Here is a 239,354-nt window from a genome sequence, read left to right on the forward strand (position 1 = left end):
ATTCGCAGAATTGTTTTCATTCCTTATCGCGGTTATTCTTTTTCGTATGCATTAGAGAGGTCATTTATCGCGATTCCATTTGACGGAGTATAGGTTTATTTTATTACATATATTTTTTCGTTGTTTACATGTTCAACTGATATAATTTTTTGCCTACGAAGGCTATGGTCTGCTGCAAAAAGAATTGACGAGGTAAAGCACGAAATATTAAACATACATGAATGGAAATTCTTTGAACAAATTAATAACGCTGTACTGAGTCAGAGTGTACTCGTAGTCGAGGTTAGCAACTTAGCACTTTAGTTATCTACCCTGAAGGCTGTTTCTACAGGCTGAATTTTAAGATACGCGATAATATTTTCTGGCCACAAAACAGTGTTTCTGATTTATAGTGAACTTTGTAACTCATGTTGACCGGCGATATTCTTTATGGTCCTGCAATCTCGCCAGTCCTGAAAAAGTAATTTGGCAGCCCCGGGTAAGGCCGCGTTAAACCCCGCGTTAAATTCACGCTGCCAGCCTGCCCGGAAATGATCAAAACAAGTGTTTGCTATTTTAAAACTACAGCACATATCATGATAATTTTAAGATAAGTTTGAAGGAAGACGTGCGAAGAAAGGATGTCAGGTGGTAGAAATCTTGGCAAGAAACATGAGAGGCTTCTATAAACCTCGCGTAAAGATGAACATAGTCACAAAGCACCTTTCATTGCATGACAAAACACACTTTACTGTCCTTCCCCGATTAAATTGATATTCATGCCTTCATGGCAACAGAGTCAAACAGAGCGGCTTTTAATATCTTGAACACAAAATTTCTTGCCTGACGTCACGAAAAACGACCTACAGTGACCTGTGCTATTTTTAGCAAAAGGGCTATAAAAAGATTGGTCTTTTTATAGCCTTCTCTGACTAAATTTAGAAACCGGAAAATTGCTAGGACCAGAAAATCGCAAAATCCTGCAAATTCAGCAAACATGTTATGTTTTGGTTTATAAGACAAAGCAAGACTTATTTGGATACAATATACTTCTGCGTTTCCTGTTAAAATGGTCAAAGGGTTATCATTCCTGCTTTTGGGGCTCATTTTCGATGCGTTTAGAAGGTATCGCGTATATTATTCCGTAGTTTCAGTTTATGAAGTATGAAGTTTAGTGAATAAATCGGGACTCTTAAGTCATGTTTAGTGTTTATTTTATTAAAATCATGCATGGCAGACAATAGTATTCACTCTATAGACTTGTATTTCCGTGACCAGAAAAGTTCACATATTGTAGATTTCTAGCCCAGTCGCACTGTAGGGGAAAATCTGCTTTGAAGTTGAAATTTACAGCGAAAAAAAAATGAAAATCGATTTTGTATTAATCAATCATTATTGATCTTTTCATCTTTTCTGATAAACTATTTTAAACGTTTGTAATGGTCTTAATTATAGCTATTCTTGGCAATGGAAGATTCAACAGATAAACTGTTACAACTGTTGCCTCGAAAAAGTGATTTAACTCAACTAATAATCTTTCATTTCATTTCAGCGTTAATGCCTCCCCGTGTATCATGAACGCGTGCCAGCAATGTGGGAGATTGGATACTATGGTCGTGTTTCTGCTGACATGCGCACTGATTATGCTCATAGAGGGATTTTGTTTCTGGATTCTCAAACAGATCTCTCTCTCCTTTATAATCCCATTAGCGCTGGCTACATTTGTAGCGATTCAAATAGGTACTAAGTTAGTTAATGTATTCATCTCCTTTTAAATGATTGTTTTTTACGTTAAGTACATCCTCGTCCCCAGAGCCATGCAACCGCGCGATATGATATCGAGTAAGAAAAAAAGTCATGGATACGAGCCCTACTCGATCAGCTTGCATGGTGACAATTTGACTAAGTAACTAATCGAGGGCCTTTTTACAGTGAGAAGAAACATGTTCCATGAAAGAAATTTCACAGAGCAGAGACGAGGCAGTATTCCAGTTGAAAACACAGATCAGCCCTACGACATGAGTTCTAGGGTTTAATGTAATAATCAATAGCATATTTTAGGCAGTCGTCAGTTCAATAATACTTTAGCGACTTACAATTTAGCACGTTTTACACAAATATTTACAAAGATTCGACAATAAAGCCGTAAATCTGACGGACCATTTCTCACACCTGCAAGCCTATTACTTTGCGAAAGTAGAAGTTCGGTACACCTATGGATATAGATATACAACTATCCTATAAAATACTTGAGCTATCCTGTAAAGTACCTAAGCTAATCAAGCTAAAAATTGAACTACTTTAACACACAAAAGAGCACCGTCTACAGCACCTAGAATCCCTCTTACCGAGTCACAAAACACTGAATTTTACAAATTAAATCGAGTTTGAATATATGTCTATAAATCGATTTCCTAGCAATAATAAAACGGGGTAAATTATGTTAGATAAAAAGGTATGTAATATGACCTAACTAGTAGTCTGATAGACTGTTGAAATTTTATTACCAAACACTGCACTTTGACTTCGGGTTCATTCGGGACCCAATTGGGCATTTGAATGCCTTCGAGAACTCTGGGTAATTTGATAACATACCAATCACTCTGTAAGGAAAACATTACGTTGAAATTCTGGGATCCCATACTGGTCGGGAGGGGGGTGTGGGGGATTGATGCAGAACTTTCATAGTTTCAAAATTACCTGATCATCCCAGGGGGGTGTTTTTCCCATGGTTTTGATTGAGGTTGATATTTCGAGCACATTATCTAATTGCAACAAACTTGTGTCAAGGTAAGACGAAACAAAATTTCAAGAACGGTATTTTAACACTATAAATAAATACCTGTGCCGATCCAATGAAAAAGAGTTGATTGTTTGTTAGGTTTAACGCTGGAAGTTCAGTCTCATTGTGCTTTTTATTCCACTTCTGGTACGCCTGCGGATAGAAAATACACTCATTGCAAGTTACCGATTTTGGTGGCACATGAACTTTCATCTAATTTTCAATTTTTATACCTGGAACGCTTGTTTAATTCCACCATTATCTGAAATGACTTCGTCCATGGCACTTTTAATATTCAACTTTTAAAAAGGGGAAATAGGCCAAGCATAAGTGACGAGTTATCTTGTGCTTCAAATGTTAGAATCCGGGGTAATATTTCACCATCAATTTTATTGATGAGTCTGAGGTTCACTGTCGACCATTAAACAGATTGGTTGGTGACGAATTTCAGCTCAATACCTATTCTCTACTAATCCCAGGGCAGACATATGGCCTTTGAACTAAGCCTTGGACTTACGAATAAATATTTTATGGTAGATGGGACCTAACATTGACGAAACCTCGTGTACCTTAGTACCCTGGTATGAATATTGTGAATATTGTTTCGCAAGACACGCTGTTCTCTTTTGGAATTCCATCGACGAAGAATTTGTCCACCAATCGTAAAGATTTCCATTCTCGTCAAAAGTCCGACCTACACATTGAAACTATTCTCTTAGACTCTTGATCAAATGTTATTATTGCAAAACCAAAAGAGACTGTGCTTTTTACCATCAACGTCAACGCTGTGAGTAATTTCGTGGCCAATGATCATGCCTACTCCTCCATAGTTCAAAGACCTGGTACGGGAAAATTTTCAAATTTTGTACTTAGAGGCTGATTTGTAAGTAAAATGAGCTCAATGTGTGACCACTGACTGTTTAATAGTCTTAATTGAAAAGATTTCCATTCTCTCAAACATATATATAGTTACATAGTTCTTACAGATTATTTTCGAATATTTCGAGAAGAATCTAAGTTGTCAGAAAATTTAAAAACAGAACTGAAATGAAGACTTACATTGGACGGGATGCATCAAAGAAAGGTGGCTGTAACAATCCAGTTGTAACACCTAGCAATCAAAGACTGTTAAGGAAAGGCCAGCTCTCATTGCACAGCATAACTTTAATCTATAAGACTTTGAATAACTTGAATCTATAAGACCTTGCTTTGAAAGCAATTCCGCTCACCCATTTTGTTCGCTGGATTTGAGTAGTACCCTAGAGCAGCGAAATCGTCAACACAAAGCCCTAGACAAGAAAAGGCAACGAAATTAAGCTGCCAGATTGCATGCAAAGCAGTGATTTTTAGTTGTACTAATTCTCAGTGCATGTTACACAAAGTATTGTTTATTCTGCCTTGGGTTTGTATGTCAAATATGTGCTAACACAGTGATATATGTCTATAAGTCCAGCTAGGTGACAAAATAAAATTCTTGCATCCATTTATCGATTAAACTTACCTGTCTTTATCAACTGGTTGCAAAAGTTTTTCTAAGATTCTCTTCATTTTATACTTTTGTTTGCTTATCCAGTTTCCTAAGTGATCATCACTGTTTATTTTAAGCTAAATTTTCGTTTTTAAAAGACAGAAAGGAAAAGAAAGGATTGACTCGTATTTTGGTGAACTGCAAAGTGTCTATAATGATAATCGTCTCGGCGAGGATTAACAAACCTACCCCAGCGTACTTGGCGTTCAGCTTATCATGGTCGAAAAGTATTTTCGCAAACGCAATTTGTTGCTTCATTGCTTTAGCCTAGTTACAAAAATGTAGTTATGAAATAAAAATTGAAATTGAATCTATATTTCTGTTCAACACGCGTCACATGCAGCTTGAATAGAGTTAAGGCTTAATTTTCTTAAAACTAGTTCATTTCAACAACTTGCATGAACAGAATGATCAAACACAATACCTTCTTGACTGCTGTTCTTCTTGTGTCAGAATCAATCCACGATGTTTTCATGTCGTTTATGTGAACATTCTTTATTCTTTCTGCCATATCTTTCACCTTAAAAGAAAATACGTCACATTTCCCAGTATCAACTTTGAGAGAATGAGAGGGGAGGTCTGCAGTTTTTGATTTACCTGTTGAAATTTATCGCTGCCAAAATCATCCATAATCAAAATGCTCAACGGCAATCCGAAAAGGTCTCTGACATGATGGAAACAAATCTTATTTCTCGCTTGGTTGGCCAGTCTAACAGCCCAATAGTATTTAATAGCGGCTAAATACTTGGAAAATTCTTCAGACACAACTCGAGGAAAATACTGGTAAGTCTTCAATATTACTTCCCACATCATATAGTTCGCTATCACTCTAAATTTAAAGATTTCAATCAGGAGTCTTGCCACAATATCAAATTAGCGAGGTTCAGATTTGATTTTCACTGACACTCTCTTTGTTAGCTCTCGTATTGATAGACTGAATTGGACTGGATTAGTTGATCTGATTGACGTATCACATTTGATTGCCTGACTTTCATTTAAAGATTGCAGAGATGGTAGTGGAAGTCATAATGTAAAATCTTGTCGGAGAGTATGATTCTCACACAAACTGAAAGTATACATACGTTTTATCAGTTGTCTCCAGGAGTCTCGTGAGGTTCCTCATTACATAGACAGGTGAGCGCATGTTTACTTGTGTTTCTGAGGTTATAACCACGCCAGTGCCTTGGAACAGTGTTTGGAAATACTCCAGCCAATTGAACTAAATCGACCAATAAGATACATTGATTATTGCACGATTGATTCCAGGAAGTCGAGGCAAATTCATAGGTTTGATGGGTGAAATGCGTGGGCTAGGTTCGGGCTATCAGTTCGTGCAAGAACAGTTCATTTAACCTCCTTAACAAACTGGCAATTATCATCTCACCGTACTTCCCGTTGCATTCTGTAATTCTCCTAATGTGACTGGATGGTAACGTTTTGATATTGGGAGCGCTTTTTCTCGTGGCAAAGTTGTCTGAAATGAAGAATGAGAAAGTCGTTGCAGCAAAGCAGCATTCTCACGCCTGGTATTACAAGACGTCGATGGCTTGACGCTTATAGGTTTCTGGTGGTATAGTCTTTTTTAGGTTTCTGTGTTCTAGAACTTATCTGTTCTTACAATCCTCAAGATTTTCCTCCAAATCAACAGCCTGGTTACAAAATTGGCATTTTTTATTTAGCTTTTTTTGTCATTGCTGTTCATGTTGGATTTGCCGTCTTCAATCATGAAGTCCCTGATAACATCAGGGCGCCTATATACCTCACTGCATGATCTGATATACCTTTACAATGTAAGGGGGGGGGCAACCCTCGGTTCCCAATATTATTATATATATATATATATATATATATATATATATATATATATAATATGTATATACTCCTTTACCTCTACCAAAGATTTCTCAAACTGGAAGACCTCGTTCATTTGTTTGCGAATAACGGAGTTATTTTTTGTTGTGTTCGCTAATATTGCCATCACTGTCAACATGAGGTTCTTGTAAGCCTGTTTCCGAATAAGACAGCAATAGTGATCAGAAAGATTATTAGTGCATACTACGTCAGCACGACTCCTAAATACAATGAGAACATGTATAGAATACAATGAAGTTTCCTTTGGGAGGGGGGGGAACACCCGATGTATATCCCTTGCGGGAGCGCAAAACACCTCACATACTCCTCCTCCCTCCCCATTCCCTCCATGTTTACGTAAGTACTGTTATACATCAACTACACACCTTTGATTCAGCAGTGGTGTTTGATAGATACATTCTTCTGGGACGTTCATAGGAAGCCCATTGTACTATCTAGAAAGACATACTCAGTTAACCTAGAAAAGATCATGGAGACTGATAGTGAAAGTTTCAATAAATTGCATGCATGAGAAAATGACACACATAAAGCATATGTCTTGATGAGTTCTTGATATTTTCACCAACTTTAGCAACGAATAATGGACGAATGTCAAGGTTTCGTCGAATTTTCACGAGGTTTGGAATGAATTCCCAGGAGTCGTTCGACCATCCAGAGGTGCTAATATTCCATCCACCGTATTCCCGTATGAGCTTGCGTGTTTGTTCGGCCTTCTTCTCTTCCGTAATGTTTACATATTTCATACAGGCTGAGAAGTCTTTGAGCGCTTTTGATACCGCAGGCATCTGAGAAAGAAACATGTAAAATGATTGCCCTTGATCAACGATCTAAAAATCGGCGCAAAAATTGCTAGAGTAAATGGGCCTTCAGACAATGATACTTATTTAATACGGTGGATAAATCTTACGTTTTTATATTTCCTGATAGTGTCCTTGTCTTGTAGTTTTCTTAGAAGAAGATCATGAATAATGTTCCCAGCTTCCTTAAACCTACTAATTTTCGGCTTGCCTCGTGGGAGATCGTTTTCGGATAACCATTTGTTGCATGAGAATTTGTAGAAATCATTGCAAGGGTCTACACTCCAGTCAAGGCTGGTCATAATAGCTGTATAAAGATACAAAAATTGGGGATCATCAGCTCGATCGTGAAAAGGAAGATAAAAAAGAAAAATACCGACCCTAAAGCAAACCGAATGTGAAGCTTACATTGTGCCTGCGCGCCACTGGGGTCAGCGGTAGACTTTTCGGTGGCGCATTCTTCGGTTTCATCACCATTCCCGGTAGAACCTGAAAAAAATATTGGGAGGTTTTCAGGCATGAGGTAATGTAAAAGCCATGGAAAATTTGAACTTCTGATTAATTCTTTTCAAAAAATATCACAATTATACACGAAGGAATTTTCGGCACTTTTTCGACACACGAGGAAGTACAATCCTTAAATATAATCCTAACTTTTAATCCTAAAGCTGATCCTAATCCTTACCCAACTACTTATACCAAAGGATTAGAATCAAGGATTATATTCGGACATGAAATTATTACCAGAATATTAACAGTGGACATACGGTTAAAACCAGCGTTGTTATTAGGAACAGATTCGGAATAAAATGATTTGATTATATTTGTTATATACCTGACGTCTTATTTGCAGCGTACAGCACAACAAACACGATGGTAAGAACAATGAACACGGAGACAGCGACCATGAGCACGCGTTCCAACACGGTAAATCTACCATAGCTCACGCCGAGTGGCTTCACGGTAGCGCGTTCCGCATCATCGATATTTTCAGTTGACTTATGATATCGGACCTGACTAGGCATTGCTTGGTGTCAGTCGGAATTTGCTGTAAAATTCGATAGAAAATGAGGATATTGGTGACAAATGACTATGGATGGCATATGACGGAATTGATTGTATAGATGCTATGGATCATAGATGAGTTCATTACAGACAATATTCATTATTATCGAATTATTGATGATCGATGAATGACTATAGATGATATATAGATGAATAGATCGTATAGATGAACAGACTATGGTCTATAGATGATCGTGAATTATAGATGAAAATGATGATTAAATATTGACTATTATATACAGGAATAGAATATGGTTGATATCATGATAAATAAGTAGAATATATAGACTATAAATGATAGATGGATAAATAAACTATTATCGATAAAATTGATTGATGTCTGGGCATGATAGGATAAATGATCTGTAAACCGAGGCTGATATATGAATAATATATGAATATTAAACTACACCCACATAATACCACGAAACACTATATAAAAATGAAATACATCATTCATATCAAGCAAACACAGACAACATAAGTATATCCCAGCCATTTTCCTTGTCCACGCGAACACCCACGTTCAATCAATTCAAATATTTCCAGTCAATTGAAAGCAGCTAGCCACTCATTGTGGGGTTTAATATGCCGTGACTATTGTCAGTCTGGCCACAGTTGCAGAGAATGCAAGCCGTGTGCATTTGCTACACGCTTAAATGCCTCTTACATTTTATTCAAAAACCCTTTGAAATCGCGACGCACTTGTGTCTAACCTTGAAGAACGATTTTTAAATGACTTTTCCACCAAATCGCCAGTGCGGAGAGATTAAAATCTATGCCAAAACTAATTTAAAACGTTTTATATTAGCGAGAACGAGAATTTAATAATACTTTCCAACACATATTACAATAAAAGTAATCATGCAAAGAATAAAATGGGGGGTAAATCAAATTTATACATTGATGTTGTCACTTTGAATCATTCTCGCAATAATTTTTCACTTTCTCTGTAAATAAATCTTAAGTCGTAAAATGTACCGTAAAAATGTACTGTAAAAATGTACATATATGGGATGTGAACTTACTGCAACAAGTCTTAACGTTCCAGTTAAAATTAAAAAGCTGAAAATGTAATTTATAATCCGTTGCGAGATTAAGGGTTTTATTTTATTGGATACAAAAATTCTCATCAATCTCATGAATGGAGATGTTAAATGCAAATATATATATATTTTTAACAAAATGTCATTTTAATTTTTTAAGGATTATCCCTTGGCGTGATATAAAAACATTTCCCATGCATGCAATATTCTTGGCATGTATTTGTGACTTTTCTGCACATGCAAAGCTCGTAATTCAAAAGCACGTATGCAAAAGAAAATCAGAAAAAACATCGTCAGACAGCACTTCTAACAATTCCGATTTTAACAATATAAACAAACTATCGCATACAAGCTTTAATTAGACTTTTAGACAAATGTATAGACATTATTATATATCAATATTTAGCATGGGGTGGGAAATTCTAATAACGTTTTTGTCCGCGCCAGGAAATCTCGAATCAGCGGTAGCTTACGTGAGGTTGGAGTAAAGTTTCGAATCCTGACTCCTTGGAGGGAGGCCTTCCCTCGAACCAATTGGGTTAATTGTTAGGACTGCTGCAATAAATTATTCTCACCCTTCAAAAATAACGTTGCGCGTTGACATATTAATACAATATTAACATAGCGCTATAGTTTTGACATGAAGTTCATTTGCTTCATATTTGACATAGCAAATTTTACACGTAATCAAAGAACGCGGAGTATGCTTTCGAAAATGCCGCTAAATCATGCGCACGTTTACGCACTTCAAAATCCCATTAACACAACAGGCGCACAAGGGACTTTCCAGCGCGTATTTTATTCGCAAGAGTTTTTAGACAGACGCGCGGGCGTTGCTATAGCTACTTCAACGGTACTTTAATTCAACAACGTGTTTAAAGAAGCAACTCGCTTCAAGCGAATAACGTTGTAATCTAAATTTAGGTAGTAAAATTACGCGCGGTAGCCTTGGAAAAAAAACACAAAACCGAGAAACTCGCTGTTCCAAAGTTTAATCAATCACACGCCTGTATGACGCATAACATTACAATAATACAATTATACAAAGGGGATAAATGGCGAAATGTCAGGAGGTTTTCCTTACAACGCATATGATAACTCAATCGTGGCAAATATCATTTATATAAATAGCCAGTCAAATTTCTGAAATATTCGAACGAGAAATCTCGGTTGGGGTCTTATCGACCGCATATCGCTGCTAAGAGTTTTAGACAAGAGTGATATATATCAAGCGTAAATTGTTTACATATCAGATGCTGGTGGGAAGGAAGTACTGATATCATACAAGCATTCATAATTTAGATACACGTCTTGCTATAAATCATCTTAATCCCCTTCAACTGTAAACCTTACATGCGTTTGATAGCAAAATTATGTCTACATAGTTATCTGCTCCGCAAGATGTTTTCATTTAACTGGAACCTCGGGGATTTAGTATAGGTTTTGATGGCAGTGCGCGCGGTCAGCCCGTAATATTCGCATCGCTGATTGACTACCTACTCGATCACTCTACCTGTTACAAGCAGTTAAGAAAATATCTCGTATATTGATGCATAAATGAAACCTCTTCAAAAACTTGATTAACATTACTTTACAATCCCCCGTCTGGTGACCATTATCGTATCCCCCGTGTACTGTGCAATCAAGGGTCTTCTTGCTTTATGTTAGCATAATTCGCGTATAAGCTATGTGCGTTATCATCCACTTACTAAAGCGTAGTTTGAACGTGTCTGAAACCAAATTATTGATTCAGATCACTTTCCATATGTAAACATACCACGAGTCTTTTATTTACTTTCATGAAAGTAGATCAGTTTTCAATTCAATAACACAACAGCATGGTAAAATTATAAAAAGGAACGTTAATTTAATAGTCTTGACAGTAAAAAAAAAATACAATGACTGATCACAATACTAAAGGATTGTTATGAATTAGAAGTTGCTATAACCACGGTCAATTACCCATTTCTATTGACCGTAGAATAATAGGTGGGGCTATATTGCCTATATGAAGACTCAAACCCTATACAAAAACGCCCGAGAAATCTTTACAGGCCTAAAGCTCAGTATCATGATAGAAGTTGAACTTAAAGGATGGAATGACAGCAATTCCATGTACTAATAAAGACAAAACAATTCAAGGAAATGAAGCAATCTCTTCAAGACGTTTGATTGCTCAAATAGCAGACATTGCTTGCTATAAAATCGACCATAAAACGCTGACAAAACCCTTTGTTGTCTGAATAGGCACATACGAAAGGCCAATAAAACCCAAATTGAAATGATTCCTGAAATTTAATATCTTGAATATTGGGCATAATATATAAACTGCGATCACGACAACACCCTATATTAATACACTCGACAAGCATAGCTCACGGCTATGGGTAACTTCCAACAAAATGTTGATGAAGATATGGAATACTGCATCATGCACCAACTCACAAGAGTGGGCTTGATAGAGAAGCTTTTAAGAACCAAGGCCAAAGATGCTTAACCCTGATCCTACGACAAACTGGCCGTGTTTCAGGCCAGGCTACGGAACCTTTAATTCCCATGTATCTAATCTGAAGACATCCTATCTTTCACATGCACCTACCTGTCAATAATGAGATGAAACGGATGTCAAGCCAACGCAGAGTTTCAACGACACTCGCAATACCTTCAGATCCAGTAAACACACACTGCTCTTGCTCCCTAATGCAAGTAACAGATACGCTATAAACAGCATGCGTCGGGCTAGTTAAGGCATCATAACCGCCGTTTCTCTGTTGTCGGTTAATGCAAACTCAGCGTGCTGGCCCTTTCAAACGTATCTTCCGATATATTAGTCCAAGAGCGCGAGAAATTCCATTTTCGGGGCCGCATCCCATTTTTAACTCCACAGTTGTTCTATAGCCATTCCCTTCGAAGCCATAAGTGGCCTGCTGGAATATCGCTATCTTCAGTTACTTCAGTTTTGGAATATTCTCAGACGATCTTCGTCGGCCTGGGTGGCTGTTCTGCCCATAGCAACGACCGTCCGGGGATGTTACGATTCAGGCCATTCAACTGTCATTTCACCTCAGCGAAGCAAAGAGCGCGAATGCAACTAAACTTAGCGGGCTATAAATGCTGGCATATTTGCCAATTCCTTTTTTTCGTTCTGACTGTACTAATTATGAAATTTTTTCTGTCACCGGCTGCTTAACGATTCCACATTTCGATCAGTTCGTTTTGATCCAATGACCTCGGTAAACTGGTAATCAGACTAAATTGGTTTACCATCCTTAAGACAACACAACTAAACGTGGCTTTGATTTGGATAATGGGAAAATAATTTCTTCCACTAAAACTTTCTCGCGAAATCACCCTGTCTTAGACTGACTGGACGCGATTGTGGAAAGTTAATCGATGATAAATATGAAGAACATTTTACCAACACTCCAACTTCCGTTGTAATGCAAACGATGAACTGAACGGCAACACGACTGGCCTACAACAGGAAACTCTTTAAACTCTATAGGTTTTTTAACAAGTTTTCTTATTCCACGGCTGGATGAAATTGGAATGTGGGACTGACTACTGAACTCGGCTGTACTGTCTTTGCAGGTTCATCTCATTTTTGGGTTTGGCGAATGTTCATGCTTTTTGAATAAGCGAAAACAATTTTTGCGTGATCTAGCGAAAGCCATGGCGTCACCTGTACAAGTTCTGAATTCTCATTGGCAGGTCAATTGAAAAACCAAGTTTGTAAAGTTCTGTTCAGGGTGAAGCCAAATCTCATTATCAAATCAAATCAAGCTAACTATTTTATTCATTTGATAATTATTACTATATGGAAAGGAATGAAGGAAGAGGTTTGCTGCATGTATGTTGTAAATATTAGCCAATTTTATCTTTAAAGACCCATTTTTGCAGCTGAAGAAACAACAAGAGTTCGCGTCAGTTGATCTACTAATCTTGTCAAAATTTCAGCCAAAGTCATTAATTGACCATTGAACGTTAAAAAAAAACCCGATATCAAACAATGAAAATGTATTATTCACGCGACAGCGGTTCCTAACATTTGTTAGTTCTGCATTTACGAAAACCCCTTGTAAAAATATCACAATGTTTTTATGTTGCGGGATCGTGCTGTGAACTCAGCACGGGTGAAGGACGGGATGCTTTGTTTTTAATTTCTAGTTCTACACGAATGTAGTCTTTCTGCCAAAAAGATTGGTGCTCTTTTGGTACGCAGTATAATTACTTCAATATACATCGCAAAGCACGAAAACACAGGAAATGTGCCGGGTCTTAATGCCGTCAAGATAACGAAGAAACATGGACAAAATCCAATTGAATTCAAGTACCTAAATCGATCACTTGAATGCTACGAGTAATAATGAATGATAGAACAGACGAAGCTATTTTTGGCACTCTGGAGAGTGACGCAAAACAGCATTTGTCATATGCATCAACATGAGAGACAGGGTCATCAGTTTCCTTTCTGAGTTCTACCAATAGCATGCCTAAGTCGAAAATGTCTACGAGAGCTGTTTGTCGAGGTTGATTAGTCAAACAAACGACTGGAAGACTTTCACAAACACGCTGTCCATGTTTTCCCAGCAGTTTCAGTTTCCCGAAGACGTCAGTCGTCAGATAATTGGAAAAAGTCGTTTGCATTTTATTCGATCCTTCGCCGCTGGCCGAGTACGAGCCTGCGGCAGCGCGAGAGAAGACAATATGAATGTGAAAAAAAGACCAACACAGCCCAACACCGCCGAGAATGAGAAAATTCACTGCTGTTTACTTAAAACTCAGTAATTCACAACTTAAACAATCGTAATCTCAGACGATGTTTTGAGTGTCAGGAATGTCACTGTAAATTCCGGTTTCAATAGGAGTAAGTTTATTTTTTTTCTAAGATATTTCATTTACATATTGATGCTGTATTTGGCAAAAAAATGGCGACAGATTTCCTTACCTTAAAATCTCGTTCAATGCTCATGATACACTTCACAATCAAAACTGAAAATCCACTTTTGTGCAATGGGCAATCCCTCTAGAAAAAATACAGCCTACACGTTAGCAAAAGGCAAAAAAGGCGAGGTCTTTACTGGACAAAATAACGTTACATTTTGCGCAATGCTGAAGTTGATAGTTAATTGATATCGAAGAATTAATAGAAATTAAATAATTGAATTTAGCTTACTTCATTAAAATCAATTACACCTTTTTCGCAATTTGCTAAGGAATTGGTCGCACGACTATATAAGAAACAAAATTTAAACAAAAACTGCCTAAATTAGAATGGAAGTTGTTCCATAACTGCTTTCTTGGTTGTGATGTGGACAGCACAGCAGCCATATAAGTCTTTTTACAAACAGAACTGGCCATTAATAAATCATGTTCATGGGAGCGGAATGACACAGGCTTGCCAAGTTCGCTACCCACATGTCACGTAAACGAAATTTGATCAGACGCTTTGAAACTTGTTTTTATGCAAAATAAAAAACAAGTTAGCATCAATATTCAATAACACACATGATGACTATAGGTACACAACATTTTTCTACTTGTAGCTACGTTATAATTGTTTAGTTCCTCCCCTCCCCACGAAAGGACTCTGTTTGTCCAAGTGCCTCCAGGGTAAAAAGGAAGATCATACACAGCCATAACTAATAATGTATCTCTTTTAGAATACGGCGAACTCAACACACACAGCTGAATTCCTCTTAAAGAGTTTGCCCATTCCTCCAACCCTCATATGCCACTCGTCTGCCACACGGAGGTCCAGCACTTTAGGCAAACCAGAGCCACAATCATCAAAATAATCCATCACTAATTACAAGCAAAGAGACCTCTTAATTATGCGTACGTACATCATAGCATCCGAAACATGCCACAATATTAATTCTCATTCCTATTATGATGAAAGTGGTAGGTAAACAAATCTGATAACAGACTTGCATTCCACAGGCACTTGAAAACGAGAAACAACATACGTTGAAAGCGAGGAATTTCGACATTTTCGACATAGCATTTCAATACTGAAGTGGAGCTGTTAGTTGATACAAAACGAAATACTCGGGGTCAGTTCCAACAAGAAAGCCGGTGATCTGCTACAGCGACCTTCCGATGGCTTCATCTCAAAGCGAAAATGCATCCAAGAATGCAAAGTACACAAGTAGTCAAGCCGAGCTGGTGGACACAAAAATCACCGGAGGAAGATACTGGAGTTCTCTGGAAAAAATCCTGCTCGTATTGGTGATGATATTCTTCGTTGGATTTATTATATTTGTAGCGTTGTATGCAAGCAAACTATCCGATGATGACGATAGCACCACAAGTGTTAAAAAAGGTAAAAATTAGCTCATCTATGGTATTTTTCACATAATCGTGTTAACCATCACCAATTGGCCTCATTGTGTCAGGCACGTTTGGCTCCTTGTCATAAAAGTGATAAAACAACACAGCATATTCTGAAAAGAATCCCTCAGTTCGATATACGATCAGCACCAGCAGTCCTGCGTTATGAAAAACGAAGCATTGTATAGGTTAGGACCGTTAGGTTGCCGTGGTTAGATAATCCATCCAGTTAGTCGTGATTAACAGCAATAATATAAAACTTTGCATAATGTCAAAATAAACCCCTAAAGCATAAAAACGACCAGAGACACATGGACGTCGAGGTGTTGATAAGTGTTGCTATATGATTCTTTAGTATACTAGTATAGAAAGCTTAGATAATAATCAATTTTAATTTCAGTTTTTTTAACCGTAGATGGTATAGCTTTTGCATGTCGAAGAACTTGACTTTCCGTTCAGTTGTGTTTTCTTTATTTAAATAATATTTTCTTTATCTATAAGACTTTATTTGTGTCTGGCCCAACGGATGCAGCTTGCGCTGTTGTTTTAGAGAGGGGGAGAATGTTTAACCACAGTTAATAGAAAATACATGGTTTGGAGACCACATAAAACTACAATACAACTCAATAACTATGTCGAAGTAGATTTATGCAAGAAACTGTTCCTTTCTCATCACATGTCTATTGTATTTTGCACAGACAAAACCAATACCAATTTTATAATTGACATATTTTTCAAGTCAAGGTTGATGAGCTTAGCAAGATGAATGCCATTGGCAAATTTGGCTAAAATACAATAGACACGTGACCAGAAAGGAACCATTTTTTACATAAACCTGAACAACAACAACATAGTTAATGAGTTGTATTGTACTTTTATTTAGTCTCCAAACCATGGATATTCTATTAACTGTGGTTTAACTGAACTCGTTCACACTGGAGACAAAGCGAAGAGGCTTTTAGAACAGGACAATGAGGCTGTTAAAAAACTTCAGACACTGTTAATAGACCTTTTCGGCTTGTATGAAAATTAACCCATTTCAAGTCACATGGTCTGAAATGGTTAAGTTTTATTGGCTATTCCATGGTCACAACAACAACTGAAATGCATGCAAAAGCTGAAAAGGTCTATTAATTTGCACGCAAGCTGAAAAGGTCTATTAACAAAGAAAAAACTTGAGTGGTTGACTGAGTTCGTGTCTCGACTTTCGATGATTCGGTAACACTTTCAGTAAGTGCCCGCTCTTCTCGCTGCTTTTGATCGTCTGGGCGTCCCTTCAACACAGCCTTCAACAAAAAACTGTTTTGAACTTTCAACTCCTAGCCTTTCCGGCCTGTCGTGATTATTATGTTTGAAGAGATTAGTCCATAGATTAGTGTGTTAATTAAATCAATTGATATCTTATCCCAGAGTTTTTATCTGGACGACGCAATAATATAGATATAGGTTTCATAAGGATTTCGCAAGAGTGTAAATATAGCATGTACATATGACGTTGGTTTCGCCGCTTAGGTTTTAATTAATCTCCCTTGAATGTGAGACGAAGCACGTCATTCATACATAAACACTGGAGTGAGAATTACCTGAACGCTATGGTGATTATGCAGGTTTGGCATACGATATCGTATCATTCCTATATGCGAAATACGTTCAAGTATCAAGTTATATATCTTTAACTGCACTTCGCATAGTTAAATCCTAGTTAACTCAGAAATACACAATTCTGTCCTTGACTACAGTTAAAAGTTAACTACTCTTTCACACAACTGGTCTCTGGTTATTGCCTCATACGTTTCTTCAACCATCATATTTATTGACACCTAATTCTTTCGTAGTTTATTTGTAAGGTCAATATTTGCCCTCATTTCACAAAAACATCCAAGAAGACAAAAGAGCAATATATATCGACTTAGAAAAGATCATTTTCACTTTTAGTAACCAATGGAAACAAAAGTCAAGTGGACGAACTATGTTTTACATCCAATTGCATTGGGGTCTCAGCAAGTACGTATCTATAAACACTAACATTTCCCCCCCAAAGTTTGGAAGCTGAGCTTTTCCAGCTCTCTGCTCAGAAAAGACTAATTCAGATTAAAAATATTAAAAAATACTCGGATAAAGCCCATGTTTACGGGCGGTTTTCCAATAGGCGGAGATTTTTCGCTCGATTTTCTTTGTGCGGAGAATTCGACCGTAGCCGATTCCCTTCACCGCTTACAATTGAGAAGAAAATCGAGCGAAAAATTCCGCCTGGTGGAAAACTGCACTATAGTCGGAGAGTCACGGTTATATTTCCATGAAAAATCCCAGCACTACGAGATAAAATTTTGCCTCTGATATTTACATAACATCCGAAGATTCGATGAACCATTGATAACCTCGAGGGAAAGGCCTTATTATAACCTTTAATGGTAAGCGTAGAAACACAAATGTAGTATTTTTTTTGCGTATCCTTTTAAAGACATGCAGCGCCATTTCTGTCGTGATTTATATTTAATGACTTCACAAACCACGCACATTCGAGTTGCTAGTTTTGCAAAAGATAAAAATTATCGCCGTATATTTATCATCACAAACGCTGGAATTAAGCGTGTCGGGAAAATATAAAACCGTTTCACAGCCAACGCTTATACGCAAAGCACGTATTCGGTGTTGTTCCCAGTTCAAGGGTGACACAAGCACGTCAATGGAGTATTTTGAAGTATGATAGGTTATCTAACGCACGTTTTTTGTTCGGAATATCAATCTTGATACCGATAAAGTGGCTGTTATGTGCCGACTATACTGAGTCCGAAGATTAAATTGAACAGGGTTCAGACACATTTCGATAAAGAAGACGGCGTGTTTCACCGTGAGTTTGCATCCAATTTTGCACCCATTGCATGGCTAATGAATCCTGAGCGAAGATAAGCCGAGTTTCAGCCGACATTACGAGCCAAAGGTCAAAGAAGAGGTCTTATACAAAAGCATATTGCATGTCAACCTAATGATTCCCTGTTCTGTCGCAACAAATGCTCTTCGCTGAGCCTAAATATTGCTGAAGATTAGAGCATTAGCATTCCTCAAAGCCATCATCACCGATTCGTCGACTTCGTGCCCAAGAAGAGGCTAAAGAGATATTGACAAAAGATAACCAAACGCCAACGCTGGAATAATAGGAACCGAAAGCCTGAGGTGAAAGAAAACGTGGATCCTTGACGAATCGTAAGGACTAAATAATCGTTCATTTTGCGAGTAGAAAGAATAGGTACGTATACTTTGATTCATGGGAAGATTCTAATATCGAAATATACTATTCAAAATAACAATCCAACTAAACAACGAAGATCAGTAGGTGTCAGACGTTCAAAATACAACTAGGCACTAGGCAGCAGCATATTCGAATAGATTCTTGTCAAATGCGGTTCGCCAACTATCTGAAATTTGCGAGGAAACTTGTACACACTCAGTCATTCCTGAAGGCCTTTAGGTCCTTGTAAATTTAGGTCGTTGCTCAACCACATTCGCCAATCATTTACTGTATACACATTGACAATATAACGACTGCTTTGATATATGATATTCATGCATATAATTTGTGAATTACTTCAGCCTCTAGTGACTATATGGCTTCAACCATTTCTCAACCAACAAAACATATATTCAAATTGTAGACTATACATGTGAACACTGCATGTGTTCCGTAGTAAAAGGAGTCTACAAGTGCACAAAGGAAATGTCTGAATATCTATTAAAGATACAGTGAAATTAATCTGCCGACTTAGTCTATGCCGACTTAGTCAAAATAAGGTTTCGGTGCATTAATACAGGAATGAATTAGAAACGTAAATATATCCAAGACTTCTCTGACGTGTCAGAACTACTCAAATCTTGAAGGCAAAACTATCCATTTTAGACTTTCCATCGCCATAATGTAGAGTATATAATCAAATGATAATTCAGCTGTGCTGTCATTTTATCTTGATCTAATATTTTGTTCTGTCAGACTACATTAAATTATTCATGATGTTCATTTTCACAGCTCGACGAGAAAATAAATAGTTGTACATGCAATCGACAAAGCTTGATTATTGTCATATTTATAACTATAAATTCGAAAGTTTTATATGTATGAAATCATATGTAACTTCAGAAACTTGCAGGTGACGGCCCTGCAGCTGTTCACCGTCTACATTCATCAGGATATGAGGGATCGGGGTTTATCCCATAGGCTCATTTCAATACGTCAAAAGTCAGGTCTTATCAATTATCATTATTCTTGTCTGAACATGTACAAATCTCCCCGGACCTGATTTCTCGTATCTATTACCATTACGAATACAGGTCGGAGTTAAAATAGAAAAATACAGAGTTATTTACGCAGGGCCTCTTAGAGAGACGAAAGGAAAGAGGGGGAAGACTCAAGATAGTAATTTACAGTACGATTAATCAAAAGGGGTAATAAACTGCCCATATGAGGAATTTTTCGCCTCTCAGGCCCGCAAATTTTATTTCAAAGACCCTTCATAAACACATCCTATGTCTAAATACTGAGGGCAACATCGATTTTGCATTGGATCTGAGATATCAAAGCATGTGCAGAAAAACATAATTTTTATTTAACTTTGTTAACAGGTGCCAATGAGTCGACGGGGAGAATCAGAAGAAATATAATTTATTGTTAAGTTCAAAACTAGAACAACTGTGTAACTGACTTTGAAATGCAATAACAGTTTTTCAATCCAGTGAAACAAGAAGTTCCACAAATGCAGTGGAAGTTAAACCGTCAATGATATTTATTTATTACATTCAAACCATCATCGCAATATATCAATCACCTCGACCGTCATCACGCTTATAACGCAAGAGCTTAGTTTATTGTACTTGTTTAAAGAAGTTGTTAGACTTTTAACCGGTGGCATCCAAGACGAATCTAACTCCAGGTTCATTGAAGAATCATCACAAAATATTGCAACATACCAATCTCTGTTTGCTACCGTTCCTGATCAGGCAACAATTTCACAGTTTAAAGACCCTAAAAGCCTCCGAAATTAAACTAAATTAAGTTCAAAGAAAGATTATTCCCAGACAGAGCGGACGTCAAGTGTCAGTCAAAGCTGACTACAGGGGTTTAAAAAGATTTTTGGTGCCTAGGCTACGTCGTATAGCTTCAATATAGTGATACTAGAAACATTCTTGGAAACATTTTGATTCTTGGAGACATCAGGTGTCGCTATTATTCCAGCTTTGAGATTAAAAAGAAGAGTACTCAGGTCCCGAGAGAACTGCCTTTCCGAGAATCATGTCTGCGTCAACGCCGTTCGTTAGTTTGGAAGGCCAGAATGACATGTGGGAAGATAATAATTCCGATGAGTTTTTAAACCCCGACGTACAACCCGAACGAATTCGATACAGAAAGCCACCATTTTTTACCGGGACACATATTGTCGTTGGTGTAGTATTTGGAGTGTTGTTGACGGTGATTATTGCTTTAAGCGTCCTCTTAGCTCAAAAAACTCAAAAAGAAAGCATGGGAACTAGGGAGAAGCTGTGCCTCACCACTGATTGCGTCATAGCAAACTATGGTAGGTGACCTATTCAATATTATAAGTGTTTTTACCGCGCTCATCTAATTCGCCATTCGCCTTATGTCGCGTCCATTAAGCCGATGTGAGTTTCACCGTGAAAATGATCAGTTCTTTTACTGCAGAAAGTGACGACTATTTTATATGCAACAGGTAGAATGTAATGTCTAATACCATTCAGTCACGATAGAGCGATCTGAACGTTTCATTCGATATTCTAATGGAACACTTGAGCATGCGATGATTTCTAACAAGTTTAACAAGTCTGTATGGCAGCGGCGTCAATTTTTATACACTTCATGTTATTTTAGAAATAGTGGGTTTTTGATATTTCTCACCCCCAATCCCCGCGCGAAAAGCTGTAAAAGACCGGTTGATATGGCGGCAATAAAGCTGTGGACAGTTTCGGTGAAAAGCCAGACCCAAACATTTGCGTGCTCAAATTCGTTCAGCTTCAGGGGTCCGTGCAAACGCAGACCGAAATCGTGCTTAAACATGTTCGTGGCTCGTGTTTCTAGCTAACAAGGCTTTGCACGGCTGCTTTTTATCCTTTCTCACTAAATGCTTTCGACAAGCCCGGTTTAATTGTTACCGCTTCTTCTGCGTGTAATTTTGATATCGACAGCTGTGAAACAAAAGCGCGTGAAAAAGCACATGACGGAGCTAATATAATTTCTACTTCAAACCCCCTTGCAGTAAAAATTTTAAAACCTTTCAGTTTTATCAATCCGACCCTGCAGAAAACAACAAAACCTAGATTTATTGTCTCGTGTGCCGGGAATCAACTCCCCTGATTCGGAGAATAATCTATCTGTCTTTCTCCGGCAGTCTTATATTAAATATATAAATACAATATTCCAAATATTGAATCATATTTGCCAATTGCCAGTAATATAAATAATTCGCAATTCAGTTTCATCACTTTAATGCATACGGTAAAATATTTGCATGCGTCTTCGAAATGAAATGAAATGAGTGATCTCACATTCGTTGCATTCTAACAGCTGTTAAACGCAACCAAAATTAATCAAGTCACTGCCACTACACAAGGCTCTGCGAGAAATATACTTCGTAGTTCGTACTAATATTACAATACTTTGGTTTATTAGATTTTACACTAATCTTAATACGTGCATTCAGGTCGAGTGTGTTTCCTGATGCGGTTTTTAAAAAAAAAACAGTCCGTAAACAGTTACCTCTTCTTTATATTCGCATTGACGCATTCGTGTCTGATGGCTTCTTAAGCTTTCTTGTACCTCCACTTATAATGACATACATCCTAAAAAAACCAACAAACAATTTAAATTACCTTACCTTCGTGGTATGCATTCAGAATATATAATGTAATCATGCAGCATTTAATTATTATATGGGCGTGTGAACAGTGAAAGCTCCTATTTTTGAGAAGCAAGTTGACTGTATATTATTACTCCAAGTCTAAACACACACAAAATACACAAGTTTTATAAACAGAAACAGACAATCAATCGCGATGATCCTTTAGCAGATTTTTTTTTCAACAAACTCGTGAAAAGTCTGACTGCTTCGGTGTATTTTGTAAACATGACAGTTCTCAACAAGATTCGGAATGAAAGATTAAACATGACTCAAGGTTTCGTTCAAGGTTATCAGTTTTGTTGTACAACGTATTCGCATGTTTTGAGTAATATTACTGCAGTTGTGAAAAGAAGTTGTCAACAGGGAGAACACGAGATACTGTAAAGGGCACGTAGTCATCATGCTCGACTGTATTTCATCATCTTGTTCTTCACTTGCGATTCTCGTTCAAGCTGTGAGACAACTTCCACCATCGAACAGTTATGTGCAAACAGATCCGAAATTCGAGGGTCTGTCTTGTCAAAAATCCAAACCTGATTAATGCTATATCTTCACAACAATATGTGGTGAATATTTTAACGGACACGTTTGGCATACTTTGCATCTTATTAATGAAACCAAGGTGGAGACATCATGATTCGATGAAAAACGGGGATACACTACGAGGCATGAAAGAATATAGATATCTGAATATCGTTATATCGACTGACTCAGTCCGCTAGTTGTCTTGAAATGTGTAGACGAAAGCATGTATTCTTTTGCGGCATTGTTAGGGTGAAACATATTAATTAAGCTACTATAGAATTTCAATCATTCATAATTAGCAATGCTGCTCGCTTGTCTATCAGCGAGCACATCAGCTCAATTGGCAAAATGATGTCTTCATTTACACGAGCCTCTGACAAAATGAATTGGTCGTAAACATAGGATATCTCTTTTAAACGTTTAAATTTCCCTACAAGCCCAAACGCTCAACAAAATATTGTGTAAATGCGGATGAAGATCGCAGTTATGTTTCCTATTAGTACGCTTGTCTTTCGTAATTTCCCCCCAAGTCTTCCGTCAACATCACGGATTGCAATTGCAATTAGTCATATACTCTCCTGCAAGATTTGTCGAAGAGTTCCCGCGTTGATAGACATTAAAATAAATGGAAACTTATCTCATTGATAAATATAAGCTTATACCCTGATGCACGAGCACTTTTTTCAAGTGGCTTACATTGCGAAGTAGGAATAGTCGAGTGTTACTCTGAGATAGGAATTAATTATAAATCCTGAGAATTATGGCCAGTAAAGGTAATCCACCGTTTCAAAAGAATCAGACGTATAATTTCGTGCTTTCATTTAAATGTTTCGCAAGATAAACATGGGTTGGGAGTCTATTTAATCTATTTTGATTCTATTGCATCTGCTTCGGTTGCTTTGGGCCTATTTTTTGCATTCTATCAACGCTGTTTTCTTATTAAAATATCAGGTTTCTTTCTCTTAATGAAACTGCACTTGCAGAAGCTCCACAGCTCCCAATAAAGCACTCGGATATCCTTATTAAACTTTCATCACCCAAAATTTTCATATGAAAACGCTTGCACACTTAAATCTAAGACCGAAAACATCTGTTACATACAATTTTGTGCAATTTACGTTCAGCCCACACAGTGACGCATTTAATAAGCGCTTATTATGGTCCATTAGCTTGGCTATATGGCCACTTCCTTTTAACTTCATTTTATGGACGAAATGTTCTAGTTTTTCTTGCCTAATCAAGTGAAAATTGTTTACATGGATCGAGTTGACGCGAGTGTTGAATTCGAGGTTCGTGTGTGGTGTTGATCACTGTCGACGGAAAAATCCTTCTTGAAAGACAAAGACTTGATTAGAGATTCAAACTTACTTAAAAATACGTTCTGACAATCGTGAATAAATCTCAGCCTGTTCCCAATTCTATTTCTCTCGCTAGAAAAATACAACTCGATCGGTTACGTTGTAGTTGATATATTACAATTTATTTCACTTTTGCCGCCACTCATGGCCTCGTTTAGGAGTATTTGTTTTCGTATTGTGCGTTTAAAATCAGCTTATAGACGATGAACAAGAAAGTGTGCAAGAGATTTCCGGGGCGAGGTAAACTGGCCACAATTTAAAGCAGCTTTTTAAAATGGCAATCACAAAGTTCACATTAATGATGACATGTCTTCTTATTGCAATCTCTCGACTTCAACTTCAAGGCCACGATACTTGGAGGATAGTCTCTCGATCCACGCAGGATAGCACGAAATAAAGCCTCGACCCTCGATCGTTATTCAAACTCCAAACTCGGCTAATTGCTTAAATCAACGCCTTCAGTATTCGCCAAACGTAAAAACGTCCATCTGCCTGTGTTTAATCGAGACGCGCTCAGAGAAAAATATGGCTTCCCACACAGGGAACACACCGCTCACTGAAGAACCAGCCAATAACAATGGCGATATATTTTTCAACCAGCCCAAATCCATAAAGAAAGTGCTCGACCGTTATATCCGTCAGCGAAATATCTTGCTTGCTACGACTGTCGTGTTGTTGATTGCATTCATTGTATTGCTTGTGTGCTTCATCGTGTTGAAAAGAGATACAATACAGTCAATACAAGCTACAAGAACTTCAAGAAACCTAACAAGAAACCTAACAAGAAATATCACGAAGTCTGACGGGGCCTGCAAAACGCCTAAGTGCATTTCCAATGCGGCAGGTAGGTTCCGCGGCGAACGCAGTTTTACGTGTCAGTTGATTTATAAAGTGTTGTATGACCCACTCAGTGGGTGTTGTGAGAATGCCTATTGATTTTCAATTCTAATGATTTACGACGAACAACACCTACGGCGTGATATTTTGCAATTCTCTTATTATGGCAGCACGCAAATATATGACGACTTGTACAATTGACGGCTTTGTTGACTGGCCTAGTAAGCGCGACCCCCTTACGTCTACAGAACAGACAAGTAGCTCTATAGTTTCAATTGTAAATAAAGCTAGACCATTTTTGTTTGTACATGCACGATAGGGGACGCCTCAAACCTAGTATAATAAAAGTATAATAAAAAGCACTTATGGGTCATGCGTGCGTGAATTTATGGCGAAAGTGCGGTTTGAATTTAAAGACGATATAGTAATTTGTCAATACTTCGAAGTTACATCGATTTCAATTTCTCATGTAATTTTGGAATGCTATGATCCAAGGGTGGTGGGGGATGCGAGCACACTTAACGCGACCCATGAAGATGGGGAAAATGCGCATAGATACGGATGTAAAATTCCTTGGATGGAAGTGAGCGATTTTTTCTATTTTAAAACAAGTTTGCATCTGTTCTACACATAATCGTATAACAAACCATCTGCCCTAATAATAATGTAGGACCCCTCATAAGGCAGGCAATGTATGATATGCCCCATAGGATGTTGACTCAATATATAATTTTAGGGTTTTTTGAACTCGCTCAATTTTTCTTCTTAATTGTTGTTTTAATCGTATCTTCACAAAAATTGTTAACTAAAAGAGAGTTTTAAGAGTTTTATCCCAATATATGTGACAAGGCCGAACGGGAGACACTAATTGCAACAACACGATATGATGGCCATTCAGATAAAGGTGTTTGTCACATCGATTTATCCTTCAAATCAGTTAACGGTTGCCAATTCCTTTGCTGCCTATGCATTCACATTTTCAAATAGCACACATACCTCTGACCCAATTCAGGAAGACGATTTCAGAGATAAATCAACATTTATGAATGACCTCTATGGCTTTACCTTATTTTCACCGCAAAACAAGAAATTCTTCACCTACGATGATCATGCACTTCGTAAAATTTAAAAATGTTATACACAAATTGGGCCATAGTTCTTCTGCCTCGTGTTCAGGAGAACAGGTGCATATAGTATTAGAGACGGCAATATTACCGTTTTTAACTCTTTTTTCGCGCCCGGAATTTCTGCTGGGAATGTAATAATACCATACCAGCATCAAGACGATGATAGAATGGATACATGCAAAACAATCGAGGGGTCATATTAAGCAAACGCACAATTACTTTTCACATAGCCATTTCAGCTGTGACAAACAAAACTATACGATTCGTTCAAAAAGGGCTAAGGCTTAAAAGCTACCGTGCGACAGCAAATGAACTATGAACACATCGAAAACGGTTATGATTCACTCATTGAGAACATTATAAAGGGTACATCAGTTCATAAACATGCAAGCGCTATATAGTCGTTGTCCTATCTATATGCATTATATTCCCATGAAAAACTGTTTCATATTTTATTGTGCGGTTTATTTTGAGGTAATTTGTTTGGGCATGCTGGGCTTTTGTGTCGCGATCACCTGTCGCGAGCTCCATTAAAAGCCTATACTGCACGCTAATAGCTTTTCTGAGCGGTAAAAACACTTTGGCAAAAATGTTGTCACAACATGTCGCAAACATGATATCTACATCAAAAGATTTGCTTATTTCCAAAGACCAATATAACTTATTTTCCAAGAAATGAATGTGTGTCAAATATGACCGCAGGCTAAGCTTACGACGTAGAAAGCAAGTGACAACGAGGGTTATCGACAATTGATGTTATTTCCGTTTTGGTAAAAAAAAACCCCGTCATGCTTTCGCATTTTTGTAATACTATAACCCAAATTAAATTCAGCACTTTCCCGTTATTCGCTGCGCTGTCTGCAGTTTCGGGGGAAGAAATGCTGCTACCCTGCATCAAAGTTGTAATCACATGCACCAATCGTGAACGCCGAGAGATTGTCGTTCCCAGGACATGATGCGCGTGGGTCGTGGATATGACGTGGATCGTGGATGCCAAAAAATGACAAAGACAGATAACAAGAATCATCTGGCAAACGCATTAGGGTCCATTTCCATGATCAGCAACATCGTGACGGAATAAAATAACAAAATGCAATGCATTATAACAGCCCTATGTCGTCGCGATGAGCTAAGGAAAGTAATTGCAAAATATCTGTACAATCATTATCTTCATCTCTTGGGTCAGTGACTATTGCGCTTCAATTCTGCTCGGACAATGAGAGACTCAGTGATTTTAAAATTGCCCGAAATTCGCAATAACTCTATCATTTAGAAATATTGCAAACCAAAATGGTGTTACATATTTTCACTGGACCGCAAGATGCTTTAAAAAATATCGCAGTTTAAAATATCAACAAAGCGTTTGTTTACAATATGGGCTGTGCACCACCTTTAAAATTCCCCCCTCCCGAGTTACATATTGTCGCATTTATCTCTTGCCAAAATGAACACCGCCAGTTCGAGGACCAATTAAGTTTTGGTAATTGAATTGACGTTTAAAGTAAATGTAAGTTGGATGAAATCCATGATAATTGAAAGCTATCCTAAATATGGTTAGTTTAGTTTATTTCTCTCTAATCCTATTACTGTACGGCATTCGAAATATGTCAACCGTTTCCTGACCAATAGGTGCATGGAATTTCCCATAATTTCCCTCTACTTTTACCACCAGAGCCTGGTGTCCTCGATGAATTTCACATAATTTTCTTCTACTTTCTTCACCAGAGCCTGATGTCCTCCATGAATTTCTCATAATTTTCCTCTACTTTCTTCACTAGAGCCTGGTGTCCTCCATGAATTTCTCATAATTTTCCTCTACTTTCTTCACTAGAGCTGATGTCCTCCATGAATTTCTCATAATTTTCCTCTACTTTCTTCACTAGAGCTGATGTCCTCCATGAATTTCTCCGCGAACCCTTGTGAGGACTTCTACAACTACGCGTGCGGGGGTTGGGAACGAGACAACGAAATACCAGACACAGAATCCATGTGGGGCCAGTTCGACATTCTGAATTTGGCGAACGATAACGTTTTAAAGAAACTTGTCAATAATCCGAAAACCAAGGCGGCATATAAAAATGTAAGTACACGTTTCTCGGTCTCGTGCGAACTTCGCTGTAGCCTGTGCGAAACATTGTTCTCCTGGATTTTATAGTAGGTCTTGATTCGTAGAAATTCCAGTGAAATGTGCAAAATTCGCTCGGTAAAATAAAAAGACACTCAAGTTTTGTCTGTCGTCAGACCAACTTGCACCAATTTGAACCGATTTGTTTCTCTTCTCCTTCATGGAGTAAATCCAAGTACAATTTGTTGTTTCTGTGCTGTAGAACGCTGCGGTAAAAAAGGCGCTTCGTTACTACGAGACATGTATGAACAGGGAAAAAATCAACAGCCAAGGCGCCCAACCTCTTCACGACCTGATCAAGGCTTACTACTCGTGGAACGTGACGGGAAATGGAACATGGAATGCAGCATCGTGGGATTTCACCAAAACGATGGTCGATATGCAGAGGAACATCTCCATAAGCCCGTTTTTCATTATGTTTACAGGCGCTGATTACTATAATTCGACTGTTAATGTGATTAAGGTAAAGACTTATCCAGTATAATAACCCATATAACTGTTTGTAACACAAAGAGTGAACACAAATCTACAATCAAAATTTTCCAAAAGCTGTTTTGGACAGTATAATATATATTTTTGAAAAACAGCCGTCCTAACTCTAAAATTTGGTCGTACAGAAATAGCACAAAAGTCACAGCAGAAGTTCAAATTTGGTTTAAGTATATGTTTCTCGCTGTTTATATTTCTTCATAATTTTCGGCAGGTTGATCAAGATGGATTGGGCATGACTAGAGATATCTATCTAAGCAACCAAACAGATCAAGAGAAGGTAAAGATATGTTCTCTTCGTCCCAAAACCATCCAGTGTACTAAATTCGTTCTTGCACAACGTACGTAGATACAAAAGGCATACCAGACGTTGATGATCAAAACAGTTGCACTCTTGGGCGCTGAAGGGGAAGACGCAAAAAGACAGATGATGGACGTTTACGACTTGGAAAAGCAAATTGCAGAGGTGAGTTTTTTGAGTAAAGATTTTAGTTAACGAATCACACCCGACGGAGACGGATGGAAGGGAATTGTATAATTCCACAAAATAAAACGATTTAGCCTATTATGGCATTATTCAGAACGTAGAAAATTAAGGACAGTTAAACAGGTCAACGAGAGCAATTCGGGTTTGACATTTAGTTGCCATGACTGCACCACAGAAATAATAATTTTCAATGCTCAAAGGAGAGTTTCCCTAACAGAGTATTAGCGTTTGCATTTAAATAACACTTCAGTGTTAACAAATGTAAAATGTAATCATGTTTACTTTTTCAGACAACCATTCCAATCGTAGAAAAACGCAACATTGATCAACACTACAAAAAGATGACCATTCGGGAACTGATCAATTACACAGGGGACCAAGTAAGCAATAAACTTCTAGCTCACCGGCAAATAATTATAAGAATTCGTTAGGAAAAAGTGCCTTATCCTTCAAGGATATTACCAAAATGTTCTTTCTTGTTTAGATTGGTTGGTTGAGTTTTTTTAAGAACATATTTGACGGACTAGGATATAAAATGACAAATGACAGCATAGTTGTCGTTTATGCCTTGGACTATCTCAAAAATATTTCGCTCCTGATTAAGAACACAGATAAGACGTAAGTTCTCATTGATTTGAAAACGGCAATGATACCTCCATATACAATAGAAAATCAATGTCTCCAGTGTTCCTTAACCACCAGTAGTAAACAAACAAACTAAAGTTGGCAAAATGATTTTAGTATTGTAGCCAACTATATGATGTGGCGGGTTGTCTCAGGTTACATGTCCGAGCTATCGGAAGACTTCAAGAAAATCATCTTGGAATACAAGAAAGCCAAGAGCGGTACAGTAGAAGAAGAGCCACAATGGAGACAATGTCTGTCTTCCACAGCAGGAGCGTTTGGGATGCCTCTCGGACTGTTGTATATCAATGAGAAGTTTAGTGGAGGAAGTAAAGAAAAGGTAGTTTCTCTTAGTTAATCTTACAGTCACCTTCGTATAAAACAACCTCGTTTCACGACTTCACCCTCCCCACGCTGTAGCTCTCTAGCATGCAACGAAAAAGCTAACCAGAAAACAGTTTATCGCTTCATTATCAATTTCAATGAAGAATGAACATGAGAAAAAATTTGCTCACATTGAGATTGAATCGCTGTCAAAGGAGTTACTACAATAGATCTATTCTTGAATCTTTTGAATGGACCAACGAAAATGTACGCGATTCCCATGAATAAGATAGGCCATTTGCACACCACAGACTATTTTATCCTTCTTATTTGGTTTCCTGACAACAGATAATGCAGTTAATTAGAGAAATCCGTGAAATTTTCATCTCAAACTTGGACAGCGTTGAATGGATGGATGACAAGACAAGGAAAAGTGCAACAGAAAAGGTATTTATTGACACAATGATGTTTCTGACCCGGGGCACAATTAAGAGATGATACACTAAGGAACCAACATTGAGATTGGGGGGGGGGGATTTGCATACACACACCAGATTTCCAAGATTTAGTCAAAATATTGTGCTGTCAACATCGTTTAAAATTCTGCACAGGGTAGCACATTCCCTGAACCACAGCTGAATTTAGTGTAACGATACAAGATAAAAAAATATTACAAGGGAGTAATTCTCCCACTAGCTTGCTACTAATTTGAATATTTATCATTGAAGGCTAATGCAATCTTGGAAAATATCGGCTATCCTGATTATCTCAAAAACAACACTGCTTTGGATAAGAAATACGATGGGGTACGCTGGTTACCGGTTTTACAGCAATGCATAATTGTTTATTTCCACTTTATTTTTATATATACTTTAATATAACAAGTCTGTCTTCACCCCACAGCTCCAACCTACAGACGATCATTTCAAGAACGTTTTAAAGAAAAGTGCGTTCTTCATGAAGCAGTACTACGAAAATATCAAGAAACCAGTGAATAAGAAAGAGTAAGCTGAATATTGCGTTCATCATTGATAAATTTAATACGAATTGACAGTGTTCGAGCGACGGTCTCTTTCAGGCCAATCCCTCACTTCAGCCTCAGGGCTACTTAAGTTTAAAAAGAGGTTTTTGTGATTCTCAAGTTTATGTACTAGTCTAATGGTCTTTCTACAATATTTTCTTTTACTTCATTTAAGATGGAGTATGGATCCCCAAGTAGTAAACGCATATTACTCGTCCACAAAAAATAAAATAGGTAAGATTTATATCTTAATGTACATCTTATATATAGTTGTGATAAAGACTACAGGTTACTTTATTGTTAATCAAAGCAGCGTTTTAAAAATGGTTTGGGATGAGCTCGCACATGGTTGCCGCCAACATTGGTAATGATGTTGATGTACCGCGCGCTTGAGCCTGGGATGAAACCGTGAATAAATAAATAATATACTGCTGTATACGGCTAGGACACAGGGTCTCTTAAAAGTGCAGCTATAGACAATTAGACATGTTTCGAAAGACAGTATGTTACATACCTACTAAGGGCATAAGCTATCAAAAAATGCAGACCTCTCATTATCAGGTCTAGAACAAAATTGGTCAACAAACAAGTTACCATGAGATACCCCAGCCCTAGCGAACTGAGCGTAGCAATAGTAAATCTTATACATATATACCTACATTTTTCTCCTCAGTATTTCCAGCTGGTATTTTACAATCTCCGTTTTATAATAAGGATCGCCCAAGGTAAAATATATATTATATTTGTGTTTCTTATTCCATGATACAATAATTGAAGAGAGGATCTATATGATTTCTAATTACACGTATGTATTCAATTTCATCCGTAAAGAGCGTTGAATTATGGCGGTATTGGAGCTGTTGTTGGTCACGAGATTACACATGGTTTTGATGACAACGGTAGGCGATGCACGGAGGATACCTTATGAAATAACCAAGCTCTCGACAGCAACATTTGATATAGATATACGCAAGATATCCATTTGACCATTGTGAGCATTATTTAATCAATTTTTCTGTTACCAGGACGACGATTCAACAAGAACGGTAACCTTGTAAAATGGTGGAGCAATCACTCTATCGAAGCTTTCAAGAATAAAACAAAATGCCTTATAGATCAGTATTCGTCGTATAAATTCTTCGGGGAGAACGTAAGTGGCTTTGTGGGATTGCGCCGTACATAATCTTTGTATACATAATGTGAGACAAATATTTCTTGTTACAAACTCTTGCAGGTCCAAGGAGCCCAAACTGTTGGTGAGAATATTGCGGATAACGGTGGAGTCAAACAGGCCTATCAGGTTTGTATTTACAAAATGACTGATTAACAGCATTGCCCTGCTCTGAGATAATTCCTTTGACGAAAATCTGGTATGACTCGCTTTTGCACAGGGTTCCTTCACTTCCTTGTCAAGGAAAATTTGTCATTTTAACTGTTTCCCTTACTCAGGCGTATCAGACGTTTAAGAAAAACTACGGAGATGAAGGAATACTTCCAGGACTTAACGCTACGAATGATCAACTATTTTTCCTTGGATTTGCACAGGTAAAGCACATTTTATCTGCTGTCAGTCGTATATGGATCAGATCACAGTTACCCAGACCACCTAAAATTGAAGGGTAGTGTCGCAGCTCCTCGCAAGAATGATTTTCATTGGCTGCACTTTACAATACATTTCTGGTTTCAACCAATAGCATAGCTTCGTTCTTTAGAAAGCATAGAAAAGCATTATCCAAGCATTATGTCCCAAATTGCACCGGTGAAATTACTTTTGTATTTTATAGGTTTGGTGTGGTAAGTTCCGGAAACAAGCAGCTTTGAACCAGATTAAGAATGGGGTCCACACTCCTGGGAAGTACAGGTAAATTAAGTAGCCAAGTGATGTGTGTTGAATGGCCAAGTTTCCCTGCCCGAAGGGCATTAAAACAATTTTTATTTTCAAAACTTTTTTCTTCAGGGTTATCGGTACGCTATCAAACTCTGAATATTTTGCGAAAGCTTTCAACTGCCCGAGAGGAACCAGAATGAATCCAGAGAATAAATGTGGCGTTTGGTAAACTAACATAAAAATTGATGAACACTTGTTTAACTGTTGTATAGTAGGCATAATTAGGTGTTTATACGTAAAATCTTTTATAAGATATCTTCAAAGCACGTCCGACTATGATCTTTTAACAGTCTTCGCATAAAAAAGCAATGCGAATGTTTTTTTTTTGCTAACTTTGGGTCAAACTTCTGGCTCCGAGGGATTACTAGTTTCAAACACTGTCATCCAAGATTGGCAGTTTGTGCTAACCACTTCAGTCTTCACATCCATGACCTTCACATTACATTGTGCCATTATCTTTGTTTATTAAAGAAAAATTGGGTTTAAAAAGCACTCCTGTCAATATTGACCAACGCTTGACACATCAATCTTATGTCCAATGTCCATAACGCGACTACACAAATTTGATGTTTGATCTAGGCTAGGACTATATGCACCTTATCAAAAACAATGTTGGTTTTCCCATTCGAAAACTTAGTTAAGAAAACTTTGACAATGCATGTAAATGTCAATAACACTTTTAATTCATTAAAGTCAACCATTTATTGGAGGCAACTTGAGGCAACATAAGGCATGTAAATCAGAATGAGTTGATGTCTTTTGGGGAGTGCGTTCATACACAAACTTGCATGCACGTTAGTTAAATTACTGTTTAAATGATTTTCCTCTTTTAGAAGATTTTATAACTGATGTTAAATATGATTTTTGAACGAAATATACCTGTTCAATTATAAGTATAAATTTGAAATATAAGTAGAAATAGCTAAAGTGTGTTGTACAGTAATTTTAAATAAGTCAATTTATTGTAATTATGCACGAATTAAAGTATAATTATTTGTGAATTTGTTGTGTGTGTTGTTAAAGAATTTTTAAAACTCTTATACAAAATATAAATCCTATTCCTGACTTGTAAGGGCTAAGGCCAGACCACTGGAATAAGTTAATTTTGAAATTAAGAGGCCCAAATCGCTTTTTCTTAGACGCTTTTAAGGAAAATTTGGGTGGTACAAGTGGCAAAAGGTGGTACAAACGTACAAGTACAGAGATATTTTATTCATTACTTCGCCAGTGAAACTACTTTACAATGCTCAATAACCATCTTTCACATTTCAGTATATTTTACATTCTACGGTCCAGTAATGACTTATGCTCGCGGTGAGAAAACGTAACTTGATTTATCGGATCAATTTTTCAGCAGCCATCCCAAGATTCTGTGTTTTTCTTGACCTGTTCTTCTTCATTCAAAAAACATCGTTACGGAATTCCAAAACCCAGAATTCTCACATTTCACCACATTGAGAAATAACCACAGGCAGTTTAGGACGGTTGTTTGGACCAACAGGAACATTCTGCATCGTGAAAATAAATGATGGGCATTTAAAGTGAAAGAACCCATTCAAAATGGTGTAGTAAATACAAATAAACCATGAAGCAATATATTGCAGTTCTAAGGCATTAGAATTATTAAAAATATATCATTTTTATAAAATTTTGAATCAATTTACAAGAACTGCTTGAAGCAGGCTGAAGTAAAACGTTTACCTCAATTTTTCTCATAACTAGTAATCCATCTACAACTTTACCTATGGCAATAAAGTTTGACTTTTGAGCATGGTGTGAGTATTGTAGTCCTAATCATTGGGCTATTTGTATCATAAGAACTGATGGAATTTTGAAGAACAAGAACAATGTAATCACATATTTAAGAGAATACTGACACCAGTAATTTTACCTACCAAAAACAACATGCTTTCCATCAAGGAAATCACACTTTGCACAAGTTATAAAAAACTGCAAGGAAAAGGGTCGAAGACCTAAATATGAAGTCTTTTATATCTTAGAACTTGCACATATCACTTCTAACAAAATCAATTCATATGATGAACATTCATTTACCTGGCAGCCATTAGTATGGGCACCACTGTTTGCCTAATAGGAATTTTTACAGTCATGAATATATTACAAATTATTTATACCTGACCCCAATAGTTAAAATACCTAAAATACTTGCCATAGATAATAAGCCAGCCTTGTCATGTTTTAGTTTGAAATTCTCATCTGAAAAGGCAACTCCACCATATATGCTACAAACCCCTGTTCCATCACCCTTGAAGTTATTTTAAAGTGAATGTTGGTTGTACGTTATAAGGTAACTTACAGCTAATTTTTTATTTAAATATTTTTTATTGCTAAGATTTTCATATAATTTAAAAAGAAGTAAACACAGGCTTTTGTGTTATAAAGTATTTTTACCTTCATAAAATCACCTCCCTGCACCATAAAGTCTTTAATGACTCTTAAGACAAAAAATACAACAGAATCCTTTTGAGCAGCCAAAAATCACATTTCTTTTCACATAGCACAACCTTTTTAGCCAAAAAACATATTGGTGGAGGATATGTACCTATGGAATGTAGCACTTTTGAATCCAATTGGAACACCATCCTTTCTGGTAGAAAAAGGTAAACAAAAACCTAAGATTTTAAAGCCACATAATATTGGCCACACAATTGTAAAAAATAATTTCAATCATACTCACTTATATTCCCCAGTACAAAACTGCCTGCAAAATGAAAAGGCAAATCATTCCAAATAAAAACACTCTCACTCAAGCCTTGTGTTGACTTGTTATGCTTACTACTCATATGGGGAGGGGAGGGGTCATGCACCCACATCCTTTAATAGGAAGGCTTGGAGAGTCATTCTCTTAACCTTTTCAAGATAACTGTTGCACAAAGACTAGATCCAAATAGAGACGAAATGGGCAATGAAAAATAATTCTATATAATTTATAACTGCTAGTAATAATTTTCTAATTAGGTGACATGCCCCCCCCCTAACTTTACCCACACACTAAAAGAATTTGGCCCTTATTTTAACTCACCTAAAGTTCTCTGCTGTTTTTGGAACAACATCAGCAAATAACTCCATTTTCATTCTGCCAACATCCTAAATATATTATACCAAAATTTTTACGGATTACCAAACACGTGTTCAATAACAGGCAAACACGAGCAATTTAAAGTCTTGGAGAAAAATAATACCACATCCATAATGAGCAAATGATAAATAAATTAGCTTTAAACAATTCATGAAAAGATATACTTTTACGTATCCTTACCTGACCTCCAATAGAAATATCAAAAAATACCACTGGATTGGCCGCCATCTTGAAAAAACTTTACTCGATACTTTATGTAGTCACACAATATAGTGTATCGATTATCTCTGCCGCTACAGTCGACTTCCATCTCATTTCAATAAAAAAACTTTGCAATTCATCTATGTCAGAAAAAAAATACAGAAGTATATTCAAAAGCGTGCGAATATATGTTCGACAACCTCCCAGTCCAACGAAATTTAATTCAATTTCCTGTTACACTGTAACCGAGAACGAGTACCAATCCAGTAATCTGCTACATGTACAGAGGTCAGTGCTAACAAGAACGAGGATAAATGGGGATACCCCCGGTTGGGATCCCCGGGTAAGTCAAGAGAACGTTTTTTATGCATGGGGTGTTTGAGCTATTTGCATGTTTGATGATATAATCCTTGCTTGTTAAGAACGGCTATAAACTACTTGACGAAGATACCAGGGTATAAAGCCCAGACGAATGCACAACATCGATAAAAAATAACGCATTTGTAGCATACACTGGAACCGGGGGCATCTTACTGCTCGATTCCGACACTGCAAAACCCGGGGAAACTACATTTTTAATTACAAGACCAAACAAAAGCAATTATATAACTCGTAATTATAACTCTACCGCCCAGTACCGACTCACTATCCCTACCATAGACGTCGAAGAACAACAGCACTCGGCTCTAAATTTCAAAGATGTCTCGTGTAATAACCGTTTTTGGTGCAACAGGCTTGCAAGGTGGAGGAGTTGTCAAAGCACTTCTTGCTGGAGGAAAATTCAAAGTGCGAGGAGTAACTCGGTCTGTTGAGGGCAAAAAAGCGAAGGAGCTTGCCGCCAAAGGTGTTGAAATGGTTGAAGCCACTCTGGACAAACCAGAGTCCTTGCATAAGGCAATAGCAGGCTCACACGGGGTGTTCTTGCTCACCAATTTCTGGGATAGCATGGACGGAGCTCGTGAGACAACACAAGGGAAAGCCGCCGTTGATGTTTGCTTGCAAGAGGGTGTCAAACATTTGATCTATAGCGGCTTGGAAAGTGCACAGAAGATGTATGGTTTTGTTGTAGGTAGGCAGTTCAATCTGCATGATTAAAGGTCATTTCGACACTTCTCACAAAACCGCTTTCTCCCATTTGGATACATTTGTAAAACATCGGCCTTTCGAGGGGATTATTATGTTGAAAAAAACGGGAGTTCAACTGCATAACTTGGCGTTGTTTACATAAGGAAGATTATGAGGTCGAGAGATTATGTTGCAATCTTGAGACATGACATTTTCTCATATGCTCTAGACTATAAAGACTGCGCAAGAAGAACTCCATTAGAGGCTCAGTCGTAGGTTTTGTTTTGAGTATTGAAGTGCAGCATCTAATTTCGTATTATATTGCACTATAATTCGTTCCTGCCGTGTCGTCAATATCATAAGTCATAACACCGTGTATTAAATTATAACGCCGATAAACGGTCACATTCACTGGTTGTTTTAACAGACAAGGCCTCGTGTCTTCGACTTAGTTCATTGAATTTCGGATATGTATTTGTACGATGCTAGAATAGCGGCTAATCGGTTACAAAATAGTTACACGATTGATGATTCGAAACACTTGTGATTAGGAATTTATCAACAATTTAAATACATACAAAATTACTGCATACCGACGCTGGGTTTGTTGGGGGGCTTGGGGCCAAGCCAGTTGCCATATATAGCTTCTCCTGCCAGTTACTGAGGGCCTGGGCTTTAAAGTGTTGTAAATAACAGATTTGCTAAACGGCCGTTTTCTATTCGATAAAACTTGGTGCCTACTCTGGCCGAGGACGGCTGATGTTAATAAGTTGACCTTCTGGCCCAAGCTGTCGAAGTTGGTAGAGCATTGCCTCATCTGCCTGCATTGAAACCTGTTCTGTGTTTTTTTCCTCTTCGTGAAAACATACAGTGCAACTAGTTGAATCTGACACTAACCAACAATATCGTTGCATTTAGAGCACTTCGACTCGAAAACCAAAGTTGAAGACTATATGAAGGAGAAAGCAGGGTCGATGATATGGAACAGTGTAAGAATGCCAGCGTATATGAATAATTTTCTGGTGCCTGGTTCAAGACCACAAAAGCAGGAGGATGGTACATACACCCTGAATTACCCAATGGAAGGAAAACCAATGTATTTGATGGACGTCACTGATCTTGGAGAATGTGTTGCAAGTAAGATAATATAATACATCGCGGTCGTCTTTCAGAGTTGCAAAAAGAGTTCAACCTTCCTCCGGTTGGATTTCAAGTTTTGAAAACCTTCCTCAAAATGACGTTACGTCACTGAGTCATGTAGCAACCAGCATAATGAAAATTTTGGTACAAGAATGTGATCAAAGTAGTGTTCAACTTTAATCCTTCCTCACAAACCTCATTCAAAGCAAACCTTCCTCACGGGTGGCACCCGCGTACCCGCAGCTTTTTTGCAACTCTGTCGTCTTTGTTACTGCGGTCTTGATTTGTTGATGCTAACGATCATGATTGTTATGTGACCACGATTGTGATTGTGGTAATAACGGATCGTAATGGTAGATTTTCCTCTTTCACAGGTATATTCAATGACCCAGAGAGCTACGCTGGTCAAATGATCGAAGTGTCTACCGAGTTTTTGACAATAGAGCAGTTATGCGAGGTTTTGAGCAAAGTTCTAGCCCCAAGAGTTTTCAAGGTGAGACAAACCAGGTTGGAGGCTGACATGGACTTACAACTATGCAATCGAAGCATAAATCCTAAATTTGAGAAATGCTTCAGTCAAAATCGGACTTAGGAACTTACTGCTATTTCTAATTTCACAGGATTCCAAACTAACGACAGACCAGTTTGCCAAATTTGGGTTTCCCGGGGCGGAAGAAATGGCAGCCATGTTCAAGCTATACCAAAAAGGAATTGAGCGTGATATTGCGCTCACAAAGAAATTGAATCCTAAAGCAAAATCTTGGGAAGAGTTTGTTGTTTGCCACAAAGCAGACTTTGAAAGTTTCTTGTAAGATTTTTTCTTGAGCCTGCATGGCCAAAACGAGGATCTTCTGTCGTTTAGAAATATCGCACTGCTGTAATAAATACATTGGTCTTTTTTTATGTCTGTGTTACAGCTTTTTGTCAGCAAGCGCATTCCACGTTAAAACTGTGAAAACTTTCATTTTGCTCTCCTTCCGACTTATGTATACACTTTCCATCTGTCATTTCGTTATCTGGCAGTTCCTGACAACTACAGTCGTATTTATTTATAGCCAACCAGTCTCGTGTGTTTCCTGCTTCAACAAAAGAGTTTTTTATGACAGATGAGGAAACTTATTATCGTACTTTCCGACTTGAGAGCTCTTATCTAATAACTATGATTGATCATCATTCTTCAATGAGTCTGTTTGACCAGAACTGTCTCACAGTTCAAGGGATTTTCGTATTGATTCCCACACGACGACGGTCGTTCAGTGATATTCTTTGTCGATAGCCTAAGCGACCCCCAAGTCTTGCGGGGGTTTTCCCACAAAAAATGCACGAAGACAATGCGAATTAAAGCTCGCACAACTCTTAGTGAATATTCCATGCACTTCACAAACTATAATATCCTACTTAAATTCAGTGTAAAGACAGGCGCGGTTGTCTAGCTTTCAGTGATTGATTGACGAAGAGATTTCGGTGCTATACTGAGAAATACAAGCCGAACAATACAAGCGAAAACAATTGGTCTCACAGGCCAGCTGAAAGTTAGTAAAAACAAGACGCCTGTTCTGGCGTCAAATCCGGCGTGCCGCGCACGTGCCAGTCTTTAATATTAAGCTTCTGAACATAAACAGTACAGTTCATATTCATTTAGATGCCTTGCGAACCTAAATGTTGTTCGATCGCGAAATTCAGAAGCACATCGTGCTTTAAAAAGTATAGAAGTTCAATTGTTCAAAAATGTAAATAACCGCATGATACATTCACTTTCTCTTACACGAATCCCTGCTTTTCAACTTTCAAAAATATCTGATCAGAAAAGAGTCTGCACTGCTTTTGATACACCCTGTTAATAAAGTAATTATATAACTTACTTTTACCATCAGTTGATTCGGATTTCCACAGGATGTTGCGATAACACACGTTCGTTCGTTGATGCTTCATCGCCGATGACAAGATTAGGTCAGAAGTGAGCATTTTCTTGCACAACTGAGCCATGTGCAAAATCCTACACGTTATGCTTGATCACGTAGGATTTTTGTTGGATTACACCAGCGCTGACTCTTGGATTTTGTTGAAAGGATTGTTGCACTTTGTTGATATTTTTACGATGCTTGCTCTCATACAGAAAGTCCTGCATTCCGATTTAAGCTAATAGCTGGTGTAAAAAATTTAGCAAAAATGTTTTAAAACGGTTCTGGTAGACGACGGTCGGAAATCTGTTTCGTCAACGTTCGGCGATCCGCCGTGGGCTCAATTCTTATCGTCTAGGATTCCAGCACCACGAGGCTACGTTTTTCAGCTGTGAACTGCCCAGCAACCATGATGAAGCATATATGAAGCATAAATTCAAATCCACATTTCAGTAATATCGAATTAATGTTTGCCACGGAGAACTTACTTTACAGTCATTTCGTTTTAATACACTTGATCAAGATTTGACCATTAATTTCCAATTGTTAAAAGTTTATTACACCGTCATTGATACTACGTGGATAGCAGCTAAATTGGAACGAAATTCTATAGCCAGCATTGTTAACTTCTTATTTCATCTGTAATATCCGCTGTATTTCCATAAAAAGTTGTTTAATTCTCACTTTCCTCACGCGGTGACATTATTTGGGACGCTCTGTATATACGTCCAATGCTGCACGATATTAATTATGTACCAGATGAAATATCAGCATTTTATGAAGATGCTCCTCCCTTATCTCACGTGGCCTTTCAGCAATCTTGATTTAGAGCGAATGTTAGTGCAGTCTTCTGGTCAAATGCACTTTCAGTTCAATGTTTCTTTCGACTTCTCTCGACGATTTGCCAATCTGTACAGCTCTTCTTTGTGATGCCCTTATCCACGATCGCTCATCATAAGATTTCTTACTGTTTTCGTTATAATCTGTAAAAACACAACAGTAACTAGCGAAAACGTACAACGGCACTTAAACAAGAAATTATTGGTCTAATTGAAAAATGGACGCTACCAAAAAAATGAACACTACCGAAAAAAAGAACGCTATCGAAAAAACGAACGCTACCAAAAAAATGGACGCTGTCGCAATTTAGCGAAACGAAAAGCCATATCAACAAACAAGAAAGTACTTTTGGCATATTTCAGCATACCTTCCGCCGTTAACAGGGGACCTTAAGTTTAGAGAAATGAACGCTGCCGAAAAAATGAACGCAACCGAAAAAATGAACGCAACCGAAAAAATGAACGCTACCGAAAAAATGGACGCTGCCGAAAAAAAAGAACGCTGCCAAAAAAAATTGACACTGCCGAAAAAATGGACGCTGTCGCAATTTAGCGAAACGAAAAGCCATATCAACAAACAAGAAAGTACTAGTGGCATATTTCAGCATACCTTCCGCCGTTAACAGGGGACTTATACGTTTGGAAAAATGAACGCTGCCGCAATTTAGCGAAACGAAAAGCCATATCAACAAACAAGAAAGTACTAGTGGCATATTTCAGCATACCTTCCGCCGTTAACAGGGGACTTATACGTTTGGAGAAATGAACGCTGCCGCAATTTAGCGAAACGAAAAGCCATATCAACAAACAAGAAAGTACTAGTGGCATATTTCAGCATACCTTCCGCCGTTAACAGGGGACTTATACGTTTGGAAAAATGAACGCTGCCGCAATTAGCGAAACGAAAAGCCATATCAACAAACTAGAAAGTACTAGTGGCATATTTCAGCATACCTTCCGCCGTTAACAGGGGACTTATACGTTTGGAAAATGAACGCGCCGCAATTTAGCGAAACGAAAAGCCATATCAACAAACAAGAAAGTACTAGTGGCATATTTCAGCATACCTTCCGCCGTTAACAGGGGACTTATACGTTTGGAGAAATGAACGCTGCCGCAATTTAGCGAAACGAAAAGCCATATCAACAAACAAGAAAGTACTAGTGGCATATTTCAGCATACCTTCCGCCGTTAACAGGGGACTTATACGTTTGGAGAAATGAACGCTGCCGCAATTTAGCGAAACGAAAAGCCATATCAACAAACAAGAAAGTACTAGTGGCATATTTCAGCATACCTTCCGCCGTTAACAGGGGACTTATACGTTTGGAGAAATGAACGCTGCCGCAATTTAGCGAAACGAAAAGCCATATCAACAAACAAGAAAGTACTAGTGGCATATTTCAGCATACCTTCTGCCGTTAACAGGGGACTTATACGTTTGGAGAAATGAACGCTGCCGCAATTTAGCGAAACGAAAAGCCATATCAACAAACAAGAAAGTACTAGTGGCATATTTCAGCATACCTTCCGCCGTTAACAGGGGACTTAACGTTTGGAGAAATGAACGCTGCCGCAATTTAGCGAAACGAAAAGCCATATCAACAAACAAGAAAGTACTAGTGGCATATTTCAGCATACCTTCCGCCGTTAACAGGGGACTTAACGTTTGGAGAAATGAACGCTGCCGCAATTTAGCGAAACGAAAAGCCATATCAACAAACAAGAAAGTACTAGTGGCATATTTCAGCATACCTTCCGCCGTTAACAGGGGACTTATACGTTTGGAAAATGAACGCTGCCGCAATTTAGCGAAACGAAAAGCCATATCAACAAACAAGAAAGTACTAGTGGCATATTTCAGCATACCTTCCGCCGTTAACAGGGGACTTATACGTTTGGGAGAAATGAACGCTGCCGCAATTTAGCGAAACGAAAAGCCATATCAACAAACAAGAAAGTACTAGTGGCATATTTCAGCATACCTTCTGCCGTTAACAGGGGACTTATACGTTTGGAGAAATGAACGCTGCCGCAATTTAGCGAAACGAAAAGCCATATCAACAAACAAGAAAGTACTAGTGGCATATTTCAGCATACCTTCTGCCGTTAACAGGGGACTTATACGTTTGGAGAAATGAACGCTGCCGCAATTTAGCGAAACGAAAAGCCATATCAACAAACAAGAAAGTACTAGTGGCATATTTCAGCATACCTTCTGCCGTTAACAGGGGACTTATACGTTTGGAGAAATGAACGCTGCCGCAATTTAGCGAAACGAAAAGCCATATCAACAAACAAGAAAGTACTAGTGGCATATTTCAGCATACCTTCCGCCGTTAACAGGGGACTTATACGTTTGGAGAAATGAACGCTGCCGCAATTTAGCGAAACGAAAAGCCATATCAACAAACAAGAAAGTACTAGTGGCATATTTCAGCATACCTTCCGCCGTTAACAGGGGACTTATACGTTTGGAGAAATGAACGCTGCCGCAATTTAGCGAAACGAAAAGCCATATCAACAAACAAGAAAGTACTAGTGGCATATTTCAGCATACCTTCTGCCGTTAACAGGGGACTTATACGTTTGGAGAAATGAACGCTGCCGCAATTTAGCGAAACGAAAAGCCATATCAACAAACAAGAAAGTACTAGTGGCATATTTCAGCATACCTTCCGCCGTTAACAGGGGACTTATACGTTTGGAGAAATGAACGCTGCCGCAATTTAGCGAAACGAAAAGCCATATCAACAAACAAGAAAGTACTAGTGGCATATTTCAGCATACCTTCCGCCGTTAACAGGGGACTTATACGTTTGGAGAAATGAACGCTGCCGCAATTTAGCGAAACGAAAAGCCATATCAACAAACAAGAAAGTACTAGTGGCATATTTCAGCATACCTTCCGCCGTTAACAGGGGACTTATACGTTTGGAGAAATGAACGCTGCCGCAATTTAGCGAAACGAAAAGCCATATCAACAAACAAGAAAGTACTAGTGGCATATTTCAGCATACCTTCCGCCGTTAACAGGGGACTTATACGTTTGGAGAAATGAACGCTCCCGCAATTTAGCGAAACGAAAAGCCATATCAACAAACAAGAAAGTACTAGTGGCATATTTCAGCATACCTTCCGCCGTTAACAGGGGACCTTAAGTTTAGAGAAATGAACGTTACCGAAAAAATGAACGCTGCCGAAAAAATGAACGCTGCCGAAAAAATGAACGCTACCGAAAAAATGAACGCTGCCGAAAAAATGGACGCTACCGCGGTTAGCAAATCGAAAAGTCACATCAACAAGCAGAAACAGAGGACCTTAAGTTGATCATAAGAAAACCATATCATGAAATATGCTTAAATGCACTTATCTTTCCGTTTGCCAAGGGTGATTTGTGTTGATTGATCCACAGTTGCTCATCATGAGGATCTGCTTTAGTTTTTGGCCTCGTCACATTTGAACAGTAATCTGTTAGAAGAGAATTATCAAAAACTTTGTCACTACACTACTTTCTATCAATTAGTTAATATGGAAAATATGGTAGCAAAAAATTGTTGCTTAGTTAATGTAATAATAAAATACTTTGAGATAAAATACAAGTCGAATATAAAGATAAAAAAATAAAATAAAATAATATTTTTTAATAGTTGATAATGTTGAATATTCTGTAAGATCAGGTCTTTACTTTATGGATGCATGAAGATGACAATGATAATAAACTAAATTGTGGAAAAAATAAGACAAGTATATGCTTTGTGGCTTGAAAAATGTATGAAGTATTTACTATTTATGATATTAAAATATATATAGACTACACCAGATAGTATTTGGTTTCTATAAGGCCTAAAACTGTCAGATAAAAAGGATTAGAGTTTGAGGGTCCAAAAGCAGTTGATCTTAAATAACATAATTTTTTCATCGTCTAAATCTATCGCTAAATTTATCCTAAATTTGTAATAACTTCAGAAGCCAGGCTTTTCTACCTGAATTTGCACAGGCTAATTAATGCACAGCGACGACGAAAAAAAAACAACACAAAACCGAGGCGAATTTTCAACTCCGTCGCTGAAGCCGGAGTAATAATCTGGCATTAAACAGAGAGATTAATGAAACGGTGCGCACGACCCAATATCTGTTCAGGTGTGTCAGGAAATTTATGGAATATCGTGATTAATATACGTTCGATAATATAAGCTGTAGTATGTGTGATTGGATTCTTGAAACTCAAGATGGAATTTCCATATTTCCTTTCGGCAGCAAGAGATCTAGAAGACAGGCTCGAACATGTTGGTCCAAGAACGATGCTGTGCGTTGACCTTGGCGACTACGACTGTAAGGCCAAATACTAGGGTGGGGACTGGAATACACAACATTTTGTTTGCTCAGGCTAATAAATACATCACAGGGGAGCATCCTGACTTGAAACTCAGGAACAAGAACCACATGTGAATCTAAAGACATATTAGGCAATATCGGGCAGTTGAATATATGCAAGCACTTTACAAAACAAGGACTGTTTTGGAACTCTTTTCAGATCGCTCTGCTCAAAGACTTCCGCTTAAAACTTGACACGAATAAAAAGGAGTGTTGGAGAAACTGTTGTTAAGCTATATCATAGTGATACGAGTTTTAAGACCAGCGGTAACCAGAGTCACCTCAGAAGCACAAGAACACGTGTCCCAGTCCAACTTGAATCACGAGTTCAGCGGCTCTACATCTCCCTACTGCATCGCCCACGCTCTGAGTGAATAACACATGTGCGATGATACCAACATTCGCGTCCTTTGTCTTTGTCCTCGCTAGGAACGCTGAAATGTTAAATACGCGTCTCTTTGTCCTGGGCTCTCGGGAAAGAAAGACACCCTCTACAGCTGGCACGATAGAACGTGCTTCGTTTAAACATTTGGCATCCAATTACCGCGTCACTCGGCACTATGCTTTATCCACTTGCTAAAAATGGCCACGGTCGACAATCGGCCCAGCTGGAGACAGATTAGTGTGATTGCATGGGCTCAGCGGTTTGAAGGGTTCTCGCAGCGTCGGCCATCAGAGTGAAATTTATTGATTGCCCGAGAGCGGTCTGAGTAGATCAATGCTGACAGATTCTCACTTCCTATCCTATGATGGCCGAGTTTTTTCTTCTATTTTAACTTTATCTTGACAATCCAGTTTCCTCTCTCTCTTTATTCGGCAATTTCAGATAGGATTTACTAGAGCTCAGTGAAAGGACCGACCTCGTTAAGTTCGTTTGGACTCATTTTACAAACGGATAAACTAAGCGTTTAATGACGTAAATCAGATTAAGTCGACCCCTATAAAGACCTATATAGCATTTTGGCTCCCAATCTATCCACTAATGTAATTTGTGGCCTTAAATTTAATAGTCTTGTGGCCTTTAATGGTATCTAAGATGATGGTCAAGATAGTGCAGAGATTTGCCTAAACTTTTTTGTTATAGGCAGTGAGTGAAGGTTACGTATATGTATCTCACAAATGTTGACATAAGCGCAATCCACAGCTAAAAATCGCTTTGTTTGAAGGCTGAAAATAACCGACCGCTCACATGGTACCAGTTTGTAATCACTGAGCTGAATAATCACAACAATTACACGCGACTCGGAGCGTATCCAAACACGTGCTGTACTAGCTACGCAGGTCATGTTGTATTTTTAGCAATGGCATTCTCTGCCAACAGCGCATCTTCATTTTCGTCGCCGGGTATCCGTCGTCTATTTGGGTGAAGAGCCCGCGGTATCTTGACCCGAGCTCACCACCACAAAATCTCTACAAATATATATTCATTTCGACTTCGATTTTTCAACATAGATAATAACTCATATCTTGAATTAAACCTGATTTTACGATGCTATGGTGTGAGAACATCCTGCTGTTTTTGTATTGCCTATTTTGGATATTATTTATTTCGCAATGTTCTGAATTCGCAATGCATGTTGGTCAGTATAATTCTTATTTTAGGCAGCAAAAAAATATCGAGGATATCCTGTGAAAGGTTTTTAAGAAAGGTCGCTGCTTAAACTGAGTACGCCGGCCGGGAGGCGAAATAACAGTGAAATGAAGAGCGGTTTTGAATGCAGAAATATTATTCCACCTTGAACGCACTTCGTAAACGTGATGAATATTGGACCGTCGGTCGGTTGAGCAGATCTATACCTCTTTAAATAATCGGACAATTTGCCAAATTTAGTAGTTCCTAGCAATTATTCACTGATCTCGGCGTGAACTTCTTTCCAAAATACCGACGACCTTGGCTCATGGTTAAAAACAGTTAGTCTACAATATATACAAGACAGGGAGTTTATGTTTTATTTTGTGACTTATTGAAGTTATAGAAAAGTTTGTATCCCCCGCTTGTTGAAAATATGGGAAACCGTCTGAGGTTCTAACAACATGGAATGAAGGAGTGGTCGAAATTCCCCGCTTTATTACAACCAGACAATTCATGGCATCTTTCGCTCCCAGAGGCGTGAGCCATATGCTGTAATCAGACTCCAATCCGGTGCAATCGACACATCGTTTAAACAGTGGTACAAAATATGCACGCAACCACATTAAGGCCGTAACAAAGGCTATCGCAAAGGCTAACTCCTCACGGGAGGAAACCGCAAAGCATACTGAGAACAGTACTCGGTTGTCCACAATAGACAAGGTCAATTCCAGTGTTGTATTTCGCGGACTCGTTACACAATATACATACTTCATTGTCATGTTTGAATAGAGTAAACATGTTTGCGTGATACTTCTTTCTCTGCCAAAAATATTGCAGTTTTCAACACATCTTCTTCAAAGACAGGCGTGATCTGGCTGATTATAATCGATATTCCGTTTTGATTAAATTCAGCAAGTGAACAACTTTTATACCTAATGGGATCATCTGTAAACGCTGAAGTATTAGGAAGTGCTTACATGCCGCAAGAGAGCTTGACTCACCCAATACGGGTGTCATCTAGCCCAAAGGGCCACTTCTGTTGTTAATGGTATGACTCGGATTAAGAAACAAAAATATTATATCACTTTGATACGCCAAATACGAGCTAGTCAAGGCGAAGTAGCCGGAAAGAATCTTAGAAGACAGTTGATAGAAATAGCCACCTTGGACGCAAAACTGAGTAAATTAAGACAATGTGACAACGGTATGATTTTCGTGATAAAAATAAACCATTTAGCCGGGGCATTAACAGCAATAGCGTGAATATTGCGTTCCGACCGGCGTTCCACTGGGCTGGGTTTGCCCGCCGAAATCATGCAACGTTTGGATCCTGTTAATCCCTTCGCTTTTCATCTGAAGTGTGGGTGTGTGGTAAGTATCTCCATTAACAGCCTAATGATATTCTGTTCAATTACGAACACACGCTAGGATAGTTTTGGGCACGATAGGAAACAACCGAAGGAACCCGAAACATGCATGAGGAAGATAAACAACCGCAGCCAGCAAATTGGCAAAGTCACGAAAATAGCCGAAAACAATGGTTGTTTAGACAGAATTGAACATTTATAGACTTGTTTATAATAAGGATTATAAATTATTATAAAACTCTATGAAAAGCAAGAAAAGGGTCGCTGATGGCGATTCTATCCGGGTTGTCGTGTATCTTGTGGGAAAAATTTGCCGGACTAAAATACTTTGGCCTCCGGCACGAAATGTTTCCGTTTTAGCATAATATACTAAACATACACGTCATAAATAAAATATTTAGTGATGTAATGTCGGTTAAAAAAACGTAAATATGAAGTTTATAAGTTATTATTATATGCAATATTTTTTTAGATATTCATTATTATATGCAATATTTTTTTAGATATTCATTTTATAAACTTACTCTATTTTTTGGAAGTTGAATCATAGTGTTATAGTATATTTATAGCTACAGATATAAAGCATGACGTTAAAGTTATTATTATTAAATTTCACGCAATAATTTCTTAAAATATCAACGCGTATTACCCCACTGCATCAATCGTAGGCTGACACGAATCAGCCGATATAAAAAAGGCCCACTCGTCGTAACAACCCACTCAACGCTTAAATCCCTTAGAAACGAGGCACTCATTGCACGTCTCGTGAAAAACGGCCGAGCATCTGCCGATTTTCGTTATCCGCTTAAATCAAGTATACATGTATACGCGTTTGTTCGAGTAAAATTTGGAAATGGAGCCCACGGCGTGGGCATTGCAACGTGTTTTGACTAGAATCGTCAGATCACCATGGAAACGACAAGAAGCATAATACGTGTTCCTACGAATGAACGTGAATATTATTGGTAGAACTATTGTGTTCACAGAAGCCCCCAGGGTGGGAATATAAAATATATTTACGGCTGTTTCACTCCTAGGACTGAAAGTTGTATCTAACACTTGCTTGTTCTTTTCGTTCCATGCATATTTTCCGGAACTGTGGTTACCAGGTATGCTGGTTATCTGGTAATTCAGCTGGGGTTATGGCAACACACGGATCATCAATAATAGTTATTGGTTTAACAGACTTCGTACGTCAGAACACCTTTAAAGACGTATACGTTAATATGTGCTGTCTCCCATGTCCCTGTAAGAGCCCTAACCATGCGTCGGCCAAAAGGATATTCAACACGGGTTGTTAAAATTTGAAAAAGATATATAACAATTCGTACGTTCATATAGCGAGGACTTTCACAAATGATTCACGTATTGCAATGTCAAGTTCAGCACATTTCAATTGGCATCAATAAACACTATGACATTATATGTAAACACTCAAATACTTTGCTAATTAATTATATACAGACGTCATAACTGTAGTACACGAATTGTTTAAGTAATGGCATCTTACGCTCAGCATAATATCAGTAACGCGATGAGAATGATGAGATTGCGGTTCAGTTTCTTTTAATAGAGTCAAATACGCGTTTATCTTCGTTTGTGATCGTATCAAGCCGAAGATACGATGAAAAGTCATTGAATAGAAAGTAAGCTGTTACTGACTAAAATCACCGCAAGGGCTAGAAACCAATTTGAATTTACGTCTTGTTTTAGCGATTACGTTTTCTCGTAATATCATTGCAAACGGCTGTTTTTATCATAGAATCAGGCATGACAACCGGATTGAATGAACACGATTTGTGAACTAATAAACCAAACTCCTAAATGCCAGTAGATGCAGCCCATGCAGGGATGTTCTGACTGAGGTTTATCATTAAAGAAGGAGTTTCCCTTCTGTAATAGCAAGCGTGGCAGCCCTGTGCGCGCCTGCAAAGCTATCGTGCGCATTTTAATGGTCGATTCACCTTTATCAGCCATGGCCATACGAGCCAATATATACTTATCGTTATTCGTGAAACAATCAATTTCACTTTTTTCCCTCCCTCCTACACAATTTTGGCAGGTGTGCGCTTCGATGAAAACAATCATGACGAATTATGGTTCTCCCATGAATAGTCGACATCCGTAATCCTAACCAACCCTCGCACCTGGTTTGGGCAGATTATGTCATTAAAGTACTTTTATAGTTTAAATTTATTTCTAAAAACGGTCATGTGACATATCACGTGAATGCCGCGCGTCGGGGATTCGTAAAAGAATGGTTGACGCACTCGAAGAGAATGGTCCGACGTTCGTTCGCGCCTGTGAAAAGACGGAAGCACCTCCGTACCCACAAAACAGACCTGTGAGAAACTCGTGACAAACAAACAGATAAACACAACAAGTAAGTACACGAACGTAAAACAAATTGACTAAACAACAATGTAAATTGTGTTTGCAATTTTGGGTTGAACCTTTAACTTTCAAAGGGCGCAAACTGGTAACGTTTTGCCCTTTCAGTTAATGCATCACCTGTTCAAACGAACTCATTACGGCCATTGTGGGAAAGAACACTGGTCGCCATACGAAACTCCAGGTGAAACCGCCTACTAAGCGCAATCGAATCGATTTAATGTGTTTGATCAGTACACCACGTTTTCTGTTTATAGCCGAAAACTGATGGGCAAAAAATACGCTGTTCTATTACACCGTTCATAGAAATTCCCGGGGTAAGGTAGGAGGATGTTGTTGAAGTGAATGATCAAGCCCTTCATCATCATACTGATGAAACCATCCACACGGATTTACTTCGAATTGAAAACCTGGAAGGCGAGATCGCTCGTGTCCACACTCATGTGATATTCCTGAGATATTAGGTAAATGCTCTCTTTTAAGGGAGATCTGGCCTGGGAAACCCCGTTGAAAACGAAGAAAGCGTTCTCAAATTTCAGCGAAAAAGATTTACAAAATAGTCAAGTTTTTTAAGATAAGAGAGACATACTTTGCAAGTATGATAAAAAACATATTAGCGTAAGTACGCAGTCAGCAAATTGACAGCTGCGTAAGCATTATTTTATAGAAAACTATAATAAACTGATTTCGAACTACAAGTTCTCAGAATACCGCATTTTTCGTGCTAATTTCTAATCCATAATAAGCCTTTGGGTAGTCTCAAAATATCTCCTCAAATATAATAACCGGCAAAATAGGCACGGAAGATTTCAATAAGCCATTAGAGGCAAATCTGTTTTCATTACACAAAAGATGCGTGTAAAAACACAGCCTTGTGGGTCTTTCATCACCGTTCACGCACGAATGACTCCAATGTCGTAGCGACAAAGCAAAGCAATATAACCACGTGCCGGAAGTAGATCACACGACTCTTTGTTCAAGCGATGAATGCGGGGTTTGCCCATGGCGTATAAATAACGAAGCAAGAGCGGAAAATTTAGTCATTTCAAACTCGTTACCGCGACGTGTCGAATTCTGGCAAATTCACAAAAGATTTTCGACGGAAAGGGAATCGTTTAGATCGACAGAAGATTCAGGGGTAAATGTGTGTTTAGTTCAACGCTGAAATTGTAACAAAATCATCAAGATATCACATCGCGTGTTGTGTCGTCGACAACATTCTCGTGGGCTCATCGTATATTGTCCTAAACGCTCGTCACGAATGAAAGTGTAAACGCAAACACTCTTCGTTTCGTTTTGAAAATAACACAACGGTCTTCAAGCGACGTTTAGTTTCGCTTTTCGTGAACAAGTTGGCTTGCCTAAACGAAAGACGAACGGCACGTTATTTGCCATATAGAATGGGCGCCAGAATTTCATCAACAAAGCGATCAAACATGGACGCGACTGATAGCCGAATACAAAGATACAAGAACATAAGCGTTGTCACCGTGCCTTCAAAGCCCAGCCCGACAGCGCACGCTAGACCAGAGAAATTGGACATTATTTTAGACCGACCAAAACTGACAGACGAGATAACTAGGACACACGCATGGAACCCAGAGGACAAGTCCGCAAATGTCTTCATAAAGGAGGACAATCCTTACGTTCTTCATCGTCATCCAGTTGCGCAAAGCACGGACTGTGTGAGAGGTAAAGTTGGCTATAAGAGAGGTTTTCACGTATGGGAGGTTCGCTGGCCAACGAGGCAACGCGGTACGCACGCTGTTATAGGGATTGCGACGTCTAAAGCCCCGTTACAATGTACCGGGTACCAGACATTAGTTGGAAACAACCCAGAGAGCTGGGGTTGGGATATCGGACGAAATAAACTTTACCACGACGAGAAGAACATCTCAAAAATAAGCTACCCCGATACGAACGATAATTTCACGACACCTGAGTGTGTTCGAGTCATTTTAGACATGGAAGAAGGGACTTTGTCATTCGAGGCGAACGAACAGTACTACGGCATCGCATTTCGTGGCCTGAAAGGGAAGACAGTGTATCCTATTGTTTCGGCCGTCTGGGGCCATTGTGAAGTCGATATGAAATACATGGGAGGCTTAGATCGTAAGTTTTGAAACAATTTTTCTTCGATTTCGTGTTGTTGTTGTTTCGCATTGTTCTTTCATGAGTCTGTTCTAGGTTGGGTGCATGACGTAATTTCCGTTTTCCGGTTCTGATGTAAATTCGCTCGAAGGCAAAGTGTTGTATGAACTTCAAGTGCTCTTAAATCGCTTCTTATAAGTGCAATTTCCTTCCTTCTTTCGATGTAAGCGTCATAGGATATTATAAGACCATATATTCGTATATTCGCTTGAATTTTTTTAACAAGATACTAAGCTTTTCACAAATTTACGCATGGTTCTAGCCCAGAGGCTTAATGTATCCGGTTTAAAGCGCTCTAAAAACAACACATTATGTGGATTGTATTACGATATGCTAGCTTGAAAACAGAATAATTTTACTTAAAAGCAACCAATGTTGTGTTCAATGTTTAGGTTTTAACAAATTAGACCATTCATTACCGCGAGTCTATATAGTACCAGCTATACCCTATCTACTTGGCATTGAAAATAGCCCCTTTTGTCTGTCACAGTCTAGCCACTAAAAATTTGTGAATTATATCGTTACGTTTATCGCCCAAAACCAGCTTATTTTTACGAATCTCGCATCACTATTCTATCATTCATTGGAAATTCTAAACAGTTACGTCATGGAGTTAATAAAAGCGAGAACAAAAAATCGGCTGACGAATATTCAATGGGGTATCTTTGAAAAACCGCAAAAAAACGGAAACCCTTGGTAAACGCCTGTATCGAATAGCACAAACGTAAATTGGCGGCCACAACTGTTGTCGAAAGGGACAAAAGGTCAAATTTTGTTATCAAAACATATATTTAGGGCCACTGCTATCGGCTTATGGTTATTCTATAACCTTACATGGGAACAAACCAAATTTCTTGCCAAATATTTTAATGTGTATGGGCGTTTGAGTCTTCGTTTCCGGCTATTCTTCGTTCTAAATTGTATACTTAATAACTATATTCGATTCTCCTTTTGAACCGAAGTAAATAGCAGTTAGAAAAACTCATATTTAAATTGGTAACTCCAAATCGCAGTGAAAAAGACTCACGTTTTTTTAATACGTATCTTATACAAATGTAAACATGTTTACGTGTTGAGAGAAGTGGTAATTAATACACCAAAGATTTGGATGAAGAAATATCGATCCTCTCCATATAAAGATTTCTGTCTATGTGAATATATATTACATAGATGAAAACAATTTGAGGACAAAACGAGTTTTTCTAAAAATCAAGGCTAAGTTATATGTCCCAAATCCGAATAAATTCTTAATACAAAACTCTTCATAATCCTGATTGAACACGTGTTACATAGTTTAAAAGAAATTGTATGGAAATTACTTTCACAAACGGAACGAAAATAAAAGTTGAAAAAAATCATCTTTTAGTTTCGTAGAATAGCGTTGTAGTTTAAATTTGAACAAAAAGTGCATGTAAACTTAAGACTTAGTTATATTTTCCTAAAGAGAAAAAATAATTCTACATGCATCGCATACCAGGCGGCAGAAGTGATCTATTTTGAGTTTTTGTACAAGTTGATATGCGTTGAACTTTCATAGCTATAATCCGGCTTTCTTATTTCACAATGCAAACGATTAAAAAACGTGTTGAAAATGATAAATAATCATTTGTAAAAGCATTGTGCGTTGTTTTGACAGCACAGCTAAAACCTTATAGCAACCACGCTATTTTAGCAACTTTGTTGTAAGTTAATAGGGTCTGGAGACAATGGCGCATTGAATTGTTATGCATGAATACAAGTTACTCGTGGCCTGGTAGCGGTCAGAAACGACAGCTTTGCTTGTGGGAACGTTCTTTGTTTCCTTTCAAAAGCACGTATATTGAAACGCCCTATTAATTATGAATCGATCATTCGCGTAGCAACAACAATTTTGAAAGAACAAGGCTGTTTCTTTGTTGTTGCAGGCTTCTTTACTTTCAAATCAAAGCGCTATTGTGTGGATTTATGCATGAATACGTAGTAGCGTCCTAGAATTTGAAGATAAACCTTAAAAGCTCTTCGTCCAACGGGCAAAATGCTCCGATGTAAAAAATGGCAGAGGCTTGTAGTTGTTTGAAATAGATATAGGCATTCTAAGCTAGATGTTACAACTATTCGTATTCGTATTCGTGTATCGCAAACACTTAGCTGCGGTTTGGCTACGATATGATATGAGAATATACTTGCCAATTTGTATACAAATGTAATATTGTTCTACTACATAAAATATTGTGTTGATAATACCCTATACTTGATATTCGAACTTTGTGAAACTACTGTAGTTTAAACCGCAACGAAAGTCGAAAGTGAATCTTTACAATATATTAAACTATATTGTATTTAAGTTCTCATGGCTGATAAGATCACTAAAGCTGGCATTCTTTGTCCATCTCGAAAGTACAATACTCAAAAGTTCATATAGCCGGCTTTTAGAAAGTTTACATGAACCCTTGACTTTTGAAATACCCCAACCTTTTACCTACCAAAACATACAAGATACATTTCAAATGGTATTTAAACCAAAATAAATATATTTTGACCATGTTTATTTGATGGGAATTCCACCGAAATCAATATCCATCGGCATCGTTAACGCATTCTTTAAGTTTTGAAATTGCGCAAAGCACTTGTGTATAAGTTTCTCGACACGACCAAAGACATATCATTTGCAAAACGTCAATACAGGGCATATAATATTACGGCATTTATTTCATATCTGCCCTAGAAGTACGTAAATTAGGAGGGTATAAACAGTCAATATCAAAGGTCATTCTTGAAACAGGAATTCCTATCGCATCGTGGAGCTTTTGTCTCACGTTTTGGTGACGTAATGTCTAAGTGAGATAGAGGGACAGCCTGCATGATGGAAATTTGATATAGGAAGTTTTATGATTAAGTCAAGTTTTGATTGACAGTAACGTAAGTGAAACAATATCAGGTGTTAGATATTTTATGTTTGTTTCACTGTTTTAACTTCTGAACTGATGTCTTTAGGCTGCTTGAATGAAAGTCAATATGGCTTTTCAAGTTTTTCTTTTGAAAAGAACAATATCGCTCTTTTGCACTTGCCTTTTGTGCTTGTGAAAACAAAAACACTAACAGAGTAGTTTGAAATAAAAAATTGGACACACTTTCGTGAGACTGCATTTGAACAAAACCAAAAACAATCCCAACTCACTTGCTTAAGAATACTGCAGTGGTGTTGTCAAAAAACTAGTTTTATCAGTGGTAATATGGCTTTAGATTGATTGTATGGTTTTATCAGTGTGGTTATGGGTTTTTAAACAAAGAGATACTTGTTCCTAGTTGCTACACAATACTGTTGTTTCATTTTCTTATCAAAGAATATTCCATTCATTAAATGGATCCCCAACACTCCATTAAAACAGCTGTGTTTGTTATGTTGATTATTTTCTCACCTTTTAAAGAAATTTGAGCTGGGCATGCTCCAAATAAAAAACTCCTTGATCCCAGCTGTGTTTGCTTTCTTTTAATTGACCAATGTGGCTTCATCTGCATGCGACATGTGGTTGGTTAACATATTCCACTGTGAGCTCATTCTAGTTCTTATGTTCATTTTAGCTGAACCTCAGCCATTGATGGAATTGTGTCGAAGAAGCATACGAAAGTCCATGGGAAAGCAGAGGCTTCTCAAAGGCCAAGACAATGTTGAAAAATTGCCGATACCTGGTTGTTTAAAGAGGTATATCCAGTATCAATGGTAATACAACCATGGAAACATTTACCCTCTTTGCTCCTCATGCCACTGGAAGAGACTTTGATACCCTGAAAACACAAATGAAGTATTTATTTCCCATGAAAAATGAACACATAGGACACAGTTCAATGGTGAAAATGAGACATATTCCCAAATACTGTAAGACATTTTATAAATCAGCAAGCAATCATATGCCTGACTAGAGCCAAGTTCTGTCGCAAACATGTGATGATATTGACTACGAAATGTTGAGATTTTTTTTGAGAAAGCCACAAATCTTTGAATATAAACCAGTTACCTCTTGTGCCTTGAAGATGTAGCTAGGTTTTGCATCAAACTTTTCATTCAAAGTTGTGCATTTCAAAATACAATATATCTAAACAATATATTTTTAGTATGCCCCAACATCATATGTTCTATAAGCCATGGTAACCATCATATAAAATCAAATTACTATTGATGCCCATAGCATCCTGATGCCTATAGCCGACTGATTACTCTCTAATAAATGCTTATTCTTTGACGTTACTGGTATTATATTCTATATTACTTTCTTGCACTGGGTAAGATCACTCTTAACACCACACCACATTAAAGTGGTTAAATTTTTATGGTACTTATGAGACATACTTATTCTTAGGATAGATTATAAACTAACATTATTGTAGTTCTTTTATTTATTACAAAGATATTTTGGTCTTTCTGACCATGCAAGACAAAGAGCTATATGTTTAATATAACATAGTATAAGATTTAAATTAGTAAGTTATTGCATAGATTTTGTATGGAAAGACAGCAGACAATTTTGCTGGGACTAATTGCAACCATTAATATTTTGTTCTCGTACATTTTTGGAGAGTAAAATGTATATTTAAAATGCAGTGTACATTATTTAATTATTAAGTATTGAATCAATATTATATTAAATTTTTCAATATATACGTTCCTGAAATTTGTTTATTATATACGTTCTATATAGTACACCACATTTACAATAATATGAATTACATTTGGGGATAAAAATATACCGCAAAGGCAAGGTGAAAATCTAATATCTGTTAATTCAGTTAAATAAACCTGGAAGTACAATCGAAGTTCAAGTTGAAATGGCGTGCAAAATGCGTCAAAACTAAGTTCAAACCAACTTGAAATAGGACGACCTCGTCGACCTTTAACACGTGCTTTCATGTGATATGTTATATTTTCAAATTGTACTATGTTATTGCATCTATTATAACAACAGACACTCAAAACAGCTTCTTCTACAAAAAATATTATTTACTTACCAAAGAAATATTGCAATTTGGGCTGGAAAAGTCCCTCAAAACACCTCTGAATAACGGAAAATTGTAAAACGTGTTCTCAACTTTGCAGCCAACTTAACTTTCAGTTTTGAGCCGCGAGTTCGGTCAGCTGCCAACATGCGTCACGACGCGTCACTGCCTTGGCGCAGAATATGCAAATTAGAGAAAAACCATACCGTTGTTTTAAATAGCAAATGAAATAAATTGTGATTACCAGTATGCAAAGTTTAACAAATACTTATTTATTTTAACTGAACATCGTTTAGAATCTCTCAAATGGGAACATTTAGACATCCTGAGAAATTCCTTTTTAATTCACTATTATTAGCAATTCAGCTTAATGATTTTTGTAGTAATTGTCTTATTCTGAGCTGCATTTTTATGCGAAATGTGAACTGTGTTTCTCCGCTTTTCAGCGTTTTCCATAGTCAACATTCAATATAGTCTCAATCAGGCCGCTCATCTCACCCAAACATTGCCTCACGTCCTCAAGGTATTTCAAGTAGCATGATTCATCTTGGACCATCTTTGCTACGTTCCCACGCAATCGCTCCACACGCGTGACGACACGCGAGATCCCACACACTTGCACTCGACATAGCTCGGCCAAAACCCTATTGAACGTACCATAATCGTTTCCAAGCTGAATTTTCAAATGACGAGATAATTCACGTACAGAGCGAATGCATGGCACCTCTTGACCATAGCATTCTACGTTTTCGAATATCAAATCGAGCTTTGTGATAGCTTTCAGAAGAAACTGGAGATTATGGCGGATTTTTGTCTCATTGGAAGCAGGCCTAATTCGCCCATTTTCGATTTCGAATTCAGGCTGATCGTTGTTTCCGTTTGAAACTAATTCCAATTCTCGATTTCTGGCCTTTGAGCTGATATTCATCTCGTTACCCCGACGCCATGCAGTCAAATATGATGCTGAACACCCAAGTTGTTTTGACGTTTTGTGACAGTTTATAGGGCGTATTCAACGTGAATTAATTAGAAGATAGCTCACAGGTGTTCTCCTCTATGGGCGTTTTCGACCCAAATATATTGATGAAATATTAGCAGTGTCTAGGCATGAACTCCGAATTAGACAGCTCCGGTTGATTTCAAACTGTTTTGTACACGGATGCTCAAGTAATGATACTCGAGCTCCAGTGTTAACAATATTTAGTGTTAGAAAGGGATACCTCGAACTTTTAGGGAGATACTTCACTTGTGGTATCCAGTGCAACATATAAGGTTTTAACGTACAAACACAGCTAACAAGCAGAATAAAATATAGGAAGTCGACTTATTGAAATTGACGTACATACAGACTTATATTTGAACGCGAGTATTCGGTATTTTCAGCCATCTAGCTATACAGGTTAACGAATTTCCTCGAAGTAAAATTTCATTTCAGATTGAAAAATTGTTGTCGAGTATCTCGTTGTTTTTTAATTCTTAACTAACAATTATCCCTTCCGGTTCCTGGGAAATTAAGGAAACAAAAATAACTTCTACGCCATGCCCAAGAACAGGTGCCCAAAATATAATATTTATTTTTACATTATTACTTCCTGCAAAGGATTCCATCAAGCATAGCGAAACGCATAATTGTTTCAGAAGTCATAGCTATTAGGCCAAAAATATTCCTTGTTGCGATTTCAACGCTTCATTGCCCAGCTGCGCAGGATTTCCAGCGGAACCACAACCTGCCTCACGGCTTACCGCTTCACTTCCTTTATGAACGCAAAGTGAAACCGGTAAAAATTTTATTCTATTTCGCTTGCTACAAGATGCTCTGTGCTGGACCATAATGTATAAGGGAAATACGGAATTTAGAACTGAAACATCTAGCTATTTACTGAAGGTTTGACCTGTTGATTTTGAAGGGGAAAAAATGAAGCAGATATCGATTATTCATATTACTCTACTTATAATAGACTTGTAGTTTTCATCAGGTTTCGGTTCCTAGTTTGTTTGAACACCTAAACCTATATAGTAATTCCAAATAGAAATTTATTATTAAGTCTTTTCATAAATCATATGTGGTTCGATTCAGCGTTCTCACTTCTAAGGAAATTTCCTTAGAAAAGTTTGACTATGTCGACGGGAGGGAGAAATATCTATTATATTCTTTTCAAATGTTCTTTGTCTCGGGTTATTCCAAACAACCTCCCCCACAGTAAAAAGTATGCATATTTGTGAGAGCACAGGTTCGATTTGCCATCAACATCGATATTTCAATAGACATTGGACAAGCATGCCCTTTTAACAGTTCAATAGCAGATTCCTCATGCAATATCCTTCTCGAAAATTACCTCGAAAAGCGAATGAACCTCTGGCAAGCAAGTGATATCCGCTCTCTACTTTATACGCGCTTGTTATGCAAATTCTTTTAGGGTGTTGGCGCACTCTCTATTGTTGCCACCAGATACCAGCAATGACATCAGTCATAGCTCAAACCACGCCCGTGCGCAAGAAGCGATGCGGGCCAGATGCATCACTCGGCTAACTAGCTCTCTGGATACTTCGACAATGGGTTAAAAATCCAACTATTTGTTGAAGATTTAATGCATGAGCTTCGACAATAGAATGTGAAAAAATTTAGCCCAAGGACGATTTTTGTCGAGCGAAGAAGAAACAGAAGGATCTTAAAAGCAGAGGTGAGCATGTCCCAAAGTACCTGGAGTGTCAATTCTAAAGGGGATCGTCGCAGTAGAAATAGGCGAGAGTAGGTTTTCCGTTTAAGAATTACATCACGAGCTCTTTCGACAAGAATGGAGCATATATCTATATAAGTTTACGCAAAACAAGTGGTGTTAACAAAAATCGACCCCAATGAAAGCATTTAAATTTAGAGTTTAATGATTATGCGACTAGATTGTTTTTTTGGGGGCGGACATTTTGAAGATCAAATGCGTGATACTTTTCACAAGAGAATATGATATTTTTCACAGGAGAGTTTGAAGTGGATCTGAAGTGAGCAAGCATGCTACGAAGGCTGTTGCTGGGACAACCTCGACGCGAAGAGAAGGAAGCGAAGAGGGAAGAGTTGTGCGAGAAAGATGAGCGGTATAAATTTCATATCGAATGTTCTAATGATCTATTGCGCAACTGCAGATTGGGTGCATTCTCTTTACCTGAATGAAATTTTTATACCAAGACGTATTTCTATATGTGTTTCCTATTTGTTTCCACATGATAGCACTCCCATTGTATTGGAAGAGAAATCAAAGGAAATAGATAATATATCAGACAGGTAGGAGGAATTGTCTTCTTCTGAATGAATGTGAGTACCACATTACCACAGGTTGACAACGTAATAGTTCTTCGGTTAGCTCAATTGAAGTTCTCTCCCAGACTAGATATGTATACCTATTCTTATTTCTCGTTTTTGAAAGTCAGTTTAATGCTCGGTTACAGGACAATAACACAATACAAACCCGAACAACGACAATGGCAAAAACCTTTCACAAACAATCACCAACCACGACAACTTTGGCGGACTAACTTGACTGTAACGAAGTACAAGTGACGTAAGAAATAACATAATACTAAGGCATATGACAAAAAATTGAATTGCCCATCACGAAAAAGATTTTCTTCGTTCTTTCCTGAACTATCTCCTAAAATTGTGAACCAGTTACACTGGCATTATCTAAAACGTATTTACTTTCCGAGTTTGCGTGAACATAACCACATATATTTGTAAAAAGATTTGATGAAGATTGCTCGAAATATTTCAGTGATTTGGAGACAGATGAGAGCGAAACAGAAGACAGTGATACGGAGACTCTCGACAATTCGAGCAGATCTGGCAGTTTTGAGAATTGCTCAGGAGACCTTTTGCAGTGGAAAGGGTTTGAAATGGTGTGGGATGCAAGCCTACGCGAAAGTACAGAAGGTGGCACCCGGGTTCACAAAGCCGGGAAAGCGAGGAATACCAAAGATAAAATCGACCCAAGAAAAGGCGAGGCAGGCTACGCCAGCGCAGGTAATATTGTCTCAAATGATTTCTAAATATTAAGATAATACAATTGATGTTTGTTTGTGTGTTTCCTTTACAAGGCGAATGTAGCAATGTGAAAAGGATCGACGAAAATCCATTTGCTATTGAAATCCTAGAGAGTGACCTATCAAATATCCAAGAGACAGTCAGCCATCAAAGCAACACCCAACAAGACATCAATGACACTTTAAACAACGCTAACAGTAGCATTAGCACAGCCAACAACAATGATAACAACGGCCTTGACAATACCATCAGCAACAATGGCAACATCACTAACAAAGAAGACAGCAATAATAACAACAATGAAACTCGAAATACGCCAGTAAACCCAGTAAACAACAGTACAAAAAAGACAAATTTAACTTCAACAACAAATGCAGTTAGGAAAACAACAAACAATACTATGAATGCCAACAATAACATTTCTAAACAAAAACAAACAATTAAAAAACAAACTGCTCTGGATTACAACAAATCAAAACCGCCATTACGATCCTCAAAACCATCAACAAAGAATCACATCAACTCTGGTACAAAATCCAACGCCATTTCCCGCCATTATTCAAGCAATCCCAACCAAAAATCGCCAAACATCAGGGGGAAAACCGCAGTTAAGGTTACAACAAGTGAAAAGTCCCGTGCTTCAACGAATATTCCTGGAGGTCCCAAAACTCGACAACTTCAAAATTCAACGAGATGTAAAGGAACTTTGGTTGATAAACAACGCATGAGCACTGGAAAAAACACAACGGGATCAATTGGAGCTAAAAGTGGTGGAAACTCAAGACAATCTAAGCCTAATCTTTCCAACGTTTCCGTGAAAGATTTGGAACAAATTCTCGGAGTGAATGTGACAGAATTGCGAGAGGTTATCAAGAAATTTAAGTCCGAGGAGAATGAAGACTCATGTGGACAGTGTGAAACAGCTCAGGGAAATTTGGGATCGCCAGGGATGGCTGAAGATTGTATGATTGGGTCAGAAAAGAGGCAAGATCCATGCAAAGATGATCAGATGAAGACTGGTAAATGTGAAACAATGGATCATAAAGGTTAGCGAGAATCCACAATTTATTATCAACAGATGTACCTCTTCTTTAGTAATACACAAAATATATTTTAGATGAGATCTCCAGTGACAGTGGAGTCAGCGAGCCAGACGCCAACAGTACAGACGGTCAGCCACGATACATCACACTAAAGACTATTGTTAAGCGCAAGGAGTACCTCGAGGCTCATCTTAAGAAGCTGGAGGATCGCGTGGTGGTAATGGAGGATCACAAAAAGGACATTCAGTTTGTTCACGATCTGTTTGACCTTCATAGTGATGGACTGGAAAAAGTCGAGAGAAGCACTGGAGGAGTTGCATGTGTAACCAACTTAAGAAAAATTCTGGGTGGGTATTGGCGAGGTTTAGCCTTTTAATACTTTACCCTGAAAAAATTGACACAATGTTATTGAATTCTGTCTTAGTATGCCAACTGCGTGAGATTGACGAGGAAGAGGTGAAAGCAAAATTGAAACATCTCGAAGATCTCGGAATTCCAAGCTTCTCTGAAATCAACGCAAGGATTGAGAAATTCCGCAATCGAATTAATCGCACCCTCGAAGATGAGCGCAAATGTCGAAGTAAGGGAGTGCAGAAGTTGAGATTTGAAATTGGTAAAATTCAAGGAATGTGTGAGGCGGTTTTGGATTTGGTGTTTACAAAATAAATGAACATGTCAAAAGGGTTTCAACAAGTTGAATATATAGATAGTAGTTATAGTCATATATTTTATTCATTTTTTCCTATAGTTTCTTATATTTTTTCTCAATAGTTTTTTAGCTAGTATATTTACCTTTAAATAAAGTTTTTATTGAGCGAGGACTAAATCGTTATATTTGAATCGATGAAAAGTGTAGTGCGACTGAGAAGTAATTTGATTAGCTACGACCTTTTTCACATATTTAATAACATAACCATCAACTGGCGTGTGCATGTGTTCTGTTCCCTAAAATGTACCCTAAAAATAAGTGCGTTCAGTTGAAATAGCAGTCATTTGGTGCACGATGAGAAAATTAAAATGGGGTACCTGTCACCTAGCATGATATGAAAATTAAAAATATTGCTTGGAATAAATTGGTTGGAATATGAGAAAATTAGACTCATGCATTTATATAGTTCGTGCGTGAATGTGCGCATGTACAGAAAGGTTGAAGCAAAACGGAGCGATCCTACAAATTAAGTTCAATTATACTTTGGACCGGAGCAAACACTTATGGTCCGTTTCAAAGGTTGAACATGTAACGGACGCCTTAAGGCAAAAGCCGGACAAAGGTTGCTTTATTTCTACTCATACGTGTTTTTCATACCCATGCACGTAACGGAAAATGCTTCTAAATTTTCATTACTCAGTAAGACATATATTGAGGACATGGTAAGCAGGCATAGCTGCCTTCGTCCAAACCTATCTGACAATATTCCAAATACCAGTCCTCCCGAGGTAGTATTTTCATTACGGACGAGCAATTGAGACAGTTATGCGAGAGCTGTTACAGGAAGTTTAAAGATTAGTGAATTATATAAATGAGGAACAGTGGTCGTTGATTCGTAACGTCTTTAGAAATTTTTGCCTGAAGGTCAAATCATTGAACAGTTAAAGAAATTTGTAGTTATATATTTATACTCTTTATTTATTCTAACTAAATTATTTTATCTTTTCTCGATAGTTTTGTAGCTAGTATTCTTACACGTTAAATAAAGTTACTATATAGACAAGACAAAATCATTCTATTTGAATCAATGCAATTTAAAATTGATTTGGATCTTCAAGAGTGGGGAACTTGCAGCTAAACTTAGATGACGTCATATTTTTTCAGTAAACTTCATGAGCGAAAGACGCAGCATTTTCAACAAATATCAAATATACACTTCAACGTGCACCAGTCTATACTAACCTGCCTTACCGAGTACTTTGAGCCAAATAGCAATTCAATAAACATTTTTTATGACTGTACAATTGTAACTTATAGCACTGGCTTATTAAAATAGACCGGGAAATGTGCCCTCTCGATTTTGTCAACATCTGTAGAAGAAAATAAATAAAAATAGGGTATGATAATCAATGCAGAGCATAAACTTTGCTTGGGGAGGGGGGCAGGGGGCAGGTTAATGATTTCAACAATGACTCACGAGCACAAATTGCCTTGTTAGTTGGGGGAGGGGAGAGGGATTCCTCCCTGCCTTGTATATGATACAGAGATTTGATTCAATGTCGACGGAATATCTCAGTGGAGGATTATTAGCTTTACTTGAAGCCCAGTGTTGGATATTTGTATTGCCAAGTTTTGATATTGAATTACTTCCAGGTTTAATGTAATAGTAAATTGTCTTTACGTACTGTGAGTGCATTTTGCACCAAAGTGTTTTCCATCGCATCTGCAAGTCCCTGACGAGAAATGGCATCCTCCATTCGGCAGGCAATCGCATTTGCTAGAGCATTTGATACCGTAGTAACCACGCTCGCATCCTAAATTCAGAAACATTGAGAAACGTTTAGCTATCGAAATTTAAATATCTTAGATAGATATAATGCATTTGCGTTCATATTCCAAGGACGTACAGCTTGTTCCTATTTGTCTTAAACATAGTAATTTCATAAGGTGGAGTCTATCAACTAATCTATCAGCACCATAACATTAATATTTGCACCGGACCGGACATTGCTCGAATCACGTTTGGAAGCCGTCCATGCTCTTATGAAGGTGTTTGACGACGAAACCGCTGAATCACGGAAGAAAACACTGACGTAACCTAGAGCAAGGCTCCTTCTATATTCGCTTACAACTGCATTAGCAAGAAACACAATCCAACCTACTTTTTTCACACGCATCACCAATTGAACCAGAATTACAAATACATTCCCCAGTCACGTGATCACAATGCGTTCTCGCACATTCACAATGATAGAGACAGCCGTAGCCATAGCGACCAGTGGGACAACCTAGAGTAAGTGAATGATACTAGCTGGACTTGTATCTTCCAATGAAAAATTGCGCCTAACTGAGGCTGGCTTCAAAGAGAAGGTGGGAAAATAACAACATTCAATAGACTTATAGAGAATATGAAATGATTTCAGGTTAGACCAAAGGTGGACTTGTAGGACGATTGTAAGATAAAAAGCCAAAATTGTACGTTTGGTTAACAATACGTATGTAAAGGTTGTACGTTTTTGTTAACAATACGTACGTATTCTACAGTCTCTTCCAATCCAACCAGGAAGACAAATGCAAGCTCCCGTCTCAGGATCACAAGTAGCACCATGTCCACAGTTACATATCTTCTCACAAACTGGACCATATCTGCCCGCAGGACAAGCTTTGAAAGGAGGAGAACAAGATTTTAAAACCTGCTTTTCAATAAGAGTTTCGGCCATGGTATTTTTTAATGATTTAGTAATCCACTACATTGTCAGAATACATCCAAAGAGATTAACTTACCAGTTTCTTATAAATCTAATCATAGAATAAGAGTCACGAGTCTAATTACATACCATGTTGACAGGCATGACCGTAATACCCCGCTGGACAGTTACAGCCACCTGTTATTTGATCACAAGTCCCTCCATGTTGACACGAACATTCCAGTTCACAGTTTGGACCAAAGCGCCCAGTAGGACATTCTAAATATATGATAACTTTCGCTGACAAATGTATGATATATCTCGCTTTTGAAACCACAAAATCCTCGTTCCAAGTGCTATGTTTATCTACGTCATGCACTCTAGCAAATAGCGCAGGAGTACGTGGAAAGCATGAATGGTAAAAGGTAGAATTGTCTGCGCTAAGGTATAATACGTAGAGGACAGTAATATATAGGAGAAGACGGAATCCATTAATCAACAAATCCTTTAATGGACGTTTCCCAGACCCAGGAACAGCTGAACATCTATATTACCTTCTTCACACAACTCTCCTGTCCATCCGAGTCCGCAGTTACAACGACCTGTGGCCTTGTCACAAAAACCGCCATTTTTACATTTGCACTTCTCTTTGCAACCCAAACCATACGTACCAAGTTCACATGCTGAAAGAGATTATTATTTATTAGCAGTTACGTGCATATGTTTAACAGCTTACTTTGAATGTTTTGCGTAACGTAGAAATTGCCAAACTTATCTTGGTTGACCTGGGCGAAACATTCTCGTCTGCTCCAGGGTGATCTGTTTGGGAGTGATAGGCTCTCATCTGATCCTGGTAGATCTGACCTGAAGTGAACTAACACGATGGGATTGGAATATTATTAATTTCTTTTCTCACCTTCATCGCAGTGTTCACCAAGGTAACCAGGTCCGCACGTACAGGTACCTCGCAACCTATCACAAGTGCCATTGTTCTTGCATTTACATGGTGAAGAGCATAGCTGACCAAACCAACCTTTCGGACAAGCTACCAGAATAAAAATAAAAATGAATAGACTGCAAACGATGATAGATGATCCAGAAAGATACTAATAAGTAAACAAGCAGTGATCTGACAGTGCGGGGTTGCTTTTGAGCAGAATTTATGAAGAATTGCTGAGACTATTTACTACAGTAATAGACCAAAAGCTGATAGATTAAATTGGACTAGAGATTGATTAATATTAGTATACAGTAATATACATAGAGCAAAGATGATACAGTGATGCAGAAGATGGAGGAGTCAGATGTGTAACGTACGTTTCTCACAATTTGAGCCAATCCACCCCACCGCACAGCGGCATCTGCCCGTCACATGATTGCATCTAGCGTCATTCTGACATGTGCAGTTGAACCGACATTCATGCCCAAATTTTCCTTCAGGACAATCTGAAATACAAGGGCGGAAACATTCGGTTGTTGTGAGATGATAATGAGTTCTTGTTAACTAACTGGATGGACGGAGTTCCAACAGTGGCTGACAACCACGTGGAACAACAAGTGGTCTGCGTGTCGTGTTGACGTACCTTCACTACACCGCTCTCCAGTATAACCCAAGGCGCACCAACACGTTCCATTATACGGATCGCATTTTGAATGAGACTCGCACGGACAGGTGATGTTACAGTCTGGTCCATAGAAACCATGCTTGCAAACTGTAAACAGAATGCAAACGCTGCCGAATAGAAACTTGTAAAAAGTTAAAAAAAAATTTCGTACAAAATTAGCTTAACAGCCTGGAAAGAACTCCTGGAAACTCTTAAATGGATTACCTCTTACACATTTTCCCGTAATATGATGGCATTGTTCATGCTTTCCTGTACAAATTTCACACTTGTACCCGCAGTCCAAACCGTAGGAGCCTTCGTCACATTCTGGAACAAAGGAATTGACTCATAGATCGCTTTACATCGACTAAGCACGATCGTATGAGAAGTTATAAAAACATAAATAATGAAGAAACAAAAACATCAATCATAGATAAGCTTGAGTCTCGTCTCGCGAGAGTATCATAAATCGGAATCTGGAAGGTTCCCCCCCTCACTTTTCTCACTGCTACTTACTTTCTCTGCAGTCAGGTGACTTCCATCCAGGAGGGCAGACACACCTTCCCGTGGCAGCATCGCAATGAACCCCAGGGATGCAATCACATTTGTTCACGCAATAATCACCGTAGGTTCCTTCAGGACAATCTGGCGTGAAAATATATGATTGGATTTTAAAATTCGTCTACTCTGTGGACAGTACAACAATCACTTCCCATCTTCGCTGTGAATACAGAATAGCTAGTTAGGTTTCTATGTATGATAAATAAAAGGCCGAACGTTATCCTTAATTTTAAGAATTTTTTAAAAAACGTTGCCCACCTATACTGCAGTTCTTCCCAGTCTTCCCAGCCGGGCACGTACACTTTCCAGTGATTGGATCACACTTGGCTTCACAATCACAAACCTCGAGACAATTTAAACCGAAGCGATCCGGCGGGCACTCTATAAACCACAGTATAAAAGTAAATGATACACTTGACTAATTCACTAGCAGTGCACTGCCACTGCTGAATAAAGTTGTTCGAATCGTCCAAACTCCAAAGTAAAATACTAAATAGAGAACGTTGCTAGCTCCTGGATTAACAGTTGGACCCTCCAGAAACCTTTGGAGGAGAGGAACTATCTTTTGCATGGCTGGTGACTTAATGAACAAATCGTGATGTTTACAGTAAACAGAGTATAAAATGTTAATTTTTCTTTGAAAGACTTTTTCAAAATCTCACCTTCTTCACAATGAGCTCCTAGTCGTCCCGGAGGACACAGGCAGTCACCTGTGATTGGATCACAACGCTTCTCTACTGCACAATTACACATCCCCCTACACTCCTTGCCATACATACCACTCTCACATGCTAGGAAAATATAAATACTGTAATACAACGCTGTAATATTTTAATGTACACCTTGGTGCATGTAGTAGATAAAATGTTGCCAAATAACAGACACAGATGCGTCAAGGAAATACGTCACCTTACCCTCTTCACAATGAAAACCTTTTCTTCCCTCTCCACAGTCACACTTGCCAGTCACAGGGTCACAGGTTTCCTCACCTACACATTCACACAACTCTTGACAACCCCGACCAAATGTTCCAACTGGACAATCTGTGAGACGAAAACATGATGAAGTGTAAAACAAGATTAAGACTCGATCACTCGTGTATACATTACGTATAGTCTAACATGTACCTGTATCTCCCTATCTACCCATATCTATACCTATGTGTTTAAAGAAAAATGACTAGAATATTACGTTTTCTTCTTTGCAATCGTTGCCAACTGGATATGTTACATCTAATACGTAAAACTTACCATTTTCGCATCTCTGACCAATCTTTCCATCGGGACAAAGACATCTCCCATTTAATGGATCACATGGGATATCACCAGCACAATCACACTCTCCTTCACAGTTATCGCCGTACATTCGATATGGACACTCTTATTGAAGCAGAATAGAACCTAATAGGTTACTGTGATAAGCAACATGTTAAAAAATATTATAGTTTACCTCTGTCGCATTTTGGTCCAGTCCTTCCACGCGGACACAAGCATATTCCGTCAGTTGGCCGACATCTTATTCCTGCTGCACACTCACAACGGCTTGTACATCCATAGCCATAAGTACCGGGGGGACAGTCTAAATTAGAAAAAAAGGTAGTTAATTGGAAGTGTAGTCAGTAAGAAGGGTACACAAACATGCGTTTCTATCAAGTGGGTTGTGAATATATCACAAAATGAGGCAATAATGTGACTGGCAACTTCATCAAGTCCTGCAGGTAATACTTACAGCTTGTGCAATTATCGCCAATCAAGCCTGCTGGACATACGTACAAGCACGTGCCAATAACATGATCGCATTCAACGTCTACTGGGCATGCACACCTCTCAAGACAATTCTCACCAAAGTAGCCTGTCTCGCATCCTGGTAGAAGAGAATATATTGAAGGTAACGTAATGTGTGGTCCTTCCTTTCGTAATTGTGTAGGCACTATGCAAACTGATAGAGATCGTGTGTATATATCCATTCATCCCGTAGTCTTACTTTCATCGCAAAGCTCAGATATGTATCCAGGTTTACAAATGCATTCTCCAGTAACACGGTCACACTTTATCGTTGTTTCTTCCGCGCATTTGCATGGCTTACATCCGATCCCAAACGTACCGTTACGACACTCTAAATAACCACACGATGACAAATGCTAGAGAACTAGCACTGAATTGAAAACTAAACTTATACACTATAATCCAAGTATTCAAACTAGGTGGCAATGATAGTCTCATAGCATACCATTTTCGCATCTTGCTCCGGTATACCCGGGTGCGCATGTGCATTCCCCAGTCACGTGATGACAATGGGCCCCGTTCTCACACGGACATTCCTCTTTACAATCTTGACCATAGAATCCAACTGAGCAACCTGCAATAAAATATTTACAAGTCGTTGACCTTGCATAGCATTCATTTCAGCGTTTGTTCAATTCACTTTGACTCAAATCATTTTCCCAAAAACGAATAACTGAAATGAATGCTTGAAGTACAGCAGTTTGCATGCATGGAAATGTCTAATTTCCTGATCAGCATGTTAGTGTCTATAATTAATATCTATAGATATTCGTGTTGATTCTGTATCCTAATTTATTGCTATCAAAATTCCAAATATAAAAAAATCAGAGACTTACGTTCGGCACAAAATTCACCAAAAAATCCAGGTGCACATACACACGTGCCATTCTCGAGATCACAATACGCTTCATTGAGACAATCCTCACATGTCAACGAACACTTAGGACCGAAGGAGCCTTGAGGACAACCTGTTTGAAGAATAGAAGATTTTAAGGTAGAATTCTGGACTGTACACAAGAATAAAACCCAGTGGAAATAATTTGCACAATCTATGGAGCTCTTCCATCGGATTTTATCGCAAGGGCAAGCTTACGTGGAACAGTATCATCTTCAATATTTCTTCTATTACCACCATCTCCTGAGGTAAAGGTTAATGGTCGTGTGGTCGGCATGGCTAAGGAGACAAAGATATATTGATTGCAGTAGCTCATTGCTGGTTAAAGGACGGAAAGTGTTAAGCCGTAAGTAAAAAGAAAATAAACCTCGACAAGTCACTTGATCTTGTTGCAGTTCAAATCCTTTTTCACATTCGCACGTGTAAGAGCCTTCATTGTTCACACATCTCTGGGTACATTTTGAGGCTTCCTGAAATTGAAAAATGTGTGACACAAGGTGTTTTTGGCGCATGGTTCAAAGTCTTGCAATTTCTCCAGTTTAATTCTCACCGTTTTGCATTCGTCAACATCTTCACACGAGAGGGTATCATTGACTTTGCTTGTAAAACCTTCCTTGCACAAACACCTGAAAAGTAAAGAATATCATGAAATAATTCTTACACATGAAATAACGTGAGATGTATCCTCATAATGTGAAAAAGCTTAGCAATCACATACAGGCAAATCTTTCACTAGGCAATATGACTTACCTGTAAGAACCAGCTGTATTTCTACAATAATGTTGACAGCCACCGTTTTTATCGCTGCACTCATTTTTATCTAGGGAAATGTATGATATTGCATTGATCAATTAATCAAGCATGATGTAAAACAAACTGGGAACAAGACATTACTTCGACGTTCTATAGTTTACCTGCGCAGGATTTTCCATTGGACATGAGTTTAAAGCCAGACCTGCATTCACATTCCTCTTTGTAACTATCCACGATCAGGCAAGTGTGATCACAGCCACCGTTTCTTTCACTGCACGGTAAATGTTCTGCAAAAAGAAAAAGGATTAGCGGAACTGGAACATGCTTCCTTCCTTTGATAACATCTGCCAACCAGGACCTTGTATTGGTGTAGTCATATAGAAGTCCTGTTTATAGGGTAATTTCCGTATATGTTTTAACCAAACTATTTGTTTTAAATGTGCTGAAGTGCATGCACGATGTATGAACTGGATGTCACTCACCGTCGCAACTTCTCTTATTACTAGACAGTGTATATCCAGACTGGCAACCGCATTTAAATGATCCCTCTGTGTTCACACATGTATGTTGACATCCACCATTGTTCTCCTTACACTCATCTGAATCTGAAAAATTCCCGAAGTAGTACAATTAGACTAAATCTGTTGTCGTTGCTTCGCTATTGATTACACCTGGACCAGATGATTATTCATGGATTATATGAAGCACATCCATTGATTGTCAAAACTAAACAACTAAATCAGTCTATCAAATTTGTTAAAACAACACACAAACCTTTGCAAGAAACGAAGTCCCGCGACAAAACATACCCAACCTTACAATCGCACACCACACCATAATACGTCTCCTTACAAATATCCTCACAACCGCCATTTCTGTAATTGCAACTATTGGATAGCCGAGAGCGCCGTTGATCGTATGGATGGGGACGTTCTCGTGTTGAATCACTTCCAGCAGTGTATCTCCTACTAGTTCCTCCTGAAATGAACAGAGTGGATAGTGGATTAGCATAGTTTGTTATATTCAACAAGAAATAGTAAAAGTGTCATTGCCATTATTAAGAAGAGTTGTTCCAACAATTTTTTCAACTCACCTGAACACGTTTTCTTATCAGCAGCTAGAGTAGACCCACTTGGACAACGGCATTGGTATGAACCTGGTAAGTTGACACAAGTATGACTGCATCCACCATTTGATGTGCTACATTCATTCACATCTATACACAATGAAAGAAGATCAAGGTTATAATTATCAAAAGATTGGTTTTCCACTCCGATAGATTATTCTCGGGACCATAACAAGCCGATAGTCTTCCTAGAAGTAAAAGCTTAATTACGAAAGGAAATTGTCTTACCTAAACAACTTTTCTTATCGCTCTGCAAGGTATAACCAGCGTTACAAGTGCAGTAATACCCGCCAACGGTATTACAACAGTTTTGTTCGCATCCCCCATTCTGAGTCTTGCATTCATCTGTGTCTGAAGATTAGAAAATCACTGGAGTATCGTCGTACGATTAAGAAGAATTAAGGTAGATCAAGTCTGAACAATGCTCAATGTCATCGCGTATTTGAGATCTCGTATTGTTAAACATAATTAAACAAGCGTACCATATTCACAACGTGGTCCTTGAAATCCCCTGGGACAAATACACCCAGTAACCCCTCCGGTACATCTTCCTCCATGATAACACGGACGAATGGTGCACACACCTAAAAATCGTTGAAAATACAATGAAACGAAACAATATGTAATACTATAAGACGAAGGATTTTGAAAATCCAAAAAGGCTTCTTCTTTCACCCCCTATCATAGTTATAGTTTGCAAATGATAGGAGAATTTCACTTCCGTTTCATGGCCCTGACTTAAACAATGTTGATAGGATAATTGCCAGTAATCCCTGACGTCAAAATTAACATGTGACTTCGGACCATAGAAATGGTCACGGGGGTAGAAATTATTTTAAAAGTCACTCACTCAAAGAACAGCCAGGTCGATGGGGATACTGGGACCAACCCTGACAACATTGGTATTCCGTTCGGTATTCAATCTTCGGTTGATTGCGGTATGTTGTATAGTAGAAAGTCCTGGAAATATTATAAGATTCGATGAAATGGTATGAAGTAATGGTGTACACATAAACTCTTGTGAAACGAATCCACTAGACACCCACAAAACAAGTTTAAGGAGAAATGGACGTATAGAATTGTTTTGTGGAAGCATTTGCACTCCTCAATCAAATCTCAACTTCCTTTTCTTATATCATTGTTGTGGGGGCCATCTAGAGCTCTGAATCTACATGGACACCGGGTAAGAATAAGCCTGAATTCACCCCAGATCTTAATGTTAGTAGTGGTCCGTGTTTTCATCCTACACATGAGTGACTCACCGCAACTGCGAGGTATAACACAACTCTCGTGGCCTGATACAGCCTGGTTGCATTATTCGAACATTCTTTGTGATGGTTTTTCTCTCTGGTTGTCGTTGATAAGACACAACTCGTCGTTGAAAGGAACAGACGTTCGGCCTACAAAGGGAAAATAGATAAAAAAATCGCGTAACTGCCTGTACGAGCTCAAACAATCTGTGACTGGAAAACACTGAGAGCGAAAAATCCCTCACAATCGTGTGAAAGAAGACGTTGTACATTTTACATTTGGAAAGAATAAAAATTCCGTTAGGATAATCAAGTGTCGCTACTAGTCCCTATACTTCATTCATTCAAACGCTTTACCATCGTCAAAATCGACTACTATATTACAATTGTAGTTAGCATCTTCCATTGTTCTCAGCAAGACCTCTTCTTTCGCAACATTCACCCCCCGTCGCGGGCCTTTAACACTTCGTTTGCGTTGAGAAATATCTGCCTTCAACTCGTTCAATGAACTCGCTTATTAGGTGTTAAATATGTTTACTGTTTATGTCAATTAAAATTTATACTAAAAATCATTTGGGTCGACTTTCGTCAACACATTGTACTACTTAACAAGAGCATAAATCAAAAGGCATCTAACATCGATAGCCAGTGTCTGTTGGCACGGTGGTGTGTTCCAAGGTCAAAATGTTATCATATTTGTCGATCAAATGAAATAATGTCGGGAAGGGATATTGCGGAATTAGCCTCTAACTCTTTGATGGGGATTTTTTGCCAAGTAGGTTTACCAGTTGTAACTGTTTGTGACTTAAATGCAAGCCAAGACACTGCATGATCATGGTTAAGTTAAGGTGAGATGGTGTAAAGATGTTCCAGACGTCAGGCCCTAATTGAATGCTGGCAACATCTGGGGGGAAACGTCCCTCGAATCCCTTATTATTCCTAAACGCATTCCTAGACTAAGACCCTATGGATATTTCTATATTTTGCAGAGAAATTGGTACATGACGTATCACTTCACAGGTATCACTTCAGGTATCATTGCCTCAAACTTCATCTATTAATAAGCAGGCAGCCTTTGAACGAGACGATATATGGACCTGTTATTATTGTAATGCAAGTATTATTAATTCGAACTGGTAAATACATTTCACCCTGTGTAAATGTGTATTTAAAGCTAAGTAAACAGCTTCCAAACCCTGGAGCTGTTTTTTAACGCGTATTCGACGCGGCAAGGACACTGGTTAATGAATATCGCATTATTTTTACGACAGTGCCTTACAACATCACTTAATTAAAGTAATACGGACCATATATCCCTTGTTGAAAGGAATTCACAGTGAAATTGGTCTAAATGGTTTCATGCTAATTGCTAATCATACTAGCGAGGTCCAGATTTGAGTCTTTTGACCTCCACTACCACGTTTTCCACAACAGGTTCTGACGGGAACACGAACCAATCAAATGCCATAGCTCTATCAGATTAACCAATCACAAGCGCAATAGGAAAACCAAAAGTAGCGGCAGTGAAGTTAAATCTAAACCTCGCTAAAATCAATGATACGACGCGTTTTGCCTCCAAATTTGTAAAATTACCGCTTTCAATCTTTTCGTTAATCATTACGTCTATCAAAGCAAGCGCAAATTTCGTGTCGGCGTGTCTTTTAATTAACCAAAATCGATAAACGTTTAGTGCGAATCGCAAAAATATCACGCACGCTTTTCTGAAAATAAACGAACGCGCGATTCATGTTACCATGAACGCCATTTTGAGAATTATGCGCAAATATTTGACCTGTTAACCTTGAACGTGCGCGCTCGTATTTCTCATAAATTTCAGTTTTTAAACGAGATTTTAAAACAGACGGAAAATTGTTACTAGACGGAGTAAATGCGCTCTCGATGAACAAGTGTCTGCTGATGAAAGCTGGCAAACAAACTGACGATAGACGGACAGGTTAATAGGTAGATGCATGTAAAAAAATAACAGTGGCCGGTTGTAGGAACTAGGAAAGCTGGAAGCGCTATCCACCGGATAGTGATTAGTGATAGTGATTTTTTTAACCGTTGTTTACAGTCATGTACGATTGAAGAAACACAGTGTCGAGTTGTACAATGGTTCACTCATGGAACCGGCTAAACTTCAATACGAAAATAATTCATCATGCAGGCAAAGTAGCTTAAAAATGAAAACCGTTCACTTGTCGTTTAGATAGTGCCCTTTGTAGAAGATGATGCAGTTGAGCCCTGGTTGCTAGGACAATTCAGAATTACTAACTAAAGTAAAAAGCTGATGCGACAAACGATAGTTTGAACAAAATGTCGTGCGTTCTCTCGGCAGCAGTTGAGAATATGATTCTTCAGCACCATTTTTTATTGGAAAAGTTGTGAAAAGGTCAATGACGTTAAGCTTTCCGTAGTTAAATGTTCGGCACCCCGTGGGTAGTTTAAGTTATACGATGTGATTGATTATGGTTTGCCTTCGCAGACTGCACAGGTCGCGAAAAGACATGCATTAAATCGAAGCAAATCAGGCAATTTGTTCATTAGATATAAATAAGGTAAACAATAAAATCTGATCGAGGGAGTAACATGGAAACGTCTCAACTCCACGTACTTTACTTTTGAAGACAGCTAAAGAAGGAAACAGGAATTTCCGGAGGAGAAATCCCGCGGAGTTTGGTGTGTGTGGTTCAACATAATTCACACCACGGAATAGTATTTATGTAATCAGCCTGACCGTTGCAGGCAGCAGAAATTCTTGAGCCGTGTCGTCGCGTCATGTAGATCAGAACGACACATACAGATGCACCAATACACAAACACGCCAAGCACAAAACATTTTGAGTGCATGCACTTATGCTGACGTCTGAAACGATAGCACATTTCATAGCTAACAAATCAGTGCTAGCCTTTGATAGCTTAAGGAAAATGATAGGGTCATTTAATTGTGGCCTTTGTATAATTAAACTCTAGTTCTACGTAAACAACGATAAGACTTCTCAGCCTAAATCAAACTCTACTTACATTTGAGGGGAAAGCTGGTAACCCCAGCCTTGCGAGTTCACTTGCGCGACAACCAATGATAATATTACAAAAACATACGGTTCCATTGCTTCGTATTAACACCGCTCGATTGACCTGAGTGAAGAAATGAGCGAAAATTAGTTTCCGATTGTTCATAATTCCGAGGTTTCAGCAAGTGTTATGTAGCAACAGATGTGCCTAATTTCACTGATGATTAGCGAGGAGTCATTGAGAGCGTCACTGAGTAAACTCCTGTCAGACCTGTACCTTGAACGTTTATATTAAATGAGGTGATGATACAACGAGAAGGCAGAGAAAAGAGTTTGCTTTCTATTTCAATTCAGTTGCTTTTTCATGAACGGTTTATTTAAACAACACTTCAACATGGTTCTCATTACAAATATATACAATTCCCAGCAGCGCGTTTGTCCACAGCAAAATTTAACCGGGATGTGCCACCACAGTTAATGGTACCACGCACTGCACTCATACAATTACTGGATGGGATGGGAGAACTGTTAATGCTAATTCAGGAAGGCCATTCTAGATTTGTACTATACAGCGCAACTAAGTCCAGAAGCTTACCGAATACTTCAAAATGCTCTACCTTGCATTAGAGTTTTATCTCTGATCTGAAGCCAAAAACAAACTATATAGGACAATAGGCACTTGTAACTAGTGATAGCACTTGGACTACATTACACTGGAAGAAGCATCAGTAAAATTGCACCAATGCCACATTTCTCCCGCGTTCAGGCAAGCTGTAATTAATCGATTCAACTTTGCGCGCATTTACATACTATCTATGGCTTATTAAATGCTTATATACTCCACTCAATTTCTTGTCCTAATTTGGCCACTAAGCTGAAGTACTTCATTGTTTAATATAACCCGTTCGAAGAAATACTTTTAAGAAACCAAATATTCTCGATGTACTTAGTACAATATGTATACATCATATAACAAATTTGCCACGAAGGTGCGATGATATTCGTTTAATTTGTTACATAAATGAACGGTGACAAAATTCGAAAAAAAAACAATCCTACCTTGGAAACATAATTTTTTTTCAGTACGCAGAGACTTACGATAGTAAGGAATACCTCTGAAGAATATAGGTATCGATCCAAATGCAATGATTCAAAGCGCGCAGATCGATACAACAATAGCGCAAACAAACCTTACGACAAGTCAATGATACCACTGAGAGCTTTCTGAACTCCACGCAATGAACAAGCCGATACAACCGAGCACTTGAACGAATTCAATACGCACAAGAATCTTATCTGACTCAACCTCGCGTTCAGTTTATCTCCTTATCGATGTCTGACAGATGACAGAACCATTAAATCGAGCAAGCATCGGTTTCCGCTGGAGGCTATTTTGGACGTGAATGAAAGGTTACATATTATTTCTATCGTATGTTCATGTTTTCACAACACGGAGTTTGTTGCCTGCGAACATTAACAGCGTGAAATAGGATACACTTGCGGTGTGCGCGTGTGAACACACGAATTGCGCGCGTTGCAGACGAAAGATTTGCAAAGTATCGATGTTTAGGATAGCAACCTTTTAGCGGCTGACAACGAGCCGTTGACAGCTCGTTAGCGGACTGGTAACAAGCATTGCCAGCCACCTTCGGACACACAAAAGTTAAACAAAATTACAAACGTAATGTTAACTTATATTACAATATTTCCGAGTGCAACCAAAAAATTAACTCTATAACTGACGAATTGAATATACAATGTATACAAAACTAGTTCCAGTGACGTACGAAACGCGGAGTTTGGTATTAATGTGAATCAAGATGAGACAGTCTTTAGAACAATAAAAATTTATCTTTCTTTAGGAAAAAACCTCAACTATCCCATCCGAAAACTCCTATCGCTCAGACAGCATTTAGCAGTCACATTCTAATCGATGAATTCATTTAAATTACCAGATCAGTGCAGCTGTCTTACTAGAAAATAACTCGCGAAATAGATACTTCCTGAGTTTTCTTGAGTGCACACAAAACAATAGCTTGAAAACGAGGCGGGCAATGAAATTTTTTGTCAGTGGGAAGGTTATCATTGCCCGAAAACAAATTCTGAAGTGTCTATCATTACCATCGTGGAAGGCAGAAGTTGGACAGCAGTAAATATGCTTGGAGTTATTAAATATTAAAGTAATCTTGTTGTTATACTAAAGTTAATCTAATCAAATTTCAAATAAGTAATTCAAACGCGCACTTCGAAGATCCTTTGCAACACTTTCGGCTATTAAAACCGCACGGGGTTTTAATCGGCCCACGCTGGGAATGATTGAAAGATCTCTGACAATTTCTTTGTAATTTGGTATTTGATATTGCATATTAGAGTCAACGTGCCAATTGAAAGTACGAGCCATAATGCAATGAAAGTTGTTTGGAAAGTGTCCAACGGCTATCCGAAGCGTCACTTTCGCCCGCGGAACGTTGGATATTTCGAGGGCCGCGGAAGAGGTCGAGGACTGAGGAACATGCCCAGGGCTGAAGGATAGAAATATGGGGAATGGACCGAATGGTAGAGGATTGAACCAGATCAAGTCTGGAGGTTTGGACTTTGGAGGCATGTTAGTTGTATGCCTTTGCAACATACGACATTATCCTAGGTTCAAGTTTAAGTTCAATTACATTGCTTCGTGTAAACTGGGCAGGGCCCGCAGAGGCCGGTTGTATAAAGCTTTCAACATCATTTTGCGTAGTTAAATCGTAGTTAACTCAGAAATACATGACCCTGATTGCTCAATTCTGTCACTAACTATAGTTAAAAGTTAACTACGTTTTTATACAACCGGCCCCAGTAGACTTATTTCTAACTGTCAGTATTGAAAAACCCAAATCATGTATGTATCAAAGATACTACACAGGAATGAAGTACGTTTTCCTCGATCCTCGACTACGGTATGGATGAGTCAGAATTCAGAAACAGTCTGGAAAATTAATTGCTTTTTGCTAGCCCAAATTACAGACAGTAACTCTTCAAGATGGATGTAATTAATTTGATGTGAAGTGATGAGATCTTCAATTAAAGTAATGTAATAGAACAAATATATTGCTCGCAACAAAGCTACAAGAACGTTAATGGATGAAAAATTCTATGTGGTTTGTTGGCAATTGCACGAAATTTGGGAAATGATAAAAGGTTATAAACGCTTTGCTGAATGAAAGTTGAGCGTGCTGTCGAACATGTTATTATGAAAACTGATGTGTTTTGAATGATTAATGCAACAAAACAGTGTCATGGCAATGAATCGGTAAAAATATCTAACACACAAAGGTATTTTAAGCTATAAACGTAGCAGTAGCGATAGCTAGTTTCATCGTCGTTTTTTTCTAAGTATTTAATCACAGTTTTTCTCAGTATGCAAGGTCTTTATTAATGTCCAGGGTTTGGTATATATTAGTGCGATTCTAAAGCAGGGATCGACAAGGCTTATAATCTTGTTTTCTGGACATGGCTTAACTGACCATTTCCCATTCAATTTCCAATCAACACAGGTTCATTCAGTCTAACTGGCAGGTATTCGAATAGAAGAATTCTCTGCAATTAGAATTTCTCTTCCATGAAATTCACGCAATCTGTGACATGATACTTAGAGGCTGGTTTAAGTCCACTACCTCAAGCTTGACGAGTGTAAGTGGACCGAGTATATGTTGAAGCAAGGACGTCGCAGCGTTAGTGGCAAATAAATCTCATATAAAATTTATTTTATATATTAGATGCGTCGTAACTATAACATGCTCTAGCGATCAATTTATCATAGGCATATAGAAATAAGAGACAAACCTAATAATCCGCTTAATAATTTTAGGAAAACTCTTATAAACAATCTCATGTCCAGCAAACCAATGCGGAACAAACTCTATATTTCCTTCATGCAACTTATATTATGGTTAAGTAATTCACTAGTACCACTAAAGACATCTCAAGTGAGTCCCAAGCGTCCGCGGTTAAACATTTTGTACCTGACCAATATACCGCTGTCAGAAAAAACAAGAACATCACTGGCTCAATTCGAACGTAACCTCACAGAGAACGCAGGACTGGACCTAAATGTCCAACTGACAAGCCAAGTACTTTCGGAAAATGCTACAACTACGCTGGAAACACTTCACGAACTAAATAAATATGTGGGATGGAAGGAGACTAGGATTATTATCTTGAACATGAACAACGAGAAAATTCAAAGGATGATATTGTATGGTTATAATGGACTGGTATTTGACATACGAACAAGACCAACAGATATGAGACAGGTATATCAAAGTACCAAGTATTTTTTAGGGGGTGGGGGGAGCAAGTCATACCTGGGGCATGCATGTTCTTACATGAAATTTGATTGGCTCAGCAATAACACTACCTTGCTGCCTGAGCCAATAAAACTTCGTGTTCGATACATTCCCTTGCGCCCGGGTCTAAGTATTCCAGTGATCTTTTACAGATATCATACAATTCGTTCATCGTAAAACCATCGCTCACACGGCTTCACGAGGCGGTCGAAACGATTTTCGGCGAAATTGGCTACACGAATTCGAAGATACACGAAATTGATTGCTTTTCACGCAAAAATTCAGAAATCACAAAATTGAAACGAACGCTAAACGATATCAAAACCAGTTCCCATTCGTTCATATTCGTGAAATGTCCAGAGAATTTAGACAACGTCTTGAAACACGCCGACGAAATCGGTCTCACGACAAGCGATTTCCGTTGGGTCTTCCCTGGAGTAATAATCTTGAGTGAAATATCCAGTCACGTACCACAAAATGTGATAGCAGTAGACTTGCCAGGGTCACATGACCGATTTCAGCCAATCGAAGACGAGAATACGCTGTTCTTAGATGACGTGTTAAGCGTCCTGGAAAAGACGTTGGAAGAGAATTTTGATGTATTTTCTGAGGAAAATGGGTGGAATTTTGCAACAATAGCTACCTCATTGAAAAGGTAAGTTTCTCAAAGACGAAAGGACATGGAAATGATGGAAACTTGTAGCACATTATAGTTTAACTCTTGTAGATACATCGTGAAAGAGCAATTCCCAGGCCATTCTGGTGAAGTGAAGTTCAACGCAGAAGGACAACGCTCTGGAGAAATCTACGAAATTTTCGAGCTTGTAACATTCAATGGCGTAAACAAATGGCTTCCTATTGGTTCACTCGAGAAAGGTAACGTCAAAATCATGTTCAACCAATGGCGTTTGGAGGGCAAGAAATATGAAACGCCAGTTTTGCGAGTTGTCACAAGACTTAAACCGCCGTATCTGATGTTTGGTTCGGTTCAAGACCGGAAATCGACGGGCGAGTGCGAACAAGGCCGAATTTGCCGACAGTTTACGGGAATCCCAGAAAACCTCACAACCGGCGTTGTAACTGCTCCGATCCCTTCGACGAATACGTTAAATGACGAGTCTGTTACGACAACATCCGAATACAAATGTTGCACGGGGCTTATCATAGAGTTTCTTGAAAGACTAGAAAGTGACGTTGGATTCGACAGTAAAATTCATCTTGTGAAAGATGGGAAGTGGGGAAGCAACGACCCGAAGACGCAACAATGGAATGGAATGATTGGCGAGCTTGTCCGAAACGAAGCCGACCTGGCAGCGTCGACGCTTACGATTACCGCTAAGCGATCCAAAGTTGTGGATTTCTCATACCCGTATGTGGACGTCGCTAATGGCATATTGGTTTCCACGCAACCAGTATCGCATGACGTATGGGACTTTGCCTTTTTGGATACATTCAGCGGACACCTTTGGCTTGCATTATTTGTTACCATTCAGGTGATGTATTACAGAAACTAGACATTATCATTCTCCATAATCATTCATTATATTTACTGCAATTTTCCGTGCAGATTGTTATAGGCATATTGTGGTTAGCTGAGCGTCTTCGCAAGCGAAGAAGATTTCAGAATTTCCCGCACAAACGTGATAACTCCATCAGTTGTGCGCAGATTATCAACTACACGTGGTCACTGATGTTCCAGAAAGCGTCAGAGGAGGTGGGACCTACTACCTTGGGGGGGAGGACTGTGGCAGCTCTGTTCGCGTTCTGTTCTATCGTAGCTTGCAGCTCTTTCACAGCAAATCTCGCTGCGATCAAGGTAACAACAAAAGATGGGATTAGCATCAGTGGAATACGCGACCAAAAGGTATGAAATAAAGTGATGTCCTCATGAGCAAAATTTCTTCTTTTTTACAATTTTTGATTGTAAATCTTGAAAGGATCTTATTATTTATATAAATTTTCACCCGCCTTCTCTGAAAAATAACTAGCAACATTGAAAGGACAGGAAGGTTTTGCGGTTTTGTATTTTAACAAATTGAAGTCCACGATGTCTTCTTCCTAACAGTTTCAAACTGGCGAAATAAAAGTTGGGACGATCGCAAACTCTGCCAACCTGGACTTTTTCCGAGACAGCACAGACCCGTCGTTGCAAAGAATCTACAAACGAATAAAAGGCAATGTTGTCTCGAGTTATGAAGCAGCAGCCAAGAAAATACTCTCCAGGTAAAAGGAGATGAACAACTCAGCTCTCGACCATATTTTCGATTCATTCTTTCACAGCCACAACTGTGAACGTTTTTGTCAATCACTTAAATTGGACATGCAATAGAGTTATTTTAACGCCACGTTTATCAAAACATTATTATAGAGAGTGGACAGCATTCGTTGCAGACACGCCACAGCTAGAACATATGGTCTCAAAAGAGACCGACTGTGCTTTGAAGATAACTGGTGATCCATTCTTTTTCTCTGGTTACGGTATCGCTTTAAGGAAGAACTCAACCTGGAACACACGGCTGTCGATTGTAATCACCAGTCTAGTTCGAGAAGGATATATCTCAGGTTTGCAGGTAAAGTGGCTGGGAACAGGCTGCAGTAATACCAAACAACCAAATACAGAAAAGATGGGGACAAATGATATCGGAGGAGCATTTCTTATAGTCAGCTTCGGGTGCGTTGCCAGTGGTGTGTTCCTTCTTCTAGAGTACGCTGTATGGTATGCACTCGTTAGGAAAGACATGGCACAGACAAGAGCAGGAGAGAAAAAGAAGAATGTCGATCATGCCTTTGGTGCTTTGGTGAAGGTAATGGTCATTATCATAGTAGTTACAACGTTGTAGTAAGAATGATGGTAGGAAAGATGAAGTGGTGACTTGTGATGGTGATCTTGGTTGTTAAGAAATAGTTGGGTACGATCGATGCTGTCTCATAGTAGTATAGTAGAGAGTAAGATATATTTTCTAAATCATTTGATAATGGTATATAACCAAATGATGAGAAAGGTATTATATTTGAGGTTAACTGGTTTTAGTGTTGGCAATCTTCACAGCTTTGAAAGGTAAGATTAAGCAATCGTGCTATGGCGAGAATCCCATGATGGTATTGCATACCCCCTTTCAATTGTCATAAATGGGTCAGGGCTGAATCTCTTTATTGCATGTTTCGGTTAACGCTGCACCGTGTTGGATTCAGACTAGTCCAGTTCTAATCATAATCAGTGTCACTAGAGATCAGTCAATGTTCGTTTCCAGGTGCTGACTTTGTGGGAAGTTACAAGTTCAACGAACAATCAATTGAATCAAATCCCAACTACAGAAGCAACACTCAGAACTTTCAAAACAATCGATTTTGAGAAAGAAACATCGAGAAACAAGCCAACCGAAGATGAACATTGATTTTTGCGCAACCTGAAATCTTATCCATCTTCTTGAAAATCGAAGGGGAAGCCCGCTGTAGGTGCCGACGTAGATAAATCAATCTCACTCACGTCAGTAAAACATATTTTTCCTTATACCAAAAAAATTAAATTGGCTTTAGGACTCAAGTAAGAACCAAAACCAAAATCGGTTCACTATTTCAGAAACTGCAGGCACTGAAAAAGCCAAAAAGGTGATAAGAATAAATTACAGACGATTTAATTAGTTAATAAAACTGAATAATCGCCAATTCTGCAGACTTCTCTGTCCTTCGCTCGAGATCGATCTTCTAATTGCTTTTCGCGGGCGCAATAAATTAAATGTTGTTTTGCTCCAAGAAATATTAGCAAGGATCGTAATTAATTTTATGTGAAATGGCAAAACCTTCAATTAAGACATTGTAATCTAACTTTAAGTTATTCGGCGACTGAAATTCATATGTGTATAGACGAACTTCGAGCATTCAACAACGATGCTTTGTGGGCTAAAGTAGTGCCAGTGGTGTGATTTTGGAATACATTTTCAGTTGAAAAAAAGTGGTGTGCGTTGAATGATTAATGTAGCTGATACAACTGCTCAAGGCAATGGCCGCTAAACATATTTAACACAAAGGTATTTAGAGCAAATTCTAATATCAGCACTCATGTAGTGAGTGGTCTTCGCTAAAATTTCAACATTTAATAAGGCTCATCCCTCAGTATTTTTCCACTCTACAAGACTACAACAGAAAATGAAACTATTATAAATAAGGCTTATTAGATTCCGTGTTAATTGATAACTGTTCAAACGGCGTTCCCGCTGGCCTTCTTTTATCAATCTTTTAACAGATAATTGAAGTGTATATATAAGACTGAAGAATTCCAGTATTCCACCTTCCATGATGAATCTTTTTACGAGTACTAGGGTATTAGGGTAATGTTCAATACGCCACACGCTTGCCTTCATGCAAGATCAGACGTAAGCGCCGAGAAGATCTTGTCTACTAATTTAATTTTGTTATGGCTCCTTTATGTGAATGTTATTATTCAGACGCTGCTTTAGATGTAGCAATTTTAGGCCGTTCTTGCTTTAAACGCAATAACAATTCAAAACATTGTCGAAATATCAGGATACACCAAAATTTCGACTTTGTTTCATTTTTACCCCGCTAATATTCATATAATTCGTAATTATTAATTTCTTTAATTGCCTTTCGTGCATTCTAAAAATACGACACGCTAAAATATTGCGCCTAAAATATCCTAACAATTGCTTGCGTATAAATGGATTCTTTATAGATATTGTTATTGCACGATTCGGGTATAATTTTAGCCTTTTTAAAGCAGAAGCTCGCATATTTTTATTTTAAACAGAAAGTTGTCCCATGACGAGCAAGCCGATGCGAAGAAAACTACACGTTGCTGCTATGCAACTTATATTTTGGTTGAGTAGTATGTTAACACCACTTAGGGCGTCTCAAATTAGTCCAAAGCCTCCTTGGTTAAACATATTATACCTAGCGGACATACCACTGACCGAACGGACAAAAGCATCGCTCGCTCAATTCGAAAACAATCTTACGAAAAACGATAGATTGAACCAAACGGTCCAGTTAACAAGTAAAGTCCTTCCAGAAAACTCTACAATGTTAGAAACGCTCCGTAAGCTGAATGATGGTGTGCGATGGAAAGAGACACAGGTTGTTATTTTGAACATGAAAAATAAGAAAATTCAAAATATGATATTATGTGGGTATAATGGACTAGTGTTTGAGATTGAAACAAGACCAAAAGCTATGGAGCAGGTAAATATACATTTTGAATATCCATTTGATCTTGCGGTAGTTGCACCACGAGTATAGTCCAGCAACGACAGATTGGTTAGCTTTAAACTTTAGCCTAATTCGTATATCCAGGAAATGACATAACCAATCACACTTTTTTACAGAAATCCGACAATGTGTTTACTGTAAAACCATCGCTCACACGACTTCACGAAGCAACTGCGATGATTTTTGGCGAAATCGGATACACGAAGACCTACGATGTGCAATGCTTTGCCCGCCAAAAATCAGGAGTTGCAAAATTGAAACATACGTTGGAAAATATCAAAACCAGCGCGCATTCGTTTATATTCGTAAAGTGTTTAGAAAATTTAGACATTCTACTACAATACGTCAACGAAATTGGCCTTACGACAAGCGATTTTCGTTGGGTCCTCCCTGGCGTAATAGACTTGAGCAAAATATCAAGTAACTTACCACGGAATATGATAGCAATAGACTTGCCAGGGTCACATGACCGCTTCCAGCCAATGGGAGAAGAAAACGCGCTGTTCCTTGATGACGTCTTGCTCGTCCTGGAAAAGACGTTAAAAGACCATTATGAGGAACTGGTTAAAAAGAAAGGATCGGGAACCGTAAAGATTGCTTCCTCGTTAAAAAGGTAGGAAAAGTTATTATGTACTCTATTTCTATAAAGGTGGGTTAATCCTGTGTTGTGTGGAATGGAGCTTTCGCATATGATAGTTTTTTGTCATGCAGAGGAGCAGCCTCGTATTAAAGGCAATATATACTTGCCATAAAAATCTCCAGCAAATCCCCTTTGATAGTTGGACTAGGTTAATTCAGCTTTAGGTGAAATTGTTGTGAACTGCCCTACTATCATCATTGTTGATAAGAGTGAATATTTAACTATAGATACATCGTGAGTGAGCAATTCCCAGGCCGCTCTGGTGAAGTGAAGTTTAACACGGATGGAGAACGCTCTGGAGAAATCTACGAAATTTTCGAACTTATAAGATTCAATGACGTTCACAAATGGCTTTCCATTGGTTCCCTTGAAAAAGGCAACGTCAGAATCCTGTTCAACCAATGGCAACTGGAAAGCATGGGCAAGAAACAGGCAAAACCGGTTTTGCGAGTTGTCACAAGGCTTAAACCTCCATACATTATGCTTGGACCGGCACAAAAACTGAAATCGTCGGGCGAATGCGAACTTGGCCGACTGTGCCGACAATATACGAAAATAGACGAGAACCTCACGACTAACAAATCTACTTCATTTTCGTCCGAAGTCATCACGAACAAATCCGGGAATGTGCATGATGACGAGACAACGTTTGAGTACAAATGTTGCACCGGGCTTATCATGGACTTTTTGGGACAACTAGAAAAGGATGTCGGATTCATTAGCAAAATTCACCTTGTGAAGGATGGAATGCGAGGAAGCAATGACCCGAAGACGCAACGATGGAATGGAATGGTAGGCGAGCTCATGCGAAACGAAGCCGATATAGCTGCGTATACGCTTACAATTACCGCAAAGCGATCCAAAGTTGTGGATTTCTCATATCCGTATGCCGACATCGCTAGTGGCATATTGGTTTCTACGCAACCAATATCACATGACGTCTGGGATTTTGTTTTTTTGGAAACATTTAGTGTACATCTTTGGCTTGCATTCTTCATTTCAATTCAGGTAGAGTATATTTCAAGCATTTGAACTTTTGGAGCACATGAACCAACCAAATGTGATTAATCTATCGGCTTAACCAGTAGCACTGAGTATGGAAGTCAAATTTGACATTTTAAGCAAGTATATAGAGTTATGAACACAATCAGTTGTCCCATAGACTGTACATAACGTAGCTGCAATATGTGCGTGAAGATCGAGGTTGCGCATGCGCTATCTGATTATCAGTGTTCAACTGAGGTGCAATTCACCTTCAGATTGTCATAAGCATACTGTGGTTGGCCGAGAGACTACGCCAGAGAAGGAGATACCTAAATTTTCCTCACAAGCGAGACAACTCAATGAGCTGTGCTCAAATCATCAACTACACATGGTCGCTAGTGTTCCAGAAAGCGTCCGAAGAGGTGGGACCTACTACCCTGGGAGGGAGGACTGTGGCTGCTCTGTTTGCCTTTTGTACAATCATAGCTTGCAGCTCTTTTACGGCGAACCTTGCCGCCATTAAAGTAACAAAGAAAGATGGAATTGATATCAGTGGAATACGCGACCCGAAGGTACAAATTCGAGATGTATTTTTCTCGAACTCGTTTCATATTCACTTTCTATAGAGCTGTGCTTCTTTTGAGGTACGTGGCCCAACATCTTAGCTAAAAGGATCTTTTTCCCAGGAGATTGAACGTCCAAATTTCATTATCATTTATGCAGATTAATTCTGCATAGTATTGATTATATATGACAGGGTACACGAATGATTCGTGTGTCGTGTACATAAACAAACGTATTGTAAGCACGAGGGACTAAACTAGAGTTTCTTTTGACAGTTTTCAATAATAACTTTTCACTTTTTATTATTTAGTTTCAAACTGGCGAAATAAAAGTTGGAACACTTGAAAACTCTGCCAATCTGGACTTTTTTCGAGACAGCACAGACCCGTCGATGCAAAGAATTTACAAACGAATAAAAGGCAATGTTGTCTCGAGTTATGAAGCAGCAGCCAAGAAAATACTCTCCAGGTAAGAAGAGTTGATCATTTGCATCAGTGAACGCTATTTTCCCAGTTGAGTTCCTTTGATGAGTGTGAACTGTTTTCGCTGCCACGCGTTAACAAATTGAAATCCAGATCGAACTTCCCTCGAATCCTCGATAAAATACGTATACACATGAATGACGTTCATCCTCTCAAGTCGACGAATTTCGATCTCTATACTCTTCTAATTAAGATAAATAAATTATTTCCTCTTTCTTGTTTAAAGTTTGACATTTCATTGTCTTATTGGTATGAGGGCAATGTGCGTATCCAACTCAAATGGTGGAGTTGAAAATTTGCTTTTTTTATTTTGTTACGCAGAGAGTGGACAGCATTCATAGCAGACACGCCACAGCTTGCGCATCTGGTGTCAAAACAAAGCGACTGTGGTTTGAAACTTAGTGGTGATCCATTCTTTTTTTCTGGTTACGGCATTGCTTTAAGGAAGAACTCGACCTGGAACACGCGGTTGTCGATTGTAATCACCAGCCTAGTTCGCGAAGGATATATCTCAGGTTTGCAGAAGAAATGGCTGGGAACAGGCTGTGGTGATGTCAAACAACCTGGTATGGAAAAGATGGGGACAGATGATATCGGAGGAGCATTTCTCATAGTCAGCTTCGGGTGCATTGCCAGTGGCGTGTTCCTTATTTTGGAGTATGTTGTATGGTATGCGCTCGTTAGAAAGCAGATGGTGAAATCGAGTGAAGGAGAAACGAATGACCATAAAGAACATACCTGCTTTGGTGCTTTCATCAAGGTGATGTTATTTTAATTGTGATTGATTCTGATTAAAGAGGTTCGTGGTGATCATGGTAGTAGTGCATGGTGAGATGAGGGTAGAGAATTTGTATGTATGTATGAAGTCACTCTGGTATAGAACTAACCGGGAAGGCAGGAAATGTCTTATACTGACTATAGTCCAATGCCCTTCCAACAATATCGAAGAAATTTCTTTTTTGAATCAGAGTTTCATGAATTTATTACTCAGTAACATTATTAAATGCGAATTAATAAAGTTATCATTAATATATAATTCTTCTAGATGTTGACTTTATGGGGCATCACTCGTTCAACGGATCACACGGCGGATCATCAAACCCTTCCCGAACCAGCATCACTCAAGTCTTTTAAAACACTCAATCAGGAAAATGGATGCAACGTTGAAAACTTCAAATTTCATCCAGCGGAAACTGAACATTGACTATAATAATCAGAGTTTTCAAATGCGCAACTTGGTCAATTCTTGTCGCGATCAGTTTAGTTTAGGAAAACGATTGTTATATGTTTACTGAACTATTTTGAAATAATAGTAACACTGGTCACAATTACCTGTTCAAGACTGCAGCAGTATATATTATGTTTCAATACACTATATTCTATGGGTTAAAATTTCTTAAAAATCTCAACAGAAAAAACTGAAGAAAACTGATTGCAAGTCGTTATAATCTTTGTGAATTTAGATTCTCGTAATGGTTTAGGTTCTTATAATGTCAGATAAATGAAAAAAATAACCACAAAGATGTCAAAAGACCTCGAACATACGAGTGTTGACCACAAAGATGTCACAGCATTCGGAACACCAGATGTATGACAGAGTCACTGCATAGAGAACGTATATGTAACATTCCTCCTCCCTCTTTTAAGGTGTTCCAGATACCCGCTTCCCAGACGATTCTTTGACAGAACTTGCAACGTGTGAATATGTGATAGACAATTGTATCGTTCCCACTATAGCCCTTGTTGATCAATACAGTCAAAGTGAGTAATGATATCAATTCAGTGCCGTACTAATCAAGTGATATAACAAACATTGCAAAAGTGTGCTTGCGGTCATCATAGTAAAATTCCTGGGTTTAGCAATAACATATTCTTCTTATACCTATTAATATAGTCACTGGTCACATGTTTTATGATATCTTTCGACATATATACTGTATACTGAATGCGCGAATCCTACTAAAAAACTATCTTTCCTGCATTATACCCCGGCAAAACATGCCATTATTCTGGAAAATTGTAAATATCATACTATGATTAACGTGACATAATTTATTATTTATTCATAATCATTATTAATTCATAATTGAAGCGTCGCTTTGAAATATTCCTAGCATTCCCGGCAATCCAATCTCAGTATTACAAATATTTCGACTTCCTCTTGCGAAATCATATATGCAAGGCTGATGTTGTCGCGACGTTAAGGCAGATGTTGTCGCGACGTAAACGTATTATATATTTAGAGTTCCACCAATGATAGACACAGTTGTAAATTACATATTTTTTAAATGTTTCGGCGTAGTGGCCTACGTCTCTGCGATAACTCAGTTTTTCGCTGGAGTGGTACTCATCACTGTCACTTCGGTTTTAAGAGCGGGTGAAACCGATAAATTCTCTTGTACGGTTGGCATCAGCAGTACGACAGCATACAAGACCCACGTCGAGAAAACGTGTTATTCAAGATACGACCAAAGGTACAATCCTTTATTTCCACTGTACGGTTTTGTTATTCTCAGTTTTGGTTTTCCATTTGTTGTCTGTGCTATTTATTCGCTGTGTGTAATCACTCGTGTCGATGAAATCGAGAAAACCTTGGGCAGAAGTAATCATCGCTCGAACGAAGCCGAAAGGGAAGAAACGAGCAATGGATTTTGTGTTTTTTATTCCTATTTCATTCACCTCGTTGCTCGTTCGCTCTTTGGATGCCTTTTGGCAGTTCTACAACAGACAGTATTTTATCCTAGTGGATATGACTTCGAATTTGTTTGCAATCTTCCAACATCTGATGTGTTAAGAGCTCAAAGACAGAGTGCAACAAATACGAGCTTTGGTAAGTCTAACTCCACCTCAGTAGCATGCGAGAATTCAACTGCTCATGAAATGAGTATATGTTGCTGGGCTGTCCTTGTATTAAACATCGTCTTTGCTTTCATTACATTTGCGGAAGTTATTTATCTAATATGGCACTGGGTACCAGTCCTCAAATGTTGTTCTAAAATTAGCTCGAGTCGTGGCGGCAAGGAGTTTGTAAGGCATTATCTTATTCGTAAGCGATACAGACGAGTTCCGTCTCACAACAATCCAGATGATATTATGGACGGTACCATTCCACTTAATAGCACAACCGAGATCAGTTTTCAGGCCTGGCTACAATCTCATAAGCAACAAGTTTTGAAACGTACACCCGACATATGTTATGCACTTGGCATTGATTTAAATGATTTAAACGATTTGTACGTTGACCTTGTTCTTTACAATGGGAGAGCCCAGCAGGAATTTTCAAAGGACATGAAACGTCTTGAAATATTTGACGTGTACACGAAAGTTCCCAAATCTTCAATACGACTCGAGAAGATCGAGAGTTTATTCAAACACATTATCGATGATTCGCAGGACAATCCTCCTCGCACCATTCTGGTAGTTGGACGACCAGGAATAGGCAAGTCTGTGTTGGCTGAGAAAATAATCCGAGATTGGGCAAATGAGATCGATCCTATTTACTCTGGTCGGATGGTTTTCTTTTTCAAATTTAGATGGTTCAATCAACTTGAGTACAGGCAACTTTCGATGGAAACATTTCTTCGTTATGGAGCAGGACAGAGCGACGAAAGACGCCAGGGAATCTATGAAGAGATTCGAAATGATCCTAAGAAAGCCATCTTCATTTTTGATGGTTTGGACGAGTTCGATGGTGATCTGAACAACTACTTGGAGGAAGCACGAGCAATTCCATACGAGCCTAGCATGTGTACGTCAGCGATGATTTTATTCATTAAACTAGTTCGCGAGGGTTTACTTGATGGGGCGACAATCCTTGTAACCAGTAGATCTACAGTCGATCATTTTTATGCGAAACTTAATTTCAATCGACATGTTGAAATTATTGGTTTCACTCCGGAGAATATCCAAGAATACGTCGGCAAGTTTTGCGACAACATTAAGAGGAAAGATTACGAAGAGAAGATATGGAATCACATCAATTCCTCCTCAGACTTATTAAGTTTGTGCTACATTCCTGTAAATTGTTTGATTGTATGCCTAACCCTGTCTCATTGTCTCGATTCTAAAAATGACACCGCTTCTCTTCCGACGACACTTACCAAACTTTACGATACGGCTGTGGGCCATTTATCAAAGCACCACGACAGAAATTTAGACGTTAAAACGCAGAAAAAACTTCAGAAATTAGCATTCGAAGGTATAAAAACCGGGAAGTTAGACTTCAGAAAAGAACGTTTTGACAAGAAAATGAAAAAGTCAGGCTTGGTGAACAGTTCATCGAATCCATACTTTCCAAACGAAACAAAATACTCCTTCCTTCACCTAACAATTCAAGAGTTTCTTGCTGCAAAGCACTTGGTTAAAACACGCACAATGGATGAAATAGGAAGATTTATTACAAGGCATGTTGAAACGCCTAAATGGCGTCTAGTATTTCTTTTCATTGCTGGACTTTTGAGGGAGAGAATTGAAATGCCTGGATGCGGTTACAATCCTTGCATCGCGGCTTTTTTAAATGGCTCCATTTTAGACGGTGAATGTGAAATTGACATTCAAAAGCATACCATAAATTTGCAGGTAATGAAATGTTTAAGAGAAATTGACGAGGAAAAGATCGTTGAAGACATATGCAAAACCAACTTGAACCATGTTACAAAAGTCTCGTTCCGTGGCTATCTCATTAACACTTTATCTACAAGCGACGCTGCAGCAGTTTGTTACGTTTGCAAACATCTGAACAATTTAAAAGATCTTACTTTAGAAAACGCAGTTCCCGATGACAAAAGCTGTTTCGATGAAATTGCTCAACTCCTGCAGAACAGATGTTTACAGAGGCTGGAGTTAGTAGCCGAGACTGAAAACAAGTTGGCAAAGAGACAGTTGACCGATGCATTAATGGGATCTGAATGCACATTAAATCATCCTGAACACGCAAAACTTCGAGAGCTCACGCTTAGCATTGAATTAGATGATGACTGCGCAACTAGTCTATGTTCATTCGTTCAAAACGGGTCTCTTCAAAAACTTGATCTATCTCGGAATCATTTAACTCAATCGGGAATGTCTCAACTCAGCAAGGCTCTTCGACGTTGCCCAGAGCTTCAGTACCTGAATCTAAGTTACAACAAGATACTTCATGAAAGTATGGCCGAGCTTTACGATGCTGTGATACGAGCACAGTGCCCACTGAGTTCGTTGATCCTTGATCACTGTTCATTGACGAAGGATTGCGTATCGTATCTGTGCAAAATTCTCTGTGCCGAACATTGTAAACTACACGAGCTATCATTGGTCGCTAATGCGAAAGGTATTTGTGACGAAGGTGTACGAGAGTTGTGTATTGATGCTTTGACAAAAAAGCAATGCAATCTTACTAGTTTATCACTGAACGCGTGCAGCGGGATAACAGATAATTGTATTCCGCTTGTGTGCGAAACTTTGCAGGACAGAAACTGCAAGCTTACTCGTTTGTCACTAGAGTACACCACAATTACAGATGAAGGTAAGAAATTGCTTCGCGCCGTTCAAGACACAGAATGTTGTAAAGCTCGAGGTTTAGAAATTGACATTTTTGATAGTAATTACCATTTGGACGCTGTCAATGTTCTGTAGATCAAGTGCGGTAGATCGATAGGGAGAAACACTGAACCACACGACACATTGAGTCAGGTAATTTCATCTAACATTACTGTCTGCACATGCGCTTATTCATAACGTGTGCAGGAACTTGCAGAATAAGCTCGTCTGCTATTAACTGGCCAGTGAGCTGGATAAAATATATCTAGTTCAGTGGATGCTGTAACGTGTAAACTACATAATATTATGTATAGCAAATTCACGAATGTCTCACAATCATGAAATAAATATTCCCATTTTTTACTAACTGCACTTCATAATAACTCATTCAATTGCAACAACTTGCAATATTGCAATAGACAACAAACTGAATTTATTAAGATTGTCCTAAGCTTAAATGCGAGTGCTATCGGCTATGAAGTGAGAAATTTGTTTCAATCTTGGATTTTATCCTTGGTTCATTGATTTCACTCAAGGTTTTACAGTTTTACTTCAGTTCTCTTTGTCTTCGGACAATCTTACAGTGAATCAACCATATCTATTCAGTAAAAAGTTATTTTCTTCCTCTTGAAACACCACTGTACTATTATACTTTAATATGTTATTAACAACCTTGATGTCTGTATTTTGATCATTAAACTATTACGACTTCGCTGTATGAGCCTCCAGAATATAGTTTAGTGCCTCTCGAACCTATTTCGCTACATTATAAGTGAAAGACCGTGAATGCGAGTCAAAAGAATTCGCGAAAATCCTCACGCAGATAAATTCCAAGCCTAAAACCATAAACGAGCCTACACACACGATAGCCAGCAGAAAAAGCAACCCACTCTCGTCCCGCAGTCCCATTTCCCTGGCCGCGTTAGGAGTCTTCGAGACGCAGCCCGACTCAAGCCACTTTTGACTGAGTTTCCTCATACTGCCGTCCTCGTGCATCTTTCGGAACGAGGACGTGAACTTTCGTGACCACGCCGAGTTACGTCGGAAAGGCATGCCGTAGCCTGAGATTTCCGAATGATTTCCCGACCACCTTAAGATCGCAGGCTTTTTCTTGAGAAGCCATGTAGTGGAGAGATGGCGTGTCTTCAAAAAACGCCTGGATTTCACTAGAGCAAAATAACTGCTTGTATTTTATGGCCTAAATCTTTAAATAATGTTATTTTTGATTATGTAATAACACCAATTTAGGGGCTGTGTGTTATAGTATAATTTAAATTGCAAAAGAAAAAAGGACATAATTTTCTTTTGATGCAAAAATGCGCTCCAAATGAGGATATATGTCACTAGCATTTTTGTTATTTTGCTTTTTATAAAGATTCGGAATTTAGAGTTTATTTATTTGGTTATATTTAGATTTGTTTTAATTGTTGAAAAAAGTCAGGACGAATTGATAGTTAGAATGAGCGAAAACTAGTTTATAGGTTCGTTTGATCTCAGCGAATTTTCACTGACAGGGTTTCCAAAAGATTTTAGTCCAAAAAAACCTGCTCAATACAACTGACGAATCTACCTAAAGGCGGATGCATCAGTTTAATTTGTATATTTTATAGCATTGCTTCACACAGTTCTTACTGGCTGAGCTGCATCTCTGACAACTGCAAATATATCAATGATGTATCCTCTTACCCTGACTTCAGTAGCTTCCGTGCCTCAGCTCTGGTAGACACAAGACGATCTTTCATCGTCGCATAAATTCTCCTCATCCTTGGATCTGGACTCTGCTTGAAGAATTCCGATGTCGAAGTAAACTTGGATGAAGTAAATTTAAATTCACTGCTCGGATTTATAAACTAAACAGAAGACATTCAATAAAAACGTTGAGAAAAGTCCACAATCAAGAACACTTCATCATCTCTTTCAAATTTCCAACCCCGGTTGTGGTAAACAAACTCAGACACGCTCTGTGAATCAACTTGGCTCTCACCTTGATGTCATAAATCCCAGATATTTCCTCCTCATCTTCTTCGATAACTTGAATGGCGGCCAAATTTGCCGTGTAAGTACTGAGCAATATGATCATGTAGAATCCAAAGATCCCGGTCACAACCCGACCACCGAACGTTTTGGGTCCCCCTTCCTGGACCACCTTCTGCACGACCACTCCCCAAGTGTACGACATGCTCTCCAAAAATCTACCCACCCCTCGTGTTGCGCGAGGTCCACGGTCAAAAACTCGCCTGTGATTCCATCCCTCAGCGGCCCACAATATCAAAACACAGCCGGCAAAAATACCCAAGGTTATAATCCAAAGGTTTCTCGAGAACGGCTTGAGAAACGAACCGTTGATATGAGAATAAAAATTCTCCCCGTTGGTGGAGACAATGATCCCACTGCCAGAGGCTAGAAATGGATAGGAAAAGTCGACAGCTTTTGACCGGGTCTCGGTAATGGTCAGGCTGTATAGAGCGGTGTCTGCTTCGCCACGCAAGACCTCGCCTATCATTCCGTTCCAGGCTCCTGAGCTCGCGTTCTTGCTGCCAAATTTGTTGTCTTTGACAAAATGAAGTCTCGGGGTGAATGAAATTCGTTTCATGAGTTCTTCAAGCAACTCAATCAGCATACCTGAAACAAAAAAAACAGTCAAAGAATATGACACTTTACGTGGAGATTCCTTTAAATCCTTTATTCCTTTCTTGTAGTTTCATGTACATTGTGACCAAAGCTTCCACTAGTTCCAGGCAAATTTCTCACTTCATTATAACCCACCCCAAACAACTGATGCTTAGCTAAACAACCTACCCGAACAGCAATGCACCTTGAACGAATTATTATCCTCGGTTACATAACGAGTATAATTGATGCACTTCATTCCAATAATACATTTTGAGCTTCTCTTATCGATCTCCTGAGCAGCAGTAAAGAACACCCAAGGCTTGCTGTACTTTGTAGCGATACGGAGTAACGGTGGCTTTATTCGAGATACTTCATGTTGAATCCACGATTTCAGGGTCGTATCGAAGGAATTATTACGCCACGAGCCAATGCAAAGCCATCCAGTTGAGTTGGGAAACTGAACCAGTTGAAATATTCTATAATCGCTACCTTTGCGAGAATGCTGGGTACCATCGAAGTATACCCGGCCGGTCTTGCCAGCGAAATTTGTTTCCAAGATGTTCCTAAATTCAATTTAACATAAGAACTAACATCATGTAAAGCATTTTAATGTAAACTTAATGATGATAAATTTTGAGAATAACAAGCTTTTTCTTTACCATTTTAAATCATTTGAACGTCGATGAAAATCACTGTCAAAACCTTTTCCCAAACTTGCAATTAAAACCAATGCATCGTCCAAATAATTCACATTTCCACAACTTGTGTGACCCTGTTTCGAATGATCATCGGAATGATTTAATTCAATTGACATCAAATTTTGAGGCAACTCTTCAAAGGTTTGATCAATGAAAACGAAGTTTACCAAAAACCATCGATACTGTGTTCCAAGTAGCTCATATTCGTTTGCCAACGTGAAGATTTCCCGGAGTCTCTCGGTACAGTGCACAACAATACAGAAGTTCATTTCTTTCGCAGCAACGAGTTGTGATCTAATGTCGTTATCGACAGCACTATCAGACTTATTGCATGTGATATTCGCCGTTTCTTTGCATAATATATGGTTTGATATATCACCGATGATGCGCAGTTTTTCTGACTTGGGTGGAACTAGACTGACATAGTTTTGAAGGAAAAACTGAAATGAGAAACGAACACAAGATTTTCATTAATGCATGATCTCTTTTAATCCAGGCTCCTTTTGAAGTTGGTCTAGTGACTTGCGTCCAATACGAGGCTTTACCTTGAGTGCTCTTGGACTGTGAAATTTTTCTCACCACTCTCTACTCCTGAGGAGTGTCTAGGTCTGTGCATGATTATCATTAGATCAGGGATGAATATCAGCAGAACTTACCTGATTTTCATGACTTTTGGTTTTACCAGGGCGTACGACGACGCCCAGTACAATTGACTCCATGTTTCCCAACATTTTCGCCCACAGCCAAGACCTCTTCAAGTCAAGATTAGTAACCACATACATTCTAGTTTCATTCCTACAGTCCTTAGTTCTTTCCAAAACTTGGTACGCTTTACCAGAGGAAAAGCTCAAACTCATAGCGTCAAGTTGCAATGAAACATTGAAACGGTTACTAATGTTGTTGACGATTGAATGTAAGGTGAGTTCCGAAGATGAGGACATTGGCTCTTTGCACCAGACTGCCACTCTTATAGGATCAACAGGGTATGAGCCAAGGATCATATGGGGTGATGCAGGTGAAACGATGAGAGATGCTACCAGCATGAGAACGCTGATCGATCTATATGGAAAAGGAATAAAAATATTTAGTATCGGAATTAAATATCTGCCTGGGAGGGACACATCTCCTTAGTTAAAATGAGAAAGGTGGGAAGGAATGGCTACTGTTTTCCGAAGAATAACAGCCTGTCACCCGTCCACATTTACCCCAGATCTCCAGGAAGCAGCATTTCGTACATTCTCCATTACACTGCAGGGCGATTTTCTGGTCGTAACGTTGCTGTTTTTTCAGGCTTCATATATTGTGTGTAACAAAATGGAATAGCAGCGTCATGTGTGTGACCAGAGAAACACCTTGCACATGTATAGCTTCGGATGATGGCTGCTTTTGATCACTAGTCACACATCTAACACGACTTTGGGGCGATAAGCAAACCCCTCCCCCTCTCGACCCAACATCCACCCCTGGTTTCTCTTTACATGTAATCATTATAATGATGAAACGAGAATGATTACATCGATATATTCATCGACTTTTGTCACTGGTAAACACGGGGAAACACAACAGAAGGAGTAGATTAAGTATTGCTAAAGAACGGACAAATTAGTAAAAACGTATTCAGCAATTTGCATTGAAATCAGAGCTTCCTCGGGAGTTGAAGAAGCGAAGTGTTTTTTCTAAAGTTGATTGAATTAAAGCAAGCGAGAATGTCTCGTATATGTCGTTTATTTAGTAACAGTACAGCGTTGATCGATTGACTTTTATAAACTATTATTCCCGCCCAGCCGGGGCCGCAGAATACGTTTCAGACATGGCACAGCGCGAATCCTGCTTCATCACATGGGAAAAAATGATCGACTATATAAACCTTGTGTGTATGTACAGTTTCAGAATTTGGGTTCCTGTCGCATGTCACGATTTTCTAGTAGTACAAAGATTAAGGTAACCTCGAGATTTGCAGCCACTAAAAACTAACACAAATCTATTTCATAGACAAGAGCTGTATTTTACAGCTGCGTTCGTAGAGAGACATGATACAATTTAATTTGTACCTTCTTCTTGTACACACACAAGCCATATTTTGCGGCGAAGCTGATTTCAATAGTAATGTCAAAGGTGTTTACTTCATTCTCCGCATTTCCCAAAAAGATTTTTTCTTTGCGTACATAACGGTTAAAGAGAAGCTGGCCAGCACATCGTAATGTCAACATCATTCATTGCTGTGCAACTAATTTGATCGTTTTTGCATATCAGCTCCCGCAATGTCAAATCGAATCTGCCAAAACAAAACATCAAATTAATATCGACAAATTGAAAAGTATGAATAAAATATCACACCCTTCGCACACGAACAACAAAATGAACAACCCTGATATTTAGCTGAGAGCAGTGGACGTAGAAAAGTTAAATATAACACAAATATGAACACTGGAATATGATACAAGAATATCAAAGTTTCACTTTTTGGAGCTTTTGTACGCCAACGGGTGACATATATAGTTCCTGCAATGATTTTTATCATGAATGCACGGTTAGAAGCTAAAGATTTACACCAAGAAGGCTGTGAATAGGGAAAATCTATAGCGCTTTTTTTACAGAATTGTGAGCCTCGCTTTGTATGCTTGTGGCTTCGGCAAGAAACTCGTAATACATTTCATTTAACAAATTTATTGAACGCGCCAACGTGATATTGTTAATGTCAAGAAATAATCATATCACAGTCTTTCATTCCAATATGAAATAATTATAACAGTTTCTTTCGGACAAGAATTGTTACATAACTTATAACAACATCTCCGGATTAATTGTAACATCTCTTTGTAGCTAACAGTTTAACATTGTAACAGTTTCTCTTTTATGAGAAGACTACTATGATATCGTTTCTTTCGAAAACGAAACCATTCCGACAATTTCATTATCAATATCTTCTTCGATCGAGGCACTCCAACTCAATATATGCGTCACATATCGCAAAATGACATTAGCCTGTTGTAAGCGACGCAGGTGCATGAAACACTGACAACGCAAATCTATATTTACCGATGTGATTTTTTGTTAATTTAATGTTTTCTAGATCATTTCTATCTGAAATGTAATCAGTGTAGCTATATATAGCCTCTGCTACATTATTAAATTGACTTGAATAACGATTTTCGCTCGGGAGTTCAACGGACGTATTTGGCCAAAAAAAGGCAATAAATAAGACTGTTAGTCGGCTCTCATTGATCTGAAATAGATTCTAGACAGCAGAGAAAAACAGGCAAATTCGTTTGTTATCAGAGCGAGTTTAACCAATCAAAAATTGTTCAAAATGTCTGGCTATAGACATAATGAGAATTATCCCTTTAATTCTTCTCCTCTGAAATGAGTTCTTTAAATTCTCGGGACACTATGCGGCGCCCTTACTGCGCCGTTCGAATTTTGAAGGTATTCACAAGGCGTCAATATTTTATGAAACTCTGTCGCGTGAGGATCGAGGAGTCTGAGGATGACCAGTGGCAATGGCGTCGCCGTGAGAACGTCTCCACCACACAATCTCCCGCGGTTCGTTTATCACACATTTTGACTCTGTGCCGTGGGCATTTCAACCCCCCGAAGTGCATTTCTGCATGTTTCTAATTCAAACACGAAATTTCACACTGAAATTGCCGGCAAAATTGTGGCTACCAGCTCTGAACTTCTGATCAAGATTTCTTCAATATTAACCCGAACAAAACTCAATTTACTGAGGCACTTAGAGCGATGGAGAAGGGGTACCACCCCTCCCCCCTAACCAATAGGTACGATGATGTGAGAATCACAGTCAACAGATCTTTTTATCATTATGAACTTCAAGTTGTTCGCACGACTGTTTTATGATATATCTTCGTATTTTTTCGGAATCATCTTCAAAGAAGAACATCATTCATTGAAGAAGCCTTCAGTCAAATCTTCAGTCAGGAAAACTGCATCTTTTTCATCGGTTTTTGCCTGCAAATGCTTCTGATTCATTTCATTGTTATATTCACTCTAGTGTGCTTTTATTACGCGCCCACAAAACATTCCGCAAATCTCGAGCTTAGATTTATCGTTATCATACATACATGAAGCCATGCGTACGTTCTCAACAAAGAAATATATCACGGTTGTGATTAATTTAAAACTGAAGATTAACGAGTTTAATATGAGTAATAAACATAGATATGCTCAAAGATAAAGCTCATCTGTTTTGGAGTAAAGCCATAGATAAACCGGCAAAATCAAATAATCCGTCTGATATACCCGCAAAAAACGACGATTCCGACTTGATCAACCGCGAAATCTTATCGTAATGTAATTCATCATTGGGTTGATATCATCTCCAACGACAGGCCATGAAGATATCATTTAATGAAATACACAATTTTGAACACATTTTCCGCCATTGATGTTGTAATAAAGGCACGCATTGGTTTAAATTTGATCAAAAGGGTGTGTAAATAAAAAGAGAACTAAAAAAAGGAGCCGGATGATAGATTCTTTCAAAAAAGTAGCCTTTACAATCGAGGTAGTTTACTTCATGGAAAAGGATATTTATGACCGGGACATTTGCTCTCCACGATTATGCTGTACTAGTGCACGACTTACATCAAATCAGCGCCCCTAATTCTGGTTTATCATATTATTCTTCCTAAGCGACAAACACTGCCTGGTCAAAGATCCACACAGCACTGAAAATGGATTTCTTAAAATGAACAATCCTGCATCTTCTAGAAAATGAGGAGTGCATTCGTGATAGCTTTCACAAAGGATAAACATGTAATCTACTAAAAAAAATCGTCTATTTCCACGGGAATTTTTTGAAATTTTTTCGTCGAAGCATTCAACAGCCTGCATATGATTTGCCATCTGCCAATCAAATGAAGCTGCACGCTGATTGGTCGAGTTAATTACATCCAGCCTGATCCTCAAAACGTAAAGTTTTGAAAACAGTGATTCATGTCGTGGCCATATTTGCAATAATACTTTGTAGAGTCTGTCCTTGCAGCATTGGGCAAAACCAATGCCTTTAAAATATTTTATTTTCATACCAAACGAAACCACTATATTCACGTGTTTACAAACATTTTAACAAATGTACATCAAGCCCTTTGTAAAATATTGTTTTCTTGATGTAACAAATATTGTAAAAGACAATAATAGGGCGTGGCGTAGCAGGGGGCTTAATTTATAAAACGGAGGTTGTGGGTTCCCTTTTTGTTACATCCTCGTAGCGGGTAGAACATATTATAATAAGTCGTGAGTTGTGCTAACCATAAACAATATACTACAGTGGCCATTTCTTGTTACACAATATTTTAATTTCCTAACACAGCTGTTTTCATAACAAAACTCTAATCATATCTAGATAAGATTTTCGAAACATAACGATTTGCGGTGCGCACTTGTTAAACTTTAAACAAAAACAGCGCTTTTACATCGCGCAGGAAATATTTTCACGGGAAAAGAACTAAATAGTAATGTGCGGTTAAAAGCGACCACAGTTTGCGATTAACGATACCTTTTCAGACGGCGAACATCTGTACTTAAACCGCTGTATGCCAGGATGGCTTACAAAAGATATAAAAGTCCATGAGCAATGAACTTGCTTAACCAAATCTGAAGTTCCACTGATACTGTTAACTCGATAACTGTTTTCGACTTAATATTTAAGATGAAAGGTGAAATTATTCTGAGCTGTTTTGTGATATTTGTCGCTGTCCTGCTGGTGTCACAGGCGGTTCCCGAGAGCCGCTGGAATTTCGACACCGATTCTGACAAACTTGATTACGAGGAGATGCAGAAGCGATCTGGCTTTGAACGGCGAAAACGACTCTGTGGGGTTAGCAGTCGTAGACAAGGCAGATGTCGATTGGGGGTAAGGATTCATAAAAACATCATTTTTTTTCTGTGTGCAGTTGTCGCCTCGTAGAAAGATTTCCTTGCAGTGCAGTATAATTAGCCTTTCTCACGATGACGTTTTGGGGTAATTTCAATTTTTTGAAATGGGTTTAAAAATTGTGTTTAAATATCAAAAGCCATTTTTTTCAGAAAACAGACCATTTGAAGAATAAATTCAGCCTAAAATTATAGACAGTCGCCGTTATCAAGTCTTACGCTCATGGTTTTTGAAAAAAGTACCCCCAAAATGGCGGCATATTCGTCATCGTGAGGAAGTATATGCACTACAATTGTGCTGCATTCATTCAATAGCGAACGTGGAAACGTGGGCGTTGTTGCTAAGAATTCACACGGCATATATCGGTTTACGATACGAAGACGGGTTGGCTTAACGTAGCTAGGACCTACTAGCAATATGTAATACATATTATAAGTCATCTTGACTGTGTTTTCTACAAAAGAATTCATGTTTTCTTATAAAACATGAATCAGATTATAGGCTGTCAAGCAAAACCATCTCAATTGCCAATTCTAAATAGTGCCTTACTTATACATCTTTTAACTTCATGTCCAAAATGGTTTCTACAGTTTCCTTTTTTTATTTCTTCTTCTTTTGTTGAATTTAATTGGCTTTGTCAAAACAAATATGACATGCACGCACGCAGGGAGTGATAAGAACATATTTGCTGCATGGACACACGATTGGTTGCCAACGCAACAACGAAAGGTGTTAGCAAAAAAATAAGTTTTTCACGCACGCGGTATGTTGATAAAATAATATGCTGTTGGTTGTGAAGATTGTTATCGATTTCATAAAAGAATAATCGCTCATTTGTGGCCGTTAATGCAGGAGCCAATGATAATTGAGATTTAATAGCCACATTTGATTGGGCGATTTTTCCAACTCATCTTCACTCTTAGCCTTAACTATCTGTGAATCTGCCAAATCTCAATAACTGACGAGCCTTAACAAGATTCTCTTTTTGTTTTTTTGTAGGATACTGAATACTTGAGACGGAGGATGGCTTTTAGGAAATGATTTCTCGGCATTCGGATTAAAATAGCGGCTAAAACAAGCGAAGAAACAATGGAATACAAAAAATACATATACAATGGCAATGCAATGAGACAATGATTTTGACTTATGCTAGTTATATATATATATATAGCTATAACAGTGTAGTTTTGTTATAAGAACAATAAAGTAATCAATGTTCTTGCATGTATGCGGCATGCATTTGGTTTTAAATAGTCTGATAATCACGTATTATTTGCCGGTGTTGTGGAAAACGTATGATGAATGTGTGTTGAAAAAGAAATGAATTTGCCTTTGTGCAAGATTTGTGAATTCTAAGCTAAAATCCCGGCCGGCAAAGCCATGGGCTATATCCCCCTCACCAAAGGGGAAGGACATCAATATGATGAAATGACAGCGAGGGTCGTCAAGTATAGGATGTGAGCGCGCGGGTTTGTAGCGGTTTCCTTTTGATCAGAGCCACACCATTCTGACTATCAAGCCTGGGCACGAGTTTTATACTTATAGCTCTTTGATGGCGTAGAACAGCTGACTCTCACCGTGAACCGATCTCTAATCATGCAATAATGCGTCTTTAACGCAACATGAAATTAGTACCAGGTTTGCTTGATTTAAAGGCGACCTGTTTCGCCCGGTTCATGAAAGAATTGTTCTATATTATGCCTAGGAAATGATGTCATTTTTCATTGAAAACGTTTTCAACTACCATGAAAGCCATACACATATGACGAAATTGAACTCTTTTTATAGAGATATTTTATTGTAATAATTATTCTAGATACTACGTACTGAGCTAGCTTAAATGTATATCTTTGTCTTTATAGAGTTAAATTGAAGCCACAGACAGCTAAACTTTTCAACAAATGATCAGGTGAACAAGCTAAGAAAAACAACAACAGCTGAACATGTCAACCACCAATTACGTAATAATAATAATAATAATAATATAATGATAATATTAATAATAATTATAATAATTTATAATAACATAGGAATAAAAATAAACTCCCAATAAACAGTCAAACACTGTAAAAATAAATTTACAATGAATATTAAAATGTGGAAATAACACTAGCTTATGCGGGTCTTCCTTTGTGTTGTACTCCATTCAAAACTAATCTAGTTTTCTGATGCAATACGCAGTCATGATACTAAAGTACAGCTTTGCCTGTGCTAAATACCATGAATAGCGTAGAAAAATCCTCACAAGAGCTATTACCGTAATCCTCCTCAATAAAAGTCCGTAAAAGGCAAAGTTCCGAATTTCATTCTTGAATTAAATTTAATTACTAACCTACGTGATACGATGAACGACCTAAACGCATGCATGGTGGTTGTATTTGGCACGTACGAATCAAAATATACGGCTATTTCAACCAGCGCCATTTCATCTTCTTTTCCTTTTCCAGAAATCTTCGTTTTACCATCCTGTTAGAATAATTAGAATGAAATATAAAAGATTAGACTCGCTTGGAAGAATATGCTACCTTTAATTCTTGCTCTGACCGCCTTAAAGATTCCTGGATTTCATGTTTTTGTCATCAAAAGAGCCCTGTGACCATAGTTATACAAAACATCACATAAAAATGTCATATTTTTTACATCAATCACAGTTGCATGGCTATATTCCCATCTGCGTTTAGAGCTTAGGCTAAAGCAAATGTTTGTTTTTGGTTTTTTTTCACTGCCAAAATGGCGAATGAAAACATAGCATTATAAGTTTCGAAGAACTCAAGTCTATAGTGTGGCGATTTAATTGCTATAATATATTTCATATAATTCAAATCGATTACGCTTATTCTTTAAGAAAACAGACAAATGAAATAAAAAAACATACGATTTCTTGCATTTCCAACGAAGTAATCCACAAAGTTTTTGTCTTTTGACACGAACAACGTTGGCAGACTCCCCAATGTCGTCTTCGGCTGCCAATTCTCCCCCATCGCTAACGCTAAACAGCGTTGTAACGATAACCGTCACTATGAAAAACCACATGAGGACTATTTTATGATTCCAAACCATTTCAAAACCCGTCTTTTTTCAGCAATGTTGATTTTTGTTCAGTTGTCTTTGTGTGCACGTCAAAGATGCCGGGAAGATTGATCTGATCCTACTATATAAGGACTTGTTTATTTGTCTTTGACGATTACGTTTCAACTTGTGATAGTGCAAACGAAAGGCTATAGTTATTTCCACCCACAGGCGATATAAGCCAGAAATTACTTGACTGTGTCTACTTGAATCACTGGAGAAGGCGGTAGAAGGTGCCACGAAATTATTTATGGCAGTTCTACTGTCAGAAAGACAAAGGATGGTAACGCCTGTATACAAATTCCTCTGACTGGTGTTCTTGTGACTGGGACAGTATTTATATACGAGATATCTATAATCGTCATCAAAAAACACTTTCTAGATTACTGAATGGTTTATTGACTTGTCTGCATGTGCAAGATTTCTATCACAGCTCAGCAACCAATGCAGTGATTGCAGTGATATACATGCATCTGTTTACTGAAAAAAAATACTTTTCACAGCTGCCTAAAACAAGTGTTTACAGATGTTATGATCAGAGACCTGTCGCAATCTCGAATGAGTTTGCAATTTCATATAATCATATTTATATATATACAAGGATATGAATTGAATTGAATTTATTAATATCTCGTCACACATTACGTTTTCCTACACCAATCAGTCCCAGCCCCCATATGAATACCGCCCACATGATACATTTTGTTTTTTTAGCCATTTTTAAAACTGTTCCCCTCACCTTATCCGTTGTGACACGTATGCATGCAAAAAGCTTAATTTAGAAATAGATTTTCAGGAAAGTGACTTTCATGCAACGTGAAAAAAAGTTTTATCGCCAACAAACTTTATCGCGCTATAAATCGGTATTTCTTGGACCCGAGGACTTGACCCTAAGGATGAAAATCCGTATTCTTTCCATTCTATGCATTGTCAGCATGTCTTTAATTGCCCACACGACCTCGTTCTATGCCGTTTCATCAACGAATTTTAATTTAAATTAGGTATTTTTAGGCTTCATTCATTCCTGGAGACTCTTTCCTGGCATTCAAGATTGTGTTGATCATGAGATTACACATTTATCAGTAAAATATATTATAATAATAATCAACAACATGATATACTATAAATTATACTGCGATTACTGATCTGATAGGATTTATCAAAAAATTACTTGCATGATAGGGCCATGATATACTGCACATAACGATGAATCTCATTAAAAAACGAAAATAAATCATTTTTTTGTGTGTATGGACAAAATGTCTGGGTTCTCAACCGTAACTATCGGCGCCCTAAACAACTTTAATTTCTTCCCAAAGCGATCATATCAGCAATAATAGACTACACTCAGACATGGGGTAAAAAAGATTGTTGCCATCGTTGTAATATGCCTAAATGCATCACGCTGAATTAACAGAGAAGTGTGTCTGTTTTAGGAAACAATCGGGTTGAATCTAGATTGTGTAAAACTACACTTTTGGCTCTTGTCTAAGCACCAACATAAAATCTAGGTCACTGAATTTGACGACGTTCAAGGTTTGCAGGGATCTCTTACAGTGAAAGTGATGCAAATGTGGTCATCTCTCTTTCTCTAGACAAAGAAGTCAAGAATCCTTACAATTGAGAGATTATTCATTACTGAATCATTAATGTAGATAAGTTGAAGTCTACCCATTAGACATACCCAGACATATGAGACAATTCAGTATGGCAACTATCTATGTGTTGTAGTATATAGATAAAATCATATGCCAAATTTCGAGTGACTTCGAGAAAGCCTGCTGTATGGCTACAACTGTTGACCCTAGAACTGAAAAAGCTAATTTATCTTTTTAAAAAAACCGTAATGACCCTATCCACCGTATGCATGAATTTAAAAAGTCCAAATACTAGGCGATAATAGAAATTGGTTTTGATTCATGCGTGTTTTAGGATATAGAATCTTTGGAACTGTAGGAAATGACAATAAGAAAAATACTCTCCAAAAAGCAACAGAGACATTCTATTCTAACGAAATCAAAATTCGAAATCTACGTTATTGGAATGTATGATAAGATATTGTATGCTGCTTATTATTTCTATATCAAGGGAAATAAATGTTGTCTATATATACCGAACTGGACTATTTCCAGCGTGTGTTTATCAGGTGTCATTAAAATCAGAAAGAAAAAACATGGCGGTGTTTATCAACATCCGAATCACACTATACTCAAAGAACTGAGGAAATATATACTCATTAACCTACATCCCATTTGATTAAACAATATGCCGATAGTTATCACGAATCATTAATACAACACACTAGACATTCACCTGATACGATAACTAACAAATGCCACCCTCAAACATTGTAGAATTAATTCATCAAGTTAAAAACAAGGAAATATCATATCATGCCTGTCATGAAATAGGCTAAACTCTATCAACAAAAAATATGGTAGCTGCTTCACATTACAACAGAGTTCGCGAGTTGGGAAGTGTAAATTTTTCTTTAAGCTCAGTATTCTAATATACACGCGTAAAAATTGATCAGGTTGATCATGATTGTTCGATTAACAATGTCTCAACAATATTGTTATCATGATTGAACAATGTTGTTGAAGTAACAATCGTTAACAACATGTTCGAACAATATTGTTAACGATTGATGAACGAACAATACTTGTTGCAACATGTTGGAACAGGCGTCAACATGGTTGATGGAACATGCTTGTTAAATGCTGTCAGAACAACTTGTTCACGACTTGTTCGTTCATCAGGCCTCAACAATATTGTTCGAACATGCGTCAACAATATTGATGAACAAACAACCTGTTTTTTATTGTTCGAACAACCGGAAACAATATCGTTGAATATTAATTCAGAGTCGGAAGGGTTGCAAAGGGATTGAAGGGAATAATTGGGAGCTTATTTTGATTAACGATGGTACGATTGGGATAAATCGGATGCGCACGCACACCAGACTTCCAAAAGACCAAAACGTGTGACAGATATTCAAAACGACAGTGCGTTTTGGTAAATATCCGAACAATTTCGTCGTTTGTCAAGAAAATATATATTGATTAAAGTCGAAAACTACATGGAAGCTATTTACGATCGCATTTGCATAAACAGAAATCATTTTGTTCGTCCTATTTTTTATCAGGCCGTGAGGCCGACTTTAAAGTTGTGTCACACGTGCAATCGCAATTGTTCGAGTCGTTTGTATTGTTTTTAGGCAAGATTCATCGAAACTGTTATCCGTTCGCATTTAATCAGTATTAAAGTTGCAGAACCATATGGTAAAACTTAGTTTTTGTGGCAAGAACTTATAATAGACTACGTGTTTCAGATTTCTGGTGTGAAACGGTTGACGTTGGTACGAAAGTTCAAAGTGAAAGTACTGTAGACACATAATATATATTTTCATATAATTATTTAATATTTATAGATTGGTAAAAATGCGGTGGACTTGGATTGGTTATAAGATAATTCTGTTCAGTCAACTATACAAAAGAAAATTTATAGTAAGTATTTAATAAATAGTTTCATTTTACATTATCACAAAAGTGATTTAATTAAAAAATATTCAACACATTTAATAATTTTAGTTCATTCCTCATTTAAAATTTCACCCCATTGAGATGCAGTTGGGCCTCGGCTTCCATATGTTGTATCTTTCCATGTTTGGAAGTTAATCCAAAATTTCTCATCTTTCTTACAGTCATCTCTCCCATACTCAGCAACATAGATTCTCTGGGAAAAGGAAGGATAATATGGTAATAATTTGATCCAACTATATATATATATACACCCATTTGCAAAAACGTTGGCCGCAGATAGATAGATAGATAGATAGATACTCGAAGTCTAATTAGAATTGCATATGATTACATTTGCATGGGATTTCAATTATATTACACAACATATGCAATTCTAATTAGATTTCGAGTATCTATCTATCTATCTATCTATCTGCGGACTCGAAGTCTAATTAGAATTGCATATGATTACATTTGCATGGGATTTCAATCATATTACACAACATATGCAATTCTAATTAGATTTCGAGTATCTATCTATCTATCTATCTATCTGCGGCCAACGTTTTTGCAAATGGGTATATATATATATATATATATATATATATATATATATATATATATATATATATATATATATATATATATATATATATATATATATATACATATATAGTCAAAAAATGAAAATTGCTCAAGATTGACTCATCATTGTCTAATCTCAAATCACTTTGTTCTCTTTAGCTTATACATGTATCATATGGTTATGAGGATAGAGATGCCTATAGTTTTTATTTTTGTTGCATATTGTGCTTATGTGAGTACATTTATTATATATGTCTTTTGATGAAGAATTGATGTCATAACTAACAAGGCTTTTCAAAATGCAGGAGTGCAAAATACATCAAATGATGATAAGCATTAATATCATACCACCAGAGCAGTTTCTCGAAGCACAGACTTCTCCAGTAAAGAGTTGAACCTCACTCCTAGAAGGCCACATATTTTCGAAGCCAACTCCTTGGTTGTGGCCTTCGCAAGGGCAGACCAGTTACCTATTCCAAGAACCTAAGGAGCCAAAGTGAGTACATTTAATTCAAATTTTCATCACTATCATTTACAATCATGACTTAAAATTTGGATTTATAAATGTATACCCTTCTTCTCTCTTCTGCTCTCCAGTAGGTAAATTTTGCCTTTTCGAAGACATCCACTTTGGTCATCGCTTCAGCAACTGTAAGACCATATGGTGAGTCCTGGAACTCCATGTGCAATTGCTCCTATGTAAAAACCAAACCATTACATATACTGTTTAAAACATAAGTTAATATATTTTTCATAGTAAATGAACATAGAATTTACTAAAAGTAAATATAATACAGTTATACAGATATAGGCTTACAGTCTTGCTTTCATTTATCTTTGAAAACCGCCCAAGTTGTATATAGGCTTTTGCTAATATTTTCGTGACATTTGCCTGTTATATAAATTTTGAATTCATTGTTAAACATTAATTAATGAAGACATATGAGAAATATACAACATCATGCATTGTTGATTTTCATTTGTTTTTCGGAAAACCAATGCTTACTGCATGACTTGACTTGGCCAGGTCAAATTGCTCAGCACCAAGTTTGGAAGCCAAGTGTTTCATGGTCTTCTCTATAGAGCCCTGACGCTTTTGCACATCCTTCACAAGGTCTTTCAGTTCCCGGAGCTCTCTTAACAAGATGTCATTGGTACCCTCATTGGGGTCTTGCGTTTCATCGTCTTAAAAATACGAGATGTCAAAGTGAATGCTTATACCTTTCATACAAATAACTCTATACTGTTTATTTAGTATGATTATTTTTAATATTGCGTACCTTCGAACAAGCTTTGCGGGACGTTTCCTCGGGCATAGGGTCCTCTCGTCCTCTGGTTAAACATGACGTCGTCTGCGAGCAAGGATTTCGGCTACAGAGTTTAAAAGGACATGTATATACAATGAAAACGAACTCCAGTTGTAAAATGAATTACACTTTTTGTCACCTGTTTGAAGCTCCAAATGTTCGTAGGTCGTTGTATTGTGCCATATCTTCTTGAAAATAGCTTGAAAACCTTTGCGTTTTGAAAAAAAACTAAAGCAAATAACTTTAATTGAATATTGAAGTCTTTTGTTACTGTCAAGCGCACTGGCACGGGCTTTGTTATTGTTTTGCATATTTTTAACCAATCAGGAAGCAGCAGCTTGATAAATGAACCAATCAAAATCTTTGAAATAAGCTGTAATCACTAATTTAACGCGGCGGGAAAAGATTGCAGCAAACAATCAGTGTCGCGGGGAATTTGAATTAATCAGGGCGGACTTGGACGGGCTCAAAGCAATTAAAAATTTAGTTGATTTTACGCGTTTGTTAGCGTTACAAAATGAAAAAAAGAGCCTGCCGACATCGTTGCGACACCTGTTTCGTTAACTTTGAGTCGTGGGACAGGTTTTCCGTGCATTTAACGTCGCGAGGACATCGCATGAAAGAGCTCGCAACTTCAGAAACGCAAGATATCCAGCTGGTTTCTGAACCATTTGAGAGTTTTTATAGTGATCTTACGAACAGCCAGGACGTTTCCTACGTTCCGGACTACGATGCTATGGACCTGAGCAGCTCCGAGAGTGAGTTGAGCGACATTTTTCAGGATCTTTCAAGCGACTCCGAGGAAAGCAGCAACGACGACGAAGAAAACGAGCCTCGACAATCCGAGCACGGCCGCGGATCATCTTTTCCATTTCCGTCGGATATATTTTTTTTGTTGTATAGCTATGTGCACAACGTTTCAAGGCCAAAGGTATTTTTCCGTAATATTTTTAGAATAGTAGATTTAAACTGGAATATTTGTTTTTGCCGCTTGATAAATATCAGGTTGATGCAACATTGTTCGCTTAACAAGTTGATGACAACTTGCGACAACTTGTTGCATTTTACGCGTGTAATATGGGTTATTGAGAAGAGAGATGTCAAAATTCAAATCCAAGTGTTCTTTCATGCAGGAAAAATTCATTATTGCATAAGCGCCGTTTCTCAAAGCAGTTCATTTTTGAAAAATATGCAACTTTGTACCACTTTAACGTCTCTCTGAATAAAAGCAAATTTCACTTCAGCCTTCAGGGCAGCTTTTGTGAGAAAGTTGATTGGTATAGTAAAAAGTCCCGTATAATTGTGCGTATATTGCTATTACTTTTGAGGGGATGAGGAAACCTCGAATCTCTAAAAGAAGTAAAAACAAAAAGCCGGAATCTTTGCAATGTCCAGGTTTTATAGTACTTCCAGCTTTCGCGATTCCATTTTAGGGTCAGGGATTATGGCTATAGTGTTATCCACTTTATAGCCATTGATAGTGCATACACAGAAATCTATATATCCCTGCGTCTAAATCTAACGCAATAGCAATTCTTATAAAATCGACTGTATACTTTCAGTCTCGGGCAGATTTGGATTTTCTCTGGATGATATTCAAGAAACTTCATGCAGATGTTCCTTCCCTGAACTCCGTTCTTAATTTTAAAATCGAAGAAGCCGAAGAGTTGCTACTACCGCAAAAGGTGTGCGCGCAAGTAAAATTAACCATTTTGAAAAACAATCGCATTCATGTGAGCACTTGTGGATACAATTTTTATGTAATTTCATCTTTATTTCAAGGATTATTATAACGGTAATCCATATTATTGGTTGCGGCCTTCAGATATCGTTCGACTTCAACTTGCGATACCAGCTAAAGCAAGCGCTCTTACGAGATACCCAGAAGAGACTGACACATACATTTATGAAATGCCTCAGGTTAGATTATCATCATAAAGTCATATGTATGTATATATAATATATATATTAAATATATATATATATATATATATATATATATATATATATTTATATATATATATATATATATACATCGGCTACATAATTATATTCTTAGTTATTATACAGTACTTTTCCTTTAAACAGGGACGCAAGTGGTTGGAAAATAATGACTTTCAAAGTTCATCAATTTCTTTGAACGGAGTGCTATATTTCCTAAAAGATATTGTGAGATTTTTGTCTAACGGAGATGTATACACAGGAAAGCTCATCAAGTTCTTCACTAAGGTAACTGCGTGATTTATACAGATAAATTTCATTATCGAATATAATTTTTTTTTTCTGCGGTCCGGATTCATATTTTAGCGTTTCATGCAATCTGATTGGCTACGCGAGCGGTCCGTATGAGGTCGTACGGACCGGTCGAGATTTACTGTAAAGCACAGAGCCAACACTAAAATATGAGTTCGGACCACAAGAAAAAAAGAAATCTATTATTTACCAGTTTAGTCGGTCTCAAAAGCTATATCTATCAATAATTCAACATTTCATCTTATCTCAAGCACAGCATACTATTTAAACTGAATCTCGTGCTCATTTCATTCTTGTTCATACTCTCTCTACAGGTTGTCTCCAACGAAACGACGATGATGACGACGGTAGAATACATGCATGATGAAGGGCATGGAAGTTACTGCTTGTGTCCAAACACTAATGTGACCATCCCTACTTCTAATATCCAGACTAAAGTCGATCTTCATTATTTTCAAATCAAACATAAGTATGTTAACGGACAAGCCATGGCAGTATCTGTGCAGGTGTGTGGAAGCAATCACTGTTCTGAACCTCAAATATGTTTTCCGAAATTTGATGTTTGTTCGGTACTGTAATACTGCATTTGTAATGTAATTAAACTTTACTCACATGCAGTTCTCATTGTTTGAAAAAACACTTTTTACAGGAAGCCAAAGACGCCCTTCAGGTTCACATGGATAAATCACGAACAGGTGGAGAAAATCCGTCCTCTGTTGTCCCATTGCTCGTCTTCAGCGATGAAACAAGTGGGAACACTACGAAGAAGTGGAATCGGTTGGAGAGTTTCTCTATGAGCATGGCAGGCCTTACACGCAAGGAATTCCGTAAAATGGAGAATATTCATTTTCTAAGCACTTCCAATATTGTTCCATCAGTTGCACTTGGGAAATCTATTGCCCGTGACCTAGAAGGTAGATTTAAAAGTTTAATGAAGGTACCCAAAATGTTTTGTAATGAGAAGTTCGAAAATAAGTGGTATTTTACTTTTTTTTGTAGAACTAGAATGTGGTAAAATGATGTACGACGCTTTCGTCGATAGAGAAATTCTGGTGAAGTGCCCAGTATTGTGCGTACTGGCGGATAATCCACGCGCATCAGAGTTCGAACATCACTTGGGTAGCTGCGCAAACAAGTTTTGTAGAAAGTGTAATGTAAGTGTTAACTGTAGTTAAATGTGAACATGTGACGTCATAGATAGCAAAAGGGTCAATCTTAAATCGAGGCACGATCACCGGAGTGAGTAAATTGTTCACTGTTTGTCTTCGCACGGTGCTTTGCAGTAAATACGTGCAATTTCTTTACGTGCAACTTACACCATAGGCGACAGCGAATAATGCAACGGGCATACAAGAAATACGAACAGATCAATACGTTCAAGAAAAGATTCAGGAAATACAGAATTGTCCGTATGTTCAGTTAACAGTACATATGTGCCTGCATTATGAAGACTTATTATAAAATTCAACTTGTGTTAATGTACAAAATAATTATGTACCATCGATAGATCCGAAAATCAGAAAAAAGACAAAAGAAGTGAGTATGGAGTAACGGAAAAGGGAGGAGCGTTCGATATCCTGAAGAGCTTTCGTGGAAATAAGTAAGTACGCAAATACGATATGATAAAATTAATGCCGCTTTTACGGTTCTACGTCATGTTTTATCAATGACAGCAGACTGTCTCTACATGCACACAGTGTAGAGTGTCACGGAGAACTTTTGTATGTACTGTTGCAAACAAATACAGTATAATATGCGTTCTGTTTTCATTTAGCAAAACCCCTATTGAAATATTACATACCATACTTCTTGGACCTGTTAAGTATATGCTGTCCGATACGATGAAATCCTTATCCCAGGGAAGGAAGGAGCAGCTGCATGCAAAGATACAAGCACTTGACATGAGCGCATTTCCAGCCACAATACGAGGGAACATCACGAGGAACTATGGTTCGTATGTTGGAAGAGACTTCAAGTTGTGGATGCAGGTTGCTGTATTTATCCTGGAAGATATCATCCCTCATGAACAACTCTTTGTCTGGGAATTGTTGAGTGAGGTAATCATATATTGTAAACAATTAAATATTGCATTCATATATTAATTATATTGTCTAATATGAAATATCATAGATTATGTTCTGTTTTCAATGTATATTCTGACAGATATTTGCATTGGCATATTCAAGTGGGTTCGACAAAAGAAATTCAGAAGGGGCAAAGCAGTTGTTCAAGACATTTGTAGATGCAGTGACAAGAATTTACCCAGAGTTTTTGAAAAAAGCAAAACTCCATCTTCTTCTTCATCTTGTTGATGATATTGAAAATCTGGGGCCTGCAAATGGATTCTCAACTGAAAGGTAAAACAAGTAGATAAGTAAGGACAGTTTTAGTTACAATTAAGTGACGGCCATTTGTAATATCTACTTGGAAACTCTCATTAGGCATCTCAAAGACATACTTAGTCTAGCTAACCTTTAACACCACATTTGATTTGCTATTTTAGATTTGAAGCCTTCAACCACTTCATACGAGGCCTGAATGTCAACAGCAACAGACATGCATCAAGCTTGGATATTTGCACAAAATTTGCAAAGTTGGAAAAGCTTCGTTTTGTTCTAAGTGGAGGAAAATGGGGAAAGCATAATGAGTGAGTAACACTGACTGATATAGTTAGTTATCATAATTTCAGTTCAGTTTTAATACTAACTTTGTATTATGTAAAAGAGCTAGATTTTCTATTAAATCCTTAGATTACAAGCATCAGAATCCATTATAACTTTGGCAAAAGATCCAACCTTGCAACAGTTCCTGAACAACACACCAAAGAAAGAAAGTATGGGAGATAAGGATATTTACCAGCCTGGATGTCTAAGAAAAGTAAACAAATTTTCATCACAAACATATATGCAGTAGGACCATTTTCAGGTGTCCGTAAAACAAATTTCTATCATATATTCCATACATTGAATTTTTTCCTTTGTTTAAGGGAAATTATCGCAAAGGAAAGCTGATGACCCAGCCTTTAAGTGAGTGCTTGGAAGAAGCCACTGTTGAAGCTGCTGGTCTTCTCGGCCATATGAAAGCTACACCATTCAGAGCTATCATAACAGAAAAGCAGACATTAGTGAATTCAGACTCACCAATTGTATACGTGGATGATCAGCATCAGGTATACAGTATTATGCAAATATGTCATTACATTAATAGTTTATGCAGTAGTTTCACTTTTATACTGTAGTTTGCCCCTTTTCTGGACATTTGAGTCTTGAGAGTATATATATAGTATGTCCTGAATGTCTTCTAGTCATTCATATTTCTAAAAAAATAACACAGGAGAAAACTTAAAAACATGTCAGTGGTAAATAGTAAACAATCCAGTAATAGTTTTTTTATCAATTAACCCCAACTATTTACTGTATGAAGAAACATACTATCCATCAAAAACTAATTCTCACACATTAATATTTCAGCATCACCTTGGTATCTTCAAAAAAGGTCTCAAGGTAGAAAACAGAGAACTGGTTGCAGTAGAGACAATCAACTTCTGCAAGAATGATGCAAACAACCAAGTCTTTGGAAGTTTTCAATGCCCAAAGGTTGAAAGAACAGGCAGTACTACAATCTTATCCTCTGACCACATAATTGACCAGGCCTGCCTCATCCACGATTGCTTTAATGGAAACTGCTCCTTCAGGGAAACAGAAAAACACACCAGTTACTGTTGAAAGGGAAGCGGTTAAAAAAGTATTGTATAACTTTACACATAATGAAAATCACCAATACTACTTGGTGAACAAGTTTTATCTCGGAGAAACACTCAAATATTTTAATTTTGACTAATACAATTGTTCATTATCTAACAGTAGTATCTCAAAAATATGCAAAGCTAGAAAAACTGCTTGAGATTGACAGTGTAATCAATCATATTAATTAAGATCAATGTTTTTTAAATATTGATCTAAATGTTCTCTAAAAATATGCGATTTAGTCTCGCAACCTAATTTTTATACTTTTCCAATTTTTAAAAAAATGCCATATATTCTTGTATGGGCATATTGATTTATATTGTTCGCAGTTTAGAGTCCGAAACTTGTCAAAACCTCGAGACGAAAGTTTACATTTTGTCAGAGTAATTTATTTAGCTTTGTTTCATATAAATAAACTTTTTGATACTCTATTCTATTTGAGGAAACTTTTGCTGTAAATAGTAAAACATAATAATCATCGCATTTACCTTTGTATTCACTTAAAAGGAACATTACAGAGATGAACAGTTATGTGCTTTCTTCGTTTCTTTTCATCGTGACATGGTCACATGGAGCTCCAGAAAATGGCGGAATATTTAATTCAAAAAATCCCCCCCTGGAAAATAACCAAAGAACAATGTTGTCGCAACAACATTGTTTTGAGTTGTTAAAACAGCATTGAACATGCTTGTTGAGTCATCATTGTTCGCATGTGTTGACATCCAAAATCACGGATGATATCAGGTTGATTTGGGCTGTTGCAACAACTTGTTCCGGCCTTGTTCGTTCATCAACCGCAAACAACATTGTTCGAACAAGCGTGAACATTATTGTTAACAAGCCTTGTTGACAGGGTGCAGCACAACATTGCTGCAACCTGTTTTGAACAACCGTGAACAAGTTGATATCAACTTGCATCAACCTGAGCGTTTTTAGGCGTGTATATAGTCAAGGATTTTGTTCATCTTCCAGCCGACTCCTTTTCAGTTGCATCGATATATTTATAAGATAAAATACCAATGATAAATAATGAATTATTTCATATCTGGGTGAAATGTATACGACATGAAGTATTTATTGGCCTTTCTCGCAGTTCGTAAGTACACGCGTAAAAATCATCATGTTGATGCAAGTTGTTAAAAAGAGGAGTGAACAATATTGTGCTGCACCCTGTGAACAGTATTGTTAACAATGTTGTTGAAGCTTGTTGAATCATCAATGTTGTTCCAACTTGTTACAACAACATTGCATCAACATTGATGATTCAACAAGCTTCAACAACAATACAACATTGTTAACAATACTGTCCCCAGGGTGCAGCACAACATTGTTCACTCCTGATGCGGCAACCTGATCAATTTTTGGCCGTGTACACGCGTAAAAACGCTCAGGTTGATGCAAGTTGATATAAACAGGATGCAGCAATGTTGTGCTGCCCACATTGTTCAGAGTTGTTATCAATATTGAACAATATTGTTACACCCGATTCAGTTTCAACAATATTGTTCAATGTTGATAACAACTCTGAACAATGTGGGCAGCACAACATTGCTCCATCCTGTTTATATCAACTTGCATCAACCTGAGCGTTTTTACGCGTGTATGCGATGTATGAAAATGGTGACTGCGCTTGCTGCTCTGAAGGCGGTATGCAGAAAACTGAGTTCCTTCGATTTATTCACTTATTCAGTTTTTTCAAAGGTAGCAGGTAAAAGGATTTAGACTTTTACGTGCGTGTACGTGCGTATGAGAAACGCGTAGGTGGAAAACAGCCTTAAGTCACTTGGGGTAAGCCCTGTCGGTACTAATTCGGTCACGTCTATATTGACTATTGTCCCGGATCCAGATTTCGGAGGCCAGATTTTGGCCTCAAGTTTACATTTCGAAAATTTAGACCAAAGCTAGGTAAGGCCCAGGCCTTTAGTAAAGACACGGCAATGCGCACCTCATGGAACCTCATGGAGTTATCGTTGAATATAAATCTAAGCAGTGCCCGAGCAGCCCCAGGCCCCAGCACCCTGTCGTCACAACATGGCCGCGAGCCTGTACCTATAGGCGAATCCTTTCTAATCCACAAGCTGTTGCAAAGATTTCTTTAATATTTTGCAGATATTTAAAGGAATACAAACATGCAGAATACGTCACATCAGAATAGCAACGAAATTAAAACGTGAAATGTAGTAGAAAAGGCGCTTAAACGCATCACAAGTTGATAAAGTTACACACGAAATATTGATAAGATAATCGCTATTTTATAGTTTAAAACGCTACTTACGAATCGAAATATTCCCCAAATAGCGGCGCCAATTCCTGTACTGATCGACTGAGTCCAATCATTGCCAAATTTCCGAACAAACACAGAAATAACAGGGTTTATTCACCTTAAATTTCACGAACACAGCACAAACCACGTTTATTTTAAATGACTGAATAATTCAGCCCTATTTATTAACATAACCTTTGTTTTTCTTTCTTAAAACAAAGAAATCAAAGGCCCGTTAATAACAATGTTGAGCTAATATATTCAGTAACTTCAACCTGAAACTGAAAGCGATTGTCCACTGGTGCCTCAATCTGAAATTCACACTATAATTGCGACTGGGTACATAACCTGATAAGCATGCATCTTAGCGCGGTGAAATCATCAACCTGTAGAGAGTTATTGCCCTTTACTCTTTAGAATTAACACGATCCTGTGTATAAGAGGAAGACAGATGAGAGGCCATAGAATATTGCACGAAGTCATATGATGACCATATATGCAGCTCTGAGCAAAATGAACACCTGTTAACTGCATGCATGGCCTTGTATCCGCGAACAGTCTCTTTGAGAGAGTCTCTCTCATCTTTACTTTATTACAAAATGAAAAATACTAACTCTATTATTAGACACTGATATATCAATGACATCATACGATATCAATAAATAGATTATAATTTACATTATAACATGTTCTAAAAATTATATTCATCATTCAACAAAGTTGTCTTTGCATCCTTGAAACGTTGACGTTGTATATACTTCAACAAATGAAATCGGACAAACGGTCGAGAGTTTCCGCCGTTTGCTCCGAGCAAAATGCGGCGCATTTTATGCAAAGTCAGGTGATCATATAAGCTTTATTGCCCCTTTATGTTTCGGCTTGTGATCCTTCCCTAGTGTAAATCAAGCATATGATAGACAAAACCGAACAATGTTGTGCTGAACCTCACGATCAGCAATGGTTTTTATAAAGTAGAAACAATATTTAAGCATTTCCGATTGTCACAAGTTTTTCACATACACACTGTTCTGGGCACAACATTGTTCAGCCATGTTTTTATTACAGCGAACAATTCATGCGTTTGTAGCAGTGTAATTTCAAACTATTTTTGTCGTTTATAGGCGCGGGCGAGATCAATTCGGGTCTCATATACCGTCGTAGAAAGTTTTTGGAACGTTTCGAAGAAACTTTCCTCCAAATCCGACGAAGGTTCTTGTTTTGTTCAGCTAAACGTGCTATAGTCTACAGCTGTTGTAGGTCTTTTGTCAGGAGTATCTAAAACTCTAAATAAAAAAAAGGGACCATGATGACTTCCTTATCCTATCCGTGCATGTTGGCAAATTTTGTAGCATACTGTAACTTCTGCGAACAGATGTTCTGTATCGTTTGCAGTGTGTTTATATGAGTGTAACCATGCAACAACCAAGGATAATGATCCGAACTTTGAGGGCGAGCGGAAGTCTTAAGTCTTAAGATCATTTAAAAATTCCTACCCTTCTTCGTCTTCTTCGGCATCTGTATCGGGTTATCCTTATACGGCATTTTCTCCTGTATCGTCTGCGCCTACGCCGTCTCGATGCTCGTTTCTCGCGCGTATGAACTTCCATGTTGCTTAAACATTCATTGTTTCGCCGTTTCTTCATAACTTCGCTGCAGTTCATCCCGCTCCAAGATGCTTCGCAAGTAATAAACAATAACACCAGCAGCAAGGGAAACATGATATGGACCGAAAAATTCATTTTCGCCTCTAAAAGAATAACAAAATTGTGGTAGAAAGTTTCAACGTATGATCATTTGTGAAAAATGCAACCGGCAAAGATCTATTATATAGCTTGTGAACAGTATAATATACATTACTACATTAACTGTACGTTTGTTGGAGTATAATGTATCCGCAATAATTAAGGGGAGTGGGGGCTCATATTTGTTAAGAAGTCACTCAAAAAGATTAGAAGCCCGGCCAAGAACACTCGTGGCCTGTGATTGCTCGTGCGAAGGGTGACGATTATCAAGTAACGAGGTGAATTAGGTCAGGGAAAAATGAATTTGCTATTAAATGGGAATAATATCCATAAACTCGTAGTGGTGTGAATCCTATTAATACGGATCAATTATAATGCCTGCTAGCTTAGCTGTTGCAATTAACTTGACACAGGATTCCTGTTGCGAGATCGACGTTGAAATTATATAGCTACGCACACGCGCAAAACTAAAGGCTACGTATATTCTTAGAAACTTTGCATCAAATGTGGTAAAGGATCTACCTAAAATAGACAAAATAAAAGACGTTGCCGCGCTCTGCTCCCTGGTTTACTGAAAAGCATATTTATAGTAACTACTCATGTTGCTCCAAATTAAAGGTGCAACTAAAGCCACGACTACACAGGCTTTTTTTCATCGTTTTCAGCTGGACAAAGTAAAGTAACCTACTTTGTTAAATTTACTTAATAGCATACAGCAAGAGAAGAAAATCGACGTCAAAAATCGCCCGTGGATGTAGCCGGGGCTTAAACGAGTCCAGAACGTAAAATATCGTCATTGAATTAACCAAGCTCGTATCGATGTTTATAACAATTTAGATACAAACTATACTTTTGCAGGTTTGCAACTGTATTTTTATTTTGTAACTTCCAAACGAGTACAAAAACAGATTTAGAGGTCGAGATCGAGACTTACCCCGCCAGTTTAGCCTACTTTCCCGATATTTTCAAAAATGGTATATACGTGCCGCTCACATCTGTGCCTGTGGTGATCTGAATAGCAGATTATGATATCATCTAACAAGTACGGCTTTCTACTGTTTGCTCAAAAATGAAGCCAACAATTTTTTATTTGACGAAAATTTGCTGGTAATCTGTTAGCGATAAGCGTGCTGTAGTACGTGGTATTTAAACTATCTGCCTCCACAATCTGGTCTCTCGCTGCGTTCCTACTGGTATTCACACAATATGAATCCTAACTTTGCTTTATAAAGAGATAATATGGGACACGATTCGGAATGGAGAATGTGGCAGGTTAAAAAAAAGATATACATCTTATCCTCTTAAAAAACCAACATTGTTTATCCTCAAAAGAATTTATCCATCTTAATGCTAAAGTGAAATATAACCAAATGTAAACTTGAAGGTGGAACAAAGCCTCTTAATTGTGTCGTAATACAGAAGTAAAAATGTTTCAAAGACTTCCTTCCCAGTCATTATTTTAAGGTAGTACAGACTAACAATAACCCCAGGTTACAAATATGATCATATTACTGTCTAACTAGGGCCGCCTCTTGGTGATAAATGATTAAGCAGTATTCCTGCATGAAGTGGTTTTTCCCGAGGTACGTGATTCCATTAACATACCATGTTGGTGGATATAAAAAACACCTTATGGTGTAGACGTAAACTTGCAATACAGTTTTATAGACCATTTCATTGTACATGTTGTCAGTATTCTATTGTTGCCAAGCGAAGGATTTGGCGAATAAAATTAGCCCAAAGCCTGAATTTCTGTTGCTCTCAATTTATACACGAGTTTGCATGCGTCGCGTCGTTCCGCAGTATATGCAAATCTCAATTCCTAATGGTTTTGACAATGATTGAGCCATTGAAGCCCTCGTGAACAACTCATCAATTACCTGCTGAGGATCCAACAAGTTTTCCAACGGAACACGCCAAACTCACAACAATCCTGTATCACGTCTGGGGAAGACATGGATCGTATTTCAGGTAACAAAAAATTTAAACGAGCGTAAATAACGATCTCTAACAGCAGGAAGCTGTGTGTATGTATTATAGAATGGTATGTTAAGATCGCAGATGCTGATGAACTACTACAATACAATCAAAACGAGTTATCGTTGCTGTTGCATGAGGAAGCGGAAAAAATTGAAATGATGTATATATCAAGAATAACGGATCAGCGATTATTTTTCATCATTGTCACTCAGCTTTTTTTTATTCACTTGTGTTTGTAACAAGAGTCACCTACTTCAGCGAGGCTTTTAGGTCTAAATTCAACCTAATCTGCCTAATTGGGCTAATTGCATCAAATAAAATGACACCGACACTTAAACAGTTACCCTAAGGCCTGTTTCAAACGTCGCATTTTGCATGTGTCGAATACAATTCTAATTAGATTCGACCCTAAAACAATAATCCGACCGTCATTTCAAACGTCGCATTTCGCATGTGCTGAATTCAAATAGTTCGGCGGTTCGGCGGGCTCTATTCCTTATGACCAGCGACAGTCCGCTTGGGAGTAAATAAAAAATGTAATATTTCTAGAAATCCTTTTCTTGCTATTATTTTCCTAATACTCTTGCGTAAATATATTGCACTTTATGCAATATCCAATTGCTTCCCAGCCGCTTCTAGCAAGCCAGCCAGCCTTGGGATTCTTCGTTTTATTCGTGTACTGCGCAACCATTACAAAGAGACGCGGTAGGCAAATGAATTTTCTCAACTTTATGCACACGTAATACAATACGATTTTTCTGGTTCATATCTTTTGTCTACGGCCTCCATATTTCCTTACTTGGGCCTTTCAAAATCATAACATGCATGACGTTCTTTGCCTTTTTCTTCAAGCGAATTAAATTCGACACATGCAAAATGCGACCTATGAAACCACGTCGCATCGAGCTCGCATAATGCGACCGGAACAGTCGAATTTAGCATCACGGTCGACCGCAATTAAAAACAGCGAATTCAATTGTTTCATACGTCGCATCTCGCATGCAGATAATTCAAACAATTGTATTCGACACATGCAAAATGCGACGTTTGAAACAGGCCTAAGACGAACACAACTCAGTTACCCTAAGACGAACACAACTCAGTTACCCTAAGACGAACACAACTCAGTTACCCTAAGACGAACACAACTCAGTTACCCTAAGACGAATACAACTCAGTTACCCTAAGACGAACACAACTCAGTTACCCTAAGACGAACACAACTCAGTTACCCTAAGACGAACACAACTCAGTTACCCTAAGACGAACACAACTCAGTTACCCTAAGACGAACACTACTCAGTTACCCTAAGACGAACACAACTCAGTTACCCTAAGACGAACACAACTCAGTTACCCTAAGACGAACACAACTCAGTTACCCTAAGACGAATACAACTCAGTTACCCTAAGACGAACACAACTAAGTTACCCTAAGACGAACACTACTGGTCTACTTTTGCTTAAGTCTCGTGCAAGGCAGTTGATAATGCAATGCAAAATTATCGATGTTTTTGTTTATTTCTGTTGAGTTGGCCACTTTTCGAAATATTCATGCAACCGAAGCAGCTTGATTGAGCCAACGAACTCTCCGTCTAGCCCACGATCTTAGGGGCTGTTCACATTAACTCCGGTCATCGAGATTTAAAGAAGCGTAAAACAAACTTTGACGTATTGAAATGAGTAAATAACATGATCCTGGTTGTCGTGTGGTCATCCTAACAATGACATGAGCTTGTTTGCTTCCAAAAAGACTTATTTCAATACCTCAAAATCATCTCACGCTTCGGTGAATCTCGGGTAACGGGGCTCATGTGAACAGCCCCTTGGATATGTACGTCAACAGAAGTCGCAGAAAATGTCCTGATATTTTACGCCCAAATCAATGTTTGGGATTCCGCGGTTTCATTTAAGCTTCGACTGCTTCGTCATTACCGGTATTCATTTCCAGAACGTATTCACTCGGTTTTAATTTCCGCAATAATGTCCATGAGTAATGCCTTCAATGAAGTTTTTGTTCGGCGTGTTGGACTCAAGTTGTTATGCAGTAGAGGGCAGGTTATGAATATTTTCTTTAGTACAATGTTTACAGGTTACCGACAGTCTCAGTTTTACTAATAGGGAGCTTTAGCAGTGACTACGAGTACGAGATTCGACATTCTCGCACGCTATCAGCCAAAACACAGAGGAGAGATGGACAGAGAGTCGACTCGCGGCTCCACGCGTCCCCACTTTTTTACTCGCGCGCGCTAGTAAGCGTTTACACCCGATTCCCTTCTGGTAAGCTCCGAGCACATTTTTAATAAGAAAAAATGGAATTTTTGCCAGTAAAAATGCAATTTAAAAAAATTTAACCGCTTTGGCTGAAATGTTCCAAACGTTTTTTGTAGTGTAAGGTAAGAGCTAAAATATATTTTCTTTAGAAAGCCCAGGGATGATATGCTTGATGAAAATTTGATCAAAAAAGTTTGAAAAATGACTGAAAAAGTATGTAATCGAACGGCAACTCTGCTTGAGAAGTAAAGATACATAATTATGAATGTTTTCAGTGAATGTTTGTATCATCAAATGTGCTAATTATTAAGAAATGATATCCTCTGCGAGTTAAAGTTATATCACGCCTAAAACTCTGTTTTGTTTTGAAATGTTTTGCTATGTATTTTGTCGATATTTTAAAATTAAAACGCGAATTTAGAAGTATTCTTTGAAATTCGTCCTATATTGTTATCTCACAAATATGGAAACACTCTGCCTGCTAGTTGACAAACAGTAAAAAGCAGCTCTGAGTACGTTTCACTTTGGCAAACACAATTTGACAATTCGGGTAAAAATATGGCAGCCGACAAGGGTAATCAGAACTCACTTACAAAACAAGGATTTTAATATTGCTTTTAAAAACAGCACGATCATTTAAACCCAACAAAACAAACAACTCACCGTTCATCTCCAAAATTTTAGTCCAAAAATGGATATAATCCGACCCAGTTAAAAAAAAATCAATTTTTCACCTATCGAACAGCGTTTTTTCTACACTTTTGTATTGAAATTTGGCCGAAAGAGCTTACCAGAAGAGAATCGGGTGGTTGCGTGGCGCGTGGAAATGACGTGAGAATGACGTGAATATTAGGCAAAACTCGGGGACACTCGTTTCAACATTAAATCGGAAGAGTCGACTCTCTGTCCATCTCTTCTCTGTGGCCAAAACTCGTAGTCGTTGGGCTTTCGAGTACGAAATTTATTAAAAAACTCGTACTCGAAAGCCCAACGACTACGAGTTTTGACTGATAGCGTAAGCAAACAACGCGCGAGAATGACGAATTTCGTACTCGTAGTCGTACCATATGAAACTTCTGTGTTTTTGCTGATTGTTTTGTGTCCCACGCGCAGCCAGTGCGTGATGACTTCCGGCGAGCTTGGCAAGTGTCATGAGGGAATTTAATGAGTAAAACGCCGATTTTAAGACGAAAAATTGCTTTTTTAAAAAACCCTCGCTACCTATGGCTAATTCTGGAATAAATTCTTAAAGAGAATCGGTATATGTATCTTTCATTAATTGTGGAAAGGCAATTGAGCATATCTATAGCTCAAAATTGACTTTTGAAAATCAAAAAAAGCTGGTCCGATTGATGCCGAATTATATTTGCATTGGCACTATGGAATCAATGTACTCTGGCTGAATTCTTTGCATTGAAGTCCCATATCTACACGTAAATATTATTTATCTAAATTTTTCAAGCTGCTAACTGTCTTTTAAATCTGTTTTTTTAAAATAATATCAAAGCATAGAGTGTTTGATTGCTAATTTTAAACCCGAAACTCAAAACATAATATGGCGATGTCTTTATTTTTTGTTTTCAGAATTCCGCTAAAAAGACCCGTGTATGGTCATAATAATCGCACATAAGCAGCAATTTGTAAACTTTGTGTGAAAAATAGTCCAAGACAAGGCTGATGAAGTTGTTTTTTTTATCGCCAAACGCCTAAAATCGCTAAATACGCTGAATTGCTCGTCAAATTTACATGCCATGTTCGGCATGTTGTTGTTCATTTCAAGTACACAAAATCCTTTTTAAGCTCCTATCATTTCGTTTTCACATTTCTATTATTCCTATAGATATTTGTTAATTCATTTCATCTTACCTTCTGGAGATATATTGTATCTAAAGCATGTATTACATGTTTTGTAAACTCAAAAATAGCTCAGCCAGTGCTAAATTATTGCACAGCTTTCCATACGGCAAGCCCTGCACTCCTCAGCTATATTTTTTACTCTTTTTGCCAGCATCAAATAATTTCAGAAACCAGTTCTTAGCTCAGAAGAGCCATTTTATCCATCTTTTTGAAAATTTTAAGTCAAATGGGACATGGCCCTAAAGGTTTTGTTTAAATCAGCATTTGTTTGTCAAAAATTCGATTTTTCTATCGATTTACTCATTAAATTTCGACATGACACTTGCCAAGCAAGTAAAGCATGCGCACGTTGGGCAGAAAACCGTGTGACTCGATTTGGCTTCAGTTTCATATCTGTATATAGCTAATCTGTGGTCGTACTCGTAGTCACTGCTAAAGTCTCAAAACTCAACAACAAACATATCTAGGATAGGACAAAAACCACGCATCTCACGCCCACCATGTTAATGATAACATAACCCAACTAAAACCTATCATAATAATTTTGAAATTCCTCAGCTGATAGGATTATATCAAATTACTTTCAATCGCATCAAGTTTCTATTGAAACATTCTTCGGAATTAGCAATTTAATAGCGGTCTTCCTTTAATTAAATCAAAATAAAGCTTCGAAATTTTTTTAAAAACATTTTATTGAAAGAAAAAACTACTACGCTGTTTTTTTGGAGTTTCCTCCTTAAAACATGATGAAATCCTCTCGATCGTGACCAAGACGCAATCAAAACACTGCAATATTTTTTTAGAAATTTGTGGACCGAACTAAATGATGACAAAAGACTCTCTCTAAAAACAAAAACATCTCTGATTGGTATCGAATGGTTACACATTCTCTGAACCTAATGATGACAAAAGACTCTCTTTAAAAACAAAAACATCTCTGATTGGTGTCGAATGGTTACACATTCTCTGAACCTGATGATTACAAAAGACTCTCTCTAAAAACAAAACATTTCTGATTGGTATCGAATGGTTACACATTCTCTAAACCTAATGATGACAAAAGACTCTCTTTAAAAACAAAAACATCTCTGATTGGTATCGAATGGTTACACATTCTCAGAATCTAATGATGACAAAAGACTCTCTCTAGAAACAAAACATCTCTGATTGGTATCGAATGGTTACACATTCTCTGAACCTAATGATGACAAAAGACTCCCTCTAAAAACAAAAACATCTCTGATTGGTATCGAATGGTTACACATTCTCAGAATCTAATGATGACAAAAGACTCTCTCTAAAAACAAAAACATTTCTGATTGGTATCGAATGGTTACACATTCTCTGAACCTAATGATGACAAAAGACTCTCTTTAAAAACAAAAACATCTCTGATTAGTACCGAATGGTTACACATTCTCAGAATCTAATGATGACAAAAGACTCTCTCTAGAAACAAAACATCTCTGATTGGTATCGAATGGTTACACATTCTCTGAATCAAATGATGACAAAAGACTCTCTCTAGAAACAAAACATCTCTGATTGGTATCGAATGGTTACACATTCTTACACAATGGCTCTCCAAAAAACTGATGAGATGTTAAATTTGATATGTAGTTTACACAAAAACATAAATATAAAAAGCCTCAATCTTTCGACTAAACCGCGCAAATTAGAACAAACATTCAAAGTATCAAGATGTTCTAAACTTAGGTAAATGCTGCAAATTGCTGCAAATACTATTTCAATTTCGGTGTGACTAATATTTCACTGATTACTGTTGCATGTTATTTAACTTATTTTGAATGCATTTTTCAGCAGATTAAAGTTCCATTGTTATCTTCTATTCTTGTACATTGTTTATATACCCTAAAGGTTTCTATACACGCATTCCCGGTTTCCACCTAGATTCTAGTTGTAATTTTCGTGAACATGTCAAGGTGACTGATGTGACAGAATAATTCTATATATGTGCAGCAGTCAACAATTACCGATTTGCATACAGAAAATAAAGAAAAATGGACATTCGGATTATTTCTTATCGATAAAAATGGAATTACGACAAAATGGAAACCAGACTTCTTTAGTGTCTCTCTAGTTCATTTCCCTATTAAAACAACTGATGGATGAACTCCCTTTTATTTGCTGTCTAATTGTTGTCAGTAATCAATATAAACTACGAAATAAATTTAGGAATTGTCAAACCACGACCTCGGGGGTCATTGGATTTTTACCACACTGAACAGAACGATTACAAATTTTAAGGAATTCCATTACCAGAAGTGGCAGAACAAATACAGTAATAGGCGGCATAGACAGTGATGATTGGATAAATCGTCTAAAATCTCTAGAAAAAATTCAATAATTTGATATCACTCGATGGTCATGTGAGATATGGCAAACTTCTTCCAGCCAACGTTAAGCCTTGGGTAGAGCGTATGCACAAGGTGAATTCGGTTAATTGTCCGACTGACTTCACTTAAAGGCACATGCATATGTCCCCAAACATTGGACAATCACGCTATTTTTAATCATACCCATGTCAGGTTAGTGCTGTTCATTTCACTAGGCGCAAATTCTTATCAACTCTTCGTGCAAAGAAAACTAGGCCTATAACAAAAACTTCACTATATATAATTAAGGTGCACTTAATTAGTCGTGTCGAGTATTTAATTAATCATTACCACATACACTTGCAAGCTACGGTGCAGTTTTTGTGGAGGCTTCTCCTCCGTTCGTCCAAAATTTGATGGCTATCTAAATATATCAAACGTTTGACATTGTGTAATATAAAGCCGATGAACAAACTCTACCAGATGCTAATTAACGAGGTCTGATTGAATTACGTAAATTCACCGAGAAACTTCCTTACTATAGCCACAGGCCAGCTTCTGGTGCACTGTAATTAAATTACGTTCTATAATTTCGGCACTTCATAAAAAAAAGTTAGACAAATTTTCAATACTAGACAAACTCGCACGCCTTTAATTTCCGCATTTTACAAAACTTCGCAATTAATCTTCGCCGTTGCACTAAATTTAGTGTGTTCATTTTGAACGTGTGAAATTTATTTGAATCTTGTTACCTAGAGCCCGAGGCCGAGAGGTCCACTAAAAAGGCTGAAGTTTTTCTTGATTTAATATTTTCTTGACTTGATTTGACGCAAGAATACAGCGAAGCCCGAATGGGCATGCACATCGTATCAATCGAGATATAATCGAATATTTTTTTAAAAAGAGATCTTTCTAAGAATTTTCATTTTGATTGTAGGGTAGCTATTCAAAAAAATGCTGTGATTGCAGTCGGCTAAGTTTGCAAATAATACTTGGACTTTTAACAGTTTGGTTGGGCATCATCTAAGTAGTTTATAACTGTGTTCGTACAAAAAGAAAACTTCAAATTCTAAATGAACTAAAAACCTACGCCATATGGCAATAAAAAAATTAACTTCCTGATTGAAACTTTATTGTGTGGTGAGTCTCAATTTTAAGTTTAAAAACAATAATATTATTACTTCCTGGGAAATGCATGAAGCTGGGATAAAGAAGCTTTGGAAAAAGCTTGCCCTTGCCATCAGTTTGGGTGCAAGCCCGCTGTGTATTTTACTGCAACGCCGTTTTGATAAGACTTGAATATACGTCTGTCTTATATAAACAGTCCATAAGTCTAAGATTAGGAAGTATGGCATTAAAAACTTAAAAAGAGAATGGTATTTTAAATCGATTGCTGTTTGATGTCCCCACTTAGACGTCAAGCGCAAAGGCTTCTTTTCGTTCAGCATTCAGGAATGAAAGTTAGGACGTGATATAATAATAAAAGTCTTGTCGCGACGTGGTAATAAATAAAACCGACTAAAAATCGCGATTAGTGAACTACAAAGGAAATGCCACAAATTGTGACAGATGTAAACCAGTCTGGACGTGATTTTCGCATTAAAATTAAAATAAGCAGAAGGTCGTACGATATCCTTTTTACTTCGACCGTCGATTCTATGTAAATCTGACTTGTGCTCTGGGCAAGAGTTTCTGTAAAAAAATGTCTGGAATGAAGAACAAGGCTACAACTAATTCATGAAACATGGCTTTTTGGCGGACACCCCGCTGCAGACGCGTCGCGATTGGCAATACGACAAATTAATGTGAATACCTCATATAATTTTAAAAAAGTACCCCTGGCATAGGCGTTTCGAACGTTTTTCGTAGAGATTGGCATTCAGCCATCTCATCGTTTAAATAGACATAGTCTATGTGGTAGTCTATATGTCGGATCAACAGCCTGTTAACACGACTAATGTATTTTTATTACATACACACGTTGTCACCTAATTCGCTCTCTGCACGTTGTGCCTCGCTCGCATGACCAAAACGATGCTGACCATGACATTTCGAGGCCAAATTTCGATATATAAACCGATTGATATATTAGAAATTCAAAGTATGTGGAAAGGTAGAATTGTGCTGTTTTCAACGCCAGTCAACTGACGTTTAATTTTAATGACTTATAGCTTTAAGGCGATATAATAATATAGCAATGAACTATTCAAACGTTATAGCAAAGATTTCGACATTTGAGGGGGATGCTACTAGCATTTTGCAAACCTTGTTATATTCTTTACGTGTTTTGACCTATAGGACAAGGCTAAACGTCGAAGCTCGCACAAGTCAAATTCTTGCGGGCGAACGAACGCACTCACTCTGTTGGCACATTTGAAAAGGGTACTTGAAAATATTTTCGTTACATTCAGTCAGACGGCTGGATCTCGTGCGCAATACAACACAGTATTTCAAAGTTAGCAAAGTATGCGCGTTATCCGATTAGGTGAATTGGGTAGCAACGGTCGAACACAAGTTTTGTTTATTAATATCGCAATAAACCTAACGACAGGAATATATTTCGGACAAGCGTGATATACGAGAATCCCATGTGGTTCTCCGAACGATTATGCAAACACACGCGGCTTTGTGCTAACATGTAATATTGCTATAACAACAATAACAATACAATAGAATTCAAAAACACAGAGGTTCGTATGTTTACGTACACAATGAGTTTGAATCACTAGCGATTGTCACAACGCCCCAACATAAGATGCAATTAAGTTGTGACAGCGCACGCGAGCTAATTTGCATCTTTAGCGACTCAACCTCCTAAACTGATAAGCTTTAGAAGCGTTACACGTTAATATACAAGATGTACCCGCCAATCATACCTTTACGAAGGAATCTTTTAACAGGATTTTGATAGCGACAAGGCAGCCATATTAACAGACCAAAGTGTCCATCGGTAGTACTAACGAACAGGAAAATGTTCTGAAATTAAATGCGCGAAGACAGGGATTTGGGTCAGAGGTCGATCTGCATCAAGCATGCTATGATGCAACAGACATATCACTAATCGTACATAGGAATGCATGCATAATGGTGGTCAAATTCTTCTAGACGAGGCGGATAAGGAGTTCGGATGAATCGAAGGGTCAGTACATTATATATACAATACTTCCTTAGCCACCCACCCCTCACCAGGCTACATATTTTCTCGAGGAAGTTTTGGACTTTTTTTATAAGATGGGCGGGAATAATTAAATGGTCCCCGTAGGAACGCCACTCAACTGAATGTATACAATTATAGTAAAGCTAATTGCTTTGAAGGTCTTTGAGTTTAACAAGTGTCCCTTGGTACCAGTCGCTAACATGTAACTGGGCTTTACATGCTCCATAAACAAACACGTGTTCTTGGAGTGGCAGATCGAGTTAAGATTTCCGGATCAAAACAAAATGTTCTCAATATCACTGCTTGCGCATAATTGCTATTTAAAAAAAAAAGGGGGCAAGAATTGAAAGTGAGCCGACGTCTGCAGCAAGACGTGGATCACATGGTTCAGATATCACTGTATAATTCATTCATGATGCAAAGCTAAGCTAAGCCGTTTTGCACTTTGTGGATTGTTGTTTTACTTCTTGCCTGCCTATTGTCTATTTTCGCGCTCAAAACTGATATCAAACGTGTGTCATGTTGATTTATTATTAACGACAACAAAGATGGCGGATGCCCAAGATGAATGTGGCCTGGCAAATACCATGAAAAAAAACCTAATGACACGAAATTTCAACACAACAGTTGGAATAACGCTCTAATTCATGTCCGACTGCATGCATTCTAGTAAACAACTTCATGTAATGTCCTTTTCGTCTGTTAGTTTAGCAATTGTCTTTTTGCAAAACGTTTAAACATATGTCGCCATGTGACGTCAAACATGAAGCGAATATTGAGATTTAGAGAGTTTTAGTTTGACGTTTAAGGCAAGCTGCAAACCGCGGTTTCACGTAAGCGGTTTGACGTTGCCATTGTTGCAAATTTGACATTTAGTTAGCAGTCATTTACCTATGCCTTATGTTAAAATTGGTATCCAGTAAACAGTTTCGCTGTTAAATTGCTTCTAGCTAGTTCTAAGGCTTCAATTCTTTTAAAATCATATGTCATTTACACCCGGAAAAGTTGAAAAGAACCATATCATGGTTAACCGCCATTATTGCCAATCGTGTTACTGAATAGCGGTAGCCGCTTTCGTAAAGAAAATCGGTTAACTCATTGAAAACAGGCTAGAAAATCACCACAAAGAAGATTTGGATATCCAATATGTCTACTAGCAGTGTTTATACGTGAAACGAGACACTATTGCAATGACAATTCGCTGAGGTAAATGAGCTACGTGAAAATACACCTCCAGCGGTTGATGACGATGATTTTAATGACATAAACGGTATGAAATAGTCGTATTTTGTTGTACGTCGAGAAGTGTTTTATCTATTTAGGCAGTTGTTACACCATATTTGATGCTAAGTTGTTTGAAGACGCTGCCACGCTGCTCCTTGGTTATATTGGTATTTTGTCGAAGGTAAGTCGTAGATACGCCTCGTCGTAATTCGGCTTTCACATGTCAGATTGCGATGTGCCCATCACGCGTGGGTAAAAAAACTCCCCAAAACCGCAACAAATCATGACCACAGCCTTGCAATGTCGTCATCAGATGACGTCACAGCAGAGTATCAAAGTGTCACATGAATAAACCGATAATTACGTATATTAAATAATAAAAAATCGCGCGACGCCCAAAATTCTTAGCTTTCCGTCAAGGATCTTGAGCTGAGGGGGCGCGTTGAAAATAGCACGTAGTTCATCAAGCTTGAGATAAAAAGCCTATCATGTTTTCTTATTTTATCAGAATTCCAAGGCAAAAATGACTTATAACCTAACAGAAATCCGATAAGTGGATGTTATTAAGAATCTCTTATTTAAAGTTTGTGAAGGATTATGAAAGGGAAATTTACACTTGAACCTGCTTGGTCTCATGAAGCCTGTGTGAATAAGCACTGTTATCTTAAAAAAATGCAAATGAATGTCAATTTTAAACTTCAAAGGGTTTAAAATGCAAGAGAATTAAGTTTCCTAACACAAATATTAATATGACAAGATAAACAAGATAACAGGGGAGTGGAGAAAGGGATCGTTTCCCTCCTCCTCCTACAGAAAATGAAACTTGCAATTTCATTACTATTGCTGCCTAACATTTCCCTTTAAAAATAAAGGGCATTGGGACCAGCTGGGCGAAACCAGTCAGGCCATTCCCAAACTAAATTCTCATTGAATTCAATAAAATCTATTCACAAGTTCTACTTATTACTCATTCGCCTTTGCTTTCTTGAATTGTACCGAGCTCTACCTTCTTCGAATCTCTGTTTTTCCTCTTCTGTTTGTGGTTGAAGAGCAGGAACTTTGATTGGATAGCCTGACTTATCCAGAGCGACAAAATAAAAAAATGCACTGAGGGCACGAAAACATCGACCTAAAAAACAATCGGATAAAAAGTTATATAGTAAATCTTGAGATTAGCGATCTCTATCAATCACGATTGTGATAATTATATAGGTATACCTTCCAATAAATTTTCAACATCAGCTACAACTTTTATTTCCATAGACTTGTCACTTGTGAATGTCATTCTTCCTGTGATTGTCATGATTTCACCAAGTTTTACAGGATTATGAAAATCAATTGCATCTGAGTTTAAATGGTAATAATTTATTAAGGACTTAGATTTGCTTTTGCTGAGTAAACGAAAATGTATACCTGAATGTATACACTGATCAGTTATCATGTAACTATTAGTCTTACCAATTGAAGCTGTTACAATATTACAATGTGCATGACGGAATGCCACCATGCCAGCAACATTATCCATCATTTTCATGGTGACACCACCATTACAGTATTTGAATATGTTGCAATCTGATGGTTGTACGGAATGTGTTAGTGATGACGCTGAGTACTCAACACTACATTTTACCAGATCACCATGGTTCCTGCCAGAGATGGGATATTGTATACCACATGGTATCTAAACCAAAATATATCTATCTTTAGCAAGTAAAAATATCTATCCTCAAGAAAAAAAATAAAATAATGGTATATAATTCGATTCAATCCCCCCCCTACTCCCCCAAATTTGACAGGATTCCCTATAAAAATCCACCCCTTACCTTGGAGAGTAATTCCTCTTTCGTCTTCCGAGATATCAACTGTGCTTCATAACGCCTTCTTCCAGCCTCTTCATCCTCTTTGGACTTGTACTCTAATGGTGGGACTTCGCTAACTTTACTTTCACCACACTGTACAGATTGTACTTCAACAGGCACATACCAAAGACATGCCTTGTTACACAACTTATGCTCCCCTTTTACCAAATTCTCGGCAAACACCAGAACTTGAACTTCTAAGGAGTGTTTTGAACTATATGTCAAATCAGCATGAACTGTTGCCAACTCGCCTACGTACATTGGTTTGACAAAATTGGTCTGTTCAACCCGGGCTAAAGCGGCCCAAACAGCCGGCTTGCCCTCATGCCGATTCTTATTGCAATGCCTTGTCGCTATAATTCCTCCAGCTTCTTCAATCATTCTAAGTACAGTTCCACCATGGACATTTCCGGCCAGGTTTGTGTCATCAGGTGTCATCATTCGACTGACTTCAACACTTCCTTGCGGAAACAGCACACTGGGATGCTCTGTTGACTCCATCCAAGTCAATTTTCTTCTTTTAATGTAGTTCTTTTCGCTTTTACTTGAATTCATGCAACTTCTTTGTTAATTTCCTGTCTAACAGTAATTAAGTCATTTTATGCCGAGCGGATCTTGTTACCCCCGGGCTCCAAAATGCCAGCTCAATGATCAGCGGTATAACAAGATAACATTGAGCGAGAGATGATTCAGCGAGAAAAACAAACTGGAAAAACATAAAAAGCCATCGGTCTACGGGCGATGTTATTTAGTTCCCAAAGCATGCATCAACATGGCCGACCACGAAAATGACGAAGATATTTGGGATTCGTGGGAGGATATGGCCGAATCTGGGGTGAGAAACACATACGAATGAATTTTATGTACTTGCTTCTGGAACTTAAGTGTATTTCAATTAAAATACAACTCTTTATAGCCGGCGATTTAGTCTGCTAAGACTACGGATTTGCGATTGCATGGTGACATTGAACAGACGAATTGTGCTTTTGTTCTACGTTAAGCTTTGTTTTGGGTTTTTAATAGGAATTAGAAAGGCGAATGGAAGAAAGGGAACGGGAACACATGAAATTACGAGATGAAATTGATAAAAAGTAATGGTTTTTGTACATAAGTTTTTGATAAGAATGATCATTTTTGTATAAACCTTTCATTTGTTTGTAAACACAAAGGCCTATACAAATAACTGGACCATAAAATATGTTACAGTGCACACACCCTGCCTTTTCTGTACAAAGGCTGATTATAAAGCAAAGCATAAATAATTTCCCTGTTGATATATGCCACAATTGTACTGGCCAAGTAGTTGTGCAATATAGCTACATGATTTCAAATGCTAGTCAAATGGAAACTGGATAATCTATAGGTTACCCTACTATTGATTGCATCACAGCACCAGACTAGCCACAATGATGGGGTAACTGTTTGGTAGAACTCTCTGTGACAAAATAAACAGCATTGTCACCAAAGTGTGTTTCTTTAAGATTATTTGAGCCTGGGGTCCGAGTACTCGTAGATGATGATTCCAACAGGACAAAATATAATCCTCAGGTATGTTGTATTACAAAATATAGCTTTAAGGTACAAAACAAGATGACTTACCAAGATGATATTGTACTCTTCAGGTGAGGATATTGAGAAGAGACCCAGGTGATGCAGCACAAATGAGCAGCAGTAGTCAAAGTGATACAAATAAAAAAGTTCACAAAACTTTAGCACAACGGGAAAAGGAATATGCGGATGCACGGTGGGTTTTAGCAGATTACAGCATCATACTTTGAGCAACATAAAGCATATTTAGCAATACCTGGTTCTATAAGATCTTTCATCATCTCTTGTATAAACTTTCAGTGCAAGAATACTTGGTGATACAGCAGAATATGATGAAGAGGAAACATGGTATTGCATTCTGTGACACTTCTGTAGTTTCTTTATCCATATAACCTCTTTTCACATTCACAGTCCACCAACAAAGATAAAAACGGAAGAAAAACTGCCGGAGAACATAATTCGACAACCCAAGTAAGTCTATGTGAACTTTGGTTTTTCCTTGATGAATATGAGAAGAGTGACTGTTCGACTCTCCCAAACACATTTATTTAACATTGTTTCCCAAGAAGTATTGTATCAGTACAGAGCTTGGTAAGACTAACCTGTGTAAGACAGTCTTACAAGTTGTTTTATATCACGATTACGTCATTGCGATTCCTAACAAAGTCCGCTTGTTTTTGGCACAGGGGACCAGATGGAACATGTGGTTTTGCACTAACAAGATGACACAAGGGCTGTGAAAACAAGGAAATAACAACCTAAACTGAACTTTGATGTTATGGGATAGTTGAAACATAACAGTTTCACTTCTCACGTCTGGTTCGCTGAGATTGGATTTTGTGAAACACAAAGACGGAAAAAGGCTCGAATAGCAGAGATCTCAAGGGTTGAAAAAACTGGTTAGGCGGGGTGAGATATCATACCCAGGAGGAACATCCCTTGAATACCCTACATTGTATGGTTCACCACAAATGTACGAGGTCTTGGAGATGAGTCATGGAATCGAAATGAAGTGCATTAAAGTACAAACGGAATGAAACAGCCTATCTTACCTAGCATAACCTTCTACGAGCTACCACATACAAACCTTTCTCTGATGTGAAAAAACATAATTATACACGGATATATTAGTCCCTTACCATATGGAATGAAATGAAATGCATTCTTCCATAAAATGAAAAAAAAAATTTTCATATGTAAATTGTAGGCAATTCCCAAATATTTTTTCGTTTGTCAAACCATTGCAAACAGACGTTGCCAAAAATGCTGGTAATCGTGATGTGAACTGAATCAACATTAGCAACCAACTTTTCAGTGCAACATCGCTATACTACAGTATCATGAGTGTAATTTTGTAATATAATTGACCAATTTTACTCTGAAAACTTTCTTCAATGTGTAAAATGTTCGAACAAATGTGCCCGGGATTGCCCACATTTGAATTGAACATGTTTAATATTAGAAAACGAAGTTTGCTGATTGAGTTTCTCCAAAAACTGCACGAACTTTAATAAGCAATGTATATAACAACGTATTTTCTCAATAGCGTTGCTTTGTGATCACTTTATTCCTTGAATCACAGTGCTTGAATACACCATATTTACTTTGAAGCTTGATGAAATCTTACTAAATTTTAAATTTCTGTGTGAATTAAATTATCATTACCCAGGTGTGTTCGCGTTTTATAAGTAGATGAATAGACTGTGGGGATAAACCATGGATGATGATGGATAAATTATAGATGATAGATGGGTGAACTATGGATGATAAATCGATGGATGATGGTTGGATAAACTATGATGAGACATATTGGATGAAAAAACATGACGCATTCCTGCATTTGATTTGATTTTGATATACGATTTAATGTTTACCAGACTACTATGAAAACCTGAATTCTTAAAAAAATATCATTTTGATCACACAAGTCAATCCTACCTAACGTTCACTTCACGTCGTTTAGTTTGTGTTCGGCAGTCTAGCACATCGCGTTGTCTTGTTACCACAACTCCTCGCGCGCAAGGTCATGTTATGTGTCGCCAACTTCAGGGATTTCTTCTGCCCAAGAGACTTTCTCCGAGGGGATGTTTTATGTATCGGAGTTACAAACGATATTGGGCTGTCCGTTGGAGATTGATGTGGAGTGCTGAGTTTGGCAGATCTAGGAACAAAAAAGGCGACGATAAAAGACTAATACTTTGTATGGCCCAATGAATCTTGCGTGCGAATTTTAAAAAGAAGCAGTATGAGGAATTGTGTGTTGAAGCAACGTGGTTTTAAATACATAATATTATATACTCTCTACTGTCTTTACGAAAGGAGAATATATGTCTGGTGGCAGGTTGTGCGAAAACTGGATAGCGCCATCAACCGGAAAGTGTTTTCTTCAAATCACTTCAAATAAAGATCACGTAGATTTGGCCACTGGTATCTTGTGAGATTTAGGATGTGAAAAATAACTGACCTTCTTCGCTGAGTGGAACGCGTTAACGGCGGGGAAGATCGACTGGGTGTGATCCTGTGCGGAGACCGTGATCGACGACGATCCGACTGTGAGGGGGTCCCCACGGTTGCCTGAACAGCGCGATGTGAAGAACCACTGATATCATCCAAATATATTCGGGGAGAAATCTAAATGAAGATGCAATGAAGAAACTATAATTGAAATGCTACGAAGTAATTCATCCACAGTCCATTAGTGGCTTCGTCCCTTGCTTTGGTTCAGATTTTCCATGAAATAAATTTTAGTTTATCCTGTGAATGTGGTATATAGTACTACCCACTGACCTTTGTGCTACTGGATGATGCAAACAACCCCCTCATTTTCGGCGGTGACATCGGCGGAGTCATCGCGGAAACACTCGTTGTTTGATCGGTTATCGGAGTGCCTTCGGTGGTTGGACGTGAGTTTGGATTACCAGCCTGGGGAACTGGAGACGACGCCGCGCCGGTGCTCGTCATTGCTGGAGCCTGGAAGCTATCTTCGGCTCGCGAATGTCTAAATGCTCCCAATAACTCGTTACTTGATGAAAGCGTAGAGGCCGAGGATGACGGGAAATCCCGGAGATCGTTTCTCCGGTCATACTCCGCGGATGTTGAAGCGTCCGGGTCTAAACCCGTAGAGTGAAAAATCCCCGGGGGTGATGTTGTGGAAGATAAGTGTCCGGTAGGCAAATCTTCCTCTGGTCGATGTTCAGTAGACTCGAGAGGTTGCGAAGCGACCAAGGTCGTATCCCGTAGTGGCATAAAGCTACGTTCCGGTGGACGTTCGGGGGAAACCTCGGCACTTGGTGGAGAAGGTTGGGGAGGTTGTGGCTCGGATGGAGTTTGGCTTGTCGTCATGGTAGACACTGCTTTAGAAGGCGCCTGAAATATTTCGAAAGAATCGACCATTATAGTCTGACACTGAAACATTTGTTGCATTGACCAAAGATCCGATCTCTTTATCATTGTGTTGATTAACAGATTAAGAGGTCATTTGCACATAGTTTTTTCATGGTTAACAGTTTGTTTGAATTACCGTACCTCATCAGCATTTCCTAGCGACGTTTCCATGAAGCTATATCGAAAGAAAAACGTAAAAAAGAACAAAATATTCATACACCAATCTTATGAACAATAAAAACTTGATATGAACGAATGCTACTCAGTACTCACTCTTTGGGTTCGACCACAGAAGGTCTAATCAAAGCACTATCTTTATCGAAAGGAACTCTAAAAATATAACAATTTCTTAATGGTATTGCAGAGATTAGTTACCAGGAATACTGACTACCAACAGCCCGGTTCAAAGCAGCGTAGGCCGAGGGCTGTCAAACAAATTAGAGTTTATGCTAAACTTACGCCGAAAGGTCATCGTCGGTTGCCGGCGTTGCTTCGGTATTTTCTACATCCGGGTTTTCAAAAACAAGATTCGCCTCGTTTTCTCCAGGCTGTGTCGCTCCATCTGAAATAACAAGGAGGCAATTTTGTTTTGATTTTCACCTAAACATAGTTAAAGTTATCTGACTGTGAAAGGTGTTCAGCTGTTTACTCTAGACAGTTAGTTTCATTTATTACCACCATCGTTTAACATTTCCTCTTCTGCATCATCATCTTCGTCAAAGTCAAGGACGGCAATCACTTGCACGTCATCGCTTGCTGCTTCATCACCTGCGGGCTGAGGAGAGTCTGCAGGCGGGAATGCTCCATGAGCGGGATGAAATGAATCTGCAGGTTCAAATGCTTTCTCTGTCAAACTGGGTTCTTCCTCTATGAACGCAATAAAAAACAAATGAACAAACAAATTAAATCTGAGTTACTCATTAGCTTGGCCGAAGTCACTTTTCCTATGAAAACTTCATCACAGGTTTTAATGGATCAACTAATCCCAAAAGGAAGAGATCTTAATCCAGGTTAATAAACGATTAACCTCGTCAAACACAGTCCAAAAATCTCACCCTGATATTGATCATCATTGTCCAGATCCACCATCGCCACGACCGTGACGTCACCTTTAGCTGATTCCAATTCTCCATTCTCTTCTGCGGTTTTATCTTCCTTAGTCTCCAATTCCCCGGAGGTGGAAGGTTGCATTTCTAAGCAATTAAGACAAGGTTGAATATCGGTGAACGTTTCAGAATCCTGTTCTAACGAATCTATCGACAGATGTTCAAATCGAAATCTTTATATTTACCAGTTTCGTTCTCAGACTCCAAGACGCTACCCGAGCTGTTCTCAGCCCCAGATCCCGTCTCGGTTTCCATCACGTCATCCTCCTCTGGTATCTTAGCAACGGGCGTTTTCACGAACGTAATTGGCCGAGTGAATGCAAATGAATCTTCATTACCGGGACTAGGATAAATAAAACATAGGATAAGGCAAAACGTTTGCACAGGACTTAACACGATGGTAAAAATAAACTTTCTCAACCGACCTTGAAGGAGATGGACTTTTGAATCTAAAATATACATCAAGTACAAAATATACTCGTAAATACAAAGTATACAAATGTGACACGGGGGGGGGGATCTATTGCAAGTGCACTAATATTGGAAGCGGGATATGGGTGGGGAAATTATTTCTGAACGCACTTCACATGATCGATTGAACTAACCTAATTTGCTTCTTTTGTGACGAAAAGCTTGATTCATCGTTGTCTAAATAAGAAAAAGAAAATGTGTGAATTCAATCATATACTCATGGTTCACGTTTGAACGTAAATTTGTAAGAGTCTAATAATATCTGTATAATAATAACTCGTCTCCACATTTTACAAGTCATTACCAGAACCAGTCTCCATCCAAGGTACACGGTCACCTGACACGCGCCGTACACGTGGCGGTAAACTCGGGGATATGATACTTGGGGATGGACTACGTCTTGTGATCTTGGTAGGCTGCAGTGAAACAGAATTAGAGTGAAACACAAGACACTAGAAATGAATTTCAACAAATGAATACGAAAATAACTCACCTTTAAAATTGAATGTGGCGTTGTAATCGGCCGCGTGGAGTCCTGGATACTCGGGGTGACCGCAAAAGACAAATGCTGAAAGATTGATTGAACGTCAACGCATGCGTATGATAACGATTGCAAAGTGCTGTAGTACTTACCTTAGTTACTGGGGGTGTTTGCAACAACGACAAAGCATTTGCACCCTTGAAAACCTTCCGTGCTCTGCGGAAAAAAAAGATTGAGAAAATATCAGGTTTATCACATAATGGCTGTCAATGGTGAGTGCGATAGCCTTTAATAGTCGTGAAAGACAGCCTAAAACTTATGTGAGTAGGAAGAAACTAAACGTATCTTATAATTACAAAATAAGATGGCAAACAAAATGAGATGTTAAATGAGTCGTTTGTACATTGGAGGAAAGTCTTTTCGCCTATCCCGCTACGTTTTAGGCATTGGTGGAATCGACTAGCGATTAAGGACACAAACAAACAGATTTCGAGAAAAACCTTCGTTTGTTTCAAAATACAAGGATGTTGACTTTGCGACCTTTGCTGTACACGAGAAATTATAATTTAGAGCCACAATCTTTTACACACTATTTACCATTCAGATATCTTCTGAATTAAAAGTCAAGTGTTTTCCGTTTAACACATAATAGTAAACTTTCCAACAACTTACCAACAAGCTCAATCCAAAGAAACGTTTCGATCGGATGATCACTCTCAGCCAAATTTATCAGTACGAAATATGAGCAATTGTTTATTTTTTAAGGACATAATTTCCGCCTCTCGAGTTTTTTTTAAGGTACAGTATTCCTAGTTTTTAGGCCAGGGACAAAAAGCTAATTCCCAAGCAGAAACAATGAAAGTGTATTGACCAGTGCCTGTTATTCAATAAAATAACTGTACCAAACCGAAGATTTACATACAACTTTCCAACGGGCGTTCAACTACTGTAACCTGCAAAGCCTGACCTTTTACGCGGCGCTTTTATTTAGGCCTGATTTTTATCAGTGGCATTACCTGTCTTTTCGTAGCCACGTTGACATTGGACTGATGGTCATACTTTGTGGTTGGGATACTTGCACCGGTCGGGACTAGAATGACGAAATATAACTTAGTAACCAAAGTTCACTGCTACATCAAGTAGTTACGATTGCGGTATAAGTGAATGTTTATGCGAATTATTCAAAGCTTGCCTTGGGTTCAATTACGGCAGTGGTTATATCTTCACTTGAAAACTTTGGAAAACTGATGTGATGAGAATCGCTAGGAAGAATTGTTCAAGTTGTTAGAAACAAATTCGCAAGATCCATTTTAGGGGCATTTGGCAATAGTGCGTATGTATATTTAGTACAGGATTGGTTTGAAAAATTTCATATAAATTACCTGAGCAAAGACTTCGTCTTCTTTGCTGATGGTGTTCCGGTAAACGGAACGTCCTGGGGCGAATCGGGTTCATTCATTCTAAGAGATATATTTGCTTATTTACCTTTTGCTTTTAAGATGAAAAATCATCCCTCTTCCAGCACATAAACTACAAAAACTTCACACAATATGTTATAACATGCATTGAACAACAACAACTAGCTTCTTTACCTCGCTTCAGCAATTTTCTCCAACGTGGCATTGATCACAGCTGTTTGCGACATGAGACGAGCATTCACTTGATTCTTCACCACCGTTGACAGAGGCTTGGGACGAGGTACTGCGAAAGTACAAACATGGGCGTATCAAATAAAGTTTCCCAGAACTTCGGAGCCATTGTTCAATGGCAAATAATATCCGACATATAGGATCGTGTAAAAGATCTTTACAGTGACCAAGAGGGTATTTTTACAGTTGGTTTTGACCTCGAAACTCTCTTTATATTGCAACTGGACGAACCTTCAATGTGCTTGGTCGCTTTCTGTCTTAACGACGTGTCACGGCGCATCGCCAAATCCTGTTGTACTTTTGGAAGTAGATCAAAATATTTTCCCAAAATGACGTTTCTCACAGCGGCTCTCTGCTGGGCGGCAGGATCGCCTTCACTCTGTAAAGTGTTATAACAAAATACGTTGGTCTTAAATTATGCCTTGTAGTCGCCGGACAAAGGGCACCGTTTCGGGGAATTACACAAAATTTCCAAAGAGTTGTGCTCGGGTTAAGCCGTTTCAACATTGAATCTTAGCTGATTTATGAAAACTGCCTGAGAGAAATCTTACCATGGTGTCGTGTCTGAGTAGCTCGTTGAGACGGATTGCCTCGACATACGATCCTCGCTGCAGATAGAACATGACAAGCAGCTCTCGAGCGTGGGGGAATGGTGACTGCTCGAGGAATCTTATCAAATGCTCCTAGTAACGAAATAGTGCAGTTACAGACTAGAATTAACATCATTTGAAAGATAGCGTTGAAGAATGTCTGTTTCAGTCGCTTTCCCACCTCTTCTACTTTGTTCAGCGGTAGCTTCAGGATTTTGTTTGTATTCTTGGCTAAAAGGTTTTGTATAAACCATTATTAGTACGAACGCAACGGTTGAGAACTTGAGACGAACACACAGTTTCAATCACTCACATTGATGACATCCAAAGAAGAAATGCTCGATTAATTCTTGTCTTCTCACTGGATCTCGGCATTGCCGCTGGAAAGATATTAACGAATATTGCAATAACGCTATCAGATTTATAGTATAGCCTACATCAAGTACTTTACAGGGACTTCGACTCACCTGAAATTGAAAAGCCTCAGTGATGAGACCATTTTTAATAAGAACGGACAAACGAAGCTCAACGTCAGATGGGCTGGCCATCGCAGGCTTTACTGAACGAACAAACAGCAACGCTTTCTTACTCTCGTCTGTACAGAAAAATGAAAAGGAACACGTTACGATATCTCAAAGAATTACAATGGTCTGAAAGCTTTCGATTCTTCCAACCTTGATCCAGTAAGAGACGAATGATGTGGGAATTTTGCCACGGAGCTAAAACAAGCGTGTCTGCTGATCCGATAAGAAATTTCAGAGCATTCTGTTTTAAAAAAGGAAAATATTTGACGACGAATTAAGATTTTCAAATCCCTCTGCAACAATTGAAAAGCCTGGAACATTGTTAAAATTGGAGTCTTAAAAGCCCTCAGGGCAAGGTTTATACCTTGAAAAACATAACAAAAAACAAAGAAATATAGGTTTTTATATGGTTATTTAGTTATGCAAAAGGTTTCGCTATACGTTAAATGCAAAAGCGATGAAAAAGCATTGCCGAATAGAACATACATCAAAGTTTTTATGATCCAAGCACCAGAATCCATGAAAGAGTTTCACCAACACTGGCTGGATGCCAAACGTTGCTGCAAACTTCTCTGCAACCTAAAAAAATTGAAAAGAAGATTAAGCGGATGGTCTGGTATGTGCCGTTGTCACAATACAGCTGTTATTCAACTTTATAAATCCCCACACAAACCTTCTTCGTTTGAAACTGTGGATTCATCGAGCAAAGGTCAAGCAATGCGTAATATATCTACGATAAGCGTTAAGAATATACTTGATATATACACAACATTATCTGAACATTATCGTAATCCCACGAAGAACCACTGAACTCTATAACTACCATAACATTTACTGGACATAAAAATATTATCAGTACTCCTATAAAGAATTGCTGATCTATGTACATGTACTGTATGTACACCATGGCTATTGCTTAAACATGGGATAAAAGGATACAATGCAAAGCTTTGATGTGGAATTAATTTTCTCCTGAAGAATTAAGCTGCACAGCGCCTAAACATAAGAGCAAGTACAAAATCTTTAGATCGGAGTTTGAATATTTTCAAAAAACCTGCATTTTCTACCAATTCATATATCCGAGGGAAACAGAAGGATATACGTACATGCAAATTTGGCGGTGGATAAAGTTCAGACCAGTTGTTTTCAGTGTCCCAAAGATTTGTATTCAAACTCTCGGTGACGGTCGAAATGATTCGATCAATCATTAGGCTACCTAGAGAATCGCTGAGAAGAAACGGTACAGTAATTTAGAGTTATATTTTGCTATAGGGTATATGATCACTTGGCTTGCTCGTATTTTACAACTTACTGATTTGATTGGTGCAATTCTCGTCTACGTACGCCATATTGTTGAGCAAGAACTTCCCCAGGATAGTACTGGGAACTAAGAAATATTAATGCAGATGATAAATATCATCACTGACCTACATATACAACTGTGATGCGCATATGTTAGATAGGCTACTGAACATTAAAAGCTGGACTACTGTTTAAGCGCGGAGTCACAGATGAAAATATATGCAAAGAATATTGGAGTCTTCATATTGGAGTTCTTACTTATCGTTCGCGAGTTTCGAAGGGAACAACCCAAGAGATAAAAAAATGTTTTTCATTAACAAACCTCAATTCGCCATCTTCATTGTTGTCTAAAGGAAAAAATTTTAAAAAAAGATTAAAAGAATATGTAGATCTTGCAATGAAATATCGAATGAAAATTTTACGCACCAAAGAGCTCCGGAAGAAGACGTTGCTTCATGAAAAACAAAACCACTTGCAAATACTATAGGAAAATAAAAAACATTGATACCACGAGAAGAGGAGGTATCTCACTATCGTGTTACAGAAAGAGGACTTTACAGTAAAGCACTGCTTTGTCTTTAACGGTTACTTTTTTTATATAAAATCTAACCTGGAAAACTTTAAGAGTTTTGCACCACGATATCTAGCTGATTATCTTTTGATTCAAGCATGCAGTATATACTATTAACAGTTGTATTTATACATAGCTATAATACCTGATGAAGCAAAAAGCAGACGGTGTGTTGGGATTCGAGTTCCTTAAGACCTTGAAAACATATTAAAAACTTGAGAAACCAAAGGCAAAGGAAACGGAATTGCTCTTTGCCGTAAATAAGGTACCCTGGTACATGTATTAAAGTTGTGTAGGTTAAACCGTTCATTTACCTTGTTCAGTTGTAGGAGCTGCTGACGACAGCGCTTGAAAGATATCGACGAGGTTACCAAGTTGTACGCTGTAGTGATCCAAGATGGCGATCAATTGCTTATCCACAAATATGCCAGTACCATCGTACAGCGGTATACCTATAGACAGATTATGATCAGCAGCAGTCAAATAACGTCTCTCTTCAGTTCTTTAGAGTGAGAAGACACTGGCAATGCTGTTATACTCATAAAACGTCTGTAAAAACTCACACAACTGGTCCAAATGTTGCTTGATTTGAATAACCTGATCCCAGGCCCATTCCAAAATTATCCGCAAATTACAACCAGCATAAGTGACATCTGAAAAGAGAAAAATTGTTTGACTGACAGGCTGACAGTATGATTGCTTCCACTTTGGAAAACACTTGACACAGTATTAACTATAATCATCATAAGCCTCCACACAAGAAATTGCCTTTAAGTTTGCATGCGAGCAAAACATGAAATAATAAGTATACTCACTGTCTTCTCCGAGTTTCTGAATGCAAGATATTATAAACGAAGTTTGGTTATGCTCGAGAGCTACAGAGAGAAGTCCCTCCACTTGAAACTAGAATAAAATACAAGCAAGAATGAGTGGATATCATAGAGCTCAAAATCTACTCGATAATCTAGATCTAAAAATTAATGGTTCTACAGTATATATTTAGACCAAATGATTGTTTTGCCAATGCTAAAGACGATGATAACAAGTTTACGAAAGCTGGCAGTAACATGTATGCTTACTGTTTTCTCTTGTGCGCGGGAAAAATCAAAATTCTTGGGCATTAGACTCGCGGTCCAGCATCGGTGAAAGAATTCGTGTGCTTCGTTCAATGCCGTCACTCCTTTACGACCAAGCTCGCTTAAAACCTGAGCGAGAGAAAAGAAATGGGGCAAAAATTAAAAAAACTGGACAAATTATTTTGCAAAAGAGAACGAATAGACGCTTACTTGTTGTTGAGTTCCATAAAAATCGGCGCAAACAATTCCTGTTTCCATTAAACATACGATATCTATTCGACAAGGAAATTATCATGGAAGAAGATTGAGATACCGAACGAATTTCTATCGAGTATTCTGCGTGTTTGAATGTGACCAAGAAGCGCTCAATCTGTGCGTGGCGGGAGAAATCGCATTTTGTACACTGACTTACCAAAAGTTAGTGAAGAGGCCCAGTAATACTGTTCGGGGATAGCACCATAGGCTGTGGAGAATCGTCCAATATCGTTCGGATGCACCAAAACATCCTGTGAAAGTAGAGCATCAAGTTTTGTAGCGAACGCAAAAAGACCGATGTCAGATTAGCGAAGGTCATACCATGGGCAGCCCTGAAGTGCGTGTTTACGTATCCAGTTTCCTACGGCGGTCTGTGAGTTGTAGTTAGATCTCGATTGATCATAACATACCGTACCAGATACAATCAGCCAAGGTGGGTGCATCACAGACTGCAATACGAGACTGGACACATACCCTTACATCCTACATACATACACTTACAACTAAAGCATCAGGATTTGCTGCGTCCAGGACATCGGTGAGGGTATAGACGGAGAAGAACGGACATGTTGGGTCCTTACTGCCGTACATTGCATCTCTAGGGAGACAAGCATACCTCACTGACATATACATAACACTGGATGTACACAGCTAGGGATATTTTTTTAAAAGGGGGAAATGTACCTGATACTAGCAGGCATTTGCGAGTGATACCAACGATTGATGTCAAACACCGCCATATGACACGAAGGATTCGAGTGAAGTTCAGCTGGCGGGGCTTCCCAAACGCACACGACCAAAGTCAAATCACGAGACACTAGAAAACATACAAATAGTCAAATTACTGGGCAAATTTGATGATGTTTATGTCACAAATATTAAGTCAAGTCTACTACAGGACCTAGACAAAGAACAATATCCTATAAATTAGATTTTTTAAAATTTTTGCAGATTCTTTCTAGCCTGGCTTCATTATCTTTCCACAAACCTACCAACTTCATCAGAGCTGTCATCTAGTCTTGTCACATCAACTGCAGCTTCATCACGTTCTAAGGTGTAGAAGCACAATACCCTGCTACCACAGGTAGTGGCATCAGCTAAATGATATGGATCGCCCGTCAATTGATGTTCAAAACGGCCTCCACATCCAGAAAAATCCTGAAGAAGCATTAAAATAGGAACAAACAAGTTATTTTTCCATTTTAAATTGGAGCTAAGTAAATAAGCTTTGGACACTTTTCTGGACCTATTTAGTTTCATCATTACCTTTAAAACGCGACCAAAGCCAGGCAAGGTCTCCTTCCGTTCATAGACCAGTTGATACAATGTTATAGTGGTTGGTGAGTCACCAATCTCTTCATTACCAGTCTGTCCACGAGCAACCCACAGATAACAGCACAAGCGTGGGTCGTTTTCCGGCTCCTGTCAAAACATAATTGATAGTCATGAAAATCCACTTCTCTGATGGTAAATTGCCAATTTTTAGGGCTAGTGCCCTGAAATTAAAGATATTACACACCTGATATATTATATGAGTCACAGGGAGAAGGTATACACCGAATGAACTGCTGAACCTAAGGAATACAATAAAAAATGTCTATACCCGAAAGAAGAAGTCTTTAAATATAGTATGTTCATTTGTTTCAATCTGCACATGACCAGCAGTTTGAACTTACTCTCGAGAATGCTGTTCTAAATCCCAAATTTGAAAACAACCAAAACTGTAACCAATGACAAGAGATCCCAACTGTCGAATATATTTCAAGCTTGTGATGCTTATCTCACCTGGAAAGTTACATAGATATGTTTTGTAATTTTAGTTTACATAATGAAAAAGATTTTACCATACAGAAACATGTAGTGAGGATACATTTGAAAGCTCCAAGAACATCCCCTAAATCAATATTTCTACATTTCTCAAAAGAGCTTCCTCCATTGTTTAGAACTGGATTTAAAATCATAAATTTATATATACTTTGTTTACATACTCGATGAATAATTGCCCTGAATTTCACCCTCTGGAGATGCATAGGAAAAACTTCCCAACATGTGACATTCTCCTATAGGAAATAAAAGAATATCTCTGTTTTAGACTTCAAATATATTTCCTTATTATATAGTATGTAAAGCAATCTGTACCTCCTAACTCAAATGCTATATGAGCTCCATCTTCTCTTGCCCTACTTCGAAGTGTCCCTATATTAGGATTGTCAACATCAATGATTTCCAAGTGACTTGGATTCCATTCATCAAATTCCTCAACATCATCGTCTAGCCTTAAGTCAACCAGATACACATGACCACCATCCATGCCGACAGCAACTGCTCCAAACATTAAGCGCAACTGAGCACTACGGAATAAACAAATTCATATCTTTGTGAGCCATGACATGTAAAATATCAATTATAAGTGAGGTATTCAATAGCTTGAAATACCTGATGGAATGATGTGGGACATTAGCTCCACCTGACATTGTCAAACATTCAATTGTTGTGACAGCCATAGGAAACTCAATCGCTTTGATCACTCTGGATAGCATTGGGTCAAACAAACACACCATTCCACAAGAACCTGTTTTATTCTGCAAGCCAACCAGCAAGTATAGACCATCTGGGGAAGGAAATTCCTCCACACAATTAATCGAGAATGATAGTCTTTTGCTTGTACTCCATCCAAACCTCCAAGCTGAGAGACGCTGACCAGTGCTTGGATCAATCACCTACATTGGATTAGTGGAGTAAAAATGTGAACTAAGTAATGAAATGTTTGTTAGCTACATACTTTGTAGATCATAACAAGCGTGCATCCTGATCAGTTAATATATGATTTTATTATATGGCAAGCGCTTTTTTGGTTAATTCTACAATTTGATTGGCTGCTGACAGGTCCGGATTTTCCCGTATTGCCCACGGGCAATACGCAATTCTTATTGCCCTGTGAAAACAAGGCAAAACTCACGGCAAAAACTAACTAAATTTAAACTGAAAAACAGATTAAATTCTTAAACGGAAAATAATGAATTTGAAATAAAAATAATAAATTTATATTTTACAAAATAGAGCGGTTTTTTTCACCTTAGGCCGATGTTTTGGTGTCGTGTGCCCGGATGAGATTGATCATTAAAATTACTCATAAAGAATTAATCATTACAATGTCTGCATGAAATATGCCATATAATAAAAAACTTACTAACTTTGACAGTTCGGTCTGTACGGTAAAATATCAAACCTCGGTCTTGGTGTATTGACCTCGCTATCGCTCGGTCAATATGGCACGACCTCGGTTTGATATTTTACCGTACAGACCTCACTCTCAGTCAGTAAGTTCTTAATATTCAGTATCTTCCCCAGCATGATTTTCATAGATTTGAAATGGTCTGGAAAATTGGTAGCCAGTCCTTTTCCTATATTTACACTTTTAGTTTAATAAGATTAAAACAATGAGCACCATGTTGAAGCTTCCTGAGTCCTAAAAAAAATGCACATGGAACCTGGACGAAAATATTTGCATAGTAAAGTTGGCCTGGAATTTTTACGTTACCTCAAGTGCAGAGCCGCGTACAAGCCAAGAATACTTTCCACAGCGACTAGACTTTCCAGAGATTCTCGAGGACACTTCATCGCCTCCTTCTAGTCTTTCCAAGCACTCGATCGTAGAGCTTGAGTATGCTTTTAAAGTGGATGTGTTTATCGGTTCCACTTCTCGCAAAGGTCGTGTCATTTCCAACGATATTTTTTAACAATCTTTGAAGTCCTTTGTAAAGTTTAACGAGGATTTCGCGAAGATAGGCTTAGTTAGTTGAAGATCAGCGGTAGTTTGAAGCCTTATATAGCGGCGATTGGAAAGAAATCGCAAAACTTTGAATCAACCGCGACAACGTGCAGAAACATCAAGAGATCGCCATGTTGTAAAATTAGACATTCAAATTTCCTCGGTCCAGACCTTTTGCAAATCCCGCGCTATAAGCATTCCCCACTCCCCTTTTTTACTATAGCTCAGTGGCACACCATCGCCCCAACTTATCCCTGCCACATGGTGGGCCCAGAGGTGTCACTATGAATGTTCTCAGAAGAAGTTAGATGATAGTTCAAGGCCTATTTCTGCCAATATAATTCCCCACTGAGAAAATGAAGAATACAACAGACTGCAAACACATTCTTTTTTCCTATATATTTCAACCCTTTCCTGGTCTGGGACATAGCTATGTCAGTTGAAATTAAATGTTTTTCACATTTCATAAAAATGAGGCAGGACCACGAAAACAGAAGGCTGTGGACACAGCACAAGGTTTTTACAGAAGGATATAAACAGCTTTTAAATGTCATGTGTAAAAGCAAAAGTTTCTGCTGAATAAATAGCCAATATTTTAAGATATTCTAGCATAAAATTCTTCCATATGGTACTATATACACAATCCTTGTGTAGCTGGACTGACAGCATTGTTCATACTCTGCAGAGATGTATTTCCTCTTATTTCTTTTTCTTTTCTACATTGCATTTTGGACAGTACCTGGTGAAGTAAAAAATAATTATGCATTTATAAATGTGATTAGTTAAGCTAGCCGTTGCACAAGGGTGAAGAGAAGCCCAGCTTTCAAGCCTAATTTCTATAGTCCTTTGGGTAAGGGCTGGCTTTCCTCAGTTATGGATATGTAAAGTGCAATCCAGGTCCAACCAGACTTGCAGGTTACGGTATGTGTTTATTCAAACATGAAGTTTATTTGCAGTTAATGGAAAAGGACACCTACCATTTTCCTTTTGGTTTTGTTGTAAGACCAACGCAAGGGAAATGAAACCACTCAATAGGACACTAAATAGAATTGAGAAATCATTTAAATTTTGAAATAGAAGACTTAATATTCTCATAGCAAATCTCCATATTATGTTTAGTACCTCAAGATTATCACAACCAATCATTTCACCATAAGATACCTGGTAAAGAAAATAAATAAATTTCAAAATATAAAGTCAATGCATGTAGTTGTAAGAGAATTGACAATTAAAAGTTATTAGTTATTTGTCAAGTGTACTGACCTGGTGACAAAGACAGTATGTGGGTTCGTTGGGATCTACAGGCATATCAAGTACTTGTACGTCTGGGCTTGGTATAAATGCAGTCACCGCTGCTAATGGTGGAATAACTGGTTCTTCAATTCTGAAATGGTATTCAACTTGGTAAATAAACCATACAGCAACATAAGACTATATCTACCATAGCATATACCAATGTAAAAATGGTAAGAATGCAAGAAGACAAGATAAATAAAGAACAACAAACTACCTACCTTTTCTTTTTTCTTGACTCAGTGCCACCACTTGATCTTCCTCTGGATCTCTTCCGCTTTTTCCCTCGTGATTTTGGCTCAATAATTTCTAGGAGGGAAATGGCTGTAATATACTATGTATGTCTTGAAATGCATCATTACATGAGTTGCTTTAGTGTCAAAAATTGTTAAAATCAATTGTACCAATTTTCATTAACAGAGGCCATCATTACTACTAGGACCTACCATCATCAGAATTGGCAAGTTCTTGTTCATGCTGTTCTTTTAAGTCTGCCTCAAATCTTGCCAGATCAAAATCTAACTTACGAATGTGTTTATCAACCTAAATATGACAGAGAAATATACATAGAACTGGCCTTGCTTTCAATAAAAAGTCAGCAACTGTCAGAGTTTAAAAGCAGGCAAAAGATATTACCATTTCGTATGTTTGCATGGCCAATTGAACTTTGTCGTCTGATAACTCCCTTGCTTTGGCAAAAGACTCTTCAATCTTCTTGAGCTTTTCTGTTTTTTCAGCTGGAGAAAGATTTCTTACGGCCTCAGTATACTTGTCTGCCATGTCATCGATTTCCTGAAGTACATCTGCACGCAAACAAATATATAAATGGTAACTAACACAAAAGTATATAAGAAGCAGAACGTAGTGCAAAGCAAGCAGTCACACTCCATCTACTTAAAAACCTGGACGGCAAATTGCAAATAACATACGCACCTTGTGCCCTCTGATCAAGATCTCTCATTAAAGTGAAATTCCTTTGCAATTCATAGGGAAGATTTTCAATACCTTAATTTAAAAAAAAATTAATAAAGAAATATTTGGTTGCATTAACTAGGGTCTTTAATTCCTAAAGATAGAGTTCAAGATTGTTAATGTTTTAAATGAACATTGATAAAATATATAATCTGAATTTTTCTGGAAAAATTTTTATCACTTATTAACTGAATAATAAAAACTGATTCACTATAGCTTAGTCTTTCAAAGTTTAGATATTGGATTACTGAAAAAAATTGCAATTCTTCATTCCCCGGGCTACACATTATCCCACTACACATATTAATTGCAAAAAGAACTAATTCAAGGAAATCTGAAATGTCTTGTATCATCCCTGGCGATTGCTTTGGAGAGCATATGAAATTCAAATGAAAATGACGTCTATAAAACGATGACAAACTTGTGGTCACAAGTAAACAACGCAAAACAATACTCAAACAACTAACTATATAATTAATGGCGGGAAGGACGAAAATGTATTTCGCGAGATTAGTTGCAATATACACTTCAAATTTCATCTATATTTGGGTTTTTTAATCAAAAGTTAGGAAACAGTGTAATTTTTTAGTCTTACTGTCTAGATAGTGTTCCAGGTACATGGCTGTACACATAACACGCTGAAATATCGACGTTTTAGATCACATTTTTATTCAAAACATCAAACGCTTTCGAAAATCCAAATGCAAAATATTTGATTTATTGCCATTGTCGACAATTTCCGAACATGAAAGCCGGGATCACATCGGGCATTTTCCGGAAGAAGAACGTACGACGCCGCCACACTGATGACTGATCACAAAAAATATACGAACTGGATAGTCAATAGGACAATGTCGTCTGGCAGTAGATATGCACGATAATGTAACGACATCAACTCACTACTCATATAACGTTCATTAAAACCTGATCTAGTGATCTTATCAGTGTTCATGCGCGTAAGTCCTTTACTGCCATATCATATTTATTCAGCATTCGTGCTCTCCTTTCCACTCGGGGGTAAACTTGTGGATATTGGAAATGAGAAAAAAACAAATGCTTTACTGTTGTGCATAAGTCACTATTGACCGGCCTAAGTAAAATAGTGCCATCAGTCCAGCCAAATGGTCTAACTTTCCGGGTCACGTACGGCTTAAAATTCATGTATAAGGCCTAGGAATGACTAAAAGTGGTTCTGACGAGATCTATCAAATGTGATCACGTTCCTGACGAAGTGCCTTAATTAAACGCTAAATATTTCACAATTATTTTCAATTTTCTTGACCCAAGGCACAATAACTTGCTCGCCAAAACTTTACGCTTCGCGTATTATATAATTAATGCAAGCATAGACAATGATGCAAGCAAATTGCAGCAGCGCTGTAATTGCAGGTCTTGATACAATTAAAAATATAAATTTGCAATTTGTATTTATTTTAAGATGACGTGCTATTTATACGCGTGATACAATCGCGCTTGGCCATGAAATATTACAGCTTGACAAACATTGAGCTTTATTTGTTTGACCAAATGACTTGCCAAAAAAAGAAATCTACGAACGACATCATGTTAACCTTAGAGAACAACAATTGTATGCCAATGAAATCAACCAGCTTTTGACAGCCAATCAGAATAATGCATAATGCGTTCGCTAACCAATTAGAATGCAGCCGGCACTTGCTACACTGTCGCAAGGAAACCATGTAAACATTGTAGCTTTTACTCGAATTCGGCGGCAAATGATACGTTATAATTTCAAAACAACCGTCAGTTTCAGACTAAAGTTCTGTGTAGTCAACCGCTAGACACTACTGTATTGATTCCGGGATAAAGACAGAAATTTCTGCTCGCTGTTTGACGACAATTGCATGATAACTCTTTGACCATTTGGCGAACTTCCAAAGCACTCGATTTGAAACGTTGTTCAAGACTATGTAAAATTCCCACGAAAAATTATGGCTGAAATAATCAACGAGGATAAACTCACAGTCACAAATGATGATCAAGACAAAGATTTTAATCAGTGGAGACAGCCTAAGACTCCGGAATCACCAAAGACACCAGAGGAAATAAAGTCAAATTCGCCCGAACATTCGTCTGTGCAGAATAAGAGTTTGTGCGGCGTCAAAGATTTATCGAGACTTAGTCGCAAACGCAGGACGATACTATCGGTGAAAGGCGCTCGAATTTGTTCAAGAAAACGAAGTGAGGACAAGCCTTTTGGATCAGGGCATGACTCGAAACCGAGAACGAGTAAAAAAGGTAGATTTGCGTACGTTTGTATACTTCGTAAGATTTAGTTACATTTTGTGTAATAACACAAGATTTAAGGAGTATAATTTGCGCCCAAATCATCTAACATCGGGAGCGTCGAAATACATTGAAAATTTGTCAACGTAACTTTCGGCTGAAGTCGTGTATATGTTCGCAATAAAACGGTAGATTCTTGCTGTACGTCAGTGTAGTATTGCATGGAAATTTTTTTAACAGTACGCTTTTGCCAGGTGGTTGCTAGTATCGAGGCTAGTATTATGTGTTTGCTACAGCTTGTGGCTGCGTGTTTCAGCTTTCAAATCGTGTCCAACATGTGCACAAAATACATGGAAACCACGAATGATCGTTAGCTTAAAATGCATCATATTTCAACGATATTTCACCGTACTATTGTAGTTTGTTTGGGGATCAAGCAACGCGCGTCCCGCCCTAATGCTTTGATGTAATGACGTAATTTTAAAATACTACAAAATATTGCCCTCTCGAGCGCAAAAAGCTCTTTGAAATGAAACACTTAAAACAATCGAATAAATACACAATTTATCGCTGAAACGCTGGCTTGAGGAGTCCATATGTGGCCGTACTGTGCTTTACTATAAATTGATAGGTCTATACATTAATAGTTCCCTCAAGGTTTGAAGACAATGACGTGTTTTTCCAACCAAAATCGAGCCGCAAAAGCTGAATCATGACCTGTTATAAGATATTTAAATGTTAATGGGGTGATTAATCTTGCTTTGTGACCCACTTGTGGAAATAGCTCGATATTGGCCCTGTCGCTTTTGCTATGTTTTGACGGAAATATTGTAGAAAACCTGCGCGTTTAGATCTTATCTATACCTAATTATTGTGCTAAATAACTTGCAAGATTCACTACATTGGAACCCTTGAACTATGCAGTTAATGGAGACGAGTTTTATGCCAACAATATTAGCCCACGGATACTTTTGCTGAGCAATCGAAACGCTTCTTCTTTGAGAGATTTGAACGTCTTACTTCTACGTGCAGTGTCTCATTTTACCCTGTCGTCGTACATGTAAATAGAGGATCAAAATTCTTCTTTTTGAATTCGGACAAAGCAAGCCAAACCGCAAAAGTTAAGGGAGGCTAGAATGCAAAGAAATCGAAATTATTTAACGAAACGAAAGCACAATCACCAGCAGTTTGTGTCTTTGTGATACACACTTGCGTGTTCGAAGTTTGATATCACTGAAACTTGCGAGTTGTCGTCTTGTCGACCGTCGTCACACCCGACAGGTGAAATTATAAAATGAAATTATTAAATGCGGAAAGACGATTATAGGAATGAATGTAGCAAACTCATGCAATAATTGCAACTATTTTAAAAGTTTAAAAAGTTACAATATAATTTGTACACGAAGCATTTGTTTCTCCGAAGTTAAGTCTCAAGAAATCCCAGCTAAAATTTTTTTCCATTTGCTCGTGTTTACGACATAAAAAAATGACAAATTATTTTCATTAAATAATACCCTGCGGGTGGAATTTCTAATTCTTTCAGGAAGTGCTGGGTTGTCAATGAGTATTACCACTAGTCTTTTGTAGTAGTCTGCATTTTTTATTGCCCAAACACGGTACATTTTAGGCAGATTTTTAGTTCGCGATGACGTGGACCTCAGAAACGGAATAAAATGGCGTTACCGTATGTGCCATCTATCATGCATCAAATTTGAATACAATAGGAATAGTATATACCCAAACCCCCCTCGGAAAATAGCTTTTCTTAAGATCACTAGTTATTTGACTGCCGGACTAGCGTTCTAGGATTGTCGTTTTTCGAATGCAGGCATTTTTCAAAAGCCCTATTCAAGTTCATGATGTCATTTAGATGTAATTCATACACTGAACAGCCAAGAAAGTCAATAAACATTACGGGGTTTAAGGTATAGATGTGACATCACATCTTATGTTATTTTACTCCGTAAATAAATGGCAAAAATAAAAGATTAATGGTTCTATTCTAAGCTGTAGACTGTCCATGTTGTATTTTTGAAATTTGAAATTGCAGATTAATGATTGACAAAAATGTCAATCACTGTATTATTTTATTTGGTCACACAGCTTAACACTCTCGGTCTATTGTTAAGACACCTATTTGCGAATAAATTGTGATTGTTTTAGGAGGCACACCCAATGACAAGCCGGAAACATCTCACAATAGTTAAATAACTATTCCGGGGATTTGCATAGTTAATATTTATTCAGGAGTAAAAATCAGCCCACATCCAACACAAAGGTTTTGCACGGATATCCTGAAAAAATACCTCTTTTAGAAGTCTGAGGTCTTTAAAACGTTTTTAAAACTCGTGAGTTAACGGTGACGTGGGTGTATGGAGATTCCAAGTCACTCTTTCCTAGTAATTCTTGTGACTTTAACAGAATGAACGGATGTTTTGAGCAGGCGTTTTGATCTGAGAATAAAGACTTTAAAGTAGAGTTTTGACGAGTAATATCCCATCGCCGATTAGACAAGTTTCCTCATTCCTATAGCGAGTGCTAAGAACCTTCATTGATTCAAAATTATCAATTTATTCCTTTCAGAACCACTACCAATGAAACAACGTTCGCTGCCTCAATCATTTTGGCTTCAACCAAACTCGATCAAATCCAGCTCAATGGCGCAAAACACGTATTCCCGCCTTCCACCCCTCTTCCCTGAGGACCACAACCCAGACAAGGAGTTAATGGAGAGGCCCGTCACCCCACCTGAGGAGAGACGAGAACACCAGCCTAGACCGCCAAAGAGAGTGGTGACATCTGAACCAGATACTGAGCTGTTGTTTAGTCTGTTTAAAGCCGTCACTGGAAATCCTTTGGAAAAGAAGCTGATCAAGAGAGGAAGGTGAGTGATTTGAAGAAACTAGCAGTGAACTCTATTTACACTGGAGCGATAACTCATGGTTTTTTGGCAGCCATCTTTGAAGCCAATATATTTGAAGCCGAATTAGGGACCAGAACCAATCGCTTTTAGTTTTTGTTGGCGAGATGACAAAAACAATTGAAATAATAAATCTAAAAATGGCAACCGAGTTGTCGTCCCAGTTTAGATATAGAGTTCACTGGGCCAGTCATAGAAGAGCGTCAAATCCATCCTAAAATGAGTAAAAAAGAAAACAGATCCTAGCACCCAGGACACATTCTACCCAGACTTTAGAAGGTTGAGTGAGATTTGATAATCTCTTACTATATTGGCTCCCTGTATATTGTCTTGACCAAAAGCTTCAGTTCACATACATGAAATATCTACATACCATAAGAATATTCACAGTGGGAATATTTTGAAAAGTACTTAATATGTTTATTTGCTAGGCCTAAGAAAATCCACTCTGAAAAGCTCCCCATAGTCAGTCACGAAGATGACCCGTGCATGGTTGAAAATCTCACTGGCAGACTCTTTCCCCAACTATCCCTCGAAAACCATCACCGCTCCGCCGACGCAAGACTAGCTTCGTTAACCGTCCACGCTGGGAACCATTGCATTCAACTACCCACACTTGCTGTGGATAATAACTACCCTCAGATGTTGAGTCAGTTGGCACAAGTTCTGTGAACAATGCGTGTAATAATAGGGTTCAGCTTAAAGCCTGAACCTTAATCCATCGGATAATTTTTCTCTTTTGCTGAGCAAAAGCTCAGCTCTCTAAAATGAGTGACATACATTTCTTCATGATTTCACCAATTTGCAGACGTTTTCCGTTTTTAACTGCAGTTTGCAATACATTCGTGCACAAGCGGTATTGCGCATGTGCAAGTCGTGAAAGCATGTTTTCGCCCGCCAGAAGGCAGCATCGATAGATGAAATTGGTGGAAAGCGTATTTTTTAGCTCGACGCGTTTAGCTAAGTCGTACCTGCAAGTTGCAGTAAAAATCGTTTAGTCCATGCATGTGTATACATGTTCGTGTGCATCGTACAGAGTAATTTATGGCCGCTGTAAAAAAATGTACGTATATATATATAGAATATATGTAAAATAGAGATCTTAATATATTATTATTAAGTTGCAGTTTTAGAGAAAAAATAAAAATGAAGAATATTTCATTCTACATGTATGGCTACACTTTTTTTATGTTTTCTAACCGAAAGCTTGCTAAATATTGCTGCTCTAAGTAATGTCCTCTTTAAAATTGAATCTCAAATTAAACTGTTTACCTGGCCTGGGAGTCACCCTCTCACCATTAATCTTTTTTCAAAAATAGAATGTCAATTTATTTAAACATTTTCATATTGAACATTATTCATAACATTAAAAACATCAAAGGGATCGTCCAACGCTATAAATACTTGTCAATAGGACCAGGGCCATCCTCGATTTGGTGCACATTTATGTATTCATTTTCACATACCGTAAAAACAACCGCTTTCGCGATCGAATGAAATCAGTCAAGCATAGGACGAATATATGAATATGCACCGATTAAGTGTCGGCCCAAAATCAGCCTTGTCTCCAAGCGCTTCATTGGAAGACAAAGATGGCATTTCTTATAGAGATCAGTAGCTGAGAATAGCAAGTGTGTGTGGCTGCCCTACTGATCTCTAAAAAACTGAATACAATTCTTTGTCTTCCAATAAAGCGCATTGGTACGAGGCTGGAGAATGGTCTAAATTTAAGTTTCCTCTAGAATATAAAAACTAACTGATAAATTCAGCATGACAACTAATTATGTGAAGTCTTTCTTCCGGATTGCATTATTCTATTTTTATCAAATTTGATTCGAATGTGGCGCGCAATAATTCTTGCTTAAATACAAAATAAATCAACTAAGTCTAAGTGCAGCCATTGTTTGTCAATCTCGTAGGGCATAGCCAGCTTCGTACCCAGGCTTCCGCCATTGGGAAAACCCTGGGGACGAAGTTGGTCAGGTTGATCCAGAACCAGCGATCTGACCAACCATTCCCAGTGTCGTGGTTAACGTTCATTCATTCTCAAGGCTCTTTTTCATTCGTCGCAAACAGTACCACGCTCCGACCGTTTTCATCCAATCAAAATGCTTCTGGGTTCATTATATGCAAACCCTCAAAGCGCGCGCGTGCGCGTTTCTGGATGTGTTAAAAAGAACCTTGCAAGTATGCATACGTTTGTGAAAGACAGCACCGAACCTTATCGCGCCTTCCTACCTTGTCGCGCATTTTCTATTCACCTATAGATAACTATTCAACCAAATTCCGTTCACAATCAGTTGATTTCGGTCGTTCAATAAGAGACCGCCTGGCAGTAACATTTCGCTTTGGTGAAATGTTCGGGGACACATTCAGGGCGTCCTGGGTACGCCTGCTTGGTTCCAATAACTGCAAATATATAATTTGATATTACTTACTTTTTATGGTGTAATTTTTTTATCCACACAAACATAAAATATACGCTACAGATACACAGAGGAATCTTCGAACTGTACATCGGTCTGGAAGCGGATAATTTGGCTGATAGTGAACTTTTACATTTAGAACTAATCTTCGTACCATTAACTCTAAACTGTTCAGTCTTCGCAAACTCCCCTTTGTACAGTCTGACACTACAGGGAAAATTAAACTTTACACTGTTCTCCCTACTACCACTATTACTATCTATTGTGGCCCCTAGGCCCAAGAAGTTATCTTGATGATGAATCTACAGTAATACGGTAGGAAACTCTAACATTGTTGTAGTTATACTAACCCTATTAACTTCATCATCGTTGCTGACGTCATACTCTCCAGTGCGACGACTATGGCGGTGAAAGCTCTTTGATCTTCCACGAAGACTTCGTCTCGTGCTTCCACGAAACTTAACGCCCATGCCAGCCCTTCACCATGCAACAAACAAATATTGATACCTTTACTCTCTGTCTTATGATTGTTTTGATACAAACAGAAACAAATGGGATTTATCAACTAATCCGAGATTAGCTAATCCGAGATTAACAAAGCGAAATGACTTTGAGGTATTGAAATGAGCAGATAACATGATCATGGCAATATATAATCATCCCAACAATAGCATGCGCTTGATTTGTCTCATAAAGACTTATTTCAATACCTATCTCACATTTCGTTTTATCTCGGGTAAATGGGCTCATGTAAACAGCCCCTCAAGTCCTTCGACTTGTATACTGACTCTTCTAATGCTTTCCTTAGAAAAGTCAGTATTATCTTTTGACGCACAAAGCAGTTTAAACAATCTACCTGGCGTTAATCATCAAAGATGACAGCTCCCCAATCAAGTGCTTCCTGACGGCCGTTTTCTCCGCAGGAATATTCAAACACAAAGCAAGTTCCTCAGGTCCGAATGAGTGATTCAGAACCAGAAGTCCACCAAAAACACCACTGGAACGTAAGTTATTGGAGTACTCCTAAAAAGAGAAGAAACGATCACTTTCAGCTGAGAACATGAACCTCAAGTTATGTTGTAGCATATTTAGAATACGATCTCAGTCAACTTGAATTTAAATATCTGAGCAGGACTATTTCCTATTCTCAGTTGGCTGGAATCAAATGAATTTCATTGACATGTCTGACATCGCAATCATAAATCATAATCCATCCGAACCTTCAAGTTAATGGATTCACACCATCGAATAACTCGTTCATTACTCCAGACAATGGGGTCGTGATCGTATTCATCGCATTTTTCCTTTCGTTTTGCAAGAACCTGCAGGAAGGGAGAAAAAACGTATACAATATCTCCAAGTCCTGCCCCGGTATCTGACAGAATCTAACAGTGGTGTGTTCGCACTTCTTTGCCAGGTAACTTGATGTAACATGCCAATCCTCTAGGAACCTTTGCCAAATAGGTGGGCCAACGATTTGTACGCAACCGTTGTATAATTGATCAAATTTAAGGACACTGGTCACCCTCCTCTCCTCTCTAACCTCCCCGCCCATACGAGCCTCGAACCTCAACACCTTAAAACAGATACCAAGCTAGCTGAAAACAGCTTTACCTCTCTATCAAATCCCAGATGCTTAAGAAGTTCAACACCAAACAAGATGCTATCCTATAACGAAAGAATTTGTTTCATAACTTACTGCAAATCGGACCAAAAAGTTTCAGAATTCACAGATGCACATCTGTTTCGAATAACACGTATTTTACCTGATGAGGTTTGGAAGTAATGTTCAAGTACTTTTCAATATCTTTGCGCGTCATAGTGCTAAGCAAACGGCCGTCGACCATCTGGGTCTCAAACGTGAAAGCGTATTGGCTAAGACCAATGTGAGTCAACCAATCATGAGCGACGTAATGATGATCAACGTCCCCCATCTTGGGATATTTCCTAGATCGATACGATAGAAAATAACATCAATTAGCAAAATAAATTGTCCGATTTCGTGAATGCTGCTCTAACTAAGAGTGCTTCACGCCTCACGTAGTTGATTTAGTTCCTTAGTTCCTAATACTTACACCGAAGCGGGATGGCGAAAGTCTTCAATTGCTAGTCTTATCTTTCTGCGATGGATATAACTGATAATCCCTAATGATTTGGAAAGTTCAGTGTCGCTCATATCAGCCAAGATCTTTCCACTCTTGACGTTTTCCATACAACGATCTGTGTACATAGGCATTTGCAAGTGTACATGTAGGAAGGCAATGACGGCTGGGGATTTCCATTGCGAAATAGGGATAGTTTTGTGCGACTGCCATATCTGGGCCAAGTCCGATACATCATTATCACCATCGCTGCTTAGAGATGACAGAGGGCGACGTCCTAAATAGTCAAGACATGTGTGTTTAATGATCGATGTTAATTGGATCAATGAGAGACGAAGGTGATTATGGTAATTTTGCGGCACACACAATCCTTCCTTACCCCTTAAGTCTACGGACTTCTTTTTTCCACGACTGAACACTCGTACCAATCCCAAACGGCCGTACCTCCTTCGTTTCTTGTAATACGTCAGATCGTCAGCCTCGGTTGCATGATTGGTATAAACCTCGGAGTTCGAAAGAACAAAATCACTCGTGGGAGTCTCCGGTCCTGAGACAATACTCGTAGCCAAAGAATCTAGTAATATTTAAACCACAAGTTAAACACTTGTTGTATGGATGTATGGAAAGTGAGATCGCTGAAGCTACCATATAGAGCTAAGTTGGCAAACTAGGAGGTCTACACCCACACGGGAAAACTGTGCATGACGAAATCTTTGTAGGGAGTTCAATCCTAGATTTAACAATCCTAGGTGACGAGTGATTATGCACAGAAAGAAATTCCAAGCACGATCCGAGCAAGAAATTGTGCCTTATCATGTTCCGAGGTGATGAAATATCCCATTGAAATGCGGCAAGGGTTCGAAATCGTGACGACAGACGCACGTTTGTGTCTTGTGACACGGGTATATTGTTAACAAAATCAAAGACCTTGAGAATGTTTAACAACACTTATCGCCCATTCGTTTCTCTAAACAGAACACACGGTTTAGGATAATACAGTTTTCCTGTACAAACACATACTGTTTGGCCTTTGTTTACTACTATCATTTCTCTAATCACAGCAGGAATTTTGCAATGGTAATTCTCAAAGCGATTTGATTGCTACCTGTTTCAATTTCCATGAACATTTCTAGTAAATCTTTCGATATCTACGATTTACCATTCGTGTTAACATTTCTGGTTTGATCATAAATGCCTTATAGTGTATAAGCGAAAGTTATGTTGCTAAGTTACTATATATACGGCTGTTCACAGACGTTTTCATGATGTTAATCGCACCGCCTTTCAGGCTTTGACGAAATTCTTCCAGGAAATTCCAACCATAATTAGTAGAAATAGCAATTTAATCAATTGTACAAAGGTGACGAATTGTCTCTTTAAAAAGATGACTAAGATTCAGGGAAGTCTATGATGAATGAAACTTTGAGGACCTAGTCCTTTCAGTTTTACAGATCACGTCTCGAAACAAATCACATCTTGAAGTGGAGTAATAAAATAAAAGGACGCACGTTTCTTTGACATTTATGTGAAGGCGATTGGTTAGGTCGAAGACGACTTGTTAGGTCGAGTGTAAACAAAAAGAAAAGGGGTTTTCATTACAAAGTTGACAGCCAAACTAATTAATTGCAGAGGCAGATCTAATCACTGATAAACTTTGGTCCTACCTAATACACCTGCGACCTCTGGCTGTCACACCTACGTTGGTCAGACCCCGATGACTTTTTTGGGCTACCTGGCACCATATATTCAAAATTTCATCACAAGCTTTTGATATGATAAATGTTTATGTAGGTTCTTAGCCGACGAGATGTTTTGATTAATTACAAGTCAAAGAGAATACTAATACTAAGAGTAATACAATGAAGGTCAAAAGAACGAGCTATGAAAAAAAACTGATGTTGAAAGAGCCAAAGAGGGTAGTGTAAAACAGCAAGGAACGAGTAATATCCCCAAAATAACTACATTTCAAATGCGGAAATAGGTTATTTTCATTCCATATATCAAAAGTTGGCTCACGTTCGTCGCTGAATGCACGTTTTAGGGAGAAAAAGATGCCTAATAAGTCCTAATAGCTAGAAAAATCAAAATAGCAGATGTCTGTTCCATGTTCAAATGATCGATTTCTAATCAATTGCACATTCTAGACTATTCGTGATTACTTTTCATTCACAGGCGATATAATAATCGTATCATTTCCGCTGATATTGGGCGTTGTAGGAAGAAATGTTGACCTTTACTTCATTATTATTGGATCTGTTTTGATAGCGCTCTCTGCCGGGGTACTGAGTGAACAAGAATACAATATAATTTCAAAAGATCGATAATGGCAAAAATGAGGAGTGATGAAAGCGGTCTATATTAAAGGCTGGTTTTCACGTGTCGTAATTCGTATATCGAAGAGTGTCGTAGTATGTCGTAATCCGAACGTAAATAGTGCAATATTCCGGATTATAACGAATTACGACTCATGAATTAAGACAAAATACGAAGAAGTTGAGAAATAAGGGAAACAAGCTCTAAACCGACCATAAAGATCCACAATATGACTGCTCAAGGAATCGTTCATTTCTGAGAATTATTTAATCAGTATTGCAACATCACGAATATTCCCTTTTTTGTTCAAACAACTTTCATATTCCAGACTATGTTTTGCAGTACCACGGTGACTTCAGCGAGAAGACAACATCGCTTATATTAAGTTAAGTTATTTTGGAACAACGCACTATGTAAATACATTGTCATCGGAAGTCTCATTTGCTGGCATAATTCCCAGCCTTGTACACATCGAAAACCATATCGGGGCATTTTCGATGGGGAGAATAAAAAATAGAAATCTTAAACTGTGTAATCCCTACTCTCTTATCAAACTACACCCTAATTCTTTACGCGATAGCCCTTCGAAAGTTATTACGTTTTTCCTGAAATTCCACTTTTTGTTTAAGCTTTCAAGTGTCGACTTTGACTGTACCAGCACGTGTGAAGATATAATTACGTTTGAGAGGTGCATGACAACAGTTTTGTTTATTTTCAACAAAATTTGTTAATTTATCACAGCGCGCCAAACCCCGCCAATTTTATATGAAATATGAATGCGCGTCAATTTCAAAATGTAACAGCAGCTGTAACAAACAAACGAGAATTCCTTGCGAAGATCAAAATGTCAACAGAAACGTAAAAATAATACTATAGCCGGGAAAGCCTCGATAATGCGCCTTAAATCTTATTTAAGCAAATATAAAGGTGCGAAAATAAATAATTCATGATTTGGGGTAAAATACAGATCAAAATATAATATATTTCGCATGAGTATAATAGGACGCCATGCTGTGAAATATAGTGAAATATCGGAGAACAATAAAGGTCAAATTTCTAAAATTAACTAAAAATTTTCCCCACTTTCACGAAGGGTACAGTTTCGAGACAAATCGATAGCACACGGTCGATCGTATGCTACTAGTCGGGGTTATTTATAGGGTTTTTTATTAAGCCTTTGAGGAGCAGCTTGTATTTTATCACATGTAGATGTTAGTGAAGATTTATTTATAAAAATAACTGCATTAGATTTGACAATAAAGCGATAAGATAATTCATTATAAAAGCAATACTTTTCGCTGGAAGAAAACACAAGCTGGCATTAATCCAGAAACGATTGAAAATCATAATAAATCGTTTCTCACTTCAGCAAGCAACGTATGCAAAACAGGCACACACATGCTAAGGACTTTCGAGTTTAAAAACTCAAACGAGAAACACAAGTGTGGTTACCCGCAATTATATCAAAGATTAATGTAGAAAATTGATCTATTTTTTTTTAAAAACAACTGTTATTACACATACCTTCGGTGGTAAGGCCTTCTGAGGCAGATTGCAGACCAGAATCGTGAATTCTTATGGACGGGACGGGCAAGCGTTTGACTTGTTGCTGGTCCGATTTTGGAACGGGGTAGCTCAAAGTTTGTTGTAATTTCGCGAGTTGATCTTTGACTCCTGCCAGCTCGGTGTGTAGTTCGTTTAGTTGGCGGTCTTTGTCGTCTAGTTGTCGCTTTAGTTGTGTGAATTGCGTCGGAGTTGTGCTGGTCATCAATCGCTTTTCTTCCATCCATTTTTGCTTCTCATTCGCAATACTTTCGACTTGTTGCTCAGACTCACGCATTCGCTCTTCGTAATTCTTGATAAAATCTCTCAATTCGCCCTCTTTGTCATCTATAATACAATAAGCTTCTCTCAACTGCCCCAGCAATTTCTGTTTTTCAGATTTCAAACGTCTTCTTTCGATGTTGATAACGTTTATCGTCTCGTTCGCACGAGTGATATCGTCCTTGTACGAACGAACTTGTTCACCCAGTCGATCACAGTTCTTCGACTTTTCGGTCAGCTCTTGATAAGTAGAGTTTAGTGCTTCGTACTTGGCTTGTATTTCAGCCTTCTCTGCTTTAGTCTGCCGTAACTCTTCCGCAAAATCTGCAGAAATATCCTTCATATTGCCTTGAGAATTAAGCTCGATCAAGCGACGGTCTTGTTTCTGTAGCTCAACTCGTAGTTGTTCGACCTCTCGATTCACAGCCCCCAAAGCGCTGCCGATTTTTGTCGATATTAAGAACTTTTCCTGTTTTAGCTGTCTATTCTCGCTTTCGGCTTCTTCCATAAGCCTTCTCATAACACTTAAACAAGAAATAAGTTCATCGCCGTACTCCCGAAAAGCTATCTTTGATTTTGTATCGTCGGTCGAATACGAGTTGCTACTTGTAAACAAACGGTGTTTCTCCGTCAACTTCTCAAACTCGGATATCGCAGCATTTAGCTTTGGACAAGCGCTTTCCGTTATTTGAGACGAATTTCCGTCGCTAGGCTGGGCCATTCTATTGATGAAGTCTTTGTCTCCACGCCGAACAGGCCGTGCGAGCCAAGCCAGGCGAACGATGGTCGACAAAAATTATAATTTCAAAACTAGTATATTTTGACTTTTGGGCAAGAGTTCGCTGACAACGTCATTTCCGATATGCAAATGTACAAAAGTGAGTGGGTAAATATGGGAATAATAAGAACTAAGAAGTAAGGGATTAAGAATAAGAACAATAGGGGGATTAAAGCAATTGTGCTGGCTGTAGATACTTCGACAGAGTCCCAGACACCCAGCAACAGGCAACAGAAAAACCATGAATGTTTTGATTGTTTTCTTTATTGCATTGATATCCCTGTGTCGTCAGTGCCTTTAAAAAGACAGAACTCTGGAAAAAATTCTGGTCAACATTGCCTTCGCATTAGAAAGTAATCCAGGTAAAAAGACATATTATGGTCTTTATTACCTCAAATAATGACAGAAAGCGCGAACATCTTTAAACAATACAAACACGATAACCTATTATTTTCGTTGCTAAGCCCTCGCAGCAGTAAAAAATGAAAGCATATTGATTAAATATTGGCTGGGGTTGTCGTTTTGCGTATGAAAGGAAATATATACCACGAAACTCTAAGTATGTACACAATGTCATTCATATATATTGCTGCAAGATGACACATATGGCGTTCCTCTGGACGCCGTAAGGAAATAAAAGCTTTTTATGACAATGATGATTGATATTTTCCCAGGGAGTTTGAACTCAAAGCCAGAGGGCACTCTATCTATTCAATTTTTCACACGTCAATGCATGATTTCCATCCTTATCAGCTTACGCTTGGGTCTCTCCCTTTGTTTATTTTTGCCATTCTTGTCAATTGGCAGAGACAAAAATATGACCACCGCAACACCACCCTTTTTCACTTTCCAACAATCATAGCAATATAACAGGGCGTATCATCTGTAAAGTATATCAAGACGATTTAGGTAATATCATCATCCAAACAAAACAAGCCAAGTTAATAAATGCCTGACTAATGCGCTAGAAAATTTCTCGAAAAGTATTACAAACTCAGTCTCGAAAAAGCGGTGTAGAAACATCGAGAACTTTTCTTCATTACACAGATAATAGACCGATTTGGTGGCGATGATGTGACCGTTTATACCGAGAATAAAAAAATCTTAATCAGTTTGGTCTAAATCATTCAGGCTTGTGATGATTGCTCTACGAGAACGGGTTCTGTGGATGAAAGGGATTTGGTGAGGCTATCCTTTACATTAATGTGCATTTCATAATTTTCATTATAGTTGATAAGAATCGGAATATAGATAATAGATTATCGATCAGATTATACTGGATTACTAAAAGACTAATGATGATCGTTGAGGGCACATATATATAATTGGTAAAGTGTAAATAGGATTTTTATTGATACTACCACGCTATACATATATTCAAGTAGATAAACACTTCAAATGTAAGTATGCACAAGATAAAGTGCGGGGATAAATTATATTAGCCTAATTTCAGCTGACACCCTGAGGAGTTTTCTGTACCAATTTGACTACAAAATACAAAGCAATATATGCCGTTAAAAAAAGCGACGGGAATCAGCTGATCAAACATAGATAAGCGTGAATCAAGTGGGATTCCACACGCGAGAGTTTCCATTCGTCAACCCTAGCTGTTTGTACAGATCTCACAGGGTACAACAGGGTACTCGTCCCTAGTTCCTCCCTGACCTCCCAGGAACGGGAGTCTCGGTTCCAGTGGGGCGTGTATTACGACAGGAAGGGTGACCTGGACTACAGTAAGAGCACAAAACGTTATAAAATATTACCCTGTGAGACCACGCCCTGATCATTTCAACAAGACTATATAACGATTCCACTTCTGTATTGACGAATTATTTTAACTTAGAAAATATTAACTCTCTATACACGTTATCCGCCATGAAAAAGAACGTCTGTATATCTTTGTGGTAAAGTGGTATCTTTGTAGTCTAGTGCATTGATAATTCTTTCTTGTGATTCTGAACAAATGTTTCGAAAGAGCAAACTTTCGGATTGAGTTTCTTCGTTATTTCAACACTTCGTTCAACTCCTTCTTGGTAGAACTGAAACATGCTTGCCATTTCAACACCAGAGGGATATGGCAGGACGGCGTGGCGTTCTAATGTTTGTTTCGTATCCTATAAAGATTCATATTTAATCAAATTATCAGGCAAATAGTTGGGGATTGTGTGTAATAGGAAATTAGTGTTACACACTATAACACTGGCTGAAACCCCACCCCCCCCCCCCACAAGCCAACAAGACCTGTCCCTACACTTAAACTATATTGGTTTATTTACAGTACCTTAAACACTAGTGGAGAGAGATGTTTACTCAAGATGTCACAGTACTCCTGGACAGTGTGTATTCCACCTGCAAGACCCAGAACATTTTGTGCGTATGTCTCCGGATCATCTAAAATAGCTGTGAAGAAACAAATGGACATGCTTGAATGTGACCTCATGAGAATTCATCAGAATTTACATTCTTGGGCAAACTTCAAGTTAACCTTAGCCTGCACACGGTATTTACGGAATTGATTGCTGATATGATGATATGGAAGCAAAATAATGAGGAACCACTGTTTACTCGGCCTTCGTCTTAGCTTGAACCGCGAGGTAAGTCCCCCTCCCCCTTTTGACGCTTTTGGCTTATATTTTAAACAATACCAACTGTACCAGTTTCTGACAGATATTCCTGCATAAATCAACCGAACAGGCCGTGAAACTCCCAATGGTCTCTTAGGTTTAAAGTAAGCTAGCTGTATACTTACTCACGACGCATCTTCCCACATCGCGGACATCAATCCCCGGTAGGGGAACGTTCCCCATGGGAATCGCGACCAATCTGTTGCCATCAGAATCAATCATAGGCTTGCTGGCGGTGAGGAAATTGTTAAAATAAAAAGGCATACGAATAATAGTCCAGTCCATTGTCGATGGCACAGTTTGTTGTATGTATTCCTCGATTCTACCTTTGGCATCGAAGTGAGCTGAAAGGATATCATTTTTAGGTCAGGCTCGGTTTTTATACCAAGTTCAAAAAATAATGTGCTTATAGAGGAACTTGGGTATTTCGTCGAAGATTTAGTTCAAAGATTGAGTCATTCAACCAGTCAGTCACTTGACTAACTTGACTCTGTTTAACGACGTATTCTCGCTGTATCCCCCGGAAAAAGTGTGACCCAAAGCAATGTTCATCTAATTGGAACATACATTGCTGGGGTGTTATCGATACGGTCAACAAAACCACGCAAAATCAATCCATAACATCCATATACTGGGTCTCTGTTACTCTGCATGACCTGCCATTATAATAATGTATTGCATGCTTTATATATAATAAATTACCCATTATTATCTGGGTTTTTGAATTATCTGATCGGGGTAAATTGAGCATGCTGTCTATATTAGACTGAAAACTCGAGTAACACAACTTTGCAATCCGTAAATTTCTGATCACTTCCAATTAAATCAAAGGCTTGCATGTGAACTGAGAAATTTTCCGAAACAAATCAGTTCTATAGAATCGAACAGTTTAATTTTAACCAAACCGTGAAAAACAAACTTCAAAGGCGTAAATACTAATCTTTGACATAAAAAAGTGTATAACCACTTAAAGTGAAGCTAAATCCTGACTACAATTGGAGTATGAAGCGGCATTTTTTTAAATTCCAAAAAAAACATTTGACGTTGTGTTTATTATACTTTGTTTCAGGACATTAAAGTTTATTGAATGTAGTCTTAGAGAGAACACGCGAACATGCTTAAGGGGATTAAGGAACGTCAAACGGTGTTTCGTCCATTGGCCATTCGTACCAAAAAAGGACAACGGGCCATTTTTTTTCTCGTGCAATATACAACTCGCCTGAGTAGGCTATCAGAAACGGAGATGTTTTAGGTTGCCATGGATGAAATTATACACAAAAACGTTTATTGACAAATAAAGAAATCTTTCTGTACATTGCCACTGTGGCGGGAAAATTCTGGGGCGTCGTTATACTTCTAGTCTTCCCTGCTAAATTCCACACATATTTTAAAAGGTCTCTTCCATGACGAAATAAACAAAACACAAGAGATTTCAGTGTTCTCGTGTCTGTTCCAGGCTTCTTTCTCCCAAAGAAGGGTAGACAGATAACAGGTATACTCAATGCAAATCCAATATCACCCTTCACAGCAAGACATCCAGCCTACCCGTCGAGACAAACATCGTGCTTTTGTCATGAAAATACAACCTGAGAAGAACTTTCTAAACGTATAATCACTAGTTAAATTGCTTGTTGGTTTTGTTGGCGGGAAATTAAACACTTTGAAGACAAGAATCTAATTTTAGGATCGTTAAATTGAGCGGTTCGCGTGAGCGAATTGAAAGAGTCTTTTTATAAACGTCTCTGCAAAAATGAATAATTTATCTATCGCGATGTAATTATCATGACATATCATGCACACGAAATGAACAATGCGAGAATATTCACTAAAACTAATCAAAATAAGTTGACAAAGCTTATTTGGTTGTAGTATACAGATAAAACATCACATATTTTCAGCAAAAAATTGTTTCATTTGTTACACTGAAACTGTATTTTGAGGAGGACTGGTATACACAGAAATAGTTTCAAAGCAATTTCCTGCCATTCACAGTTAAATTTGCAACAAAGAAAGTTTTATTTGAAAGTATAAATTAAAGCATGTATTTGTCTGAAATTTGCATATAAACTACCCGAAAAAATATTTTACTGTCATTTGTATATTAGGTGCCCGAAAACGATCTAGTTTGTATCGAAAGACTATAGTGACAAGTGATAGCTTTTCTCTTGCCAAGAAAAAGAGATGAAAGAGCTATTATACGAAATGAAAGAATTGATTCGTGGAATAGCGAAGAGTGCACAAGGCACGCTTTATATTGTTTTTATAATCGATATGCAGGAATGTCGAGTTTCGTTATCAAAACATAATAAAAACGATCACAATACTTATGATAAAATCACCGGGAAAATTTTAATGATTTTTTGGGGGATAAAATCCAAGCATGTTATGAAAAATTTTATCATCAACAATCCAAAAAAAAACAGGACCCGAGGGTTCAGAGGTTCAATGAAAATTGTCGCTAAAAATACATGGAATGGCGATAAGAAATGATATATATTTCATGCACCGTTGTCTAGAAAACTTATATCTGATTCTCTCAACCTAACTCTTCTAGTAGAAACCTTTTACTTCCCATATTGTTTCATCTTAATTAAACTATGTAGCAAAAACCGTTTTCTCGGAGATACAACCGTTTCTTATAATACATTCGCGTGGCAAACTATTTGAACCACTGCATTCACCTTAAACCAGTCATGCAAGGATTTCAGCAAACACAGCGGATTGGATAATGTTAATACTCAACAATGCTTCCAATTGCCATCTTATTTGAACAACATTTAAACAAAGTTTGCGGAGAGCTTAGAGGCACTTAGCACTGGCTATCATTATAAGCCTTTTGACAGAAAAACTGTCGTGCCTCTTTGATCGAATCGAGTTGGCATGCATGATGTTTCTCACGGACGTGACCGGTACGATATTCACCAAATTTAAAAATATTTTGATAAACATTCCCAGTACATATCGACAATTATATAAATATATACTTACGGCATTCATAACCACGAAGTTTCTGGACATTTTCCTGACCACTAAAGACAAGATGTTTGACTCCTTCTTCAATGCAGGCATCAACAGCATTCTTCCCTTGTTGAAATTCACGCTTCCCATCGCGATGTTCCCAAAAATTCGTGACGAGAAACACAGCGTAGGCCTCCTTAACTGCCGCCTTGCAAGCGTCTAGGCTATCGAGGTTAGCTCGCGCTAATTCTGCACCTTTCCCCCGAAGCATCAACGCTTTTCTGTTGTCCGTCGACTTTGCGACGGCGCGAATGCGGTATTTTCCATGTTCCAGCAATGCGTTAACGACGCTGAAACCCTGGGCGCCCGTACCGCTGAAAACGACAACAGTTTTGCGAGGCATTTTGAAAAGTTGTTGGCGAAAGTTCGAACTCTTTGTCACGATAAAACTTCGTTGGTGGTAGAGTTAAAGATGTATTTGAATATGTTAAAATAATAGCGACGGGTTATATATTGTCTTATTGATGTATATAATTACATGCAAAATGTTGAAGTGGCAAAATATCGCAAGTAATTTATGCACGCCCACTTAATCAATGGAGTACTTCACCCCCATACAGAGCCGCAAATTTCCGTGAGATAAGAGCGACGGATCTCAAAAGGTTGGCTGGATAGCGGAATTTGCTAAAAGTGGGGTATATAATTATGCTCAACTAATGTGCTCATTACCTTGTGCATGTTTACCCGCATATCGTAATCACGAATACAATGCACTTCATATTTGATATTTCACCTCCAACCACGGTTAACAGAACTTACAAATATATTCATCCGCAATTTGTTAAAATTCAGCTTCTACAAATCTCAGATTATTACTACATTTGAAAAAAGACTAAAAACAGCCTTGAAACACGGTATTCATTTGGATCTAACTATCGTGAACTTATAAAGGCTATTCCTAGCTATATTCACCCATGCACGTGTCGTCTAGTGTTAAACTATGTCCTTAGACAAATCTGTCTAAGACATAGTTTAGCGACAATCACTTTTTAAACATTTACATCAGTATGTTGTGTTGTGATAAAATTTGATTAAAAAATGTTCACGTTTGAAAGTAAAAGCAAAACATGTCGAAATGTTTAAGATGCTTGATGTGATTAAGTTTAATAAAAATAAAATTCACTTGCGAGCCACAGCTCAAGAACGCGATGCAGATACCAATACTACCATACACTACATATTTCCGTCGGTTTCTTACAACCAAACGTTTTGCTGAACTCTGGGAAATTAGAAATTGGAACCCGAACCCTGAAGAATAAAGAGAATAAGGCTTGCAAATGAAAGGTAGATTCTTATCAACGGTAAAAAGTTTCACGTTTAAAACGATTAAAAAGTTTTGGAAGGAAATCATGAAATTTGTTTAACGGTCTTCCGGATAATAGGTGAATGATCGTTGATCCTAGGTGAATGATCATTGATCCTAGGCGAATGATCATTGATCCTAGGGGAATGATCGTTGATCCTAGGCGACTGATCAGAGATCTTAGGTGAATGATCATTGATCCTAGGTGAATGATCATTGATCCTAGGCGAATGATCATTGATCTTAGGTGAATGATCATTGATCCTAGGTGAATGATCATTGATCCTAGGTGAATGATTATTGATCCTAGGTGAATGATCATTGATTCTAGGTGAATGATCAGTAATCTTAAGTGAATGATCATTGATTCTAGGTGAATGATCATTGATCCTAAGTGGATAATGATTGAATGATCATTTCGATCATAGGTGAATGATCATTGATTCTAGGTGAATGATCAGTATCTTAGGCGAATGATCAGAGATCTTTGGTGAATGATCATTGATTCTAGGTGAATGATCATTGATTCTAGGTGAATGATCATTGATTCTAGGTGAATAATGATTGAATGATCATTTAGGATCACAGCAGGTTAAAATGCAGGATCTTTGATGAACACTTACCTAGCTGGGTTCAGAGAGTGAGTGTCGGACTGTAAAAGATGTGAAATAGCTTCCTCTCGATATTTTGCACACCACGCCTAAAAGGTGAAAAAATTCCCAGAATAAAAAAAGATTCAGTACTCCGTACACTTTACAACAACTTAAGGACCTTAATTTCGATCTGTGGTTAAGTATAATAATAATAATCAACTTTATCTCGTATACCTGTGCAAAACCGATGAAGAACAGTTGATCATTGTTAAAATCGAGTCCAGGTAGTTTATCTTCTTCGCCATTCGCCTCACGCCACTTTTGATACGCCTTTGAAATGGAAACGACTGGTATATCAGAGAGCATCATGATTACAAAATGCAAAGAATTGGAAAAACTTACTCGATATGAATATTTGAGACCACCGTTATCCGCTATGTTTTCAGGTAGCGTCTTAAGGCCGTCTAACTACGAATGTGGAAAAAGAAAAAAAGCTTGTTAGGTTTGACCAAGGCCGATAGTCTGCCACTCTATATCTTTCTCCTAGTCGCTTGTCCACGCATATGCAAGCACGGTGATTCGGAAGACGATTGGGATTGAAGATGGATGAGCGAGGTGGGTGTGCTCTTCTGTCAACGCTGACCAACATCGGCTAATACAGGTGGTATACTTTGACCAGCCTTCCAAAGTGCGCGGGCAACTTGTCTAACAGGCTCCCCCGAACAGAGGTAGTTAGGATAGGAAGTGCATGGCGTAGCCAGCCTGACGATTTTATATCGTTATGGAAATTTAGAGTTATTATAATCATTCGACACCAAAATATTAGCACAGCGGGACAAATCGTCAGGCTGACTACGCTACTAAGGATAGGTGAAGTGTGATGGGTTTTTTTGGAGGGGGAAGCATTCAATACTAACCTTCCTTCCATAGACGTATGTGTTGTTGTATTGTTTCAACATGCAATTGGATCGTTGTTGATAATTCTGGTGAGATTCCGGGGTCCACCAGGACCTCAGATTTCCCTTCTCGTCAAACTGACTACCTGGTTCAACCCCCCGGAATAAAAAAGAAATTAAATGTCTTGCAACGAGTCATACAGCATCACCACGTTTAACATAAGGCAATTAAGAGTAGCCGCTGAAAATTGTGCATTCTTTCACGTTCTCGAACAGAACTTACCTGAAGTATCAAATCCATGTGTGATTTCATGGCCAATGATTACTCCAACAGCACCGTAATTCAACGCCCTTAAAATGATTCAAGATACGATTCAAAGAAAAGATCTACACATTTGCTTTGTGAACTGAGGAAACTCCTTGTCGACAAATTAGTTAACAATCAAATTCGTAATTGTAAACGGAATTTTGAATTCCTTGCAACTGTACGAAGTAGAAGTCTCCTCTTACTTCAATCTTTCGCTTCCGTAGAAAGGTTCCTTTAGCATTCCGGTCAAAACCGCTGTGAAAAAAAACAGTTGAGATATATACAAACATCACACAAATCCCTTATATATGAATTATGTAATACGAATTATAAATAAGTATTAATAAGTATTTTTCTCACTTATTTTGTTAGATTGAGGATCATAAAAGGCATTCACACCGACTGGAGGTTGAGGAAATCTGTAAAGAATCACAGAAAATATCTTCAGAGGATTCCCAGCTATCCATGTGGTTGTGAATAACAATTCTAGCGCAAAAGTAACGTAACACACCTTCTGTCGTCAGGCGCTTGGTCAAGTCCTTTAATTCCTAACACAACTTTGGCTTTGTCGATATCCAGTTTATTTTGAAAGAGATCATAGGGATTCACCGGGAACTATATTTAAAAATGCAACATGTATATTATACTTTAAGGCTTAAGGCCTCTTCAAACAGAGCCATTAATACATACTGCCAAAAGAATGAACGGCGGAAAAATATATGTCTTGCAAGCACAAAAGATTTGAAGCTTGCACACAGTTTTTACGAATCGTCTGAATTAATAATTTTGTGAGCTGTCAGAGGTGCATTATGAACTGTCAAAAGATTGCAGAATGCGTATATTCAAAAGAATAGTTGAACTTTTTAAAGTTATTCATGGATTTTCTCTTTGATAGCGATACAGAAATAGACAATTGTGAACCAGTGATTAGATTTTCGGTTTGAAACTTCATAAATACCCGTTTCGACGGTGTTCATAAGAATATTCCAAAAAAACAACTAGGATCAATTCTATTCGAGAAACCTGGATTTCTTGGTGCAGCCTCTATTCATAACTCCAGTTACAGGAAAGATCTGGGGCCTCGCAGGGGAATTGGGATAAGGACATGAGGTTTTTGGTTCAAACATACCGTCTCATACATACTGTTCAAATATGTTTTATTCTTTATAAATAGAGGATAACCAACACTCTCCTTCATAGCGAGTAACTATAAACAAGGAATATTTCAAATGCTTTCGCAAATGTAGTGAAAACCAGTTACTAAAATTTGTTTTGCACATGACTAAAGAGTAACTCACTTTGATACGAGCTTGGTTGCGAGTTGAGTTGTCCATCCAATCTTGCTCTTCTAATCCTTTGATAAACTGCTTTCTTATCTCATAGAACATGTCGGCAGCCTGACATTTGATAAAAAGAATAACCACTTATATCACTATCTTTTCCACGAACAGTCGTGATTGTCAGTAGAGGTACGAGACGTGGGGGCAAGGAGGGAGGCCACCTTCCCCCCAACTAAGAACTGAGGTATTTGGAAAGATAGCTATGGTATATATTTGGGCGAAATAGAATAACATTTGTTCTAATGTTGCAATTATGGTCGGTTAGATATACTATGCATGCTAACCCTATTTCTAGCCATCTCAGAGAGAAACCTATCGGCATATAGCGATGTTGTGGCGTATTCGAAATTGGTGTTTGTTAGTTCCCCGCATCCTTTCCATCTCGGTGGAGGAGTCTCTATCCCAGAGGAAATCGCGTTCAACTCATTCTCAGCCTCTCTGAATTCCTTTGGCATTGAAAATATCATGTTTTTTACAACACACCAAATGATTTCGTTGGCCATTTTGCTACAAAGGAAAGAACAACCAGGTTAGACACGGTCAACTCCTAAACCACACCAATGCCACACACAATTTGTCGATATATATGACTGTACCTCTTAGGAGTGTGCGTCGTCATGATAGCGATAACCGTTTTAACATTCTTAGGCAAAGCAACCATTAATTTTTCGTCTTCACCGACCGACTTTCCAGCGACGCTGAGCGCTTCATTAATGTAAGTCGTCCAGTTGAACTATAAGCAGTCAGTTGCATTACCATCTAAGCTGTATAATAGGCTATCCATTGACAGTTGTTCTTTGTATATACCCAAAGGTGCCATGCACGAAAGCATATGCATTGAGTGAAATTGTGGATGTGGTTTCGAATAGAATGATTAGTCAATTTAGGGGGCACGTTGCGTGGGGTTTGCCGGGCATTCACGTCAGCCAATAGAATTGTAGCAGCCACAGGTACAAGAGACTACAATTTCATTGGCTAAGCCACGGCCAAAGTAGGCATAGGGGGGAGGGGGGGGGTTGGAAAATCAGGGACATAGTCGGAGACTTTTAGCAATCTGGACGTCCGAATTTCAAAAACATATTTCTTTTTGCAATTTTACCTGTAATTCAACACCTACCTTGTACTCAGTGAGATTATTCAATTCTCCCAGGGTCATTTCTTGAACGGCTTTGTAATAGCCTTCAACGGCCGCTGTCTCCTGAAGATTGCCTTTGGACTAGAAGCAAAAAAGTCAGTTTGAAAGGAATTCATATACAACTAACTATGTTGACTAACAAATATTATAAGAAAATCAAACACCACTATATTTTAGTGTTATGTTAACAATTAAACAACTAAACAAGCACTAGACGGAAAAAACCCTCACGAAAACGAATCCATAATTTAGGGTAGCAGTCTTGCGTTGAAAGCGACTCTAAAGACCAGTTTACACTTGCAAATTCAGGTGTGATTTTATGTGCGATTAGTTCTTTTGGTATATGTGAACGAGTAATAAGTTACGTATGCTCTGATACGTATAAGAGCTCTTATTTGGCTTCCACATTGCTATATCCAGTGAAATATATGATTAGTGAACCAAACAAGCGTAATACTAAACTACTCACCAAGACAAAACTGGCCTCCAACAAGAAGAGTTCATCAACAACGCTTTTCAAGACTGTCTCATTTTTTATTCCAAGCAGTGTAAACACCGTGGTCATATATTTCTTGTATCCAGCTATAAGCCGTGCTTGCTAGAATATAAAAGAAGTATATATGACATCATCAAAGTACATTATCAGCTGGCTCCAGGACAGATCACTCGACTGTAACCCAGTTTTTAAGTTTTATTAGTTATAGCCATAAACTTTTACGACCTCTTCGAGAGGGCCAGGTTAATCTGCCACTGTTGAAATGAGATTGGAAGACATGCATGGTTACCGACCTGAGTAGCACTAGACAACTTTTCCTCAAACCCCAAACCACTGATCCCACCGCCCACCTGAAAACATACAATTTTAGTTAGATAAACGTGTGAGAAAAATCCCTAATGAAACCCCACTGAATTCGATACCGAGTTCGCATCATTATGATATCATAATTATGCATATTTATGTAAGTATATTTTGTTATATTGCATGTTGTCACATGGAATGATTACAAGTACGGCATGTCTAAATTGCCATAAATATACGAGCGAGGTTAAGATTTGACCCACCCTACCAATCCCTCGGACCATCTCAGGAAACACGAACCAATCACATGCGATAATTCTATCAGATTAACCAATCTCGAGTACAATAGGCCAAAGATATCGCTACTTACACCAATCATACGACGTGATCTATCCCACAACGATTGCGTTATATCAAGTGAGACAAACACTCCAAGCCCGAGCTCGCCCATCAATCGTCCCAAAGTACGCTCCAGGTTCCAATCGGAAGCATTCCAGTTGTTATCCAATAACGGACTGGATCCATATTTCTTGATCAAGTCGTTAATAGGGGTCAGTCCTGCTTTTTCGATATGTGTCAGGTTGACACAAGAACTGTAATAATCAAACGCTTTTGATACGGCTGAGTTTGGAAACTATAACGTAAGGATAGAATCAGTCTTGACGGCGATGAGGAGGCAAATAACAAACTAAAACTACAACCAAAAACACTAACAACGATGAAAAAACAATAACCGTCACAACAACAGTCAAAACTGTCAACCACAACAAGCAACAACTGTCAACCACAACAAGCAACAACTGTCTACAACAACCGTCAGAACTTCACTGAACAACAGTCACAACCGTCAACCACAACAATGCAACAACAGTCAACAACAGTCAACAACAGTCAACAACAACAACCACAACTGTCAACCACAACAAGCAACAACTGTCTACAACAACCGTCAGAACTTCACTGAACAACAGTCACAGCCGTCAACCACAACAATGCAACAACAGCCGACAACAGTCAACAACAACAGCCACAGTTGTTTACAACAACAGTCACAACTGTCAACCACAACAGTCAACAACAGTCAACAGAAACAGCCACAGTTGTTTACAACAACAGTCACAACTGTCAACCACAACAAGCAACAACAGTCAACACCAGCAGCCACAACTGTTTACAACAACAGTCACAACTGTCAACCACAACAGTCAACAGCAACAGCCACAGTTGTTTACAACAACAGTCACAACTGTCAACCACAACAAGCAACAACAAGCAACAACAGTCAACAACAAGCAACAACAGTCAACAACAAGCAACAACAGTCAACAACAACAGTCACAACTGTCAACCACAACAAGCAACAACAAGCAACAACAGTCAACAACAGCAGCCACAACTGTTTACAACAACATTCACAACTGTCAACCACAACAAGCAACAAAAGCGGAAGGGGAACTAAAAAAGTCACAACGAAAACAGCTACATAAGTTGGCTACCTTTGAATGGTTTTTCTTTAAGCCCTCGTCCTCCAGTAACCTTCTTAGGTTGTTCTGCACAGCCTCCCCAACAAAGTTGAAGGAGTTCAGAGTTGCTTTGTCGTCCGCGATATAGTTCTTTCTGACAAACCCACCACAACTGTATTGATAAAAATCATCGCAAGGACTCACGGAGAAGTCAAGTTTCTGAAGGATGTCTAAACAAAAATACGAATGTCGTACAAGAATCGGGAATACAGGTAAAAAATCATGAATTGGCCAAAGGAAAATGTCTGCATGTCAAGAATGTTCCCTCCAACGAAATGCCACTCTCTACCTTCTTAACTCCAGAGGCCGCCTGTTCTATAGTTACTGATAGGATTAGCCATGGAACGTGTGCTTTGGAGATAACTACCTGGGGCCAGTTGTCCAAAGCTAGGTTAGCGCTAACCCTGGGATAAATTTTAATCCACTGTTTTGGTTTAAGTGCTTCTGAGCCGCAGTTCGTTTTAATATCTTTACAAAATACGGCTTTTGTCAGTTCAGAAAATATTTACGGAAAATATTATTTCAAAGCGTGGGAAAAAGGTCACATGTCTTGAAAACATGAAAATGAAATGAAATAAGGATCAATATTTTAAAATCGTAATTGACAATTTGGCATTCGAGTGATTTGAATACAACGCAGTAACCCAATTTCGTCACTGGCCAAAATAGTCTGTAATCATTTAAGACTCACGGCCCTCACTCAATCACTGATTGAAAGCTACTAAAACCCATCTATACGTTCTTCAGAGAAATCCACGGTATTCACCTATCGCCCTTGTCTTCTTTTGCAACTTTGCGGCAACGCTATTTCGCAACTTTGCGGCAACGCTATTTAATTATTATATTGAATTTTAATTATCGGTTTCTGGCATGTTTTAATTACGCAAAGCCAGTGAAAAATCTTTTCAGTTTAAAAGAGTGCAACGTACAAACCATGGAGTTTCTCAATCATGCAATAGTCAATTGAAGAAGTGGGATGGGATGCGGCAAAGGAAGAGATAAATGGGACTATGAAATATATGACCTCACTCAAGTCAAATCAAATAAAATCGACATTTGACTTTTAATATTTAATGGCTTTCACTATGAAATTATTTGAGCACGACCTTTTAGAAAAATTACTTATGATTTTTTGTGAATATTTTTTGTGCAAACAATTTGTGCAAATAATTAAACAATTTAAACATTCAATTTTAATACATGGATCTTTCATCTCTGCCGACATTTTTGAGATACACTATTCTGATCCTCACGGGGGTGGCTGAAGTGCAGAATGTCCAGAATCAGAAACTCTGCCCAACTTGTAGCCTTTTCGACTCTAATCCTCCCACTTGTGCGCCTAATGTTGATGTAGAACTCATCACAATCAAAAAGCCTATTAGACTATCTTCAAATTGCCGGAATTCGAGTACAGCGATATAAACAAAATGATTATCGTAATTATTACGACACCTTTTTATAGCCCTACGGCCAGTACCTCACATGACGTCTATATCGTAGGCTATACCCCACCAGTCATACGTCTAAATTTAACCTGATATATTATACTAAGACGAATTTTTAGCAAAATAGTCTAATTTGAGATCCAAGTCCCAACATGAATTTTGCTAATGTTCACGTCATGACAACAATGTCTTGACAGAGCATTGTTCTCGTTTAAATATTGTTAAAATCTTCATTGAAGGCAAATGTCTACGGCATGTGTCAAATGTCTTATATACTCACTACACTCTGTCTATAGAAACCACTGAACGTTCAGATAAAGTGAGAACCGCGCAGATGAACCGCAATCTTTTTTATTGAGGGTTTGTCAACAGTACCGTACCAGTCTCAGCTGTGAGAGAGTAGAATAATTTTACGTATGAATAACAAGCCGTATATGCCGCAAGCAATCAATATTCACTATTGACGTAAGGCAGGTTCATAAACATACAGTGCAGCCTATCTTACATATGACTTATCAATCTTATTTCAATTATGTGCGTTAACCTAAGATGAGACGCAAGATATTAATCTCCCATCAAATCTTGTTGAAATATTGAAAATTTATTGAAGGGCGAAAATACCCAGGGACTGAGATGTACAGAAGGATACACTGACAGTAACGTACAGTATATAGAGAGAAAATTTCACTGCCGATGAAGATTGATTATTTTTACCGCATGTGGTGAATCGTGATGCGACGTTAACGATGTCATTATCTTAACGAGAGTCGCGATATTTTTTCACCTTTCTTCGCTCGCACACAAATGAAACACATTTGTGATTGAATATAATCGTTAATTCAGACTCTAACAGAAAACATGTCGGTCCTCCGAAGTTTGATGTTAGAGGCTGCTCTGATAATGATTAAGTATTAATTCAAACAGGCGTCACAACAACGCTTAATACTGTATTAAGCCGCCTACCTCCTGCACTTATTACACAAGACGTATCTTCGCAAGATTGTGTTGGAGCCTGTGTTGGACTCGCCGTCGAAGTGGTTTTATTTTTCCCGCCTTGTCCTCCCTTTTCCCCGATATTCGCTGCATCACTGTCGTCATCTTTTTCGTTCACGTAGAGGACAACGAACACGATTGTCAACACAACGAATATTATGAGCAGAACAGCAAGGATCAGCCTAATTTTTGACGCCTGACGAGTCGCCGTGACTAAGTTAGTCGTGGATGAACCGCTCTGACCAATTTCCATCTGTCCCGAACTGCCCATAGTCACAAAATACCACGGAAAATGTGATATGCACGAGCCTTGAAAAATTTGTTCAGCTTGTGGGCGGAGTACAGAATTTAGCCGAAAACGACGTAATTAAATTTAAAATAATAATATTATTATAATCAGGATTTACCTACGGGCTTTGAGTAACATTGCTAATTGGTCAGTAATATTGCAAATTCACTTTATAATTAATCTCAACAGAGTATACCGAGGCGACTATTGCACAATTAAGTGCACTGGGAAGGACGCTGACAACAAGCGGTGTAGTCAACACAATGGGTGGAAATGAGATTTTCAATCATCAGGCTCATCACATGGTTCATGAATGACTGTGCTCATGGACTTATCAGCTAATATTTCGCACGGACGAATTACTCAAATGCCAGAGTCACTGCTGTGCCAAAAAGACGGAAACTTGTGATCTTTGCCGCGACTTAATGCCTCTTTTGATAAATGTGAATGAGTAATTAGTTATGAACGCTCTGATGTACAAGAGCTCTTATTTGAACATCAGTAACTAATTCACTCGTTCACATCTATCAAAAGAATAAAATCGTACATAAACCCCAGCAAAAATTGCAAATGTAATCGGGCCTTAATCCGACTGACTCTGTTGAAATTCAATTTACCCGATCGACTGACTTTGTTTGATAAAAAAATCTGAAGTGGAAAATTCCGGTACTTTCGCTAACATGTCCATTTCTTAGACCAAATGGAACCATTTAATAATTTTCGATAATTGGAACGATAATTTTCACGTCACCGTTACGATTGACGTCATCTTGCCAAGTGAGAACGACAGACAGTATATTAGTTATTAGTGCATTTGAAGTGTTTGTATCTATAAATAACGAGGTTAAACACCAGAGAGAATTATCATTGAGACTGTATTTGCCTCACTTGGCAAAATGAACATCCATTTCATAAGTAGAAAAGGCAATACATGGGGTTTTCTAGTCTACTAAAAAAAAGCAAGTCCGTCGCCATTTTTGCGTTTGTATGATGTAAAAACTTTCCCTCAATCGACGTGCATCAACGTACTTTAACACATGTCACATATCCTATGGGCTCCAAGATTAGAGTTGTTCCGCATAGTACAATATACGCTACCTTCCTTGGTTTGGCATGCCTAACAAAAGAAATGGATTCAACCAGATGAGAGCTGTTCATCCTAACATGAAGTTTAGCATTCTTCAAAATTTGCAGCATTGGTGAAATAAGTTTAATAATTAATTTGTGAGAACACCGCGTATATTGGCTTAGTGCAAAGCTTCATTTCAACTGACCGAGAGCTTTGCAATAAACAAGGCAAGTGTTCCCACAAATTGATTATTTAACAAGTCGTTTATTCACTAAATTTGAACTAATCAGCATAGATGGTTTTAAACGCGTTAGACACGCGTTATTTTAAAATACAGTTGACCAACATGTACAGTAAATACAATTATACAAAGACCTACAAACCTTGGTTTGGAAATTGTGGAAATCCAAATGGCATCATTGGCATTCCAGGGGGTGGCATCCCCTGCATATTCGGCATTCCCATCCCTTCTGGTCCAGGCATTCCCTGGGGAGGACCCATACCTCCATGAGGGAAGCCACCTTGTGGGGGAAAACCTCCTTGAGGGGGCATACCCATGGGCATACCAAAAGGCATCATGGGCATTCGTTGGTTTTGGTTTGGTGGAGTGGGCGGTGCTCCTCTGTGTTGCTGTTGGTTGGGGAAACCTTGAGGCGTGGCGGACATCAAGGGGCGAGGAGGAGGTGGACGGATATCGCCGGGCGGTCCTCTACCAGTCTGAAATAAGAACATTAGAATTCAATAAAGTTGGAATAAAACAATCAAATAAATGCATCCAGGCTTAATGCTGGCACCCTACCTGATCTGATCTTTCATGGCCATGAGGTGGACCTCTCATAGACATAGGAGGTGGTGGTGCTGGAGGCATTCCAGGAGGTGGGAGACCTTGAGGTGGGAATGCTGGTGGAGGCATTTGACCTGGCATCATACCAGGGGGAGGAAGACCTATGGGAAAAGTGGCAAGTTAATTTTGGGCAATATAATTGAGCAAAAGCATAAAAATATGTCTTCATACCTGGTGGGGGCATGGTAGGAGGAGGTGGAATCCCACCAGCCATCATCATGGTGGGATCAAAGGCATTTACTTGGGTAGGTGGAGCATCAGCAAACAACTGATGAGGCTTGTCAGCTTGTGCCAGAGGATTCTGGGATGCAAGTAGACGTTCTAGAGGGGCAGCAGAAAAGAACACATGTGAATAAGGTGAGACAACCAGCTTCCATGAAGGTTATTTGTGGCCTAAAACTATACAAGGCAAACATGAAAGAATCTGCCTTTGCTATGTATTGTAACAACACTGTCAGTTATCCTTGCCTGCAGCTGAGCCATGCCTTTCACCCTTGGCATCTTTCTTGAATGCATAAGAAATGCTGATGGGACGATTGCATAAATGTTGACCATTCATAGCTTCGATGGCTGCATCAGCTGCATCAAAACTAGCAAAGTTTATAAAGGCAAAACCCTTTGAGTTGCCGGTCTCTGGATCTCTCATTATCTGAATGAAAATGTTATAAAGAGGATACACACTTCGCTTACAATTTTAAATGTAAAAAACTGAAGAAAAACTAGATGTCAACTTACCTTTGGTGTTTGTAAAATGACCCCAAAGGCACTGAATGTGTCGTACAATAATTTTTCATCAATTTCCGGATCCAAGTTACCAATGAATATATTTGCTCCAACATCCAGATTTTTATTATGAGATGATGCCTTAATAAATAGTAACTTTAGTTTAGACAAGACTTTGGAAAGAAGTGAAACAAATCTCAAAACCAACCTTGTTGACCCTGACAGGTTTTCCATAAACTTTTATCATGTTCATGACTTTTATTGCATAATCGGCATCTTCTTCGCCGAGGAACTCGACAAAGCCATAACCTTGATGAAGTTGAGTGATCCTATCTTTTGGCATGTGAACATTTACTACAGAATCATATATAAAAAACTTTGAACCATTGATTATGAGGATTGTTGTTTCAGGAAAGGTCATCCTGCACAGCACAACAATAGTTTTGATTATTAAGTAGCAAAATATGGTTGAAATATTGTTGAGACTGTTTGTGGGGTGACACAAAACTTTATCTAATTCAGCTTTTATCAATATAGAACAACTGAGGAATTTTGCCTGGAGGATTAAGGAGCTCTTCACTTACCAACAGGCCCGGCTTGTAGAAACAACTCCCAAAGTAGGGTCTCACTGACTTTTTCATCAAGTCCCCCAACGTAAATTGTTGCATCTGAAACCAAAATATCCGCAAGATTTATGAGTGATGAGTACAGAGCAAACAAAATACTTGCATGTTCTGGGAAAATGATTTGTAAAAAGATATAAACCCACACATTATGTGCAACCATGCTCTCATGAGCTGGGTATGCAGTCCTTGCAATGAATTAAAATAAGATCCTCATCCTTTATACGATGATACAGATACTAAGATACATCGTTTACTTGCTTAAACTTTTTCAAAATCATCAGATAACCAGCATGGGATTAGGCAGAAGCATTATATGTTATCTAGAAAGTCCATTTGCAAATTGTAATATGCAGACAAAAACTGAAAATAATTTAAGCTCAAATACGAGTGAGATTTTGGTCATTTCAAATCAACAAATACACTGTGAAAAATATTCAATATTTTCTCCGATTAGCGAGATCGTAGCAATCAAGCAAATAAGATATAATATTCCATTAGAAAACACCAATAATTCAGGAATAACTTCTTATGAAAGAAGGAAAACAAATGTTTAAAACTTCACCTTGATTACGTTCTGTGATCGGTCCGGCCGCCATGCTTCTTTTTTGTATCGAATTCGTTACCAGGCCACACGCCATGCAACAAAAACCACTGACTAAAACGTGATGATCGCGGGGACGGGAACAAAATTGGCCGCCACGAGAACACCCCCCTGCCTTTTTTAAAACAGTACTAATGTTTCTATCTTTAGAAAAGAGGTAGTTAATTACGTAATGATTCTACCAACCATACTTTTAAAATTCTTTTATGCCAGTGTTCTGGGTTCGAACCCAGAAGCCATAAACGTGTTTTTATCTATCAACGAACACGTTTTAACTTGGCCCCAGACATGGACACTGTTTTTTAAAGCCAAACGAAAAGGAGGGAAACCGGAGTGCCCGGTGAAAAACCCTCCAAAGGTAACCTGAGTTTCAGGTTACCTGACCGGCGATCCGAATTTGGTAGTTTTCGTTTAGAAATCGTCCGCAATACAGTTCAGGTTTTATTTACAGTTGACCGCCCATCCGAACTGAGTCCCAGGAATTTCATATAGCTATGCAATTCTTCAGCTTTGTCGATTGAATCCTGGTGGTGGTCTAACGTGCGTGGCTCGCATATCGTTCGTTGCAAAACAGCGGGCTGTTAAAAATTTTAATTAAACCGCGCTTTGTCCGACAAGGGCAACAAAAATTATTTTAATTTTTCAAATGTTTTTTTCATGATCATGCTTTTTATTGGAAATTTGGCATTTTGGAAACAAATGCTTCGTATTTAGGATTTGCATGCTTTTTTCATCTGAAACCGATGTAGACAGCACTCTTCTATTATCCCTTTTTTATGACATGCACCATTTATCTTTTTTTATACTTTTTGGATAACGGCTGACCGAAAATTGAGGAAATAAACGTAATCAGGCTCAACATGCAACTTAGGGCTATAGTATGGCTAAACAATAATGTCCCTTACCTTTGGCACTGTATAATAATTACCTTCGGTAAACAGTATATTAAAATTTCACTTGCTTCATTGCTCCATTCCAAACAGTCGCGTTCTTCTTTAACATCATCTCGATGGTGGGGCGTGCAAGAAATTAAACAACATAGTAAGTGTGTCAAAATTGAAAGGCAAGAGTTTAAGTTCAAAGCAAGAGGGTACTATCAATATTAACCTACTGAGTTAAACACTATACCCTCAAATAACCCATATTATATAAGTGTAGTTATCATGCCAGGATCATGCAAATATCATGTAATATGCAGGAGAGGTATATTTTACTTCTTATTAAAACTTAGTTAGTCAAAAAGTTAGTCAAAATGATTAGATTACGGTTTATTTCCTTCATGCTTGAGAAAAAAAAAATCGCAAAACGAAAAGTGAATACCAGGGAAACAGAAGAGTGAATCAACATCAACATTTTTTTCTTTATTTCAAAAGTTCAATAACTCGAAATTCAATGTTGAAAGACTAAAGTATAATTTTTGATGCCAATGACGGACGGTCTTTGGAACGGATTATTGCAATTGCCGCATTATAGCAGACTGAACAGAGAACTTATATAATCATATAAGTACACTCACTGGATTAGATTCGTATTAATCTAAAATTAGGCCAATACGAATTCGATATATTTTCTCGTTGCGCGCGCGTCGATCATGCTAATTGCATTTTCTTACTTTCATTTCAACGCTTTAAAGCCATCATGCATCTTCCGCAGCTGTTAAGTCGTTCACACGCAAGTGACAAAACTAGGAGTGTTTCATCGAGAAACCTCGAAAACGCCCTCACAAGAGCTGCGAGTAATTTTCTGTTATCATGCAGTGTCGAAAAGGGTGAAATGTCACTTGATGTGTGAATATACTAAGGTTAGACCACCAGGAGGAATCAATCCGAGAATAAATCATGCATTTATATCATGCATTACTCTAATTAGTATATACCAATAGTATGTACCTCAACCAGCTTCTGCTTGTACACCCGTCTCGTCGTCCATCATCTGATCCTGCGACGATCCTTTATCATCTGATTCTGCGACGATCCTTCATCATCTGATCCTGCGACGATCCTTCATCATCTGATCCTGCGACGATCGTTCATCATCTGATCCTGCGACGATCCTTTATCATCTGATCCTACGACGATCGTTCATCATCTGATCCTTCGACGACCCTTTATCATCTGATCCTGCGACGATCCTCCATTATCTGATTCTGCGACGAAGATACAAAAATATGATATAATTATTTTAACGCCGAGAAATGTAACTTATGTATAAAGCATTCAAAATTATATACCTTCAACATCTCCTACGCCACTCGTCCAAGGCCTTCGCATTGCGCACGCGAATACAAAATGTCATGCATGTTTTGTAGGAAATATTCATCATTTTTTTCATGCTCCAGAGAGAACTAAAACACTCGACTATTATCTCCTTCTTGAAATTTGATTTACCATGCATTTTTATGTTTTAGGTGCTCTGCGAGCGATATTTTTGTTCCGGATAATTTTCTTTCAAAATGGAGAAAATACAAGTGATGGGGCCCCAGATCACTTGCATTTATTCCGCATGCACTTGACACGACCACATTCATGCAAAAACCGCAATCCGAAAAGTTAAAATCAAGGAGGTAAACAGAAGAGTGTTCAGCATATTCTCAGCCAAAAAGCCAAATCCCATGCATATTTTACTCATGCAAATTTATTCGAAATCGAGTTTTGTATTTGCGTGCATAAATGTCGCCCAAGGCAGCTCCGACATCTCTCCACCCCGACGTTTCTTTCTTTCTAAAATAGGAAAACCTCGGTAAAACCAAAAATTCACAGACATATATAAAGTCTAGTTAGACTTGACATGGGCAGCAAAGGACTCATTCTAGTCTCGCCCACTGTGTACAAACGTGTTATTTCAAGTCACAAACACGAAATACATGTATTAATAGAACAATACCTATTATTCGCTGCGAGCAAGCGTTTGTGTTTCGCCTTCCCCATCTTTCGGCGCCGTAGTTCGGTCTGAAATGAAACAAGAAAGGCAAAACAAAATCAAGTTAACGCCTCAACTTGTATTTTACATTTTCAATCGAAATATCACAAGAAGGCAGTGAAAATCTGAAAGAAAATGCTTCCATCGTCAATGTCTTCTGCCTCTGAGTTCTGGCATGCACGTGGTTCTGGCTATTCAAATCAATACGACCACAAATTAATTTGCAAAGTGGCCAAAGGCAAAGACCAAGCCAACACTTGAATTCTTTCAAACATCCATGACATGTACCTGATCAAGATCCTTCCAACTTTTCCCTAAACTTCTTCGAGTTGTCTTGTCCTCTCTCGAAGCTACTAAGTATGAATTCAACGCCAATGGGTTCAACCACCTTTTATTACCTGAAAAACATTCCAACGGGCAATGCAAAATTAAACTATGAAAGCGTAAACTATTGTCAGGTTTATGCATATATTACAGTACTTTGTTCTTTAATGAGCAGTAATAAATCGTGCCATGAATTAGATTTTATTCGATTGTGCATCAGTGCATGTTTGTGCACCTCTGGGCTTAGAAAATTGACCAGGGACCGTTTGGCGTTTGTATCAAACCCGTTAGCTAAACGGTGGATAAGTGAAAATTAAATAACACTCTTACATCAGTCTCTTGAATCAGCCAACTTGAATATTATGCACTGAATATGTGGTTGTAGCCAGTATCTTTGTATTAAGGTCAAAAACATTTAGTTCGTTTGTTGAATAAAACGATAGACCTGCTTTCTATTTTGAACTTATCCACGGTTTAAGATAAACGGGCTTGATACAACCGGCCCCTGGGGCCGTAACCATTTCAATTTCATGACGTTGTTTCAACATGACTAAGAGCTTGAGTTAAATCTTGCAAATGATGTAAAGACATCGTCATAGAGCAATAAGATGAGTCATCTCAATCATGAATATGTTTTGTAAAAGAGACATGGCCAGCCTCGTACCCCCAGGCAGTTTAATAACTATAAATACAGGCACACTACAGGCTTTTAGATAGATCAGTGGCTGGGACATGGCGCAAAATATGTACCATTGTTGTTTCAACGTTGTTTCATCCTCTGGGTACACGGTTAAAAATTGATCAGGTTGTGCCGCACACTGTGAACAGTATTGTTAACAATGTTGTTGAAGCTTGTTGAATCATCAATGTTGTTGCAATCACGATGCAATGTTGTTGTAACAAGTTGCATTGATGATTCAACAAGCTTTAACAACATTGTTAACAATACTGTTCCCAAGGTGCAGCACAAAATTGTTCACTCCTGTTTTTAACAACTTGCATCAACATGATGATTTTTACGCGTGATAGTGCCGGGTACCCACGGGCGAAAAGACGGGCTTTTCCGAGGTACGTGGTTTAGCAAAAGTGCGTTCAGTCAATAAGTCATCAGACCAGCTCAATACTACACGATTTTCTGTATGGAGTCATTTTCTATTCCAATTTCGTGTGCATTCTCCCAATATCCACGCAGCATTCATTTTCTATTAGCCTATACGGACAAAAATTATCTCGAATACAAAGTTCTCTCGAAGATACATACGAAAATTCTTGGAACAATGTTCATTATATAATAATTGCAACAGTATTGGTATTTTAATAAATCATTAGTCATTTTCCTAGCGTAAAACAAAAGACAATTGAAAAAAAAATTCGCGTCCACTGCAGTGTAGGGATCGTTGTTCTCAGCATCTGGTCTCGTACAACCCACTGCGAGAGATATATCTCACCCACTTGATGACGTCATGATCGCTGTAATTGAGTTTGTGTTCAAATACTTTGAGATAACGAACTTTGAGCCCCGAGCAGGCAAATGGAACCTGGTGACAAAAAGATACTGGTGAGGAAGTGAAATTAAATTTAATTCTAACCTAAACCAGCTAAGTTACTCACCTCAAAGTTAAGTGATATTGGTGGTCTTGCCCATTTTTTCCCTTCTTTTGCAGGCATTAGCTCAATCTCTGCACTAATCTGAGATTCCTTCATTCCTGCCATTCGCTTGATCCTAAATATTTTCATTAAAAAACGTGGTTGCTAGTTTAAGTTTCAAACACACAATATTTTTTCTTATATTCCAGCCTGGTCCCACAAAATCCTAACAAGTGAACAAGTGAATTCGGACAAAGGGGAACCCAGATTTGTAGGACAAGTGTACAACAGGTTTTTATATACACAAGAAAACAAATACCAAAATATTTACATACTTCCACACAATGGCATTCTCGCTGGACTTAAACTTCGCTTTTCCCTTCATGCACACAACCTGTACACCTGCTGTTGTTGGAGGTGTTGGTATACGGATCTAAGAATGTGAAACATAAGTAAACATTATGGGAACACCATCAAAATCTTACACAAATACTCCAGTAACGTACCTCAATCTTCTGTCCTAAAACTGAAGGTTTGAAGTTGGATTTAAGAACAACTTTGACTTCCATTCTAGTTTTGCCAACCTCACGAACCAGTGGTATGACCCTGAATGGCAGACTGATGTCCTTTGTAGTACGGTACCTACAGAATAGTAAGTGATGGTCAAACGCATGAAATATACCTCCCTTTATCTGTCTTATAAATTGACACATTACTTTACCTCATCAATTCAAATTCACCATCTGGGGGAACAAAACTGATGCTTCTTTCTGTCTCAAATTTGCTAAGTTTAACACACTATAAAGACAGATATTACTATTTAAACACATACACAATGTCATTCAAACCTAAACTAAACAAGACGCCGTTCTGGCGTTAACTCCGGCGCACGTGCCAGTCTTCAATATAGAGCTTCTGAACATAAACAATACAGTTCGCGTATTGTTTCGCATACATATTCGCATTTAGATGCCTTGCGAACCTAAATGTTCGATCGCGAAATTCAGAAGCACATCGCAGTATAGAAGTTCAATTGTTCAAAAATGTAAATAAACCGCATGATACATTCGCTTCGTCTTACACTTTGCCTTTGGAATTCGCGCTTATATAGTTGTATTAAATCTTCGATCCTGTGCAAACTACGCGACGTGTCAACGCGCCCATACACGACCACATCATCTTGTTAAACGGCGAAATAGCAGCGATATTATTAAATTAGGACCGAGTCTACATGTATTAAATATATTCTTACCCCAATTCAATCTAAACTTAATCGAACAGCATGAAAAGAGCGGTTTATTTGTTCCTCTTGGAGGAATTGCCATATCATGCGAGCGAAATCGAATCGCGCATTGGAAAATTAGCCAAAGCTGTGCACCACAACTCTTGGGAGATAAGACTGGGACGTAGATAAATACGGTCACATACACATTTTAAATACTAGTATATTTCGCGCCATTACAGACTTGCGACGACGAAAAATAATAAAAAATAAAAAAATAAAAAAAACAAAAAAAACAAAACAAAACCGGGGCGAATTTTTAACTCCGTCGCTGACGCCGGAGTAATAAATGACATATTCACTTAATTCTTTTTACCTGATGGAACGTACAGTCATCAATTGCAATCCCACTTTTACTTGTATTTCTAATAAACCAGAATTATATTGTTTAACATAATGATTGTGTTAACATGTTCAACACTTACTGCTCTCACAGTTTATAAACTGTGCTGCTATCTGAACATAATACTTTGAACTTTACAATGACCCTACTCACTTTTTAGAGCTGGTATCAGCAGCTGCTGCAGATTCAGGTGTAGAAGACTTGGCTTGCTTCTCCAACAGTAATTTATCATTCATTCCAAATTTGCATTCAGGCATTCCAGAGAGATAACTCTTCATCACCACCTTGCCACTCACATGAGCACTTAATGTCTGACCTGATAGGAAAAAATGCTTCTTAGAGACATGCTATTGATGCAGCAGAACTACAGAATCTAAACAAATTATTCTACATACCTTGTGGAGACATCAATAAATTGACAGACTCCAAGACATCTAAGAATAGTTCATTACGACGGTATTTAATACCCTCTCGTCTCCAACCGATTTGGCCTGTCACTTGACTTGTGATCTGGGCTTGTTCTTCTCGACTCTGTGTCTTTATGCCTTGCTGTGTAATGAACGTCTTTAAGATGGATGTATCGGTTTTCTGTGGGTACCCATAATCACAAATTTCTGAAATGCATAGTTAAAACACATGTCTCATTAGCAACGGATCCAATAGCCAATAAAAGGTTTGCACTGAAAATCTACATACCATCTAGTAATTCATAAATAAGAACAAAATTATTCTTGATGTTTTCCTCCGTTAGTTTTCCAAAGTAAGACTGCATTACTTCAACCACTTTGAACAGAAATTCAAACACCATGGCAGCATTGACATTCTGCCTGGTAACTGCCGCTATCCACACATTTCCACGTTTTGTATGAAAGAAGCTTGTCCGCGCAATGTTTGTGACAGGGGATCGCACTAAGCCACGAGCATGGATCACATTCACACGGAAGGCATCAATACAATTACGCCTAATTGCGAAAAGGGAAAACAATGTGACATTGACTTGGTATTTGTGACAAGGAGAACTTGCAATGTGACATTAAATTGATATTCTACTTGTTTTTCGGAAAACAAATCAGCACTGGTAAAGAATAAGTTGAATGCTGCAATAATGTAACCAATTCACGATCTATCTTCAATATCAAATAATCGATTTATCATCACCGATTTAATATCAATTTCATCAATCATCATACAAGTTTCTAGTACACTTTTATTAATTGTGCAACTTGACAGGCGAATTTTAAATCATGTACAAGATTAAATGAAACGCATTCAAAAAGGATATTGAACGATCGCACATTTCCACACATCACATATCATAAACACTTCAAACATATGGAATCGCACAATTCGTAGTCACAACTCACAACCTACCCAATATCATCACGGAACACCCGAGAAATCAACACTTCTCCCTTGTGATTGTATACAAAAACACCACCAATCATATCTACAATTCTACCCAACGACGAAGAGATATAAGAAATGCCGTATTCGCGTGTTTACCAGCTAAAATTCATGAAATTCACAACATTTTATCCAGGAAAACGGATAGAAACGACTCCATTAAACACCTTCGAGTGATCACCCAACATGCAGTTCGAGTTGAGGTTTTGCACTTCCACTTGTACATTATAACTTTTCTTCCGGTAAAACTACGGTACAGCACACAAACACTGAATTTTCTGTTGAGATCAATGAGTAACGACCACTCAAAACTTGATATTTATTCAGAATATATTTATTCTTCAAAATAACAAATAATAACTTTTTGCGTGTGTGTGCTATTTTCCAAAAATATGGATAAAAATTGGGACTATCACGTTTAAAATACATTACATTTTTTTTCTAATTTAATGGTGTTCCTCTATCTACACCGAATATATGCAGTTCCAAATAAAGGAATGTGATACGTAATTCTATTTTATTTCTATTCTGTTTACCATCTTCACTTCATTGTGCAAATATCCGGATAATTCTAGCTAATATATAATTGAATTATAGATTCAAGCATTATATTATTTTTAATATTATTTATTTATATATATATATATATTATTTTTAATATTATATTCATTTTCTATTATATCATATCTATAATAAATTTGCACACAGATTAATTTATACATATTATACATTTTATAATATTCACACATAATTAAATATAGTATATACTATTTGGCCCAGAATTGTCAAACTGAACATGATAATATGTTGAACTACGACTCCGAAATCAGAACAGAATAGGCTTTCTATTATAGACCTTTCTTATAAGACGTCAAACGCGGAAAGTCTGATGTTACACGAAATTTGATTGGCTCCACAAAACTATCGAGCCAATCAAACTTCGTGTAACATCAGACTTTCCACGTTTGACGTCATTATGAAAAAGGTCTATTGTAACGTTTCTAGAACGGCCTTCCTCTCAATTCCAAAGGCACAAGGTAAATGCCTCACAATTTCAAGACAGAGGGCTCCCAGACGCAATTTTTAAAAACAGTTACGAACGAACTGTACAAAATTAAGGAGCCTTTTCGCACATAATTCTGAGCCGTTCTGATTACACACTTTATAAAATATATACTATAGAGTAAAGGATAAAAATATTTCTTTATATTATTTCTTTATATATATTATTATTTAAATACATAATTTTATACAATATATCATTACCTTAGGCTCCGAACTTGTTCAGAGATTTTCGCTGCAACTTCTTGTAGGTAATTTGAATAATTTTCTTTCTGTCCAGCAGAGGTTTGCTTTCGTATTTCAATCTCGGCATTGCTTGAATAGTCTCGGCACGGTTCTCCGTTTTTGGCCACCTATGACCAGATACCTCTCAGCTTTCATTGTTTGGACTTCTCGTAAGTCTAAATCGTAAAAGATGAGCCGATTTCAATTAGAAAGCGACGTTTCAGCAAACAACGGTAGCAAGTGGATTAAATTTTAATACACATATATGCCTGTGTGAGAATATCTGTTGTATTTTTCATTGCCCATCCTTACGAGTGCACTTAACTGTTGCTGCATGGTTTTTGAATGAAGACTGAGCATACGATTGTAGCCGAACAGTAGACCAAAAGTGATAGAATTTTAGCAAACTGCATGACATCATCTGTGAAGGTGGCATCAATGCTAGAAGGAAGAACTTACCAAACTCTAACGAAAACTGAGTTTTGCCACTAGATCAACTCTTCTCGTTTTCCTAGCTTTGTCTGTGATTCCATGGGATGGAACACTTGCGACCTGGTCTCTGACACCGAGTATTTGGCTGAGAACATTTTCTCCTGTAAGGTAAACAGGTGGAAAAAGTTTAAAAGCTTGTTGTGATTCATGATTTGGCTTTTCCAAAATTACCAATCATGCAAACCAAACAAAAACCAACAACAAAGTGCCAAAGAAAGTATAGCATGCAAGCAATCCCGATGTTAAAGTTCCTGGTACCGGTTATATTAAACTCTTCAACTACATTTTGCATAGTTAAATACTAGTCAACTGAGAAATAAAAGACTCTGATTGGCCAATTCTGTCCTAACTATACAGTTAAAGTCGACTAGTCTTTTATACAACTGGCCCCTGGTGAATTATACCTTTTGAATTCACATTGCTTCGTTCCAGCATGCCAAAACATCGAGTAGCTCCTTAGATGAAGGTCTTTTATCGGGCTGGGCACTCCAACAGCTCGTCATGAGTTCATGATATTTGTTATCTGGCATATTATCTGGGCTAAGTTTCGGTCTCAAACCCTTTGATACGACGCCGAATATAACTACATGTTGATTTTTGCCTCTGTATGGTATATCCCTGGTCCAAAATTGCCACAAACAGATTGCCATTGAGTAGATATCGGCCTTGCAACTAGCTGACTGTCCCCGCAACAGCTCCGGTGCTCTGTAAGCGAAGGTGCCAGTAAGATATGATCTAGTTGGACTCACAGGCATATCTTCAACCACTTCACAACAACCAAAATCACCTAACTTGCAAACATTCTGTCGTAAGAAAAAATTATGGTAAGGTCTTGTTGCATTACCTGCATTACAGATCTGGAGACCTTATGCATAAACATGGTTAAACTCTATTTTGGACAACCTTATGAACTGAATAATCAAGAAAGGAAAAGCAAAATATCTTTCTTTAATACATGCAAAACGTATACTGTAGAGTCTTTGAAAGCTTCAACACGAAAATAAGACTCGCACGTCGTAACTCAATTGGCCTCATTTTTATGCAATTAGCTTATACTTTCAAAAATAACACGTATGGGATATGATTTCTTTCATTTTTTGAGCTTGTTTTGAGGAAGACAGTTCTGCATCAGCGCTTTGAAATCATAACCATGCATATATTCTACCAACCTTACCTTTTTTGTAACAAGCACATTGACTGGCTTCAAATCCAAATGGGCAACATTTTGTTCGTGAATATATTCCAAAGCACTCACTATTTCGTAGGCGAAACGAATCCTTCTTGGTTCATCGACGAGTTCCTCGGGGTCGTCCAACAAATGCTGAAGCGTTTTGTTCTCAATGTACTCCATTATTAAAAAGGGTGAATCCTCGATGGTCATTGCTTGCGAAACGAACAGAGTTCTCACGATGTTCGGGTGGCAAAAGTTTATCACTTCGGGGCGAGTTTCAGAACGAAAACTCTGCATCGCTGCCTTTTTGTTCTTGGTGTTCGTGTGAAGTTGCTTTAAAGCCACTGTCTCACCTTTATAGCTAGCTTCGTAGACCGTCCCAAAACCGCCTGAACCTAGCATACGGCCGATTTTTAAATCGCTCACACATGCGTATTCGACTTCGGGCATTTTCAATATTGTCGTTTTTGTGATAAACGGTACTGCCGAGCATTGATAGATTAAAATTCTACACACGCGAAGTGTATTTAGAAAAGAATATGGTTAAAAAAATGCAAAACGCACACACAAATGTACACAGATTATAAAGGTCTTGCTTGGTTCGCCGTTAAAGCGGAATGATGAAGACTTTGTCGTGGGTGAACGCTTAGAAGTTATTGCAAAATTTCGAATTGAATGCCGTAATTGTTGAAAGATCGTAAAACGTTTCCTTGTGGAGCCTTCCGGCATCCTGAAACGATCGCTGGCATGAGTGGACAATGGAGCAAAATGATTTAAAAACAATAAAAATTAAACGGTATTGGTTCTTGCATGAATAGAGCATTTGTTGAAGCTAATGATATGCACATGCAGCACAATGGAAATTTTAAACAAAAGCAGTCAAATGGATTTACTAATCTTACTGCTGATTGCAGATTTGCATATGAAGAACATCCGTTTTCTGACTTTGTCAAAACTTGTTTCTACATTTATTTATCTCTAACGATATCTCTAATGAAAAATATTAATTTAAATGCCCTTCTAATATTATATAAATTATATTTTGATCGCACCGAGGTAGCGAATGACTTTGCAATCTTCCTATAGCGTTGTTCAGCCTTTGGTACTGTGTTTGAATGCAATGCAGCTAAAAATACAGTCCGTTCTCGCAATCAGCATTACAGATAAAGACGTAGTTATTTCCCGCCTCACCAAACCTGAACGTTCAGTTTAATTCTTATCCAAATTTCCCGCCAAAGTCGAGAGCTTCGCCATTTCTGAATGAAGAGACTGGATCTTGTCAGGAACGTAGTGTAAGCGATTCTGAAAGAGAACAAAAGAGGCATGACAGCCTTCATAGAGAATCGTCATATACGAAAATATCGAGTTAGAAACGAGAAGGAAACCAGTAAACCAATAAACTTTGTTATCATATAAGTTTGAGCAATCAATCAAACGTTACCACTCGTTACCACTCTTCCTCAAATCGCGACAAAGGAATGCTCATTCCAGTCTAATTTCCGATCAGTCCTCCTTACCTTCAATGTATCCTCGACCACGGGGAGAACGGTGTCCAGGATAAACGTGGCGTTTTCGAAGATAAAATCAGCCTGAAAAGAAAGACGAATTGAATCTCATTCATATACGGTAGGGGGAAGTTTTTTTCATATTTCTCCAGAATAAAAATATTTACATCCGAGTCACCCAGTGTATATTACCTGTTTTATGTTGTGCCCAGATTTGATCTTTGAGCGAAACAACGAAACCTGGGTCTCGAATAAATTGTGAAGGCAATGAATGATGTCATGATGAAGCTGAATACCAAAGAACATAATTTCGTTAGAAGCAAATCACAGTGCAAATTGCATCGTATGAGATATCACACACGCATATACTCACGTCTGATGAGTAAAGTTGAAGGCAGTCGTACAGAAAGCCACAGGCGCTTTTGATAAATGTGATCGTCGAGTTGCTAAGTCGAACGGATCTTTGTTCCGCTTCTATAGAACCAAAAGCAATGCATGATTGCATTGTTATAAATAATAATTGCTTATTATCTCGGATTAATAAATTACACAATTTCGAAGTTAAAAGATTTACTTACGGAAAACGACGACTGTATTAAAAGTAACAATGCCCATGCTTTCCATTTCGTAAATTAACGCATCCAGCTCATCGTGTCTGTATGTGTAGTCAACCGCCTGCCACTGCTCTTCCTAGAAATAATATATTGTATATGGATAGTTGGGGTTGAAGGATACACACTACCACCTAAATGATACTCACTATCACCTAAAGGATACTCGCTATCCCTTAAAGGATGCTCACTATCACCTAAAGATACTTATTACTACCTAAATGATACTCACTATCACCTAAAGGATACTCATTACTACCTAAATAATACTCACTATCACCTAAAGGATACTCGCTACCCCCTAAATGATACTCACTATCACCTAAAGAATACTCGCTATCCCTTAAAGGATGCTCACTATCACCTAAAGGATACTTATTACTACCTAAATAATACTCACTATCACCTAAAGGATACTCGCTATCCCCTAAATGATGCTCACTATCACCTAAAGGATACTCGTTACTACCTAAATGATACTCACTATCACCTAAAGGATACTCGCTATCCCCTAAATGATGCTCACTATCACCTAAAGGATACTCGTTACTACCTAAATGATACTCACTATCACCTAAAGGATACTCATTACAACCTAAATGATACTTATTACCACCTAAAGAATACTCACTATCACCTTCATGAACATCCATCACCATGCACACTGACCAACAACAATGTATCTTGATGTATGATACTCACCACCACCCTGTGTTTTATGGCCTCCACATGATGACGATGACTTTCATAAATGGCGTCTTTGATATTCTCCATCAGCATCTTCTTCATCGAAAATGTCAAATCTAGACCGTTCTCTTGAAGCTTAATGGATAAGAAAGGAGAAAGTCTTGATGCGGCTTCCAAATCATACGTACAATGACGTCAACTACACTTACCTTGTTGCAATGTCGCGTCGCAATCCCAACACAGATACCAATAGCAGACAACGTAATATCACAATGAAATACTTGTCGCGATAGCTTTGATACAAAATACTCCAGTTCGTCGTTCGCCCACACAATAAACGCTGAGTTAAAATGAAGAATGATTCATATCATGGATATTTTTAAGGCACTACACTACACTACACCGCACCACACTAAACGTATGAATTGTCATATGGAACGAAACTTCAGTCAATATTTCTATTGGCTTTAGCACACTGTTACCGTATTACCAAAGGAAAGCAACGGATTTTATGGTCTCAAGTCACACTGAATGTGATTGAACAAAGGAGACAATTTTCTTTAAAGCTTTGTTGAAAAGGGAATACAAAAACTTCAGGGGTATAAAAGACTTGTTAACTTTCAACTATAGTTCAGGACAGAATTTGCCAATCAGAGTGTCATGTAGGTTAACTAGGATTTAACTATGCAAAATGTAGTTAAAGAGTTTTACACAACCGGCCCCAGGAGGGTTTTTCGCAGACCTGATTTGAATCCTTTGCACTCCGAGAACAGTTTGCAGAATTCCTTATGACATTCTACAAGGCTCGTGAAGAACACGTTGCTTAGCTTCGTGATGTAAAGTGCCGTGGCTCCCTCTATCTTCAGATGTCTAAATATTCAGATGATTGAGCTGATACTTTCCACCGCAATATAACAGACAAACATACTTCGAAGAAAGACAAAATTACCTAAAACTCTGTTTCATTGCCTCGCTCCTATTTCGAAGAAACAACGTACAAGCCTAAAGAAAGTTGCAGAAATTAGTTGCAGATAAAATATCATAAAAGTTATGCACTCATTTTGTAGCACTTTAATAACTTTATATATAGGGTGTCCAAAAAAAAAAGCAACCACTTAAATATGCAGAACATTAATACAGCTCTAAAGCGCAATAGATAAGCACCTCTGGAAATTGAAAATGGCTCTTAATCCTTCATTTACAATGCTAAAAGTCATTTTAGCTGAACTATGGTGCAAACCCGAACAATATTAATATTCTTGCATATTTAAGTGGTTGAGTGAGTTTTTTTTGGGACACCCTGTATAGGAATTGCCTTTCTTTTTTTGAAGTAAAAAAAAATCAATCTTCCTTACTAACCTGATGGGCTTTCCCAAGTTTATTAAGTAGTAAAACTGCTCTCCTACTCGACTGCGGTCCACCATGCAGTAATATGCTCTGATTTGCCTCTAATTCCGTCATTAACGCCTCTGATAATAACTTCACCCGGTGGTCAACTCGACTTCTGTGATCGGAAGGAACAAGTTACGGTGTGATTACTGTAATATTAATATCGTTTAGTAGACAGGAACAAACAATCGAACCAAATAAAAAGAAGACGAGCAAACAAAGCGACAAACAAGAGAACAAAGAAACAAACAAACAAATGAAAAGAAAACCAAACATTTCCATGTCTTTAAATATAGTTCATAGTGAAACAATTTTACTTACCTGACTTCATTTAAAGCGTGGGAACTTGGGGAATCTTTTAAATAATCATTGACTAGAAATACAGCAACACGATATACCCATTCAGCATGGAACGCTTCAATTCCTACAGCAGAAAAACTACAAATCATTTTACCTTTCTCGATGAGAGTCATGGCTCCTTCAAAATCTCTCTGTGCAATACACACATCCAAGTCGTCAGGAATATCGCGAAGCCATTCAACAGCTAAAAGATCGCTCTGGAAAAGTTCAAATTTTGAAACTCAAAGACCCGTTGCGAACGACGTTCTAACTACGAATCATTGTTTCCTTGTATTTCAAGAAAAACCAACCTTTGATAAAACAGTATGTGTGCTGCTCTCATTCGTAAATATGCTATCATTGTCGTCTTCATCTAGAGGTGGTAATAAGCCAATTTCCTGGTAATTTTGCATGGTATATTTCATTTGCATGTTACATTCACTGTACAATTAGCTCTCACCTGACTCATAAAATGGGTTCTTATCTTTGTCATAATGTTCTTGTGTCATTTGACTTTGTGCAGAAACTTCTTTTTGCAATTGAAGTTTGAAACGTTGACGTGTCTCCTCCAGCATTGACAGCCACTTCGCCTAAAATTAAAAGATTGTTTTTCATTGTTTTTGTTGTTTCATAAAGTCCGCTTCAAAAGCCCTGGTCCAACAAAAATCTTAGAAACTTGGGAGTTTGCATGACTTAACAGCACAGTCATCAGCCATCATCAACTAAACTAATGAAAGAGATGCTTTCACAAAACTCAGCAAACTGGTGCATAAGTTAGTTGTAAATTGCATTGAAACCATTAATGCTTTCCCTTACTGATGAGCTAAAGCCTAAAAGCCATATGCTTCACAAGTTTACCTTAGTCTCTGAGTCCTCAGCTTGGAATGTGACTGTTTCACCAGTAGGAAAATTCATGATTCTGAAGGCATCTCTCAATCCTAAGTCACAAACAAATGATTATCACCTGTCTTTTGGCATCATTACACAGGGTTGTTGACCAAAAGAGCATGCAGCCTTTTGAGATTTGCAAGTATAAGGCCTTAACCACCTTACCTTCCATATCATGGACATTCACCACCCCAACGTTATCAACCTCGAAAACTGACTTCAGTTTAAAACGGCCTGGCCCAAGCCTGGATAGAGATATCCCATTGAGCACACAGAAGTGAAAATAATGAGGTGAAACCACAACAGGGCACAATAAAAAGGATGACATACTTATTGCTAACAAACATTGTTATGACCAGAAAATCGTCCAGTAAAAATCCTTTCACTCGCTCTACAGCTCCCAAGGAATCCTGGTCTATTTCAAGCAAGTCACCTTCCATCAGACAGTGGTGATCATGAACATCCATTACACTCTGAAAATAGAAATACCCCCAATTAATGTGTGAAAGTACTGAGCAAGCCAAGTTATACATGACTGATATACAATTCCATTATATATAGGTTTTTAACTGATCATTAGGGGACTTACAGAAAGGCCATCTATGTTTTCAAGAAGGGACATAGTTTCATTGTAACTATCACTTTCTGAGGGCGGACCTCCATCACTAATATCCATTGATACTGATGACTCTATGCCAAAAAGACAAATCATAGTAAATGCCAAATATATTCAAGAAAATTAAGGATGTACATACAGAGCTTTAAGTAGCCAAAAGTCATTGATAATTTTGCTATATAGTAATGGAATTTGTGTGTTAATATGAGAAAAACTTTAGTAACACATATTTCTTATAGCCAAATTCAAGAGACTTACCTGATCTACCAAACAAGGACATCTCAAGTTGGGTTGATAGATTAGATTTCTGATCTGTTAACAAATGACTCAACTGATACATCTCTGCTTCTAAATCTGTATTTGATTGTCAAGGAAATCCATCATCACCATTTGCATTGTTAGTACATTTTATGATATTCTCAATCCATAACGACCTTCAAATGAAAAGAGATCTTCTGCTCCCCCCCTGATCCTCCTAGTATGGGGCAAGGAGGGCAGCTATTCACCCACCCCCCCCAGTTCTGTTATTGCTGATTTTAATCTTGCATTTGACAGTAAGGCTACTACAAGGCTTCTTTCTAAAATGATACAAGAAATCTCTCTGGATGTTTCAATGAACTGTTGATAATTTCTATAAACATTTCTCTTCAGTGTTGCTGCAGTTTCCTCATTCAACGTCTTGATCTTTTTCTGTTGTTCTTTCAATTCTGCATGAGTGTTACAGTTCCCACACATATCTTTTACATCTACAACATCAATAGCATAGGTATTCTATAGTGTACAATACATCTTCTGGGGCAATTATACAGGGTGTATCAAATACCTTCATAATTCCCAGGGACCTACAATCTTTTGCAATTGAATAGAAGCAAATATATATGAATACTAAGTGGTTGCAGTTTTTTTTATACATCCCATAGAATACCTGGCCAACCCAACTCTTAACAGTGAATGCCTTATAATCTTATAGATATCTGTATCTTGTTTTACGTTACTTAATGCAGGAATTAGACTTTCAACGGGGCAGTTCTATAAATTGATCCTCTAACAAATCATTAACATAATGCAATATTGGCCTGGTATTCTATAACTGTACCAGACTAAATTTACAGATCAATTCTAGGCTAGCAACCTGGAGTCCTGGACAGACGATGCATGGGTGAATCAAAATATTGCCTTTAAATAACAATTTAATTAACAGATCTTGTCGTTTTATAAACATTCAAGTAGTTGCACGATCTGTAAAGATTTGCATTACTTGTACATCTCTTCGAGGAAAACAAATCTAAAAAGATACAATGCTTTAATAGTATATGTCAAATAACTTGTACCATACTTACACTTATCAGGATCAAAATCCTCCTTCGACATTTTCAGGGCCAACACAGGCGACGAAATCAAGTCCATTTTAGCCATTTTCAAATATCAACAACCACCAAAGGATAGTATGATTACTTAGTTTAACGATCAAACCATTTAGTGAAAGAATGAAAGTTTGCTTTTGGAAAAATATGTCATTTTCCAAACATAAATTTTAGAGAAAATCAGAAAAATTCATCAACTTTAAATGTTTCCGGGTGCTAGGCTGTCAGCGGTAATAGTAATTACTATACTTTGTGTAAACAATATGCAAAAAATCGCCAATAAGATTAAATTCCCAGAAGTGAAAGAAGTCAAAGAATGTCGTTTCGACCGGAAATTTCCTACTAACATAATAGAAATAAATAAACGAATCAAACTTGGTTTAATTGTTTTTTCACAATTATTTACTTTTCCAATTTTTTTCATTGATCTCAACATAGACAATCCAGAAGATAAGATGTCTTCTGGATTGTCTATGATCCCAAATAAAGAGGTCTTCCTACACACTCCTTATGACTTATATGCTGCTTGACATTCGTTGTTAATATTAAAACAAAAATGTATTTTAGTTTGGCAGCATTTAATGAGCGCGGTGTAGTTGAGAAGACGGCAATATTGATAATGAAATATGACTCCAATTATTAGTTTCGGAATCACTGATTTGGACATGCGCTAGAGTGGGAAGTCAAAACTCAAAAACGAGAGCAAAACACTATTCGTACACATTTTGCCAGCATATAAATACGACTGAGCTGATTTATTTTGTGCTTTCCAGTCGAAACGTATTAAATATGCGACCGATTCTTTGTATTTACTGGAACAATATTTGGTTGTCATGACTTTATACTATATTAGGGACTAGGACTAAGTCCGCTAAAGGAGGCAACCTTGCGTTATATTGCAGGTTAAAGCTAAAATAGGTGTATAAGAAGTAGAATGCAACATAGCTGAAGATTGTTCATCGCTATCTTTGTGTACAATTACGAAATATGCATCATTATTTGTCATAAAAACTACCCATACTTTTCCCCAGTTTTGGTGACACAAGTTTTGAAAAGCTTGTTGAAGAAAGTTGATTAAAAAGATAACGATTTAATGCGAAGCTGGTTGGTACTTTTTCAATTGAAATAACGCGAATATGGGCGACCAGAGGCCGCCAAACACTTCAGAGAACGACGAACACATATATCTGGACGTAGTTCACATTGCCTCGCGCCCTCCGTCGAAACGGTCACTGTTTCCGAGTACAGAAGAATCACAAGAGAAGCCACCAGCCGAAAATGTGGCACCGAAGAAAGAGGGCAAAAGATCGAGCGGTATCCAAATATACATTCTTTACTTCACGATAATATTACTGGTTCTTGCTTGCTTGGCTTTGGGTGCACTTTATGTGATTGAAAGACGGCAAAGTGCTATGCTCGCATCAGAAAAAAGAAATACATCAGAAAAAAGAAATACCACAGTCGCAACTCCAGTACAACCAAATTGTAAACCAAATGTCTGTCCAGGTAAGAACAGGTCTTATCTCATAAACTTTAACCTATTGTTTGCGAAACGACATATTATTCTCACCTTCCAAACTAATACCGTAGGTAAACGAAGCTATAATAAATTATTTTGTGATTTTTTGTCCAGCCCAGCTTTAGTGACTAATCAGGAAGGCCGTTCGATTTTATATGCATGTCGAGTTCTTTAGAAACCATATCTAGGGCATGCGCAGCTCAAAAACATTGATTTAACCGTGTTATCTCGACGGTTTAGGCCAACTATGTTGCTTTTTCGTGAATAGTCTGAGAATGATTTCGTCTGGAAAATGCGAGAACCCTCATGGTTCCTGTCCGCCACAAAATGCAATCGTTTCCTTGTTCGCTAATTAACCTCATGAAACATTACCATATAAACATTGTATAAATATAAATATAATATATATTCGACTCTTAATAATGTCACTAAATCAATTTCTGCGTTATTTCTACTGTACATAGAAACAGCGGACGAGAACCTGGATTGTGTTTCCATGAAATTGGAGCTGCTGAGAAGGGAGACGATTTACAATAACAACTGCAAGACACAACTTGGTGAAGTTGGAAACACTACTCCGAAGCAATGTACGTTGCCATTTCAAAACTCTCTCTGCCTATTTGCCCCAAACTTATCTTACTTCACTTGACGATTTTGAATTAGAATTTGAACTACTGCATGCAGCTAAGTAATACGTCGTTTATTTATTTATTTATTTATTTATAAACTTGGTCGTTTAGACGAGTTCACCACAATTCCAACCGTAAGAGTTTCCACTGAAACAATACACTGGGGTAGACATCCTGCCTAGCTCATTCACGTTGTTGTGCATCGACAAGCTACAATACGTGTGCACTTCTTTTTAAGGTACTGCAGAAGCCTTGCAGTTCCAGTCCCCCTCGGGTGCTGTGACGTCACATGGTTCCTTGGCGATGGCGTCAGCAACTGTGTGTTTCTGGTGCAAGTCATCGCAAGGAGTGCTCCACCATATCACATACGACGAGCCATCTAGTAAAGGTGGCTTTAGTATTCTCGAAGAAAAATCAATGCAAAGGTGAGATTGTCTCTCAGCTCGTCGAGTTTCTGTATATTTGAATATCAGTTATATCACGCCATTAATTTTTTTTACATTTTCGTTCAATTATAACACAGTTCCTCTGATACAAACTGGCATTCGTTCTGCTGGATCTGGTCCACTGGTGAAGAATTTTATCGATTTTACAAAGACGGGAAACTTCTCAAAAGCAGGGAGATTAATCGGGAGCGAAGAATGACCGCTGGCGGAACCTGGAAACTAAGGCTAAAATTGGATACATCAGGTGCTCGAAATGCTGGCGGAGGAGGAACGACGCCGAAGCAGTACGGGGAAATAACGTCGGTCAACGTTTGGAATCGAGTTTTGCGCAAAAATGAGCTTGAGAGAATTATGACTAGCAGTTGTGCATCAATGTACAAAGGCAACGTAAAATCCTGGAATGACTTCAAATCTGCCGCTAAAACAAATGTTAAACTTGTAAAATCGACCTGTTGCAAATAGATGTATGAAGCCCCTCTTTTTGTTCATGGATTACCTTATACCAGCCGACAATTCCTCTGCAACATAATTCAAAGATTAGCGTCTTTGAACCCGAAAACTTATTATTGTCTTGTTTAGACAAATATTCTAGGTTTTAAAACGACAATCTTCGAATTATGAAAGAAGCACAGGCAGTTTTGAAGAAATCTCTGAAAACATTTCATTTAATTTTGACTTGTAATTTAATTTTTAATTCATAGCCATATAAGACACTGCATTGTAATTTATCAAAATATTGGATGCTTGACACAAATTTTAAATGTTTTGCATCCTGAACGCAAATACAATTATATCGTTTTCACTTTCTACTGCAAACTATTTGACACGCGGTACAACCAACAAATGTAAAAAAATTCTTGTTGAACCGGTAAACATATTTCCACCTAGGTAATTTTGTGAGTTTTTTACTTGTTTTCCTCTTTACTTGGACGACTTTGACTAGTTTTGTACTTCAAATTGATAGACTATCACAAACTACGTGACCATCGTGTTTTGACATATTTGCTGATGAGGAAAACTAAAATGTTAAAATTTTTGTATTGAAATTAAACAAATTTAACAAACGAAATCTTTGACTTTTATATATTAGTTGTACCATCGAGAATTTTAGGCAAATGCATCATCGGTCTAATTTTAAGACTAGGTGAAACGCTAGTACTATAGTTGCCAAAGTCATTTTGATGGAATTTTAGCAATAAACGGCGTGAGGGCGACGACAAAAGCACTACACAGTTAAATACAAAATTTAAGAAGAAACCTAGCATGTCAATAAAAGTGCAATTGATCCATCATTCCATCAAATATAAACACTAAATGACTTGCAGTATACATGTCCGTCGTAGTTTAAAAATTCAGAATTGTACCCAGGAGCCATCTTGTGTTGGCCTGTAACGAATTGGGAGAAAGATTTATTAGTTTATATGATGATACTTGTGGTATCAATTGATAGCCACCTGGTTGTAAACTGGCAGATTTTCCGAGAAGAGCTCTTCTCAAGAAAATTTTATATCTCTTGAATATAAAATGAGCAAGAAAATAGTTTGGGTTTGGACAGTGTAAATTTGTATCCTGTACAATAAGTACTCAAGAAGTTCTATACAAAATATTATCACTAACTGTTGTGATGAAGCTCTTGCCGTTGTGAAGTCCCCCCAATCTGAGGGCGGGTTGGATACTGCAACATTTGTCGGCGGTGTGGGTTGGAAAGATGGGGCATCTGTGCTCGGAGGCACCACTGGTCTGGAGCCAGCTCCAGGAGAGGGTCCTGCAAGTCTGGGTATAGCACCACCACCACCAGGGGGAGGGGGGAGGATACCAAAATTACCACTTCCTAGAGTCAAACAAAAAATTCTAATTTTCTCCTCAAAGAGACTTTTTAGACTTACACTTTAAGATGAGAAATACCAAAATACAGTACCTTCCACTTTTGGTTTGTTGGCCTGTGTGGTAGAAGCCTTTTTCTGAGAAACACATTGAAAAAAAAATTAGAAATTAGAATTTATCATGATATAAAACTCTTAAATGACAATATCTCTAGATTCTGCATTGCGCATTGTAGGAAGTCCAAACAACCTACCCCAAAGTTTATTCTAATAGTTTGACCTTCTTTAAAACCTAAATCTAATTTTGGAGAATTGTCTGTTTGCACATTCTCTTGTTCCTGTTCTTGTTTAAGTCGTCTGGAAATACATGAAATTATGTCATTTCTTCTTCAATGTTTGCCGCACATTAATGATACTTCTTCTTCCAGTTTAAATAAACAAACTTACTTAAAGTGATCTTGAAGTGAGACATTGAAATCAAATGAATCTCCTCTGTCTTGAAATCCCATGCCAATAAATGCATGACGACCTAAAGACATTCATTGTTATCAATTACACTCAAACTCCCCAATTTTTACCATTAGCTGGTAATCCATGCACATGGGTCCACAAAGTGGTACTTTTGTGTTGGGCAATATCATACCCAGGGACAGATCTAGAAGCTTAATTGGGGGGGGTGCATATTCATATATTCATCTAGGGCCTGTTAAGCGCTAAAGAAATAACTTTGTACAAAGGAATAATAAGGATGACATCTAGATAATAATACCCACCACTGTCATCTTTAATTCTTAATACAAAGTATCTACTGCTATCTGTCACAGATTCCACAGCAATGCCAGGATGTGCATCTACAGGACACTTGGCAAAAAGTTCACCTGAATGGAATAAAACAGGTTTTTTAGCAAATAAAAATCCAATGTTTGGTTTGGGCATCATTCTCACTAAACCAAAGTTAATCCTATTAAATATTAATTTAAACATGTATCAAGCATTCTTTACCATTTGAATTATCTTCTAGTTTAACATACAGCTCACTTCCTTTCGAACATACTCTCATGCGGCCTGTCCAGTCGGGTTGGTCTAACTTCCAGTCAGCAGCTCTGCAAATTTTATATTTTATGAACATGAATATAGCTAGCGTTGTCTGCTTGGCCCAAGACAATTACTTTCGATTATAACTCTTCTAATTCCCATTGACACAATCAATGCAATTTATCTATCTATTATTTTTAATCAGTAAATATCAAATATGTAAATTAGTATGACATATTACAATGCCACAATGGCAATTATTATTAATCAAAGTAGCCATAAACCAAACTCTCTCGATGAATGGTAACGTAATCTAAGTAACTCATTCGCCGAATATTACTGTCTAATTGTCCGCCTAGGTACAGTATAGAAATTATAGAAAATGTGTTACAAATTAATGAAATTATAAACATAGAAATAACCAGTCATAGGGCCATAGCGAAAGAACGTCAAGATCTTGCCTAAAGATAACAATGTGATTAACACTGAAAAATTTTCAACATACCTATAGCCTCTATTTGTGGTTCTCGGTGGAATACGAAAGACGAAGACTTCGTTTTTTACACATAAAATTCTTTCGTAATCATTACTATCGGCCATTTTGTTAGCATTGCTTCCGTCCACGAACGAATCTCGAAAAAAAACACGCGATACATTTCCCACGCGAGTGAGCTCAATACAAAGGCAGGAAGCTGGAGTGGAGTCGGTCGTCATTTGCAACATATTCCTGACCAGAGTTGGTAGATTTGCAAATATTTGAGGATAAATTGTCATTAGTGCTATCAAGAAAAGAAAGAAAACAAAAGGCAAAGAAAAGAAAGAAAACAAAAGGCAAAGACAAGACCAAGAAAACAAAGAACTAGTGTGATCTTGTTTGGCCTGAAATATGCAATCAGCTATTCACTGTCTCTGCACATATTTTTTTGAGTTTTTATTTAAAAAACATTTATTTACAAATAATGCTACATACAAATGCAAAATTTATAGACAACATACTATAAATTATAAAAGTTTATATAAGCTTATAGCAAAATATATTCTTGTAGTTATAAGAGAGATTATTACAAAATTCTAAAACAAATTCAACATTTTACCCTGATAGCAGTTTTGGGGACATATTAGTCATCGGATTGGAAAGCATGCATAGTACTCTCCATATATGTACATAATATTTTCTGATTATCCTGTTCTTTACACTGTTTTCATCTGACATGCTTAAAAATCTGGATCAGAATAATCATCGTCTGAATCCCATCCTGAAACATTCTTTCCATTCTCAAAGTCGACTTCCACTTCATATTGAAATCCCTCATCTCCAGGCCTTACACGATGTTTCTCAAATACTTGGTCCATTTCAGCCTTCTTTTTATTAAGTTCAGTGTCATTGAGTTTATTCAAGTCTTCGCCATCTGCATTTGAAACTACTTCATCCTTATCCTTTTTATGTGGGAAATTTTCTTGAATCTTTGATAATAATCTATGAATCTAATGTGAAATAAACAGTGTGATAGTATCCAGTATTGTCCTATTGATTGTTCAGTGGCAGGATTACAGAAAGTTTGATTGGTTAAAAACACAAGTGGAACATTCAGTCATGGAATGTTTTCATCAATTTCCTGCAACTGGCTACAAGTTTATGTTATGTCAAGCTCTTAGACATACCTGTTCTGCAGGGATTTTCTCAAGATAACGCTTGTGTTTTCCAGATTTTAAATCTGTCACAGCCTCATCCAAACTACAGCCATAATTTGAATACAAATATACAAATTAGCAAACTTGAAACTTTACACAACTTCACAAACTTTACATGTGAACAGAAGTTTAGTTGAGTAATTTAGCTTGTAGGCACACCACGTACTATAAAGTAACACACGTAGTACTTTATACGTGGTAGTACTTGCGTGGTGTACCTGCAAGCTAAATTACTTATTGACTGTCAGCATGCAAACATACAAGAATATTGTTATAGAAGTTTAGTTGACGACTTACTTGCTTTTCTCTGAAAAATTTCGAAGGGGCATCGATCGTCGATGAACTTTACCTTGAGACAATATTTATATAAATGATATTGTGCTTCTATTTGCTTCAAATTTATAGTATAAAAGTTTGCAGTGAAATTTCCAAATTGGGAAATGTGTGTATGTACAGGACTGACAGGACTTACCTGTTGCGTTCATTACGTAGTACAAAACGAGTGAAGGCGGTTCAAATTTAACTCCACACTGACGAGGGGTATACATTTAGAAATCATATAAACCAACAAACAATTTTCCTTCAAAGTTTTATAATACTACAACAACTTCCTTTCACACCTTCACACTTTGTCTGTATGGAATTACACCGATCACTGATCTCTATATGGTTTGTGTTTCATCGTCATGTTTTGAAAACAGAGATGTGTCACCTTAACAAAGATAGCCGATAACACTCACTCAGTCTCACTGACTCGATCTGAATTCAAAATCATTTTTTTCAGTCTGGAGAAAATCACCCTATCAGATTTTCGCTTACACGTCTAATGATGCTGACTGTAATGTATGAATAAAAAACAAGAAACTTTACAACAGGAGTCAACCAGGCTAGTACTGTGAGTCAACTAATTTTCGGTATCGGGAAAAATCGGAACGCGATCGGTAAGTATCGATAATCGAGCGATTTAGGACATTGAATGTCTTTCTAGCCAATCATAGTTCACTAAATCAGCCAATCACAAAATTTATCGATCGTATGTAGAAATAGGAATAGTATAATCCCAGAATAGAGCAACTCCATACTGATTATGTGTATATTATGTGGTTCGATTCCTGTCGGAAGACCTATAGTTGACTCATTTTTCATCAACTGTTCCTGGCTTGACTTGAGTGTATGTAATTCCTTCGAAATTAAGACCCTTTAAACCTCTAAAATTTATGTGCATATTCATTTCAAAAAAAGTGCGTCGCGTGCAGAACATACGATAACGGATATGCACCTCCCAAATTATCGCCCTCAATTTAATAGTCTATTAGGACTATCTGTCAGAGATCTAAGCTCGCTTTTGGAATTACAGATTTCCGTAGATCAGTGCAGGCATATAGACATAGGCGTACGGGGCAGGGGGCACTTGCCGCCCCCAAAATTTCGAAAATCAAGACATTCGGGCAAAGTTTAGTCGAAAATTCGGGTAAACTGAAAAAGAGTAACATAAAGGTACCTTTTTATTTAGATTTATCTAAACTGAACCAGTTATCAAGATGAACGTGAAGAAAAGATGAAATAGAAATGTTTTTTACTAGTCTTAAAATCTCTGACCTCACAACTTATCGCATTTTAATAATGTTTTGTATTAGTGCAACAATATATGTACTCAGTGGCTTCTGAATGATTTTTTATGTAATCTTCGCACCAGTAATCCTGTGATTCATCTTTTCATAAGACATAACGGAACCCTTATCGATATTGCACGACTATTTTGGCGACAGGATTCCTGACCACAGCATCTCATTTAAATCTATTTTCATCTATTTGAGGTATTTTCAAGCCCACCCACAAACTGAGAAATCAATTAGTTCATTGAAATGAACACATACTTGGTCACGGAATTTGCCACAAAGAACGGTTTGAAAGTGATTTGCGAAAAATGCCGCCTCATTCAGATCGATACCTATCAATGTGTGCCGGCCCGATTATTCAGTTAAATTCATTCCCTGTTTTTACCAAAAACTTACTCAATCAGCACAATCACGTACACAAACTAAAAACATGACGGAATTCGATGTTTCTACGAAGCGCCTTTCTTCTCTTATGTATTGCACGTACAAATCAATGAAATCATTGAAATCAAAGATTGTTTTCATTTTCAATGTAGATGTTTGCTACGTCTTTGTCAGGCTGACGTAAAAAACACTTATGGCACTTAATGCTGGCATGGACTAATCAGCCAGCGAGACGACAGCAGCGGTTATTGACAGGGAACATGAACTAAACAAATACTGGCCTAAATTGGATTTGCTGCAAAATGGATTTGCGTAGATCAGTTGTAGGTAAAGGGGAAATGTATCCAGGATTGCAGCAAAAATTGGAAGTAAAGCGAAGTGCTCTCGCTGTGTGCTATGAAATGAAATTTACCTGCTATCACGATACAGAGTTTTTCTTTAAAACTCCCAGGTGATAATATATATATATATATATATATATATATATATATATATAATATATATATATATATATATATGTACATATTATATGAAACACAGCAAGACCAAAGGAAAAGAGAAAACTGAGAAAAATTTAGGATTATTTTGAGCCGGAAAATATTATGAGTTTGGCTAATATGGAATTGTAGATAAGCGTAAAAGATTTTGGTCAATTTTGATAAATGAGAACATAAGATCGGATATGTGGAGGTGACCTGTTCCAAACACATGCCTCAGAAGACAAATATTCATCACAGATCTTGTGGAGTGAAGAAGAAGCTGGATGTGTAATGGTTTATAGACAAAGAAAAACAGAAAAACAAGAAGATAATCAAGATATATATATATATATATCATCTGAAAGTATGAAAAGAACAAACAAAACCATGAAATAAATGCGTGGACAATTGTAGCAAAATAAGAAGACAGTTAGCAACGATATATGAATATTTAGCACATAATACGGAAGAGATAATTCAGATAAAATCTGATTACAATATAATCTATAGTGTCAAAGCCATGACCATGTAGATGACAGCGAAAACAAAATTAGTGTAAAACATTTTATTTTATATACATATCGCAGAACTAATATTGGAACAACCCATGATGTACGGAATTGTATTATAATCCATGATACTTGTATATTTCCAAGGTATGTTGTTCGACAAATCTATACCGTGCCTTACTATCTGGAGACTATTACCATGAAACTGACATATCAAGACAGTGTCTTAATCGATAATAGTTCATAAACATTGCAAAGGTGTGCATTCAGATCGATGATATGACACGTCAAAATTTGACGACATAAGAGGCGAAGAATAGCATTGAGGATATTCAGTCCAAGTTTCGTGCACGTGAGTCCACGTTATCCACGAACCCACGACTGTCTAAACCCAATCAATGCTACGTAACACGAGAGACAGTGAGACGGCTGCGAGGCGAGTTCTTCAAACCACGCTGACTGCTGTAATTTATTTAACGAAATTCCAGTGTTTCCGGCCTGTCAATTGAGGCTTATCATACGCCTTTGAAGGCGATCTTTTGTGCTAAAGTGCTCCTTCCTTTTTACACTTGGCAAACATTTTAAGCAGGAATTTGTCTTTGGGCGAGAATATTGTCTAGTTGTCTGCTTTTGTAGACGGTGTCTCGACTATGCTGGGGATAGCAGACCGGTCGTCTTACTCCAGTATTGACGAGGGATATTGTTTATCTTCGCCATGTACGTCATTCATTAAGTTGTTTTCATCAAACCTCACGCTGACAATGCCCTGTGGCTGTTTGTATTTGAATTTTCTTTTGTCAGCTGAGTGCGTAAGGCTTCCGACGTTGATATGTTTGCGTGCAAAGAGATGACTTGTACGTACGAACATGTACAAACTTAATTTAAAATGTCCTAATCATTTTTCGAAACGATTATCCTTCTCACGCCATTTTTCGGTGGCGGACGTGCCGTTCACGTGGCAAGCAACGAATCATTCAAAACTACATTAAAAACTAAAAAGAAAGCACATGCAATGATATTGTTCACAAGTGCTGAGCTCTTAATTTTTCATTCTAAAGCGGAGTAACCGTCAGATTCATATACACGAGAAGATATATAGGATGAAGAAAATCTCAAAATATAATTTAAATGCAAAAAACCACAAGTCCAAGATATAGTAAAATCAAAAATACATTCGGTGATATGAAACTAATTACTTGTGACCTATCACACGATCAGCTTTGAGATAATTCATATAGTTCGGGAAAAGTGGAGTTTGATAATCATCTCAATATATTCTAGCCGCTCAAGTGAGTTAAAAACAAGAAAGTTAGTTCGGAGATGTATAATACTTTTGAAACTCCTTGAGTCTCAATTCAGAGTATAATTCTTGATTTCTTGTCATGAAGTTTTAAAGAAATGTTGTACACTCTCAAAATTGTTTTTGAAGAACGAAGCAACTAGCTAAACTACAAGATACGTGCTGTACTGAAAAATGAATTGGATCTAAAAATAGGAAGTGCGTGGTTAAATCTTGACTCATATCAAATGCATGCGCATGGCATATATTGATAAGAAGAAATGGGCACATGCAACTCCAAATTGATGCTTGTCACATATGGCGTGAAAAACCACGACCACTGCGATATTTTTCCTCGCCTTGAGGCTTGAGCCAAACTAAGACCTTCTTTCTTATCAGTATTGCTGCAAGGCACAGAATATCATATTGCTGAGGTGCAACGTATCTCACCCCCCCCCCTCCTCCTCATGTTTTCGTTTTGTAGAATCGTCCGCGCACACAACCCGAGCAAAATAAACACAAGGCGACTATAGGCGACTATAGATGGAAAAAAATGGCCGATACCGCGTGGCGTATTCACACGTTTGACTGGCACACCTTGAAGGATGTGCATTATAAAACAATCCGGACGCCATTCTTTTTACTGTTTAAAAATTTTTGCATCAGCCGGTGTTTTTTTGTGTTTTTTCCAGTCATTTATCAGTTGCGTAATCTTGAACTTTTTATTATTAGCCTGTCCCAATTTATTTTCGTCTGCATGGCAGCAATTATGTTACTTAAAGCTTGTAATAGGTCTAACACTTCCGACATTGTTTTTGTCCCGGAAAGCTGACGAAAAAAAACGAAATCTGATGTAAAAGCTTAGCAAAACGTGTGAAAACATAACAATAGTAATAACCCTAACCCCGTGCATATTGGCCATTTAATGGCGTAAAAATTTGCCATTTGACCTTTGGATGAAGATGAGCAAATTAACAGAAGCCGAGTATATCAATACAAATTGCCGAAAAATTTCTCGGCTTAAATTTATCACGCGCATGCAAAATTGGATTGCCATAGTCAAATGCATGCAAAGACTGGAAACAAGAGCGTAGACTTTAGCTAAATCAGAGTTTCTACCATAAAAAGGCATTTTCCTCTGTAGCCAGTAAAACCATATTGCATATACTGTAAAATAATGATATATAGGTGGGAACAGGCTCACAGCGTCTGGGCGTGAAATTCTTCTCAGTCTCAGATGCAATGACAGTGAATAACGTTCTTCATTATGTTAACTGTAATGCTAGCAAACAATTGTAGTAAAACATACATGGCAGCCGCGGTGTCTTTTAATTTGAGAACATAATTTTCCGTGATGTTTGTACCGCCTACTGCACTCGAAATATTGTGTATAGGCGGTATAATTGGCCAGTCCGAAGTTATTGTTGAGGAGGACTCTGAGAGTAGCAAGGTTAACAATGCATTACGGGCAGATTTAGGATGAGCCTGCTGTTCACAACCGCAATCTCGTACGTGATGCATTGTCGACCTTACCAATTACCATGCATCAACACTGGTCCTTGTTTTATTAATCTTCCACGGTTTTATATTTTTATATTTTTTCCTTTTTGAGTCATAATATCAGGTAACGAACTTCAAGTATGAAAGCATGATACGTTTCCGGAACGTAGATTGTTTTGCAAAAAAAGCTTATAATGCCTCACATGAAAACCAGCTGTTTTGGGTTATTTTAAACCAGCCACTGTAATGAAGTGAAAATATTATGAAAAAATTGATTAAACAAGTTTTGGATATTATGACTAATAAAGTTATAATATTTTCATTCCAAAGACGAAGATTGAAAACAATGACCTTTATTTAACCTGGATTATTTGGTCGTCGAAATAATCTCGGAAATTCACATGGCAAAGTGATCTATATGCACTGCAGACTATATGAACATATGTATATTGTCAGTATTTTAATCGTATGTCCATCTCTTCACAGTTCACTGATGAATGAGTAAAATCCTTTGTACAGTATATTAAAATATTTGCTTTCCTGCTACAAGTATATAATAAGTATAGATTGCGAAAGATTGGTCAGTCACGGAAACACATTTTCAGACTGAGTGACAAAGCCCTTTATTCGTCAGTGACGATTCTAAAGATTCACAGTAGTTCCCAAATGTCCCCGACAGTGGACGATTAATTTATCCTCGTCGACTGGCCAGTGTTCAAAGATAATTGTTCCGGCAAAAAAAACACCGAAAGCACTTTAGTTTGCTTCTTTAGTGATTGGCGAATAGTGATTTTACTAACCTATATAGCTATATCCAACAAAAATACCAATATTTCTCAGTACTTGGAATACAAAAGCTATACACATTGTCACAGACTTATAGCAACTATAGTGGTAGTAAACTGACAATCATGTAGCATTTACAATCATCTTGAGAAAATGAACAGAAAGAAAATTACCATAAAATAATAATACGGTACCGACGGATATATTAGTGCGTGCAATCATCTTAAAAAGTGTACATGCAATAATGCATCACCGATATAATTGAATAGATCTCATTGTATGAAAAATACGTGGAAATATCGAAGGTATATTGTCTTCCTATTATACTCTTTACTCTCTTTTAATTCATTCATATATTCATAAAGGAAATGAAAATGGCTACCCATATATATATATATATATAGATATATATACTTGTTTCTTTGCAGTCTAACTTCATGCGTTAATATTTACCATTAATTTTCTTATATAATGTCAGCTTTAAAGAAAACGAATGGCATAAAAACGTCTGGGAGAGCGAGTGAGGTCTAGACGAAGCGCATTTTAATATAGTCTAGACCAACGCGTCTCGACCTCGCGTTTGTAACGCACAGGCAAAACTAGCCTCAACTCAAAAACATGATTGTGGATATTGTCTTTATTATTTTAGCATCAGCATCCCGACCGCGTGTCTCCTGCCGTTTTCCGTTTGTTTTCAACTTTCTGACATGCAGTGAAAGACATAAAACAACGTAGAATCAAGCCAATCAACTGCAATGTGCCAATGTTGACAATTTAACCCGAGGGACAATAGAGATTAATAATTAAAACACTTTTATAAGATGGCCTATTTTCGTGTCACGCAAAGTTGAAAATCGCCTTGTCGGCCGGACTTTCGCGAAAATTGCGATATTTTGAATGTTTAGATCAGATTTGCGGGTGTTGTGTTTCAGAAAGATCCTTGCAATGGGTTGAAAAAACCAAAGGAAATCTAAACAGGTTTCGTAGCCAAGGTAGAGGTCAAGTGTCTTCGCCCACGCTATTTCAAAACGGGTGGTCATCGTGACTGTTTTTGGATTGTAGCTCGAGGTTCGAGACTCGAGTGATCGTCGAGGGTCGAATGCATGGGCAAAAACATTGTTCATGCCGTGGATGACATATCGCGTGTAATCATGATGGAACCACTTATGGTTGTCAGGTAAAATTGAGAGGTTTTCAATAGAATTAGCCAATCATGTTCGAGTAGTTTCTTAGTGTATATTATCAATACTCAGTAACTCCCGGCTATTCTATATGCTCTTACTATTAGATGGAAATAAAAACGGAATGAAAATTACCTGAATCTGGGGGTTACTTCAGCAAAACTTAACCTATGCAATATAGTGGAATCTGAGGTAGACTCAATCGTTACTCTCGATCCCAAAGCTCTTTAGTATCATCTTCAAAGTTAACTCTCATTTTATATTATAGCTAGGAACTATTCAAAATATGATACCTCTATGATTTTTTCTATTTCCAGTACTTCATTTTGTATGAATCTTTGTGGGGACTGAAGCAGCATTTTTTTACATCAGTGAACAGAGTGGTGGTAAAGTCAACTTAGTCAAGGCGACACGAGCCATTTTATTTAGTCTTCTTGGCGTGGTCTTCAATTGAACGAGGAAATTGCTGACGTTCAAATTGGCACAAGCCTAGGTTTTGACGAAAAACGATGCGTCTGATTTCCGTACATATATATACCTAAGTGCAGCATAAAGGAAGTCAAATAATGAGTATGATTATTCAGACTCATGTTTTATAGAAATTGTAATAATCACAGACATCGAGCTTCGCAAACGGACAGCAGAACTTTATAACTTCGAACTATTGTAGAAGATCTGAGAAAGACAACTGACTCCGAAGTCCAAGTTCATTCAGATTTTTACCTTTTCCGATCCGCGCTGTGAAAACACGCGATCCTCGACCCTCGCGGCATTCAACCTCGACGTGTTTGGCCATAGACACGACGATATAATCATATTTCTGGTGGCAAAGGCGTCGAGACAGTGAGTTTTGTCTGCCGTCATAAACCAAGCTCGCCGTGCGATGGAAAACAAAACTAGAGTGGCGGACAAAGCTTTGATACAAGTGATCTTACAAGAGTACCGCGATCGATCTGCCGATTCGATCACGGGCCCAACAGCTATACGAAAATACGAAGCAGCTACGGGCAGACATCGCGTTTGGCCCGGTTTTGCTACAGACATTGTTAAAAGCAAACGCGACCATGTTACGTCTAGGAAGCAACTAGACGGTGGCTCGTTCTCGACAGCGCGTTTGCTTGCCCCGTCTGGCGTCGCTGCCGCGCGTAGAAAGCCGAGCAAAGTCAAGCGGACTCTGTTGGATGGTATTCCCATCGCTTGCTTTAACATCGGAGGGGAGAAGAGGCTTTGTTTCGAACAGCTTATAGCGGAGGTTTTGAAAGAATTCAGCCTGAGCGAAGTGAACAACTCGAGGGATCATTTAAAAATATACTGTCCAAAGTGTGACGAAGATCAACTGGAGTCGCTGAAGTTATCGAAGGCCATTCCTTGGTCCGACTCGTCATCTCTTCTCATCACTAAAAGCGATGCATACAGACTCTGTAGCGCTCTCCTGACAAACAAAGCACCTCAGCGACACGACAAGAAGTACACAAAACCGTTTCTCGGAGTTTACCACGAGTGCTTCGGCGGCTGCGAAGGTATCTTCGAGCCTGAAATCTACAACGAGCCGCACGCGAAATGCGTTACGTGCTTAGAATGTTACCGAATGTTTTCGCCACGAAAGTTTGTGACGCACTGTCATGCGACGATGGAAATACAAACTTGCCATTGGGGCATGGACAGCTCAAAATGGCGAGACTACCTGCTCCTACCAGACGAGAAAGCAGACGATGAATTGATTACGGTAAATATATCGGTTTTGATTATGTGTTCTTTTCTAGCGCACGTTGACCGTAATGGCTAGGTCTGCATGGGCTTGTGTGAACGAAGGCGTCAGAAAACGTTGCGTCGGATTTGTCCCGGCGGGCTTAGCTTATAGCGTATTGCGTACATGTCTGTGCATTTTTCTCGTGGTTGACTTAAGGGTTCATGTATTATCGTAAGAATATAATAATAATGCCTGACCGAAATTTTACAAGTTCGTCAGGGAAGCTGTGCAACATCTGCTCAAAACATTGTGGAGAGTTTCAGACAATGTTCTAGATTGACTAATTTCGGCCATGTTTACCACCAGTTAACTGAAAAGTTCTCATAAGATTTTAATGAATCATTTTTTAACCCGTCTCGTGTACACAGTGACTAGACCACAGTGACTACTAGTCTGGGAGTTGACCCCATCTTATTATTTGTCCGCATTGCTGACGCTGTAGCGCACATACTTATTGTTCAGGCAAGTTATGCTTTTTGCTGCAAAGTGACTTTTCTGGAAATTTGTACACTAACATTTCATAAACGTAGAGAGAGGGAAAGGTCCATCGCTTTCGCAATGACGCTAAATCGCTAAGGAATGAAATGAATCCAAAGATCGGAACTAAATGATCATTTTATCTCACTGTGTCACCATCTTAGTTGTTTTAATTAGTGTTACCACACAAAAAATGCTTCAAATTTGAAAGTCTTCCGTTAAGTATTCAGGAGAGGAGAAAACAAACAGCACAGAATCGCTCTAATGTTGAACTAAATCAAAACCCAAGACATTAGTAGATTAATTCCCAGGGGTTGCCTGACACTTGGCCATTATGGAAACTCCGTTTACATAAATCATATAAGACAATATTTATATCACCGGTCCTATTATGAATATTTATCACACTTTATCTTTCATTTTGTTTAGAAATTGTGGGAGGACGTTAAGAAGAGATTTTTTGGCACGATACGAAAACGCAAGCTGTCAAACTCAGAGGCGGAGAGCGTGGCTGAAAGCGAATGCAGCGAGACTAGCGTACGAAAAAGAAACGTGTTGACGTATGCTGTGTCTCCGAGTGTCGAGCGTTCCAACGGTACTCCGAGCAGCTCGGTCAGTTCGCCCAGGGAACATGGTGAAGGGAATAGACGTTCCGCGTTTCGGCCGTGGTCACCTTTAGAGGAAAAACATCGCGTTGAAACATCGAGTGGTAGTAACAGCCACACGCAAAGGGCATCAAGCCCGAGCCAAAATCGATTTGCTCAACCCTCATCACACCCAATACAACCCGCGTCACATTCAGTAGTAACTACATCACAAACGATACAACCCGCTTACATCTCTAGAAACAGCGCATGTCCACCGCCTGCACCTTATTCCCCGATCAACGGCTATGTACCCCATTCGACGCCGATAAAAAGCGAGTACTCGAGCGTAATATGTTCACAGGCCGAGGTTGCGCACAGCCCGAAATCCCGGGACGTTCGATGCGAAAGCAACTCAAACGAAACGGCAGGGATCACGCAAGATTTTGCCTCCCCTGAGCGGGTTAAGCAGGTGCTCTCGAAGTACTGTCACAGAGGACATCTGCCTTCGGTGGACGAACTGAGTTTTGCGCTCGCAAAAGAGCTGCAGGAATGGAGCTACGGGCAGTCGCGAGTTCTGGACGAGTTGAAAGAAAAAGGAGAAAAATTGCGCGAGGAAATGAACACTCTAAGACGTGAAAACACCTCGAAGCTTGACACAACCTGTGAGGAATTGAAGTGCTGTCAAGAGAATCTCGATCAACTCAACAGGTATGAAAAACATGAGACAGATGACACTATTAACTTGTATTGCCTTAGTTCATTGTGGTTCGTTTTGCGTGGAATTTTGCAACTCACGATTCAGCGAACGAGAGTCGTGTATAGTTGAACCATGCATGTTATGCGAAGATATCAACGCCTAAACAGCGACGCCTCGTCGATATCGCTATTTTTCTCTCACCTTTAATGTGTGTGACAAATACCATGCATGATTATATGGGAATGCATCAGGTTTTATTGCATAATTCATCACACGCACCTTCAAAATGTCATTACAACCTATCTCGAACGCAAGAAACAAAACTATTTAAATTTCCTGATTTCAGTGCAATGTAACAAAGTTTTTTCTGTCATTTATAAATTCTCTGGTGTGTCTAAAGACCAAACTGACTTCACGATATACTTATCTGATTATTCTGATAACGCGCACAGGAATTGGATGTGGATATTTAGAAGCGAGTTTCGTATATTAATCCCTCACATTTTGCTGAAGTGCCTTCTCATAAGAGAAATATTTGGAAGAAGACCTAAACATTTCAATAACAAAACACTTTCAGAGATTCTTGTTTACGACGTGTTTGACCAAGGTAAACATGCCCTGAGGTAATTTTCTTGTAGCAGAAAAACAGGCAAATCCACACTTATGATGCATAAACTGCATATATAGTTATGTTTTAACGACACATCCAGTTTTTTCCTTTCCATCTACGAGTTCTCATGGAGCAAAAAATAAATCATTTTGAAGTACCATAACTGTGTAATCCGCACGAGAATGCGCTATTTTGCGGGTAATTTGACTCGTCATAAATAACATGAACATTCCTGATATGATTATATACTCAGTATTACGCGCGATTTGTGACGCATATCAACTGGCACCGTTTAAAAGAGAGCCATTGCAGGAAACTTGAACTATTTTAGACACGCATAATGCACGTATTAGGATGTGCAAATAGGTGTAACATATACTTATCTTAATGCACACAAGTGTGTCAAAGGCGAGTTAACACCATTTATAATAGCATTATGTAAATACTATATATGTATATATAAATTTGTTTATCAACCATGCAGGGCCCTCTATGAATATCAGCTTTACAAAGACGTGCGTTTCCACGTTCTTTTCGCCAGGGATATCCCGCACGGGGCAACTCTGTTTGTCTATTTTCACGTTAAAATGCAATGACAACCTCGTTTTAAACAAACGTCTTCGGTAAAAACGATGCAATAGCCTTTAAACAGACTTTATTCAAAGATTAGACGAATATTGGTTCGCCCTAAGTTCGCCCTAATTCATTGAGGGATAGTAAGTTCGGGAATACTGAAAATATATAGTCCATTGTCCACGGTATATCAAATATACGAGTGTCTGCTATACCTTGTCCATGTTTTTGAATTGATTATTAATAATCTTGATTAACACAGAAAACGAGACGAGGATATCAAAGAATTCACCAAAACTCGAGAGGCGCTACAACGGCAGGTGGAAAGCCTGCAGGAACAGCGTTCGTCGGAATCAGATATGGTGAAAAAATTGATGAACCAACTCAACGAAAGAGACACACGCTGTCGGCTTTTAGAAAAAGAACTGGACTACATACGTTCCTGGTATATTGCAGGCTCCCAGCCAAAGTACCCCCCGTTTCAGACTCTACCAGTCGCTGTATACGGGGGGGCTGCTGGACTTCGAGATATGTACTGTAATCAAAGTGCGGTGATTCAGGAGATTCCCGTGTTTTCGCGCAACGGCGAGAGTCCTTCTTTGCCGAGCCGAAGTAAACCGGGAGATCACGAGCGGGAGCCGATATCAGGGCAAAAAGATGACGATGCCAAAGTAGAGAACGAAAAAGAGTGACTGGATGTATATTTAATAAAAGTCTAAAAAGATATAATTTATGGAAACTAATATTAGTTAGTCTAAAGATATAATTTATAATATGATTATAACCGACTGCGCAACGAAATGGCGCCTTTTGTCGTGATGATAGACAGTAGTTGAACCATAACATGTAGTTGAGACAGAACTAACGATAGCGTCGTTTGAAGTACTATGTATAACAGTCTCAACTACATGTTATGAATTGATAGTGTGTAAATATACAAACATATTAGCAGAAGTCCGTACAAAATATTATCATTACAAAGACAGAAGTACTGCTTTGTTTGACTTCCTTTCGGCCAAGCAATTTTTGGCTATTATAAAGTCATTTTCGAACAATTCTAATCATTCACTTGACGCGGGTGCGTAACGAATTTCCGGACATATATGTGCCCCTTTCATAGTTTTCTTTCTTCATCTGGCGGCAGGCCGCTTATTTTTAATCGCGCGTCAGTCTTTCTACTGAGTGCTGATAATACGAAATGATGCCGAAAATATTGAATAATGAATTATGTTTTGCCAAACTTAATTCCATGCTTGATGATCGATGTACTGATATACTGGACCGTGCAAACATGCATGTGCCCCAGATTATGATTATGAAAACTTGTTATCTGAACGCGAAAAAAACAACAAAGGGTCCCACGTCAACAAAGGATTTACCTGGCGACCAACAGGGGATATCGGCAGCTAATAACGATCCAATTTTAAGTGCACGAAATATTTTCGTGACGACTTAAGCTTTGGCGCTTGTCACGGAGGAAGCGCAGAACTTTAATTTTAAGATAACCCTTAGCGATAGGAAATATCAATTAATAAACCCATTATTCATGTAGGGTGGAACGCCGAAGAGGCGAGCGCAAATCCCCCGTTAGACAACGGATTTTTCGTTGCCCTTAATTTTCAGTGTGAGATCATAAATTGATTGATTGATTATTGCCATATTAAGTGAAATTTATACCCAGTCGATGTGAACAAAAATTGAAGTCCTCCAAGTTTAAAGCCATAAACAGTATTGACGTGAATGTCCGAGGCAGATGGTTGCCTTTATAGGGAAAAGAATATGTTATCATTCTGTTTCCACAGCTGTCTTCACCACTGGCCTGGACGTCATCAGAATACCGTCTAAAATCAGTTTTGTGAATGAAGCATATATGCTATGGCCAGGCAATGCATTAAATATCGCTAGATATGCTTTATAAAGATATAATTATACCTTACTCTATATGGTCATTTGATCAATGAACAAAGCATCATGTAAGATTTATGTAGTCCGTAGTCTAGTTATATTAAGTAGCTATACTAACTTGGTGACCGCGTTCATGCATGGGTCTTCAGTACAGTTTCCACCCAAAGGCAGCACTTCATTTGCTATAGTAATTTCAACTTACTCCTCGATACCTCCTACGTTACTTCAGTCAAATTCAGAAAACATCCGCGGTTTTCGTACAAATTCCACCAGGGCATATTTGCAGCACTAATTAGCTGAGCCGAAAGCCTAATATAGCAACTACAGGCAAAGCTACTTAGAAAAAAATGATTGGTATTCCGAAAAGTATTTACAAAAAAGTTAAGACTGTAAAGAGGTTTTTATCAAGATAAGTGGATATATTTGTATGTAACACGGAAGAGCTCAAAACAATGATAAATATATTGATCTTGTTTCATGAAATGTCCAAATTAAAGGAAAACCAGAAAAGATCCTGGGTACGAGGTTGAAGGAAAACATCGCCTGTTCTAACAATTCCAAAGCGACGCGTGCCACAGTTAATGTGACCATGTTATTGGGACTTTATGAAAGCATTAAAATACGACATAAAAGGCAGAGGCTTTTATTTGAAGTAGCATACAAACACTACCTACATGGATGCATGCACTGGATAACTAGCTGCAGATATAGACATAACATCTTTTAGTACTCAAAAATAATACTCTTAACTACCGCACATAAAAACTCTTTTAGATTTCACATTTCAAGCAACGGAATTTTTGTTGCAGCTAAATTTAGTACTAAAATAAATCACGCCACCTTACATTTTTTATTACAAGTATCTAACACTTGTGTTCTATCACGTATCATGCTTTTTATGTAAATGACATCAGATCAGAAACAATGATAATAATTTTAAACCGGCCGTGTTTAAATTTCCACCTTTTTGTTTTATTTACTTATATTCGCCATAATACGACAGTATAATGGTGTTCACCACGTTTTATTTATTTTATTTTATTTTTTTTAAATGGCTACACTTATTTAGTTTTTATTTATACCAAACCATGCTTTATATTTCTTCCAAATATAGAAATTATCCACCGAATATATTATATGCAATCCCAATGGCAATGACTTTTTTTCTTGAAATTAATTTTGCTGAAACTTCTTCATCAGCACTTTATTTTTTTAATTTTTTTTTAAACCGATCTAACTTCCTGGGGCCAGTTGTTCAAAAGCCAGTTTGCTTAACCCTGGGTTAAAGCAAATCTTTGCATTATTTTTTTTAATCGCTGTTTTACAAATGTCGGAATATCTTTTTTCAACATTTTTTTCTGGACCGATAGAAGTAATATTTTCAAAGCCTTTAAAACGAACAGTGGTTCAGAAGCACATAAACTAAAACACTGGATTAAAATTAACCCTGCAGGGTTAGTGCTAACCTAGCTTTGAACAACTGGTCCCTCGTTGCAATCCAAACCCATCCATTAAACTTCTTGCTTTCACATCCTTGCCGGATCAGTCAAACACCATGTTGAAAATCATTCAACGCCATCAACCTTCTTCTGTTGTGGAGATGATCTGTTGACATGCGACTTCTTCAAATTGGAAAATTCAACAATGTTGTTTGTTTTGTTTTCTTAAACTTTTTTTGTTCGCTTTCAAAGGTATTTTATTTTTGCTACGGAGTCTGGGATCAGGTCTCTTAGTTGGTATATTCAATAATGTAGTAGGGATAGGCTTGGCTGCGTTCGAAGATGACAAATATGGTAGGCTGCGATATATTATTCACGCACGAATCATGTAGCGGACTGAGAGGGTCAGATGCATCTTTCGCCGGCGGCCGCTGAGTCTCGTAGGAGCCTGCGACATACGAGCCCACGATTACCTTCGCCATGAACATCCTTTTGCTCTCTTGTGTCGTGGAGCTGTATGTGTTGGAATAAGAGGCCTCCACAGCAAAATAACTACCTTTGCCATACCTGGTACCGTGTTTCGAACCGCTTAGACGCCAGTCAAAACCTTGTTGGCAAATCGGCTCCATTTTCTCTAAGGAAGTACCATGAAATAACCAGCGCTCTTCAGGGGATTGGCCCGAGTTCTTCTTGGCGATTCTTGCTTTTTGCCTGAGAATAAAATATCAGTCAACTGTCTGTGATCTAGTCTTGGGTCATAGGTTTCACCTAAACCAAAACTATTATTATATTAAGACGCATCCAGAAACGAATCCAAACCCTAATACTTCTTTATGAGGAACTTGTTTGAACAAGTAGCGCGCACCTTTCATAGTCTTCCCATAAGGCGGGATTCTGCATGCGCTTCACAGATTTAATTTTAAACCCGGCCATTGTTGCCATAAATTGGGCTTCGACCTTGGAGTATTCGTCGTGATGCAAGATCTCGTTCAAATGTACACATTTGAATTCCTCCGAAGTTTCCATCGGGCCCCAGTTGGAGGGTGGTAGAAATGATTTGGAATCACTGCTAGAACTTGTTCTTTGCCGATTCTGTTTGAACCTGCATTGAAAGTAAAATATTGAATACTATTCCGCACACAGATGAAAAATTTAATTTAATAACTGAGACAACAGATTGCAAAGTGTTTTCCAAACATATTTCTCTTCTATTGATATCAAGCTTACTCTTGCAAAACTTGTTTCATCGTCTTCTCATCGAGATATCTCGACGGTCGTCGCCGTACAGCTCGCTTGGTACCGTATTTCTCATTCTGTTGGTATAGATTATGCACGTCGTCAAAATACAGCGTGTAACTGTTGGAACCGGCAGAAAACTTAAGTTGCTTTCTTCCATCTGACACTAAAAAAGCATAACCACCACTCAGATGCAGTAATACTTAAAAAAAAGACTGCAACCAAATGTTTTTGCATGAGAGAAGTTTAAAGTGTTCAGAAGTGTGTGTAAAAGATGCTAGTGTTGATAAGATTTCTATTTAGCTGCACCGTTAGTTTCTTAGTGTGTGATGAACCACAAGTAAGTTGTTACCTGACTGAAAATGCTGTTCAATCTCCTCGCTATTTACGTCAGCATTGCCGTTGTCATAGCAATGCCATTGATCGTGATCATCTTTCCAGTGCCACTTCCACGTGGTACGGAACACGTGACCTGACGCGGCTTTCACTGACGAGATCGTCGAAAGACGGCGAACTCGCAAAATACGGACGTCTACGAAACATGGACGAAAGCTGTTAAGCTTCTCAGAGCATTAACCAATTGACGACCAAAATTACATCGTCCTCCTTTCGATTCCAAGTCTCTTTTCAAAACGTACTTTAAAAGCTTATCGATCCGAAAACTCAAACCCAATTTCTAACCGGATTTTACCAACCCCTATCTTAGCCAGTTCCCTTACCACCACCCACCACCCTAGTCCCCCCTCCCCACCCCACCTTAGCATTACCCTACCCGATTCAGCTTGCATAACACTATACCTTAAGACTCAAAACTTACCATGTCCTTCTGATATCTCTCCTGACATTCGCTGAAAGTGAATTGTGAAATACCCCAGGCCAATCAGCTTGATTTTTACATCATCTATCTCATGATCACAAAATTCCATTTCGACCTCCCTATTGTCATCATCCGGAAAGTTCTTCCACCCCGAGTGGTAAAAATACTGCCATTGATAAGGGAGATCTGAGAAAATAGAAGGGACCTTGTTTATCTTACAAGTATTTAGGAATATTTTGATAGAAAGAACTCTGTGGCAGAGTGTTTAAACAAGTGATTGCATTAGAAACATGTTTTAATATTAGGGGTGTGAGTTGTGTTCATATGAGCAGTTCACATTGAAGAGGCCATTATTATAACACTTTGTCCACATCAGAGTGATATTTGCTCACTATAGTGTGCAAGTATGAGCTCCTATGTTGGAAAGTTACTGCATTATCAGGGTTGGAGAGCTGATCTTTTAAAGAGACATTCATGTTACATTGGAGAGATCTCAGCATTACTAACATTTGAAAGTTTTCCATATTATAGATGGAAGGTGTTGGTAAAAGAGACATTATAATGGTGTACCTCTGTGATAATAAAGAAGTGTCCTCACTTATGATATTAGACTGCTTTTCACAATGGAGATAAGAAAGGTGTCCATTTTTGACATATTGGGGAAATTTTTGACCTCTTATTTCTATTAACTGTGTTTTGACTGAGGACATATTGGTGCTATTAGAAAGCTGTTCATATTTGAGATATTATATAATAATGTTTAATTTAAAGGAAGCCAATGTAACCTATTTCACTATGTATTACATAAATTCCGTATTAGAGAGGTGTTCATATTAGGGGGTGATTTGTTGAATTTCTTACTAGTGTGTAAAGCATTGCACTTGTTTCCATAGCTACACTTCCCACGTAAATTGAAACCGCATATTTCTGTCTCTTCATCTGCCAAATCATGATTGCTTGTTTTGGTAAACTCAGGACTGCTTAGCTTTCTTTTCGCCTTTCCACCTGTGGCAAGGTTTTCCAAGTTTGTAACTATATCATCTTCGGAGCTATCTGAATCGGGGCTGTGAGTTTCATTGCTTTGAAGAAAAGAACGTATCTGCTTTTCGGTACGAAGTCCTCCCAAATTGTGAGCAGCTAGGACTTTTCTTGCATGGCTGGTCTCAAATGTATGTAATCTACAACATAAAAGTGGTGAATTAAAAGTGGTACCACTGTACCAGGTAATCATGTCATTTAGATTAATATCTTAATTATGGGTTCTAGTCTTTACCTTTTACATCTTGTCTCACCAAATTTGCAATCACCATCAATGTAGTGCTGACACACATGTAGAAAATCACATTTGTCACCATTTTTGCAATCTCCTTTGTTGTAAAATTTACAAGCACTTGGCCCAGAGGAGCTGGAAGCATGTTTAATCTTCTTTTCATTTAAAACCTTTCGAAACAAAAGCTTTAAGCCATCCTTGGGAAGATTGTCCAACTTATGTCTAACTAACAATGCTCTGGTCTGTGGGATTTCAAAAGCATGTGGCTTTTTGCATCCATCCTCATATTTACAATTATCTTTAACAAATAAAACAATATAAACAATGAGAATTATACTGTATGTGTTATTCAATGTGAACATGCCTTTTTTACATGCAAGTTAGCTCCAAGGTTTGCCTAGATGGCTAGATCCATGGTCTACTTGCACAGTGTACCCCAATAACACCTATTGAAATATTATTCTGCCCTAGGGTCAGGATATATGAATATTCACCCCCCCAATTATCGTTCTAGTAACGCCACTGATTGGAGAGAAGAATTGGGGGAAGGATGAGTTCCTTCTATTAGTAATATTGCTGGTATATAGCCATCTTTATCAACTGTTCTTCATAAAATCTGGAGACACGGTGCTCGTCAGCTCGTGCATGTAGATGCGAAGCACACAACCTTTGGTCCGGCATTCCGGCTTTGGGGCTGCCAACCTCTAACAAATCTGGCTAGCTAAATAGTTGTATTTTACCATATAGTCTAGCATTTTTTTACGATGTTATTGCTTTATATGTATCCCACCTTCCAAAAAGAAACGGCATACGTGGAGTTCCTTGCAACCTGCTTCTTTACACTTCCCCATTTGAAATGCATCGCAAATTTTCACTGATGTCTTGGCTTCGACAAATTCCTTTCCCTCAACGTTCTTGATGACAAATTTATCACGGAAACCCTTGACAAATTCCAACGCTTTCTTCTTATCGTAGCCTTTGTCATCACTGAACTTTTGCAAACGTTTAGTAACACCAGTAATTGCCAAGCGACAGTCTTCCCCGTAACAAATTAAATATGAAAACAGCTTCGAGGCCAGTAAATTCTTATCCAGATTTTCTGAACTTCCGGTTTGATTTGACGTTGAGCGACTTCTTGGTTTTGGCACTGGTTTCATACTCGCTTTAAGAGATGAATAATCCATAAACACTATCCCTTCCTTTAAATCAAAATATACAATACTTTTAAGAAGTGTTCTACGAATGTCCGTACCTGCCAGTCAGTAGATGATATTAATCATACTATAGGAAAGACGAAAGTGTTACGTACTTACTTTCGTTTCCGATTTCCTGGAACTGGAACTCTGGAAATCTGGAAATATCAGCATTCAGCATCTAAGCATTTGGTCGTAGCATATCCTATATAGCTAGGATATATTTAGTAAACATATATATTGACAACAAAATTGACAACTCTTTCAATGTTCCAAAAACCAACCAAATAAGCTCAAAAACTGAAGAGATTAGTCTTAGGAAACATCTGAAGCCATTTTAAAAGTCATCAATTTTTGCCAAAATGGTAAGGAGGACTCCGTGTTTTTGAATTGATTATTAATCTTATTAACACAGAAAACGAGACGAGGATATCAAAGAATTCACCAAAGATATGCACTGTAATCAAAGTGCGGTGATTCAGGAGATTCCCTTGTTTGCCGCAACGACGATTGAAAAAACCACTGTGAGGCTTTCATACAACTGGCCCCAGATCGATTAATGTGGGGCATAATTCATATATATATTCTTTTTCTGTATTACAGTCGAACCTCTATTAAGCGGCCCTCCATATTAAGCGGCCACCCTCTATTGAACGGCCCCATATCGAAGTCCCGAAATTTTTGTAATACAAAACTATCAACTATCCCTCTATTAAACGGCCACCTCTATTAAGCGGCCGCGGCTACCCAAGAGCAGTTCCAAATGATGTTTTCTATCAAGTCCTACCTCTATTAAGCGGCCAGCCTGGGTAATTGTCGAGAGTCGAGAGCTAAAAGTCGAGCTACTTTGCTTTGTAATATGATGTTTAAAACGCCGTATGTCATAACACATGCCACTTTACACCTCAAAATTGACAAAAACATTGTTTGGCGGTATTGAAATCCGAAGTATCATTTCCTGCTGTTATTTCGCGTCAAATCCTTCCTTTTTAAGCTTTTCTTTTAGCAAATTGATCGAAGATTCATCAGTCTCCTGTAAAATGAAATTCGCATTTGCAAAATGAAAATTCTTTATTACCTACTGCTTGATATTTCTAAAGTAAAGTCAATTCACATATATATTCCGTGATTTATAATTAAAAATAGACTTTTTTCTACGTCCAGAGTTGCGTACCTCTATTTAGCGGCCACAATGCCGATTCCCGGCCCGAGAGTGGCCGCTTAATATAGAGGTTCGACTGTATAAATTTCTTTATAAATTGATTGTTTTTCCAAAAGAAATATTTATTATTCTATATTGGCATTGATTAAATTTTAAGCATCTATAGATCTTAATTGTGATTATGCAATCATTGAAACAACCTTGGTGGTATTACTGTTTTCATGTTAGCGAGTTTATTGAAAACTGCTACCATAGTGTATTAATTTGTATTAATTTGTATAATAACCAGTATTAATTTGTTTCACAAACTGATTTGTTTATCAAAAAGAGTCTATAATTTTAACGGATGATGGGAAACTGTGGAAATATAAGAGCAGTATTACTTCACGGCCCGTGTCGTAGATTTGGTGTATCTTAAACTAACTATAGTCGCTTAGCTACAACACATACAAGTTCACCGCATAGATGTAAACAGACCAGGTGTCCTAGTTAAACATCGCGCAATCTGGTCACCATTTCATTTGGCTGCCAAAAATGTAAGACAAGCATTGATTTCGCAGTCGGAATTTTAAATGTAATAAAACAAGCTTTCAATTAGAGAGATATGAAGTTGTTTTTAAATTTTGTGGTATGTATCAAAATTTTTTCAAAATGCTGTTTATTTTAATATTGCTTTTAGATAGCTGTGTGGAGAAATACTCCTTAATTTAATGAATTCAAAATATTCGCGTTGTTGCAACTGGAGCGAAAAACTTTATATGTATAGGTCGTGCTATTTTGTAGGTTGTATTAAAAAAACGTTTGACGAAGTCTTGAACTATTTTCGTACGTGTTTTTACATATACGTATAGATATATACGTATACATACATATATATACGTATAAATTACTATTTTTCATCCTAGGTAACGTCACTTATCTCTGTACTTATCAGTAAGGTCAACGGTAAGTTTATAGCCAACAATAAGTTCATTCTGACACCCTGAAACCCCGTTGCCCTGCGATTAGAGCTCTGTGATTCAGTTTCACAGTTCATACAAGCACGGACACGGTCTTATTCTTTCCATCCGAATGTTTTTCATTTCATGTTTAAGCTTTTTAGGTTTAATAGTAAT

The 239,354-nt window shown here is 38.0% G+C and overlaps 29 protein-coding genes, 1 long non-coding RNA gene and 1 pseudogene across 36 annotated transcripts; 13 read left to right on the top strand and 18 right to left on the bottom strand.

Moving 5' to 3' along the window:
- Positions 1-1,907: 1,907 nt before the first annotated feature.
- On the bottom strand, positions 1,908-41,718 carry LOC114518073 (annotated as a pseudogene).
- Positions 14,730-34,080, top strand: LOC114518054 (endothelin-converting enzyme homolog). 3 transcript variants are annotated; one of them, XM_028537962.1, is made up of 20 exons: positions 14,730-15,394; positions 17,338-17,406; positions 28,035-28,231; positions 28,479-28,739; positions 28,980-29,045; positions 29,115-29,231; positions 29,543-29,632; positions 29,737-29,870; positions 29,994-30,216; positions 30,549-30,647; positions 30,929-31,006; positions 31,104-31,204; positions 31,397-31,455; positions 31,895-31,946; positions 32,053-32,120; positions 32,247-32,371; positions 32,456-32,521; positions 32,671-32,766; positions 33,006-33,082; positions 33,179-34,080. In XM_028537962.1, exons 1-20 carry the CDS (start codon positions 15,172-15,174, stop codon positions 33,276-33,278), a joined length of 2,301 nt encoding a protein of 766 aa, XP_028393763.1. In that variant the 5' UTR covers positions 14,730-15,171; the 3' UTR covers positions 33,279-34,080. The 3 variants fall into 3 exon arrangements, with proteins under 3 accessions (XP_028393763.1, XP_028393764.1, XP_028393762.1); XM_028537963.1 differs by lacking the exons at positions 14,730-15,394; positions 17,338-17,406 and adding exons at positions 18,330-18,649; positions 20,017-20,966; XM_028537961.1 differs by lacking the exons at positions 14,730-15,394; positions 17,338-17,406 and adding an exon at positions 24,513-25,031.
- Positions 34,301-35,831, bottom strand: LOC114518072 (peptidyl-prolyl cis-trans isomerase H-like). The gene is made up of 7 exons (XM_028537986.1): positions 35,808-35,831; positions 35,522-35,717; positions 35,280-35,375; positions 35,165-35,197; positions 35,005-35,059; positions 34,811-34,851; positions 34,301-34,617 (listed from the first exon to the last, which is right to left on the bottom strand). Exons 2-7 carry the CDS (start codon positions 35,546-35,548, stop codon positions 34,549-34,551), a joined length of 321 nt encoding a protein of 106 aa, XP_028393787.1. The 5' UTR covers positions 35,549-35,717; positions 35,808-35,831; the 3' UTR covers positions 34,301-34,548.
- Positions 36,990-39,516, top strand: LOC114518063 (nmrA-like family domain-containing protein 1). Its single transcript, XM_028537974.1, has 4 exons — positions 36,990-37,479; positions 38,394-38,612; positions 38,990-39,108; positions 39,236-39,516. Exons 1-4 carry the CDS (start codon positions 37,110-37,112, stop codon positions 39,425-39,427), a joined length of 900 nt encoding a protein of 299 aa, XP_028393775.1. The 5' UTR covers positions 36,990-37,109; the 3' UTR covers positions 39,428-39,516.
- A 10,158-nt stretch (positions 41,719-51,876) lies between the features above and the next one.
- LOC114518064 (SPRY domain-containing SOCS box protein 4-like) lies at positions 51,877-57,128 on the top strand. The gene is made up of 2 exons (XM_028537975.1): positions 51,877-53,175; positions 56,776-57,128. The coding sequence occupies exons 1-2, from the start codon at positions 52,464-52,466 to the stop codon at positions 56,916-56,918; spliced, it is 855 nt and encodes a 284-aa protein (XP_028393776.1). The 5' UTR covers positions 51,877-52,463; the 3' UTR covers positions 56,919-57,128.
- A 3,553-nt stretch (positions 57,129-60,681) lies between these two features.
- LOC114518204 (putative uncharacterized protein DDB_G0286901) lies at positions 60,682-64,025 on the top strand. Of its 2 annotated transcripts, XM_028538153.1 has the most exons (7): positions 60,682-60,866; positions 61,161-61,275; positions 61,409-61,462; positions 61,950-62,197; positions 62,272-63,264; positions 63,336-63,608; positions 63,686-64,025. In XM_028538153.1, the coding sequence occupies exons 2-7, from the start codon at positions 61,193-61,195 to the stop codon at positions 63,925-63,927; spliced, it is 1,893 nt and encodes a 630-aa protein (XP_028393954.1). In that variant the 5' UTR covers positions 60,682-60,866; positions 61,161-61,192; the 3' UTR covers positions 63,928-64,025. The 2 variants fall into 2 exon arrangements, with proteins under 2 accessions (XP_028393954.1, XP_028393955.1); XM_028538154.1 differs by lacking the exons at positions 60,682-60,866; positions 61,161-61,275 and adding an exon at positions 61,627-61,739.
- A 659-nt stretch (positions 64,026-64,684) lies between these two features.
- LOC114518312 (multiple epidermal growth factor-like domains protein 6) lies at positions 64,685-79,050 on the bottom strand. Of its 2 annotated transcripts, none has more exons than XM_028538286.1 (34): positions 78,775-79,050; positions 77,595-77,708; positions 74,583-74,720; positions 74,171-74,280; positions 73,803-73,904; positions 73,549-73,671; positions 73,288-73,410; positions 72,969-73,172; positions 72,677-72,799; positions 72,356-72,481; positions 72,192-72,261; positions 71,992-72,067; positions 71,809-71,911; positions 71,640-71,720; positions 71,383-71,514; positions 70,992-71,120; positions 70,746-70,877; positions 70,491-70,625; positions 70,212-70,340; positions 70,013-70,141; positions 69,677-69,805; positions 69,425-69,553; positions 69,021-69,143; positions 68,718-68,846; positions 68,427-68,528; positions 68,181-68,309; positions 67,915-68,043; positions 67,514-67,642; positions 67,152-67,280; positions 66,748-66,876; positions 66,444-66,572; positions 66,073-66,198; positions 65,596-65,724; positions 64,685-65,280 (listed from the first exon to the last, which is right to left on the bottom strand). In XM_028538286.1, the coding sequence occupies exons 2-34, from the start codon at positions 77,678-77,680 to the stop codon at positions 65,222-65,224; spliced, it is 3,951 nt and encodes a 1,316-aa protein (XP_028394087.1). In that variant the 5' UTR covers positions 77,681-77,708; positions 78,775-79,050; the 3' UTR covers positions 64,685-65,221. The 2 variants fall into 2 exon arrangements, with proteins under 2 accessions (XP_028394087.1, XP_028394088.1); XM_028538287.1 differs by having other exon boundaries at positions 78,644-79,050.
- Positions 79,051-82,359: 3,309 nt separating this feature from the next.
- LOC114518345 (glutamate receptor ionotropic, NMDA 1-like) lies at positions 82,360-85,515 on the top strand. The gene is made up of 6 exons (XM_028538322.1): positions 82,360-82,564; positions 82,637-83,402; positions 83,477-83,773; positions 83,975-84,132; positions 84,278-84,713; positions 85,161-85,515. The coding sequence occupies exons 2-6, from the start codon at positions 82,800-82,802 to the stop codon at positions 85,302-85,304; spliced, it is 1,638 nt and encodes a 545-aa protein (XP_028394123.1). The 5' UTR covers positions 82,360-82,564; positions 82,637-82,799; the 3' UTR covers positions 85,305-85,515.
- A 2,102-nt stretch (positions 85,516-87,617) lies between these two features.
- LOC114517952 (probable glutamate receptor) lies at positions 87,618-91,584 on the top strand. Its single transcript, XM_028537804.1, has 6 exons — positions 87,618-87,748; positions 88,003-88,783; positions 89,035-89,331; positions 89,634-89,791; positions 90,127-90,565; positions 90,851-91,584. The coding sequence occupies exons 1-6, from the start codon at positions 87,618-87,620 to the stop codon at positions 91,007-91,009; spliced, it is 1,965 nt and encodes a 654-aa protein (XP_028393605.1). The 3' UTR covers positions 91,010-91,584.
- A 398-nt stretch (positions 91,585-91,982) lies between these two features.
- LOC114518158 (NACHT, LRR and PYD domains-containing protein 3-like) lies at positions 91,983-95,692 on the top strand. Its single transcript, XM_028538099.1, has one exon. The coding sequence runs from the start codon at positions 92,059-92,061 to the stop codon at positions 95,416-95,418; it is 3,360 nt and encodes a 1,119-aa protein (XP_028393900.1). The 5' UTR covers positions 91,983-92,058; the 3' UTR covers positions 95,419-95,692.
- A 332-nt stretch (positions 95,693-96,024) lies between these two features.
- LOC114518159 (glutamate receptor ionotropic, NMDA 2B-like) lies at positions 96,025-101,587 on the bottom strand. Its single transcript, XM_028538100.1, has 7 exons — positions 100,685-101,587; positions 99,290-99,692; positions 98,595-99,073; positions 98,122-98,498; positions 97,307-97,944; positions 97,009-97,172; positions 96,025-96,488 (listed from the first exon to the last, which is right to left on the bottom strand). The coding sequence occupies exons 1-7, from the start codon at positions 100,708-100,710 to the stop codon at positions 96,359-96,361; spliced, it is 2,217 nt and encodes a 738-aa protein (XP_028393901.1). The 5' UTR covers positions 100,711-101,587; the 3' UTR covers positions 96,025-96,358.
- A 10,662-nt stretch (positions 101,588-112,249) lies between these two features.
- On the bottom strand, positions 112,250-113,062 carry LOC114517953. The gene is made up of 4 exons (XM_028537805.1): positions 112,985-113,062; positions 112,711-112,889; positions 112,522-112,596; positions 112,250-112,399 (listed from the first exon to the last, which is right to left on the bottom strand). Exons 1-4 carry the CDS (start codon positions 113,046-113,048, stop codon positions 112,250-112,252), a joined length of 468 nt encoding a protein of 155 aa, XP_028393606.1. The 5' UTR covers positions 113,049-113,062.
- A 2,690-nt stretch (positions 113,063-115,752) lies between these two features.
- LOC114517954 lies at positions 115,753-117,625 on the top strand. The gene is made up of 7 exons (XM_028537806.1): positions 115,753-115,833; positions 115,914-116,178; positions 116,264-116,418; positions 116,588-116,673; positions 116,772-116,864; positions 117,039-117,321; positions 117,428-117,625. Exons 1-7 carry the CDS (start codon positions 115,753-115,755, stop codon positions 117,623-117,625), a joined length of 1,161 nt encoding a protein of 386 aa, XP_028393607.1.
- A 348-nt stretch (positions 117,626-117,973) lies between these two features.
- LOC114517955 lies at positions 117,974-118,989 on the top strand. The gene is made up of 3 exons (XM_028537808.1): positions 117,974-118,141; positions 118,251-118,433; positions 118,735-118,989. The coding sequence occupies exons 1-3, from the start codon at positions 118,100-118,102 to the stop codon at positions 118,987-118,989; spliced, it is 480 nt and encodes a 159-aa protein (XP_028393609.1). The 5' UTR covers positions 117,974-118,099.
- Positions 118,990-121,761: 2,772 nt separating this feature from the next.
- On the bottom strand, positions 121,762-134,462 carry LOC114518486. Its single transcript, XR_003686492.1, has 3 exons — positions 134,339-134,462; positions 122,767-123,020; positions 121,762-122,556 (listed from the first exon to the last, which is right to left on the bottom strand). It is a non-coding gene; the product is annotated as an uncharacterized LOC114518486 (long non-coding RNA).
- A 1,050-nt stretch (positions 134,463-135,512) lies between these two features.
- Positions 135,513-139,406, bottom strand: LOC114518382 (cytosolic acyl coenzyme A thioester hydrolase-like). The gene is made up of 5 exons (XM_028538358.1): positions 139,302-139,406; positions 137,667-138,281; positions 137,302-137,524; positions 137,062-137,187; positions 135,513-136,972 (listed from the first exon to the last, which is right to left on the bottom strand). The coding sequence occupies exons 2-5, from the start codon at positions 138,255-138,257 to the stop codon at positions 136,800-136,802; spliced, it is 1,113 nt and encodes a 370-aa protein (XP_028394159.1). The 5' UTR covers positions 138,258-138,281; positions 139,302-139,406; the 3' UTR covers positions 135,513-136,799.
- On the top strand, positions 138,221-140,924 carry LOC114518383 (SUZ domain-containing protein 1-like). The gene is made up of 7 exons (XM_028538359.1): positions 138,221-138,537; positions 138,726-138,793; positions 139,184-139,250; positions 139,325-139,446; positions 139,551-139,598; positions 139,662-139,721; positions 139,937-140,924. The coding sequence occupies exons 1-7, from the start codon at positions 138,475-138,477 to the stop codon at positions 139,974-139,976; spliced, it is 468 nt and encodes a 155-aa protein (XP_028394160.1). The 5' UTR covers positions 138,221-138,474; the 3' UTR covers positions 139,977-140,924.
- A 160-nt stretch (positions 140,925-141,084) lies between these two features.
- Positions 141,085-154,557, bottom strand: LOC114518264 (protein ELYS-like). The gene is made up of 48 exons (XM_028538229.1): positions 154,201-154,557; positions 153,096-153,379; positions 152,799-153,010; positions 152,648-152,719; positions 152,336-152,444; positions 152,179-152,233; positions 151,926-152,081; positions 151,652-151,817; positions 151,344-151,476; positions 151,161-151,257; positions 150,817-150,910; positions 150,615-150,676; positions 150,408-150,533; positions 150,144-150,231; positions 149,892-149,981; positions 149,643-149,780; positions 149,474-149,523; positions 149,184-149,238; positions 149,080-149,104; positions 148,768-148,842; positions 148,562-148,682; positions 148,395-148,451; positions 148,129-148,185; positions 147,942-148,034; positions 147,606-147,696; positions 147,399-147,526; positions 147,245-147,311; positions 147,113-147,162; positions 146,893-147,024; positions 146,573-146,720; positions 146,285-146,393; positions 146,075-146,152; positions 145,885-145,954; positions 145,709-145,782; positions 144,845-144,908; positions 144,705-144,779; positions 144,516-144,627; positions 144,346-144,388; positions 144,166-144,189; positions 143,926-144,083; positions 143,690-143,827; positions 143,310-143,501; positions 143,094-143,196; positions 142,908-142,964; positions 142,776-142,809; positions 142,038-142,616; positions 141,715-141,881; positions 141,085-141,411 (listed from the first exon to the last, which is right to left on the bottom strand). Exons 1-48 carry the CDS (start codon positions 154,378-154,380, stop codon positions 141,210-141,212), a joined length of 5,490 nt encoding a protein of 1,829 aa, XP_028394030.1. The 5' UTR covers positions 154,381-154,557; the 3' UTR covers positions 141,085-141,209.
- Positions 154,558-154,826: 269 nt separating this feature from the next.
- Positions 154,827-157,505, bottom strand: LOC114518179 (inhibitor of growth protein 5-like). Its single transcript, XM_028538123.1, has 9 exons — positions 157,292-157,505; positions 156,658-156,729; positions 156,361-156,527; positions 156,171-156,267; positions 155,946-156,033; positions 155,695-155,815; positions 155,554-155,592; positions 155,409-155,470; positions 154,827-155,170 (listed from the first exon to the last, which is right to left on the bottom strand). The coding sequence occupies exons 1-9, from the start codon at positions 157,326-157,328 to the stop codon at positions 155,131-155,133; spliced, it is 723 nt and encodes a 240-aa protein (XP_028393924.1). The 5' UTR covers positions 157,329-157,505; the 3' UTR covers positions 154,827-155,130.
- Positions 157,506-158,316: 811 nt separating this feature from the next.
- LOC114518090 lies at positions 158,317-162,994 on the top strand. Its single transcript, XM_028538006.1, has 3 exons — positions 158,317-158,955; positions 161,527-161,827; positions 162,295-162,994. Exons 1-3 carry the CDS (start codon positions 158,649-158,651, stop codon positions 162,533-162,535), a joined length of 849 nt encoding a protein of 282 aa, XP_028393807.1. The 5' UTR covers positions 158,317-158,648; the 3' UTR covers positions 162,536-162,994.
- Positions 162,995-163,091: 97 nt separating this feature from the next.
- On the bottom strand, positions 163,092-171,319 carry LOC114518089 (kazrin-like). 3 transcript variants are annotated; one of them, XM_028538003.1, is made up of 9 exons: positions 170,229-171,319; positions 166,771-166,965; positions 166,365-166,668; positions 166,056-166,236; positions 165,904-165,957; positions 165,510-165,611; positions 165,146-165,312; positions 164,640-164,766; positions 163,092-164,272 (listed from the first exon to the last, which is right to left on the bottom strand). In XM_028538003.1, exons 1-9 carry the CDS (start codon positions 171,247-171,249, stop codon positions 164,135-164,137), a joined length of 2,289 nt encoding a protein of 762 aa, XP_028393804.1. In that variant the 5' UTR covers positions 171,250-171,319; the 3' UTR covers positions 163,092-164,134. The 3 variants fall into 3 exon arrangements, with proteins under 3 accessions (XP_028393804.1, XP_028393805.1, XP_028393806.1); XM_028538004.1 differs by lacking the exon at positions 163,092-164,272 and adding an exon at positions 164,297-164,385; XM_028538005.1 differs by lacking the exons at positions 163,092-164,272; positions 164,640-164,766 and having other exon boundaries at positions 165,142-165,312.
- A 1,333-nt stretch (positions 171,320-172,652) lies between these two features.
- Positions 172,653-187,629, bottom strand: LOC114518375 (endothelin-converting enzyme homolog). The gene is made up of 22 exons (XM_028538354.1): positions 187,253-187,629; positions 184,818-185,014; positions 183,692-183,955; positions 183,312-183,368; positions 182,992-183,120; positions 182,505-182,603; positions 181,984-182,120; positions 181,672-181,894; positions 181,346-181,444; positions 181,177-181,254; positions 180,559-180,662; positions 180,408-180,466; positions 180,251-180,302; positions 180,024-180,091; positions 179,762-179,886; positions 179,247-179,312; positions 179,079-179,174; positions 178,875-178,951; positions 176,919-178,196; positions 174,056-174,274; positions 173,588-173,706; positions 172,653-173,420 (listed from the first exon to the last, which is right to left on the bottom strand). The coding sequence occupies exons 1-19, from the start codon at positions 187,551-187,553 to the stop codon at positions 178,112-178,114; spliced, it is 2,316 nt and encodes a 771-aa protein (XP_028394155.1). The 5' UTR covers positions 187,554-187,629; the 3' UTR covers positions 172,653-173,420; positions 173,588-173,706; positions 174,056-174,274; positions 176,919-178,111.
- A 55-nt stretch (positions 187,630-187,684) lies between these two features.
- Positions 187,685-191,435, bottom strand: LOC114518462 (splicing factor 3B subunit 4-like). Its single transcript, XM_028538453.1, has 9 exons — positions 191,396-191,435; positions 190,792-190,875; positions 190,416-190,561; positions 190,220-190,348; positions 189,953-190,133; positions 189,656-189,805; positions 189,440-189,585; positions 189,024-189,357; positions 187,685-188,688 (listed from the first exon to the last, which is right to left on the bottom strand). The coding sequence occupies exons 1-9, from the start codon at positions 191,427-191,429 to the stop codon at positions 188,666-188,668; spliced, it is 1,227 nt and encodes a 408-aa protein (XP_028394254.1). The 5' UTR covers positions 191,430-191,435; the 3' UTR covers positions 187,685-188,665.
- A 4,371-nt stretch (positions 191,436-195,806) lies between these two features.
- On the bottom strand, positions 195,807-199,471 carry LOC114518406 (AP-2 complex subunit mu-like). Its single transcript, XM_028538396.1, has 10 exons — positions 199,261-199,471; positions 198,586-198,851; positions 198,285-198,503; positions 198,043-198,205; positions 197,863-197,911; positions 196,986-197,062; positions 196,771-196,906; positions 196,600-196,697; positions 196,289-196,400; positions 195,807-196,215 (listed from the first exon to the last, which is right to left on the bottom strand). Exons 1-10 carry the CDS (start codon positions 199,332-199,334, stop codon positions 196,081-196,083), a joined length of 1,329 nt encoding a protein of 442 aa, XP_028394197.1. The 5' UTR covers positions 199,335-199,471; the 3' UTR covers positions 195,807-196,080.
- Positions 199,472-200,329: 858 nt separating this feature from the next.
- LOC114518311 (serine/threonine-protein kinase mos-like) lies at positions 200,330-203,011 on the bottom strand. Its single transcript, XM_028538284.1, has 4 exons — positions 202,247-203,011; positions 201,477-201,875; positions 201,040-201,173; positions 200,330-200,756 (listed from the first exon to the last, which is right to left on the bottom strand). Exons 1-2 carry the CDS (start codon positions 202,691-202,693, stop codon positions 201,486-201,488), a joined length of 837 nt encoding a protein of 278 aa, XP_028394085.1. The 5' UTR covers positions 202,694-203,011; the 3' UTR covers positions 200,330-200,756; positions 201,040-201,173; positions 201,477-201,485.
- A 191-nt stretch (positions 203,012-203,202) lies between these two features.
- LOC114518310 (exocyst complex component 8-like) lies at positions 203,203-209,850 on the bottom strand. Its single transcript, XM_028538283.1, has 21 exons — positions 209,619-209,850; positions 208,869-209,024; positions 208,537-208,632; positions 208,252-208,352; positions 207,993-208,135; positions 207,828-207,907; positions 207,633-207,712; positions 207,235-207,364; positions 207,086-207,147; positions 206,890-206,992; positions 206,757-206,808; positions 206,406-206,550; positions 205,996-206,048; positions 205,789-205,916; positions 205,256-205,386; positions 205,062-205,181; positions 204,327-204,438; positions 204,122-204,222; positions 203,941-204,036; positions 203,761-203,832; positions 203,203-203,545 (listed from the first exon to the last, which is right to left on the bottom strand). Exons 1-21 carry the CDS (start codon positions 209,692-209,694, stop codon positions 203,453-203,455), a joined length of 2,130 nt encoding a protein of 709 aa, XP_028394084.1. The 5' UTR covers positions 209,695-209,850; the 3' UTR covers positions 203,203-203,452.
- A 774-nt stretch (positions 209,851-210,624) lies between these two features.
- LOC114518168 (sushi, von Willebrand factor type A, EGF and pentraxin domain-containing protein 1-like) lies at positions 210,625-212,920 on the top strand. Its single transcript, XM_028538112.1, has 4 exons — positions 210,625-211,148; positions 211,626-211,748; positions 212,029-212,215; positions 212,314-212,920. The coding sequence occupies exons 1-4, from the start codon at positions 210,779-210,781 to the stop codon at positions 212,696-212,698; spliced, it is 1,065 nt and encodes a 354-aa protein (XP_028393913.1). The 5' UTR covers positions 210,625-210,778; the 3' UTR covers positions 212,699-212,920.
- A 23-nt stretch (positions 212,921-212,943) lies between these two features.
- Positions 212,944-215,706, bottom strand: LOC114518169 (adaptin ear-binding coat-associated protein 1-like). The gene is made up of 8 exons (XM_028538113.1): positions 215,600-215,706; positions 215,062-215,162; positions 214,833-214,937; positions 214,507-214,588; positions 214,314-214,416; positions 214,155-214,197; positions 213,854-214,067; positions 212,944-213,622 (listed from the first exon to the last, which is right to left on the bottom strand). Exons 1-8 carry the CDS (start codon positions 215,692-215,694, stop codon positions 213,589-213,591), a joined length of 777 nt encoding a protein of 258 aa, XP_028393914.1. The 5' UTR covers positions 215,695-215,706; the 3' UTR covers positions 212,944-213,588.
- Positions 215,707-216,062: 356 nt separating this feature from the next.
- LOC114518359 (centrosomal protein of 19 kDa-like) lies at positions 216,063-217,423 on the bottom strand. The gene is made up of 4 exons (XM_028538338.1): positions 217,259-217,423; positions 217,084-217,135; positions 216,757-216,829; positions 216,063-216,579 (listed from the first exon to the last, which is right to left on the bottom strand). The coding sequence occupies exons 1-4, from the start codon at positions 217,332-217,334 to the stop codon at positions 216,310-216,312; spliced, it is 471 nt and encodes a 156-aa protein (XP_028394139.1). The 5' UTR covers positions 217,335-217,423; the 3' UTR covers positions 216,063-216,309.
- A 7,933-nt stretch (positions 217,424-225,356) lies between these two features.
- Positions 225,357-230,200, top strand: LOC114518417 (ski oncogene-like). The gene is made up of 3 exons (XM_028538407.1): positions 225,357-226,249; positions 227,180-228,045; positions 229,480-230,200. Exons 1-3 carry the CDS (start codon positions 225,407-225,409, stop codon positions 229,907-229,909), a joined length of 2,139 nt encoding a protein of 712 aa, XP_028394208.1. The 5' UTR covers positions 225,357-225,406; the 3' UTR covers positions 229,910-230,200.
- A 2,225-nt stretch (positions 230,201-232,425) lies between these two features.
- Positions 232,426-237,130, bottom strand: LOC114518457 (protein mono-ADP-ribosyltransferase PARP12-like). Its single transcript, XM_028538444.1, has 8 exons — positions 236,675-237,130; positions 235,888-236,182; positions 235,476-235,792; positions 234,615-234,800; positions 234,150-234,329; positions 233,789-233,963; positions 233,427-233,663; positions 232,426-233,272 (listed from the first exon to the last, which is right to left on the bottom strand). Exons 1-8 carry the CDS (start codon positions 237,066-237,068, stop codon positions 232,852-232,854), a joined length of 2,205 nt encoding a protein of 734 aa, XP_028394245.1. The 5' UTR covers positions 237,069-237,130; the 3' UTR covers positions 232,426-232,851.
- Positions 237,131-239,354: the final 2,224 nt, after the last annotated feature.

The sequence above is a fragment of the Dendronephthya gigantea genome, unplaced genomic scaffold, assembly GCF_004324835.1.
Source record: "Dendronephthya gigantea isolate DGI-Jeju-01 unplaced genomic scaffold, DenGig_1.0 000010F, whole genome shotgun sequence".
Classification (NCBI taxonomy): Eukaryota; Metazoa; Cnidaria; class Anthozoa; order Malacalcyonacea; family Nephtheidae; genus Dendronephthya; species Dendronephthya gigantea.

What these genes read in the sequence shown, in the direction of transcription:
- LOC114518382 (XM_028538358.1), bottom strand. Translation starts at nt 138,257, where the DNA reads ATGAATTCAAGTAAAAGCGAAAAGAACTACATTAAAAGAAGAAAATTG. An exon ending in TATTGTAACAGCTTCAATTG is followed by an intron (nt 137,188 to 137,301) that starts GTAAGACTAATA and finishes ATTTAAACTCAG; the next exon opens with ATGCAATTGATTTTCATAAT. An exon ending in TGTTGAAAATTTATTGGAAG is followed by an intron (nt 136,973 to 137,061) that starts GTATACCTATAT and finishes ATTGTTTTTTAG; the next exon opens with GTCGATGTTTTCGTGCCCTC.
- LOC114517953 (XM_028537805.1), bottom strand. Translation starts at nt 113,048, where the DNA reads ATGTTTAACCAGAGGACGAGAGGACCCTATGCCCGAGGAAACGTCCCG. An exon ending in CCCGCAAAGCTTGTTCGAAG is followed by an intron (nt 112,890 to 112,984) that starts GTACGCAATATT and finishes CGTATTTTTAAG; the next exon opens with ACGATGAAACGCAAGACCCC. An exon ending in TGGCCAAGTCAAGTCATGCA is followed by an intron (nt 112,597 to 112,710) that starts GTAAGCATTGGT and finishes TTTATATAACAG; the next exon opens with GCAAATGTCACGAAAATATT.
- LOC114518159 (XM_028538100.1), bottom strand. Translation starts at nt 100,710, where the DNA reads ATGGCTTGTGTGTGTACAAGAAGAAG. An exon ending in TGTGTGTGTACAAGAAGAAG is followed by an intron (nt 99,693 to 100,684) that starts GTACAAATTAAA and finishes TTTTCCATATAG; the next exon opens with ATCGATCAGCGTTCTCATGC. An exon ending in CGGAAGCTACTGAAGTCAGG is followed by an intron (nt 96,489 to 97,008) that starts GTAAGAGGATAC and finishes ATTTTGCTCTAG; the next exon opens with TGAAATCCAGGCGTTTTTTG.
- LOC114518345 (XM_028538322.1), top strand. Translation starts at nt 82,800, where the DNA reads ATGTTCAACCAATGGCGTTTGGAGGGCAAGAAATATGAAACGCCAGTT. An exon ending in GTGGAATACGCGACCAAAAG is followed by an intron (nt 83,774 to 83,974) that starts GTATGAAATAAA and finishes TCTTCCTAACAG; the next exon opens with TTTCAAACTGGCGAAATAAA. An exon ending in GCCAAGAAAATACTCTCCAG is followed by an intron (nt 84,133 to 84,277) that starts GTAAAAGGAGAT and finishes ACATTATTATAG; the next exon opens with AGAGTGGACAGCATTCGTTG.
- LOC114518169 (XM_028538113.1), bottom strand. Translation starts at nt 215,694, where the DNA reads ATGGCCGATAGTAATGATTACGAAAGAATTTTATGTGTAAAAAACGAA. An exon ending in ACCACAAATAGAGGCTATAG is followed by an intron (nt 215,163 to 215,599) that starts GTATGTTGAAAA and finishes TAAAATTTGCAG; the next exon opens with AGCTGCTGACTGGAAGTTAG. An exon ending in AAGAATTAAAGATGACAGTG is followed by an intron (nt 214,589 to 214,832) that starts GTGGGTATTATT and finishes GAATGTCTTTAG; the next exon opens with GTCGTCATGCATTTATTGGC.
- LOC114518375 (XM_028538354.1), bottom strand. Translation starts at nt 187,553, where the DNA reads ATGGGCAGTTCGGGACAGATGGAAATTGGTCAGAGCGGTTCATCCACG. An exon ending in TTGTGTAATAAGTGCAGGAG is followed by an intron (nt 185,015 to 187,252) that starts GTAGGCGGCTTA and finishes ATTTTTGTTTAG; the next exon opens with ACATCCTTCAGAAACTTGAC. An exon ending in CATACGTCTATGGAAGGAAG is followed by an intron (nt 179,313 to 179,761) that starts GTTAGTATTGAA and finishes CCACATTCGTAG; the next exon opens with TTAGACGGCCTTAAGACGCT.
- LOC114518310 (XM_028538283.1), bottom strand. Translation starts at nt 209,694, where the DNA reads ATGGCTAAAATGGACTTGATTTCGTCGCCTGTGTTGGCCCTGAAAATG. An exon ending in GTCCTTGTTTGGTAGATCAG is followed by an intron (nt 208,353 to 208,536) that starts GTAAGTCTCTTG and finishes TTTTTGGCATAG; the next exon opens with AGTCATCAGTATCAATGGAT. An exon ending in TGGTCGAGGATACATTGAAG is followed by an intron (nt 203,546 to 203,760) that starts GTAAGGAGGACT and finishes GTTCTCTTTCAG; the next exon opens with AATCGCTTACACTACGTTCC.
- LOC114518406 (XM_028538396.1), bottom strand. Translation starts at nt 199,334, where the DNA reads ATGATTGGTGGTGTTTTTGTATACAATCACAAGGGAGAAGTGTTGATT. An exon ending in TTTATTGATGTCTCCACAAG is followed by an intron (nt 198,206 to 198,284) that starts GTATGTAGAATA and finishes TTTTCCTATCAG; the next exon opens with GTCAGACATTAAGTGCTCAT. An exon ending in ATGACTGTACGTTCCATCAG is followed by an intron (nt 197,063 to 197,862) that starts GTAAAAAGAATT and finishes CTGTCTTTATAG; the next exon opens with TGTGTTAAACTTAGCAAATT.
- LOC114518264 (XM_028538229.1), bottom strand. Translation starts at nt 154,380, where the DNA reads ATGACACGACCTTTGCGAGAAGTGGAACCGATAAACACATCCACTTTA. An exon ending in CTTCTTTGGATGTCATCAAT is followed by an intron (nt 147,163 to 147,244) that starts GTGAGTGATTGA and finishes AAAACCTTTTAG; the next exon opens with CCAAGAATACAAACAAAATC. An exon ending in ACCGACGATGACCTTTCGGC is followed by an intron (nt 142,965 to 143,093) that starts GTAAGTTTAGCA and finishes TTATATTTTTAG; the next exon opens with AGTTCCTTTCGATAAAGATA.
- LOC114518054 (XM_028537961.1), top strand. Translation starts at nt 24,713, where the DNA reads ATGGCTTCCCACACAGGGAACACACCGCTCACTGAAGAACCAGCCAAT. An exon ending in GGAAAAGTGCAACAGAAAAG is followed by an intron (nt 30,648 to 30,928) that starts GTATTTATTGAC and finishes TTATCATTGAAG; the next exon opens with GCTAATGCAATCTTGGAAAA. An exon ending in ATAAATTCTTCGGGGAGAAC is followed by an intron (nt 32,372 to 32,455) that starts GTAAGTGGCTTT and finishes AAACTCTTGCAG; the next exon opens with GTCCAAGGAGCCCAAACTGT.
- LOC114518158 (XM_028538099.1), top strand. Translation starts at nt 92,059, where the DNA reads ATGATAGACACAGTTGTAAATTACATATTTTTTAAATGTTTCGGCGTA.
- LOC114518462 (XM_028538453.1), bottom strand. Translation starts at nt 191,429, where the DNA reads ATGGCGGCCGGACCGATCACAGAACGTAATCAAG. An exon ending in AAGGCATGGCTCAGCTGCAG is followed by an intron (nt 189,806 to 189,952) that starts GCAAGGATAACT and finishes CTGCCCCTCTAG; the next exon opens with AACGTCTACTTGCATCCCAG. An exon ending in GCCATGAAAGATCAGATCAG is followed by an intron (nt 189,358 to 189,439) that starts GTAGGGTGCCAG and finishes TTCTTATTTCAG; the next exon opens with ACTGGTAGAGGACCGCCCGG.
- LOC114518417 (XM_028538407.1), top strand. Translation starts at nt 225,407, where the DNA reads ATGGAAAACAAAACTAGAGTGGCGGACAAAGCTTTGATACAAGTGATC. An exon ending in CAGACGATGAATTGATTACG is followed by an intron (nt 226,250 to 227,179) that starts GTAAATATATCG and finishes CATTTTGTTTAG; the next exon opens with AAATTGTGGGAGGACGTTAA. An exon ending in AATCTCGATCAACTCAACAG is followed by an intron (nt 228,046 to 229,479) that starts GTATGAAAAACA and finishes TGATTAACACAG; the next exon opens with AAAACGAGACGAGGATATCA.
- LOC114518204 (XM_028538153.1), top strand. Translation starts at nt 61,193, where the DNA reads ATGCTACGAAGGCTGTTGCTGGGACAACCTCGACGCGAAGAGAAGGAA. An exon ending in TTGTGCGAGAAAGATGAGCG is followed by an intron (nt 61,276 to 61,408) that starts GTATAAATTTCA and finishes TCCACATGATAG; the next exon opens with CACTCCCATTGTATTGGAAG. An exon ending in CAACTTAAGAAAAATTCTGG is followed by an intron (nt 63,609 to 63,685) that starts GTGGGTATTGGC and finishes ATTCTGTCTTAG; the next exon opens with TATGCCAACTGCGTGAGATT.
- LOC114518168 (XM_028538112.1), top strand. Translation starts at nt 210,779, where the DNA reads ATGGGCGACCAGAGGCCGCCAAACACTTCAGAGAACGACGAACACATA. An exon ending in AAACACTACTCCGAAGCAAT is followed by an intron (nt 211,749 to 212,028) that starts GTACGTTGCCAT and finishes CTTCTTTTTAAG; the next exon opens with GTACTGCAGAAGCCTTGCAG. An exon ending in GAAGAAAAATCAATGCAAAG is followed by an intron (nt 212,216 to 212,313) that starts GTGAGATTGTCT and finishes ATTATAACACAG; the next exon opens with TTCCTCTGATACAAACTGGC.
- LOC114517955 (XM_028537808.1), top strand. Translation starts at nt 118,100, where the DNA reads ATGGGAGATAAGGATATTTACCAGCCTGGATGTCTAAGAAAA. An exon ending in AGCCTGGATGTCTAAGAAAA is followed by an intron (nt 118,142 to 118,250) that starts GTAAACAAATTT and finishes CCTTTGTTTAAG; the next exon opens with GGAAATTATCGCAAAGGAAA. An exon ending in ACGTGGATGATCAGCATCAG is followed by an intron (nt 118,434 to 118,734) that starts GTATACAGTATT and finishes TTAATATTTCAG; the next exon opens with CATCACCTTGGTATCTTCAA.
- LOC114518179 (XM_028538123.1), bottom strand. Translation starts at nt 157,328, where the DNA reads ATGTGTACAGCCATGTACCTGGAACACTATCTAGACA. An exon ending in CCATGCAAACATACGAAATG is followed by an intron (nt 156,268 to 156,360) that starts GTAATATCTTTT and finishes TGTCATATTTAG; the next exon opens with GTTGATAAACACATTCGTAA. An exon ending in ACAAAACCAAAAGGAAAATG is followed by an intron (nt 155,171 to 155,408) that starts GTAGGTGTCCTT and finishes TTACTTCACCAG; the next exon opens with GTACTGTCCAAAATGCAATG.
- LOC114518312 (XM_028538286.1), bottom strand. Translation starts at nt 77,680, where the DNA reads ATGGAACCGTATGTTTTTGTAATATTATCATTGGTTGTCGCGCAAGTG. An exon ending in GTCACCTGACTGCAGAGAAA is followed by an intron (nt 68,529 to 68,717) that starts GTAAGTAGCAGT and finishes CCTTTGTTCCAG; the next exon opens with AATGTGACGAAGGCTCCTAC. An exon ending in AGGAGAGTTGTGTGAAGAAG is followed by an intron (nt 66,877 to 67,151) that starts GTAATATAGATG and finishes TCATATATTTAG; the next exon opens with AATGTCCTACTGGGCGCTTT.
- LOC114518359 (XM_028538338.1), bottom strand. Translation starts at nt 217,334, where the DNA reads ATGTATACCCCTCGTCAGTGTGGAGTTAAATTTGAACCGCCTTCACTC. An exon ending in CTACGTAATGAACGCAACAG is followed by an intron (nt 217,136 to 217,258) that starts GTAAGTCCTGTC and finishes TATTGTCTCAAG; the next exon opens with GTAAAGTTCATCGACGATCG. An exon ending in AATTTTTCAGAGAAAAGCAA is followed by an intron (nt 216,830 to 217,083) that starts GTAAGTCGTCAA and finishes TTATGGCTGTAG; the next exon opens with TTTGGATGAGGCTGTGACAG.
- LOC114517952 (XM_028537804.1), top strand. Translation starts at nt 87,618, where the DNA reads ATGGGAGAAGAAAACGCGCTGTTCCTTGATGACGTCTTGCTCGTCCTG. An exon ending in GTGGAATACGCGACCCGAAG is followed by an intron (nt 89,332 to 89,633) that starts GTACAAATTCGA and finishes TTTATTATTTAG; the next exon opens with TTTCAAACTGGCGAAATAAA. An exon ending in GCCAAGAAAATACTCTCCAG is followed by an intron (nt 89,792 to 90,126) that starts GTAAGAAGAGTT and finishes TTTGTTACGCAG; the next exon opens with AGAGTGGACAGCATTCATAG.
- LOC114518072 (XM_028537986.1), bottom strand. Translation starts at nt 35,548, where the DNA reads ATGGTGCAGGGAGGTGATTTTATGAAG. An exon ending in CCCATACTAATGGCTGCCAG is followed by an intron (nt 35,060 to 35,164) that starts GTAAATGAATGT and finishes TTTTCCTTGCAG; the next exon opens with TTTTTTATAACTTGTGCAAA. An exon ending in TAGTTATGAGAAAAATTGAG is followed by an intron (nt 34,618 to 34,810) that starts GTAAACGTTTTA and finishes TTCACGATGCAG; the next exon opens with AATGTTCCTGTTGGTCCAAA.
- LOC114517954 (XM_028537806.1), top strand. Translation starts at nt 115,753, where the DNA reads ATGGCAGTATCTGTGCAGGTGTGTGGAAGCAATCACTGTTCTGAACCT. An exon ending in CGAAATTTGATGTTTGTTCG is followed by an intron (nt 115,834 to 115,913) that starts GTACTGTAATAC and finishes CACTTTTTACAG; the next exon opens with GAAGCCAAAGACGCCCTTCA. An exon ending in CAGGAAATACAGAATTGTCC is followed by an intron (nt 116,674 to 116,771) that starts GTATGTTCAGTT and finishes TACCATCGATAG; the next exon opens with ATCCGAAAATCAGAAAAAAG.
- LOC114518457 (XM_028538444.1), bottom strand. Translation starts at nt 237,068, where the DNA reads ATGGATTATTCATCTCTTAAAGCGAGTATGAAACCAGTGCCAAAACCA. An exon ending in GTGCAATGCTTTACACACTA is followed by an intron (nt 234,801 to 235,475) that starts GTAAGAAATTCA and finishes CTATTTTCTCAG; the next exon opens with ATCTCCCTTATCAATGGCAG. An exon ending in AGAGATATCAGAAGGACATG is followed by an intron (nt 234,330 to 234,614) that starts GTAAGTTTTGAG and finishes CATGTTTCGTAG; the next exon opens with ACGTCCGTATTTTGCGAGTT.
- LOC114518311 (XM_028538284.1), bottom strand. Translation starts at nt 202,693, where the DNA reads ATGCCCGAAGTCGAATACGCATGTGTGAGCGATTTAAAAATCGGCCGT. An exon ending in ATGTGCTTGTTACAAAAAAG is followed by an intron (nt 201,876 to 202,246) that starts GTAAGGTTGGTA and finishes TTCTTACGACAG; the next exon opens with AATGTTTGCAAGTTAGGTGA.
- LOC114518383 (XM_028538359.1), top strand. Translation starts at nt 138,475, where the DNA reads ATGGCCGACCACGAAAATGACGAAGATATTTGGGATTCGTGGGAGGAT. An exon ending in AGGATATGGCCGAATCTGGG is followed by an intron (nt 138,538 to 138,725) that starts GTGAGAAACACA and finishes GGTTTTTAATAG; the next exon opens with GAATTAGAAAGGCGAATGGA. An exon ending in CGAGATGAAATTGATAAAAA is followed by an intron (nt 138,794 to 139,183) that starts GTAATGGTTTTT and finishes TGTTTCTTTAAG; the next exon opens with ATTATTTGAGCCTGGGGTCC.
- LOC114518064 (XM_028537975.1), top strand. Translation starts at nt 52,464, where the DNA reads ATGGGCGCCAGAATTTCATCAACAAAGCGATCAAACATGGACGCGACT. An exon ending in ATACATGGGAGGCTTAGATC is followed by an intron (nt 53,176 to 56,775) that starts GTAAGTTTTGAA and finishes TGTTCATTTTAG; the next exon opens with CTGAACCTCAGCCATTGATG.
- LOC114518063 (XM_028537974.1), top strand. Translation starts at nt 37,110, where the DNA reads ATGTCTCGTGTAATAACCGTTTTTGGTGCAACAGGCTTGCAAGGTGGA. An exon ending in GATGTATGGTTTTGTTGTAG is followed by an intron (nt 37,480 to 38,393) that starts GTAGGCAGTTCA and finishes CGTTGCATTTAG; the next exon opens with AGCACTTCGACTCGAAAACC. An exon ending in TCTTGGAGAATGTGTTGCAA is followed by an intron (nt 38,613 to 38,989) that starts GTAAGATAATAT and finishes CCTCTTTCACAG; the next exon opens with GTATATTCAATGACCCAGAG.
- LOC114518090 (XM_028538006.1), top strand. Translation starts at nt 158,649, where the DNA reads ATGGCTGAAATAATCAACGAGGATAAACTCACAGTCACAAATGATGAT. An exon ending in ACCGAGAACGAGTAAAAAAG is followed by an intron (nt 158,956 to 161,526) that starts GTAGATTTGCGT and finishes TATTCCTTTCAG; the next exon opens with AACCACTACCAATGAAACAA. An exon ending in AAGCTGATCAAGAGAGGAAG is followed by an intron (nt 161,828 to 162,294) that starts GTGAGTGATTTG and finishes TTTATTTGCTAG; the next exon opens with GCCTAAGAAAATCCACTCTG.
- LOC114518089 (XM_028538003.1), bottom strand. Translation starts at nt 171,249, where the DNA reads ATGGCCCAGCCTAGCGACGGAAATTCGTCTCAAATAACGGAAAGCGCT. An exon ending in TTTCGCCATCCCGCTTCGGT is followed by an intron (nt 166,237 to 166,364) that starts GTAAGTATTAGG and finishes GTATCGATCTAG; the next exon opens with GAAATATCCCAAGATGGGGG. An exon ending in ATCTGGGATTTGATAGAGAG is followed by an intron (nt 165,612 to 165,903) that starts GTAAAGCTGTTT and finishes CCCTTCCTGCAG; the next exon opens with GTTCTTGCAAAACGAAAGGA.